The following is a 240,106-nucleotide window of genomic DNA, read 5'->3' on the forward strand; positions in this document are numbered from 1 at the left end:
ATGCCTGTGGCCATCACTACATCTTCTGGCAGCAAATTCCACATTTTAATCACTCTCTGTATAAAAAACTGCTGGGTTGACTGGCATCGAAATCCTCCCATTTTACCTGTTGCCCTAGCTGAGTTATGTGTTTTATTGTGTTTAACAGAAGCCTAAAAGGATGCAGGGGTAAGATGCAGAACAATAACCGGTTTGGATTGCAAACTAGGGTCCATTTCAGCACTGTTTGTGACTTGTGTCTTACGCTCTTCAGACATCCCAGAAACGCTGTTATCCATGCTGGGATTCAAGCACTCAGGTGGGGAGGGGTGGTGAACCAAAAGGGAAATTTGTGCCTCCAAATGCCTAAGTATTAAAATGTGGGATTCTAGGGAAATGCGGAAGTCTTGAAACATACATGACAGCAGGTTGGCAGCCGGATTCTATTGGGAACAGTGTTCCCTCCAAGCTGTGCACTTGACTCCCCTTCATTGACACAGGAAGCCCCGCTCAGCAGCAATCGGTCACTGCCCATTTTAAGATTACAGTCGTTATATTCAGCTCACGATATGAACTGCTCTACTCAGATTGGGGCGGGGGGAGAAGCAATACTGAACGGGAAGTGATGCTGATTTCAGTGGTTTAGGGCTCTCTTGAGATTTATTGTTCTCTAATACTTGGGCTAGAAAGAGAGGAGAATGTTTCTTTCTCTCAGCACCTTTGTCAACCCAAAACCTCACCTCCTCATCATAGACATCAGACTACTCTATATACCAAGGAAGGAAGGAAGGAAGGAAGGAAGGAAGGAAGGAAGGAAGGAAGGAAGGAAGGAAGGAAGGAAGGAAGGAAGGAAGGAAGGAAGGATCCCACTTGGCGAATCTCCTTGGAATCTTTTACTTGCAATCTCCACAAACCAACACTTTTCAACCAGCTTGTACCTATGGGCTTTAAACTAACTTAATTGGTCTGGACCGAACCCTTCTTAGTTGATTACCTCTGACATTGGGGATGCATAAAGCCAACAAACCCTGATCAATGTTCGGCCTTCCTTTCAGCCTTATTCTTCCCTGCCACAAACGCAGACCTCACATCTCATACGGAAACGACATTGTTTAAATCCGTTAATTACAGTCGTTGGATGTAAACTGCTTTGGATTGATCCCTAGCTCGGCCCCGATGCGGAGAAATCACACACACACCCGAGAGAGAGAGAGAGAGAGAGAGAGAGAGAGAGAGAGAGAGAGACTGTAATCCGGAGTCTCAAATGATGATTGCGTGTGGCTAGCAGAAGCGCTCTGTCTTGTCTAGTAGCAAACTGGCTGTTCCCTGTATGAACGAGGAAAGAGAGGAGGCAGAAAAACTGGGCTTTGTGAAATAACTAGAGGAGGCTGCAAACCCTCTCCGGGTGGTCTGCAGAAGACGATGCTCCAGTAGAGCCGGAATGTTGACAGCTGCTTGAATCCCGGAGAAAGCGATGTTAACGGGCTTGGCCAGGAGTTCCAGATCATCCGGCTCCCCAGCATCCCCCCAGCCCCTTTCCTCGAGCACCTTTGCGCTGATACACAAAACACAGACCTGCGGCGGCATAATAGCAACTCCCTACAAACCAGATTCGTCTCCTAGAACTACCGAATATTGCTTGTCTCTAGGCCTTGGACGGATGGGCTGATCAACGCTTCAGTTCTGTATGCCTCTCAATAGGGCATTGCCAAAGGGGAGCGCGAGCTTTCCTGACTCTTGATGATTTTAAGACACTTCGATGCAGACGTGCAGCAAAAATTAAAGTCAGGTCACCCTTCAGATGATCTCAGTGACTCAACTTCCGTCGGATACGTCAACTGAAGTCCACCTGCTTTCTCCTCCGGGACTGGCATTGCAAAGTCACCCATGCCAAGAAGAGTTCTTCTCGCACCCTAATCTCGCTGCTGCCACCAAGGCCACCGCTGCTTCTCTCTCCTGAAACAGGTCCGCCTTGAAGCCATCACCGCCACAAAAAGCTGGTCACCTGACATTCCGGAGACCGTGCGTATCGGGACGACCTTTCAAAGAAACCACGGAACCAGGCCGTCCTGCATGCGCACTCATCACCCCTGTGCCCAGTCCCAGCGAAATTGATAGCGTGTCATAAAAGCAGCGCATTTAAGATCCAAGGGTTATTTTTGTGTTTGCTTTTGTTGCTTGAGGGGGGGACACACACTGTGATGAAAAGTATCACTCACGCACACAAACACTCATCCCGCCCCCGCCCCCTTCCCAAGATTTCAGGAACAAGCAAGCTTAAGGTCAAACCAATTATAGCTGAGAAGCCCAATCCACCGACCGTGTAAATCCATGCATCAGTTTACTCCTATCTTTATCGTCATATTATTTAGCTAAATCTGAGCAGTTTGGTCTGAGACACGTTAATGGAGCGAATTTATGCTGGCGCAATGCAAATCAACAGTACTCTGCCAACCATCCTCAATCCTTTCTGGACCAGGTCCCTTTTCGGAGTTCTTCTCGGGCTCCAGGGCACAATGAACAAGGTTAAAAAAGCCCAAGAAGCTAAAAGTAAACTAACTCGGCTCAACATACCTTGTCTTATACAGACAGAGGAGACAGTTTCCTAGACCATTGTGTCCCTTCAATTTTCCCCCTCGTATGCATTAATTCAAGCACACACAACTGAACGAATTACATGATTTCTTTTTCTTTCCATTGACAATGGTCAAACTTTCTCGCTATTAATGACACCATACATGACAAAAAGGGTATTCCATCAGTTCAGTTACCCTTTTACTCCCTTTCTCACATTTTTTAGTCTGTGTCTCCCTTCAAATGCACCAAGGCACCCAGAGGGCCATGTGGCCCCTGTTGCGAAGGGCTGAGCTAGACCACTCGCGCCTTTCTCTGACAATTAAACGCCCCTCTCTAGAACTGACGTTGCGCTGACCTGGATGGCCCAGGTTAATTCGATCTTGTCAGATCTCTGTAGTTGCCGGCTTTCCAACACAGCGGCTTCATTGGCCTCTGCTAACTGTGGGTTCGAATACTGAGAATTGGATGGGAACGCTACACAGTCCATTGCCCCTAGCCGGGTATAAGGAGGCCCGCAGGAGGGCCCTTCAGAATGGGGGAAAGACACAGCTGAGTTCCTCGTCCCCTAGCGGCAAGGTTAAGGATTGCACCTCACAACAGACAGGCACGCGGGAAGCTGAAGGCAGCATGAAGTAGGTAAAGAACTATAATTTTGGCACCAGAATAGCTGTTTTGGGGGGTTTGTTTTTGTTTTGTTTTTTTGTAGCACGGTTATCTACTACCCAAAGGAGTCTCAAAGTGGCTTAAAAGCCACTTCCTCTCCCCACAAGACACCCTGTGAGTTAGTTGAGACCGAGAGAGCTCTGAGAGAACTGTGATTGGCCCAAGGTCACCCGGCTGGCTTTATGTGGAGAGGAGCGAGGAATCAAACACCATTCTCCCGGTTAGAGGCCGCCGCTCTTCACCGCTACCCCAAGCTGGCTCTCTGAGAGACTTAACCGTGTCTTTCCCCCATTTTGCCTCTTCGTCTTCATTTCCCCACTTCGCCGGTTTCTCTTCAATGGCCACCACGCAGCAGATACGAAACCCCCATGCTATCGTAAGCAGAGTGACACCTTTAGAAATCCGTGGAAGTCAACAGGCTTAGGGGGAGGTCAGTCTGTGCTGGAAACGTCCATTCCTTGCTCAGAAAGAGACGCATGGAAAGGACGCCCTTCTCCTGAACTGACACTCTTGGAGTCCAGAAGCAGGGGCCCCCGTAGCAGGCGTTTGATGGAAAGGGGAACCGAGGAACGAATAAAATGGGCAGGAAGCCCGAGAGAAAGGCATTGATCCTTACTTTTGTGGAGGAGGGGGGTCGATTCGGTGATCCGAATCTCCTAGTCCTTTAAAACCGGGAGAAAGATCCAGTGGGCTCTGTTCATTTCATCCCTCCCGGAATCCCAGAGACTTTTCCCCTGGACTTTCTCGCAATGATAAGAAAAGGTGCGCTTATAAAGCAAACGAGGTGCATAACCTCCGAGCCCCTTGGGGCGAGCGGCCTTAGTGCAATAGAGTCAGACAAGGGATGGGGGAGGTATCCAGAGGGAAAGAGCAGGGCTATCCAGAGGGAAAGAGCTCCCCCGATGGAAAAGGCAGGAGACAATCGAGGCTTCGGGATCACAGAGACAGGATTTCTTTCCCGAAATTCACCTGCTGGGGAGTCCGTCTACAGACTAGATCGGAGAGCGTCACTCTGTTCGGACAGCATTTGTTGACTAAAGCGCCAACATGGTGCTGCAGCTCCCGTTTGCCCAGCTTTGATGCTCGAGATCTCAGCTCTCCCCTCCCTTCCTCCGCAAACGAAGTTACGATTCCGTCGCTTGACTGAGGATTAGGTCTGGCTTCACTCGGCAGTCAGCGCCTTTGGCCCCCACCGGCACCTCTAGGTCGCGCCCCTCACTTGTTTCCAGGACACCCGCAAATCAATTAAGCAGAGCTGGAGCCGAAAGCTTCGTTTCAGCGGGGCTTACTCGAGACTAACGCAGCTAGGTTCAGCCCCTCTAAGCACTTGCGAATGTAAAAGTCGGAAAGGAGAAAATACAACTCTCACTAACGGACTTTCTATTCTAAGCAGATTTATCTCCCGATTAATTTTAAAAAAAGAATTTATTTCCAAGCTTTGCATTTTCCTTCCCTTTGTTTTATTCCAAGGTTCTATGAGCCAGGTGTTGCGATCCATAACAACGACACTAATACCATGGGTTTCTATTAAGCACACTCACCCGCCGCCGCCCCCCCTCCCCCGTGGCCCTTCTAGTTTGCCCGTGAGCTCCACACGAGCCCCATTGGACTGGCTTCCCAGCAAACGCGTTCAAGACTGAGCTGCGGGATATGGGGGGGGGGGAGTGAGGGGGGGGACAACCTTGTCCCTCCGCCGTCGGAAGGCAGCCTGGCAGCGCTTGGGAGGGAAGGGCTCTCGGTGGGCATGGATACTTGATGGCCGGGCTAGGGGGCTCTGGCGGCGTCTCCCCAAGTCGCTGCCTACCTTTCTCGTCGTGGGTTGGCGTCGCCGTCGTCGGGATGTCAAACCACTGCGCCAGAGAGTTGGAGTACCACACGGTCAGCTCCTCCCCCGGCTGCACATCTCGGAGCGTCCGGTAGAAGACCTGGGCGCGGAGAGAGCGAGAGGGAGAGGGACCGTCAGGAGGGGGCCTGGGCGAGCCTGAAGCGCCGAGAGCGGAGGACCCACCGCCCCGGGCGCCAGGGAGACGGGTTCGGGGCTGGGTACCTGTCCGCCCGGTAGGTCTGCCAGAGCCTCCAAGGTCTGTTCTTGCGCGTGCCTGGCCGCCCGGATTAACCCGATCCACTCCCCGGCAGAGCTCCCGGCTTCGTCCAGCAGTTCCCCTCTCACCATCCGTACCTAGAACACAGGACGGCAGCGGCTGTCAGGCTGGCCGCAGAACGCGACAAATCGCCGCTTTGTTTGGCGCCAATAGTCCGGATTAAACGACTGCCCCCCCTTTCATTTCCCCATTAATGAATTGATTATACCTGTCTCATGGAAGACACGGATCATGTCACTCGCTGGTCAAGTGTGAAGGGCTTAGGGTTCTTGTGAGACAGGGGGAGATAAAGGGATCGTGTAGAAGGGGGTTGGCGAGAAGGCTGGTTCTAGAAGGGGTGGATTGAGCAGGCCAAGGAGGAACTCGAATGGACGTGCTTACTTGGAAGTCAGTCTTGCTGAGATCACAGGGCCTTACTTCTAACCGGCACGGGCTCTCTGTTTTGGAACGGACTGGCACCATATCTATAGTTTGCTTTCCAGCCAGCCCCTCCCCCCCCCCCTTTAGTTCATTCGAGGCTCTTCCAAATACGTGGCCTTTGGACCAGGGTTTTCTCCCAGCCTGGTCCTGCTGAGCACTGCTAGATCAGGGCCTTGGGCTTCTCTGGATGGGGAGGGCAGTCGGATCCCAGTCGTCCCCCCCCCCTGCCTAAGCTGAGCGAAATCCCCTCAGGGTCGCTGTTTTCGCTGACACGCGAGGGGTCCCGGGCCTTAACCAAAGGAACGGATCCGGCTTCCTGTCGTGAGCTGTGGCGGGGCTGATTGTCTCCGTGCATTTGGACTCCACGCGCAGCTTTCCTCCGCCCCCCCCCCCCCAGCAAGGGTCCATCGGGGCTGCAGCCTGAGATGCACCGTCCTCTTTTCCAAAGGGCCTCGGAACGCCTGAGCCGCGGCCGCCAGAAACCCCGACCTCAACAGGCGCCTTTGAAGAAAACCAATCCCGACGCCCGTCCGATTAAAACCCGGTCTGTTCTCCGCCGGGATTTCGGGGCTGTTGCTTTAAGCCACTTCCACCATTGTATCCCTTAAATCGAAGATTTCCTATGGGTTGGAAGCCCGCGATCCCTTGCGGGGCAACTGAGGAGAGGCGGGGCCCGGCAAGGAGCCCCAGAGTCCCGCGGAGCTCCTGCGCCTTCGCTCTCCTCCGGGACAAGCTGCTTGGCGCTTCGTCAGGAGCGGCGGCTCCGCGGAAGGCGCAAGGCAAGAGCAGGCGTCCGAACAAAGGCAGCCTAAAGGGAGGCACCGACGGCGCGGCAGATGAGAAATAAATTTGACTGGGCTGGCAGAGCGTTTAGAAACAATTAAAGGGCATTCAGCAGCCGAGCGGAACAGAAGAGGAGCCTCCGGGCTCGGGAGGAAAGGAGGACGCCGCAGCACTCCCGCCTCGAGCCCCGCCTGCGGCTGCTTCTCGGGGGCAGCACGGCGCCTGCCCAAGTGCCCGGCGGAGGAGCACAAGGGTGATGCCAGGCCGCTGGCACCCGCTGAAGAACGCGGGGGGGGGGAGAGAGCAGCCCTCTCTGCGAGCACCAGGGAGACCTGCCTTCCTTCCGGAGAGGGGCTCCTTCCCGGGACACAGTGCCCGGCGGCCCCGTGAATGCGGCGGGACTCTTCCCGGGCTCCCTCGGCTCCTGTCCTGGCTGAGAAGTGCGGCTCCGGGGCCTTGGCGCCCCGCGTTGCCTGGTCCTTGGGCTGCCCGCGCTGAGGCACCTGCCGGGTGGAAGGGGGCTTCCTGCACAAACGGATGCGGGCTGGCCACTGATTCGAGGGCGGTCGCTGCCCCGAAGGTCTCGCGGGCTTCTGGTGCCAGGGCCTAATCCAGCGGCCATGCTGGTTGCCAGTCTCCCGATCAACACTTAAGGGGTGCCGCTTGGAGGAGGGGAGCACAGTTCACTTTCTCTCCCTAGGAACATTTAGGTTCGATGGCCTAAAGGTTTCCCTCCGTCATTCCCCTCCACCGCCACCCCAAAAAAAGGGACTACGAATGCATCTAGAAGAATGCAAAATAGGCCATCAGGATCAGCGACACATCAGGAAGGAAGAGCGCCACAAGAACGAGCAAATCAGACGCAGACTGGATTTCACTCCTTCCTTCCCCGACTGCGTGGCAATTTGGGGGGATATTAGCCCGAGAGGGAGCCCACTTATTGGAAACCCAGACTTCCCGCTCTGATTCCCCCTGCTGGTCGGGAGAACGGGCCAGCGACCGGTGACCCGCCTCCCTTTCCTGTTCCCCTCCTCTTACAGCCCGAAGTCCTGCCAGGCTGTAAGGGAGCCCATCCCCGCAGCCTCTGGTCTCCAGGACGACTTTCTCGCCCATGTAGACACGCTGCGCCGAGGACCAGTGGGGGGAGCAGAGAAGGGCAAGGGCCCGGAGCCCGCCCCCGAGACCCTCTTCCTTCTGCCGTGGGACGACCTCCCTTCCTCCCCCGGCCCAGGTTGCCTCCGAGCTGCGGGAGCGATACCTTTTTCCTGTGTCCCGGCTCCCTGCGATCGGACAGGTACTTGCCCAGTCTGAAGGCGCCGGACACCGGACCCAGGCGCAGGCCAGCCGGGATGGAGCTCTCTGCCGTGACGCCCACGGCCGGCGGCCCGCGGCTGGGCTGCATTGCTGCCCGTGGCGAAAGCCTGGCCGAGGAGGAAGGCAGCCGGCCTCGCCAAGGCGCGGAGTGGCAGAGCGGGAGAGGCGGCGGGGAGGGAGGGCCGAGCCGCACCGGCGCTATCTCCGCCTGCAGAGTGACGCGGCCGGGGGTGCGCGCCGCCTTTTCAATTGCAACACGCGGGCTCTCCCTTGGCACGCTGGTGCTCCGGGGCGCCCGGCTGGGGTGGTGGGAGAGTTTGGCTCTAGGAGCAGCTGCCGAAGCCCATCCGAGAGGGTCACATGGAGCTTTTCCCTAGCCCCCCTCCTCCCCCCGCATAATCAAGGGCTTTTTTGAATGGGGCAGCCAACAATGGCCCAGGCGACCTTCCCATTCCTAAAAATCCAATTTGTCAAGGGCAAAGAAAAGGCCCTGGTGAATCAAAGGTCTGGAGGGACCATTAATCCTCAGCATGGGGGATTGTCCCCGAGACAGTTACGATATTTTAAGTGACAAATCCACTGTATAATTTCTCCATAAATTTTGCTTCCTTCGATTGTTCCTCGACAAACCAGTTTTGGAAAAGAAGGGAGTGTTTTACGTCTACTTGGCTGAACCTTTTGTACGGCAAGAGACTTCAAAGATTTTTAATTCTCTTCTCTTTGGCTCGATTGTAAAGACGATTAAACAAAGAGATTGGGGGGGGGGATGCTTGGAGGACTTGTTAACTTCTATTGATTCCTGGCGTGTGCCATACAGAAATTGGGCAGGTACTTGATGGGAAAACACCAGAAAATACCTACACTTAAAAAAACACTGCCATATTACCAACTCAGTGGGCTGGTTTGAGACCAGAAATCTGTTGAGACCCGCTTTGTTCTTTAGCTTCGACTTTCTTGTTATGGCACAAAACTAGAAGGCCTCACTATACTTTGAAAACCCCAAAGGTCGCACTCGGAAATTGTTTAGTTGCAAAAAAAAAGTGCGGGGGGAGGTAACAGAAGAAGTTACAAGGAAAGATCCAAGACCGGATTCCTTCTCCTTTCAGAAGTTATTATCTATTCTCTTTTCAAGGATGTTATGCCCTGTGAAAGAAAGAAAGAAAGAAAGAAAGAAAGAAAGAAAGAAAGAAAGAAAGAAAGAAAGAAAGAAAGAAAGAAAGAAAGAAAGAAAGAATCATCTTAAAGCAAAGCGTATTTCATGCAAATGCTGCATGTTTAAGATAAATTATGAACAGTCAAACTAAAGATGTGGAAGAGGCTGAATGATGGAGAAATAACGTTGAATATTTTTTGCAGGTTTATTCCCCGGCTGTCCTAAAACATGGCAGAGGCAAAACTGGCCTCGATTCTGAAGGCTTTGATTTGAAAGAAAGGACTCGGGAAAACTCATTCTCAGAACTATATTGCACTGTATGGGGGCTTACTTCCGAGTAGTCACAGTGATTGACGGACTCCAGAAGGTCCAAATGCACTAGGAGCGGGTCCCTGCATTTGGTGTCTGTGTGGGGGGTTGTGTTTTATAGTATAACAACTTGTGAGGCGCAATCTTGTGCTTCGGATTTCAGACGCTGGGCTCTAATCTGCAATGGAAGCTGTCAATTGCAGCGAGGAAAAGACGGAGTGGGTCTTGCTTGTTTTAGCTCTCCTGGCGTCCCGCTGCTCTGAACCAAAGGTGGCCCCGGAGATGTCAAACGGGACCAACCGACATCTAAGCCTGTTCCAGAGGCCCGTCCTCCAAGTGCCAGAGTCTGAGGGTCATTCTCCTCCGGCATCCTCCAGGCTAGTGGCGCTTGCAAGAGGTCACCTGCTCTCGAGGAGACCGAGGGCTCTGTCGCCCAATTCTTCAGTGGTGCTTACTCTCAAGTAGGTGCATCTGAAGACTCTCTCTCCGTGGACAACTTTTGTAGAGCTTCTGTGCTTTCAGAAAGGTGGAGCAGGCGACCTTAGTGAGTCGCCTGTTGGCCTGAGACGCCATACCGCACTCTCCCAGCCCGGACGCTTCCCGACACGGCCTCGGCCGAGTCCTCGCTCAAGACTAGTGGCGAAGCCGGAGCCGTTTCAAACAGATTTCCAAGCTAAACAAGAGGCTTCCGTTTCTTAAGACTAAGCAAATCCGACACAAGGTAGAGGTGGCAGTGAGTTCGGGCGCCTGGGGCGGAAGCTGGATTCCTCAAGAGGTTTTTGGCTCGGCCAGTCCTAAATCCGGTGAATGGCTGGGAATAAGAACGAAGGTGCTGGAGTCATTCCTACGGCAATCCGAAATCCCGATCCAAGCTCCTTTTGCCTGGAAGGAAAGGCGCTTGGCTGCGATGAAACGATCAGACCCAAATAAACTTGTTTGGGAACTTTGCACTCCGAAATACGACGTGCTATCGACCTTACTAAGAGGGCTGTGTGTGTTTGAATCAGCCTGTGGCTTCCGTCTTTAGCGGCTGCTGGGTGGGGCTACTTGGGCTCCGGTTTTTCCCCTTTGGAACCTCCTGACCTTTTTATTGTTACAGTATTTAATATCTTTATAATGCCTTCATTCCTGATTTGCAATATTTTAGGCTGCTTCTTTCCTCCCATCCTTAATGCCAGTTGTTTGGCCTGCTGATTCTATCTCAGCCGTATCTCAGTTAAGGATCTGTTCCATCCCCCTCTCCCATGAAATACGTGTAGGGGGCAGCTTTCCTCTTTCTCTCTAGAAGGACGGCCAGATGCATTCTGAAAGGAGGCTACGTTAGCGAGGGAATTGGTGGGTTTTCTTTTGGAATTCCTCTAGGCCCTGGCCTTTCCTCTCTTTCATCCTACAAAGGAAGACATTTGACTCTTGTTCAGAATGCCAGCGTGTTCGTGAGGCTTGTTCACTCTGACTAGGAAGCATCAGAATGCGTGACTATATTCTTTCCCAGATGGGGGGGGGGGAGTGGCTGTACTAAAAATTGCAACGTTTACATTAGCCCATTTATTGCTTCGGGTACAAAATCCACTACATTATAGTGCCTTGTTCGCCAGACACATGGAGATACAAGTGTATGCCATGAAGAAGCTGCTGGTGAGGGTGAGAGAGAAAGACTGGCCCAAGTTACTCTTCGAATTTCAAAACAAGCAAGGATTTGAACCTGGGTCTCTTGTTCCGAGTCTACCACTCAGACGACTGTATCATGTGCCCGCTCCGTACAGGAATGCAAGATCCCCTGTTGTGTTGCCCTCTAGGGGCACAGGGTTAAAGGTAAAGGTATCCCCTGTGCAAGCACCGAGTCATGTCTGACCCTTGGGGTGACGCCCTCTAGCGTTTTCATGGCAGACTCAATACGGGGTGGTTTGCCAGTGCCTTCCCCAGTCATGACCGTTTACCCCCCAGCAAGCTGGGTACTCATTTTACCGACCTCGGGAGGATGGAAGGCTGAGTCAACCTTGAGCCGGCTGCTGGGATTGAACTCCCAGCCTTATGGGCAAAGCTTTCAGACGGCTGCCTTACCACTCTGCGCCACAAGAGGCTCTTAGGGGCACAGGGTTAGCCCTCGAGAATTAAAGGCTCCCAAAACCAAGTTTGATTCCCGTGGCACCTTTAATCCTTCGTGCACAAGCACACTTCTTCAGATAATAAAACTTGGGGGGAGGGACTTTGTTGGTCTTAAAGGTGCCACTGGACTCGAACTTTGTACTGCTGCTTCAGACCAACATGGCTACCCACCTGAAATTGAAAAGTTTCCAGGTAAGGAATGGTTAATGTTCCGCGTTCCCATGCGGCCGCGCACAAACATACACACCTCGGCTAAATAAGTGATTTCAATAGACCTGATGTATTGATAGGCGTGACAGGGGTTTTCATAAGTGCCAAGAAGAAAGCGCTTGACAACCCGCTGGGAATCCCTGATAACCCGCCTGGATTTGCAAGTGGCAAGTGGTGGACTCCCAAGACTACAGCCTGTGTGTTGTCAAGGGGTCAATTTCAAAGAGTACGTTGACATTCAGAAATGCAAGCGCAGATATAGCCAAGGTCGAACGGGCCACTTGGACTGCTCCGAAATCACAAATCGCTCCTCCTTCCCTTGGATCTACCTGAGGCTGGATAGCTAGCTTCGTTTTCCGGGGCGATGGTTTTGGATTATTCCCTGTAAAAATCTCTCTCTCTCTCTCTCTCTCTCTCTCTCTCTCTCTCTCTCTCTCTCTCTCTCTCTCTCTCCGAATTTGCGGCAGGGCTTTCGAACGACGGTGACCTGCGTCCTGAACGGGCTCAACAAGAAGCAAAGGGCAATAAATCCCCGGCCAGCACAAGTCTGTCTAACCTCTGGCCTGCCTGCCTGCCTGCTTGCGTGGCCGGCGCAAAGGGGTCCGGCTGCGGCACTGGGGGGGGGGGCGGCCGGCCATCTCCTGCTCCAGCCGAAGAGCGTGGGGGGCACGCGAGCCAGGGGCAGGGCGGGCGGCGTGACACCGGACTCCTTCTCGTGCGCTCCCAAGGGCTGCGGAGACGCCGGCGCCCCAGGAGACGCTGTCCTGCCTGGCCCTCCTCGCGGCCTCGAGCCTCTCTCCAAGTCTCGCTTGGAAGAAACCGCCCGCCGGAGGGGGAAGGAGCCACGTTTCTTTGGGTTTTCGGTCTCCCCCCCCCCCAATAAAAAAGGCAGGCTGAAACCGATCTAACGTGCCCACTGGAGCAAGCCACGCCATGAAAGGCCGGGGGTTTATAAAAAAGAAAGAAAAGAAAAGAAGGGGGAGTTTTAAAAAGAAGCCTTGGAAGCAAATGGGATGGAAAATTAAATGAAATTAAATAGCTTGAACGGCTTTATTGTCCCTTATTAAAAGGACACATTAATTACATGCTTCCAGCTTTATTCCGAGACAATGTTGGGGGACTCAAAACGTCCCACTAGTCCCTTTTGAGAGGCTTCGACTGGGTCGCAGGAAAGAGCGCTGAAAGGGGGGGAATCACTTTTGCCCAGCGAGCAAAAGAGCTTTCTCGTGTGTGTGCGTGTGTGTATATTTTACTAGCTAGTTTCTCTCTCTCTCGCTCGCTCTCCCTCTCCCTGGCCGGCGTTGAACTGCCCGCGCCCCCGAGGGAAGGCTTTGGCTGCGGGCTGGCTCTCTTTTGGCTTGAACAGGTTGGCCCGTAATGAGGCATGAATGTTAAGGAACAACAGGCGTCCGCAGAGCCACAGTTGCGCCGAGCAATGTCCCACCAGGGAGCTCCATTCAGCCCCTCGGACGGCTCCGCCACTGAGAAGGTTCAACATTACATTCAAACCAGCATGAATGCCTGTATGCAGGGCCAGCTCCATTATGTGCTTGCCCAGGGTGGGGGAGAAACACAGTGACTGCTTGGACAAAAAAAAAGAAAAAAGAAAAAAAGGAGGCAAAGAAAGAAAGAAAGAAAGAAAGAAAGAAAGAAAGAAAGAAAGAAAGAAAGAAAGAAAGAAAGAAAGAAAGAAAGAAAGAAAGAAAGAAAGAAAGAAAGAAAGAAAGAAAGAAAGAAAGAAAGATGCCGACAGTTCATTCAGGAGCCCGTCTTCTCCCAGTGCAAACTGAGCAGGCCATTTTCTCTTCCACCCCCCAACACGCCTCTCTTTTCGATACCACCAGGGGAGAGGGGTGCCAGAATCAGCCCCCTGAATCTGACCTCCAGTTACAGAAAGCCACGGCCTTCCAGCGCCCACCCTTTCAGAAGCCTCCCCCCCCCCCGCATCCTCCTAAAGGCAGTGGGTTGGTGGACGGGGGTGGGGGGACATCCTTGGTGTAGGAGCAAGGCGAGGCGTGTGGAGATCCAGTTAGCAAGCGATGCCGGAGAGGCGAGCGGCGCTCTCCGAAGCCTTCAGACCAAAGCAGTCCGATCTGACCCCTCCTTGGTCTTCAGCTGAGCGCCTGGACCCACCTCTACCCCCTGCCCGGCGCGCAGCCTGCGATCTCCCACGTGCCCACGCATTGCAAGACCCGCCGCCAGATCTCATTGTGCCAACAAGGCCCCAGCGCCCCGGCGCCTGCAAGGCCAGGAGGCCGCGTGTGCGCGTCTAGGCAGAGCTCCCCGACCCCAGGGGGCGCCCTCAGAGGAAAGGAACCCACACCCAGCACTGCAGCCCAAGGCTCTGCCTGGGAGCAGAGACCATCTCTGGCCAGGTGGCAACGGAGGCAGAAGGCACACTGGCCCTCCAGCGCTTTCAAAATGCACAGTTTAGGTGACGTCTTTCTTTCTTTCTTTCTTTCTTTCTTTCTTTCTTTCTTTCTTTCTTTCTTTCTTTCTTTCTTTCTTTCTTTCTTTCTTTCTTTGTCAGTTTTGTTATAAAGGTCTCCGGCAAGATCTCGAGCTCGAACCCAGGGCCCTCGTATTATTTCTCTAGGTCAGGCGGACATTTGAAACACTCTTGGTGTAGTGGTTAGAAACCGGGATTTCTAATCTGATGAGCTGGGTTTGATTCCTCGCTCCTCTTTCACATGTAGCCAGCTGGGTGACCTTGGGCTCGCCACAGCACTGATAATGCTGTTCTGACCGAGCAGTGATATCAGGGCTCTCTCAGCCTCACCCACCCCACAGGGTGTCTGTTGTGGGGAGAGGAGAGGGAGAGGAATTGTAAGACGCTTTGAGACTCCTTCAGGGAGAGATAAGTGGCATATAAGAACCAAGATTCTTCTCCTCTTGTCCCCCCCCCACACACACACACAGGATTCCAAGAGGTGTTCACAAGCCATAAATGAAAGGTGAGCCCGTTTATCCTTCTGAATGGTCCTGAACTGGCCCTTGGTGGGAGCCGAGTACCAGGCCAGACCCAAGAGCCAGACCTAAGGCCAGGCATCCTTCAGCAGGAAATCTTGCCCCTGGTCTCAGGAACCGGACGCGGCCTAACAACGAGTCAAAGGAAGGCCCTCTGCACATGTTCCGGGGCACTACCTTCTTTGTTTTCTCTCCTGCCCCCTTCGGCCTGGCCGGATGGCTCCTTCTCGGGTCGTGATTTGAAGGGAGGAGCGAAGTGGAAGGCGGCCCGGCTGGTTTGGCTGCTGAGCGAAGCGCGGGCCGCCCCCAACCAGCTGTGCGGGGCAGACGAGATGCGGGTGGGATATTGGAGCAGCTTTTGAATAGTAATTAGGCTTCTATGGGAACCCCGGCAGATGACACGGCCGGGCGCGGCCTCGAAGGCGGCCTTCGGCACCGCAGTGGGAAGCAATGCCCTTCTCCCGCCCGCCCCCCCCCCAAGGGGCGCCAAATGCCTCTTCTCTGCCCCTCCCGCGCCCAGCCCCGCCGGCCTGCCCGGCGAAGGGAAGCGAGCGTCTTGCGGGGCCGCCGCCGCCGCCGCACAATCGGCCGCTTTGAAAGGGAAGGGCCGCCGCGGCCACATCAGGCATTCAAAGGCTGTCGAGAGCGTCGCCTTCCCTTCCCCGCCCTGCCCACGGCTCTGTGCGGGCCCTTTCGGTTGACAGGGTGCAAAGAAAAGTCAGCCGACTCCGGGCTGAATGGCGATGTTTCGGTGTACCTTATAAATTCATACCTTTTCTGCCGCCCTCGCCTTCCGAGGAGCGCCGGCCTCAATTCGATTTTCCTTGCTGCTGGGCACATTTAGCGGCGTCTCTATGGGCGAAGTTCATTTCTAGGCAAATGTATTCAAGAGCCGAGCGGGATGAATGGGACCGGGTGTCAGCCGCCCCTAATTGGGATTAAAGCACTTCGGACCATATGCGGAGAGTGACAGAAATTCTCAGGTCGCTTTGTGTGCAGCCGTCCACCCGCCTGGACACTCCTCCTCGAGAGGAGATTTACAAAGCTGGCCCAGAGAAACAGAGGACATAAAAGAGAGGGACCCTGCCAAAGGAGAAGGTTAATGTCTCTCTCTCCCTCTCTCTCTGGCTGGTTGCTCCCCCCTCCCCTCCCCCCCCTCCCTGGCTGGGGCACTTGCCAGGACAGCAAATGTTCATGGCAGCTCCTGAAACAGGGGGGAGGGGGTGTCCCCCCCACACACACAATTCACTGACCTAATTAGATCCTGATGGGCAAAAGGAAAGTCATCTTAACTCCTGTTCTGAAACAGCCGAGATTATTATTTCTTACATGCCGTCCTATTGCTATTTGCTGCTGTTAATTATGCCAGGCGGTTATATAGCCATGAATGGAAGGGGGAGAGGGAGAAAGACACTTTTTCACCCCTGCCACAGTTTGCCCAACAGAATCGAAGGGCAATTGAGGGGGGAAAGCAACAACTTCCTCCTCCTCCTCCTGTGGAATTCACACCTCCCCAGTCTGCGTGGATGGCCACATTTTAATGGAGGAGGGAGCTAATCTATTATTTATTTTATTTATTTCTTACATTTTTATGCAGCCCTGCCAAACATCGTGGAGGGGGGGTTACATAGATCATCATAGGTATATATCACAATCATAATATTACATAACAATAACAGTTCCAACAGTGGTTCTATGATTAATAGAATTTTGGTGGCTGTGATTAACAATATTTTAACAGGAACTTTAACGGAACCCTTCAGGGAGGTCAGAGCAGTTCAGGTCATGGAGGGGGTGTCTGTGGGGGGGACCATTAGAGTAGGGGTAGTCAACCTGTGGTCCTCCAGATGTCCATGGACTACAATTCCCATGAGGCCCTGCCAGCAAATGCTGGCAGGGGCTCATGGGAATTGTAGTCCATAGACATCTGGAAGACCACAGGTTGACTATCCCTATTAGACTATTAGAGAATTGTTAAGTCAGTTGGCCTCAAACAAATGCCTTTTGCAGGCCCTGTGGGAGTTCAGACAGGGCCCTGATCTCTTCAAGGAAGGAGAAGAGAAGAGAAGAGAAGAGAAGAGAAGAGAAGAGAAGAGAAGAGAAGAGAAGAGAAGAGAAGAGAAGAGAAGAGAAGAGAAGAGAAGAGAAGTTGGTTCTTACATGACACTTTTCTCTACCCAAAGGAGTCTCAAAGTGATTTCCCTTTCCTCTCCCAACAATAGACACCCTATGAGGTGGGTGAGGCTGAGAGAGCCCTGATATTACAGTTCTGTCAGAACAGCTTCATCAGTGCTGTAGCGAGCCCAGGGTCACCAAGTTGGCTGCATGTGGGGGAGTGCAGAATCAAACCTGGCTCACCAGATTAGAAGTCCACATTCCTAACCACTACACCAAGCTGGCTCTCTGGGAGCTCATTCTACCAGGTGGGGGCCAGGACAGAGGAGGTTCTGGCCCTTGTTGAGGACCAACGTGCTTTTGGGGGGCCAGGGACCACCAGCCTGGTGGTGGTGGTGGCTCATAGTGTTGTTTTGGGGGTATAGGCAGAGAGATGATCTCTCAGGTATGCTGGGCCCACAGCACATATTGCCGTGAAGGTATGAACCAAAACCTTAAGCCTGATCTGGAATTCAATTGGGAGCTAGCTGAGTTGTTGAAGAATGGGCCGGATGTGGGATCTCCATGGAGTTTTGGTGAGAATCCTGGCCACTGTGTTTTGAACCAGCTGTAGTCTCCGGCTCAAGGATAAGGGTAGGCCTGCATTGACCAAGTTGCATAAGTCCAGTCTAGAGGTGACCGTCGGATGGATCACTGTGGCTAGGTGCTCTGGGGCCAAGTAGGGTGCTAGTAGCTTGGCTTGGCATAGGTGATAGAAGGCCTGCTGTGCTATTCTCATGACCTGTGCTTCCATGGAGAGGGAGACATCAAGAATCACACCCAGATTTCTGGCGGAGTGGGATATAGCTAAATGCACTCCATCCAGTCTGGGTAAGCGTACTTCCTCACCTGGTCCTTTCCTACTCAGCCACAGGACCTTCTTTTTTGAAGGGTTGAGCTTCAGACGACTCTGCTTGAGCTACTTCATCACTGCTTCCAGGTATCTGGCTAAGGATTCCGGTGGTGGGGAGTCAGAGTGGTCATCCATCAGTAGGAACAGCTGGGTGTCATCTGCATATTGGTGGCAACCCAGCCCAAGTCTCGGCACCATCTGATCAGTTTCAAGTCATTTGGGTTAAGCAGAACCTCCCAGTATCTCCAAAGAGCAGGTATGGTATTAGTGGCCTTTTCCCAGATGGGTGGTTTGTAGCTGAATGAGCCTCCAACAGCCAGGAAGCCAGGAGCTGTGACCTTTCTGACCTCTTTGCAGGGTTTCTCGGAAGCCTTTTGCTGGCCCCTGCTGGAAAGAGGATGCCAGATGAGATGGACACCTGTTTGATCCAACTGAATTTTCTTTAATGCTCACTGTGTGTTGTTGGCCATATTGTATGTATTTGCTCACTAGGTAGGAAGTTGTTCTTTTATTGTTTCTCCTAATGGAGAGACTTTTCCCAGCCTAAACTAGGAGCATGATTCTGCCAAAGGAAAGTACTTTTAAGTCCCATTGATTTCAGTAGGCAAAATATCTCCCTCTGGCATCCAGGGATGTGCTGTGACCTGCCATGCCCCTCATTCCTTTTCTTTTCCTTTCTCTCCCCCTCTCCACAGGACAATGTCAAATATGTGATATGTTGAAAAATACAGAAATCAAAATAATTACAGCCATCTTAAAACCAGGGACAATACAGACAAGATCTGGAACACTTTGACTGAACAGGTAAGGGGCAGCACTCGGCAGAACAGGAAATAAAGTACTGAAGTTTAACCATCTGTTTTAATGCAAACTTTCCCAAGCTCCTAAAACTTCGCAGAAACAGAGCAACTGGACTGAAGCTTCTTTAGTGTTAATAATATCTCTGGTATAAAGAGGGCGATGACAGGGCCATGGAAAACAACACAGGGAAATTCTTCAGAAATATTTCATTCCTACTTGCCTTAAGAGAAAAATGTATGTTTATATTACATGGGGGTTCAATCAATGTAATGCTGTCATTTACATTCATTTCAGCATAAAATTAAGTCCTTTTATGTCTGCAAACGTGATGAGATTGTGTCACTTTAATTCAGGTAGTATATTAGTGTTGTAGCACTTTTGAAGTTAAGCTATGATTCTGGACTCCTTCATCCTTCCCAGTCGGATCCAGCAGGTCCTTTTTATATCCATAATAGACCTAGCAGGTGGTAGTGAGTCAAGGGTAAGGAAAACATATTCTGCACATACCCAGAGGCATTCTCATCCTGACCGCTAGAAGCTTAGCAGGGTCAGTACTCAGATGGAAGTTCCCCAAGGAGAGGAAGGCAATGATAAATCAACTCTGTTCCTCACTTGCCTTGAAAGTTGCTTGAAACTTGATGGCACGTGCAGCTCTTTAGGCAAGAACAAAGATAAGGTACCTGCTTGGAGATGGATGCTGCATATTACCTGTGATGAAGTACTGTAATTATTTCGTTTCTTGGCTGTGTGTATATAAGCGAGTACAGCTGGTCTCGACCAGGGCCAGGGCTTTTTTGGCCCTGGCTCCAGCTTGGTGGAATGAGCTGCCAACAGAGATCCAGGCCCTTTTGGAGCTGTCAAAGTACCAAAGGGCCTGCAAAATGACACTCTTCCACCAGTCTCATGGTTGAGGCCAAGGCCAGCACCTGGTGACATCAAAAAATGGGGCACCCTGGCTGACCTTCTCCATTTGAACCCTGGGATTATAATTTTTATTTGGACCTAGTTGAACCCAGTATCATGGGGAGTTTTGTGATGGAGTAGTTTGTCTCTCTTTTTTAGGAATTTGAAATTGTTTTTACATATTTTAGAAAAAATTGCATATAATTTTAATGTTCTTAACCACCCAAGACTATTGTTGGGGAGAGGAGCGCTAAAATCCCATAATGAATAAATGAAATGAAAAAATGAATAAATATTTGCTCTAGCAAGGTGGGGAGGGAAGAATGGATTGCTGGGAGGGAAACCCTGCTAATTTAGGGCTCAGAATCCTATTCTTATGATAGTGGTGCAAGTTTGTGAATGTAACTGTGACCTGGATAGCCCAGGCAAGCCTCATTTTATCAGGTGAGCAGGAATTTTGTTTATTTCCCTGCCAACATGAATTACTTGCATCTGTGTTGTATCCCTTCTTACCTGTTGGTGACCCCTTGGAACTGACCCCATTGGTTCTCCTGCACTGTTGTTTGGGGTCGGGGCAGGGGGCTGTTGGCATGAGGATTGCTTGTGCAGGCTAGCCCTGGGAAGAAGGCCACCTGTTAATGGGATGCTTGTATAGATGGAATGTCAGCAATTCTGTGCATCAGGCAATTGAAACGTTTGTGGTTTCCCCAACAATTAACACCTCTATTCTTGTCCCTGTGGGTGCGACCTGAGATTGGTTTTGTATTTTATTAGCTTGGGGCAGCCTCAGGCAAATTCTAAATGGTGCTCTGACTTCATGCATAGGATGCTGATGAATTTTGCTGTTCCCATTGCCTGGTGCTTCTAATCCCTGCTGAATAATCTAGTTTTTCAAGGGATTTTCCCCATGTCTGGACATAGCTTATTAAATAAAAACACTTTACTGTCACATTCTAGCACTGTTACAATCTCATTCTGGTGTATTTATTTTATTAGGCTCAGTTGTGCCTGCCTGGGGAAAGACGTGTTCTAATTTTCAGTTTTGAAATTAACGTGGCAAAGGATGGAGGGCTGAAACATTCCTGCCTGAGCAAAATGTATATAAATATGCATAGCAATAAATGTACATTACATTTTCAGCACATACTTTAAAAAACCCAAAGACTTGTGAAATGACCCCACAGACTTCTCAGAAACACTAGTCTCCTTCAAGGTAGTTTCTGGCATGATACTTATTAGGATGACAAGAACAGCTCTGGGAGCAAAGCTTTTCTTTTCTTTTCCTTTTTTTTATAATAAATTTTTATTTTCATTTTTCACAAGATAGAAAAATACAAGTACATTAATAAGGCCCATCATATTGCATGAAATAAAAATATAAAGTACAGTAAGCCCTGATTGTGAATACTGATAATTATGCATCTATAATATCACTTACAATATCCCCTCCACACACACATCTTGTAATGTCCCTTTATGGTTTATTTGGAGCCAAGGTTTTCTTGATCCGGTTGTTTGAAATGGCTTCTGTAGCAGAGATAACCTTTGCTGATAACAAGACACTTCTTGTGCACAAGAGCACCGTTTGTGCGCCCTGCGCCGTCCACCTATTGTTGCGGTGGCCTTCCTCATTCATCATGGCCTTTGTCACCCCTGTCACTGGCCACAAAGGTAGTGGGCATTCTTTTGGTTCCAGGCCCAAGGACCTTGCAGTCTCCCCCAAAGGGCTCGCCCCCACGCCTGGAGATTTCATTTTCGACATGCTTGTGGGTGGAAAAGGCTGTCAGAAAAGAGGTCAGAGTTTGGTGGCAGCCAGTTTCCACGGCGTGCCAGCAAATTCTGTGTCAAAACTGCTTTTTCACTGAACTCTGCTTGTCGGAGCACTGGCTCCTGCGCTTTGGGTTTTCTCCCTCTTGGAGAGGGATCTGGTGCAGCTGTGGGTGGGAAGGCAGGAGCTGCATGGTCACTGAACCAGACAGGCTGCCAGAAGGGGCCAGGATGGGGCACACATGTTTCTGGGCCAGAAGCAGACAGACAGAGTCTTGCAATAAAGGCATCTGACAGTGCAGTCCTCAGCAGAGCAACACCCTGAAAAATGCCTTCACTCCAGTGAGCTTAGAAGGGGGCAACTCTGCTTAGGATGACGCTGTGAATTTGGGTGATCATCAAGACTTCAATATCCAAGTTTGCTGCCTGTATCAGGGACTAATTACATACTGTAGTTTTTAAGAACACACCAAGTATTTTCTTTCAACCCAAGCCATGTTTTAAATGCTAGATTCAGATGGCAGAAAACACATGCAGCCTTGCTTGTCCAAGTGCCACTGCTCCTTTGACACCCAGGGTGAAGCTGGATTTGTTGTCCAGAGAGGGATGAATCCCTCCTCTGAGGCCAGAGCCACAGCAAATCTCTTCCATTCTTCCCAACTCCCCTCTTCTCTTAGAGCTTGTTTCGAAATCTCCAGTACACCCTACCGCCTCCCCACCCCACCCACACCTGTTGTGCCATTTCCTATGGACTTCCACACTCTGTTGCCCTATAGTTTATCTGAAGAAGTTGGTCTAATTGCCCTCGTGGTGACTCGGATGAGACGATCTGGCAAGTCCTCTTTGACTTTCCTTTCCATGCTTCAGACTCTCCCTTTGTCATCTTTTCCCATAGGCTTGTCCTGTAATTCACTTCTAATGAACCTCACCCAGCCCTCCTCAATAGCAGCTGACATTGTATGAAGGCAGTTATAAGGAGAGGGCTTTCCAAAGAGTTTGCCCAGATGGAGGATTGAAAGGACTCTGCCAGTTGAGGAAATTATGCCTGTCATAACCGTCCTGACCTGGGCAGCCTGATCCTGGCAGCTCTCAGAAGCTAAGCAGGGCCTAACCCTGGCTGGTATTTAGATGGGAGACCTCCAGGGGTTTGGATGGAGTCCCTCAAGGAACATTAGGGGTCATCAAGCAGCCAATAGCAAGTAATCTCCCATGGACCCTTGTCTGGCTGCCAGACAATCCTCAGATCTCCTGTTCTGACCAAGCCGTAATATCAGAGCTGGTTATCTCTCAGCCTCGCCTCCCTTACAGGGGGTCTCTTGCGGGGAGAAGAACGGGAAGGTGATTGTTGTGACAAAGTGAAGCTGTGTGTTTCCGCCTTCTCGTACATGCAGCAGAATGAAGCAATGGAATCCTGAGACATCAATAAAACTAGACTTCTAGAAGGTGCAGTCAGATTAGCTGGTAGGCTTTGGTGAAAGAACTGAGTTCAAATCCCAACACAGTTGTGAAGATTTCTGATCTATCTTGCTCCCTCCCACTTTGCTGAACAAGTGGAATAGTCTCTTGACATCCTGGGGACAAAGTGAGACAGAGGTGCAATAAATACTTGGTTGCAAATGTGTATATTTTGGAATAATCCATCCAAACCAAGCCTTTTAGACTGGCCCATCAGGCAGAAAGTAAAGTGTTTCCTCTTTAGGACCAAGTGTGGAAAAAGGTTAGCAAAGTCAGGGTGTGATCAGTGGCACAGGTGACTTATGGCAGCCCCACAGGATTTCCAAGGTAAGAGGCATTCAGAAGTGGATTGCCATTGCCTGCCCTGCATTACAGCCCCAGAAGGGAGGTCTCCCATCCAAGTACAATCCAGGGCCATCCCTGCGTAGCTTCCCAGATCTGACCAGCTGGGATATCCAGATCAGGGTGCTTCAGTTATTCTTCCTAAGTCACTATGGTAGAAATGATTTGGCTCAGATACATGATGTATATCTTCTAAGAAAAGTTTACTATAAAATTAAGTAGAAATGGTTATATGGAAGGAAAATAACAACATCCTCTCTTGGCTTCTTCTTCACAGACTGAGAGAAAGAACAAAGGGATGGGAAGTTTCTCCTAAAACCCCACCTCTTATCCATCTGCAGAATAACATGTCCCAATCTCCAAAATATCAATTTGCCAAAACAATCTTAGGCTTTCTTCATTCAAAATAAGACTTCCCATCCCTGGTGGGAAACATCTATGGGATACCTAATTGGCCCTATGCTAATTAACTAGCAAAGCTTACAGAAGACATCAACTTAACTTTTTCATGATGGAAGAGAAGTCACAAAATCCAACAAAACTGGATCTTGGGCACACTTTCTAGGGAGTAGCTGCCCAGTGAACTTCAAGGAGAAGTAGTCAAGCCTGGTGCACGAACTGACCCAAGTCTGGACAGGGCCTCTGACCGAGATCTCTTGAAGCACCACTGTTGGGCTCCTCTCTGACTCTTGCCCTCTTTGCTCGCCCTCCTGACACCTGAAATGCAGGCCCTGGCTTGACCTTGGTTTCCAGGGAAAGGGGTGGAAGGGCTGGTCTCCCCATCCTCCATGAATCCACCTGGGATTTCACCAGGAAGCTTGGGATGGGCAGGGAAGAGGAGGCCAGGGCCTCTCTGCAGCCAAAGAAGAGGAGAAAGCACCACTGGGCAAGCCTGATCCCATCAGATCCCAGATCCTGGCTAGTTTTTGGATGGGAGACCTCCTAGGGTTTGGATGGAGTTCCTCCAAGGAACACTAGGGGTCAGCATGACTCCAAGACAGTCAAAGGCAAACCAGTCCAAACCTCCCTGGCCTGGCTGCCCGGCAGCCCTCCTGTCTACACATCCTCTCAGATCAAGCTCTTGCTGGCTGCTTAGCCTCTAAAGCAGAGTTTCTGAACCTTTTTACCATTGAGGGCCCCCTGAAACATTCTTCAAGCTTTGAATGTAGACGGCAGGGACCGAATCGACCTGGGATTAGAATAAAAGTTTTGTGTAGATTCAGCCCAGGATTTTGTGATGATCCTGGAAGGGTTTTCTGAATGGGTGGGAGTTAATAATTTTTAATCTATTATTTAAATTTGTTAATATGATTGTATATGGCCATGTAAAAAAACCTTCACTGCCTAATGATGCTGCTGGACAATGTGGGAAGGGGAAGGACACCGGGTGAGTCTGTACACAGCTATGCTTTCCAACCATATTCTGCACCATTTTGCCATTTCTCAGGTTTCTGGAAGCCTGAAGAATGTTGAGAAAGTTAAGAAAGGCTGGCTTATGTGATTGCTTCTGTGTGAAGTGACCACATCTGGTAACCTCAGAATCTCTCAGATTTGGAGTTCAGTGAACTCTGCTTTCCTCTCTTTTGGGTCTAGCCTTCAGGTGAGGTGCACCAACCTGGAAGAAGTGCCTGGATCAAAGACCCACTGAGAACAACTTGAAACCTCCTGGAGTTCTGTGGTGGAGAAAGGCCAATGTAGAAGTAACACAGCTCAACCAAAACCAAAGACATGTGTTAGGGGAAAACTTTCGGATTGCAGCCCATAGTTCAACTGGAAGGGACTTGTTTCAGACAAGATGCCAAGCGGGGAGCATAGCTCAGTGGGGTGACTTGTGAGGTAAAACAGAGGCCAGGGCCTGCAAATTAGAAAGTCAGATTGGCTTGTATCCATTGTGCATTCATTCATTCATTCATTCATTCATTCATTCATTCATTCATTCATTCAACTAATATACCACCCTCCCCGGAAGCTCAGAGCGGTTTGCATAAAATGTATAACCAATGTATAAACAATATATGAAACAATCCATAACATATAAATAACTGTAACATTGTACAATGATACTAATAACTGATAATGGTAACAGGGGAAACAGTGCACACAATGCAAAGAGTGCAATAGTGCAAACAAGTCCAGAGCACACTGATGGAGTTCTGGGAGGGAGGGGGGAGCAGGGCCCCTTCAGATGTTGGTTACGCCTGGTCTCAACCAAATGCCTGGCAGAAGAGCTCATTTTTGCCGGCTCTGCAGAACTGTTTGAGGGGCCTAGGCAGGGAGGCGGTCGGCTACACTGGGCCCTGACCTTATGGCCTTGAGGGTAATCACCAGAACTTTAGCCTGATCCGGAATTCAATCTTTGTCAAGGGCACCTCTGCAGCACACACACCCCTTTCTGATTCCCGGCCCTTCCTTTCTCTCCGATGGAGTGTCCCAGGCAGAAACTTCCCGGGTGTCCTCCGGGCTTCTGTCTTCACCAGCCCGTGCTGGGGAAAGGCAAGACGGCAGGTCCTTTCGAGGGGAACCGAAGCGCCCTGGGTGGGCAGGGGACGCGCAGAGAAGGAGCTGCCTGGCGCGCTGGAAGCAGAGCCGGAGGGGACCCGGAGGGAGGCCCGGCTCAGGCCCGAAAGAGGCACCTGCCTGGACGCACCCGGAAAGCCGGAGGCGCGGCGTCTTGGCCGGAATGCACAGCCAGAAAGACGCGGGGCGGCCCTCGCAAAGGAATGGCCGGCGCACTTTCGCTCGCTCTGGCCCGCCTCAGCCCCCCCCTCCACCCCCAGCATCTCTGGAGATCATTGTGGGCGATGTCTGTCCTCGAGGCAGCAGGCCTCCTTCCCTTCTCCTCCCCTGTCCCTCGGCGCCCCATTGCGCCGTGACGCAGCCGCCCCATGCCCCCCATGCTGCATAGGCTTTGGTGGACTGAAGGAGGCTTCAACAGCATCTTCTACGCGTGTTCTCGCCCAGGAAAACCCCACTTAGATGCTGATCCAGACGGGCAAATACTGCGTGCCTCCTAATGCCATTACTCCTTCGTCGGCGCCCCGAAGTCGCATCCGGAGAAATGCCTTCGCCCTGGTATCCAAGCTCGCAAGCTTCAGTCCGCTTCTCCGCGACGTCGGGTCTCTGCTTCTTCCCATCGATGAAGCCGTCGTGAGGTCTGGCGCACAGAACGCCTTCATGGCAAATCGCGGACGGATGGCCGGCGGAGCACTGCCCTGTCATGGGGAATGGGCCCGCGATCCTAAAGGCACGCGGAGAGACTTGCTTCCATCGCTAACAGCAGAGTCCCACCGCCCTAAGGCAATGAGTGGCACTCTAGGTAAGGTCGCACTGTGATAGAGATAGATAGATAGATAGATAGATAGATAGATAGATAGATAGATAGATAGATAGATAGATAGATAGATAGATAGATAGATAGATAGATAGATAGATAGATAGATAGATAGATAGATAGATAGATAGATAGATAGATAGATAGATAGATAGATAGATAGATAGATAGATAGATATGAATCTCGCCCGCTCGGAAGGCCGCGTGCCTCTGACTGCAGCCTGGGAGCCACGTTTACTCGGAGATGGATTTGGATTCGAGACCCAGTTCTGACGCGTGGTGCCCTTGGGAGCTTGGGCCGCCTCGCAGAGTCTTTTGGCGTAGCTTGCACCAGTGCAGGAAGCGCAGCATCTCTGCCCAAAGCTTGGCCTGCCCCTCCACTGACTTCCGGGAATCCACCGGCTTCCTTTAGCACTCAAACGCCTCGGTTCGTGCGGGTAGGCATGCCTTTATTTCAATGCCTGATCCATCACCTTGCTCAGGGACCGAGGTTGGGGTGGCTGATTGAAAGAAGAATTTTTATACCCCGCTTTTCAGTACCCCTAAGGAGTCTCAAAGCGGCTTACAATCACCTTCCCTTCCTCTCCCCACAACAGACACCCTATGAGGCGGACAGAGACAGCTCTTTTAGAACCACTCTAACAGGACTGTGACTAGGTCACCCAGCTGGCTGCATGTGGAGGAGTGGAGACTCAAACCCGGCTCACCAAATTAGAAGCCGCTCATCCTAACTAGGACACCAAACTGGCTCCGTGCTAGTGCCTATGTTAAAGGCACCAGACAAGAAAACCTGGAAAGGTTTGTTTAAAATTTGGTTTGAAATATGAAGACTTGTGGGAAATGAGCAGTTAAAGCTTTGCAAATGTTTGGGACTTACTTCCAAGAAATCGTTTTTGGGGGAGGGGGTCTGTTCCTAAAACATTTGACATCATCCCTCCAGAGCTGAACACTTCTCAACTGGATTTCAAACGCTTGAGGCTCCTTCTCTCTCACAGTGGATTCCTAAGAAAATGGCACCCTTCTAAATCCATTCTCTTCAACAGATTGAGGCGGCTATAACGCTGCATAGCGGAAAGTGTTTCGTTTTGATGTCCTGGAGTCCCGCATTTACAATCCCCGCTGCGCGTGTGTGTGTTGGGTGCCGAATCAGTGGCAAGCACGTTCCATTGTATTCACCGTCCAGTAGGGCTGGGTCATCTTCCTTTACAGTAATCTGCTTCCGCCCGGCAATCCTCAATCGGACTCCTTAGAGGCGTAAAAAGCCCTTTCGAATCCGAAGCAGGACGCTTCGCTAAGAAGGTCTGTCTGGAGACTCCAACCAAGAGCCTTTAAAAAGGCAGCCCTTGGCTGACCAAGGTGCTGCCGGCCAAAGGGCAAGATGAAGGGATGGAGGCAACAAAAGTCCCCATCGGCTCGACGGGGAGCGAGCCCACCTCTCCCAGCACTATTGAAGTCAAAGGGCTCAGAAGGTGCAAGGACGGCGGTGTGGACCCCCCGGCCATTCAAAGCGACGGGGGCTTTAGTGCCTCTAAGGCCTGGCGCGGACGTTGCAGGCGAGCCGGAGCTCATCTACGGCGGCCCTGGCCAGTACTTGTGTGGGGACCCTCCAAGGAAACGGCAGGCGGCGGCAAAGCGCCTCTGAAGGTCTCTGGCTTTGGAAACCCGCCGGGGCGCTAGAAGTAGCCGTACTCGAGGGCCCTTGCCGCCCCGAGCCCATGCACTTCTGAGAAGGGCTTGTTCGTGCTTGGGTGAGGACGAAGGATGGCAGCCGGATCAGCCAAAGCCGTGGGTAGGGAAACCTTCGGCTTCTCCGGTTCTGATCGGTCCCTCTGCGCCTGAGGATCGAGCCTCTTAAGGACACATCCTTCCTTCTGGATCCCCAGAGGAGCCTCTTCAGCTTCTCCGGGTTTTACCCTCTCCAGGTCGGAACCCGCGGTGGGGTCATCAGTCATTAAAGACCAGCTAGTAGTTACCCGCACAGAATCCTGGGAAATGTGGTTCAGCGGAAGACGGAGACTTCTCCTTTGCCTTGGTCCTTCTCACCCTCCTCTCCAAGCCCTATATATATTAAACTGTTAAACCTTAATCAGGTGATATGACCTTATATGGTCATGTTGACTTCCCCCTTTCCAAAACGGCTAATGATGGGCCTGGGAGGCGTTGGGAAGGGGACGGGCCCGGGTGGACATGTACACAGCTAGGTTTCCCAAACCATGGTCTGCAGGATCCACCACTTCCGGAGGTTCTCAAAGCCTGGAGAATGTTTCAGGGAGTTCTCAATGGTCAAAAAGTTGAGAAAAGTTGTCCCAGTCTGAGAAAAGGAACTCTCTGTTCTGTCTCTGAACAGCTTTGAACAGCTCTGAAAAAGAGTGCATGTCTAGGGAAGCTTGTGCCCAGATTTAAACTTGGTTGGTCTACTGGAGTCATATAGGAGCTTGCCATGCGCCCCATCCTGAGATGCACCCCATCAAGGTAAGGCTGCCAAGAATTGAGTCCAATCCAAAGGAAGGGAGAAGGATTAGTTGGGAGAGTCTTGGAATGCAGTCTTGGCATTTGCTGGTGAGAATAAGGACCAGGCCCACTCCAGAGTAAATAGGCTGTGAGTCAGCCCGGTCATGGAGTCTGCTGGGCAACCTTGGATTAGTCACGTTGTTGTTAAGAACCGTTGTTATATTACACTGTTTGATACAAGATTTACTGTATAAGTTTTATAGTGAAGGTTCATTGTTCTGTACTGCATATTATATAATGTAATATATAATGTAAATGCCCTGGCCGGAAAGGAAGGGTGGTATATCAATTAAATAAATTAAATAGTTATCCAAGAGTTCACTCAGCTCCACCTGCCTCACAGGGTGTCTGTTGTAGGGAGCAGAAGGGTGTTTGTAAACCGTTTTGAGATGCCATCGGATTCTGAAAAGCAGGGTATAAAAAGTCCCCACTCTTCTCCTTATTTTAACAAAGATCCCCATTAGATCGACAAGACTCCAGTGCTTCTCTGCCAGCATCGGACTGGTCAGGTTTCAAAACTGAAATCTGAATAGGGGGGCGCCTTGCTGGGGAATTAGGGACTCACTCATAAGGAGCCCAAGAATCCAATTTTCCTTCTCTCTCTCTCTCTCTCTGTGCTGTTTTCGTTCAGGTTCTCTACTGGTTTGACACACGGGGTCAGGAACAGCCATTCTCCCAATCCACCTCCCGCCTCTCCCCGCCCGCAAAATATAGCCTAAAAGGCCACCATTACTGGAAACATCTCCGCCGTCTGTCACATTCCTTAACTGAGTGAAATCAGAACAAAGGGCTCCAGGAGAAGTGACAGGGCCGAAGCTGGAAGGGCTTTTCAGATCCACTTACACGTCTTCTCTGCCGACCCGGATCTGCTCCTTGAAAGGTCTCACGTTGGCCGCCTGTTGGGCGGGGGGGGGGGGGAGGGAGCCTGGTGAAAACCAGGGGACTTGGGAGCTGCACGTCAGTTTCCCGGGGACGGGATTCAGTGGGAGATCTGCAAACACTGATTTTCATTGCCACATCTACAAGGGAGGGGTATATAAGACGAGGGGGGAATGTGCCTATGTCTAAGCAGAACGCAATGAAATGAGCTCGACTAAAACCATCTAGGGGCGTAGAGCAAAATCACCCCAAGCACGGGGGGATTTCCAAAGACGGGGGGGGGGGCGTAATGGACGCATCCCTGCGCCGAAAGAGTCGTGGGGGCTTAATTCGACTTTCTCTCCCCCCCCCTCGCGGCCCTTCCTTCTGCGTGCATTTCCAGCCGGTCAGCTCAATCAAACTTGGGGGACGACCCAGCCGCATCCGCCAGTGGTGTTTGCGCCGCGCCGCAGGTGTCCTCCCCGGCCTCCGCCTTTGGCTGGCGGCTCCGGCCTTCTGAGGCCGTCCGGCTCACGTTCCCGCGGCCGCCGGGGAGGCTGCGGACAAGCGTCTCTGTGTGCGCTTTCCAGGGATGGGCTGGTGAGGCTGCTCGGCATGCTTGTCACGAGCCACGCTCCCCGCCGGAGCGGCCCGATGGGACAGCGCCTCTCGCCCGGGAGGGGCCGCCGGCTCATTTCACCTGCAGCTCCGCGGCGGCCCTGCCTCCCTCGCCTGTCGGCCCGTCCCTCCGAGCAGCCGCCGGAGCTCCTGGGCTGGCGCCGGAGAGAGACAGCCGCGCCGGGCAGCCCCGGCCTCTGGTTTGCTTTCAAGGGCGAGCGCCTTCCCCGCTTGGGACAGCCAGGCACGCACGCGCCGGCCGAGCCTGCCTCTCCAGCGCCCCGCCGCCAGGGACGCCCTCAAGCCTCGCCCCCGGGCGAGCCCCTTCCCGGCTGGAAGGCTGCTGGGGCCACTCCGGGAACTACAGGGGTGGGGCCGCCCGGCCTTGGCCAGAGCCCGCGGAGCCGACTGTCCCGGGGCTTCTGCTTGCCCGGCACAAGCTCGCTAGTCTGGAGTCCCCCGAACAGCCCACATGGCCCACCCCGCCTTTAGCGGCAGGAGCAACAGTGACTCTCTCTCTCTCTCTCTCCCGCCCCCGCCCCCGCCCCCGCCCCCGCCCCCGCCCCCGCCCCCACCCCCACCAACCCCCGCGCCGCCGTCTGGGCACTTCTCCGTCAGGGACAGAAAGCCTGCGCGCCAGCAGCCCGATCGCGTTTATGTCAGGCCGCCGCGCCGCAGAAAGACATGCCACTTACTGCTGAGTAAACCTGCTCCGGGCCCGACTGTCTGCCGCTGGACGGCCGCCTCCCTTCCACTCGGCTGCTGTTACTTCTGGGAGAGGGAGGAGGAAAATCTCCACGGCTGACATGTGCCTCGCAGGCTCACCTTGGCGTCTGGCACCGTTCCTTCCAGGGCCCAGATGGGTGCGGAGGAGGCGGAAGGGTCTGTTTGAAAAAAATGTCAAACCCCCCCCCCCCTTCTTCAGCTAGGTAATTGGGCTAGGAACTGCCGGGTCCTTTCAGGATGCCGAGGGGTCTGGGGGGGGGGGGAGTCTCATGTGCTCTCTCCTGTTGAAGGGAGTGCCTCTTCAATCAAATAACAGCTTTTCCGATGGCTCCAAAGGGGCAGCATTTACACACAAATGTGAACAAAGCCATGTGGCCAATGGAAGAGTAAAAGGTTAAAGAATCCTGCACTCAGAATGCCCTGGCCTAGCCAGATCTCCTTAGATCTATGAAGCTAAGCAGGGTCAGCTTTGGTCAGTATTGGGAAGGGAGATTTTGGAGGAGAAAACCTCTAAATGTCTCTACCCTTGAAAGCCCCATGGGGGTCAGGTCACAGTAAGTCAGCTGTGACTTGACAGTAAAGAAAGAAAGAAAATTAACAAGGGGTGGAAAGGTCCTCAGGCCCACTCCCCCAAATTCCTGAGAAAGATTCAACCTTCTCCTGAAGAGGTTCTCTCAAAGGCAAGGCCCACTGGGTTTACTGCCACACCTGTGTGCAAGGGACTGCAGCCTTCAGCCAAGAATAAATTTGTGTATCTTGCAAAGATTCAACCACAGTTAAGGAAAGGTCTTTTGGGGGGGAGCACCAGGATACCAGTTCTTTGGGGAGGATGGACAATAACACATCAACAAAACAACAACAATCCCTTTGATTTCTACTGATGGCACCCCCCTGAATATCTGGGGATGGCTCAGGCACACAGTATCCTTATGTTTTGCAGCTGCAGCCAGGTTATCTCTGCAGAGCCAAGAGAATCCACCTCAAAGACTCTGGAGAGCTGCCTGTGGCATGAAAGGCCAGGTCATTTCTTGTGGAGGCCAACTGGACAGTCAAAGAAAGGAGCACACGGTGTTGCACTCTGGCCGGCTGCTACCCTTTTGCAAAAAAGGGTAGCAGCACTCACATGGCAGCCAGATACCAGACTGGAGGTAAGCGATGAGGCCAGGGGTGTCCCAACAAAGCAAACAAGTCTAAGAGTGCCATCCCATCCCCAGAAGGAAACCCCACTGAATAGATCAGGGTGAGGCTGCACTGTTAGAGACTTTCTTCCAGGACTTTCTTCCAGAAAAGCGTTCTTAAGGTGGCACACTGCAAGAGTGTAATCTCTTGAAGAGTTATTCCAGTCTAAGACTGGGTGATTTTCCGTGAGATTAGATGCTAAACAAGTCTAGTTTACTGGCAAGTTTAAGATTTAATTCTGTCCCTGAAACAAACCATAGCTTTCCTAAACCATAAGGTGCTTGGCTGCTGACAAAGTAGGGCTACCCAATATCTTTGTCTACTGCAGACAGCTTCAGTGATAGGGAAAGTTTGCATTGCAAATGCTGCCTTAGTCAGTCCTTCTGAGCCTGCCAAAGTGATTACTGTCTGTTCTGACAGGCTGCAGCTCTCCTGAGTCTCATGCAGAGAATCACCCTTTAGCTTGGAGACATCCAGGATTGAACTTTGGACCTTTTGGAAGTAATGCAGGTGCTTTGCCTGGACACCGGCAGCCTTCCTCACAGAAGAAAATGTTTGTGGTTGGTATAATAGTCATTTGGCTGGACCACTTTTGCAGAGACAGACAAGCCATATGATCACTAATGAGCATAAATTGGCAACCATCTGGGTTTTCATAAATGCTGACATCTCTGGTCTTGGATTTCCAGATGTAAACATGCTCTTCAAACTGGAGTTCAGTTCTTGTATACAGTGGAAGGCACTGGCTGTATTCTGCCTTTGCTGAGTCCAATCAGTGAATTCTATGGAATGTATGTAGAATTCTACAGAATTCTGTGGAATCTCCTTCATTTGTTTTTGCAGATATAATTTAAGTAAAACAATGTGAAGGTGGGAAGCTGTGTTGGTTTACAGTAGAATAGCAAGGTTCAAGTCCAGGAGCACCATACAGACCAACAAAATCCCCAAGATATAAGCTTTTGAGAGCCCAAGCTGTTTACTTGTTCTTGTATCCAACAAAGGAGTGTTGACTCTTAAAGTTTTATACTTTGAACATACTGAACAAAAGCCCATTGGAATCTGTAACCCTGGCAAGTGCCCCCATATAGGAGGAAGTATTCTAGAGTCACTTCCATATGCCTGGCACATATCAGGCACTGTGCAGGCTGGCACACACAGAAAGGAGGTCAGGCTGGACTCCATTTTCTCTGCTAGAACAAGATGGAGAAAAATCCCTTCTGCATTTCCTCAAGACCAGTCTAACAGACTTAAGCCTAAATGGGCAGTTATGGACCAGTGCTCTTTCTTCCCAGCCAAACGATCAGGTTGTCTCTAGAGAAAGCCTGAACTATTTATATACTCATGTCGAGTTTTTCACCACTCCTTTTCACATTGAAAAAGCCCTCCTCACCTTATACACGGGTATATAGGGTAATTGAAATTCGCTGGCTGTGGAATGCAGCTAGCCAGTTGTTGCATTTCCTTTTGCAAATGTGTGTGCAAGCTGAGCTTCTTGCTCTGGCAGCTTGTAGGACATCAACAGTCTGACTGAGGGACTCTAATCTTTTTTTTCCTTTTCTTCTTCTCTTCCTAATAACTTCTTCCAAACTATTATTTTGGTTTCTGTGGATAGGGCGGGTTTTGGGGTTGCCTTGGAATTTACTGTTTATTTCTCCTAGTGTTTCTTCTTTTATCTGAGGGGCAACATTGTTAGCCTTTTCTTCTTGGGGTTGTGTTTCTTTTAAAAGTTTATTTTTACAGTTCTTTCAGTGGTCAGTTTTACAGTTCTTTATATCAGTGTTTTGTTCTGGGGGGGCACTGTAGTTGTAGTTAGAGTTGTCCATTCTCCCAGTTTAGTAGCTGTTGTAGTAGGTTGCCAACTTCAGGTACTGTTGATCTGCTTTGATTTGCTGGCCTGAGTGCACTGCTTGGTTCTCCTGCCAGAACTGTTCTCAGAGAGCAGTTCTGTCAGAGCTCTTTCAGGGTATCTGGCATCAAGAGAGGAAGGGAAGGTAATTGTAAGCCATTCTGAGACTCCTTTGGTTAGTAAAAAGCAGGGTACAAAAACCAGCAGCTATTCATCCTCTTGACTTTTCTATATTTGTTGGGGGGGGGGGAGGCTGGATGTTCTTGTTTCTCTTGCACTTACATAACTAGTTTACTGTTTTTCTTTGAAATAAATATTCAAAAACAATTAACCTACTGATGCCTCAATTAATGTAAATTTACCAGTAGCTGCTGCATTTCCTACCCTCGGCTTATATGCGAGTCAATAAGTTTGCCCTGATTTTGTAGTCAAATTAGGTGTCTCGGCTTATGTGCGGGTCAGCTTATACGTGAGTATATATGGTAAATCTTATGTCAATCTCAAGTGAAGCCTCCTGCCATACCCTTGTACCAATGTCCCTTACTATTCTTCCCTATCTCTATATCCACCGATCAATGTGAGCCATTATGTCCAGTCCAGGTGAAAGCTTGACTGTATCCTCACCTGGAGTTTAGACAATCACCAATCCCATCAGCATGGCTCATCAAGGACATTATTTTTATAATCTCTGACCATGAATCATACCCTACGCCTGCAGCTCAGTGACTTCAGTTCAAACTCACCTGTTAGCTACTCATAATATCAGAGACCAATAATTAATCACGTATCTCCTACTGGGCAGTAACTGGGGCTGGCCTGGGAATTTCAAATTCTATATCAAGCCTTGCATACCCACAAAGTGTGTGTGTGTTGTGTTGATCCCTCCACACCCAGCATCCTTTCTACCCCTGATGTCATCAATCCTGTGTCTTTGCTTGGACTCAAGACAGCTGCAGCATGTCTCTTAACCTTTCCCCCTGTCGAACTTAGGGTGTATGTTTTGCTTGTGTGTTTTGAAAGTACCGCAATATTTTCCCCAAATAAATCCTTTTGATCATAAGCTTGTATTCTTCATTTAAGAAGGGTTTCTTCCAGGGAATGGAGACTGTAAAAATTGGTAGAAAAGATCCTGCGTTACCCAGCCTCTTGCTAGATTCATCATTTCCTACAATTCCCTTTGAGGGATCTTGTTTGGATAACACACCTTTAAGACCAACATAGTGTCATTCAAGGTGTGAGCTTTCATGGGCATGTATACTTCCTCAGATTTATTCTTTGGTGGAGGATTTGACCTGTTTGCCTCCACCAAAGAATAAATGGACACAAGTGTGACATCAAAAATCACAGGACTGAGAAACATGTAGGGGAACACTTCAACCTTCCAGGGCATTGAATGAGGGACCTCAAAGTAGCCGTTTTATTGCAAAGGAACCTGTAAGAACAGATTGGAAAGGGAGACTGCAGAGATGCAAATTATTACAACACAAAAAAAAAATGGAACCCCCAAGATTCAACAGGGATATTAGTTTATCTCACTACATATGCTAACCTCATTTAACTCTTATATTTATATTCCTTACAATCCCCTCTTCATTTCATTTGGGACAATGGGATTGTAATGTGCGGTATGTCTGTAACGTAATTTAGAATCTAAACCTCTGTTTTTTTGGACAGGAGAACAAACACAGCAGGGCTTCTCAGTTGTGGGGATGCTTCCATGCTTGGGTGAAGACAGATGGAACTAGCAACAAGTCTCTTTTAATTACTTCTTTCCACAAGTGGGAAAGCATCTGCCATTAATCACTAACCTTAACATCTTTATAACCCCTATGTTTTTTGTGAATGACAACTGAACCCAAATGATAATTTTGTTATTCTAGCATAATTTTGTTATTCTTTGTTATTCTAGCAAAGAACTATCCGATCTTCATCATCATGCTGTATATTTGTTGTGACTAATTTACTAATTTACTCTCTCTTTATATCTGTATTCCATTTGTATACTGCCACTCCCAACACAGCTGGCTCGTAGCACTTTGCACTCGATAAAACATAACATAATACATCCAAAAATATCATAACATCACACTAATAATCCCAAAACCACAAAATTAAAAAAAAACAAGAGAAAAGTGATGGCAGTAAAACATATAGCTCTTCCCCATATGATTTGTTCCATTTTCTGAGGAAGTGTGCATGCACATGGAAGCTCATACCTTAATTGTAATGATTTTTTTTATTTTCATAAAGATAGAAATATAGGATGCAACACGAGTTATTGATACAAAAAGCAGTAAATAAAATATAATCATCATTTGAAAATATACGACCCCACATTGTCTCCCCAGTGATATAAACTTTTGCCCAAAACTCTAAGAGCCATGAGTCTAAGAGCCATCCACATTTCCACTACATTAAAATAGAAAAAAAGGCCTGTTTAGATATACAAAAGAAAAGTTATTATTAATCAACTTACTTGAGAGATCGTAGACCTCACGTTAACTGCTTGATACAATCTAAGAGCTATCCTGGCAGATATTTCTAGGTTTAAGTTAGATGCTTAACATTAAACATTTCTTATAGAACAGTATGAGTTTTGGCCCTGTATCAATACCCTGATGAAGGGAGAGGAAAGTAGGGCTTTGCCTTAAAGATGTACAAAGAAAAAAAATTACAAAAGGATTTCATAATTTCTCCTTATCCTTAATACAGATACATCTACAAACCATTTATACTTGACCCATTCTAAGAGCCATCCTGACAGGTATAAGTTGAGAGCTTTGCATTTTCTACAGATCAATATGAGCTTTGGCCCTATAACAATACACCAATAAAAAAAATAAGGGGGGAAAGCCCCATTTTATATTTCCAACACTAACGATTATATTACCTATATGCCTACTAAGGAAAAGAAACAAGAGAGAAAAAAGGCACTGCTTCCCCTTTTTCATAAAAATAGCAATGTAGGATACAGTATATGTTGTTAATACAGAGAATAATAAGATTTCCAGGTTTAGATTAAATGCTTAACATTAAACATAGAACAATATAAGCTTTCAGTCTTCTATAGCTTCTCCTTCTCCTTAATTCTTATACATCTACAAAACAATTTATACTTGACCCATTCTAAGAGCCATCCTGACAGGTATATTTTCAGATTTAAGTTGAAAGCTTAACATTAAACATTTTCTACAGGTCAGTGTAGGCTTTGGTCCTAGAACAATACACTAATAGAAGAAAGAAAAAATAAGGGGGGAGAACCCCATTTTATATTTCCAACACTAATGATTATATTACCTATATGCCTACAAAGGAAAAGAAACAAGAAACAAGAGAGAAAGAGACACTGCTTCCCCTTTTTCATAAAAATAGAAATATAAAGGTAAAGGTAAAGGTATCCCCTGTGCAAGCACCGAGTCATGTCTGACCCTTGGGGTGACGCCCTCTAGCGTTTTCATGGCAGACTCAATACGGGGTGGTTTGCCAGTGCCTTCCCCAGTCATGACCGTTTACCCCCCAGCAAGCTGGGTACTCATTTTACCGACCTCGGAAGGATGGAAGGCTGAGTCAACCTTGAGCCGGCTGCTGGGATTGAACTCCCAGCCTTATGGGCAAAGCTTTCAGACGGCTGCCTTACCACTCTGCGCCACAAGAGGCTCATCAAAAAATGTTAAAAAATGTTAACATCATTAATGTTAAAAATAGAAATATAGAATACAGTATAACATTAAACATACAACAATATGAGCTTTCGGTCTTCTTAAGGGGGTCTCATCTCGAGGCTTGCTACATCTTGTCGTTCCCGTAGACTTATATTCTGTCCCATTGGCCTTTGGCGTAGAAAGTGCAGTTGTACTCTTTCCCGCAGAATATGCATCGATAAATCTTGAGGCCGTTGCACCTCCTGGACTCCAGTATCAATACAATTTCCCCCCCAAAGAGCTCCTTTAAATCGGTTACTTTCACTGCAGATCCATATTTCTTTTGATTGATTTTTGTACACTGTTGCTTTGAGATGGCTGTATGTCTTTTTAAAAAGGGTGTCCTTATCTGGGCTGCAGAACTCCGGCATCCCATTTTCCGTCTCCAGAATTTCAGATTTCTCTTCTACTGTTGGTTTTCCACCTTGTTTAAAGCTGTCATCAGCCACTGTTATTGATCCATCATTCCTGTTAAAGACTTCTTCCTTGGCATCTTGGATCTCCTTGAAGATATGAATTTCAGATTTCTCTTCTGCTGTTGGTTTTCCACCTTGTTTAGAGCTGTCATCAGCCACTGTTATTGATCCATCATTCCTGTTAAAGACTTCTTCCTTGGCATCTTGGATCTCCTTGAAGATATGAATTTCAGATTTCTCTTCTGCTGTTGGTTTTCCACCTTGTTTAGAGCTGTCATCAGCCACTGTTATTGATCCATCATTCCTGTTAAAGACTTCTTCCTTGGCATCTTGGATCTCCTTGAAGATATGAATTTCAGATTTCTCTTCTGCTGTTGGTTTTCCACCTTGTTTAAAGCTGTCATCAGCCACTGTTATTGATCCATCATTCCTATTGGAGATTTCTTCCTTGCCATCTTGGATCTCCTTGGAGATATTTTTGACCAATCCATCTATAAATACTTTGTAATCTTGGGTTTGTATCTCTATTAGATGAGCCAATCTTTTTAACATAGACATGTTTTGACTTTTAAAAAAACCCGGCCGCAAACAATTTTACAAGTGGCCAGTAGAGGTCCTCTGTTTTATCCTCTGGCATGTGACGTATTGAAGTCAGTTAAGGCAGGTATTCTCGTGCTGGCACAGAGTTCTCGTGAGATCTTCCCATTCACAGATCTTATCTCTTATTTCCGAAAACCAAAACAATTACAATAAGAGCTTTTGCCAATTAATTCGAGTTGATTTGAATCCTTCTTCTGCTTAGTTAGGAGAATTAGCCTGCCTCATAACGAGGTGGCTTCGGGCAGAGCAGAGTAAGAGGAGGGGGGAAACAAAGGGCTTTGATGCAGGAAGAGAGACGGAGAAAAAAAAACCGAGAGATACTTGCAGTAAATGATGTTTTGGAACTCAGCCGATGTCCTCCCCTCAGTTCAAAACGTTCATTTGTGGTAAATCATCGTGTAGGGTTGAAGCAGATACTTTAAGATTAAAGAAAGAAAAGAAAGTCCGAGATAGAAAATGGCAGTCGTCCTCTGGACCTGGAACGCTGACAGCCTATAATCCAGGGAGACGGCCCCAAGAACTTCCTGGGTAGAAAGGTGAGGTGGGGTTTGCGTACCCCTCCTCTTTTCTGCCAATTGCTTGCGCAATTGACCCCTGTCAGGCTTCAGAGATAGCAGAGCAGATGCCCTGCCACCCTCTCAGGACGACATCTTTAGCCACACCCCCCTGGAAGCTCATACCTTGAATAAAACTTTATTGGTCTTAAAGATCCCTTTGGAGTCACATTTTGTTCTGCTACTTCAGACTAACATGGCTTCCCACCTAAATCTATCTCCCTGAAAATCTTGTCTGACTTTAAGGTGCTCCTGCACTCAAATCTTCCCATTTTAAATAAATCTACCTCCAAATAAACACGACCAGGATTCTACTGTCAGTGCTCTAAATTACTGCAAAATTACTGCAGAATTATAACCAATGTAACCTCAGTGGCTTCCCAGTTGTGGATGGAAGAGCCATCAAGTCACAGCTAGGTTTTCAAAGAAGTGTTCAGAGGTGGTTTCTCTCTGCCTCATGATGCTGGACTTCCTTGGTGGTCTCTCATCCAAATATTAACCAGAGTTGACCCTGCTTATTTTCCAAGATTCCAGATGAGGAAAACAGCAAGAAGCTACAAGAACCATTTGTGGACCATCTCCTCAGAAAGAGTTGTTCCTTCTGATCTTTAGCCTATTCAAGCATGCCCTCTCTGTTTATGTTGGGTAGAAGGAGACTGTGTTGATGCAGGTGCCATCTAAGTTCCAGAGGGCTTGTAAGACGGTGCTCTTCCACCAGGCATTTGGTTGAGGCCAGAGATTACCATCATCACCCAATGTGGCCCCTAGCCACACATCCCGTTAGCCTCCATTCTGTGGCTGGCCAGTAATCGGACACTTTAATGGCCAGATTCCTAGGGGCGCTGGAGTTAGGGTGTGTTGGTTATAATGTATTTAAAATTTTAATGCTGTATGGGTTTTTATTTGCTGATGCAAGCCACCCAGAAACCAGGCAGATAGGGATGGCATTTAAACAAACAAACTAACTAACCTGTCCACTTGGAACTCTAAAATGAATTCACTGCCAGAACCAGTCCCTTTGTCTTTTCTCCAGAAATAATAGTGTGTGTGTGGGTATCAACCTTGCAAACACAGCTATGACATACTATTTTCCTATCACCCCGTAAATAATACCCACTATGCTATCTATGGCATCCATGACAAAAAATAATAGTTTGGCCCTGAGTTTAGAAATTAACACTTGTGGCACTCTCTTAAAACTTCACATCTGCTTGTCCCTTTAAGAGTAAGGAAAATTTAAGTTAGCACTGTATGTTTATTTTAGAAGAAAGTGAAATAAACTGTCCCAGGATAGGACTGATTCAAATGGTTAGTTATAAAGAGGAGTGAAGAAGAGAGTAAACAATAAAGGATATTGTGACAAAAAGGAGAGGGGCCTGTCCATATATTTACAGACAGATGGAGATGGAATGTTAATCGTCCCAACACATGTGTGCACACACACAAACATAAAAGACAACATAGAACAGACACACATATAGTACATATAGTGCATATGCACACTTCCTGAGGTATAAGTGATGTTTTTATCCCCCAGTACAATGCATGAGTTTGAAAGTTGGACAACAAAGAAAACTGACAGAAAGAAAGTTGATTTCTTTGAAATATGGCCTTGAAGGAGTTTTATAGATACAAAAGTGGGATCTAGATCAAATCAAGCCTGAACTCTCCCTGGAAGTTAAAATGATTAAACTGAGGCTATCATATTTTGATCACATTGTGAAAAGACAGAAGTTACTGGAAAAGACAATAATGCTAGGAAAAATTGAAGACAGCAGAAAAAGAAGATCCAACATGAGATGGATTGACTCAATTAGGAAAGCCACGTCCCTCAATTTGCAAGCCCTGAGCAAGGCTGTTAATGACAGAACATTTTGGAGGTCATTAATTCATAGGACCACCAGCCCTGGGTAATAACCATTAAGCAAAATAAATATGTGCTTAGGGCATCAAGGGAAAAAAGATACCTTGACAATGAACTAATTTCCCCAGTCATCATTCTATTATGGCTATTAGTAAGAAATGATAGGTAGTGGAGCCACTAGCTATGGGACGGGAGGCAGCAGAGATAACTATGTAACAAGACACTGATTTCTTGTCTCTGCTAAAAATAGGAGTTTTGTTATGCCCAATTAGTTTTGTGAACTTTGCAATTTTAAAATAGGAGAAAACTTTTGAAAAGTATGAATACAGTTATGCAGGCAACAGTAAGCATTATTTTGCATCTTTTGATCCAGGCATATAGAAATGTTACACAACTTCATTAGAAAGCATGATAGCCCTCTTTAAGTATTTGAAAGGTTGTCACTTGGAGGAGGGCAGGATGCTGTTTCTGTTGGCTGCAGAGGAGAGGACACGCAGTAATGGGTTTAAACTGCAAGTACAACGATATAGGCTAGATATCAGGAAAAAAAATTCACAGTCAGAGTAGTTCAGCAGTGGAATAGGCTGCCTAAGAAGGTGGTGAGCTCCCCCTCACTGGCAGTCTTCAAGCAAAGGTTGGATGCTTTAGGATGCTTAGGGCTAATCCAGCGTTGAGCAGGGGGTTGGACTAGATGGCCTGTATGGCCACTTCCAACTCTATGATTTTATGATAAAGCGTTGGAACAAAAAATTTTTTGGTTTTGTACAAATAATATTTCTTCATTCGGAATTTAAAACAAATATTGTCCTCCAACATCAATTTCTGTAGATGGAGGAGTTTCAAACTTGAAAAGTATGCTGCTCTTGAGATCACCAAATTTCAGTGGAGATCATAGCAGATCCTGTTTGCCTTATAATCTTTGGGAGGGTGATGAAAAATAGTTTTTTTGTATTGCAATTTCCCCTTATATTAAAAATGAATTTTTAAAGTGTTGAGAAGTTGCATTTTTCTGTCACCCTAGTTATAATTTGCTTATATTGCTTACTGGTATTCCATTTTATTTTTAAAGGTTTATATTTAATATAGTTGTGGAGTTTGGACTGGAAAAAATCTGAATTTTTAACCTTTTATTTCACCTTTGGTACTGTTTTAATGTCAGGGAAGCAAAGGCTGAGGGGCTTGCTTAGGGCACCAGTTAGTCTTCATTTGGCCCTGAGGGTCACCACAAGTCTGAAGTGACTTGATGGTTGTAATTTCTCATGCTAAGATTCCAAACAGACTTCCTGGGGAAAAGCCCCAGACTTGGGGGAGCATTCTAGTTAGATCAGGATTCCTCCCATAATGGGAGGAAATCCGAACTCCAATGGCTACACTTCCTATGCTAAAACAAGATTACAGGCCTACATTGAATCGAAGGCATATCTCTTGAGGGAAATATCCCAATTTTCAGGAATTTCTTTTAATGGAACTGGGGATGGGGGGCATTTGTTCCTCTTCAAAATAGCTGGAACACCCGAAGAGAGTTCTTAGGGCATTCTCTTGGAAACTGACGGAGTGATCTTAAAGCCCTGTTTTATTAACTGGGGCTTACTCCCAGGAAAGTGGTCTTAGAATTGCAGCATAATGGACTTCAGTTTGACTATTGCAGCATGCTTTCGAGAGCCTGAGAAACGCGGAGCATTTCGGATACGCTTCTCAACCGCAAAGGCACCTTGACTCCCAGGCTGTCGATCGGGACCATACGGGCGCCTTGGTTCATCGGTGCAAAGCAAAATTCCCTTCTTCCCAGATCAGAGGAAGCGACACAGTCCTCAATGGAGACAGAATCAGCTGCCGCGAGAATCTGGGCGCCACCCTAAATGCCCAGGCTCGCTTGCGTGGCCCATTTCAGGTCCGCCGCCCCGAATTAAAAGGGACCGTCCTTCCTCGTGCTTGCGGAGCCGCCTCTCCGGCCGCTGCCCATTTAATCGTGGCCCCCACGACAGGCCCCTGCAGAGCGCCCCGCTCCGTGCCTCTTAGCCCCGCCCGGGTTAGCGAGTCTCTGCGATCGAAGCCGCCGGGTGACCGAGTCGGTCCTCCTACCCGCCTGATTTCCCCAGCAATCGCTACGTATTTGCCGGGGCTAGTAGCGCGCAGCCGGCAGGGTGGAGTTTGGCTGAGCATCTCTATTGTCAGCGCGCTGTGCTTGGCCCCTCCTGCCCCTCCTCCCCCTCCCTCTGTGGGCGTGGCCATTTCCCCGCACGCTGTAGGGCCGCCCGGCTCTTCCCAAGACTGATGGAGGGCGAGGGAACCCATGGGGCCCTCTGCTTTTAGGGGGAACGCGTCCAGGATTGGGAGGCGTGGCTTCCCATGTAACTCTTGCCCACAGGGTTACATTTCTTAGCCAGTGGAGAGTCAAAGGTAGGGCTGGAGATCTGTTGGAATTACAGCAGACATCCATTTCCTTAAGAAAAAAATGGTTGCTTCGAAAGGTGGACTCTGTCATTACAGTCCACTGGGGTCCTCCTGTCCCCCAAACCTGCATTCTCAAGATCCACCCACGAATCTCCAGTCATTTTCCAACCTGTATTTGGCAGCTCTAGTAGAGACCGAGTTGCCAAAGAGGGAGAAAAGAGATGCAAAAGCTGCCACCTTATATATTGCACAAAAAGGCTGATTGAATGTCAGAGCAGTGTAAGGAAATCAAACCTAAACATCCTCACAGTGCACAGAATTGTAACTTGCAAGCTATGCAGCCCATGTCCCATGGCAGTCTCTTGGATGTTGGGGATAAATGGGAACTTGAACCCTTGCATGCAGACCCATTTGTTAAGGCAATGATATAAGAAATTTCTCTAAAATATTACAGGGGTTATATTTTAATTGTCATAGAACTTGTGTTTCAAGCACCGCTTATGGGCCATAACGAATCCAGGAGATGTCACTGCGTGACCCACTTAACCCCAGCCAAGATCCATTGTGTCCCATGTAACTGTAAAGTCTCCCTGCCAAAGGGACTCTCAGCCTTTCCATTTGTAAACAAATGGCTGTTAAAAGAACCCAAATAGTCTCCCATGTTTCCCCCCAAAAGGAAATGTAGCCTCAAACATTACTATTTGAGGAAGAAGCAATTCAGTGATGCAAACAAAACAGACATGTCACTAGTATAAGTGCAATACAGACCATTAGCTTTGTACTTTGTGCCAATAAAGTTGACACAAATGCGTGTGGCTTCAGAAAGGTAGCCATGTTGGTCTTCACGGGAACATCGGGATTCGAATCCAGTAGCACCTTAGACACCAACAAGGTGTCACGGTATAAGCTTTCAAGAATTAACATTATCTGAAGGATGTACAGGTATCCAATGAAGGGAGCGCTGGTTCTTGAAAGCTTATACCCCATCCTCAGCCTCTAAGGTGCTCCTGGATTCATATCTAGCTGTGTAGAGACATTAATGTGAATGTCTGGAAAGACAATGTATACTTTATGTATACTGGAAGAATGTACATTCAAACTATTACTAATCAAGAAAATGAATCAAACATAATTCATTCTTCACTGTTATCGCTATATCTCATTCCCATGTGACTAGTGAAGTCCAAGTAACAGGACCATGCACAAAAAGGAAACCTGGTACATGTTACAATGTGACTCCTCATTAGCCTTCAGATTGGGACATCTTTCCCAAGGAATTCCTGCATTGTGCGCATGAAGTCTTGTAAGACTTCAGGAATCATATTGGGTTGCCTTAGCAATCTGGCCAGATGAAACCTGGCCTCTGGATTGTGTTGTAGGAGTACAGTGACCTTGGTCAAGAATCAGGCATCAGTTTATATTCCTGATGGTTAGCTGAAGGCATTGCATTTTTCATGCATGTTGAGTGGCACAATGGGAACAACAAATATTGATATCATGTGGGTTGCTATTGAACATTTTGAAAAATCATCTTGCAAAATTCAGTTGCCATTCTGAGCTACTGTAGGAACTTTTTAGATCACACCAGAAGAGGACAAGAACAGAACCCAAGAGCCAAGAAGAAACAGTTTCTTATCTGTAAGAGGGATCAGTTGCCAACCAGTAGAGTTATATACATATTACCCCCCATCTTCACCCAAACAGGTTACTCTATGTTTCCCAAGTGCCATTACCAATCATATTGCTGGCTTGGGGAGAGATTTGATTCTTCCTGTGCAGCAGTGGCTTCTGTTTGTTTGCTATTCTGACTCTGGGATATTTTGCTTGCAAATATTGGTATATAGACATATAGAGATTGGGCATATCTGCATGGCTATGTTTATTTTATAGCAGTTTTTTTGGCATAGCTTCCCTCAAACATTCTTGGATGCTAATTTGAAAGAGAAATTCTAGCCTCTCTCACTCAGGTACAGGAAATGACTATTAAGCCATTTTCTGTTGGTAGTGTATGTCCACAGGGAGAGAGAGAAAAAAGGAAAGTTGGAATATCTGCATAAAATCAGTTTTGTCCTATGATATACAGATGTATCTTTTACCTTGCAGTAGTTTAGCACTATGTGAGTTCCATTGTACTGTTAAGTCTTCTTGGACATGACCTTTCTCCTGTGCAAGTCTTTCCCTGAACCTTTATTGTACCTTCAAAGTCTGACCAACCCACCTACAAGATAGCATTTGAGCAACAGTTTCTTAAATGCTAATAATGCCAATGCGGTGTAATTGTGAGATTTACAGAACAATCCTAAGGAGAGTCACACCCTTCCAAGTTCATTAAACCTGCAGCTTAGGAAGTTAGATTCGGTGGCATTACATCAAAGAATCATACAGCAGGAATGGACCATACAGGACATCTAGTCCATTCCCCTGCTCAGTCAGGATCAGCGTAAAGCATCCTTGATAAATATCTGTCCAGCCATTGTTTGAATACTATCAGAGAGGAGAAGCTTACCACCTCTTTAGGCAGCAGATTCCACTGCTGAACTACTCTTGACTGTGAATCCCCCCCAGCTGGTATCGTTCTACACATCCCTGCTGAGCCCCTTCCCAAAATTTTGCAAGTGCCTTCCCCAAATTTTCAGGTATTTCCTAACCTGAATTTGGCATCTCTAATTAGGGAATATGTAGGGTTAAACCTCATTCAATTGTGAAGTTCACTGGGTGACCGGGGATAGTCACTCTCTCTCAACTTCGTCTGATCTATTTTGAAGATAAAATAAAGGCAGAGAGAATCACATATGTTTTCTTGAGCTCTGAGGAAGATAAGAATGTGATACATAGATTTAGATGGTATGCCATTCACATGCAGTAAGAAATAAAGGCAGAAAAACTTAAATCTGCCTCTAAGACAGTCTTAGCACCAGTGCAAGCAATGTCATTAAAAACAGTAGATCACAGACAAGGGATAAACATGCAGCTGCAAAAGAATTTTAAAACCAGAATAGTACCCAGATATTTATTTTTGTTTATTTATTTTTTTCTCAGTTTTATATGCTGCCTTTCCCCAAGGGTTCAGCATGGCTTACCATATATATCATACAATAAAACAAAAGTTAAAAAATTTAAACATCAACAATAGATTTACATTAAAACCGAAGAACTCACTACCTTCTCTTTGGTAGGAAGGGGAAGGTAAAGTGCTGCGATGTTAGTAGCTGACTGACATATTGATGGTTATCATGTAGGTAGGGAGGCCAGCTTATTGGTGGCATTTTGTAGGCTTCAGCCATAGGCCTGGTGGAACAGCTCTGTCCTGCAGGCCCTGTGGAATTGTTTTAGGGCCTGCAAGGCCCTGATCTCACTTGGAAGAACATTCTAGCAGGCTAACGCCAAGGCTGAAGAAGCCCCCTGGTTCTGGTTGTGAGGCTACCTTGACTTGTCTGTGGCGGGGATCTTGAGGAGATTTTGTGCACTCGATGGTAAATTCTCTGGGGGTGTAAGGGAGATGGCAGTTCTGCAGGTACATCTCTTACCTGTAAAAATCAGAACCTTGAACCTAATTTGGTCTTCAGCCTGTAGCCAGTACAGCTGGGAAAGCACTGCTTGAATATGCTCTCTCCACCTTATCTCAAGCAACATTCATGTGGAACCTTTGCACAGAAGCATTTGAAAGCATCACAGCAGCATTAATTGTAATTTCATTGTGCTACAAACTTTCATAGGCACCATTTTCCTCAGTGAAATGCAAGAGCAATGAAGGCTCTGCCCTGGCTATTGTATTTCACACTTTGCCAGTATATTTTATTTTTATAAAATATTTATACCTTGCCTTTCCATATACAGATCTGTGAGAAGGTTTATAATACAATATGGGAACTGCAGTGCTGGGAAAAAGAGATATAGCTGCCACCCAGAAGTGCATCCATGAGGGAACACATTGGGCTGTGTGTAACAATAAATGACAAAGGAAAGCACAGTGCTTGAAAAACTATAATTGCTTTTGCAGGCAGCCTTTTATAATCGAGGCCGCTCAGTGCAGGGGCTGGCGATAAGCAGGGAGCAGGTGGTTTGCCCTTTTCATATCCACAGGCGGAACTCGGTTGCCTGGGAACTGATTTGCGAGGCAGCTGAGAGCAGCCGGCAGGCTGAGGAGGCACACGCGCGACCGGGGCGCAGGTTGCTGCCTCTGTGAGTGTTGCCGCTTTTGCAGACTCCTTCCTGCTTGGCAAGCGGCTCCTTGTCCCGGGGAGAGACGAAGAAGAGACTGCTGCGCTGGGGACTGGGGTTGCCACGGTCCGCCTGAGCAAGCGGAAAGGAGGAAGAGCTTCCCCGACTCTTCTACATGGCCGGGAATTTCTGGCAGAGCTCGCACTAGTGAGTGGTTTCCCGGCCGGCCCTTTCGCCCGGTTCTGGGTCCCGCGGAGGATGGGAAGAGGAGGCTGTGTGGCTGCATCGGGGCGGTTTGTTCTGCGTAGCGAGCGTGGATCCAGGTGTTCTGTAGAGCGAGGAGTTGGAGCGTGGATGCACTGGCTGTGTTTGAAATGCGAGGCTTTCACAGTACGACCGGAGTAGCTCTTCAAATGCATGATGTTTATTTTGAGCTCCACAGAAAGGGGAAGGCTACCCGTTTCTAATTTCAGCAAACATAACTAGACTCTTGTGTGTGGAAGATATACTGTGTTCTTCAGACGGAAGAGTATTATGCTTATTGGTTTTAAAGATCTATGGAACAACTACATATTCAACCACTGTACTAATGGTCTGACTGGTTAATTACCCTGTCTCAGTAGTGGCCAACCAGATGCTCTCGTGAGGCCTGCAAGTGTGTGTTTAGAGGATTATTAGCTGTGAACATGGAGATTCCATTGAATTAGTAATAGCTCTTGGTGAAACTATTCTCCATGAATGTCTAGTTCCCTTCTAAAATTAGGTCAATTAGGACTATTGCTGTGTTCTGTGGCTGTGTGTTCCACATGTTCAGATGATAACTGCCTATAGTTAAATTCATGCTGTTTGAGTCATAAATATAATTATACATACCCAATGCTGAGATTTCTGTGTTAGGAAACAAATGTTTAGAATGGGCAGTACTCAGTAACTACATCCAGCATTAGAAACCATGATGCTATATTGATAAAACAAAATTTGTGTTTGTGCAGGTAGAAATGACTTGCTTATTTCTTGTCTCAGAGTATCTGGGATAGTTCTGTCATTTTGACCTAGGATGTATAATGGAAGTTGAAAGGATGTTGGTCCTTTTAGCATCCTGTTATATATGATGTATTTAAATAGTATATATATCTTTTAAAGCTGCTTTTCTCTCTCTGTCTTCCCCCTCCCCCCGGTAGCTTACAATGGATTTTGGATAAACAAGATCTGTTGAAGGAGCGCCAGAAGGATTTAAAATTTTTGGCAGAAGAAGAATATTGGAAACTTCAGATATTTTTTACAAATGGTAAAATAGTTTACATTTTAACTTGCCTTTCTGATTTAAAATGTTATATAAGTTTGTGCTAATTTCTTAAATAACATATAAATATTAGGCGCTTAATGGAATAAGCCATTGCAATATTGGAACTCTTGAACATAAGCTTCCCTGAAGTCTTAACATTCCCTTTCAATATCGTATAATAACTGATCATCTTTAGGTGATCAGATTTTGCAAAATGCTGGTATTTGTAATATAAGCAAGAGAATTGAAATAGAAGCAAAAGCTGAGAATTCTGATTACTTTCCCAAAAGCATTGAAAAACTACTCTTTTGTTTGTGCTTAAGAGTGGTTGCAGATTTACACAAAACCCTGAAACAAATCTCTTAGGATTATGGCATCCCAAACAATGGTTTAAAAGTTAAAATCCACAACACTGCCATCAAAGCCCCAGCCTCAGAACTTGTTAGAAGGAAACGCCCTCTAGGACATCAGAATATCCCAACAAAAAGAAGTAGCAACAGAAGAGGAAGAATAATACTTGCAACGTAGAAACAGAATCAAAAACAGACCGTACAAACAGCCAGTCACATCAGAAAGTTTTTAAGGTAGGATACTAATCACAATGCAAGATAAACATGTAAATAATTCCTAGACAAGCCACTATTCTATTTCACCATCTATAATATGGAAATAATAGCTCCAATTGACTTAAAGTATCAAAAAAATGCTAGAAATGAAACTATCTGAACAAAATGTGATATCTAATAGCACTCATTATATTAACCATGCATTATGTGCTATATAAAATGTGTGATATTGAATTTGGAACAATTTGGAACAATTATTCTTTGGGATGTTCAGTGGTGTCTTAACATCACTTCTCTAGAGAAAACAAATTAGATGGTTTAATAAAATAACATGAGTCTTACATAATCATGTCTGTATAAGAGAGCTACAGTAACCTCTGAACCTCTCAAATCTGGGTTGCAGTAAGTCTATCTTATCTTTTCTGAAAATGTTAGGTAAGAATTTTAGAAATTGTACTTAGTTTTCAAATGTAGGTTAAATTGGAGAAGATATCGTTTGTGTGTTTATTATTTATAATATTTACATTTTCTAGTGCTTTCTGTATAACTGTCAATCTTGTTTATTTTATCTGTTCAATGATAACTAGGGTAATTTTAATTAGAAAAAATTAACTAGGATACAAGGTTTCCATCAAGATATGAACTCAACCTCTGATTTTTCTTCAGTCAGAAGATTGGTACCTATAGAGAATAATCATTGAAGAGACTGACCATTCTTTACACAGTCTTGTGTTTTAGTGACTCATGCGTTGTTTTTTAAAATGTCAAAGAGACTTTTGATTTCCATGTGCCTGTTCAATGTAATTCCCCCATCATAATTAATAGGAAACACCAGAATACATGAGATTATTTAAAAAGTACACACATCATGCCAACTACTGATTTTATTGAATTTTACTTTTGTTATTTTCATATTTTTGCTCTTTGGGTTTTTTCCCCCTTCTCTCCTGCTTTATAAGCTGATAGATTTAATATTGTGATTTATTTCGGTTGTGAAAGTGGACACAGCCAGAGACATGAATTCAGACCTGCTAAAATGGCAGGCCTAAATCAAATAGCAAAAGGAAACTGGAAGAAGATAGGTCAGCAGAGTCATTTAATTTCTATGAGTTACAGTGTGACAACAGAGGGCAGCATGAGTAAGATGCTCTGTCTTTAGGGCATTCTGTTTGGAGACCAAATTCCACACTCTTGGAAGAAACAGTAGGCAGCAAACCTCAAGACTGGACTTCTGTAACTTGCTCTACACTGGCCTACCCTTGTCCTTGACCCAGAAACTCCAGCTGATACAAAATGCAGCTGCTAGGATCCTCACTGGTTCATGTTGGAGGTCCCACATCCAGTCTATGCAGAGGCAGCTGCACTGGTTGCCAGTTATGGCCCAGATCAAGTTCAAGGTTCTGGTTTTGACCTTTAAGGCCATCCGCAGCTTGGGCCCTGTCTATTTGAGAGACTGTTTGTCTGCTTATGCTCCCCCCTGCAGGGTTCTTCGCTCTGCAGGCACTAATCTGTTGGTGGTTCTTGGCCCCAGAGAGATATGCCTGGCCTCCATCTGGGCCAGGGCCTTTTTGGCCTGGCCCTGACTTGGTGGAATGAGTGCTCAGGAAAGCTGAAGGCCCTGACAGAGCTGTCCACAGGGCAAGTTCCACAGGGCCTGTAAAACAGAGCTCTTCTGCCAGGTCTTCAGTTGAGGCTGAGTTTTTTAAAAATCAGTAGCGCCCCCCCCCCCCAGGCTATACTATACCAATAGGTGAGCACCCTTGTGGATGACTTTGCGGTGGTAGGAGGGCTTTAGCCATCTTGATATCTGTGATATTGTGATATTTTACATTAGTTTAATGAATGGGGTTTATACTGCTATATTGCGATTCGCCTTGAGTCCCAGTAGGAAGGTGGTCTATAAATTAAATAATAATTATTATCATATGATTTAGATCTTATGCTTCTCTCATATACCATCTGTGGGAGGATATACTAAGGAAGAATAGAGATCCATGGATATTTTGACTACTAACAAAAATACATGGAAAAGTATTCATGTAAAGTTAACCTTAGCATGTAAAAATGGATAGACCTATGTGTGCCATGGCTCTCACGACACAGTCCAAAGGAGAGTTACATATTCTAAGTCCATTAAAGTCAGTGGGCTCAGAAGGGTGTAACTCTGCTTAGGATTGCCCTGTTAGGCTGTGTGGTAGGTTTGAGTTAAGACAAGGGGTTGGATCCAACTACTGGTTCTCTGGTGAAAAAGAGAGGAGGGAATTGCCTTTGATTACCAAAAAGACTACGCCTGGGGATCATGGGGCCATCATGAGCCACGTGGAATGGGACTGTAATTAGAGGGGCTGAGCAAAGACTGGTCTGGCTCCAACCCAAGATCTGCATGGTGGCAGGGGGTTAGGGGATGTTTTGGCTCTCAGTTTACACTTTTAGCAATTAGACTACTTCCACAGCTCTTTGTGAAATTTCGATAGGATGGAGAGTTGGTGTTTTTGAATACAAACTGCTAGTGCTCAGTAAAAGCATTTGTATTGCTGCAAATCAACATGCTCTTTTACTTTGAATATATTCTTTTGCATTGACTCTCTGAATGTATTTAGGCATGGTCTATTTGCTTTATCGCCTATTACAGTATAGCCTCAGGTTGATTGCAATTGTAAGAATTGTTCCTTTAGCCATTTATCTTGTGTGCAGATTCCTTGTGTGGCTGCCAGCCATTTTAAAAAATCTGTGCATGGATGCATAAAGTAAAATGGCATAACTTGCAGCTCTGTTTGGAAATGGCAGGGTAGTGACATAGCACTGCCATATTCAAATTAAGAATGGATGAGGGAATTCAGGAAAAATACCAAGTGTTCACCTTATGTTTCCTTCTGTACTTCCACCTCTGCTCGGTATCCCAGACGGATGCTTCTGACATGCTTGGCACTTCTCCTTTGCCTGGAAGGCCAAACAAGAGCTACCTGCACAGCTGACACCAGGGCTGTTTCTTGGCCAACTGGCAGGCAAGGCTAGTGATGAAGCAGCTGACTACTTTTTCTGGTCTCTCTCGCCCTGCTCCCTTTCCCTAGACTAAATATGTCGTTCTTCAAACACCTGCTGCCTCTGCCAAATCCAGTGACCATGTTGACACTGGCTGTGGAATTTACTGATAATATCCATTTTATCATGCATTTTAACATTGAAGAGTATGAAATTGGGCTATTCAGATTTTATTTAGTTAAAAGTCTTTTGAGCTTGCTGTAGTTACTCTGGAGTAGTGCCATTACAGTTACTGAGACTTCTCTAGGGTGAATCAAATTTTCCATAGTTTATGCATAAAGCCAAAGGTTTTCCATTTTCTTTTTGCTTTTGAGAGATTGCCCACATATCTACCAGATGCAGAAATAAACTAAATAATAAACACTAATAATAAACACATATGTACCAGAAATCAGCTAAATAATAAACTCTACTAATACTAATGAAGCCAAAAAGGATGTGATGTAGATTGCTGATATCTTGCCGTCGGGTTAAAATGTAGTGGTGTCTGACCAAAAGGAAGTATGGATGTTGCAGAGGATGAAAGAAGGCTAGATTATTATGGAGTGGAGTGCTACATCTTCTACATATCCTTTGGTTTACGCTGTTGTTGCCAAGCTATATTTAGGGAGCAATCCTAATTGGGTTTGTTCACCAGTGAGTCTCATATTTCACAGGATTTATTCTCTGAAAAGAGTTCTTTGGATTGCAACCTTAGTATGACTGCTGTTCCTTGAGGTCCAAATCTGTAGTTCACTATGCTTAAATTCTGGTTTGATTTCCCAAACCTGGGAAATGAGCCGTGTAGCTGTTAGCACATACAAACTATAGTGTGTTGTTGTTTTAAAGAAATTATATTACTAGTGGGGCTGCCAAAGATGCCTAGGCCATGGTCTACAAGGTTGTTATTACTTTGCTAGATTCTGTTTAGTGAACCTTTTTTTTGGGGGGGGGGGCAAAGCCAGCACAGTACTTCTGATAATCTTCAACACTTCCAGCACTGTATTCAGTTTTAAAATTTTGTTTCTTTCTTTTTGGTCTATAAGTTATCCAGGCCTTAGGTGAACATCTGAAACTAAGACAACAGGTTATTGCCACAGCCACTGTCTACTTCAAGAGGTTCTATGCCAGGTAAGGCAATGTGCCAAGCCAGTAGGATGTTTGCTAAGTTGGTAAATCCACAACCATGTTGTCCTTCTTGCTAGAGTACAAGTCTCTCAGGTTCATGACTGTAAATTTGCTGGAAAAGCATATAGTGCTTTTAATGTGTAACTCTTTCTACTGGGTAACATTTAAATATTGTAACTTTTCAGATACTCCCTTAAAAGCATAGATCCAGTATTGATGGCTCCTACATGTGTGTTTTTGGCATCCAAAGTAGAGGTAAGTGCTATGAAGCCCATTATTATGATGGAAATAAACTGTAACAAATGGGTCCTGTGGGGAGCTTTTCTTGGGTAGGCAGGTGGGTGCTGCTGCCTTTTTCTTTTCAATGCTGCCCTGGATTGCCCGCTTTTTCTCTTTGTCAGGGACTTGTACAGCAAGTGGGGAAGGAAGAAGGGCTGCTACCTTTTCCTCCTGACTGCTTATTTTATCTCCTGTGTGGGGCAGGCACTGGAAAAATAAAGGAAAAAAATAGGAGGCTTTGGTTTCTGTCCCTGGTAGAGCTGACAACTGTAGATGGATGCTGAAAACCCCTCCTCTGCTCCCTTGTCCAGTCACTTCTGTGCTTTCTGCCAGTTTTTATGCTGCCTGGTAGTAGCAACATTGGCAGGCACATCCTCCCTCCCTCCCTCCCTCCTTCCCTCCCTCTGTAGCACCCCAAGATCTGGTTCCTGTATGTGCAACTGCAGAGAGTGCTTCTCTCTGGATTGGGAGTTTTTGCAAACCACCTTTGCACATGGCCCATTTTGTGGATTTCTTTATCTGCATTCTAGGACCGTGTTCAGGATTAGTTGTATGAGGACCTTAAAGAGAAATCATTTTGCTTTGGGGAAGGTTTTCTTCTGAAAAAAGAAGACACCCCTAAAATGGCGATTAGTTGTTCTTTCTTTATCATTGGGTTGGCCAAACGTCTACTTTCTCTTAGTCCCAACTGTTGGAATTTAGCAGTGGGCAGTTACACCCCTCTACCAAAGGTAAACTTCCCCCAGCCTTTACAAGAACAGTCATTCTGCTGGCATAAAAGTGTGTTGATGCCCTCTGTCCCATGAGCAAACAATTTCCAATTCAGGTTGCTTGGTTTGCCTTTAGTGACAGCAATCTGCCATCAGAATGGCCTTTCTCTAATAGTATTGCAAGTGACAAGGATTCTGCTGGAAGGAAAGAAAAAATAGAAATCTTGCCTGAGGAGAAAACTATTGTTGCAGTGTGTTGGCAACTCCAGGTTGGCAAAGGACTGGGGAAGATCCTGTTTATACCACTCATCTCAGGCCAGAATGGAGTTGAATATGGGTTGACTTGGTTTTTCCCATGGTATTAGCAGCTCAGCATGGAAAGAGGGCCCTCTGGCCCACATTTCTTTCAGGAGACCTTTACCTATCTTCACTGACTGTCACTATTTGTGGCAGTAGTGCAGCATGCCTACCTGTGTGACTTCTGTTTCTTCCTCCAGGAATTTGGTGTGGTCTCAAATACAAGGTTGATATCTGCTGCTACTTCTGTATGTAAGTGTAAATTCTGTATGCCATTTCTTAGCTAGAGTGATTTGTTCCTTTCATAGGGAGCTGTCATCAGAAAATGCTTGTTAGCAATGCTATTATTGTCAGCTTATGGAAGACAAGGATTCTTGATATATATTTCTCCAGTGAAGTCAGTTTCCAATCCTGGAAGAGATGGAAATGAATGTATTCTTAACTAGCTTCAAAGCCCGTTCCTAAGAACGGGCCTTGAAAGCCCCCCCCCCCCCCCGGCTCCTGGCCAGGCAGTTTAAGGTGGCTTTGGGCTGCAGCTCGCAGCCAGATCAAGTGCGGCGGGTGGAGGCTGGGCAGCTCATTAGCAGGGCTGGGACAGAGCTCCTTAGCAGGCAGTCAGCAGGCTGGGAGACTCTCATCAGCAGGCCCAACCTAGCAGGCCAAGAGGCCTTCGTTAGGAGGCCCTCCACCACAATCCTTTGCCCAGGACTTCTCCCCTTAGCTGCTGCTGGCTCCAGGCACTGAAGTGTCTGAGAGCAAAGAGGCTAGAGTCCAGGGTTGGAGGGTGGGAGCTGCAGGGGCAGGGCCAATCAGGGCAAAGCTGGCTGCAGTCTGATTGGCCCTATTCCAACTTGGACAGCCGAACACATCCCACCCCCTAGGCTGTTTCATAAATATATAGCGGAACAACAATGGATAAGGATAGGGTCTTTTTCATAAATAGTTATTTGTATACATAATGTGAAATTAATCTCTATAAGGCTGATTAATTTTTCCATGGTAGTAGATACTTTAGAGATTTAATTTATAAACTCAGTAAAGGAGAAGAAGAATGGTCTTTTTTGTTCAGGTACATTTAGTAATATTCAGTTTATTCAGTAATGCTTTCTGTGTGCTTATTACAGTTAGATTTTGTAGTCTAAAAATAATGTGCTGAAAAAGGTGGCTTTTTCTTGTACTTTTAAATGTAAAACACTACTGTCAGTATCTGGTCCAGAAGTAGATAGAAATTAGTGTGTACATTTGCCCGTGAAAGTTCCCCCCCATAGGTAAATATGGTTCCAGTCCCCCAGTGCTTAGGTAGGCTCTTGTCTGTAGGGTTTTGTGTGCAGATAGAAATATACATGTTGGTTTTGTTTTATCATTTATTTTAAATCTTTTCATTTGTCTTCACTGCAGTGAAAACTAGGTTTTCGTATGCCTTTCCAAAGGAATTTCCTTATAGGATGAATCATGTAAGTTTGCTGTATGGAAACAAACCTTCTCAACTGTATAGACAGGCTGTTCATAGCAATATGGCGTATCTTAACATAGCTGCTCATAACTAGTAAATTGGCACTGCCATCTCAAATCTGTTTTTGGAAGAAAGCTCTACTTTTAAAAATGGAACATGATTCCTACAAAGTGGAATTTAAATATGTGTGCAAGTTAATTGGAGTCAAAGGGCTTAAGTGTAACTCTGGTTAGGACTGAACTGAAAGAAATGTAAATATGTGAACTACAGAGAGATTTAAAATAATCTCTAGTGAAACACTAGATTCATATCTTTCTGCAGCATTGGAAGCCTTGGGACCAACAAGGGGAATGAATTCAAGCCTGTGTAGGGTAGAACAAAACTTTTAAATTAAGTACTAAAATTTATTAAAATTAAAAACTCAAGGCTTATCTCATAGCTTTAACCAAATCAGTGCATACATATGCATATCAATGCCTCCAGTGACCAGACATGTTTTGGCATTACCGCCTTCATCAATGGTCAGGCATGAAATAGAAACAGCATACATAAAATACAAGAATTACAAAGATGATTATATACAGAGTTGGCGCCTATACATAAAATGGTATCATATACTCTCGACATGAACCCTAGTCAACTTTGTGGACCAGAAGGCCAGATAAAACAAATTGAGTCCTCTAATGCAGTGGCCCCCAATCCCTGGTCCGGAGACTGGTACTGGTCCATGGATCAGTTGGTACCGGGCCGCAGCTCCTCCTCGTCCTCCTCCCCAGCTGCTGCCTCAGGGGCTACCCTGCCATTGGCTGACCTTTGGTGCTCTCCAGCAGCCGCCATGGCTGGGGCTCTCCCTCGGCGTGGCACTGTGCAGCTGCTGCTGGCAGTGCCCCCCAGTGGGCAGCGGGAAGTCAGGGGCGCTGACAGAAAAGCAAGTGGAGCAGGGGCTCAGGCAGCGGCAGCGACGTCCCTCAACAAAAGACTACCTCCCACTCGGGCCTCAGTAAAATTGTCTAACATTGATCGGTCCCCAGTGATAAAAAGGTTGGGGACCACTGCTCTAATTTTTCAAAAAGCAGGCCCTGGTCAAGGTAAGCACCTCAGTGTCCAGTAAGTGTCATGTAGGAGCCAGCCTTCATCTGCTGCAGCATACTTTGAATGAAGGTTGCCTCCTGATCTTGTTTTAATCTTGAAGGTACAGGGATGTTAAGCAACCCTAGTGGGAAGTGGTCTTCTGAATTTCAGTGGAACTTGCATTCAGGTGAATGTGCTCGGGACATGGATGTTCCACCTCTTCCAGGTGATATTAATGTGATTGATCTCATTGCTCTCTATTTTCTTGCAGATACTAGAATGTGAATTCTATCTTTTAGAATTAATGGTAAGTTCACTTATTGCCATATTGTTTTGATTTCATGTAGCAAAAAATGTTGCTTGCTGCATGTACAGAATGGGATATGGTGAACATGCAAAGCATATTTGAAGTCTCATCATTATTCCTTCTTGTTCTGTATTGTCTGTTCTGATTGTTACTCGAATTGCTGGAGAATTATTAATTCAGAAGGGGAATTGGCTTGCCAGAAGAGGAGCAACCAGGGTCTTTTCACTGTTTGTATATGGAAGATGGGAATTCCTTAGACAGCTTGAATTCTCTGAGTTGATATTTTATTAAATAACAAATGCACACGTACAATACAACACAGATACTTCTAAAAGGGAAATGCTAGCAAGTGGGGGAAGGAAAGAAAATTATACTGCACCTGATCCTGAAGCGAAGATGGTTTCCAGGTGAGCAAAGAAGAAGGGAGACTCAGATGACCAGCAGTTGATCTCAAAGCAATGTGTTGGGTGTGTTGAGAGCATAGCATGCTTTGGAGATGCGTGTTGGGATGGATAAAGGGTTTGAAAATCCTGGGTCACCCACAGGTCAACCCACTTGGAGATAAGGTATGATGTTAGTGACCAATGACTGGTCTCTGATATTATGAGTACCTGATAGGTGAGTTTGACTTAAGAGGTTACTGTGTTGGGGGCTCAGTGTGTCTCATGATCAGGGAGTATACCAACAATGCCCTTGATGAGCCCTGCTGGTGGGATTAATGTTCTAAACTCCAGGTGGGGATACAGTCAGGCTCTCACCTGGGCTGGGCATAATGGCTCACATTAATTGGTGGATATGGAGATAGGGAAGAACAATAAGGGACATTGGTACAAAGGTGTGGCAGGAGGTTTCACCTGAGATAGACATCAGAAGATTTAATTAGTTCAGGCTTCTCTAAAGACAATATGATGGTTTGGCTGGGAGGAGCACTGATCCTATTGTGCTTCCCATAATTGCCCATGCAGAAGGGAATTTTCCCCATCTTGTTCTAGCAGACAGAATGGAGTCCAGCCTGACCTTCTTGACCAAGAGATGTATCCAAAGGCTTTCCATATCGAGTATCTGTCAGTCTGGTCTCTGTGTGTGCCAGCCTGCACAGTGCCCAATAATATGCCAGGCATATGGAGGTGACTTCTTGAAGACAGCCTCCTTTATGGGGCACTTGCCAGGGTAACATGAGTAGCAGTGGTGCTGTGTAGACTCCAATGAATAAAGTTTTTTTAGCACCTGCTTCCTGAGATCATTTAATTGGCAGTGCCAGGGATAGAGCGTGAGTCCTTCTGCATATACTTATCTATGGTCAACGTTATTTTGGTATTTCATTCTCTCCCTCCTCCTGTCTCCGTACTTATCTCTGGAGTATTTCCTGGCACCAGGAGCAATCTATGGGAGAAATACTGTGGGAAATTTTGCACATCAGTAGAAAATAGTGTTATACCCGCAGAATGGCAAAGTGTGAAATGATATCGCGCCTCTAAGGCCCTCCTCATCTTTTTGCTGTCTTGCCTTTGTCTGCCGTCTTTTCGCATGACTCACCCTCCTCATCTGCTGCTGGAAAAGGCGGAAGAGAACTATGTACCTTATATGTGTTGCACTTTGGCCTGTCAATCAATTCAGGCAACCAATCTCTTTCCTCTATATTTTGACACAGTTTAAAGGTCCCACAATGCCCGCTAATTTTTTTTTAATCCATACTTATCTGTTGCGATGCCTATGCATGGAATCATAGGTACATAGTGCTTTTTGAACACCACCACTTATGGGATCATGAGTCCTTTGATAAATTGATATCGTTCCTGATTTGGGGGGAAGAAAACTTTCAAGAGGCATGCTTTGTGTCACAACACTGAATAAAATATTCCTTTATTTCTGATATTGCCTACAAGCGTGTCCGCCTATTCGTTGCTTCAGGCACGTCGCCATTTTTAAAAAGAAAAGAAATTTCCATTCCCAGGAACAATGGAGAGGGAGGCGGGACTATGCAGATGACTGTAACACGTTTGAGCCTCCATACTTTCCTTCTGCTGATTTCCTGCTGGTTGTCCACCAGTGAATCACGCTTTATGCAATTCCCGAAGAAGCACTTTAGAATAGAGAATGTAGAGAGTAGTCAGCTGGCCAGACACTGGATGTGGGCAACGTCATATGGAGGGGCTGGAATATTCAGCTTCCATTCAGTGGGCATGATGCTATTGCGGAAAAGCCACGAATCGCACACAGCACAAGTCTTTGTATTGCCTGTTGTCAACAATTTCCATAAAAACCTTTAAAGCAAATGTGAATGTCATAGAATGGAACTGTAACTACACAAGTGAATTACTTTCCAAGATTCTAAGAATAGCCTCAGAACTGCTGCTGCTTATGCATATGAAACCTACACATGTAAACTGATTCTCCAATGAATCTCACAGGAATTCATTATGAAGAAGCACAAGCCTCTTATGAAAAAAATGGCTAATAAATTTATACATAAGTAGCTTTACTGACAAAAAAGTGCTAAAGGTATGACAGAGACCATACTCTAAAATGTGATGTCACTTGTGGTAGGAGACAGAGAATTGTATAGCCCACAACAAGAGCTATCTGAGATGCACTATCATGGTGGTCTTCATATGGCAGAGGCTGTAAGCCTGCGGTCTCCAGCCTTTATGAACCTGTGGGCACTTCTGAAATTCTGATACAGGGCAGTGGGCACAACCACGAAATGGCTACTATGGGAGGTGGGTCTGCTACAAAATGTCTGCCGTAGAGCCAGAAAAATACACACAGAAGTCCAAGTACAGGGTAAAAATACAGTGAGAAAGAGGAGTGAGATCGTAAAACCAACACTATGGTGGCAGCTGCTGAGAAAACAAAGTTATTTTAATCTGTACAACCAATCAGATTTCTAGCGGCCAGTCTGAAGCCCAGTTGAGCAAAAGCTCCACCTGGTCTTATCCGTTTTCTAAAAACACTTTGCAGGCATAGAAAAGTGTTGACTGGTGCCATAGTGCCCACAATTACCATGTTGGGGACCCATACTGCGTGCGGTGGAGGATATAAATTAATCCAAACTCAAGCAGCTTCTCAAGGCTGATGTTCCAAAGGCTCATACCCTTTGGAAATCATGCGAATGCTGACAAGGCATTAATGATGCTATATTTTCTAAGCAGTATTCTGTGCATGATGTTTGAGAAGACTCATGCCAGCATGGCTTGCAACACATACTGTGCTGTGTGACCCTGTTCCAAACTCATCGACAAGGCCTTTCCTATGATCCCTCCTGGAATGATCTCATAACTTCCTGTCAAGAAGGGGATAGCAAACTTATTTGGATTTCCAACCAGTCTCAGTTATTTTGCCAAGCTTCTTGTGCATGGTGGTGTTTAACAACAGACTGTTCTCTGGCAGTGTTTATTCCCAGAGAGGAATGAAATGGTTGTAGGCGAATAAGGCTTCTGCATGTTGCAGATGTGTCTCTTTGTCTCTGGAGTGAGAGGGAGAGAGCTGACAGATTGCCAGTCAGTCTATGGCTTCTAGGGAGAACGCTGTTGTCTTTTTGCCAGAATAAAGGTGCTGATGTTTTTTAAGAGATATGAAAAGGAAGGAAAGAGCCTCTAACCAATTTGAAGTTTAAACGTTTCAGATGCACATCAATTACAGCAAGCTTTGTGTTCTAATCTTTCTAGGACTGCTGTTTGATAGTGTATCACCCCTACCGACCTCTACTCCAGTATGTGCAGGATATGGGCCAAGAAGACATGCTGCTTCCCCTTGCCTGGTAACAAAGAGAACATTAAAGAGTGCTTCATTTGAATAAGATTAGAAGATGTAAAAGAAAAAGTTGAGCTGGATGCTAGGCTATTTTTTGCAGACAAAACTACAGTAAAGCTTCCCCCAATTTGCCCAAGCAGCATAAGTCAGTCTAAAGACTTTCATTTGAGATTTGTACTTTTTGGGAAATGCATGAACCTTAAAGTTGTTCCTTTCTGTAAAATAGCATTGGTCTTCTCTCTTCTCCATAGCCAAGTTTAAGTGTGTAGTCTGACCCCTTTCCTTTTTCTTTCTGCACGGCAGATGCTTGTGAAACACTTCTGAATGCAATCCTCTTATTTTACAAGACCTTGTGGCATTCCAAATGGACAGCTGTTGATGTTATCCAGAAGTCAAAGTCCCCTCTTCTCAGAAATGCCACACTTACACATCCATTATCCTATTACTCTCTGATGTGGAGTCACGGATGACAGCATGCTGATTTGTTGCTTTTGTTTGTGCAGGAGGATAGTGAATGACACGTATAGAACTGATCTTTGTCTGCTGTACCCTCCTTTCATGATAGCTCTAGGTACGTAACACATTCAGGTGCTTGTTGTTCTTTGAATGGAACAGTTTGATGTGGAGTTCAATCAGTGACCATCTTGTAGAAATTCTGATCTTACTATATCTGCCTTGATCATTTCATTCTCAGTTTGAAACCTATATGCATTTCATAGTGCAGACATACAATTAAAACCCCCTCAATATATCTATATCTTTTTAAAGTGTTGACAGATTGACAGCATGTAGATTGGTTTAGTGGCAAAATCCAGCTCTGAAGAGGGAGACAGCAGTACAGAGAGCATGTTCTGCAAATGTCCTTTGTCACCTCGCATTTTGTGAATGTTACACAATGTATAATCTATGTCTGTTTATTTTGCAGCTTGTCTACATGTGGCTTGTGTTGTTCAACAGAAGGATGCTAGACAGTGGTTTGCTGAACTCTCTGTTGATATGGAGAAGGTAGCTTAAATTTGATTTGCTATGTTGGCTAGAGTTCTATAAAACTGCTGGAAATTTGTAGGCTAACCACCATCCACAAACAGAATGGTATTATAGAGGGTGGAACAACTGACAAGCTGTTTTAGTGAGCTGGTATATGTTGGTGAGCATGTGAAGCAAGAAGCCCATATAAAACACTCTAGTTAGAATGTTGAAAGAGTTACATGTTTTTGTGAACCTTGGGAAATATCCAGCTTTTTGGGGGGACAAATATATGGGATTACTGCCTCATCTGAACCTAGTCATTTCTGTGTATGCACAGATGTCATAATGCCCCCTTCCTCCAAATGGATGAGGAACCTGAGCAGATTTTGTTTGCTCCATCTGAGTGTTCTTTGAGACACATAATGGGAGAGGCAGTCCTGTAGATATGACAGTTTTATGCTGCTTAGGGCTTTGAATTTCAAAACCAAAACCTTGAACCTGATCCTGTCTTCAATCTGGAGCCAGTGTAGTTGGGATAATACAGGTTGAATATGTGCTCTCCATTGGGTCCCAGTATGGACCTGTGCTGCTGCATTCTGGACAAGTTGAAATTTCCAGATCAACTTCAAGGGCAACCCTGCATGAGAGTGAGTTATAGTAGTCCAACCTGGAGGTTTCTGTTACATGGGACATAGTGGCGAAATTGAACACTGACAGGTAAGGTGCTAATTCTCGTCCCTGGTGTAAATGGTATTGGTGACCTGGGCCTCCATAGATAAAGAGCCATCCAGGATCACCCCCAGACTTCTGTCACAGAAGCAGTTAATTGGACCCCATCAAGGGCTGAGAGTTGACTGTCTCACCTGGGACATTTTGACCCAGTCAGAGGACTTCTGCCTTTAGCTGGATTTAGCTGTCACCTGGGCCTCTGGTGGCAGTTTGACTGTGCCTTTGGTAGAGGCATGGATGCTGCCTTTGCCCCCTCCAGTGGCACGGCTTCCGCTTCAGCTCCCTTTGGTAGCATGGCCTCGGCCTCCTCTGCTGGCCACCTCCCTGCTTCTTCTGGTGCAATCCCTGGGGCGGGACTGCGTATGTCATGTCCATACCCATTTCTGTCCTAGGGGGCACGCCAGAAGATGTGCTCCACATCAAAAACTGCTTGATTAAGTAAGAAACATTTTAGGTAGAGAGATTAAATGCAGTTCTCTTTTCTCCCTCCAAAACAGCCAGTTGGTAGGATCAGAGTTTTTTTTTTTTTTTTAAGGGGTTGAGTATGCACTGAACAGAGCTGGCAAATCACAAAAAAACATTCCCCCTGCAGTCAGGAATACATACATGGAAGCCCATTTTTGCATGTGTTTGATCAGTAGTTATATTGTAATACTTATAGAGGCCTAGGTTTTTTTGATCATCTTTCTAGTGGAGAAGACCATATGCTGTCTTTTCTCTTACCAGGTCCTTGGGTGACATTTCAAGATCACAGTTTGTGCATTGCATTAATTCTGAATAAAACACCCAGATAAAAAAACCTCCGGTGCCTAAAAATCTGAAAAGGTGGTTTAGTATAGGTTCAAGTTTGTTATTAAAAGAGCAAAATTGTGCCACAGGAGACAGTTTAAGTATAAGCTCATTGTATATAGAATATCCACATGTCAATTCAATCTTTATGAAGCATAGGGCTATTGAGGATGCAGGAAGAAGCATGCATATACACTTGAGTGCCATATATATGTTTTTGTTTAGATTTTAGAAATAATCAGAGTTATCTTGAAGCTGTATGAACAGTGGAAAAACTTTGATGAAAGGAAAGAAATGGCTACTATTCTAAGTAAGATGCCTAAACCAAAACCACCTCCAAACAGGTAGGTGTCCTGTCTCTACTTTCTCATATATGCTGGTGGCACATGGCAGTGTGGTGTACATATGTTTACCTGTGAGGGGTGGATTGCTGTAGGCAATTGACCTAGAGGACTTTTGGTCCTTCATTTTATTTTTATACAGCCCTCCCAAAGGCTCAGGGTGGTGTACAGCATTAACAAAAATTTCTAACCACTCTAATTACAAATTTTGCATGTCCTGGTTGTGTGGGTTAAATTTTACCTTGAAATTGTTCTTTTTGTGCATGTGCCCTTCAATTACAGTTACAGGAACAAATTAATGTGCAAGTATTACAAAAAAGGACAGGCAATAACCTCAATAATACGCTTGATGCTTTGTTTAAATACTGAGATGCTTTGAAGAAAAATAGGATAAATAAATTTATAGATACACACAAGTTTTATTATTTAGTTAGTTAGTTATCGTATTTACATACCGCCCTCCACAAGAAATAATACCGGTAGCTCCATTGTAGTAATAACAAGGTGATAACAACACCATTAACATAATAGCAACAATAACATTAAAGAACTAGAAATAAAGCCCGCTGTGAAGGGAAATACAGCGGGCGCTAGTGCGTGGGGAGGAAGAATGTCGCGAAGGAAGGTAGAAGAGGGGAGGAGGAGTGGGAGGGAGAAAGGAGGGGAAGAGGATTTTGCAGGGATGGATAGAAGGGAGAAGAACAGGAAGGGATCAAGGAATTAAGAGAGGAAGTAAGTGAGAGGGAGAGACAGAGAGAGAAGAAGGAGATGGAGAAAGGGAGGAAGGAAAGAAGAAAGGAAGGGAAGAAGGGAAGTAGATAGAATGGGATGGGAGAGGGGTATATGTGAAGGGACGGGTTGGCAGGGGGGAAGTGGGAGGGAGATGGCAGTGTGTGTGTGTGTGTGCGCACGCGTTTGTGTGGGTAAAAGGTGTGTGTATGTGCGTGCGTGGGTCGGGAAGGGAGGGTTAAGGGAGAGGTGAGGTGGATTGGACAGGGGGAAGAGCAGTGTGTGTGTGTGTGTTGGGTGGACTTCTGCCAGGCCCAGGGGAATCTGGGGCCCGGCAGAAGCCTAAGAAGTTTGGTGGCTTGTTCTGGGGCCAGGTGCATCCTCGCGGCCGCGAGGAAGTGCCTGGGCCCGGCAGAAGCCGGAAAACGGCGGTGGTGGGCGGGCGAGGCTTCTGCTGGGCCCAGGCGCTCCTTCGCGGCAGCAAGGGAGTGGCTGGGCCCGGCAGAAGCCTCGTGAGGAAGAGTCCCGGAGCAGGAAAGGAGCAGGGACACCGCATCTTCGACGCGGTGTCCCTGCTCCTTTCCCTAGTGGGAGGAGGGCGGCTGGAGGACTCACCGGGCAGGTAGCGTCTCACCGGGCAGGTAGCGCTTTGCGCGGCTCCCCATTGGCCACTTGGCCTTGGATGGACACTCGGGGGGCCCAATCAGAAGCTGCTTTGCGGCTCCTGATTGGGTCCCCCGGGTTTTTATCCCGGACAGGGCCCGCCCTAACTCCTCCCCACTTTTCCTTACTCTTTTATTCCTCCCGCTCCTTTGGAGCGGGGGGGGGGGGGTTTAAAGATAGTGTAAGAGGAATTTGTTTAGATTGTATATATTTTATTTCATTTTACATTGTCTCTTGATAACGCGGGATGTAATGGTTAAGAGCGGTAGCTTCTAATCTGGTGAACCAGGTTTGATTCCCCAGTTCCAGCCAGCTGGGTGATGTTGGGCTCACCACAGCACTAATAAAGCTGTTCTGACTAGACAGTAATATCTCTCAGCCTCACCTACCTCACAGGGTGTCTGTTGTGGGGAGAGGAAGGGAAGGCGATTGTAAGCCGCTTTGAGACTCCTTCAGGCAGTGAAAAGCAGTGTATACAAACCAATTCTTCTATGTTTCCTCTTGGTAACAGCACAGCTTACCGTTTGGGCTCTTATCTGGCTTATGTACAAATTAATTTGCAGGCAATAATTCTTCTCTGTGCAAAAAGAACAAATAACAATTTGGTAAAAGGTAAAGATAACCCCTGTGCAAGCACCGAGTCATGTCTGACCCATGGGGTGACGCCCTCTAGCGTTTTCATGGCAGACTCAATACGGGGTGGTTTGCCAGTGCCTTTCCCAGTCATTACCGTTTACCCCCCAGCAAGCTGGGTACTCATTTTACCGACCTCGGAAGGATGGAAGGCTGAGTCAAACTGAGCCGGCTGCTGGGATCGAACTCCCAACCTCATGGGCAAAGTTTTCAGACGGCTGCCTTACCACTCTGCACCACAAGAGGCTCAACAATTTGGTAGAAGCACAGTAATAAAAACAATGAGGGCTTGCATTTCCTTTTAATTGTGATTTTTAAGCATCTTTCAGAATTTGAAGGATTACCTCTTGATTTTCAGTTTGAAATTATTAATCTGAATCCCTTGCCCAATCTGTATATCACTTGTGCAGGGATTCACTTTAAGTGAATGTGCTCATAGTGAGTTTAAATTGGAAACTGCAAGATGATAGCTTTGGGGCCACAGCAATTTCTGTGATCCTGCAGGAGGCTGAAAATTGCATTTTCCAGGTTTCTTCAGCAAAAGATTAATTACGTAACTATTCCATTTAGAGATGGTTTTATGATCTATACGCCTAGAACTCCAATTCTTACTTTGAGAGCTGACGCCGCAGCATGCCTTGAGACAACATGATCATGTTAACTCTTAAAGTTCCACAAGCCACTTCCTGGTCATTGCCTAGATGGGAGGTGGCTCTAGGAGCTTTGTGTGTCTCAGCGTTCCAAATGAAGAAAGGCTTTTCAAGTAAAATAAGTTGACTCATGTGTGGTTCTCTGCTTTACTCCAAACAGTGAAGGAGACCAAGGTCCAAATGGAAGTCAGAATTCTAGCTACAGCCAGTCTTAAGACATTCTGAAGACATTCACTGTGGACCACTTTGGATTGAGACACATTGGGATCTTTTCCTGTGTGGAAGACATGGACAGAAGGTTTTAATAGTGTGTTTTCATAAAGAACTTGATGAATGTTTCTGTCAGACATATTGAAAATATTTCCTTAGACAAACACCCATTTGAATTATGACAAACACAAAATTCTCAGTCTCCAAACAACTCAAAAGCTTTGGAAAAAGCTAGAAAAATAACATTATTCACTTTAGAATGGACAGAGTTCAGTACTTGCTCTATGGGAATAAATGGTGGAAAAATTTGGAAAATATGTGAATGAGAAGCTAGGCAAGTGTAACTGTGTTTACTGCCTGCCTTAAAGCTACTCTAAGCACAGAATGTGGCCTGAATGCTGTATGTGAAATCTTAATTTAATAGGTATAGAAATGTCAGTGGATATTGTACCAGAGGGACAATGCAATTGTTTTGTAAGGAGATGGCACCCACTAATATCTCCTTTCAGTAAATGCCTGGGGAAAGACCTTGTTAAAGTCTAAGAAAGGTATCATACATTCCTCTTTTGAATTTCAAGAAGGTGCTCTTACCCAGTACCTGTAGCTTTTGTTAGTGGAACTTGAAGTCCAGTGCAATATGTATAACATAAACTGTGGCTGGGGTAGGGAAGAACATTTCATCCTTTTTCTAATGCTTAAGTCCTTGGACAAACTAAGTCAGATCTTAGAAACCAATCAAGTTATTCAAGAAGACTCAAACCCTGGGATCTTCCTGGTGGCTGTCCAATATGGTAGAAGTTAGCCTGCTTTCACTGTTACTCTGATGTGTAACAGAGGCTAGATGTCAGCGAGTGGTCATATGAGACTCTAGATCTAGCTCCAGAATGCAAGATTTATTTTAAAAAACTTCAAGAAGAACCCAACCAGATAGGATCATTGGATTGTTTCTTTTTAAGCAGAGGACCATATCCTGTGATCCTTACTCAGGCAAGCATCCCACTGAAAACAGGACTTGGTCTAAAGCCCTTGAATGTGGTCCAAAACAATATCAAATAAAAATATTACTAAATTTGTCCAGGTTTGTTTTTCTACACAGAGGGTAATGGTAATATGGTATACTGGAATGAAAACAAAGGAAAGTAGGTTTGAAAAACATGGTGCTCGTTCAAAAACTTGATTTAAAGGGCAGTACTGTCTGCCTCTACTTGACCTGTCATTCAATTAAGTGTAACCAAAGTGTTTTTGTATGCAAATGCTTGGACTCTTTGCACTTAACTGTTGAAGTTATTTTTATAAAGTGTGTTTGGATACTGACTATTACAATCCACTTCTGCAAGAAGTGATGTGTTCTGGCTTTTTTCATAATTCTATTCTGTTGATTCCTATGATCTTATTCCACACCCTTGCTGACATAATTAGTTGGAAGACATCTTATCCTTCCAGTATATGAAATTACTTTTGTTCCCTTGAGGGTTAAACTTTATTTGTAATATGAACTAGCTGGGTAGGAATAAAAATAAATGCAAACTGACAATATTGTCTATTTTATTTATTGCATGATTTAAAACTAAATCATTCATTGCAAAAATAACAAATGTCACATTGGGTAAATAAAAATGAGAGTTCTTATACACTAAAATAATAGGTCTTTATTTAGAAATGGCTTTATTGTGAGATTTTTATACCATGCCCTCGTGAATGGTCTCCTTGGGGTGGTACACAACAATTCATAAATATTTTCAGTAATCAGAACATTAAACAATAAAACAATTAAAACATTACAAAAGAATGATTAAAATTGTAGTTACTGTCTAAAATCACTGGCCTCGATGGGGGAAGAAGAGGGGAAGGGGAGGGAGGTCTGGGTAGATGTTCAGTGAGCTTTTCCACTGGTCTCAACCATATGTTGTGTGGGACAGCTCCGTCTTGTAGTCCCTGTGGAACTCATTCTGAGAGGGTCCTGATCTTTCCTAGGAGCTCGTTCCATCAAGCTGGAGTCATTGCCAAAAGTTGAAGCCAGGCGGACTTCATTGGGGCCCAGTCTGCATATGGCCTAGATCAGTTACATTAATCAAATCTGGAGGTGACTGTTGAATGGATCACTGTGGCTGGGTGCTCTGGGGCCAGGTAGGGTGCTAGTAGTTTAGCTTGGCAAAGATGGAGGAATGCAAGCTGTGTTACTCAAGACATCACAGTTAAGGGTAGTACATAAATTGAATAAAATATATTATGCCCAGGTTTCTGGCCATCTGCACAATTGATAACTCCATCCAGCCTGGTCTGGCCCTTTCCTGGTCTGGCCCTTTCCTACCCAGCCACAGGACTTCCGTCTTTGAAAGATTCAGCTTCAAGTGGCTTGCGCTGAGCCATTCTGCCACTGCATCCAAACACTCCACTAGGAAGCTTGGACGGGCATCTGGTTGGTCATCAGGAGACAGAGCTGAGTGTCATCAGTATACTGATGCCACCCAAGCATAAATCTCTGGATCAGCTGGGTGAGAAGATGCATGAATGTTAGATAAAGTGGGGGAGAGGATCATACCTTGCACACCTCTACATTGGGGTTGGCAGTGGTGCAACTGATTCTTCCTGGTGGAGATCTTTTGCCTTTGGCCATGGAGAAAGGAGGTTAGCCACTGGAGGGCCTTCCCCCGTGCCCCCATGTTGATGAGGTGGTGAGAGAGAAGCTTGTGGTCTACAATCAGGACAACCAGTGCCATCTCCATTCTGTGGCCAGGGGAGAAGCCAGATTGGAACGGGTCTAGGACCAATTGCATCTATGATTGAAGTATGATTCAAAGTGGACAGTATGTGTGGCTGCCCTGTGTAGATTTATTTATTTATTTATTTGATTTCTATATCGCCCTTCCGTATGGCTCAGGGCAGTTTACATACAACATGGGGGATACATGGAACATGTAAGTTGGATCCAGAAAACCATCAATGGAAAACACTGGCAGTTGCAGGTCTTCACAAATTATCCTGTTGTCATCATCCCCTTCCTATCTCTGTCCAGCAGCCATTTCTAACTTCATTCCTGGAATCAAGAGAGCAGGAGGTTGCAGTAGGGAGAAGAAAACATCCTGCTTCCTTCAACCCGTGACAGAAGAGGAAGCCGTTTCACCCACCCCCAGCAGTCCACGCAGAGTGTCCAAGAACTCTTAATGGCTGCTGGAGGAAGGAGAAAAGCAGGAAAGATCTACAATCCTTGTTTTGGAATGTGATCAAGATGGAATACCTATTGTCTGTTTGAGCAAGTTGAAATTCTACATGACATTAAACAGTAGGCTGCCACTCAACAAAAAATAATGAAACTCCAGTTACTTTTGTCAATTTAGCCATCTTTACAAGTTACATTGAATACACATACAATCTTTATACAGTGTACACTTGATCTTTGTGTTAGTTATTGTTATGTTACTGTCAACAAACATACAGTGGAATGTGTAATACAAACCCTATATTTACTTTTTAAAAACTTCATTTGTATTCTGCCTTTCTCACCCATGGAGACCAGAAGTGGTTTACCATCTCTTCCATTTAATCTGCACATGACCCTGTGAGGTATGGTGTATTAAGAGTTTGTGACTCGCCTATGGTCATCCAGTCTGCTTCCTCTTGGTACTGTTCCCCAGGTTCATTTGTAAAGGGAACAAATTGGCTCTTTCTTGCATGTCACATGTTTATTAAATTATTGGGGGAAATTATTGGGGAAATGAGTTAAACCTGTAGGCAATAATATCCTCTTATCAACCAAGATAACCAAGTTTTTTAGATGATTTAATTGTATTTCAAATAAAAGTTAGCAATGTATAAATTAGTAATAACGTCAATTCATAAGGTCAGTAGGTTTACTTAATGATCCATCTGTTATAATTGAGGTCAGGACCTCTCAGAGGTCAAGAGAGGCCAAGGTCACTTCCATTTTTTAGGCTTCTGCTATATTAAAAATGCTGCCAATGGAAGGAGAATATTAATGCAAACTGCACACATGGACCATTTATGCACTGGGAACTTCACTGCCCCAGCTCCCATGCAGGAGCACATATCGGGGGTAGATGAGGTGCACCAGGCCAAATGCTCCCCCGTGTGGGTGCAGAAAGAGGTGGGGCAACTTGCCACAACTAAACCTCCAGCATGCAGCCTGGTATTAAACCTCCAGTGCGTAAATGGTCATGGTGAGGCCTAGTAATGGGACACAAATTTAAAATTGTTTTATGTACATTGTCTTCTTTCAGTCTTGTCAGTATCTCTACAACTGTATGTATAACCTCATTAGCAGATAATGTCAAAAGTCTGAAATCCTCAGTAAATGTGAGGTGTTTAATGAAATTCAAATTGCTGACTTTCTTTGAAGAAAATTTTATTAACATTGGAAGTTGGACTGCATATGAAACCAATATTCTGCTAGGTAGAACAAATATGAATCTGTAGTTTTGTAAAGATTAGTTTGTATAAGCCTTAGCTTGTACTAGTAGTTTTCCAGGTTGCTGAACAGTTGTTTATTCTAGAAGTCATGTTTTCCCTGAAGACTCATGCTCTGCCCATTCTTCAAAGCCACCAATAAAGTGCTGAACTCTGAAAGCACACAAATTAAGTTCTGACGGTTGCTGAACTTTAGTTCATTCACAAATTCAGAAAATGGACTACCCCAAGGCTGAATAAAAATGTGGGGTGCTAATGTCACTACAGATGCCAGTTTTCTGCCCCTAAGATTTCTCCTCCGTTCTAATTAAGCTGATTACAAAGTGCATTGTACCTTTGCATCCTGCATCACTTCTTTGCACCACCCCTCCCAAATCTAGCTGTTCTACTGCAGACAAAATGGCTCCCATCTAAAGCTGAAATAGCACAATTTTCAAAGTACAGATCACAAACAGAATTACAATTATTGTAACTGGTTGTGCCAATATATTGCTCTTGTAGTATGATGCCTGCTCTGAAATTACTACATCTGAAAAGGGCATAATGTAAGTTTCTTTAATTTATTTTTAAATAACATCTGTCTTCTTTTGATACAGGAATAGGCAATGGCTTAGATCCTTTGCCTGTGGAGGACAGGGTGGTTCTGCCTCTTTCTCTCTCCAGCCCCCTAATTTACGACTCCCATTGTTCCTGCAGGTCCTCTGATATACAGGAACACAACTTCAGGGGCAGCAATCAGAAAAGGGGTGTGTGTGGACAAGCTGCCTTCCTATGGTAGCTGCTTCCTATTCTGTGCTGCTTGGAATCCGAGCCTGACATCCTGGATAACTATGAACTTCCTATGTGGCTCTGGCCATGTCCTTCAGATTAATTTAAACCACCAGTGTGATCTCTAGATATAGGTGTGCCAAGCTTAGGTCTTCAAACAGTGATAAGTTATTTCAGAAACACAGAGAACAAAGCTGTTGATAATCACACTTTTAGAAGAGAAACATCAATGTAAATACCAACTGTTTTCACAATTTCCATATCTGCTTCAAATCTACCTTAAAATAGTCTGCTGAAACCATTCCTTTCACCAAGACCATTAAGCTTGGCTGGGTCTAGATGTGCTGGGTACATTGCTTACCTGCCAAAACCTAAGGACTTTGCAGCAGTTACAGCTTGCTTGCTTCTCACTCCTGCCATACAGAAAAAAACTAAGTGGTCTGATTTAGAGGGCATATCTTCATTGTACATCTTTTTAAAATGCTCCGGGTTCATCTGTAGGGCTTCTACAACCTTGCCCACTGAAAGAACAATTGATTCAACCTGTTATTGTTCATTTTAAGACAAAGACATTGCATAAGAGGAGAATCATCTCAGTATTTATAATACTTTTTCTATAATTTTTTTCTTGTAATATTTAATGTAGCAACTATTGTAGAAGAAAAGACACATGGCAATACAAGTACAGACAATATTGGCTAATGTTGAACATTTCCAGTACAATAATACTTGTACAATAATAAACAAGTACAATCTTGTTTCATTCATTTAGCTAGCCTTGCGTTCCCCTCATTCTGGAACAACAAATGTTACCTTACATGGAATGTTGATAGACCCCGGGATTTTCCCATGTTCTCCAATTTCCCATTTCTCTCTCACATCAATGAGCTGAATAGCCTTGGATTCCAGTAAGCCTTTTAGTTCTCCATATGACACATGGTGGTTCTCAGCAGAGGAAAAGTGGCAAACAATTATGCTTTCACTTTGTACATCTGTAATATATATGAACAAGAAGTATTTGTAGGTTAGTGCAGGGGTCCCCAACCCCCGGTCTGGCCCGGTACCGGGCCGCAAAGGCCATCATACCAGGCCACCAGCGGCTGCGCCTGCCTCCCCCGCTGCAGCGAGAGGGGGGAAAGAGGCCGGCGCACCAGCTACGCAAACACGCATGCGCGGCAACTCTGCATGTGTGTGTTAGCGCCACCTGGTGGCCAAAACGCGCATGCGCCGCAATTGGGCATGCACCTTTATGAGCAACTGCAGCAGCCGGGCCGCTGGCTCTCCCCCACCCCCGGAGGTGGTGCCCGACCAGAAGAAGGTTGGGGACCGCTAGGTTAGTGTTTCTTGTAGCACATGCTAGATATAGGAATTAGTGTGGTGGAGTGATTAGAATGCCATACCAGCACCAGGGGAACATGTGTTCAAAAGCCTGTGAAGCACACTTTGGCTAGTCATTTTCTTTCTCAGCTTTACCTACCTCATAGGATTAGTGCGAGAATACAATGGGGGGGGGGCATATTCAGTTTGGGATATTGGTTAAGAGCGGATGCTTCTAATCTGATGAGCCAGATTTTATTCTCTGTTCCGCCACATGAAGCCAGTTGGGTGACCTTGGACTAGTCACAGCCCTGACAGAGCTGATCTCACAGAGTAGTCTTGTCAGAGCTCTCTCAGCTCCATTTACCTCACAGGGTGTCTGTTGTGGGAAGTGGAAAGGAAGGTGATTGTAAGCCACCTTGAGGATCCTTTTGGTAGTGAAAAGCAGGGGTGTAAAAAACAATTCTCTTCTTTTATCCCTCCCCCAAACTCTTGAAGTGTTGGCATTGACAAAAACATATACAAAATGACTGCGCTTATCTTTAACCGCTCCTGCGGAGCGGATTAAATAAAGCCCTAAGGGCTATTGGGGAGGAGTTAGGGCGGGCTCTGTCCGTGATAAAAATTTGCTGGGGTGAATCTGATTCGCCCCTACGAGTGCGAATCTAGGGCCAAGCAGCCCATGGGGAGGCGTGTCATGGGCTGCTTGGCCCAGCCTCGCTCGCCAGGGGACTCCTTCCCATTGCCCTCGGGAAAGGAGCAGGGACGCCGCGTCAAAGACGTGGCATCCCTGCTCCTTTCCCGCCAACCCCCAACACCTCGCTACTACCTTACTAACCCCCCTCCATCCCCAGGCTCCTTCCCAGCCCGCGTCGCCTGCCCAGGACGCAAACACCCCCCCGGCACTCAGCCGCCGCCCGCTAACACCCCCACCCTCCTCAGACCCCTTTCCGCCCCGCCGCCGCTTCCCGAAACACGGACACACACTCAAACACACACTCCACCACCCACCCGCCACCAGCTAACCCCCCCACCCTCCCCAGACCCCTTTCCAACCCGCCTCCGCTTCCCGCAACACCGACAAACACTCAAACACACAGTCCACTACCCACCCGCCGTCCGCTAACTCCCCCACCCTCCACACAACCCTACATGACCCGCCCCGACAACCACCCGCCGCCTCTGCCCCAGCCCCCGTCCCTGCACTTCCCAACCACAGCCCAACTCACACTTCCCGCGGCCGATCCCTGCTCCCCGCCACCGCACTGACCTTCCGCCGGTCCTCCTGCTCCCTGCCCCTCTCTTCCCTTCTGCCTCCCGCCACCGCCGCCAGCCAGCATGCCCTGTGCGCCAGCTGGCAATCTCGGAACACTGAACCAGGCATGCGCCAAATCACGCGCATGCCTGGTTGCTCATGTCGACGCCCCGACACGGCTCCGGTTCCCCCCCCTACAGCGCGCATGCCCCGGACTATCGAGCATGTGTGCTTCCTGTCGCCTGCACCGCCACCCATGCCAAGCTGCGCTGCCACCCCTTCCAAGCCGTGCCTTCCTCCAGCCGCTGCAAGTATGGTAGGAGGACCGCGCCTTATGCCCGCACTCTGCCCATTTTTACAAATGGGCTTTTTTACTAGTATGCTTTATAATTCACCACTTTTCTGAACAGAAATTAAATTCACATGAGAGAGTCACAGTCTGAGTTTCTGCTGAGACTCAAGAAATGCTTATCAGTACAGTTGACAACAACACAGAACAAGAACACTTTCCCATTTGCTTCATGCATTCTGAGTTGCAATTCTTATAGATAGCCATTGTATTCAGAGCAAGTTATATGACTAACACAAATGTATCTAATCAAAGAACAAAGAATCATCATTCTAACATTGTGTTTCATGCTAAATGAACTGATTGCAAGTAAACAAATAAGAGGTATTTAAATAATTTTTATAATAAAAGCAACACCCTCCAGCATCATCTTTACACCCTCAATGCACTCCCACTCTAGCGCAAGAACTGGGCATGACATGACCAGGGAATCCTGATTGGGAGACTATGGGGGCTGAACTGAAGGTTACCATGGAATTGATCATGTGATTGCATTGAAATCAGAAGTATAAATGCTTTGTTATAGAGAGCCAGCATGCTCTCTGCCTTTTGGATTACTGCATTCCCACTGTCATGATGGTCAGTTCATAGTCTGAGGAAGAGTGCTTGCACTCAAAAGTTCATCCCTTGAATAAATCTTTGTTGGTCTTAAAGGTGCCACTGGACTCTGATTTTATTTTGCTATGCTTTTCCTGCAGGGAGCCTATTTATTCCTGCAAGCACCTTATCAATAAAAATATCTTTTGGATTCTTACCCAAGGTGTTTTCTTTAATTAGAGTGTTGGGGATACCAATTTATCAAACCTGTTTAACTAAAACTTCAGTCAGCAGCTTGAAGAGGAATAAAGGATGATACAAAAAAAATCTAATGTATCCCAGGACTTCTCTTTAGGTTGATAGGCTATATATAATCAATTGTTTAGAGTGAAATTAGATGCCTGGCAGTGGCTCTTCAGGGTAAGATGACCAGATTTTCCCAATTTGGAGGGACATCTGGGGGTACCTGGCAAATTGTACTTATGTTGAAATTAATATATATATATGTATAAATACTATTTTTGGTTTCTATGCATTCTATGAAACTTTTTGTTGTTCCATATAGACCAAATTCGTAATCAAGAGCCCCCCCCCCCCCCCGGTCAATGATGTCCCACTTTACCAATGTTAAAATCTGGTCACCTTACTTCAGGGTCTAAGACACAGATCTTTCACAGATCTTTCTCCCATTCCTTTTACCTAGCAATCCTAGGAATTGAATCTGGGATCTTGCACAAGCAAAGCACATGCTCTGCCACTCATTCATGGTCTCTCTCCAAACCAACAAAAGTCCAACAGCACCTTTAAGACCAACAAAGATTTATTCAAGAGATGAGTTAAGGGATGAATCATGAGTGGGCAGATATATAGAAAATTGTACTCATGATTCTTGTTCCATTTTCCTGAGGGAGTGTGCCTGCACACGAAAGCTCACGCCTTGAATAAATCCTTGCTGCTCTTAAAGGTGCTATTGGACTCAATTTGTGTTGTGCTACTTCAGGCCAATACGGCTACCCACTTGAATCTCTCTCTCTCTCTTTCCAAACCAGTACCTCATAAATCCGGCCTTGGTCTGGAGATTAGCAGGTACAATAGAGAGAGGGGCCGTGGGCCGATGACAGACTGTCTCCTTCCATGCTGAAGGTCCCAGGTTCAGTCCTAAACATCTCGGATCACAGCCGCCGGAGCCCCAGGTTAGCTGCCCCCAGTCAGGTTAGACACCGCTACTCTCGACGGGCCGATGACTCCATCTAAGGCGGCCCCAGCGCGCTGACTTTTCCATTCCCCGCCGTACTTACAGCGCGACTCGCAAAGAAGCTTCTTGCAGGTCGGGGCTCGCCGCCGTAAAAGGCCTCGGCTGCGGTTGCCCCGGCAAGCCAACCAATGGACCATCCCGACAGTCCCTGCGGCCCGCGCGGTCATCAAAGGGAGCGCTGCTACTTGGCTCAGCAGTCGACGGGGACGCCACATCTTCCCTACCTAGCAGCAGGCATCGCGTCTCCCTCCGCAGCTCAGCCTGCTGGGCTTCCCAGCCTATAGTAGTCTTGGGTAGTGCCTGTCTCTTTGGCGTGTCTGCTAAGAAAATTGCCCCATCAGCGCCACACAACCATGACCGAGGGTGTCTCAGTGTATTCAGAAGGCGCACTATATTGCAATAAAAGTAGTAGGTGAGAGTTGAATAGCAATTCGGGCAGCCGCAGAAGCCATCAACTACAACAGTTATATAGCTTCAGAGTATTTTTTTTTTACCGTTTCCCAACCTTTTAAAGAACTTATCTGGTCCTACATTTAGCAAAACAGGAACCTGCCTTTTATATCAACAGTTGATCATCATCTGGGCATGGAACTGGAGTCATTGTGGGTGGGCAGGTAGCTGTACATTTCCTGCATTCTGGAGGGGATTGGACTAGACCATGGAAGTCCCTTCCAACTCTATGATTCTATGAATGGGTTTACCCAATAGGAAATAATGTGTTAGGCTTGTATGGATGAATCTTTGGCAGTTATACAAGAATAAGTGGGGCAATTCCCACCATTTCCTCTTTCCTTTCCCAGGGAGCCCCTATAGTGTCTCCCCTTTTCCTACTTTCTTCTCTCTATTCCACCAACCAGTCATCCTAACTCTATCTGCCACATCTTTGGCTTTCCATTTATCACCCCCACACCTTCCAACAGACAGAAAAACTCTGCCTGAGTTGCTCACAAGAACTTATGTGGGGTACCTTACTTTTCTCTTTATCCCACTTCCCACACTATTTCCTCTTTCACTCCACTGGCAACACGAATAGCCTCTTCTCTCTCCCTGCTTCCTTTTCTCCTTCCTATCCACCAACCAGCCTACATTTTTATTTTATTTTTATTTGCCCCCCAATCTTTGGTTCATATATATAAATGTGTGTGTGTGTGTGTGATTTTATTTTCATTTATAGTGGAAGAAGAGCCCCTCACAAGCGAGCGAGCGAGAACTACACCAGTTAGTTACTTGGAATCTAGGAGTTGTACTAACATAGAACAATACCTGCTGGAGATCTGTAACTTCAGCACACCATGATTGTACCCCTAGGATGTTATATGACATTTTGTGGACATTAGAAAGGTCATTATAGGTCCAGGGGAGGTTCATTCATATAAGTTGTGATAAATTCTTACCTGGAAAAGGATGTTTGATGAATACATTATTCCAGTGCAAATGGAAGCCGGTAGGTATGAGGCTGGGATGGCCAGTCTTCGACAAGGAGTCTCATTGCCTGTCTAGCCTCTGTAGCATCCCAAAAGCTGATGATACACTGGCTCCTAGTTCCCTCATGTCTACGCTATTATTGTGCAATACCAAATCAGTGAAGCACAAAATTGCACACCTCTATGCCATGTTGTGGGAAGCAGAAACATGGGTAGAAGAAAATAGTGTTATGTGTCTGCCCCAACTACCTTTGTATGGTTATGTGGTCTTCCACCAACCCTGCACAACTGGCCAGGGAGGAGGCATGGCTATTATCCCTCTTGAGTACTTTGCCTTCTGCAAATCCCCAATGCAAACTATTACTGGCATTACAAAGATTGAGTCCAATAGCACCTATAAGACCTATAAGAGTTAAGTGTTATAGTAACTTGCATTTCTGCAACCACACTTTCTAGTCTGTTCTTGAAGTTCCTTTGCAATAAAACCACTACCTTGAGGTCCCTTATTGGGACAGCTACCTTGAGGTCCTGGAAGGCTGAAGTGTTCCCCTACAGTTTTTCAGTCCTGTGATTTTTTATGTCATTAATTCTTTGGTGGTTTGACCTGTTTGCCCTATGTAGAGACCAGAGGGGCATTATTAGCATTTGATGGCATATGCAATGTTAGAAGATGAGCATGTGAATAAGCCTTTGATAATGTAGGAGGTGATGTTGTTAGTTCTGTGATTGTGTTATTGGAGTCTATGTGGCAGCTAAGTTGCCATCTGGGTTTGTTGCAAGTTCTGGTAGCAGTGTCCATGTTGCATTGTTGTGGGTGAGGAGGTGTTTGAGACTGGGGAGTCATCTGTGCAGAAGAAAACGTATGCCCCCAATACTTGGGAAAGAGAACTGTCATAGAGGTTGTAAGTCACTGATGATGCACTGAGCTGTTTGGAGTTGAGAGCTATATGTAACTACTAGTGGTGGCTTGTTATTTTCTTTTTTGGGCCTGTCTTCCAACGGGTTTTCTCTTGGTAAACTTCTGGTTTAGTTAATCTGTTTCCGGACCTCATTGGGTGGGTACTTTAGTTCCAATAAGGTTTGTTGTAGATCCTTCAGGAGAGAATCTCTGTCTGTGGGACTGGAGGAGACGTGGTTGTAATGTAAAGCCAGGTTGTATATAATGGATTGTTTGGTATGTTTAGGATGCTAGCTAGAGGCATAAAGGTATGTTTGTTGGTCAGTAGGTTTTCAGTATAAGGTGGTTTCTAGGCATCCATTGTTTATTTTTACAGAAGTGTTCAGAAAATGTATTTCTTACATAGATTGGTTCATTGCCAGGTTGATGGTGAAAGTTATAGTATGTCTGGTGGAAAGTATCTGGGGCTTCTTTACTATATGTCCAGACAATAAAAATGTTATCAATGAATCGCAGGTATGAGAGAGGTATGAGCAGGTGGGTGTTTGGGAAGTGTGGCCCCAAGTCTGTTATGAAGATGTTGGCATATTGAGGGGCCATGTGGGATGCCCATGATCTGAAGGAACAAGTTGTCACTAAATCTGAAGTGGTTATGGGTGAGAACAAAATGGCACAGTTTGGTAGCTGAATCAGCTGTGGTGTTGTTAGAAATTGTATTCCTAATGGCTTGTAATCCATGTGTGGATTGTTGGTATACAGGGATTCCGCATCCATGGTGGCTAAAATAGTATTCTCTGGAAGGTTGTTCAAAGATTGTATTTTCCTCAGAAAGTCTGTGGTGTCGTGAACATAACTAGGAACATTAATGGCATAGGGTGTTAGAACAGAATCCATATAGCCAGATACCCCATGGTGATAGTGTTTATGCCTGAAACAATGGGGCGCCCTGGGTTGTCAGGTTTGTGGATTTGAGGCAGAAGATAAAAGGTACCTGGTTGAGTTTCCTTTGGTGTGTCTGAAAGGATTTCTTCTTGAATGTGTGCGGGTAATTCCTTGATAATTTTGTATAGTTCTTTTTTTATTCCTGTGTGGGGTCTGAGTCCATTTGTCTGAAAAGGTGGTATTTGAGAGTTGTCTTTGAGCCTCCTGGATGTAGTCTGGTCTATTCATGAGGACAACAGCTCCTCCTTTGCCTGCTTCTTTAATTATTACATCTGGATTGTTCCTAAGGTTGTGTATGGTCTTCTGCTGTGTGTTATGTTGTTTGTTGATTTGGTTTGAACCCTGCGGTGGAAGCATTCTATGTAGAGGTCCAGCGTGGCATTGTGACCATCCCTCCAATCCACTGAAGAACAGGATGCTAACCACCACATATCAACAAAACAACACTACAAGAAAAGAGACTCTACATTGACCCCCTCCCCTCTGCTGGATGGTTTACCACAAAACAGATAAAACAACATGACTATAACATCTCTAAAGCAACAGCACATCAGAAGCTATTAATACCCAGGGATTATGCTGTTCAAAGGACTTTGTGTCTGAAGGGATCATGCTGTTCAAAGGCCTTTGTGTCCAAAAGAGCATTTCAGCAGGTTTCTCTTGCCATGATAGTGGCTCAAGCAATGAGAAAAGCTGGACCTGCCAAAATCCCCCATTAAACCCACAGACCCCTCCCCTCATGCATCAAGTCACACAATCACACAGAGGACACTTTTATATTTTTACTAATTCCAGAAAGCTATATTGCCACATTAAGAAGAGGAATGCATTTCTTCTACAATTTTAACATAGTGTTCTATCAATCACATGAGTTTGTGTGTCAATCCGATATTTTTGGGGAATACTAGAAACTGAGAATTATAACCTCTTCTGGTGTTCCTAGGAAATAGCTTAATTGTTTCCATATTTAAATCTTCCCCTTCTTCATTTTATAAAAAAGTTCAAAGATTACTGGTTTTGGTTTTTTTTAACAGATTGATACAAACAAGAGTAAGATGCTATATTTACCCTTTGGCTAGCCCAGGGAGCAAAGATCACTGCTATACTTGGACTCCCACATGGCAAGTCTTGTGCTACCAGCTGAAACTACAGACTGGTGACTCAGCCAGTAGCATTATGACAAAATATCTTATACAGAAATGTTTCAAATCACATTAATATAAAACCCTCACAGTTGAGTCTTTTTCATTTGTACAATCATGATTACCAGCAGGCTTTCTACCTAGTACTTCCAACTGGTCATTTTCCAGAGTTTCTTCCTATATATATAATAATGTGTGCTAGTTTAAATAGACATGCTTCCTAATATTGTGAAAGCCCTTTAGCAGCCAGCCTAGTGGCATATGGTGGCTTTGCTTTTCCACATGCAAGAGCTATCACTGGTACAAACCAGTCATGTCATATGATAGCTAGCTGCAGTATGGCACTTCATAAACTGTTATCTGAGCTCTAGCTGAAGAAACAGAAGGTAAAATATGTAAAGGTCAAAGCAAACTGAATCTCTAGAATAGTCCCCAGGATGGGTAATGGAATAGTAGTGCAACACTGAACTACATGTTTTGGAATTACAGTCTTTAGCTGTGACCTGAACTCAGCTCCAGCATAAATTAGGTTAATTTGCTTCCAGTAGCACAGGCTGCTGTAAACTGATGTTACTAGACCACAACAGCACATATTTCTCAGATAATTGCCCTGATCCATCCAGGCCAGTTCTTACATGCACAAGAAATACTGTGTGCACATGGAGATTCCATGTATGCACAATCTCCCTATTCATTTTAGTGAAGAGAGGCATTCTTTGCATCAGAGCAGAAAAAGAAATCTGGAGCAGAGACAATCTGGAGAACTACTGTGCTGCTTCCATCTCTTTATTTACTACAGTTTTAAGGGGCATTTTGAAGCAGGCTTTTTCTGAGGCTTGAATAAAAATTAGGAAAGAAAAGTGTGATAAATTTAAGTTGGCACAGAAATTAGTTCACTAGTTGCTGGCCGACAGCCTTTCCATATGGTCTCCAAAAAGACAGTTTCAAAATGGCCCTGTGATTATAGCATAATGAAAACTAAAAAAAAAATCCCCTTAGACAGTGAAGTCACTGGACAGAATCACACTCTTATAAGTTTGTGATAAATTGGTGGAATGCTAAGAAAATGAATGTTAGTACACCTTTTCTGGGTGCAGATCTATGGGCTTCTCATTACCTCTGGCATGGTAAGCCCGTCTTTGGGGTTTCCTGATCAAATGCACCCAAAAGAAAACTATTTTCTATGCATGTGAAATAAGCATGTGGAGGGAAGGCTGGACTATCAACTAGCTAAAAAATAAACTGCCTAACATCATTTTTATTACTTTACAAAATTTATACCCTGCCTTTCTGCCAACATATATTACATGCATTTTAGCTGATTGATTCACTAATTACATATGCATATTAGAAAATAGTTCCATAGGGTTTTTTTTTTAAGGAGATTTACGTTTGTGCCACTACAGGTATTATTTTGGGAAAGGCATTCCACTCTTCATCAAACAGGAGGGAATGTCTTTTCTAAGATGGCAAATGGATGTGAAATTTTATAATATAAGCATTTATGTAGGACTCTCAACCATTTGGAACTCCTCACATGTATTACTGGTTGTATAAATTCAATAACCTTGTAAAGTTAGTGTTCCCATATTTCAGTGCATGCTGAAAGTGGCCTTACCGGGAGCCACCTAGTACATCTGAGCAGCTCTAGTCGCCACCGGCTTGTCGCCATACCTCCGATGCTGATAAACACTACATTAGCCGAGCGCGCAAGAGGGGGGGGGGCGGAAGAAACACTGCAAGGGAGACATTTTCCGCGCGGATGCTGGATTCTGGCCTGCAAATGGGGAGGGCACGTCCATTTTGGGTTTCCAGGACGACCTCTCACGCGACCCCTGCCCCTGTTTGCCCGAGAGCCGCAATGGGGCTCCCTCTGCAGCCGCGGCTGCGGCTGGTGTTTACACGGAAGCTGCCGCTCACCCTCCCGCCCCACTCTCGGTCTCCAAACAGGGGGCGGGACGGGACAGCCCAGGCCGGTGACGGGATCGGCCTTAGTTGGACTTCGGTTTCCTTCGCCGCTTCCCGCTGCTCCTGCAGTGTCTTCCGCTATCGGTTCAGCGTCTGCGGGCGAAGCACCAGCCCCACGCGGTGAGTCAGGAGGCAGCAAGCAAGCAAGCAAGCAAGGGCCGGCGGGTGGGGGGGGGGGGCGCTTGCTTCGTCTGCACGCACGGCTCCAGCTCCAGTTTTAGTGGCGGTGGCTCTTGGGGACGGCGGGACCTTTCGGGCCGCGTTTCTGCGGTCCTTGTGGAGTCGGCTCAGCAGCCATTTTGGCCTGCAGAGGGCACCGCTCCCTAGGCACTCCGGACTGTCGTTTAGGCCCTGGCGCAGAGGCCTGGAGTCTGATTGAACCACCCTCGGTGCGGCCTTCGGGTAGCACGGCCTCGGCGGCAGCTGGTGAAAGACGGATGTGGGATGTGATTCCTCCTTATGGGACTCTGCTTGGCCTACGGATGGGTAGGGTGGAGCTGGCAGGGAAGGTTCAGGACTATGAACTGGAAAGTCTTCATTCTCGGAAAGATCTGACGTGTGCCTTTTCTCTTGAGGGCAAATCTGTCTTGGTTGAGTTGGCTTAGTTAGGCTCTCTGGCAAGTATGCATGGTCTTTAAAGAAAGGCTGAATGAACAACGTGGCACTTAATCCCAAATAAACCTGGGTGCTAGTTGTACAAAGTAGCTCTGGGTCGCTGGATATATAAAAAGAACAACTCTGATATACACCAATAGAACAGGAGTCTGGTGGCATCTTAAAAAGTAATAACGTTTACAAGTAAAAAACCTTCAAGGACTTGTAAAAAGCATTTTTTTTCTGTGTCCCACTATTTTTTCCCTTCCATAAACACCCCCATAGTGTCACCTCATAAACTACTTCTCACTTTCCAACCTACCCTACCTTATTTTATTTGCTGCCCCCTGCCTGTCTTTAAGTTTTTCCTTCTTCACTCATGACAACTTCTCCCTAGATAAGTATGCATGGTTCCAGTTGCTGGGCTGGGCATTTGTGTGGTGTGTCCATTAGGCTCAGTCGCATAGTCGAAAACCTGCCAAGATTTACTTTCCCTTATATCCCATTCTTCACACCTGTTTCCTCCTGGCACTGATCTGTATGTCCCACTGAGCTATAGCATTTATTTCATTTACACCCCACCTTTGTCACACTGGGGACCCAAAGGAGTTTATATGGTTCTAATCTCCATTTTATCCTCATAACAGGTAGGCTAGATTGAAAGTGTGTAATTAGCCCAGAGTCACACAGTAAGCACTACAGAGAATGGGGATTTGAACCTGGGTTTCCCAGATCCTAATCTGAAACTCTAACATTATTAGACAGCACTGGCTTTTGTGGGAAAGCTACTGTTAAAATGTAATAAGTATTTGGACCTGGGTGAATTATGTAAGTCTCATAATATGAAGTTACCTGGTGGTTGCTGCCAGCCCTGCCCCAGTGTGTCCTACGTCAAAAATCCCAAACAGCCCTGGAAAGGGCCCTGCCCTCTCCTGCTTTTTCACTGACAGAAACCAAGGCTTGACAGATGGCAGTACTGTTGTGCTTGTCTAGCAATGGCCACTGAGTGCATTTCATAGAATCATAGAATAATAGAGTTGGAAGGGACCTCATCTAGTCCAACCCCTTGCACTATGCAGGATACTCACAACCTTATCGCTCATCCACTGTAATCTGCCACCCCCTTGAACCTTCACCGAATCAGCCTCTCTGTCAGATGGCTATCCAGCATCTGTTCAGAAATTTCCAAAGATGGAGAACCCACTGCCTCCTGAGGAAGCCACTGAGAAACCGCTCTGCCAGGAACTTTTTCCAGATGTTTAGATGGAATTTCTATTTAATTAATTTCATCTCATTGGTTCTGGTCCGTCCCTCCGGGGCAAGAGAGAACAACTCTGTTTCTTAAATCTACAGGCACTGCTCATATCATATGTCTTTGAGTCTTTGTAACCTCCCACTGTATTTAAACAAACAAACAAACAGATTTCAGGTTTTTCTGTAAACCTGGGACTTTTCTCAGGTTTGTAGAAAGAAATGATTTGTATATTCATGATTCTAGCCTACAGATTTAAGTATCTACAAATGGTGCCATGTTGAGAATTAGGTAGAATCAGAGAGTTGGAAGGGACCTCCAGGGTCCAGAAGTCCAACACCCTGCACAATGCCGGAACTCACACATACCTGCTCACCCATGGTGACCACAATTTTATACCTAATTAATTCAGTTCCTCCATTTGCAAGTATATTGATATTGTTTTTTTCTTTCAACTATTGGAGTTCATTGATTTCAAATTATGAAAGTCAATCTTTGAATGTGTAATTTACTTTGTTTTATATCCCTGAACAATTTCTTGCCCTAGCTGTTCTTCATTGGGTTTAGTTCAAAAGCATCTTTAGCCAAAACAGAATAGGAAGCATCATCATAAGTATTTTGGCTTTGCCATTTGCATATTTACTAAGAAAGTAAGTTCCTCTGAGTTTTTTGGGATTACACTTGATGTAGTGGTTTGGAGTGCGGATTTGTAATCTAGCGATCTGGGCTTGATTCACTAATTAAATATGCATATTAGAAAATAGTTCCATAGGGGTTTTTTGAGGGGATGTACGTTTGTGCCACTACAGGAGTTTGGCAAGGCTGTATACTGCCTATTTAACTTGTATGTGGAGCACATCATGAGAAAGGTGGGGTTAGATGAGTCACAAATTGGAATCAAGATTGCAGGGAGAAATATCAACAACCTTAGATATTTATTTTATTTTATTTATTTATTCATATTTTTATACTGCCCTCCCCGAAGGCTCAGAGCGGTTTACATATAACTGAAACTATACATGAAACCATACATATAATAACATTCATATTATTAATTGATAAACCGAGTGACAGTATAACATAACAGTGTATCATAACATAAACAGTCATAATTCGAACAGGAACAGGAGTCTTGGTGGGTTTCTGGGGAGAGGGGAGGAGCAGGGGCCCTGCAGATGTTGGTTGGTTGGCCTGGCCTCAGCCAAATGCCTGGTGGAAGAGCTCCCTTTTGCAGACCCTGCAGAACTGTTTTAGTCCCGTCAGGGCCCTGATCTCATCTGGGAGCTCATTCCACCAGGTGGGGGCCAGGACAGAGAATGCTCTGGCCCTGGTCGAGGCCAGACGAACTTCTTTTGGACCAGGGACCAGTAGCCAGTTGGTGGCAGCGGAGCGTAAAGCTCTTTGGGGGGCATAGGCAAGGAGGCGGTCCCTCAGGTACACTGGGCCCTGACCACGTATCGCCTATGCAGATGATACCACTCTAATGGAGAAAGCGAAGAGGAACTAAAGAGCCTCTTGATGCGGGTGAAGGAGGAGAGTGCAAAAGTTGGCTTGAAACTCAACATCAAGAAAACAAAGATCATGGTATCTGGCCCTCTCAATTCCTCGCAAATAGATGGGGAAGAAGTAGAGGTAGTGACAGATTTTATTTTCCTGGGCTCCAAGATCACTGCAGATGGGGACTGCAGCAAAGAATTTAAAAGACGCTTGCTCCTGGGGAGGAAAGCTATGACAAATCTAGATAGCATCCTAAAAAGCAGAGACATCACCCTGCCTACAAAAGTGCGTTTAGTCAAGGCTGGGGTCTTCCCAGTTGCAATGTATGGCTGTGAAAGTTGGACCATAAGGAAGGCCGAGTGTCAAAGAATTGAGGCTTTTGAACTCTGGAGCTGAAGAAGACTCTTGCGAGTCCCTTACTTTGTTTATTCCATTGTCAATCCTGTTGAATTCAGATCGCTTTGAACTCGGGTCTTCCTCTCCCCCCCCCTCCCCATTGAAACAGGAAAGTCTTCTGCACGTGGTTAGGGAGGCTCAGAAGACGGGGGGGGGGGAGGGGGAGGCAAATGGAGATTCTTTCTTTGTTTTCTTGAAGGGGGGAGAGGATCCAAGAAGTCAGAGGAGGGAGGAAAAAATCCTTTCTTTTCTTGAAGGTGGAGGGGGGGACAAAGAAGGCACACAAAAAATCCAAGCCCGACAGAAGTTGAGAGAAATTAGGGGTTTCTCCTTTAAGGCTTCTCCTTGTCACATGACCACCTGTAGCCAATCACGGGTCCTCTACCACGGAGGAGAGCCCAGATTCAAAACAATGTGATTTTCTGAAATAAAGGTAGGGTCACTCCGGATCAATCCTCCTTGGTGCAGAGGGAAAATTAAAATTGCCAAAAATCCAAACAGAAATCGCATTCTGTGTAGAGGACAGGGACTGAATCGATCTGGGGGTGGAATAAAAGCTCTGTGCAGTTTACACCCTGGTTACCATTTGGGTGGGAGACCACCAAGGAAGTTCAGGCTTGCTACATGGAGGCAGGCAATGGCAAACCACCTCCAAACACTTCTTGCCTTGAAGATCCTACAGAGTAACCATGCTGCAACTTGATGGCTAAAAAGGAGGTTACATAAACAGTAGTTAATGGATGGTGGAGTGTTACATTTTTGTAAATATTTGGTAGTTGTCATTCCAAAAGTCTAAGTACAGATTAGCATTTTTGACTTGATTTTTTTTTACTTCTTTTGTTTTTAGCTAATTTGAGAATACATAAGTTGCCTTAGTAGTTTAGATCAAGGTACATATTGACCAATAGTGTGTTTCCAGCAGTGGCTAACCAGGTACATACTTACAAGCAGGGCATGAAAGTGAGATATCCTTCACAATGTTTGGTATTTATAATTATAATTATTGCTATTCTGCCTACGAACTATTTAATTGAACTAAATATTTGAACTTTTTGTCTAGATTTTCAGAATATGTTTATTTTTTATTTTATATGTTGTTTGTATATGTTTAACTGAATAGTTAATTTGCCTGCTATGATATTTTAGTTAATTCTGTACAAAGTAACAAGCAGACATATGAAAATGAGAACACTGGTTTCTGTGATTTAGCAGCTGCTGTAATTTATTCCTTCCTGAAAGCTCTTTCTAGCTTCAGAATGGAGGCAGCATTGTAGCTCATGAGTATATAAATCTCATTGTCTGTTGACTTGAGAAGATGTTCTATAATATACGTGACTAGTAAATATTTTGTCAGATTTCTTCAGGAAATACTGGGAACTGGTATTCCACAGCCTCTTGAGGTTTTGCTGGTAGTGTCCAGAGTAGAGCAACTTGTTCTTGGTTTGGGATTGACATGTGTCATGAAGAACGATCTGGGACATAGCCAAGAAGAGAAAAGAGATGATATTGCACTCTCAGCAGTTAGTCACTGGATTTCTGGGAAACCGTGCTAATCATTTAGTCAGCCTGACATCTTGCTTTCCTGTCAACTGCTGCATATTTCCCCTTAGGCTTTACCAGAGCAATATATTGTCTCTATAGACTCTTTGGCTGTCTAAACTGGTTCATAAAAGTGCAACCAACTAACAAGGTCTGCTGGTGTGTTTTATTTTTTTGTCTTTTCAACGTAACTTTTGATTACTGAATGTTTGGGGGATGAAACTGAACACTGGCAAAGAATGTAAATGACATTAGCACATAAAAGGGGCTGCAGATAAATTCCTACCTACAGCACCATGATTACACTTCCTCAAATAGACGATTTATGCATTGGGAACTTAACTGCCCCAGCTACTGTGCAGGAGCACAAATTGGGGGTGGATCAAGCACACCGGGCCAAGTGCTCCCCCGTGTGGGTGCAGGAAGAGGTGGGGCAACCTGCCACAACTAAACCTCCAGCCTGCAGCCCGGCATGAAACCTCCAGTGCATAAACGGTTATAATGAGCTTGCCACTGAACCATATTTAACATATCATGTCAGAACTGCCAAAAGAGGATTGAGTTTTGAAATGAAGCGTAGAATAAAGTTCCGGACTCTATCCAGGTCTCCCGCCACAAAATTTGACATCAAGCAAGTGCCAACTTTAAGGGGTGTGCTTGTGGTTTTTCATGTTGCTTCAGCTTACCTTTGTTTGCACTGATGTTCTGGAAATCAGAATTCATTCTTGTTTTTGGTATAATAATTAATTTGAGAAAGTATGCTATAGCTTCTGTTGTTGAAGTATACTATAGCTTCTTTCTGTGGGCAAACATCTCATGATGTAGAAACAATGTCTGTTGTAAGTATGTCTGTTGTAAGTAGCAACTGAAATTGAATTGATCAGTGTGTGCCTTGTCTGTTAGTGTGAGCAGTATAATATGGGAACACGTGTGACATTGTCTACTTCCTTCTGTGAACTGGGAAATCATGAGATGTTTTCTAGTCCAGTGGTCCCCAACCCCCGGTCCGGAGACCGGGGCCGGTCCGTGGATCAGTCAGTACCGGGCCGCCGCTCCTCGTCATCCTCCTCATTGGCTGCTGCCTCGGGGGCTGTCCTGCCACTCTGCCACTGGCTCACCTTTGGTGTTCTCCAGCAGCTGCCATGGTTGGGGCTCCCCCTCAGTGTGGCACTGCGCAGCTGCTGCTGGCAGCACCCCCCAGCGGGTGGTGGGAAGTCAGGGCCGCGGGCAGGAAAGCAAGTGGAGCAGGGGCTCAGGTGGTGGCAGCGATGTCCCTCGGCAAAAAGACAACCCCCCCCCCCCGGGCCTCAGTAAAATTGTCGCGTTGACCGGTCCCCGGTGATAAAAAGGTTGGGGACCACTGTTCTAGTCCATGGAGGTAAATTTGCATGGCTGAGCTGTTTTATACTTCTTATATATTATGTGAGTATGCTGCTTAACATGAATAGTGTTTGTGTACTTGTTTGCCTGATGTCTTCTCTAAGCTCACTCATTCTGCCTTCATTTTTTTTAAACTGACATACAGGCAGCTGTCTGTATTCAGTGAACTACAGATGAGGAAGTCCTTCCCTCCTTCCAACAATAGTTGGATTTATTAAAGTAAAACAATGACTCACGTTTACAAATGAGCCTCCTCCAATTTGAGAGTAAATTTAAAGCTTCTGAATTCTTAGGAACTTTTTGTATATCTATTGTAACAAAATGAGTAAACGGAGAAACAGAGTTATTGTGATCCATAAGGAAGTGATCTCCATTGCTAGGATCCCTAATTTGGGATGCAATCTGAACTGAATGTGGGTATTTTGCATAAGATTCTTCTTGCTTGAGCTGATCTTGGATTGATGTTGAGGTCTCATAGACTTATGAATTTGGCTCCATGAGAGCATTTCCATTTATGGAGGATTTCTGCCTGCAGATTGTGACTTAATTTCCTGCTTCCTCTTGTAACATCTCAAAATCCAACCTTCTTTCCAGCCAGGTATTAAGGCAGTTTGCTTTAGTTGCTTTAGTCAAGTTGATAACATTTGTTGGGAAAGATATGGGAGGGATGTGATCCCATACATTCTTCTGCAGCTTTCAGCAGCTGTAAATACTGTTACCCATGGTATCCTTCTAGACCAGGGGTTGTCAACCTGTGGTCCTTCAGATGTCCATGGACTACAATTCCCAGGAGCCCCTGCAAGTGTTTGCTGGCAGCAGCTCATGGGAATTGTAGTCCATGGTAATCTGGAGACCACAGGTTGACTACCCCTGTTCTAGACCATATGGTGAGAGAAACTGAGTTTCAGTAGTCTAATGCCTGCCATTTTTAGGAGGTTCAGAAAAGTAGTGCTAGGAGGCTATTTGCCCTATGTGAATCACCTGTGGGTTTGACTTATCCGGTACTTCATCTCTAACGGAAACAGGTGGGGTTTTTGGAGTTAACTACCATTGATAGATCACTGGGGGATAATGCCAATGAGAAAGAGCAAATGTTCATAGCACTACCTTCTACAAGCTCCCAGTAAGATTTCATGTGAAGTTCCAAACAAGAGTTGGACACATCTGATATAGAATAGAGTGCTTATGACATTTTTGAGAGTTTCAAATGACAGATTTCAACATAGGAAGCGTGGCGGCCACTACCAGTCTGTAGTTCTGGTTCATTTACTGCTGCAGGAGGTATTAAGTGGCTGTATGCTTGAAAGGCTCTCAGAACTGTCCTTGCACTTAAACATCTGATGTACTGATTGATGGCTTTGTCTAGATGCTAGTCTTGACGATGACTATGGTCTTGCCCTTAATTGGGTGACACGATCACATTCTGGACTCCCCAAATGCCACAGGTAGCTATAAAACATATCTGAATGCAACTCATTCGAAATTATAAGAAACTAGTAAAAAAGCCCATTGTATTAAGAAGACAATGGGCGCTAGCAGGCGGGGACCAGAGCGAGGGGCAGGCGAGGGACAGAGCGAGGGACAGGCTACCTGAAAGAGGAGGCGGGCGTCAGCTCCTTGGCGTCTCGTGTTTTTTTGCCGGGAAGTCCCAGGCGTGGTGCGCTGGGCTGCGGCGGGTCCTCTGTGTTTTTTTGTCCTTCTGCGGCTTTCCCGGCGGCTCCATTGTGTTCTGGGGCCATGAGGGCAGGGAGCCCCCAGCTGTGCGCGGCTGCCGGGGCTCCCAGGGTGGCGGCTTGAAGCGGCGAGAGGCTGCTCCTGGGGTTTTTTAGTTCTTCTGCGGCTTCTCGGCGGCGCGGTGGCTCCCTCGGCGGAGGCTCCTTCGGCTGGTGGCCTGACATCAGGCCGCCGGGCAGGGAGCCCCCGGCAGCCGCGCTCCGCGCGACTGCCGGGGGCTCCCCCAGGCGGCGGCCTGACACGGCGAGAGGCGCAAAGCACCTCTCGCCGTGTCAGGCCGCTGGGCAGGGAGCCCCCGGCAGCCGCACTCCGCAGTTCCTGGGGCTGGGAATCGCTTTGCGCCTGCCGATTGGTCCCTCCGATTGTCTGTCATGAGGAAGGGTCCAATCTGGACCCTTCCTCATCCCGGACTCATCCCGCCCCAGAACCCCTTACTGTTTTATTTAGTCCGTGGCGCCCGCGGCGCCACGGGCGGTTTACAGATAATATACAAAAGTGTGAGTGTGTGCTAGGGGGTGCTTTTTGTTTCAGTCTGATATAATAAAATGCGTTGAGTACTTCTGATAACATGCTGAAGGTTCTGAAACCTTCTATTGGTGGAACACCCCCCCCCCCCGGCCAATTGCTGCTCTTGCTCAGGATTCGGCACTCCCCCTCCCCCTGTTCCTTCAGGCTTGCTGTGAAGGATGCCTCTAACAGCCCCTGAGTTATGGAGGGACACTTTTCTGAGAGCAACACAAGGGAGTCTGCGGGCATATATACGTCCCTTTTGAGGTGGGAAAGCTTTTCCCTTCTGGCTAACTGTTGGCTGACAGGGAGACCACGGAAAAGCCCTTCTCACTTAAAATACTGATGTGGCCTGTTCCATCTGTACAGCTACCCTGTGTAGTAGGCCTCAAGTGTGTCATTTCTATAACAACCTGCATGGGAGCCTTAAGTGTTTCTTTTGCACAACAACCCTGTCTACCCTCCAAAGCATCTGTTTCTGCCTAGGGAGCTGATTGCTATACTATGGAGATGAGCTGTAATTCCAGGAGCTCTCCAGGCTCCACCTGTAGGTTGCGTACCCCTGGGTTGGAAATATTCCTGGAGGTTTGGATGAGGGCCTTAAATGGTATAATGACTCAGAGTCCATTTTCCAAACTAGCCATTTTTGCCTGCAGAGCTGGTCATTATAGTCTAGACATGTGTAGCAATAGTAGAGATGATAGTAGAGGCGGGCTGAGGTTGGGGTGGAGTGGTGCAGGTGTATCCTGCCTGGGCTCTGGGTTCTGGCCAGCTCTTACCAACAACTGTTTGTATTTTGGGGCACAGACAGGCAGACCAGCATAGGTCTTGCAAGTCTGGAAAGTGCAGGAAGATCTAAATACGGAATATTTAGAGCCTGTAACTGTTAATGGTAAACAAGTAAATATCTAGAGAGAGACAAGAACTGACTTTGCTCAAGCTTGGCCTGGTAAATAAAAATCAGTATTTGCCAAGAAGGTCCAACGAAATCTAAGGCCTAAGTGGCCCAGAATTTCAAGTGGAGTTCGCTTTACAGGAAACTAGACAGTGAGACTTTGGGGGGAACTAAGTGGTCCACTTTTATTAGGCAACAAATTGGCCTTGCAGACAACAAAAGATACTGCAGTTGGCAGCAGCAGGCCTCAGGCTTCTCAAGGGCAGACATCACCAGCTAAGTAACAGACTGTTAGCCAAGGGGTGTCTGTGGCCACGAAAATTCCTTTTAAAGGTGTGCATGTGAGGGGGAAGAGCTTTCAGTTCAGCCTAACTGCCTGGAGATGAACTGTACTTTCAGGAGATCCTCAGATCTCATCTGGAGGCTGGCATCCCTAAACCTCAGTGGTACAATGCTACAGAGATACCCCACCAAAGCAGCTATTTTTGAATGGGGAGCTGATCTTTATAATCTGGAGATGAGTAGTAATTCCAGGAGATGTTTCGGCCCCATCTGGAGGTTGGCTGTCCCTCATCTGGAAATAGTCCTCGAGGTTTGGCAGTGGGGCCTCAAAAGTGTATAATGCCTCTGTACCCACCTAACCAGCCATATAGCACGTCCTGGCCTATTTCAGGTCATTAAAATGTTGCAGAGAGGAGGTAAGGTTGCCAGATTGGTGTAGGTTCATGTTCTGGAATTCCACATTTCCAAGGTATACATGAGCCTGACTTGGGTCAGGACTGCTGTCCACAGAGAGAGCTTCTCTTAGGGTTGCCAGCTTCCAAGTGAGGCACTAAACCCACACCAAACCATGAGGTAGCACCTGTTGCATTACAGCATGCAACAGGCTTTACTGCTAGTTAATGAAAAATACCAACTGGTTAGTTGTAAGGGATTTTGGTGTGTTTCAGATGTTTAATTGAAGCAATACTGTAGTGGCAAAAATCATGTTAAAAATATGTCTTCATTTAATAGGACCTCTTTTCCTATTAGTTGTGTGATGACTCACTCATGTTTCATCATGAGACAGCTGTCTGGCTTAAAGAGGTTTAAAAGAACTAGGGATAATGCCTACTGTCACTTACTTGAGTTGGGGATTGGGCTGTTAGGTTATCTGCGTTACTATGATGTATAGTGTATATGTTTCTATTTTTTCTTTCTTTCACAGTAGTAACAGATGCGGGTGAAAGATCCATCAAGAGCTATAACTGAAAAAACCAAGAGAAACAAAAAATCAAACCAGCTTCAGGATGAAGACTCTTCAGATGACATTGCAGGAAAAGGTAATTGAAATGATGTTGCAGGTTCTGACATCTGGTCAGAGACAATTGACAACTGTCTGGGTAGGCTGTGTGTATATGTGTGTGAAGAACAGGAGATGTAGAGGCATCCCCATGCTCCAAGGAGGATTTTTTGTATGCTATGAGTGATGCATATTAATGTAGATTGCAAAAAGTTGGATTATGTTTGGGGTTTTTTGTATATACCCAGGTAGAGAGACAGTGATTTCAGGTACTTTTTCTGCCAGTAACACATATCTGGGGTTGAAGTGAATTCGGTTTTCAACAAGTTAAGGAAAATAGTGTCCACATGGTTCTAAATAGCTAATAAAACAAATACCAGTGGGAGGTTCCAGTTTAATTGGAAAATGTAACAGCAGAGATTAGTCAGTTTATGGCCTCATAAATTATGAAGCCATTTTGTCCTGAAGAATTCTCGTTTTGAGAAGTAGATCTGCATTCCATTACTGGTACAGCTTGAGACAAGCAACAACAGTGCTTAAAGAATGCGTGGTAGGGAGAAAGGGTGACAAAGGTTTTGAGACAGTGGCTCAGTATCTTCTGCAAAGAGAGTTAACAGCGTTTGTCACATGGCTGTGGCTACTTTTATTAATGATGCTCTGTGGAGGGAGGGGTTAACCGGTCTTGGAAGACTTCTAGAATCTTTGAATGACATTTAGTGATCATGTGGATTTAGCAAAATAACAATATTAAAATGTTTAAGTATTTTGTTCCTTTTTATTTCTTATTTTGTAGGGTTGGCATGCCAGCATGTAAGCCAAGCTGTAGATGTACATTATGTGAAGAAAGTGGTAGCTCAAAATATCTGGTCAGTATGTTCAGAGTGCCTAAAGGAAAGGAAAATATGTGATGGTGAGCCAATAATGCCTACGGACTTATGGCTGTGTCTCAAATGTGGAGCTCAGGTAAATACAGTATATGAGTTGGCAGATCAAAGATCATATTTGACGTATGGTTGCATACAACATCTCATCTACTTTACTGGAGCTCCAGAATGCCACCCGCAGGAGTCAAATAAGTGCTAAGGAATGCATTCTTTTGTGGGATGTGTATCATTTCCGGGAAGAGTGGGAATAGATTTGTAGGTAGTAACCTGGGGAACAATACAATGCTAAATAGTTCTGGGAAGTCCCTTGGAATGAATTGCCTGGTCAGTGAAAATCAAGTAGGGCTGTGGCCTGTCATATGGCTTGTCCATTTAGAGAGGGCAATGCTGATTCATGGAGTGGCCAAAAAAGCACTATTGTATGTTTGTAGGGTGGTAGGTCCTGACATTTGTATGATGATATGTTACAAACATTGCTTGTTAAAGTTATTTTTTCTTCTTGAAGCACTCTTTTGTTTAACAAAATTGATTTTGCAGTTTTGGAATAAAAGGATGTTCATGATGTTGCTGAAAGGTAGCTTTGATAGTATGATTTTTTTAATTAATTAACTTTAGGGCTGCAGTCAAAACTCAGAAGTTCAGCATTCTCTAAAACATTTCCAGACTTCACGGGCAGAGCCTCACTGCATTGTAATCAACATCAGCACATGGATTGTATGGTAAGATTATTTATTTACCTATCATATGGCACATGTAGTATAACCAGGAGATCCGAGGATTGTCTGGCAGTCAGGCAAGGGACCTTTGGAGGTAGTTTGCAATTTCATGCCTCCACATCATGACATCTAATGTTCCCTGGAGGAACTCCATCCAAACCTTTGGATATCTCCCATCCAAATACTAGTCAGGGTCGGTTATGTTTAGCTTCTGAGATCTGATGGGATTGGGCTTGCCTGGGCTATACAGATCAAGGGTATACGTCAGGATTATTTGTGTGTGTTGAGGGAGAGTTGCATTGCATGTCTATCTCGTAGTATCTGTGTACATGTAGTATCTGTAAATACTAATACCCACTAGGGTTGTGCGTGGCGGAATCTGAATTGGCTATTCCATGTACTCAGCGCCATGCAGCAGGGGGGGGGGAGGTGCGGGCACACGCAGGCATGGAGCTCCTGGAATGGCCAATTAGGATGCCGCTGTGTACAACCCTAGCCACTGCTCTCCTGGTGGGTAGGAGGCAAAGCACAGAAGGGTGGCCACTGTGGAGGGTACTTGGACAGCCTTCCCCACTTTCCCTAGGTGGCTAGGAGGCTGGTAAGAGTGGTGCAGGTAGTGCAGAGCATGATCAGAAGGCCTTCTCTGGCCTCCCAGCAGGCAGGAGAACAAGGAGCAGGGTAGAGCTGCAGGGGAGTGGGGTATGCTTGGATGGCTGTACAAGCCCCCCCACTTCCTGCTGGCTCTTCCTCCTCATGGCAAGTGCCAGAAAGTGGCACCGAGGAGGATGGGGGTGGGGAAGAGCGTCTGATTGGCCTTCAGTGGGGGATATTGGGAGCATGTCCTCCTATGAGGGCCAATCAGAGGTCTATCATGTCAAAAGCACCTGACACATTTTATGTGGTATGATAATTTTTACTTTGTATATTACATGTGATATATATTATATATGGAATCATAGAGTTTTATGGGACCATACAGGCCCTCTGCTCAATGCAGGATCAGCTTACAGCATCCATTATAAATATTTGTCCAGCTGCTCCTTGAAGACTGCCAGTGAGGGGAAGCTCACCACCTCTTTCAACAGCCTATTTCACTGCTGAACTTCCTTTTCTTGTGCCTTGTCTGAGTTACACCAGCATGATACAATAGTGCAGCTGATTTATGGTGACCTCATAGTTTTTTCAAGGCAAGAGATGAACAGAGGTGATTGGCATTGCCTGGCTCTGTATAGCAACCCTGGACTTATTGGACTCCCATCAAAGAACTGATCCTGCTTATTTTCTGAGATCTGACAAGATTAGGCTGGCCTGGACCACCAGGATACTTTTGTAATTTAAAGAAAGGGCAATTAAAAAGAAAATTTAAGTTGGATAAAGAAGATTTTTTACAGCATAAATAAATCCAATAGTACTGGAATGAATGACTTTGCTTCCTTAACATAATGCATCTTGGGATCAAACAAAACTTCTAGCTTCAGCCCTCTTGTTAGGACTCTGGGATCTAACTCCACCTCTGCTGTATTCCCTAATGGCTGGTATCTGTGCGGAACAAAGCCAGTTTTATGATACTGCTTGGGCCGGAAGTGGGGAAGAACACTGCCCTTTGTTTCCCCAGACCCTTGCCTGGCATCTCATGACCATGAATGATCCAAAAAAGCAATTTGTTGCTTTTTTATATAGTGTTCATATCTAATAGTGTTCATATAGTTTTCATATCTAATAGTTCATATCTAATATAACATATATAGTGTTATAGTGTTCACATCCAATAGAAAGGGGAGGTGGAGCTTTCCAGATGTAGATCACAGTTCAGCCACAGAGGTTCATGTCCTTTCTTATACTAATGCACTCCCTCAGCCATTCCATGTGATTTGAGATACTTATTGATAAGCAGACAACTGATTAAAAATATGCTAACACCTTGCTTTAAAGCCAAAATTCCATCAGCATAAGCGTAGTAGTTTTAAAGGAAGTTTAAAGTAGATAGGGAAAGCAAAATAAATACTGAAGAATTTATTTTACTATTTTTATGGTTGTAAAGTGTTTTATATAAAGACAATACTTTTGTGTGTTCTTCATAGAGGCAAATTCTCAGTGCTTTGGACAGTAGATAGAATCATTAGATTTTATTCTGCGTCTTGAGCTTACAGTATTTAAATTTATATTTAAGGTGCTATGAATGTAATGAAGAGCTGTCAACACACTGCAACAAGAAGGCTTTGGCGCAAATAGTTGACTTCCTCCAAAAGCATGTTACCAGAAATGAAAAAAGTAAGATATTACTCACATGCACACGCACACACACGATGTTGAATATGGTAGGTACTCCACTGAGTGGACCAGGTAAATTTGCGATTTAGCAGTTGTACTTCTATCCCTTCATAATCCTAGAGCTTGCTTACAGGTAGGTTTTCCTGATACATAATTGAAATTGTAATTTAAGTCTTTCTTTTAAATGGTGTGTCCTCCAAAAAAAATTGCTTTCCAATAAAATTCTTATATAGTATATAAATTGCTTGGTTAAATAAAAAAAAGGCTATAAGGCTATGATAACGTCCCTATCTGGAAAACATATGATGTAAGCTTCCCCTAGATCTAATGCAGGTGGTAATCCTTGGGAGCTGTGCTGTGATGTTGCTGTTAGTGTCTGCCTTCTGGGCACAAAGAAATTAGAGACTAAGATGAATTCGTCAGGAGGAAAAAATATTTTCTTCCTGGATTTTTTTTTTAAGATAATGGCATGGAGAACAGCAATTGCTTTTCCCCAGTAAAATAGTCCATGAAGTACAAGGGCTTGTTACAGTTTCTCAACCTGATTACCTGTTAGAAAAACTGAGTATATTGTAAGACATATGCAAATCTATAAACCCTAAGAAATAATATCAGTTTTATTTATTTTGTACTGGCCTTCATTGCAGGCTGGGGGAGGGGGTGAGGGAGGAGTCTGCTGATTGGCTATGATTGCTTGGAGATTTAAGATTCTGAATAGCATTTATCAATTTCATATTTTAATTACATAAGTGTTATATATGTCAATTAGTTTACTATATTACATATTTCTAAAACATTCCAAATCTTGAAAAAACAGTTCAGTTTTTTATAACTATATCCCATCAGTGGTTGTGGCTGCAAGAGATTAAATAAGTTACCTTGCAACATGATCAGTTGTCATTAACCTTGTTGTACAATAGATTTAGAATAGATTAAAGTATTTCATACAACACACAGTTTGTGATTGTGAGATGTGATGATAGGCACTAATATAGATGGCTATATAGAAGAATTATATAGATTTTGTTTTACAGACATATTATACTTTACATCAGGGGTAGTCAAACTGCGGCCCTCCAGATGTCCATGGACTACAATTCCCAGGAGCCCCCTGCCAGCATTCGCTCCTGGGAATTGTAGTCCATGGACATCTGGAGGGCCGCAGTTTGACTACCCCTGCTTTACATGTTATTCAGTCATCTCGGTCCCCGCCATTAGCTTACACTAAAAGGAACATGGAAGCCTCGGCAATGTTGTTAAGGGATTACGCTACCACAAAATGATCATTAAGTCCTGCAAAATTTTAGTCAGCATTCTTCAAAAAATTATCATATATGCCTTTGTAATCAAATATCACTTTTATGATATCTAAGATGATATCTATGATATTTAAATCCCCCAGTGCAGAAACATATCTTCTGTCTCTGTCATTTTACAGTCCCCTGTATTTCCTTGTGAGGTAGATTTAGGCTCATTCTGCACACATTGGTTAATGCACTTTCAGTGCACTTCAGAAGAGGTTTTCCTGTATTGCATAGGTAAATCCAGCTGCAAAAACACAGTAAAAGGGCATTGTCCAACATGTGCGGAATGGGTAGTGAGAGAATGACTAGCCCAAGGTCACCTAACAAGCTCCCATGTTACTGTGAGAATGTGAAACTGGGTCTCCCACATCTTAATCTGACACTCTAACCCCTATAACATCAAATGGGCCTCCCCCATACACACCCATGGAGAATGTCCTCTGACAGCTGTACTGGAAAATCGTTGGTGCAGAGATGTTGAGATCTTAAAATTTCTGGTTTTGTATTGTTTTAAGGTTTTTCCTCAGAATAGTTAAAAAATATCCTCTGTCTGTTCATGTCTTAAGTCTATGAATTTAAGTATACACAGATGGGGCCATGTTGAGAATTAAATATTAAATATATTGGTATAAAGTATGAAAGATGAACAGAATAATCATACTTAGAATCATAGAATCATAGAATCATAGAATCATAGAATCATAGAATCATAGAATCATAGAATCATAGAATCATAGAGCTGGAAGGGGCCATACAGGCCATCTAGTCCAACCCCCTGCTCAACGCAGGATTAGCCCTAAGCATCCTAAAGCATCCAAGAAAAGTGTGTATCCAACCTTTGCTTGAAGACTTCCAGTGAGGGGGAGCTCACCACCTCCTTAGGCAGCCTATTCCACTGCTGAACTACTCTGACTGTGAAAAACTTTTTCCTGATATCTAGCCTATATCGTTGTACTTGAAGTTTAAACCCATTACTGCGTGTCCTCTCCTCTGCAGCCAGCAGAAACAGCATCCTGCCCTCCTCCAAGTGACAACCTTTCAAATACTTAAAGAGGGCTATCATGTCCCCTCTCAACCTCCTTTTCTCCAGGCTGAACATTCCCAAGTCCCTCAACCTATCTTCATAGGGCTTGGTCCCTTGGCCCCAGATCATCTTCGTCGCTCTCCTCTGTACCCTTTAAATTTAATCTACGTCCTTCTTGAAGTGAGGCCTCCAGAACTGCACACAGTACTCCAGGTGTGGTCTGACCAGTGCCGTATACAATGGGACTATGACATCTTGTGATTTTGATGTGATGCCTCTGTTGATACAGCCCAAAATGGCATTTGCCTTTTTTACCGCTGCATCACACTGCCTGCTCATGTTTAGTTTACAATCCACAAGTACCCCAAGGTCTCGTCCACACACAGTGCTACCTAGAAGCGTATCCCCCATCCAGTAGGCATGCTTTTCATTTTTCTGACCCAGATGCAGAACTTTACACTTATCTTTATTAAATTGCATCTTGTTCTCATTTGCCCATTTTTCCATTGTGTTCAGATCTCGTTGAACTCTGTCTCTATCTTCCGGAGTATTTGCCAGTCCTCCCAATTTGGTGTCATCTGCAAACTTGATGAGTAGTCCCTCCACCCCCTCATCTAGATCATTAATAAATATGTTAAAAAGTACCGGGCCGAGCACCGAGCCCTGAGGTACCCCGCTACTCACCTCTCTCCAGTCTGATGAAACACCATTGACAACAACTCTTTGAGTGCGGTTCTCTAACCAATTCCCTATCCACCTAACTATCTGAAAATCCAGATTGCAGTCCTTCAACTTATCCATCAGAACATCATGGGGAACCTTGTCAAAAGCTTTACTAAAATCCAAGTAAATGACATCAACCGAATTTCCCCGATCCAGCAAACCTGTTACTTGGTCAAAAAAGGAAACTAGGTTGGTCTGGCAGGACCTGTTGGAGACAAATCCATGCTGACTTCCTTGGATCACCAAATTGTCCTCCAGATGTTTGCAGATCGCTCCCTTTAATATCTGCTCCATTATCTTCCCCACAACAGAGGTCAGACTCACTGGTCTGTAGTTTCCTGGGTCATCCTTCCTCCCTTTTTTGAAGATCGGAATAACGTTTGCTCTTTTCCAGTCCTCCGGGACATCTCCAGTCCTTAAAGAGGTTCCGAAGATGATGGACAAGGGCTGTGCAAGTTCTCTGGAAAGTTCTTTGAGTACTCTCGGGTGCATTTCATCTGGACCAGGGGATTTGAACTCATCCAGTGCAGCTAAATGCCTCTCGACAACCTCTCTATCCATGTTAACCTGCCACCCAGACACTATCCTTTGGCTACAGCCATCTCTAGATGTGCCTAAACACTTTGACCTGTGGGAAAAAACTGATGTAAAATAGGCACTAAGCCTTTCTGCTTTCTCTGCATCTTTCGTTAGAGTTTGTCCATCTGCACCCAACAGTGGGCCTATTGCCTCCTTGACTTTACGTTTGCTCCTCACATAACGGAAAAATCTTTTCTTGTTACAATGGGCTTCCCTGGCCAATCTTAGCTCACTCTCAGCTTTGGCCTTTCTGATGATTGATCTACAGTGCCTAGTAACCTGTAGGTACTCTTCTTTAGAGCTCTGTCCTTCCCTCCATTTCCTGAACATTTTCCTTTTCTTTCTTAGTTCCTCTTGAAGTTCTCTGTTCATCCAAATAGGCTTCTTAGAGCTCCTGCAGTGTTTTCGTATTTCTGGAATAGTCATTGATTGAGCATGCAATAGCTCTTGTTTGAGTAGCGCCCACCCTTCACATGCTCCCTTCCCTTCCAGCATTCTCGTCCATGGTATGACACTCATCATGTCTCTGAGTTTATTAAAGTTTGCCCTACGAAAATCCAACATCCGCGTCTGGCTACAAGCTTCCTTGGCTCCCCATCTCAAAAGGAATTCTATGAGGACATGGTCACTTCCCCCTAGGGTCCCCACCTCCTTCACCTCATCCACCAACTCTTGCCTGTTGGTCGGTATTAAGTCCAGTATGGCTGAACCTCTTGTGGGTTCATCTACCATTTGATAAATGAAATTGTCAGCCAGGCAGGTCAGAAACTTGCATGACTGAGGACGCTTCGCAGAGTTAGTTTCCCAGCACACATCTGGGAAATTGAAGTCACCCATGATGACAAGGTCCTGCCGTTTGGATATTTTCTCAAGCTGCTCACAAAGTGCAGCATCCACATCCTCTCGTTGGTCAGGCGGTCGGTAGCAGACACCAACCACCACACTGTTTGTTTTCCCCTCACTTATTTTCACCCAGATGCTTTCCACTGCAGATATGCTCTCCTTCCCTAGAATTTCCTGACAGGTAAGCCCTTTCCTCACATACAGTGCCACTCCTCCACCTCTTCGATCTATTCTGTTTTTTCTGAACAGTTCTGAACAGTACTTAAACCATTCTGTATTACATAAGCACTTATATTACCATTACCATTACCATTATATTATATTACCATTACCATTACATAAACATATTTTGTAAAAACAATAAGAAAAACTGAACTAAACAAGTAAACAACAGCTGACTGAATAATCGGATTATGTTTTTTTGTAGGAAATTTATAATATATATAATATTATACATTTATTTTAACATGTAGAATCATTAGAGAACATCATAAAAAGATTTTCCACATGCATGTGTGTAGTTCATTAAGTATATCATATATATATATATATATATATATTATAAAAGATATACAGCTAATGTATAATTTTCTTGTGTTAAGACAGGAGGAAGTAAAAGGATATATTTAAAGAGATGGAAAGGGTAGACAAATTCTGAGAAGCACAGACCTTCTTGGAAGCTTTTGTTAGTTGGTGGAGATTGTGTAGTATGTTTTCATATTGGGTGTTTAGGTCTTACGCTTCTTAGTTATAATAGGATTTTTTTTGTTGCTGCTGCTGCTGTAAGCCTTCTTGTAGTCCCAGATTTTACTCTGTGAGCTGTGAGCTGATTCTACAATTAGGATCTAACTAGAAACTTATTTAAACATTTTCTTTGGGCATTGCATGTTGGTAGCCCACATGTTTGGGCCTGTTTCATGTATCGTTGACTAGTTTTAATGTAAACCGCCCTGAGCCTTCGGGGAGGGCGGTATATAAATCTAAATAAATAAAATAAATAAAATAAATGAACAGGTCGGTATTATATTAATGCTGCAGGCATAATCGCAGGTACACACTGTGGCCACATTTACTGTTTTGGGAAATGTATATGCCGCCTCTTCAGAGACTGGCTTCAGGCAGATCACAAAGTTTAATACAATAAAATTACGAACAGCAAAATCATTATTAAAATTTATAAAAACCAGCATAAACACATCACAAAACATTTAGCAGAACAGAATAGTGTTCTTAAAACAGTTCTCAGGCTAGAATTAAATTGTAAAATAATTACAAAAATCCCCTTAATTAAAAGCATAGATTAAAAGGCATGTTTGGGCCTGGCACCAGCGTTTGGACCAATTGAGGTTTTCAATCAGTTTTCAACTGATGTAGAACATATTATGAAGAAGAAGAAGAGTTGGTTCTTATATGCCGCTTTTCCCTACCCGAAGGAGACTCAAAGCGGCTTACAGTCGCCTTCCCATTCCACATATTATAAAAAGCTAACCTGGATTTATTTATCTAGTTAAAAAAAAAACCCTTAGATTCTGCCTTGCTCCATAAAGTCAAGGCAGTTAACAAAACAAAAAACCTTTAGTTTGGAAAAGAGCTAAAACCAATTTACCTGCAATCAAATGTCTAACACAACAGTTTCTGATGTGATCAGAGTATATGTCTGTGACCAGATCACACTTTTCAAGGAACCACTGTAATTGGTGTACTAGCTAAACCAGACAAAATGTGCTAGGTGTTATTGAGGAGCCCTTACTCTTTCAACTGTAGCCTAGGATCCAGCAGTGCCCACAGGCTATGTGCCTTTTCCTTCAGGGAGAGTGTAACACTCTACCTCAGCTAGGTGATTTTTGAGTCCTCAAGCCGCTTTGTTATTGATCAATACCAGCTCAGTCTTATATGAACTGAGTTTGTTTTATTGGCCTTCATTCATCCCATTAGCTTATCTAGTCTAGGAATTCATAATCTGAGGAAGAGCGCATGCACTCGAAAGCTCACACCTTGAATAAATCTTGGTTGGTCTTAAAGATGCCACAGGATTCTGATTTGGTTTCATATACACTATTGAGGAATACAACTTGGTGTCATCCACATATTTTTGGCATTGCCATAGCTCTAGATAATCTCTCCCAGGTATTTGATATAGGTTTTAAAGAAAATAGAATCCTATGGGACCCTATAGCGTAAATAGTTGATGACAAAGCTGCCAAGCGATTAAGCTTAATTTGAAATTGTTATCATGATCATTTGTAAACTATTAGATTTTGACACATAAAATAATAAAATAATTTTTCAAAAGCGGCTAAGAGATCCAGCAGAATCAGGATGTTCCCGTTTTCTTTCTGAACAGACAGGACACCCAAGGCTCTTTCTTTTCCATACGCAGGACTAAACCCAGATTGAAATGGGTTTTCAGTCCATCTCTTCCAAACTACCTGGAGTTGTGTTGTTGCTGCCTGCTCAACCACCTTACTCAAGAACTGAATGTTGGCCACTAGGTTGTAGCAATTTAGGTCATGGGGTTTTGGGTCACCTTCTTCAGAAAGTCTTATGGCTGTGTCTTTCAAAGTGGTCCTCCCACAGAGAGAGGTTTGTTCATCTCCCAGACCTGCTTGACTAACCCAGCCTGATTTGATACTGTCAGCCAGGAAGTGTAAGGTGGAGCCTAAATCACCTGTACAGCTAGGAGCAGAATAGATACCACTAGCATTTTAAGATTGAACCAAACAGCCTGTGGCATTGAAGCTGCAGTGGATGTAAGGGCTTGTATGAGCAAAATGCATTGCAGAGGAATCACCCTAAGCATCTCAGGTGGCTGGGACAAGAGCCCTTTTAAGCAAGTTCAGTCAGTCATCTTGACCTCAAATGCAAAGCATTAACGGTAATGACTGGAAGGGCACCACTGTGATACCACATAGTTAGCAGTGTAGTGCAATTATATAGAGGCTATTGAACAATAACTTTACTCCCTCTGTTAGGAAGAAACACTTGGATGGATTGGCTTGTTATGTAATTGGAGAAATCCTTAATTTTAGTGTATTAATTAAAAATAGTATGTAGAGATGTGAATATATAAAAAGTCCATGTAGACAACAGATACATTTGGGCCTATTCACTTGCAGTGGTCCCAACCTTTTTATTACCGGGGACCAGTCAACGCTTGACAATTTTACTGAGGCCCGGGGGGGGGGGACCACTACCCTAACGCTCTCTGACTCTGGTCGCTATGGTAACGTTTAAATATCCCTTCAGAATAAGATACAGATATGCCACAAAAACGAATATAAAGAACATTTTATTTTCATTAAAATTTTAACGACAAATTAATGGGAGCCTTGAGCTTGTTTCTCTGCAATGAGACAGTCCCATCTGGGAGTGATGGGAGACAATGACATCCGAAGTGTGTTGCTTATGTCCAGTGTACTCCATTGTTTTGTTTTGGTTGCTGTCACTGCTTCACACAGATAGGATGTTCGCGGCAGAGTGGCAGGGTAGCCCCCAAGGCAGCAGATGGGAGGAGGACAAGGAGGAGCCGTGGGCTGGTACTGACTGATCCACGGACTGGTCCCGGTCTCCGGACCAAGGGTTGGGGACTGCTGCCTTAGAGGTCTACTTCCTAGTGAATAGGTAAATATTGTTTCTGTTGAAGAGAAAACTTTATAGCAAAGTTATAGGCATTCAATTTGACAAACTAGTTAGTTCAGTTTTCATTTTGGAGATCAGCTGAACATGTCTGATCCTTTATTGACTTGAAAATAAATCTTACTGGATTCAATGGGACAGACTCCCAAAGTAGTGATGCATAGGATTGCGGTTTTAATTATTTGCCCTCTTAGTTAGGGATCAGAAAGTAATAAGTGGCAATAAACACTTCGTTAATTTTCAAATCTCTTGATGACTACTAAACTAGTGTGACATTCAGATGTTTCATTATGGCTTCCTGCGTTTTATAATCACATAAGCATTCAAGTCTAGTAACAAAGCTATTCTGTTCATTGTTTTTTGTTGGCTTTGTTGTCTTTGTTTTTTTCCCCCTGGATGATTCACATTTGAGATTCAGTAAACAGAACCTTGCTACTTGTGTGAAGCTGTCATTTAACCATGAAATGAAATGCTTTTATTGAGTTTGCCCTGCAGATATGGTCCGCTGTGGCAGTGCTGTCCATATTTGGTGGCTGTGCAAGGAGAGCCAGGTGGTGCTGCAAAGCATAGCACAGTGAAGCGTGGACAGATCTAGGTTTGACATTTGTCATCCTTCACTGCTGAAGGGGAGAGAAAAATCTGCTTTTCCATATGCTACTGCTCTAATTTTTGCCTGCAGTTTTGTCCAGATGGCCTTGTGAGCATTGTTTACTTTAAGATGTTGTCCCAGATGTTGTTGAATGCCGATGGATAAATGCAGCAACTGCTGTAGACCAATATGTAAATTAAGTACACCGTTTTGGCTTTAAAAAAATGTAACCAATATGTTCTATTTACATGTCATATATATATATATATATATATGTGTGTGTGTGTGTGTGTGTGTGTGTGTATTTTTTTCCCTTGGGGGGGGATTACGCCCTACTATAATATATTTTTCAAGTGTGATAAACTGGATAGATGAAGGACTTGGACCAGCAGGACCTGAATTCAAATCTCTACTCATCTATGCAACTCATTGGGTGACCTTAGGTCAGTCACCAAAACCTAACTTTATTTCAAGGTGACATTATAATGAATATAAAATAAAGGGATAGCCCATATTATCTGATCTTATACAGGCGGCATAAAATAGTGATTTAGGTTCCAAAATCTCTTTGGTCATTGCTGGCTTAATACTGTAGGTAGCCTATAAGTCTTGTGCATTAGAGATACTGGAGATTTGTAAGCTGGAAATGATGTCAGTAAGGAGGAATTTTATAGGTGCCCTATGTGGAAATTGCATGTGTCAGATAGGTGGAGTTAATTTGTTACTTTCCAAGTTCTGTTCTGACGGAAATAAATTTAATGTGCATTCCAGCAAGAGAGTGCTACTATTATGTTCTTTTGGTTAACTTCAAAGACTCTATTTATGAATCCCATTGAAAGATTTAGAAGTATTAGAATGGCATATGTAATGAATTGCTGTAGCATTATTTTGTCAAATGTAAATCTAACTACCTAAAATACTATAACAATAGGGCTTTGTTTACAGCAGTAATACATTCTATCATCTTCATGTCTGTGACCACACTTTTGTGTATGTTAAAGCTTAATGAAGTTTTTTTTTTTTAAGTATTAGAAGTTAGGATTCACTGGTGCTTGACAGACTTCATTGCTAGGGAGGCTTTGTGTGTTGGCATCCTTTTTACACAGATTAATTTTGATTAGGAAAAGTACACATTGATAAAAACCTTGTGTTGCATTTCATAAATGTAATAGTTACAGATGTATTTGTTATGTATTGGGATTTTAATGGCTTATGTATACAGATATTAAGAAAGTACTTCAATATGAAAAAGGGGGGAAGGAGATGTGCATTAAATCTTGAATTTCCTGGCATGTTATTTTTTGATTTCACTGGCCACGTGTTAGTGGATTTGAGACTGTTCTTTGTGAACAGTATAGTTACGAATCTGAATGAGGAGGCTTTATGAGTATGAAAAACAGAATTGCAAATCTAGGCAAATTTCAAAATTGAGCCTAGTCTGGGAGGCAGGAAATTATTTAAACAATTTGATATCAGCTCTAACAGGTACTTTTAAATGTTTCTTTTATTTTAGAATTGAAGTAGTCTTCTCCTTTCCTCCACAGTCTCGGAGGCAAAAGGAATCTGGGACTAATGTACAGAGAAATCTTTTGGTTTCAGCATTCTATTAATGTAAATAGGTCTGTTTAGTTATTTCTCAGGAACACTTAATGAGTCTTTGGTATGTAATTCATTAGGACAAATACATGAGTTCATATGTCAAAATGTAGATTGCAGCACTCCAGCTCTTGGCATCCATTAAGTCCATAACTTGTTCACATTGACATGCATTGTTAATCAATACTTGAAATGCTCTAGATGTCAGTAATGTTCATATTTAGTGCAGCTGTTACAACAATATGAAAGTTGCTAGTAGAAATCTAGGCTAAATAATGCGTCTCAAGTCTTTTCGTTACCTCTAGGCTACAAGTTAATGGCTGTCTAACTTCACTGCCCCATTTCTCTTTAAGCACTAAGTCAAATAGGAAACTGCAAGGACACTGTACTGGTAGCATATTATGCTACCATTTTTGAAATATATATATGGATTTCTAAGGTTTAAAACAATCTTCTATGCATCTGGCTCTAGATTAACCAGATTTCTGCCTAACTGCAAAATGAGCAGGGTAGGTAAGGTAGGCAAAGGTATAATAAAAGAAAATGTGGTTTCCATCTAGCTCCTGAGCATGTGCTAGACTAATTTGAATTTTTGCTTGAGTGGAGGATGGAAGACTGTAAATCTTATAATTACTACCAGTGGGATATTTTCATTATAAATCTGCCTTTCTAGAAGTTTCAGATACAGTCTTTTTTATTTACAAGTTTTATGAAAGTGGTGTTCAGGCCATGTAACTTGTTGAATCCCATGTGTAAAGTGCTGTTAAGTCACACCCAATTTATGACAACCTCCATAGGGTTTTCAAGGCAAGAGACATTCAGAGGTGGTTAGCCATTGCCTGCCACTGCATAGCAACCCTAGACTTTCTTGGTGGATTCCCGTCCAAATACTAAGTAGGGCTGACCTTGCTTAGGTTTTAAGATCTGACAAGATGAGACTAGCCTGGTCTATCCGGGTCAAGGTGCCGAGCCCCTTAATTTGAATAAGAGTTGGTAATGAGACATAGGGTTCTTGTGACAAAGGGGAAAAAATAAGCTCAGAATTCTCTAAATTCTCTAAACTTTTGATTTCTACATAAGAGAGAACATATACACCAAAGGTCCTGAATGTAGTGGCTGTCAGCACCATTCCTGATGCCCATCAAGTATTTTGAGAAATTGAGTGGGCCTAAGTGGGGGTTTTGATTGGCCTGTGCATGTTTTTAAAAATATGGCTTTACTAGCGAACTAAAGCAACTGTCACCACAGCAAAAGGATCTTTACTGCATGACAGAAGGTACTCTGCAGCAGAGGTTTTATGGTTGCTTTATGGTTTTATTACAGCCTGAGGCTGTAATTTTGTGGCTGTGCCCACCATGCTTTGTCAGAATTTTAAAGGTGTCTGCGAGCTCAATAAAAGGATGGAAACCCCTCATATACACTGAGGTCATTATTGATTTTATTTATGCTATATATATAGGATACTTTTCTCACTGGGGCTCAAGGTGGATTAACACAGAGTGAGTTAATAAAATCAACAAGTTGAGATATAGGATTTGGGTTGTAGAACCAACCAGAAGTCTTAAGAACAGAACTGAAGTGAAGCATGAATGTTAACATGATACATACAAATGCTGAATTACACAATAGGATCTAGCTTGGTGTAGTTGTTAGAAGTGGTGACTTTTTATCTAGCGAGCCGGGTTTGATTCCCTGCTTCTCCTCCACATGCAGCCAGCTGGGTGACCTTGGGCTTTCCGCAGCACTGATAAACCTGTTCTGACCGAGCAGTAATATTAGGGTTCTCTCAACCTCCTGCCTCACAGGGTGTCTGTTGTGGGGAGAGGAAAGGGAAGGTGACTATAAGCTGCTTTGAGACTCCTGGTAGAGAAAAGAAATTTATAAAAAACAACTCTTCTTCATCTAACCCAGTGGTCCCCAACCCCTGGTACAGAGACTGGTACCGGTCTGTAGATCATTCGGTACCAGGCTGCGGCTCCTCCTCGTCCTCCTCCCTGGCTGCTGCCTTAGGGGCTGGCCTGCCACTCTGCCACCGGCTCACCTTTGGTGCTCTCCAGCGGCCGCCATAGCTGGGGCTCCCCCTCGGCATGGCACTGCACAGCTGCTCCTGGCAGTGCCCCCCCAGCGGGCGGTGGGCAGTCAGGGGCGCTAGCGGGAAAGCAAGTGGAGCAGGGGCTCAGGCGGCAGCGACATCCCTCGGCAAAAGACTACCCCCCCCACAGGCCTCAATAAAATTGTCAAGTATTGACTGGTTCCCAGTGATAAAAAGGTTGGGGACCACTGATATAACCCACAGCAAACTATTACCAAAAGTACAGACCACTGTCCCTAATAATTTATCCAAGTAACTGTGAAATCTTTTGTACAATACTACCATATTGCCTGTTTTGAAACACCCTTTCCTCTGTTTTAATTTTTGATGCATTTGCACTGCATTGAATTCTGGATGCAGACCCCAAATTTGGACTAGAGAGACCTGAGTTCAAACATTATTTGGCCATAAAGCTCATTGAGCATCCATAATCCAGTCACCCTCTGTCCAACCTAACTAAATAAGGGTTCTGAAGGAAAAGCTGTAATGGAGAACAATGCATACTATACAATTGATTGTAATATATGTTCTGCCTGACAGTGGTTCTCTAGGATTTTGGATACATTATCATCTACTGTTCCATATTTCTTAAAAATTTGAGAAGGTGGCAATTGAACTTGGAACCATTATCATAAGAGTGGCAGACTCTAATCTGGGGAGCCAAGTTTGATTCTCCAGTCCTCCATAGGAAGCCTGCTGGGTGACCTGGGGGGAAATCAGGTGACTGTAACAAGGAGATGCGGGGAAGGCAGTTATAAGCTGAAACTTCTTAGGGTAAAGAAAACCATGGTATAAAAGCCAAGTCTTCTTCATCTGCATGTAAAGCCATGACATCATTCAAAAATGTGATGGGGAAATGGTCACAAATATCTTACGAACTCATTGTCATTTCAAATTGTGTTTTGTCATGTAGTGTATGTAATTTCACTGCTCTGCCTTTTAACCAGACTCATAAGCATCAACCTTTTAGCCACACTTTATAGAGCTAATAGGCATATATATGTGTGTTATTACAGGTTCATCATCAAAAATCATGCGGTTAAATGAAGAGAACAATGACACAAGTGATATCTTAAAGGGAGGAAGCCTCAGTTCCTGTTGGGCATCAATTCCAGTTAAAGGAATTAATAACTTAGGAAACACGTGCTTCTTTAATGCTGTTATACAGGTAAGTCTTTAAAATGTGGGTCTCTGCTCCCAAGTATAGCTGTCTACAAATAAAGCTCAAGTGGCTTCACTCACTTAGCAGGGCTCTGTTTTTCCTTTGTTCTTCTGACTGATCCTGAGCTTTTTAACTTATAATGTATACACATTTTCATATATCATTTAGAGCAGGGGTCATCAACCCCCAGTCCGCAGCCCGGTGCTGGGCCGCAAAGGCCACGGTACCAGGCTGCCAGCAGCCGTGCCTACCTCCCCCCGCCCGCAGCGAGAAGGAAGGGAAGAGGCAGGCGCAGCCGCCGGCACGCCGGTGACACAAACACGCACGCGCAGTTGCCACGTATGTGCGTTAGCGCCACCTGGTGGCAAAACCGCGTATGCGCGGAAACTGCGCATGTGCATTTTCGCAGCACCCGGGCCGTCGGCTCTCTCCTCACCCCGGAGGCGGTCCCTGACCTGAGAAAGGTTGGGGACCGCTAATTTAGAGTATATCAGAGATCTTTCTTGCTTTCCAGATTAAGGCATTTTATGAGTTAACGCTATATGTTCTTCAAGGACACAAGACCAAAACTTGGAGCTTCCTGTCTCCTGAGTGGGAGTCAATGATTGGTTTAGTTCATTTTCTGCCTTACCGGAGCTGCAAGAGTTATAAAGATTCTAGCCTCATAGCAGACTTCATTAAAAGTCACATTATTCCAAATTTTAACTAAGAAATGCCTGTGTCTTGATAATATACCATGCAATTAACATATAACAGTGGTCCGCAACCTTTATTAGGCTGCAGACTGGTGTGTGTGGGGTGATCTGGCTGCCGTGCATGCGCATGGATGGCACTTTCGCGCATGCGTGGCGGGTCCGTGCACGCGTGTCTGCGCCATGTGCGGTTGCAAACACGCATGTGTGGACCTGCCACGCAGGTGTGAAAGTGCAGCGCATGCGCGTTTGCGGCCGTGCATGGCGCAAGCGTGCATGCACGTTTGCGCTGACGGCCCCGCTTCCCGCTCCCCCCCTCCCGCAAAAAAGCTTCCCGGTCCGCAAGCTTGCGGCCAGGGAAGTTTCTTACTGCGGTGGGGGGGGGCGGGGAGAGGGAGCCGCAGCCCGGTGGTTGGGGACCACCAACCTATAAATACTAGGAGTAATGTTTTCCATTGAGACAGGTAGCTGTGTTAGTCTGTCTGTAGCAGTAGAAAAGTAAAGTCCAATGGCACCTAAAAGACTAACAAGATTTGTGGCAGGATTTGAGCTTTCATAAATCACTGCTCTCTTCTTCAGAGACAGTTAGAATGTGAGTCCATCTGTCCTAGATATTGGAATGTAGAGTGATTTCAGATGCTGAATACCAATAGCAGATGAATGACAACAACAGACCTGATTGGATTAGGTGTGATATACAGAGGGGGAGTAGGTGTGGAGGAACCAGCATATTTAACCGCTCCTGCGGAGCGGATTAATTAAAGCCCTAAGGGCTATCGGGGAGGAGTTAGGACGGGCTTTGTCCGTGATAAAACCTCGAAGGGGTGAATCAAGAGCCCCCAGCAGCTTCCCGCCAAGCTCGCAGGGAGGACGCACTCGCCCTATGCCCCTTTTTACGCCCATTTTCATAATTTTTTTCCTAGTTGGTAATAAGACAGGAAACCTAGATGCAAATGGATGATTATCTTGAGTTTCTTTATCAGTTGCAATTCAGCAGTCTCTTTTTCCAATATCTCTTTAAAATTGCTTTGTAAAAAAATTGCTTTTGGAGCAAAGGAATTTCAAAGGTAGATTAAGAAGGACTGCAGCTGTTAATGGACCTTATCCACATGGACTTGATTGACACCTAGGTTTCCTGTCTCATTACCAATGCTGATTTCTCCACGCCTAATTCAGACATGCCTGCTATTGTCAGCATCTGAAATCATTCCACTTTTCAATATATAGGACAGAAACTCCCATTCCGGCTGTATCTGAATAGTGACTCACAAAAGCACATACACTGCCATAAATGTTGTTAGTCTTAGTTGCTATTGGACTTGCTCTTTTCCACTAAATGCTTTTGTAGGCATATGCAAATGCATTGCTCAGTTGCAGGTCCTTCTTTTATTCATGCCTACTTTATGCTAAAAAATAAAACTCTCTCTTTCATTCCCCGAATACAGGTTTCATACAAATAATTCTGTGAGCACAGAGTAATTTTATCATTTAAAAAATGTTCATGGTTCTTTAAGAACTAAAAGTAATTTCAGAAGCACTCGGTAATGTGGCATGGACAACTGCATTGAATGAATAATTTAAAAGTTTTACTTGGACATGTTCAACCTTATTAACTTGCTAGGAGGAGCATTCTATATTTTAACCATGGCTTCACTTCCTAATGACAATTATGCTTTCTAAAATACATATTCCCTTTCAGTAAGAGTTCATTATTATGTACATTTAGTTGATAAATATAAATTTAATTTTTCCTGTTTTCTCTAGAACTTGGCACAGACACACATGTTAAATGAACTAATGTGTGAAATAAAGGAAAAGGGGACAAAGTTGAAAATAGGTCAAAATCCAGTGTCCCAACTGGTAAGCATTTAGTGAAACTTGCAACCTGGGCTGAATCTGCACAGAGCTTTTATTCCACTCCCAGGTCGATTCTGTCCCTGCCATTTTGATTTGGGGCGATTTAATTTTTTTTTAATTTAAATTTTAAATCATGCAACAAGCATGATTGATCTGGAGTGACCCTGCCTTTCCTCCACAATATCCTGGAATGGATGTAACCCTCGATACTTGAAAAATTGGCATGCGTAAAGGTGCAGTGCTCTGCTTTTCCTGAACTAACTTGCTGCTTCAAGCCTCCAAAGCTGCAGAAAAGCCCTGATTGGCCATGGTGTCAGTTCAAAGGCTTCCTCGTTCCCAGGTTGCAAGGCTTCCCTTAAAGGGGAAGCCCTAACTTCTGTCAGCAGAGGCTCCAGAAGCCCTAATTTGTCTTGGCAGAGATTTATTGGATTTATTCCCCCTCCTCTGCTGTCTCCAATCCTCTCCCCCCTCTTCAAGAAAAGAAAAAGGCTCCTGCTGTGCTTGGGCCCCCCCTCCCCTTCTGAGCTTCCCTAATCACGTGCAGAACACTTTTCTGTTTCAATGGGGGGGGAGGGTTGAGGAAGACCTGAGTTCAAATCAATCTGAATTCAGCAGGATCGACAATGGAATAAACAAAGTTAAGTGCAGAATCAGCCCTTGTTGAAATAGTCAAGGATATCTTATTTGAGAAAATTATTTCCTACATACGGCAAACAATCATAATGCATATATTTTTTAAAATGTACTGCAGTTAATACACCTAATTTTGTATGTGTACAAAAGTCAAATGGTCATACAATTGCTTTTTTAATGCTGAATTAAAATAGAAATCTGATCTGAATCCTGTTCTGGAAAAGAAATTAACATTTTTTTCTCTCATTTCCAGTTTCAGTACACAAAGGTACTTGGTTTGTATTTGTTCTGTCTATACATCAAACCATATTTTGGTCGTCTTGGTCCTGTTAAATCACCAAATATCAGTCAAATATTAGCAGTCTTCTGTTCTGTTTGAGTGCAGAATATCTAGGTGATCTTTCTCCCCTTTGCGAATACGTTAAAAAGCCCTGAATTGTTTGCATGATGTTTGTTTGTTTTGTTGTTTAAGAAACTGCATCAACTGTTTGAATTGTAAATTAAAAATGTATTTTGATCTGAAATGTATTTTGATCCCATAGGATCCTTTAGTAGTCAGTCTCTCAAGTCCTGGATCACTGACTTCAGCGATGTTCCTGTTCCTTCACAGCATGAAAGAAGCTGGAAGGGGGCCCCTTTCTCCTAAAGTTCTTTTCAGCCAGCTCTGTCAAAAGTAAGAGTAACTTTGTCAGTAACAGGCTTCCCAAGTATTGTGCCTTAAACATGAAATAGTGCATGTAATTCCCAGCTCTTGATGGGATCCATTTAGCACCTTCAGCTACTGTCAAAAGTCTAGGTGTGATTGTGGAAGCCTCATCTGTGGAAGCCCAGGTCACATATATCACTCACTGGGCATTCTCCCATCTGTGCTAGGTATGTCACCTTGTACCCTACCTGTTGACATCCAATGTAGCTGTTGTGATCCATGCAACGATCACTCAGACTAGTCTTCTGTAACATGCTCTGCATAGGGCTGGCCTTGAAGGTGCTTTGGAATCTCCAACTGGCCAAGAATGCAACAGCTCGGGTTCTTCCTTCCTCATAGAAAACACATATTACACCTGTGCCCTCCCAGTCGCAGTGGCTCCATATTGGAGACCAAATCGGGTTCAAAGATTTTGACTAATGTTGAGGCCAGGAAATAACATCTTGGGATACTGGCCTCTGTGCCTGAAAACCTATCCATAGACAAAATACCCTTCCAAGCTCTGCTCAACCCCTCAGAGTGTAATGAAAGCAGGAGGCAGTTTTTATACATAAAATATTTTCTTGTTAATAACTGTTTTTAACTTTGTTGTTAACTGAGCTAAACAGGAGGTGGCAGTATACAAATGAAATGTTATTATTTATTTATTTATTTATTTATTTATTTATTTAACTTAAATAACATAACATAAAACTTTCCTAAGAAGTATTCTGTGGCTCAGTTGGAAAGCATTGTTTAAAAGGAAATGCAAGAATTAATCATTTTGATTTTGAGGATTTCCCCCTCTTTAATAGTTATGAGGGGCGGGGGAAGAAATTAATGATTCTTTCCATAGCAACTGTTTAGCGTCTGGTACTAATTCATCCACTGTTAATTTTGTTAGTGTTGCAGCTGTCAGACGTTTTGCTAAGACAGATTGTATGCATAGCTACAGGGCCCTTCTGTTTGTTTTCCACTATTCTGAATATTAGGGATGTGGACTTCTAACTTATCTAGAGACTTTATAGCTCATGCAACATTTATGTACCAAGAGGTCATAAATAATTCCTCTGTTATGGCTCAGTTATTTTATCAGTGGAAGAAATTGTGAAACCAGGTATTATGGCAGTAGTCATTGAATAGATTTTCAGATAATTAGGAAAGTGGAGGTTCTCTTCTGTTTCACATGACCACAAGCATGCTGTTGTTTATTCTTGTTCTCTAATATTGCTGGGGGATTGAGTCAATAATATCTTGGTAGTTGGTGATCTTTCTTTGAATTTTGATCATAGAAAAGGATTGACTTCTAAAGAAGAGAGTAAGCAATTAATGTGGGCAAGAAAAGAGAAACTTGTCTGATCTTCCTAATGGAAAATCCATTGGGACATATTTGATGCAAATATTCATCTGGATAAATATTTAGTATCAAAGAACTACAAGCATCTGTGGTTTGAGTGATTGTTTTCTTTGATCTTAATATAAAATAGTAGGAATTAATATTCCTGCTGGGATTTTTTTTGTTCTCACAATTATAGGACATTCTACAAATCTACAGCTACTTAATTTTCCAAGTGTTAATATTTGGGAGGGGAAGAACTGTAACATTTTCTGAATAAAGTATTTTAATAAGACTACAAAGGAATTAAACATTGTTTCATACTATAAGTAGATGTTACTTATTGCTGTTATACTTGAGATAACATTCTTTTTTTCCCTTTAGTTTTTTGGGATTGGATAACAAACTGTGCACTTCAGTTGCCTGTATGGTATCCAGTTCGGAAATGAATTTCCAACATACTTCTAGTTTATATGACAATAGAAAATAATTGATGATTGTTTAGTTTAATGTACTGAGACGTATTTGTGATCTAATTTTTTTTTAATCACACATTATTCAGTGACTTAAGAGTCAAATTCTGGTGGAAATGCTTGCATGGAGACAGTCTCAGGTTCAATCTCTTCCATTAAAGAACCTTGGGTAGTTGGACTGGGGTGATCCTTCCTGGAAATGCCAGAGAGCTGTTGCTGGTCTGAGTAGACAATACTGGTGTGAGTGACTATATAAGGCAGCATGTGATTATCTCCATCATTTACAATACAGGCAGATGTTTGATCAGCCTTTTACATGAAAAAAATTCCCCTCCACAAAAATTGTTGAAAAGCCCATGGGCAAGAAGAGAAGGTTTATTCTTGGAGTCCAATTTCTCTCCAGCAGGATACTAAACCTCTGGAACATTGCATTAGTCACATCTCACTTTAATATCTTATAGAAACTAAATGAACTTTGGATAATTCAAACATCTTATTTATATAAATTTACATTTTAATTAGAAATAAGTGCAAGGTGTATAGGTACTGCAATTGTATGGAGTGCAGTGTGCACTGTGGTTTCAAACAGTGGCTGTTTCCACATCTGTATTCCACCTTATTCCAATTTTATCTTTCCTCCAGATGGATCAAGGCAGCATACAGTGTGTTTGGAATTGCCATCACTTTCCTACATGGTTTTACAAAGAATCCAGATATTGTAACTGCCAAACTGAGGCAATCAAGTGCATTTTGTCTCTCTGTCTTTCTCAGACCTGACTTGTAGTGATTTATTTTTGGATTTGAATGTAATCTCTGCTTGCCTCTCCAGTGTGGACTGGCAAACCACTATTTATGCACCTGGAAAAAGGTGTGGTGTTGTGCTGGTGACTTACTGCTTTCAGTTACTTTGTGTGCAACAATATTACAGCAAAATAAAGAACAAATTATAGGATTGCAAAGAGGAAAGAAGACTGAATAAGGGTGAAAGATTGTTTGCAGTACTGCAGAGTGCCAGGAGGAAGATAGTTTAGTTCAACTTACTCTTTAGAAAACTGTATGGGGTTGAAAAATTTTGGGATTTTAATGGATACTGCAGTATAAGTGCAGTTATAATTCCCATTTAAGATGACTACAGAAGATCAATCCCTTAGCAGTATAAAGGTGATATTGTGTCAAAGCTATGTTCCAGATAATGCTGGAGTCTTTAGAAATTATTCAGAGGAAAGTTTGATAGTAGCAATCAGACTGCTACAACTTCCAGGTGGCACATGCTCTATTGCTGCAGGATAGTGGTTAGCTGTAACAGACACCAGTTTCTTATCTGAATCAAGTGTTTGAACTTAGTATTCACATTAGAACATGCCCTGACTCCTAATTACCTACTTGACAGGCCAATAGACATTTTTCAGATTTGGGGGGGCTCAAATGCAAGGTTTAGTTTCGGTCATGTGGGCAGATCATGGTCCACTTCATGGCTGTGTTCACAGTTTCAGTTTATTGCAGGAAGAGACCATTAAATATCAGATATCAAATACAGACAAAACTATCAAAGATCCATCTAAAAAGTTTAAAATCACACAAAATAATATAAAATTAAAGCATTAAACATCCTAATACGCCCCAACCACTGTTGCCGTCATTTATCTTGTTTTGGGCTCCACACAAATAAGCATAACATTTGGCCATGACTTGAGCAATACAGATTTCCATAATTTAGTAGTTTGTCTAAACAAATTATTATTATTATTATTATTATTATTATTATTATTATTATTATTATTATTATTATTATTAAATTTATATCCTGCCTCCTCCCGGAGGCAGAAAATCTTTTCTGAGCAGCCATAGAGTTTATCCAGTAGTAGGGGCCCTTAAATCTTTATAGTGGGGACAGCCAAGGAGAACATTCTTTCCCATTGTTCGAGGGCATAGTCTTTCTATGTAAGTCATGGCTGTGCATTTCTGGACCAAAACCAAGATTTATCCAGCATAAATTTTAATGAATGGCATAATCTGCTAAGGGTTTATTATGCAGGAGGACTTTTATTTAATCTAGTCAGGAATATTTTAGTTTATGAATCTTAGGAACATGCTTAATGTTTTGGGCTGTTTTAGTTTGGTATGATAGGCAATGAGAAGATGGTATTTTCTTTTCACTCTAAAAGGTGTCTTTGTTAAACTACCATGTAACATTTTCTTCAGAGTCTCTAAAGCCACAGTGTTGTTTTGGCAGTATGCCAGTTTATCAGTTTCAGAACACTTGATTAAAGAATGTTTAATTGATTAATCATTTAACGAGACTTGAGACTATACATGAAAGATCAATTAAACATTATTTTTATACTTAGTTTTACTAGTATTTGGTGTTCTGCAAAGCATAAAAGATGTTTCTGAATCATGGTGGGATTAATCACTGTTTATACAACAAAAACAAGCCAAGGTTATTAAAATCAATGAAGTTTGAATTAAGAAAACTTGCCCAATGTTTACTTATTTAAACTGTAAAATTTTCCACCAAGATAAGCATTAAGAGAAAAAACTTGAATAGGTTTGACATAGCTGTCACAGTTGTCCTTCACTACTTATGGCCATTAACAGGAGTTCAACCTGTTCTGTCATTTATACTGCTGACACTGTACAACAGGTTGTAGCGCATTGGCACTGGCTTCCATATGTCAGCACATCTGTGAGCGGTCAGTTCAACCAACCATCTTAGAGTCTTTCACTTTCGCCATGGATCTTGCTTGAAGCATATTTTCAAGGATACAAGAATGCACATCTTTTAGTTGTCAAATCTGAGCATATCAGTGTGGATTAGTGCTTCCGTCTTCCCTAGCTTTCTCTCTCTCACCCATGCCAGCGGTTTTGTTTGTAAAACTATGTACGGATTTTCCCCTTCCCTAATAGTTTTTCAGATTGCATTGGAAGTTTATAAATTATCTTTAGTTTTTATGTTAACAAACATTATTAGGGTGTATTGTTCATAGGGCCTTAGCTGACTATTTAAGCATTACATTGATTATTGATCTTTTTATATAGCATCTTTTGAAACAGGCTTTCTTTTGCCACTGTACATTTTCAAATGGTAAGTAATGTTTAATTGTATTTCTCCAGCAAGTAGCAGTTGTATTCCTATTATAAGGCAGGCCGTGAGAATATTTAGGCAAATAGTAATGAAGGAGTAGGGGCCAGCAATACTTGTGTGGAGTATTTTATTGGTAGATAGCCAGTTCAATTTACTGAATTACCCCCGCCTCCCTCTGACCTGCAGTGGCTTCCCCAACTGCTCTCCTGACCGAAGTGGTGGGGTAGTGGCAGCTCCTCTCTTGTCTAGATCATGTGGTAGAGATGGCTCCTCCTCCCCTGCCAACCTGTCTTCGGATGGAAGGGTCTTATGGTTATCCTCCTGTCTGCCTCCAGTGTCGCTGCCTCACCAACTGGGGGGAAGCAGTGGTGTTATCCAAAATGCTTAATTTGTGGAGGAAATTAGCTTACTGAGAGGAGGGGTTAACAGATCTTTTACTGTGTGTAGACAGGAGTTCACTTTCTTTAGAAATGCCTTAACATGAACAAAGTTTTTTTTTTTAATGATGCTTTTCTCTACCAGGAGTCTCAAAGTGGCTTCCTTTTCCTCTCCCCACAACAGACACCCTGTTAGGCGGGTGAGGCTGAGAGTGCCCAAATAGTAATGCTCGGTCAGAACAGCTCTTTCAGTGCTGTGATGAGCCCAAGGTCACTCTGTTGGCTGCATGTGCGGGAGGGAGGAATCAAACCTGGCTTGCCTGATTAGAAGCCGCCGCTCTTAACTACTACACCAAGCTGGCTCTGATTTGTTATCCTCCTGTCTGCCTCCAGTGTCGCTGCCTCACCAACTGGGGGGAAGCAGTGGTGTTATCCAAAATGCTTAATTTGTGGAGGAAATTAGCTTACTGAGAGGAGAGGTTAACAGATCTTTTACTGTGTGTAGGCAGGAGTCCACTTTCTTTAGAAATGCCTTAACATGAACAGACGAAGGGTTTTTTATGATGCTGGACTGGTACTGGATAAAAGAAAGCTTGGTTAGTTTTGGGGGAGGCTGTTCCTTTTCTATGGACATTCTAATGGTGTGGCTGGAAGAGCCAATGATCCTCATTTTTGGTCCTCATAACTGCACATTTAGCTTAAGTCTGTTGAAATATGAATGGGGGGGGGAGGGATCTAGTGATCTCAGGCCCGATGGAGTTCCAGCCTGATTTCCTCGTCCGAGAGATGATTCCAAGGACTTTCCATATTAAGCAATTGCCAGTCTCATCCCAGCGTGTACCATATTGCACAGTGCCAAATATGTGCTAGGTAAGCGGAGGTGCATCCTGGAAGCCTACCTTCTATCATGGGGGCCTTTGCCAGGGTCACAATGGCTACAACTTCTTTTTGGTCATGGGAGGGAGTGTGGGGGGGGGCAGTGGGTGTTTTTAGGCTGGTTGGTCTCAAGCAAATGCCTGGTGAAGGAATTCCCTTTTGCAGACCCTTAGAAATTGTGAGAGTTCAGACAGGGCCCTGATCTCTTCAGGGAGTTCATTCCACCAGGTGGGGGCCAGGACAGAGAAGGCTCTGTCCCTTGTTGTGGTCCGACGCGCTTCTCTGGGTCCAGCGATCTGCAGCCAGTTGGAGGTGGCAGAGTGTAAGGCTCTTTTTTTGGGGGGGGGTTGTATAGGCAGGAAAGAGGTCAGATACACTGGGCTCAGACAACGTATGGTCCTAAAAATGATTTCCAAAACCATTAGGTTAATCCAGAATTCAACTGGGAGCCAGCTGAGTTGTTGGATTATAGCCTGGATGTGGAATCTCCATGGTATATTAGTGAGAATCCTGACCATGGCGATCTACGCCAGCTGGATCAAGGATAAGGGTAGGCCTGCATAGAGTGAGTTACAGAAGTCCATTCTAGAGGTGATCATTGCATAGATTACTGTGGCTAGGTGTTCCAGGGTCAAGTAGGGTGCTAGTAGTTTGGCTTGGTGGAGGTGGTGAAATGCCAGCTGTGCTACCATTGTGACCTTTGGACCTTCTGTGTCCAAAGTTGGAGGAAGGTCATGGCGGAGAGTCAAAATTTGGTCTGCAAAGTGACTGGCAAATGGCTCACAGCTCATGTCCAATTGGCTATTTTGCCACTCTTCATTGAGGGCGGTAAGGGATTGGACTGTCCTGAATAATTGTTCTGGGCATAAGTGTGCACACGTGATACTGGTCAAGTAAAAGTTGCATTTCGCTGACTTCACTGCCCACTCATAGGCTCTTAGCTTCATTCTATAAGATGCTTTCAGTTCTTCCTCACCAGTCTTCCTCCAAACTCGCTCTAGTCATCTCAGTTCCCATTTCTTCCTGCAGAGCTCCTTGGTATACCAGGGGGCCTGCTTGAGATGGGGGTGGAGAGGACATCTGGGAGCTATCTCATCAATGGCAGTCAGCATTCTGACATGCCAGTCATTGACCAAGGTATCTTGAGATGCATTAGGAGCATGGTACACCAGCCAGATGGTCACATTCTCGGTTGTGCTCCGCCTGAGGCTAACACATTCAATTCCTAGGATTGTCGGTGCAGGGAGAGCCCTGAAGAAGATGTTATCATGTATCAAGATTGCCACTCCCCCTTCCCGCCCCACAGTCTGCAACTGATGGCAGGGGCCAGCTCTTTAAGGGTGACTGTTTTGCCAACCCTGGACCAAGTTTCTGTCATGCATGCCAGGTCTACCACCTGCTCTGCGAAATACGCTTGTAGAATGGAGGCTTTGTTGTTGATCGACCTGGCGTTGCACAGCATCAGTGTTGGAGGTGGGTTGTTCACCTTTGCCTCCACCGTAGTTGCCCAAGAGATGGGGTAGTGATTAGAAAGTTATATTTTCCCTCTTACATTCAATATTTTCTGTACATATGAATGCCATTAGTCTTGACTGAAAAGGCCTTGTCTGGGCAAATGACAAATGCAATAACTGAAAGTAGGACAAGTTTCTGACATACGTTGAAAACTCCTCTGTTGTGCTGACTGGTCAGAACATCCTTAGGCTACACGTGAAAAGTGGACTCCTTCTAATTTTCTCAAAGGATGGAACTGAGGAATGCAGGAAATAGTCCTAGTGTGTAGGTTTTATTAACTTTTTCCCTAAGCTCTGTTCTGTCAATTATACTTTGTTCTGAATACTAAACAGGGTTGACAACAGTTGTGCCTGTGCCCCACTCCTCTTCTCAGGGTGGAGAAGTTATGGCTTTGACATTTGCTGGTATTTACAAGCAACTTTCATTTTCAGCTTCAAATACAGTAGTAATAGCCCAGATTTTAAAGGCAGGTTATAAAAACATGTCATATTTCCAGCTGTAAGATAGTGTCTGCTTTGAAAGTGGTAAAACTGAAAATAAGCCTCTATACATTATGTTGAAGATTTTAAACTTTAAATCAGTGTTTAGAATGTTTTTGACACAGACCTGAAACTTTGCTTTTAGGTTCTTCTTTAAATATACATATGTGCATTTTTTTCACTGCGTAGCTAGCATACAGTTTTAGGCCTGAAGGATAACTTGTAAATTAATGACTTTATGTCCAAAACAAATCCTGAGAATAAATGGAATGGAGTTTGCAACAATTATTATAAAGGATGCTCAGGCATCATTCCTTTAGAGCAGTGGTCCTCAACCTTTTTATCACCGGGGACCGGTCAACGCCTGACAATTTTACTGAGGCCCGGGGGAGGGGGGTAGCCTTTGTTGAGGGACATCACCACCTGAGCCCCTGCTCCACTTGCTTTCCCACCAGTGCCCCTGACTTCCCACCACCTGCTGGGAGGCGCTACCAGCGCAATGACACGCCGAGGGGGAGCCCCAGCCATGGTGGCCACTGGAGTGCAGCAAAGGTGAGCTGGCGGCAAAGTGGCAGGGCAGCCCCCGAGGCAGGAGCCGGGGAGGACGAGAAGGAGCTGCGGTCCGGTACCGACAGGTCCACGGTCCGGGACCGGTCCCCGGACCAGGGGTTGGGGAACACTGCTTTAGAGAATGCAGATCAGAAATTTTATCGAAGTAATGTGTTGGCCTATGTAATATCATCGGTATAAAATGGCTGTACCCTACAGCAGAGGTAGTCAGCCTGTGGTCCTCCTTTGCTGGCAGGGGCTCCTGGGAATTGTAGTCCATGAACATCTGGAGGACCACAGGTTGACTACCACTGCCCTACAGCATCTGAATTAAGTCTGGAATTCAGTTATATTTGCTTTCCTCATTTTGTGGCAAAACTGTAAAATTTTACCTTATTTCTTAAAGTCAACTTAGGCAGAATAGAAATGAAATGTATGCTTATATAGGTTAGATTTCTGTGGAATATGCCAGTGTACTTAATATTTGTTTAATCCGATTTAGATTTAGCAGATTATTTTTAATTAAAAGTTTTAACATTGACTGCTTATTTGCTGGGAAATACAGGATTTCACTTAGAACCCAAAACGAAACAGAAACCTCAACGTCTTCCTTAGAGATTGAGGATTGTTCCCTGCAGAGGTTGAATGTTGCAATCAGTTACCAAGCACTGCTGTGATTTAGCAATTAATGCATTGTTTTAGAGGTTTAAAGAGAGTTTAATCTTTATGTGGCAGTTTAATGTCATTCACCAGTGGGTTGTACAAGTATACAGATATTTGTATCTGTATCAGCCACTTTTGGCCTAAAAGTAACAAAGAGAACATTTGGAGTCAATCTTTACTTTTCATGTGTAGCTGGCTATTTGCATTTTTGACATACAAGAACTTGTTGGGAACATCTTATTCCCCTTTCCCTAGTTTCCGTTTTTCCTTCCCTGAAAGCTCCTGTAGCTTCTCCTCTTTTCCTGCCTCCTCTTCAGACAACTTACTTTATCTATGCCTCCATCTTCAATTTTCCTTCCTTCCCGATGCTGGGACTTCATAGTGTCAGTCATCAGGGAAGCCGAGTTGCACAAGAGACAACATGCAAGAACTTGTGGGAGGAGACCACATTTCCCCTGTATCACCTTCCCCTCAGTGTTTCCTCTTTCCCTCCTCCTGGCAATACTTGCAGGAATCCTAGCCTCACTGTGGCTCCCAGATTTTGTGCCCATCCTGGCTCTGTAGGCTACTAATTGCAACTCTCAGGTTTACTCCTGGCCTTCTAGACTGGGCCTGGCTCAGCTCTCTGGCTCCACCACCATTGCCACACATGGGCTTGCTGCAGCTTCTGGCCTCTGGGCCTGGTGTGGCTTCTTGCTTCCTCACACTGTTGCTATGGCTTGGCCCAGCACAGCTTCTGGCCTCTGCTGAGGGACCTGGCCTGACTCAATGGCTCATGTACCATCAGTACCCTGGCACTGCTGCAGGTCCTGGCCACTGCTGCATGGCATGGAGAGGCTACAATTCCCCACACTGTTGCTACTGCTGTTCCCAGCTTCTGACAGTAGCAGAGGAGGTAGGTATCTGCACATGTGCAGGAAATGCTTGTCTTTTGAGAATGTGTCCTGGGGCCTGTATTGTTCAACATATTTATAAATCATTTGGATGAGGGATTAGAGGGGGTACTTAATAAATTTGCAGACGATGCTAAACTGGGAGGGGTAGCAAACGCAACAGGAGACAGAATCAAAATACAGGATGATCTTGATAGGCTCGAGAAATGGGCTAAACTGAATAAAATGAAGTTCAATACAGACAAATGTAAATTTCTGCATTTAGGTAGGAAAAACCAAATGCACCAATATATGATGGGGGAGACTTGCCTTGGCAGTGGTATGTGTGAAAAGGATCTAGGAGTCTTAGTAGATCACACATTGAACATGAGTCAGCAGTGTGACTCGGTGGCTAAAAAGGCAAATAGGATTTTGGGCTGTATCAAACGGAGTATCGTGTCCAGATCATAGGAGGTGATGGTACCGCTTTAATCGGCTCTGGTTCGGCCTCTCCTGATGTACTGTGTTCAGTTTTGGGCACCACAGTTGATGTAGACAAACTGGAGTGTGTCCAGAGGAAGGCTACAAAGACGGTGAGGGGTTTGGAGAGCAAGGTGTATGAAGAAAGGTTGGGGGAGCTTGGTCTGTTTAGCCTAGAGAAGAGATGACTGAGAGGAGACCTGATAACCATCTTCAGGTATTTAAAAGGCTGTCATATAGAGGATGGAGCAGAGTTATTTTCTCTTGCCCCAGAGGGACAGACCAGAACTAATGGGATGAAATTAATTCAAAAGAAATTCAGTCTAAACTTCAGGAAGAAGTTCCTGACAGTTAGAGCAGTTTCTCAGTGGAACAGGCTTCCTCAGGAGGTGGTGGGTTCTCCATCTTTGGAAATTTTTAAACATAGGCTAGATAGCCATCAGATGGAGAGGCTGATTCTGTGAAGGCTTAAGGGGGTGGCAGGTTACAGTGGATGAGCAATTGGGATGTGAGTGTCCTGCATAGTGCAGGGGGTTGGACTCGATGACCCATGAGGTCCCTTCCAACTCTATTATTCTATGATTCAAGCTCCTGACGGGCTGCTGTACGTAATCCCAGAGGGCATTCAGTTTGGTGGACTGCAAATGATACTTGTCTGTGTTCAACAAGTGAACGCAAGCTAGCAGTAGGCTATACAAGCAGACTGAAAGGGGAGAGATCATTTTTCAACAGTCAGACAGACAATTATACCAGAGGCTGATTCTGTGAAGGTTCAAGGGGGAGGCAGGTTATGGTAGATAAGAAATTGGGTGGTGAGTGTCCTGCATAGTGCTGGGGGTTGGATTGGATGACGCAGGAAGTCTATGGTTCCAACTCTATGGTTCTATGAAACTCCCCATATGTGTTTTTTAAAATGTCTTCACATTTTCCTGCAACCTGCGGCATTCTCCAAGTTTGCAGAAGTATCAGTTTTCTGTCTTTTATGTCCCATGCAGATTTACGTATCCTCAGATGATGGGGTATAAGATTATTTATTTATTGCATTAATATCAGGTAGTGCCCATAATTTGAGAAACTTTATTAATATCACTGGTATCACAGTGTTGTACATAATACTCTTCAGCGTTTAGCCTAGAACTTACTATAGTAGACATGTCTGAAAGAGAAAGCGAGAGGGGGGAAAGAGTATGTGGATAAGGCAAACTTTTTAGAATACAGGATGCATTGTACAGGTGGTAGTCTTGCATATAGCACAGAGATGTAATCTAATCCAGTGGTCCCCAACCTGCGGGCTGCGGCCCGGCGCCAGGCCGCAAAGGCCATGGCACCGGGCCGCGGCTCCCTCTCTCCGCCCCCCCCCGCAGTAAAAAACTTCCCAGGCCGCAAGCTTGCGGCCCGGGAAGCTTCTTACTGCGGGAGGGCGGGGAGAGGGAATCAGGGCGTGGGTGCGGTCCCCGCGGGCGCAGCCCGATGCCCTGCCGGTCCCCAGCCTAATAAAGGTTGGGGACCACTGATCTAATCTATTATTTTTTAATCTTGGAGCATATGAAAAAGAAGTGGACTGCGCAAGCCCCACACCCTCTTGTTCCGAGAGCTCAAAAAGGCCCCACATCCATTCCAGTTCTCCACCTGACTCCTCTACTCATGGGGGTGTGCCGACTTCTCTCTGGGAAGTAACTGCTGGCAGCAACAAATCTGAAAGTGTGTCTCCTGCTAGATGGATTTGTACCTCTACAAATGCCTCTCTGCATGGCTGTTGAAAGGCTTTGCCTAGTTGCTGCATCTTCCACTTCAACATGCTAGCTAGTATGTGCGTTGACTTACTGCATTTTTGCACTTTGGAGCTATTTGTTTATAGGTTGATGAGGCATACCTGTGGTTCAGATTTTATAAACCATTTTGAAATGTCTGTTTATCCTTGAATAGAGTCAATGTCATTTGTGTTTGTGAGGTATATTTTCTTAATCTATTGGTTCTCCTTAAAAGAAAGAGGACAGTTAGTATGTTGGAGGCAGATTCCAAGTTTAAACTGGATAAAAACATCTTCCCCTTAAACCACTTTCCATTAGATTTCAGTGAAGAGTGGAGATAGGAATGCTTGACTAAGCACTCCTATCTTACCTCACTCCTCACACCCAACACATCAGGAAAAATCTCCCTTTTGCTGCCCAGTTCCGACTGACAGAAGAAGCATGCTTTAACAGCCACTGTATGGGCACTTCTACTGCCATCTGTGCTCTGCACTAGCCACCTGCCCTGGATGTTAGAAAACAACATGAGCTTGCTTTTCTACTTTTTCTGCTTTACTTGGCAAAGGCACTAGAATTAGTTGCCCTCAGTTTTGTGGCCTCTCATTCTTCAATACAGGAAGCTCGGGTAACTAGCATTAGCACAGGGCTTTTAAACCCAGAATCCATAGTCTTGGTAGGCTGTTCCTCTGGAGTCCCAGAGTATCAGTATTACTCCTCAACATCCTGTCATGGTAGAAGAGGAAAAGCAGCCTTTACTAATCATAGATAACCCAGGGGCTCTCCTTACCCTTCCATTCTTAGGGTCAGTAGGAAATACTGCTCCCTTTCCACTAGTTTCCAAGTATAGCATTCCTTTCCTGTGATGTCAAGTGGAACTTACTAGATGTCACTAGACTAGAAAATTGGGCAGAAGTCCACACAGGCCACATTCACATACGGAAACAGGTACAGAAAGCATAGCAAGTCCCATTATTACAGCTGCTTCTGCATTCACCACCTGTGCTGAGCAGATATGTCTACAACAGTATCTTATCAGATCAACCAGGAGAGAGAGGGATCCCAAACCCTGGAAGTGATCTTATAAACAGATGAAACTATGCTTTTATGGGATGAGGCAAATCCACAAAACCTCTGGAATCCTGGTTAGTATTTATTTTTCAATTCATGTTGCCCTTTCCCAAGAATTAAATCAGAGATTGGCTCATTGGATCCCTCTTTGTCTTGCGCTCCCAGGGATGCTTCCTGCATTCTGAAACAACCCAGGTTCTATCCTCTGTGAATTCAAGGGAGGATAAGGCTAGAGCAGAATGCAGATGAGAGGCCTCCTGGGTAACTATGTATGCCACGTCAGGCTCCATGACGGAAGAAACATGGAAATGTTTTCTTTCCTAATTAAAGTATTCTAGTGTTTGCTTTGTGATGATGGCCAGACAGTGGAACTTTTATAGGCAGTGAGATTAGCCTGTCATCATGATGAGAGGGGTGGGGGAAAGAAGGATGTACATTTGAGGAGCCCTGTGGTCTACACTGATTTTGTGTGAGAAGAGGGGATGCACTGTTTCCATGAAGCTTCAATTAGAATCACAGGTCTCTCGCTACACTGTTGGTCACAAGTGCATTGCTCCACTTTTTTGGACACGGGAGAATAGTAATCAGACCCTTGTATGGGAGAAAGTACACTAGTGCTCAAAGACACCATTGTGATGGAGCTTAAACTTGCTTCCTATCCCTGGACCCCCTCTCTCTTCTGGGTGATCTGAGGATTGCATTTTAACATTTCTCAGATTGCAACCTTTTGAGAACTAAGCCAGCCTTATCGGTGCTGATGCACTCTTACACTTGCATATCTTTATTTCATGATGTGGTTTTTCTTTTTGCCTACGTTTGATGGAAACTATTAGCTATTGCATACAGTAGTATTTTGATGATTGATCAATAGATAAGATGTCTGTTCTTCCAGGGACTTACCCTATTTCTTTTCTAATACTGTAGGGCACCTCGATTTAAAGGATTTCAACAACAGGACAGCCAAGAAGTTCTTCATTATTTGCTGGATGCAATGAGAATAGAGGAAACAAAGGTGAGGCATTTGCATACTAGTTATGTGTTGCTTGAACAGTCTAGTAGAATTAATTTTGGGGTCTCCAATAGGCTTCTTTAGAAGTAGACACAACCTGTTTCAAGGCTGGGACAATTACCCATACCCTCAGGAATGCATTAACCACCTCTTGTACCCACTCAGCCAGGCCCACCTCCCAGCAATTTCCCCCCCTGCCATCACCACCATGGAGTATGCTTTAAAATGAGTATTCACTTGTGTCTTGCCAGGTCAAAGTGGCAAATGGTTCTTTTATTAAGATTTGAAAGCAATAAGCACACTGGTGTAGAGGTAGATGAGTTGGGGTTTTATTTAGTATAATTAGCAGGCAATTGCAACACAAATTTTCACCGTTTCATCAATCAGCATCAAATCCAATCCCACCCTTTCATACTCACCTAATAAGCAGTTTCTAATTTTCTAATCAGCCACTGGGAGCCTGGGCAGCAGCAGAAATTGTGACCCCTGGCCAGGGATGTATAGCATCTGGGCCCGACCTATACAGAGCTCCCAGTGTTCGACTAACAACTAGTTTTCAAACTACAACTAAAAACCCCAAACAGGCGGGGGGGGGTCTCTTACTTCCCAATACGTCATATTAGGAGTATTTTTCATAAGGAAAACAGAGGCCCATTATGTCTCCCAATTATAACACTCCACCTGTTGTTAACAAGCTGAGATCATGTGAATCTTCACCCAGCTTCCTGTGTCCAAGTTCAAAAGGTTGAGATAAGCATGTTTACATATGAGCAATACTCGCAACTTACAGCTGCGTTTCAGCAAGAAAATTAAAAGCAAGGCCTGCTTCTAGACCAGGGGTAGTCAAACTGCGGCCCTCCAGATGTCCATGGACTACAATTTCCATTAGCCCCTGCCAGCAAATGCTGGCAGGGGCTCATGGGAATTGTAGTCCACGGACATCTGGAGGGCCGCAGTTTGACTACCCCTGGTCTAGACCCATACAAAATGGAAGGAACAAAGCTATGTGATGTGAGAAAGGACAAAGGCCTGTCACTAACTCCTCGTAACAATATCTTCCGTGTGATTTTCCCATACAACTTGTATCCTATTGTACTCATCTGACGTCTTCTATGCTGTCATTCTGTCTTTTTATCACTTGTATCCTCTCAGTAAACTAAGGGACTGTTTGGGCTCTAACACTTGAGAGAGGGCCCCTGGGAACAATTGTATCAAAGGCCTGGGTCATTTTCTAATTCTAAATTTCAACTGGGGAGTTAACAAGAACACAAACCATACTGAGGAAAATTCCCTAGAGCCATCAAAAAGTCATCTGGATCCACTTGGTTTAGGAGGTGGATCATTTTAATCCCTAATTCCTGTGGTTATCCCCGTACATCTAAATCTGAGCAAATGGTGATCTGTCAATGACAAAGGAAATGTGATCAACTCCTTCACTTTCACATAGCATTCATTCCCTTTAGAACAAGAATAATAATATTTTTTTTCAAAACAAATAAAAATAAAATAATTAAAAAGGGAAGAAATTCCCCCAAATGTTGCCTGCAGTTGTGCTTGTGGGGAAGCAGATGTGAGTGTGCAACAGGCAGCCAAACAAGATTCTCCTCCCTGTTACTGTTCCTGAGGAGAGGAGCCTGAGCTGTCTTAACTTCATCAGCTAGGCCCACAGAAGCAGCAGATTTTAGGGTGAAGGGCAGGCAGAGTAGTGGAGATGGGTGGGTGGAAGAGCAGGGATGGGTGCAAACTGGGAAAATCCAGTTTGGAATATGTCCCCAACCCAGTTGCTCTGCTGAACCAAATTAGTTTGAGAATAGGGGGCACCCCTCTCTCCAGGGTTGTAGAGGCTCCCCCTCACACACATGCACTGTTGTCTCGTATCTTTACGCCAGAGTTTCTGGGTGGGTTTCATTTTCTGGATCTTTCTGAGCCATGCTCAAAAGCTTAGGGATTGCTTTGGAGATCACATGCATGCTGAACATTGCCTCCTGAGCCTTGATCCAGCCAGAATTCTACACGGGTTTTGACTCATCATATGGTTTGCACCCATTGCTATGAGAGAGTGAATAAATAGTACAGCAGCAGAGCTCTGCTGCCACTGCGATCTGGCTCCTTCATTTGAATTTTGTAAGTTCCCATTTGTTCTATCTATGTTGTTGTTGTTAGGTGTGATGTCGTGTCCGACCCATCGCAACCCCATGGACAATGATCCTCCAGGCCTTCCTGTCCTCTACCATTCCCCGGTGTCCATTTAAGTTTGCACCTACTGCTTCAGTGACACCATCCAGCCATCTCATTCGCTGTCATCCCCTTCTTCTTTTCCCTCAATCGCTTCCAGCATTAGGCTCTTCTCCAAGGAGTCCTACCTTCTCATGAGGTGGCCAAAGTATTTGAGTTTCATCTTCAGGATCTGGCCTTCTAAGGAGCACTCAGGGCTGATCTCCTCTAGGACTGATCGGTTTGTTCGCCTTGCAGTCTAAGGGACTCGCAAGAGTCTTCTCCAGCACCAGAGTTCAAAAGCCTCAATTCTTTGGTGCTCGGCTTTCCTTATGGTCCAGCTTTCACAGCCATACATTGCAACTGGGAAGACCATACCCTTGACTAGACGCACTTTTGTTAGTTCTTTTAAGGGAATGATGGCTGTTGTGTTTTCCATTATACTGTCACAGGTTTGGCTTTAAAGTCAACTCAGAAGATCCAGCTGGTACAGAACATTATAGCTCAGTTACTATCAGGAGCTTGGTGGAGCATGCATATCACACCCATTCCTAAAAGAAGAAGAGTTGGTTCTTATATGCCACTTTTCTCTACCCAAAGGAGTCTCAAAGTGGCTTACAGTTGCCTTCCCTTTCCTCTCCCCACAACAGACACCCTGTGAGGTGGGTGAGACTGAGAGAGCCCTGACATCACTGCTCGGTCAGAACAGCTTTATCAGTGCTGTGGCGAGCCCAAGGTCACCCAGGTGGCTGCATGTGGGGGAGTGCAGAATTGAACCCGGTTTGCCAGATTAGAAATCCGCACTCCTAACTACTACACCAAACTGGCTCTCACAGGATATCTGTTGTGGGGAGAGGAACGCGAATGTAAGCCTCCTTGAGACTCCTTCGGGTTGAGAAAAGTGGCATATAAGAACAACTCTTCTTCTTCTTCTTCTATGCTTCACCAGCACAGCTTCACCCATCTGAGCAAAGCCTTCTTAAAATTTCACCCTATAAATGGGTAAGATTGGCAGCTCCCTGTATACATGAATTCTCGGTTGTAGCTTCCACCTTGTGCATTGGCTTGCCTGAGCAGGTTAGGAGTCCTTGTGCACTTCACAAAATGTACAAAACAGAAATGCTCATGAGGATTATTTTTACAAAGGGATTAGAATTATAGGATAATGGATTCAGAAAGCTCTTCATAAAGGAATGGAATGGTTGTCTAACCTAATGCTTTTTAATGTATGTATTATTGTGCCTCTAACACGTTGTCTTCTGTGTCTCTAATCCACTCTCTACATTCCTTCCACTGTATCATACTTTTAGCAGATTTGCTTGCCTTGCAGTGTTGTTTATTGGCTGTTTTATACCGCTTGCATTTAAAAAAATATTTTGTAATCTGTCTTGAGTCTTCGTGAGAAAGGCAGATATAAATAAAGTAACTTTCATTAAAATTTATATTGGAGAGAATTTAAGTCACAAAAATGATTTAATAAGGAAATATTTAATAAGAAAATTAAAAAAATGTTTCATAAGAAAACTATATAATATTTGTTTTATAAGAAAATTAATGTATTTAATTTATTCATTCAATTTATATACTGCCCCTCACAAATTAATACATGGAGTTACCCCCTTAGTTGAAAGTTCCTTTTAATATTTGTTACTTCATCTGAAGTCAATAATTCTGTGTTCTACCCTTAATAAAATGGTGAAGGAGAACCTAAATTGAGTGGTCTTTTCCCCACTCCCCTTCTCTGGTCTCATTTCCATTTGTGGAGAAACAGAGGTTGATGCCACCCTTGACTGTGATTAAGTCCAAGCTTTATCATAATGGTAATGGTTTTGCCATAATTACTGTGATTTTATCACCTCAGGCTTCACAGCAAGCAACATTACTAGTAAAAGCTGTTGGGTTCCCCCTCCCATTTGTCTCTCTTTTCGGGTCTGTAAACGGTATGACAAACAAAGTGTGTCAGATCTGTGGATCTGGTCAATCTTGTGAGCATTAACAGTTGTGCTGGTCCGAAACAAACGGGAGCTACATTGTCTGTCATGGGAACACCACAGCTGTTAATCGTGCTATTGTTAAGAGTGTCACTACCATGTGGGTTTTTTTAATTGGAGGAAGCCTACAGCAATGTGTCTGCCACCAGAATCCTTTAAAATGATTAGAGGCCTTTGCATTTTCAAGCTACTTTTAAATATGTTTGCTGTGAGTGTAGGTAACAGTAGCTTTGCAAAGTTTGAAAGTGGTCACTTTTTCAAATCTTTGTTGGTCTTAAAGGTGCTACTGGACTCTGATTTTCTAGCTATAGTAAGCTTTTTTGTTTAACGATATAAATAACCCCCCATCCTATGATAATCTGTTTGATCCCTTTGGGTATTTTAAAATATAAATAATAAATAAAACAACAATAATAAAAAAATTAAAGCTCTTTCGAAAGCCAAAGAGGGTATAGTGCGGCATAATTTCAAAATTTTCATTCTGTGAAGAGTGTTCTAACTTGCCTTAGTTGTTGTTTAAGCTGATTGTCCACTTCTAATTTGGGAATGGAGTTGTTTTAATGCATGTTGCATTTTATACCTGCATTATTCTAAATCATCTTAATGTATGTGTGAACCTTTTAAAATAGAAATGGTTGCTACAACAGTCAAAGCTGCAGTGTTACTCCCTTGTAACATTGTGTGCTGGAGATGCTTCACACCAGGGCTTGAAGTATTTGAACCCTGCTGCTAATTGATTAATGTCTATGGCATTGTTAGCCGCACCCAAACCCTTCAAAGACCATGTCTTTCTTTGACCTATATAAATGGTTCAGTGCACTAATCCCAACAAAAAGGGAGTCCGTTTATGGCCTTAAACCCATTTATGGTATCCAACTTGCTCAGAGATCAATTGATTACTCCTCTTACTCCATTGCTGGATTTAAGGTGAATAAAGAGGGGCTTTAGGCACTGGGAGTTAATTTTCTTGCCAGGTCACGTACTTGTGAAGTAGAGACCATTAGTCTCTTGGCACATGGGTTGTTATTGCTTTGTTAATATTTCAAAATAAAACTATAAGGTATTTCCATGTTTTGGTCATAGGAGCAGAGCCTAAATGTTATAAATATGAGTGCATGTTCCTTGTGGCCCTGACAGATTTTGTTAGGAGATGTGAGAACTAACTTCATCAAGATCTGTGCCATGGAATTTCATTGTGTATACACTATTTTCATAACAAAGTCACGTAGTAACACATTGCAGTTTTGTACTGATAGTACTGATAAATCTGGTATGCATGAGCTTTGCTGTCACTTTTTTAGATGCTACTTTGGCATTTTAACAGAGGTGCTTAGATGTTTAGTTATGGAAAATAGTGTTATATGATAAATTATGTCAAAGCACTAAAACCTTAATTATGTTACCAACAACTGTCAACTTCCTTCACACAGTTTATATTCTTATTTTTAAAAGCTTGCCACTCAGACCAGCCAAAAACAGGACAGGTGGTAGTGGTAGTACTTACTAGAACTTTAAAATGAAAATGGTAATGTGCAGTGTAAGGACACTTGTGTTCTCTTTCATAAATCAGTTCTTGGGCTTTGTAAGTAAAATGGCCACTGCGGTCTATGCAGAGTTACTCCAGTCTAAGCCAATGGAGAGTCCACTGGGTTGCAGCGGTCAGAGTGACAGTCTAAATCTGGGAGACTCCTGTTCAAATCTCTACAGTCCCATGCAAGCTTACTGAGTGACTTGGGCCAGATACTCACCCTTTGCATAACCTACTTTCCAGACTTTTTGTGAAAATAAAATGGAATAGGGGAGATTTTTGTAAACCACTACGTGGCCATCATTGCATAAAGTAGGGTATAAATGACATAAAATAATGGGCTTTAGACTGGAGTAACGGCCTAGGATTGCACTATTTGTCACACACCTCTTCTTTCAAAAAGTTTTTTTGCTTTCTGACATGAATGCGCTTGCACTCGAAAGCTCACGCCTTGATTAAATCTTTGCTGGTCTTAAAGGTGCTACTGGACTCTGATTTTATTGTTTTTCCTTCTATCATCTTTTCTTACTTTTTTCTTTCCCCTGCCATTACTAACAGCTTTCATGTTATACTTCCTCTATCCAAGATCTTTCTTTCCATGTTAAGCATTGATTTAGGAAAGATGGAATGAAATGCATCAGAATATACATAGTACAGCATAGTTTGTCAACAATGATGGTGACAAGGAGAGCTGCCTAAGGCTTCTGCAGCCTTGCTACCACCTCTTTAGCTGCCAATCTCTACACCTTTTTATTTCTGCTGGGGAATATTTGCCAGGTGGGGTAGTAAGCCATGCATGCTGCATAGGTCTTCCTGAATTGGGAAGCCCCACTGTTCTTGCGGCAGTAAGGAACATTATCTGATCTTACTGCTGCGGGTTGGAATGGCTGACTCTTACCCCTCATCTTGCATCATGCAGTCATGATGGCTCAATTCCTTTGCAGGGATAGGGAAAAATGTTCCGAGATGGCATTATAAGCCTAATAATACTAGTTTTTAGAATTTTTTTCCAGCTGTGGACATAACACACTAGCCCTTCATAACTCTGTATGGAAGTCCAGTGATGTTCTGTCTGCACTGCAGACTGGGGGATGAAGCTGAGAGAGTAACTTTGCTTAGTATCTAGTAAAACCATGGTTGAGATGAGTTGAGGATTTCCATATCACACTCTATACTAGATCAGCCCTTTATATTTCTGTGTCTTATGACAGAAGTCCCATCACAGAAATACCTAGAAGTTTCCATTAATCTGGTCATAAGCAGTGTTCTTAAAATCTGTGTAGCATTTCAGGATTTCTCATATTTTAAGGAAGAGGGAGGTCATCATTCTACAACTGTTTAATACAGTAACTAGTGTTTTTTTCAAATAGTGACCTTTTTGAAAGTGGAAGGAGCAATCTGTTAATAAAGGTTAATGTTAATAATTAAAGATCATACAGCATCATAAATTTGTAGTTGGTAGCAGCATTTGAATGAGATTATCTCCTTGTTACAGCTGCAACTGCATTTTTAAAGACACTTGTAACTATGGGTACTTCATCCAGTAAAATACTTGCTAAATATTTGTTACAGCGCATACAAACTGCAATTTTAAAAGCATTCAATAATCCAACTACTAAAACTGCAGATGAGGAGACAAAAAGAAAAGTCAAAGGTATGTTGTTCTTCAGTGAAGCTTCCACAATTATTTGGGTTTAATAAGATTTGAATTTGTGTTTGCATATGAATTGCCATTATGAAATGTGTGTTTATAGATTTTTAATTTCTTTGAATACAGTTGAATTATAAAGGGCTTGGAATACTTTCTGGCTTGAGCCTATTTTCTAGTGCCATCTAGTGCACATGCAAAATACTCCACTGACGTGATTTTTTTAAACATGTAATAAAATCTAGATCAGCTGGGGTTTTGGTTGTGTTGTCATGTTGTCATACTGATTTTCAAAATATACATTCACTTGGGGTGTGTATTCGGCTAATCCAAACTGAAACTAGAAAAAAATACCCAATTGGTATTTTTGGGGTATATTTGGGGGTTTTCAGGACTGCTGGATAGCCGTTAAATTCACTTAAAAAGCTCTTGGTTCTTTTAAATGCCTTTGGAGTGAAGTCACAGCTTTGAGAAGGCATTTAAAGAGACTGCCATGGCTTCCAGAAGGCATTTGCATTTTAAAGGGACTGCATTCTCCCTCTCCAGTGGAAACAGTGGAGGATAGGGACACCTTGGGGCACATAATATTGGACCCCCTAGTCCAATCTATTTCAAACTTGTGCTGCAAATTTGGTACCTCTACCTCAAAAATTTTTTTTTAAAAAGTAACCCTCAGAGCCCCAGATACCCCTCCATAGATTCTCCTTTATAGTCTTTGGAGATTATTGACTAAAATGGTTCCCATAGGCTATACTGGGACTGAAATATTTACAGAATGTAAATACCACACTGGTATTGGGATTCAGCAATATAAGGAAATAGCGATATTTTCCAGGTTCAATGTACTTGAACCTAAAAATGCCCCTTTTTTCCAGACCCCTAATTGTCACCCATATTTTGCCCACTCAGAAGTTAGTAAAGTGCAATCAGTGGCCTTTCTAGTTTGTAACAGAAGTAAGTGAAGTCTGGAAATATTCTACGTTTTATAATATTTGGGTGGTCCTCAGGTGTTTATTTGCCAAAGTGTCATTGTACCAACTGCTCTCTAATTGCACTGAAGATAATGTTCAGGTGCATCAGTGCAGCTAAGTGGCCTCTGTATATGTCTTGAGGTTGGGGAAAAAATGCTAATGGAATGGTGTTGAAATATGCGGCAGAAGGAGGATTGAACAAAGAACTGGGTGTCGTATCCTGTGACTACCTCTGAAGATGAGAAAATAAAAGAATTTTGCCTTTGTTTTGCTCCAGCTGAGATGGAGAGGGGTTGGGGGAGAGGAATGGAAATGACATGGAGTTAAACTATTGCTGCAGTCTGTAGTTATTCTCCTTCCTCCATTTTCGCAAGCCCTTATGGTTATTTGAAGATTTCAGAAGGTTTTTTCCCCCAGAAATCTTCAGTCATGCTTTCAAGATGTGATATTAAAACACATTACTTGAAATTAAATCACATTACTTGAAATAAATTTAGGAAAACCCAGTTGCCTTCACAACCTTCTGTGTGAAAATATACTAATATGTGAGCTGAAGTATCCCATTTTAAAATCTATGAATCACTGTTCTGCCTGAAGTCGAACAGTAGCTTAATAACCTTGAAATCAGCCATTTGTCTTTGATGGTTTATTCCAGATTACCAATTAAAGTCAATGGATTGAATTCAATAATAACGCTTCAGAGGCAATACAGCAGTTCCCTTGGTGGAGGAAGAGAGCATAATTTTTGCTTGGGGTCCCCCCATGTTTATTTTGCTGCAAGCACTGTTGATTCTAAGAGTCCCTTGACCTTCGAGATCAGAATAGGTCACAGCATGGGGTAGTGGGATGGGGTGGAGATCATGCCCTGCCAGCTTGACTCTACTGGTGGTTCCTTAGATCAGCTCTTGGAGATATATATACTATACTCCAGAGTTATTCTTGCTTGGTGTAATCTCCCTTTAAATTCTGTACAAAATAAATTGGGTCATGTTGCAATGCTGCTGATGCTGTTTGTAGCACAGTAATATGTGTACTGCATAGGGATGAATTTATAAATATATTTATATCATGCATTTTAAGGCTTTTATTTGAAAGAAGATATATCTTTATCTGTCTACTGGATACAGAAAGCTAATCATGAATGACTCACATTATCAATCGCTGATGAATGCAAACTATACTTTCATTACAGAAAGGCATTTTTGTAGCTACCACCATTTGCCTACAATGTATGAAACGTTTTCAGAAGAAATCCTAGAATGAATTGTATTGTTTTAGAATGGATTTTGTATGTTCACATTTAAAAAAAGGTAATGTTTTTTCAGCATATGGAAGAGAGGGTGTGAAGATGAACTTCATAGATAGGATCTTTGTTGGTGAATTGACTAGCACTATCATGTGTGAGGAATGTGAAAATGTAGGTATTCTGAAATTAAGTTTGCTATGGAAACAGTCACTTAATGATTTGAACATACTGTGTTTTGAGATAAATCTGTATTGTCTGTCTCATTCGTGGTTCTCACATATCTGAAAATAAGTTGTTTTTAAGTTCTTACTGCATTCTTAAATTTTGCTTCCACACAGTGACCAATGTAAAAATAACCACCTCGGTCCCCTACTAGTTCCTCTAGTTAAGAGTAGACCAAAGAACTGAATACTGTTCAAACTTAACTCATAATTTTCCTAAAGTGTTAGTACAGTACACCCATATATTTGCTCTTGGCTGTCACTGTGCTCTTCTTCATTGCTTGAAGAAAAATTAACTGACCTCTGCTGCTGTAACTAGTATATTGTAACAGAAAAACGAGAGAACCTGTCCCAGGCTATCAAAATCAGTTAACAAGATATTTGTACAATCTCTATTTTAATGATAAATGAAACAACCAGAATGGACTCTAGATTTTGTTCCGTTTTCAATGTAGACCTTTCATCAGTGGTTGTTTCCAACTCAAAGTTGTAATCAAAATTCTGTGCATATAATACTGGCCTTCAGCTCGCAGAAGAGCCTTTTTCAGATACCAATGTATTGTTAACTGATTTTGATAGCCTGGGACAGGTTCTCTCATTTATCTGTTAAGATATTCATTCAGAACCACCAGTTTTTTCGTGTTGTAGTTGCATTGTAACTAGTATATGGAACAACAAAGGGGGACAACTGTTGAAAACTTTTTGAGGACATATTGGTTACTTGCCTCTAAACTCTTACTGGAGCCATAGGCCATCAGGTGAACTGCAGTTGTGCAGAGGTGTGCAGGGCACGGCAGTCCTCGGGGGAGGGGTACATACCTGTTAAGCCATATCCCAGAAACTGAAAGGATAAATGGTAACCATTTGTACAGTGGCTTCTTGATTCTCCCAGCCAACAGACTGTCACTTGTTTTATATATTGGCTATGTGGCCTACGCCCAGAGTAAACATGTAAATGCTATTCAGAATAGGTTGATGGTTGTATATGCAGCAGCAATTTGCTATCAGTTCAGAACTTTGCCTTTCAAACCAGTCTGTCATTTATATCCCTCTCCCTGCTGGGATATTCTTACACCATTCTTATGTGGGTGTATATTTTGCAAAGAATAGTGTTAGAATTACTTCTGAATCAACATTCCAGCTTGCCACATGGTATGCTTGGATGTTTACTTGTGAGTAGATGCACTGGCATGGGAAAGGTACTAGCTTGCCACATGGAATGAAAGACTGGAGACTTTCCCAGCCAGCATATCTGCTCCAGAGGAAGTGGGCAATGTTCCTTGCAATGCCTGTCACCTGGAATTAATTCCTCTTTTAAGTAAAGACTCGGTTTCTCTTCTAATACCTAGTTAGAAAACTGCACTTTTAGCCCCCCAAATGTATCCAGGGTATGTTTGGGTGGGGGTGGGACCAGTGTAGACACTACTTAAAGAGTATGGTGTGCATTTAGTGTTACATCAATAAAATGTGAAGAACATGTCATTGAGCCAGCAGCATTGCAGACGGGTAGACCCATGCATATGGCTAGGATGGGAGTGCCAGAACGATTAGCAATCTATGTTCTGTATCATCATTGTGGTCTTGCCCTTGCAGTCCTGTCCATGCTGGTGTCAGGAATTTGTTAGCTTCAGACCTGGTAAACAAGTTTCCAGCTCAGATTTCTATTCCAATATTGGCAGGGACTTGCTACTGGCAACCAGTGCCGAAAATTGCAAAATTTGGCTTGTATTTGGCCCTAGTCTACTGAAGCAAGGATGGAATCCTGCTAGTAAACTCTACAGTTACATGGCTGTAGTTGCACTTTTGATCCTCCTCCCCTTAGTATCTGGAAGTATTTTAGAAGAAACAAGATCCATTTACTGTTTGTGTGTGTGTTTAAGTTAAAAACATTGCCTTTTCCATATAACAAGCAAATACCTGTAGCTTGAAATGTTGTACTAGTGAGAGCCAAATGTATATGGGCAGGTTAATGTACAAAACAGCAATATTCTAAATGTAACTCCATGTTTTAATTTTAATCCCATAATTTTAATTCCATGTTTTGATTTTAATTGGTTAAAATATACTCCTAATGAAATTAAGTGCCTGCCAATTTATTATGCTGGTTAGGCAATATCTTCTGACTTTCGATGTACTTATTTAGATATTTCTTCTTGTCTCCTTCATGGAGGATCTTACAATACTGTTCTCCCCTCTTCCATTTTTCCCCTCACAGCAATAATCCTGTGATGGTAGGTTTGGCTGAGAGTATGCGATTATCCCAAGGTCACCCAGCAAGTTTCCATGGCAGAGTATGGATTTGGATCTGGGACTTTCAGATTCTAGTCTGATACTCTTAACCCCTACAACACGTTTGTTTTTAATTTAAAATGAAATAGCAGTTTCTCAAAGAAGTTGTTAAATTGTTCTTTGTGGCAAACATTAACTTTATTTAAATTAATTTGATACTATAAATAACTTGAAATATATCAAGCATAAGAGTTGCTTATATACTTGTGTTCTTTTTTCTGTTTAAGATTTCCACAGTGAAGGAACCTTTTATTGATCTTTCACTCCCTATAAGAGAAGAGAGGGTAAGAAGTCATTTACTTCTGCTTATATTGCATGCTGTTGTGTTTGAGGACATTTTCCTTCTTAGCAGACTGGTGGTTGAGGTAATCAGCTGTAATATTGCTAGTCAGTTTCTACTTTCTACAACTCTACATATAGTAGATAGTTTCACTAGTACTTGCAAGTTGCTGTGATGATCTGCATCGTCTAAGAGGTATACAGTCTTGAGTGCTGGATGATGTATGATGCATGTATACACTTTAGTGCAGAGATTCCCAACCAGAGGCCCAAGGACCCCTGGGGGTCTGCAGGAGTTCTGAAGGGAGGGGGTGCAGGAGTTCGGAAGTGGCATGGAATGGGAGGGTGGGGGTCTGGACTCTTCTCAGCTCTTCTTCTTTCCAGCTTAATATGAGGCAGAGCCACCATAGTAGAAATAAAGGTGGGGGGGAGGTAGCAAAAGGAGGGCTACGGTTGCAGTAAGTGATGTCACTTCCAGGGTGTGGCAGGGGGGCATGGCCAGCTGACATCACTTCTGGGGCTCCTTGAAGTCTGAAAAATTATTTCAGCGGCTCCTCCACAGTCAAAAGATTGAAAAAGGTCGCTTTAGCGTATGGTTGACCTTATTGAACTGGCTGGTTTACAAACAAAGCATCAATCTTTGTATAGAAACATAGATTTCCATGTGCAAATTGCAGGTGTGGCATCTTGCCACAAATTCATCTTGCATGATATGCATGATAAATGGCCATGACCAAATCCCCCTTTACCTTCCCCAGTATCTCATATTGGCATATATGATAGGACTTATAATAGGACCAGGGGCACTGCTTCCAAGAAGAAATGTAATGTGAATAATAAAAGCCAAAGCCTGCCATCCTAGTGTTGCTGTTAGGCAGACTTATATATAGGGCTGGTAGCTGCATTTGGAGGATAGTGCACATGTGTGCCCTTTGAGGTCATTGTGTTTTAAATGCAAGCACTAGTAACTTGTGCCACTGCATGCAATTCCACTCCTCATATGATCATGAAAAGAGGATTGTTTTGTAGGAGAAATTTTGCAGCCATGATGCATGCACATTAGTCCCCTTTTAGGCTGCCTAATAGACTTGATAGGCAAAGGAAGGCTCTTTGTTGAGATACTTTGCCTTTTTTCTGGAAAGGCCTGATTTCCCTTTGGAAAGGTATCTAAAGATTGAATGAAGTGCTAGAATCCTTTATTTATAATTTGATTTCTAGACCGCTGCTCCCAGTGAACTGGCTTGCGGCAATTAACAGTATACATATAAAACATCACACATAAAATCTTACAATAAAATCCCCAAATCTTACCCCAATAAAATAAACATAACATTAGAATACAAGAAGACACAATAAAACTAGATGGCGGTACAACTGAAAGATCTTCCCAGCCTCCAATACAGGCGATTCAGTGAGCTGGAGTGGCTAGGGGTATGGAACACAGCAGGGTAGTTCTGTAGGTCTAATACCCAAGAACCTGGGGGAGGGAGGAGTCTGAAATTCCTGGTGCTCATTGCGTCCAGCCTCAACCAAATGCCTGGTGGAAGAGCTCTATATTGCAGGCCCTGTGGAACCTCGAGAGCTCTGACATGGCCCGCAGCTCTTCAGGGAGCTGTTATGGCGTGATAATGTTTGTATGTTGTGCCCTGAATAACTGCCTTTTATTTTTCAGATTTCAAAACATGTTTCATTTGGAAGGACAAGTAAATGTAAACATGTACAGGAAGCAGATGTTGATCAGTACAGCTGTTGTACTAGTGCTACTATGAATAATCAACAATTAAAACAGCCTAGGAAATATACAATAACAAGAGACAAGGTATGAATAGGGGCACAGCTAACAGTCTCTTAATATACTCTTAAAACAAACTCATTGTTCTTTTGGGGAGTCTGGACTGGTTAGAAGACTTGTTCTGGAGACTTGCTGTGTTAATGGGGAAAATATATGAAGATACAGTTTTTACAGAGATTATATTTTCTTGATGATAAATTCCAAGGTTTTAAAAATAGTTGACACTGTAGGGAAAGGGTAAATTCATCTGATGGATTTAAAAACTATACTGTTTTTTTTTTAAGAACATTTTTTTATTATTACGCTTCTTTTCCTCTGCCCTCCTTCTCCTGTTCCTTTCCTGTTCAAGTTTGCTTCTGGCTGCAATTGCAGGCAGTGCAGAGCCAGCCAAGAGAGCAGACAAGTCAGCATTAGTGCCATTTGGTGGATCAGTTGGCAGGGTGTGCTACAGGAGAAGTACAGCCAACACTGTCTCCCTGGAGATTTGGAACACGGCTTCCAAGATGTGCTCAGCCTGCAGTGGCCCAAGGGCTTGAGAACCATAGTTCAGACTCTTAACATGGTTCTTCCTGATGGTGGCACAGCATGCTGTAGATAAGGCCAGGCTAACAGCACATGGGATGCTGCTCTTCTTGTACTATACATTATGTTATCTTCAAACATTTATATAATCACTAAGAAAACTGAATACGTTAAGCTTTCTTGAAACATTTCAAGTCATAACCTATATCCTTTAGCATCTAACAGATGAAAGAATGTCTAAATAGCACACGTACTGCCTCTGGGGTAGTCTGGAAGCATTTATTTTTTTTCTTTTTTGAAAAATAAATCGTTTTAACTTCAAAAAGACTGCTGCTTGCCATCTAGAAAGCACATTTGGATGGTATCAATAGTTAGCTTCCATTGGAGTATAATTCCTCCCCCTTTACCACTGTTCTGTTTCTCTCCCTTTCCCCTCCCCATTGCTTCCTTTAATGTGATCTTTATGCCTGTTTTTATATTGGATCATCTTTGCCCCAAATCATCTATTTGGTATATACGACTATGACTTCATGCCGGTCTGTAGATGTCTAGTTGTTTTAAAAATGCATTCCAGAAAGACTGAAGTATACCTGCAGAAAGTTTGGAATGGCAGTTTCCTGTTCTGCAAGATGTACTGTAGTGACTAAGGTTGTTAGGTAGATATCGGAAGAGCAAATGGTAGGATGCCTTGTTTGCAAGTCCTCATCACATTTCAGCATTTGTGAGGAAAAACCTGGATTGGAAGTAGGAGCAAGATATCCAAGCCGTACCTAATGGCCGTAGAAGAATAGATGTGCTGTCCCACTTTATTCGAAAAGTGCATATGAGAGCTCTTAGATTTGGTCTTGACAAATTTGTTTGGCTGTAGAGCAGACCAGAAACTTAGGAACCAAGTTCATTTTTCAACTTTCACGGATCATTACTAATTATCGCTACTACAAAATCTAATCTTGATCTGTTTTCACAATGTTTCATAATTTTATTAATGCTATGACCAGAGCATTATATAAAGAGACCTAAGGCTAATCCTGGTTGGCATCATCACAACAAAAAGCTAACCTTTAGTCCAAACATAAAACACCTGTTTTTGAAGAAGTATAGAAATGTGTTTAAAAAAAAGGAAGGAAGGGAAGGGAAGGGAAGGGAAGGGAAGGGAAGGGAAGGGAAGGGAAGGGAAGGAACCTCAACCATGTAGCATCCATCCAGGGGCCAACAATAATAAATATGCTCAATGGGTTTACTTTGAGAGACTCAGACTGATTCTGTAGTTATGATTTGTCATCTTTCCCCCCAATATATCGGATTCTCAATGTAGACTTTGAATGTGCAACTGGCATTCTGCATATGTGGTTTCTTTACAGTACTAATCAGAACTGAATTTGCATCATGTGTTTCACATTTTCTTCAGAAGAGTGGGCAGTCCTGTCTTCTGTCACACACTCTCTCTCTTTTTAAAAGTTTGCACATGTGCAATAAGGCACTTATGAATTAACGCACTTGTCAGAAATCCTCTTGCACGTTTTGGATGCAGGTTCAGATTTCCCAGAGCCGACAAATCACATACCGCAAGGTAAATGGACTCCTCCTGCATCTGTATAGCTTCCCGCCAGCACTGAATTCCTTTTTCAAAGCATTTGTCAATTGTTATTTCTTGAACTGGTTTTCAGGTGCCAGTGCAGAACCTAAACATGTGTTTCACTAAGTTTTCATCTACAAACATCCTCCCACTCTGCCCAGTAATAGCAATTAAAAAAAAAAAAAGGAGCAGCCACAAAGCTAGCAATTAGTACAAACCTACAATTTCCCCCCAATCTGGTAGTCTTTCTCTGCTGGCCATGTCACCTATAATTTTCAGAGTTGATCGGTATGTTTCTTGTCTACTGATAGAGGCCAGATTTGGCTTCACTGCTGGCTGCACAAGTCTCTCATTAACACCACTACCGAGAGTCATGACCACAAAAAAAGGGGCTATTTCTTGAATGCCTCACTCTGGCATATATTCACTCTTGGACTGGGGGCCATTTTGTCATTGAGGCAGAAATCTCTTCAGGGGAAAGGGACACAGAAGAAATAGGACTGAGGAGGAACAGGAGTGAGATGTTTGTTGTTTTGTGCACTGTTAAGATACGTTGTTTCATGTTACACAGTCTCTTTTTCTACCACTCTTGTGATAGCATATTTTCAGAAGCCCTGCTTTTCTAGTTAATTTTTTTGAATTTGTTTGCACTCCAGAAGGTGCATTCCAATTTCCACACTAAAGGCTTTGCGCTGGGCTGCAGGCTGGAGTTTGAGGCAGGTTGCCCCACCGCTTCCTGCTTCTCATCCACCCTAGATTTGTGATCCCGCATGGGAGCTGGCCATCAAAGTTCCCTGTGCGGAAATGGTCTAGGAGAGCTGCATTGGCATTTTTCATGACTGCAGAATTAGCCTCGATTTCCATCACTAAGTATCCAAGGTATACAGAGGCTGTTCCTTGTGTTGGGCACTAGAGACAAATTAGCAATCCTCGGAGTGTCTCATCTGCATAGTTTACCAGCAACATCTCTTACTGAATTGACAGAAGTGACGTCTTTCTTTGTTCTGAGGATCTAAAGAATGATTATTGTTGGTGATTTTAACATAGTGCTGAGACTGCCTTTTTGGGTCAAACTCAGTACTTCCGGGCTGCCACAACCATGGGTCTGTCTCAAATTCTAATTCACCCAACGCATAAAAATGGACTTGCACTGAACCTTCTTTCTGTATCAAATGATCTGACTATGGGGTCGGAGGTTCATGGTCAGCCATGGTCAAGTTTGCTGCCTCACTGCAAGGGAAGTGCACTGATTTGGATGGTCTGCCCTCAGAGATTTATGGATCCTGTTGGTTTCCTGGTAGCTCTGGGAGATTTTGAGAGCCTCCCTGCTGACTCTGTGGAGGCTCTTGTGGCTGCGTATAACGATGGGCTGACTGGATCATAAATCGAGTTGTTCCTTGGTGTCCTTTTCCATGCTCTGTGATGCCTCCAGCTCCTTATTCCCCAGGGAATAGACTGGAAGATGACCAGAGCAATGTTGGCAGGAGACTCCGGATTAATCAAGATGCAGCACACCATTTGACAGCCACTATTGCAACAGCAGAATCTTGCCCAGCTTAGCTGTTTAAAGTGTCCCATGACTTGATAAACACTGTCCAACCCTGCTGGCGATGAAAACCTGGCCTCTGATGTTTTTACAAGATTGTTTGCTGGCAAAATCTCACACATCTGTTACTTAAAGCCAATTGAGTGCAGATTCAGTACATGAGGTAACAGAAATGCCTGCTTGTCCTTTTCTTGTGGATGGCTTCAGAGTGATCCTGACTACGAATGCTGATAGGGTCCATGGGAGATTGAAGGCCACCAGTTGAGCTCTGGATCCATTACATGCCCATCCTGGCTTTTAAGGGAAAGGTATTGGAGCCATCAGTGTGCATAGAGCCCCATGTGCATCAGCCCTGTGATAAATGCTGTTGTCAGTACTCAAAGTCTGGGGATTACACTCTATATGCTCTTCAATCTCTATGCTCATCACTAAATTCTCTTTCATCATGACTCCCATGCATGTCAGCTAGGACCCAAATGTGGTACAAACGCAATCTCCTGCCCTACTGAGACTGTAATTTCTGAGAACTTGATTTGAAAGAATATGCTAAAAACTTTCTCTTTGACAATCATGCTTCTGATTTTTTTAAGTCTATTTTTTATTATTCAGGAATGACACTTGTATCTTAAATGAAACATACTAGCAGGGGGTAGAAGGTAGAAGATTTTAGTAGGGGCACATTACAAAAGTCAGTCTATTAAATAATGTGTATTTCCTCTAACTATAATTGTATTTGTAGCAGTGACTATATCTGTACACTTAGCAGTGACTACTTCAAAAGATGTTTCTTTTTCTTCTTTTAATACCACTTTGGGATCTTCACTGTGGCAACTGACAGAACCAAGTAAACCATGAAAGAAGTCTTGCCAAGAAATCCTCCTCTGGAGAAGAAGAAACTTGCCCTTTTATTATGCATGACAATCCTAGAAGCACTCAGGCTGAAGCAGGCTCTAGTGTTCCCGGTTCAGGGGACAGCAGTATAGTGATGGAGTGTACCACAAATGAAAGCCAGACCGAAGGCAGTGAAAAAGAAGCCAGCCCTTCTGAAAGTAGTGTTGATGCAGACAGTGAGGCTTCTGAAAGCGAAAGTGCTCCTAAGCAAATGGCTTCCCCCAGAGCTTCTGGCACTAGTGGGCAGAAGCACTTGGCTGCAAGCATTAAACAGCAGCCCAACAAGTCATCTGATAACAGCAGAGAAGCACTTACAAGTTCCTTGTCAAAATTGAGCCTCGGCAATGCTGTAAACGAGGGCGACGGTCTGCTCAACAGAGATCAGCTCTCAAGTCGGTCAAACAACTTAGCCTTTTCAGCAGAGGTTTCTTCCTCAGTGCAAAGCCCTCAAAATGCTTTCCAGACCCTTTCTCAGAGTTATGTAACAAGCTCTAAAGAATGCTCAGTTCAGTCATGCCTCTACCAGTTTACATGTGTGGAACTCTTGATGGGAAACAACAAGCTGTTGTGTGAAAACTGTACAGAACAGAGACAGAAACATCATAAAAAGCCCAATTCCACAGGTAATGTGTTGGTGATTGAATATTGCTTGTTTGATTTAGAACGGAGTGGTTCTCAACCATTCAAGGATGCTTTGGATTTCTTTTTTAAAAAGCAGTCCTTTGTCACTCATGGCAAATTGTTCTTGAAGTCAAGTGGGGTTTCACAATTCCCTTGGGATGTCTGAATTCTTCTGAAGGCCAAAAGAGGTTCTTTTGCTCTGGAATCCATATAACTAGTGATGTCTGAAAATCTGTGATTCTACCACCAATGACTGATAATGACATAACTTGGTATCTACGAAACTGAACTATTGACCACTTTTCAAGGGCCCTGCCAATGCCTCTGCCTTGCTACCTAATGTTTCCCCTCACTATGATTTTTCCATATTTCTGAATCTCCTCAGCCTATAATATATCTTATGCAGTAAATACTTTCCAAATAATGCAAGACCAGTTCTTTAAAACAAATTGAGCTGTATGACATAATAGAAAGCTTATAAATGAATGGAACACATGCAGATTCCCCGTTACATGATTCAGTCTGTTTGAATTGTTCTGTTTTACTCTCTCCAGAGAAGAAAGTGGAAGGTGTGTACACAAATGCTCGGAAGCAGCTGCTGATTTCTTCAGTTCCTGCTGTTCTTGTTCTCCACCTTAAAAGATTCCACCAGGTGAATTTTTTCAAACAGTGCTGATAAGAAAAACGATGTTCCAGTTGTTTTTGTAAAATTAAATTTTTCTTATAAAAGTTGTCATTCAGGGATGGGGCTGCTGAGGAAAAGGGATTATAACATGATTGCAGTCTCTCAGAACTTGCCTATTTAACATGACATCATGTAACTAAATAGGTTTGGGTGTGTGACATTTGTGAGGATGAGTGAATCCCTCCCATTGCACATATTATACTCTAAATGGTGGAAGAGAACATGTAATGTTAGCATGGATATACTGTAGATCGTTCTAAAAAAACATATAAAAAACTAAAGTAGGAAAAGTATTCAGGTTACTTAATGTGCTTTGAGAGTATGCTTTGATGCCATTTAATTAATTATTTATACTATTTGTCTTGTCTTTCCCTTAGTGGCAAATATGCTGGTAACATTAAATATGACATTTTCAAAAAGTTAACTTGTAAAAATTATAGCTTTACTAGAACCTACCCATAAATTGACGTTCAGCAAAACAATACAATCATCAGAAAGGGCTTGCAGATAAAACTGCTTTTACAGGCAGTAGATTATGCATAAAACCTCCACCTGAGACCCTGAAGAGCTGCTGCCAATCTGAGTTTTCATATATATAACAAAATATAAAACCTGATTTTCTTATGTATAAGGAGCAGCACGCATCTGTTTTAGAATTCATCATTAATGTGAACCCTTTTTGATGGTGGATGTTTAAGCAATAATTGAAGCATTTATCCAGTTAATTCTCCCCTCCATTTATTATAAAGTTGACCCATCAATTTTTATTATAAAGTTGACCCATTTATTATAAAGTTGACCCAATGATAGTTCAAAAGATAATCCATGGGGTGCAGCTTTTCTCATTGCCGTGCAGCCATTCCCCTCCTTCCTGCATAGCTGAATCCATCAGTGCTATTTCTGATAAGTATGTGAACTGTAATGACTGCACACTTCTTTTGGCTGTTACCTGAGAAAACCTTAGATTTTTGTGTAAAACATGTAGCATACTTACATAGAAACCTTAATCTCTTTATTACCTTTTTAAGGCTGGTGTCAGTCTACGCAAAGTTAACCGGCACGTGGATTTCCCGCTAGTGCTGGACTTGGCACCATTTTCTTCTGCTTCCTGCAAGGTACATATATTGTAACACAGCTTCAGTTATGTTCTGCTTTTGCTGTCAATCCCACTCTGTGAACAAGTGGTGCCAGTGATGGCATGATCCTGCTTTTTCTCAGTTATAGATTCCACTTTCTGGAATGGCGTTCCTGAAAAACTTATATCGTGCCTCTCTCCCCAGTGGGGAACCCAGAACAGCTTACATTCTTCTCCTCTCCTCCATTTTATACTCACAACAACCCCATGAGGCTGGTTAGGCTGAGAGAACATGACTGGCCCCAGGTTACCCAGCAAGCTTCTGTGGCAAAGTGGAGACTCAGATGTGACTCTTCCAGATCCTAGTCCAGCACTCTGACCACTACATCATACTGGCTCTCAAAATGTGTGGAATGTTGAAGCCTCTTTCAGCTTCCGTGGTTTTCTTTCCACAAGACTGAACTTTTAGGAGGGCTTACAGTGTTACCTTTTAAATTTGTTACTCTGTTGGGGTAAGAATACTGAACAAAGAATTGATGATTTAAAGACAACCAATATATCATTCACTTAATAACTATCACGGTCTTTAAGTGTAGTTCAGTGTTCCCACCAAAAACCTTTTTTTTTGCTTTGCTTCATAGCAAGTTTCAGCATCATGCATACTGTGCCAAACCATGAAAATTCTATTGCTTTTGTAATAGTAGAATATCTATTCTACAAATCCATATCCGTGGGGAGAGATCTGATTTCATTTTCTAACAATCAGATTGAATCTACTTGGTAAAGAGCTTTACAAATCACCATTTTTAATGTGAATTTCTCTATAGAACTCACTGTGAAAAAACTATGTTTATTTCTCCATTCTCTTTCTTTGACTTCCTAATAAGAATGTGACAGATGGTGGGAAAGTTCTCTATGCTCTTTATGGAATAGTGGAGCATAGTGGTTCCATGCGAGGTGGTCACTATGCAGCATATGTGAAAGTAAGGTCTCGATCCAGAAAGATTTTTGACCACATCTCCAGCAATAAAAATATTCCAGGTATGTACCAAAGCAAATGTCTATATTACTAGGTAAAACCTGGCTGCATTACTAAGCACCTTTACTGTTGCAGCCTGTTTGCATTCAATGAATGCAATTTACTTTTACTGTGTTTCTAGTAATTCAGTAAACGCTTGAGTATGGATGTATTTGGGGTTTTGTGTTTTCAGTATCCTAAAGCACCTTTTCCCAGAGGCTTAAAGTATTTTTTTCCCTCCCATTCTCAATAATTTCCCATGTTTTTCAAGCTATAGTCACAAGTGCTAAAAATATGCTGCTTTCACAGCAAAACTATGTTTTATGCATGGCACATGGGAGTTTTGTGCATACTTTCATGGACCACCATCTTCTTTGCACACCTGGAAAAACTATCAGAGAGGTTTCATGAGGGCTTTTAAAACAAACAAACAAACATACATACCACTAATAATTGCTATTTTGTTAATGCATAATGTTTAAAATCATCTGTTGTCATAATGTACAAGCTCTGAATCCCCATCTTTAATTTTTTAAGGGAATTAGTAGATTATAGCAATAGATTGTTAGAATATCATTGCATAGTTGTGAAATACCAATTACTGGGGTTTTGTTAAAGTGCTCTAGCAATATGGTGTGGAAAATGGCAGTTGTGAGGAAGTGATAATAGGAGAATGCTATCCATGTGGGCAGGCCATTCAGAAGTGCATCCCTTCCTCACTAGACAATTGACTAACATTAACTAATAATCTGTGGATTCAGCCCTTGTTCTATATAAGCATGAAGGTTCCAGCTCGTACACAAGCAGAGATGCCGTGATGTCATGAGCATCTCCTAGTGACATCTTAGAGAGCCCAGGAACTCGGTTGTAGACTTAACTCAGCCCCATAATATTTTTCATTCCCTCTTGATGGCTGCTAGCCTTTATGCTTGGAGCATGAAATGGGATAGTCAAACATGATGATTAAATTTTGCCAAACAACTTTCTGCTTTTTGCCAAACTCTGCTGCACATTAGTTTGCACATACGCAGTTTGGAAATCAGTGCTATAGGCAGTTTTCTTGATTTTTGTAATGGCACGCTAAGACAGTTTTTAAACCAGTGGTAAATTCTCTATCAGAGTGGAGCCAAGAAAAAAAACTGAACTTAAATTCATTATAGTTTATAGCTTTTTCCTTGTAAGTATTGTATTCTCTTCTATTGTTTGATTGGAATTAATTAGTAACATTCTTGTCTGTTTTACATTGCAGGTTTAAAGGAGTCTGTTGGAGCATCTGTCGGGCAGTGGGTATATGTCAGTGATACCCATGTACAAGTGGTCCCAGAATCAAGAGTATTGCATTCACAAGCTTATTTGCTGTTCTATGAAAAAATATTGTAGTTGTATTCAGCAGTGAAAATGTAACTGTTATTTAGGCTTACTTTAAATACAGCAACAGGTGACAGCAGATGTAAATGTTGTGCATTTACTCTCCTTCTCTTGTATAAAATGTATCACAATATGAAAACACCTGTTTTCAGGCCCGTGATGCACATGCAAGGCTCATATTGTTATCTGGCAGTTGACCCTTGTGCCCATTGTTTGTTGCATCTAATGCTGCTCTATGAGGACTTGGACCTGTAGAGGGACTTTCAGAGAATGTGTGGGACTGCTGCCAGAAGGGGAAAATTGAAAAGTCCCTGTATGCAAGGAAAAGCATAGTCAGGGTTCTCTAGAGCCATGCCTACATGGTAAAATTCTAAAATTCTTTTGAAATTATGCACTCTGAAAAAGAATAGTACAATTTCGGTATATGTTGATAATCAGCGGTCCCAACCTTTTTCCGGTTGAGGACCGCCTCCGGGGGTGGGGGAGAGCCGACGGCCCAGGCGCAGTTGCCGTGCATGCGCGTTTGCGCCAACAGGGGGCAAACGCGCATGCACGGAGTTGCCGAGGATGCGTGTTTGCGCCAGCAGGGGGCACAAATGCTTCTTGCTGCGGGGGGGGGGGGGAGAGGCAGGTGCGGCCGCCAGCGATCCGGTACTGAGGCCTTTGCGGCCCGGTAACGGGCCGTGGACCAGGGGTTGACGGCCCCTGATGATAACAATCCAAATCAATTAAAAAGCATTAGTTACAGAAATGATCCCCAAAAGACTGGCTTTTCCTTGCTGCAGAATACTGCTTTGAACAGAGTTCAAACAGAGTTAGCTCATGAACAGAGTTATGTTGCAGGTTTGGCACTTGAGTTTTATGGGGTGTTAAGGCTGCAGTCTTTTATGGTATTCCCACTTGAATCCATTTTTAAAATCATGTTACACAATCCTTTCAAGACTGCAGGTGCGACTTTGCAAGCTGGAACATATCACTCCATCAAAAGTTTTCTGAATATGGAAACCTTGGAACATCAGAAAGAAAGCCAGAAGAGAACCTTCTCCCCTGATGTGTTAGCTGTCCATATGCAAGGAATGTTTTGACACTGGGGAACTGCATGTTTGAATGCTTCCCTACCTACAACCTGAAGCAATGATCTTGGGCAGACTGTACTTCATAATTACCTCAGACGTTAACATAGACAGCAAATAAACTCATACGTCCTGATTCTGTGCACAGTAGTCTCTGTCATTTATTAAATAGATTGGCAAGGGTGCTAGAAAATAAATAGGTGACCTCAAATCTTTTTTCTAAGTATTTTTTTGTGTTAAAAAAAGTTGTGCAAGGGAGTTACAATCAGTTGTTTGGACCCAGTGGACTGTGTCTGTGGACAGAAGGATTTCTGCCAGCATAGTGCAACTTTTTACTCTTCCCTGTTTTCCCTGAAGCCCAATCTGCCCTCTCAAATACTTTTCCTCTTCCAGAAACTGCATTTCAGAAGCATTTTGCACTGTGGGCAGTGGGGAGAGGCAAGGAAAATGCACTCTCCAGACATAAATCCTTCCATTGTGGAACCCCTATATTGGATCCAAGCCACTGCCTCTTGCAGAGATTCAGTTCTGTTACTTTACTTTCTGGAGAACAGAGGACTGGCTTCTTAGGATTTCACTGGATTTTTTTGCTTTTTGTGGGGGGGAAATCGCCTGTATCACATGATAAGCTGTTGTTAAAACTTGAGGAAGTTTCTAAGAAAACTTCTGCATGTTGTAAAGGTGGGGGATTGGAGATCAACTCTTACATGTAGTTTGAGGGTCTTTTTGTATTGTGGTCATTACAAAGGCGTGGAAAAGTAAATTTTTATGAAATCATGGAATTCTCTGATTTTTTTCTGTATCACTTAAATAGAATAAGGTGTGTTCAATAAGGTGTGTTCCATGTGCATATGGTAACCAGGGTAGAATCTGAATACAATCCAATAGAAAGCTTGTGAAAGAGAGTAGTCATTCTCTGTACATCAAGTTCCATAGATATAAATGAGAAATGTGCAAGATCAGCTATGGTATTAGGACTTCATTTCTGTGGGGTTAATTTCAGTAGGAGAGACTGTTGTTGGATTGTGTATGCTGCTTGAAATGCTGTAAGATTATTATGCTGTAATATGAGCCCAGAAGAAACATCAAACCATTGTGACTTAGAATAATCCTTTGATTTTCTTATTTGAATAATTTTTTATTTGAATAATTTTCTTATTCTACTGAAATGAGTGATTTAAAATTAAGACTAATTTAAATCAAAGCTATGACCTGTTTCTCATCAATCGAAGAGGCTTGTTTGCTTGGTAGAAACAAATTCCCATGCTTCTTTGCTTGTTAAACATATATATGAGAAAGTAATAAGTTCTGGAAAAATAAAGGAGTCTTGTGGCAACTCAAAGACTAATAAAATTTTATTGTGGCTTAAATTTTTAACAACTACAGGGCTACTTCAGGTGCAGTGAGTTGTGTATTCCAGTTTGGGAGGGTGAGTCACTTAGATCCTCCCCTTATACCAGTAGTGGTAGCTGATACATAAAGGGAGTTACATACAGCTTTATGGTCTACTGAAATTACCATAGAAGTTCACTAGTACAAGGAGATCATTGTGCATGCATTCATCAGAGAACAGATGTAGCTGTAGACTGGGTAATTCTAAGAGATTATTTGTAAAATGGTAAAGGCAGAGTTCTCACAGGCACCCCAAAATAACAATCACACAGTTCGATAATACATACCCACCCAGCCATAGTTATACTCTAATCACCGAAGTTGAACTCGTCGATTTTAACGTAAGACTCAGGAGCATGTACATAATTCTCATACGGATAATTTTAAATGTGGATTTACAGTGGATTTTAAATGTGTTTAATTAATGTTGCTAAAGTCAAAGAGGCTTCATCTATCAAAATTTTGCTTTTTCCTGCAGTAGGAAATCTCATGTTCTTTATTCTTATCTCCTTTGCCATTTCCTTGTATTAACCTACGTTCTCAGCTTAAAATAAAATGGACCCAGCAAAAGTATTCTTAAAATATTTTCAAGAGACATACAAGAGTCCTGAAACACCTTAAACAGTCAGGTGGGCAGCAGAACGGTTTGAGACCAGTGGTACCTTTAAGTTCAATAAAATTTTATTTAAAGTATAACCGTTCATGTGCATCGGAAGAAGTGTGCTTACATACAAAAGCTTATGCTTTGAATAAAATTGTGTTGGTCTTAAAGGTGCCACTGGGCTCAAACCTTAAATAGTAAAAGAGTTATTATATCATAAGCTTCTGTGGTCAAGGGCCTGAGTCATCATATGCATGAAGTGGAACCCTTGGTTGGGGAGGCCAATGAAAATCTATGCTAGACTGCCTTTGCCACAACAAACTGACACAGCTACCAACTTTACTGTCAGGAGATTCCGAATCAAAGAGGCTCCTGATATCAGACGTTTCTCTTTGATATACCCACACAAGTCAGTATGATTAACCATTCCATTTTTATGGCTGTAAAGCACTTGATCTTTAAATAGATACTTGCATTGTCAGTTGAGTAACAGGAGCACTCCACCTAGTGGTTTGATTTGAGAACTACAAACCTTAAAAACTCAGGGCAGACTTTCTCAACCAGGGTTTGTGAAACCCTGGGGTTTCTTGGCTGCCCTGGAAGGTTTTCCTGAATGGGCGGGAGTTAATTTATATATATTTATATAAATGTTGTAAAATGTTTATTGGGTGATATGACCAAATATGGTCATGTTGATTTGCACACACCCCCTCCCAAAATGGCTGATGATGGGCCTGGGGGTGGGTGGGAAGGGGAGCTGCCCCAAGTGGGCATGTATACAGCTATACTTCCCAACCACATTCTGCACGATTGTGCCACTGAAGTTTCAAGGGTTTCTCAACAGACAAAAAGTTGAGAAAGGCTGAGTTAGGGTGAGGCTACAACATGCCTGGAACAGCACTTCCCAAAGTAAGATGGTAGCAGCTATGGCTAAGTATACATAGGATACTCCCCCCGACATATCTATATTTGAATGTCTGCCTTATGCAAAATTACATTATAGTGTAATATACCTTTACATGTAATTAAAAATGTATAGTTTTCAATAGGAAATGTATGTAATAGAATGGAGAAGAAGCCAAATTATATTCCATTACGGATTCAAATAAAATCATATTTTTATTTTCAAAAAGTATTAGTGCATATGTTTAGGAAAGTGTATCTCTTTACTTTTATTTTAAGGGGCATCAAAGTGAAATTGAAAATCGGTATTATGCAATGGTTTTGGGGTCCAGCGCCTGTTGTCAGTTTTCCAGAATTTTACCTGAAATATGTGGTACATTTACCAAGCTGCACAATATTTTTAAAAAATCTATTGAGACTTTTGAACTGTCGCATGTTAAATCTGCATCATTTATAGATCGCCTTTCTCACTTGGACTGAAGCTGTATTACACAGTGAGTCAATACAATCAGCAGAGTGGGGTATTCAATAAACAATATAATAGGATTAGGGTTATAGATCCAACCAGAAATCTAAAAAAAGATTTGAAGCAAAGCATAAACCTTATAATTACCCAATGATACAAAAATCACATAGGATCCTAATTTCAGTGAGCTAAACACAATATGTTAAATGATACAAACATTGCATTGTAGGATCCTAGTTTCAGTAAGCTAAGCATAGTAGCACAGACCACAGTCCTCAGGAACCTATCTAAGTAACTTTGTGAAGCATCAGTACAGGGCATCCCTACTGTCTGTGTAGAAAAGCTCTCGAATATTTCAGTTTTGTATAGTTTACGCGTGGTGGAGTTAGGTGGACTGTGCTGAAATGGCTAGTCTTCCTCCAGAACCAGACACAGAGGGTTACAGTGGGGGAGGAGCTGTCTAACTCCTTGGTGCTCCCATGTGGGAGCAATAGTTTCCCCTACACTTTTTAACATCTATATGCACCCTCTAGCCTTTGGGCTAGGACATCACCAATATGCGGATGACACCCAGCTCTACCTCCTGATGGACGGCAGGCCGGACTCTCTCCCGGATACATTTGTCAGTTGTTTAGAAGCAATGGCTGGGTGGTTCAGGCAGAGTTGTCTGAAACTCAACCCTCCAAGACGGAAGTCCTGTGGCAGGATCAGGCAGCGTGCCTCCCATGCCTGGACGGGGTGCAACTAACACCTATGCCGGTCACCGGGGGTAATCTTAAATACCTCCCTTTCCATGGAGGCTCAGATCATGAGAGTAGTCCAAATGGCGTTTTTCCACCTGCGCCAAGTATGGCTACTAGTGCCCTACCTGTCCTCAGAACATTTGGCCACAGTGATCCATGCAACGGTCCTTTCCAGATTAAACTTCTGTAACTCACTCTACATAGGCCTAGTCTTTGTCCCGAAAACTGGAACTAGTACAAAATGCGGCTGCAAGGGTCCTCACAGTTTGCTTCCAGATCAACTTCAAGGTTAGGTTCTGACCTTTAAGGCTATACATGGCCTGAGTCCCACCTGAGGGACAGCAATAGAACATTTAGGACAATTAAAATGGCCATGCACTGGTTTCTGTATAAGTTGATTTTTAATGTCAGTTGTGTCCATTTATTCTTCCAGAGGGACTGACCCCTTTGTCCACTATCCATTTATTCTAGAAGGACTGAACCCTTTGTCCACTGTCAAAAGCTGAATGGCCTTTTGATGAATGATGGTATATATTACAGTGACAAGCAACCAAAAAAGCCCCAAACCTATTAGCATGTGTTATTAGAACCTGCAATCAAATTGCTTGAGTGTTTACAAAGACAATATTAGCATTTAGGAGTAGTGTGGAGTTTTGCTCCTATATTGTTTTTGTGTGGCAGTAATGGTTGTGCACATCAGTGGGCAATCCCATAACAGTGGTCCGTAACCGTTTTTACTCAATGAAGGGCCCCACAAGAGGGATTTTTTGGAATATGTTTTGTTAGGCCGTAAGATGCCACTAAACTCCTGTTTAATTTTTTTTTTTTGCGTGAGTCTTGAATAACTCCGTGAACCCTGGATTCCCGTTAAGCACATCTGGCTACAATCCAAGGTGCGCTTTCTGAGGCAGAGCACTATTAAGCTCAGTGGAACCGACTTCATGCTCCATACCTTGCCGGACACCGCATTCACAGCGGCCTCTCAAACCGACATTATTCCACTCCAGCGGACTTCCCTGACGGCCACAGCATCCCAACCACCTTTTTCACCAGGATCCAGCTCCTCACTCGCACCGCAACGGCGCATGCTCTCTAGAGGAAACCCTTCCTAGAAATGGCACCATAATGGACAGTTAACGGGAGCCCAAACCAAAGATGGCGCTACTGACCAACGGACACTGAAGTTTACAGGCATTTAAGCAAAGAGCAGGAAGGGCGTCATCGCCCTTTCTAAAAACGGCACCGCAGCAAAACCTGAGCGCCCAAATCAAAGATGGCGCTACGGACCATCGGGCACCGAAGGCTGCCTAAGGGTTTCGGGACAGGCGAGCAGGCATCTTAATGACTAACGTTGAGCATATATGTCACTCGACCTGCAGCCTTTAGCTCTGTGCTCAGTCCCCAAACGGCCGACAAATCTCAGCGCAGTCTGCCATTACCAAAAATGGCCGCAGGGGCCGGCTAGGGGAGGCTCCGCTCCGCCTCCTCCAGAGCGAGTGACGCATTTTGCTGTTCCGGGTGAACGCCAGCAGGCGCCATTTTGTCTCGTCCGCGGAAAGCCAAGTGGGGGGAGACGGAGGCAGCCCTACAGCGGGAAGGGCCGCCGATCGGAGGGCAGGAGTGGGCGGGGGTGAGTAGCGGCGGTCCAGAAGCAGCGGCGCTGGCCTCGATCCCCGCCGCCGGAGGCCTCAGAGGCTGCGCCGTCTCTTGGGCGCCCGGAACGCACCGCAGCGCGAGAGCGGGGGGAGGGGCCGCCGTGTTTCCGGGCGCAGCGCGGGGGGGGGCCCTCTCCCTCCCCCTCCCCCCTTGAGGGCTTAGCAAGGGCCGCCCGGTCGCCGTGTGGATCTGAGAGGCGGCGAAAGCCCCCTTTTCCCGCTAGAGCCCCGACCCGGTTTTGCGCATGCGCCGCTGCTCGTTTAGGGTACCGGAGGAGCAGGTTGAAATGGGGCCCGTTATGGTCTCCTGCTGCGCATGCGCCCAGGTCGGGGTGGCCTAGCTGGTCTGTCGGGCGGGGCGGAGACATCCGGGGGCGGCCTGCCTGGAGCACCCCGGGGGCCGGGAAAATGCGGAGCTGCGCCTCTGAGGGAAAGTTCAGAGCGTGTCCCCTTAGTCCTCCTCGGGCCTGCCCTCTCCCCGCCCTCTGTATGTGGGGGTGAGGCTGACTTCCCTTCGCCGGTTGCTATGAGGAGGCCATGGAGACCATCCCTGTGCAACATTTTGGCGTTGGAAAGCGCTGTGCTTCTGTTAGTAGTTGCAGAATTCCCCGATTTCGTTCCAAAACCCTTGTTGTCAGTATAGTTTACATAAACTGGTTTACAATCTTGTTCAGTGACTTAACTTCGAACTGGTTCCATCTGACTCTATTAGGAAGCATGTACAGGAATGTGACCGCAATCTAGGAGAAGTAGTGAGATCTTCGTTTGTATGTGATGGTTGGTACTCGGTCTTTTAGTGTCACTAGCCTGCTTTTAAAATTATGCAATATCAGGACAACTAACAGGGATACATTTGAGGTTGGGATGGGCGATTGTCCTTTCTGTAATGATCTTTTCCTAAACTGGTGCAGCTTTAATGGCCCAGACTGGCCTCATTAAGCTGGTGCAGACATACCCAGACTGTCGCATTGATTGAATTTTGCCTGGCAACGATTAGCCATCAGTTATTTCTTGTTTTTAAAATAAAATTGATTTATGCCTCACCTTTCTCTCCAGTGCAGAGCTTATGTCATTATTCTTTTCTTCATTTTATCCTCATAACAACCCTGTAAGATAGGATGTGAGTGTATGGCCCAAGGCTACCCAGCAAGCTTCCATGGCAAAGTGGGGACTTGAACTTGGGTCTTCCAGAAACTAGTCTGACCCTTGTAACACTCTGGGCTAGAGAAATATGATGTGTTTGTTGCTTTTGATACTGCATTTTAATTTTACCGATCACACCTGTGCCTCACTCTATTTCAAAGCATTTTAAGGCACCGTAACTATTAAGTTCCTTGAAAGTTCCTGCCTTAGTTTCATAATTTTTTACAGCAGATGTTTAACAGTTTTGCTTTTTAAGACAGCCATTGGTGTTCCATAGTTATGGTGATGTTGCTTGTAGCTTGGGTGTCTGAACTATATCTTTGTGCTTAAAGAGTTCTTGGGCAATCAGCATTCCATGTATTATATCAGACCCACATCATCCTGTTGATAGCAAGCGTGTAGTAGAATTTTTGAAACTTTAGGTGAGTGTTCCGACATTAAAAAAAAGATTACAAACTGGAGCTTAAATGCTTGCACTTTTATTTCATGTATGATTCTCTTTAGCTGTTATGAAAGGCAGTCCTGTGCTGGAGAGTGCATTCCTTAAGCACTGGGGGCTCCTAAAAAATAAAATTAATCTTGCGCAAGCAGAAGTGCCTAGCACCAAAGGAAGTGTCCTCGCAGCAGCGAGTAGGCTCCACAATGCGGAACTAATGTGGAACTAATGTATAGAATCTCAGTCTAAATTTGATGGAATGGATGCATATTCCCTGTTACGGAGAAATGCAGGAATTATTTTAGTTAAAAAAAACTTTTAAAGCAATTGAAATAGTGGATGAAATGGATGAAATAGATATTTTAGGTTATGAACTTCTTGGAGCAGGTACCTTTTCCTCTCCTTTCGCCTTTTTGCTTGTGAAACTCTTTAAAGATACGCACATTGATGTTACAGTGTAAATAATTATTTTCCTAACAACAACAACAACAACAATAATAGTTGGTTCTTATATCTGCTTTTTTCTGCCAGAAGGAATCTCAAAGCGGCTTACAATCGCCTTTCCTTTCCTCTCCTCACAACAGACACCCTGTGAGGTGGGTGAGGCTGAGAAAGCCCTGACATCACTGCTCGGTCAGAACAGCTTTATCAGTGCTGTAGCGAGCCCAGGGTCACCAAGTTGGCTGCATGTGGAGGAGGAGCAGAGAATCAAACCCAGATTGCCAGTTTAGAAGTCTGCGCTCCTAACCATTACACCAAGCTCGCTCTAATAAACAGTGTCTGAAACTGTGCATCTTTACACTAAGTTCAATTCCTCAGGGTTTTTTTTTGGGGGGGGGGGTTGTGCATGTTTGAGACAAAGCTTGAATTGCCAGTTAAGATTTTTTTTCCTCACCATGAATTCTTCATGCCGAGCATTCTGTGAACTACATGACAGCTGTATTATCTGTCCAATCAATTTTTCAGGATGTCCTGAAGCCTTGAAAAATATTCCTATTGTAGTATTGTTTAAAAAGCAATCCAGACATATTAATGCCAGCTATTATCTATATTCTTTCTTTGCTTTCAATTTGTATGGCACCCTTCCCCAAGGGATCAGAATAGAAAGCAACAATTTTAGAAAACAGAAAATCCAATTAATGTTTAGAAACTAAAATTACCTCACATTTGTTTGTACTGTTCTTGACATCCAAAATGAAACAAGAATGTTTTGTGGTGTGTCTGAAATGTATTAAGGCTGAGGCTTTGACATCTAACACACTTGTCACCACATCTAACACATTTGTGCCTAGTTCTGCTCCATACAGGCAACTGAAACATGGAATGGAAAATTTTAGTTATATTAGATTTTTTTACCCACTGCTCCCAGCAAACTGGCTTGCAGCAGGCTACAAAATCTAAAACTCGACAATAAAATAAAAATGACCCCCCATACTAAACCCCATTCTTCCTACAATGACAGCACTACCCCCCACCCCCCATCTGTTCCAAATCTCCACCCCATCCAGTGCCTCAGGCTGTTAAGATGTAATAGGTTAAATGCCTGATGTCCCAGCCAGTCTGAGGCAGGGCCCCTGATCTTAACTGTCACCCAGCCTCAACCAAATGCCTGGTAGAAGAGCTCTGTCTTGCGGACCCTGTGGAACCGTGCAATCTCCGTCAGGGCCTTTAGCTCTTCCAGGAGCTCATTCTACCAAGTTGGGGCCAGGACTGAAAAGGCCCTGGCCCTGGTCAAGGCCAGGCACACTTCTCTTGGGCTGGGGACCACTAGCAGATTCATACTCGCTAAGTGCAAGGCCCTGTGGTGGGCATAGGGCAATAGGCAGTCCTTCAGCTATGTTGGGCCTAGACTGTGGATGGCCTTAAAGGTTAATACCAAAACTGTGAACTTGATCTGGGCCACAACTAGCAGCCAATGCAGCCAGCTCATCACTGGCTGGATATGGGCCCTCCAAAGTGTTTCCATGAGGACCTTAGCAGCTGCATTCTGCACCAGCTGCAATTTCCAGGTCAAGGACAGCCCAATTAGATCCCCACATGCATGGTCCTTCTGCATGTCAAAGGTGTTTTTTGTGCGTGAAAATGTTAATTTCCTTTGGTATCTCTGTTATTTACAGTGTTTTGCATAGAATTGGAAAGAAGTTGCCTTTTGTGATTTGTTAGCTTCTCCGTGAGAGGGTTTTATTCATTTTTGAAGCTTTATTTGAAATTTACTTTTGCTTCTCATTTTGAATTAAAGCTTTTCATGTTGCACCGCACGCTGATATTACAGTAGTAGAATTGTCACCTCAGATTGACAAAGTTCTGTCAAAGTATCTGTTGGGTACTTTTGACTATATCCAGGGATGTGCAAAAGGTGCCCTGAAACAGATGTATTTTTAGTATACTAGATTTAAAGCCCATTTTAATTGAAAATAAAATGGGCGCTAGATGCCATACGACCTGGGCCCGACTCCCAAAGGCTTCTGCGTAGGCCTGGACTGGGTCCGTGGGGCCGCAGAAGCCTTAATCGTCCTCCCCCCAGCGGCTGACAGAAGGCTGAAGCGGGGCCAGGGCTGGATTGGGGGGAAGCGGCCTACCTGTCTCCAGCGGTGTTGGGTCCTCATGGGCTGGGAGCTGCGGGGACGCTGGTTGCGGGCAGGCCTGAGGCGGCCAGCCACATGGCGCGTCATGGGAGTGGCGGCCAAGGCGGCGGGCCCCGGCGGCGATGGTGAGGAGAAGGCGGCGGGCCCCGACAGCGAGGGTGAGTTAGCGGCAGCCTTCTCCCGGCCACAGGAGTGGCCTCGCCGCTCTAGCAGTTGGGAGAAGGCAGAGTTGGGCGGGTGTGCGGGTGGAAAGGAGCAGGGCCGCCGCGTCTTTGACGCAGCGGCCCTGCCCCTTTCCCTGCATCAAGGCGGAGGCAATGGCGGCCAAGGAGGCAATGGGGAGGCGCGCGTTAAAATAATTTTTTTGCAAATACATGTTTATCTGCTTTGGTGATTTTGTGTGTGTTCTGTTATTTGCAGAGAGTCATTGTTGAGTGCATAATAGCTATGGTCCAACGCAAAACTGAGTAGGCCATTGACATTGTATATTTCCAGGGTAGAAAAGAGGCATGATGGTAAAGCTGTGAATTGAATTCTTACTGGCATGTTGGTGTTTCTGAACTCTACATGAAAAGGGGGGGGGGGAACCAGAAGCACTATTTAAAAAAAAACTTTTGGAGTAGCTAATTATTTTTAATTCCAATGAAACCCTTGCTTTGCCTCTTAAGGAACTAAATATCAGCTGTGTGCAGTTGAATGACATAGAGCTCTACTCAGCTGTAAAATGTTATTTTTGATCAAATATAGATTATATATAAAGAACTAAAGATGTGGGATCAAGGTGGGCAACCTTGGCAACAGTGGCCTTTGAACCAGCAACAGTGGATGCAGTCATTTCAGCACCAGCAAGATCCAAGTAAGTAAATAGCTATAAGAATGCTTTTGACAGGGAAATTTGCACAGTGATCTGAATTATATGCACTGGATGAGGATTCAGTCATGAGCTATGAGAAGGCTGTGTGCCATGGATTAAAAAAGAATAGTGAAAAATCTGACAAATGTACTTCTTAGTTTTTCACTTTCTTTTTTTAATCAACAGGCAGGTTGGAAATATGATAATTATATCATTATTTAAAATGTTCCAGAGAAATTATACTTTTGCTACAGTGTATATTCAGGTGGCCAATAAAAAAAGAAAATATAAAAAAGGCCAAGGACCTTCTCTAAAGCAAGGAGTAAATGCTTGTATATCACAAATAATTTCTGATGGCAGAAGGATTTCCATCATAGAACATGACATATGCACTTCTCTTGGGCTGCATCCCAAAATACCTTCTGAAGTGCTCCACCACAGCGTTTCAAGGAGTAATTTTGGCTATAACAGGTGGATAGGTGAGAAAATCATGTTGCACTGACAGAAATATTTACATCAACGTCCTGTGGGATTCAACTGCCTGTTGAAATAATAAATAAAAATATATCTGTATTTTGGTGTACCTACATTGAACACCTGAGGAAGAGAAAGGGTTTGCATTGTGAACTAGCAAGTAGGAATGGCAAGGAGGGTTCCATCTTGCCCAAACATCCATTTGCCCTTGGAAAGAAAGTCTTCCAAGTCAAGCATCTTGGCGGTATCAAGTATATATAAATTTAGCAGTGCTTTCCCATGGCATTACTCCTGCATATTCAATAAACCTGCCTAGGTGCACTGGAAGAATATTTCAGTTAGGAAACCTTTGAAGCAACTTGCTGCATGAACAGACGTTATGAGAAAAAATCTAGTGATTCTTGAGGAATGAGTGAACTAGATTAGTGGTCTGTGATGCAATAATTGGAAGGCTAAGCCAAAGAAGGTGCCTTTGTACAGTTCCCTATAATTTATACTCTGCTTTTGCAAACCTTAACATTGTTTGGTTTTATTATTGGTCATGAGAAATTTTACATGAATGTCTTCCTCTGCTAACAACATACAAAAGAGAAGATTAATGGTGGTGAATAGTTGGAAAAACTGTGTGATTGCAGAAAGATACCCTCCTGCTGAAGTGCCTTCTGCTTTTATCCTCAGCCTACAACATTTATATCCTATGTCTGTTTTTTCTTTATGTGCAGCACTTTGAGCACTTCAAGTGCTACACAGAAGTTTATTAATATTAGGGATAGGGATGGGCACGAACTGGCTCAGGAGCCAAAATTCAGCACAAACTTGGTCCACTTCATAGCACCCAAACCAATGTTTGGGGAAAGCAATCTTCCCCCTTTCTCCTGGCCATGGTCTGAACTGGCTGATTCAGGGAAATATCAGCCCTTGAATCGAAACAGAATTTTTAGGTTCGTGCCCACCCCTAATAATATTACCATGAAGTGATAAACTGTAGGGGCATTGCAATAGTCAGTCTTCCATGACCTATTAATTTTGATTCCCTAAGTGTGGGCATTTCTTTTAAAAACAGAGTTTCACTAAAGAGGCAGAGAAAAGGTACAGTGAAAGCTGGGTACATTAAAATCAGTGAGAAGAGTTGCCTTGGATTCTCACGGTGGATTTTGGGGTTATGATCCTTCACAAACAATAATGTTAATTAGTATTTCAGTTCATATATTTTTTAAAAAATTATTTTGTAAGTTGCTCCAGGTAGATTCTTAGAGAGCCTGCATAAAAATGTTTCAAGACATAAATATGGTTGTTCGGTTTAATTTGTTTAATTGTGCTACTCTAATAATTATTAGCGGGATAATATATCTGCAATGGAAATGTGTATGGTTAACAAGTATTGCAGTTTACTTATATGAGAGAAGAAAATAAATAGCTCATGTCCTGGTTAATGTGTTAAAATGAATGGAAGAACAGTTTAAAAAATCATTTTCATTTCTTGCATGTGAATTAGCTACTATTTCTATGGACATAGCAGATGTGTCTTCCTGATTCTGCCATAAAAATTTGTATGCTGAAATATAATTTTAATTCTAGGCCAGATTGACTGGGCTGCCTTAGCTCAAGCATGGATTGCTCAACGAGAAGCATCAGGGCAGCAAAATGTAGTGGAACAGCAAGGAATGATGCCAAATGGCCAGGAGTTGCCTGGAATGGAATCTGGTCCAAACAACCATGGTAATTTCCAAGGAGATCCGAACTTCAACAGAATGTGGCAGCCAGGTGTGTTTTTTTTTAATACTTCAGCTTTTGGAGTTAAACAGTTCCATGCCCATATCTTCCCAATTAGACAAAATCCTTTGAACAGAATTTTGACAAGAAGCGTTCGGTATTTCTCTTTGATTAAGTATGGGCTGGAATCCAAGCACTCTTTGCTCCCTGATTCCTGTGAATCTTTGTGGTGGGAAATAATGCGGAAGATATTGTCATGATGTGTTAGTGACAGGCTTTTATCTTTTCTCACATCATATAGATATATGTTTCCTCCACATCATATAGATATGTTCCCTCCATTTTGCATGAGTCTAGATATAAGCCTTTTAGCTGTCCTGCTCTCTTGCCGAAACACAGCTGTAAGCAGCGAGTATTGCTCATATGTAAACATGCTTATCTAAACCTTTTGAACTTGGACACAGGAAGCTGGATGAAGATTCGCATGAGCTCAGCTTGTTAAAAACAGGTGGTGCGTTATAATTGGGAGACTTCAATAGCCTCTATTTTTATTATGACGTATTGGGTAGTAAGAGGACCCCCCTTTGTTTAGGTTTTTAGCTTGAGCTTAAAAAGTAGCTGTTAGCTGGACACTAGGAGCTCTGTGTAGTTCAGGCCCAGATGCTGCACTTACCTGGCCAGGGGTCGCAATTTCTGCTGCTGACCAGGCTCCCAGTAGCTGATTAGAAATTAGAAACTGCTTAATTAGGTGACTATGAAAGGCTGCGATTTGGTATGATGCTGATTGATGTAACTGTGAAAATCTGTGTTGTAATTGCTTGCTAATTATAATGAATAAATCACGGCTACCTCTACACCTGGGGAGGAAAGCTATGGCAAATCTAGACAGCATCCTAAAAAGCAGAGACATCACCCTGCCAACAAAAGTGCGTTTAGTCAAGGCTATGGTATTCCCAGTTGCAATGTATGGCTGTGAGAGTTGGACCATAAGGAAGGCCGAGTGTCAAAGAATTGAGGCTTTTGAACTCTGGTGCTGGAGAAGACTCTTGCGAGTCCCTTGGACTGCAAGGCGAACAAACTGGTCAGTCCTAGAGGAGATCAGGCCTGACTGCTCTTTAGAAGGCCAGATCCTGAAGATGAAACTCAAATACTTTGGCCACCTCATGAGAAGGAAGGACTCCCTGGAGAAGAGCCTAATGCTGGGAGCGATCGAGGGCAAAAGAAGAAGGGGACGACAGAGAATGAGGTGGCTGGATGGAGTCACTGAAGCAGTAGGTGCAAACTTAAATGGACTCCGGGGAATGGTAGAGGACAGGTAGAGGTCGCGATGGGTCGGACACGACTTCGCACATAACAACAACAACCTCTACACCCCTGTGCTTATTGCTTTCAAATCCTAATAAAAGAACCATTGGCCACTTTGATCCATCAAGACATACCCAGGGATGACTGTTTAGGTCCAAGCCAAATATTGGAATAAGGTCCAAGCCAAATATTGGACCATTGAAATGCTTTTTTGCTTGGAATTTTGTAGCCCTGAGTTTATAGTACTGCATTTGATTGTATTATAATCAGCGGTTGATAAAGGAAGAATTTAGAGTCGTGTGCCTGCAGCTTATGTCACCCACACATGCCAGCAACACTAATGCCAGCCCCAGTGCTCTTTAAGAATCAAATGTGCATGCCACTTAAAGCAGCACAAGTACTTTTTGTTGTTTCCATGTTCATCCTTCATCCTGAAAACAAGCTTATGTTCATCTTAAAACTAATATCAGAATTGCATTGTGGGATTGATTTCAACAACGCAAGCCTGTTGGCACCCTCAACATCTGATGCTTTCTCAGTTAAAATTGAGCCATTTTTCATATTTGTAAACCAGGTTTTCAGATCTCTTTCCTGGGGAGAGGAAGGTTTAATAAGGTGAATATAGGTAAAAAGTGGCTCCATCGCTCAAGTGTTCAGTCTCACACTGAGTGTGTTTTCTTCAACTTCCTTTCTGAGATCTAGTGGTTAATAAAAGCACTGAGGGTTTTTTTTATAGTGGACCATTGATCCTTATCACAGAGTGTAAATTGTTAGCCTGGAAACATTTTGCCTGAAACGTCTTCAGGTTTAACACTCTGTCCCTTGTGTGATGTGCTATCACAATATACGCTCACTGAGAAACTACCCTTGAAGTATGTTTCAGGCTCCCACCTTCTTAAATATGTTATGATAGGACGCAAGTCAGACTGGACAGGGAAAGGATTGAACTGAAGTTCTTCAATAGGCTCTCCCTGAGAGCCTGTTGCCATGACATGCTAATAAGGGAGGGATAGGGTCTTAAAGGACTTACAGCTATACTATAGATAGAAGCACCATTCTTCCCTACCTTAGTTTTGTCGTGTCTCTTTTCCATGTCCATAATGAATAAAACATATAATGCAGTAGAAAAGAGTGAAGGCTCTTCCTGAGTGTTTCAGTCTGTTTAGGTATTATGAGATGATAGTCTATCCTGGAATAGTGCGTTCTGGGATTTATTATATTTCACTTCCGTGTTTGTAAAAGAGACTTGATTTAGGCAGTTTAAAGGAAGAATATGTTAACTTTTAAAATGTTTTATTAACACTGTGTTTGAATCCACAACAGAATGGAGCATGCCCCATCAGCCCCCTCATCCACCTCCAGATCAGCCGTGGATTCCTCCAGCTCCGGGCCCAATGGATATTGTTCCTCCATCTGAAGACAGCAACAGTCAGGACAGTGGGGAGTTTGCCCCTGACAACAGGCATATATTTAACCAGAACAATCACAACTTTGGGGGACCGCCACCTGATAACTTTGCAATGGGGCCAGTGAACCAGTTTGACTATCAGGTGAAACATATTTGTTGCTTAAATGTTGTAAACAGGCAGAGTCCCTTCCGTGGAAGTGTTCCTCTAACGCCGGTTTTCAGCAGAGTCTACAACAAAGTCTGTTGTTTGCTCAGATACAGTTTGACATTCTTCAAAACTCATGCATCATGAGGATGCTTTATAGTGTGATTGTAAGATAAGACTAATCCTTTTATTAAAAATAGCTATTCCAAATGATTACACTTTTGTATAATAATTAAAACAGTCTCCTGGTTTCCAGGGCATTATGCAGCATGATGAGTCTTATGTGCCAGGCGAAAGTATTAAAATCATGAAGACAAAATACTTACATACACAAACCAATGAACTGTGATAAGGAACTACCTATTGAGGAAGATAACTTGGATATCTGTAGATCTTTTCTATCTCCAAATGGTTTGCTTCTGTGAATAAAGAAGACTTTATGCCCACTATTTAACTTTTGGAAACAAGTTATGTACAGTGTGTCTAGAGAAGAATGTCTTACAAAAATCCTGCACCTAGACATACACGCTTGAGTCTTTGTGAAATCAGTAACTGCAGAAATTGTAGTCACCAGTGTGTAACTACAGAGTTGTAGCCAGGAATGCCAGCTCAGCCATTTGTGCTGGACAAGAAGCATCCATGTTTGGAAAAATGTACCCATTTACTTCAGTGGAGGAGACAATACTACTATGCATTTTCCTTTGGGTATGCAGATTGAAAGGACCCGGCAAGGACCCCTTTTCACACAGTTGCTGTGCTTGCCTTTGAGACAGTTTATTCTGTCCATTCATTTCAGGGGTACTTAAATGTGCCTGATTTTTTTTCTGGAATGTCACTTAGAATATTAGTGCTATACAGGTATTAAGTGGTGTTTGTTAGACATGTAAATAGTTCAGGTTTTGCTCTTGGTTAGTGAACAATAAACATCACTGGAGAAGACTGAAGCCTTCATGTGGTTTTCTATGTTTCTTTCCTGTTTTAAATTTTTGATCTCTACAGAGTTAGTAGAACTGTAAGCTAGCTCTTTCTGAGCCTTGTATAACTTAAAATTATAAGTTTAAAAAAGGCTACAAACCTTGTAATTAATAAATTGATCAGGTTAATCTTTATAGCTTGATGGGTATATAGCCATGTATACCTACACATATCTTCCAGATGTCATATGAAATATGAAAAAGTGTGGACCGGCCTCCTCATAAATTTTCCCTAAGATTAGCTCTCTTTATAATTGAACCTACAATGATTTAATAACAATAACTGCTAAACTGATAGTATCCAGTTGAAAATACATGTCATGAATGTGGCTATTCCACACTCCAAGTGGAACTTGGAACTTCCTTAAGTCATTGCTATTTTGGTATGTTGACAGTAATAGGAATTCCTATACATTAGGTTACCAAAATTGATTGAAACAAAATAACTAGATGGTCATTCCTTTCTTTCTTTTGATGTAACTGAAGTTTAGGACAAAAAACAAATGTCTGTTTAATACAATTAGGTAATTAATCAATTAACCAGCATAATCCTTTGAAAATATCAACATAAGGTGATTCTTACCTAGTTCTATCTCAGTAAACAAAATATATTCCTAACACTCTTTCTTAACACTCAGTGCTGGCAATAAGATGAGGTAGTTTTTTTTTGGTCTTCACAGAGGCCATATGCTACATTCAGATTTTAATATAAATTATGTATTCAATATGTATTTGTTTGAAAACCACTTGGTAGTGAAGTTTCAACGTCCTGTACTTGCTGAAGCTTGCCCTCAGCTGTATACCAGAAGAGTGACAATTCATTTATATTATACTTAAAGTATTTGCATATTCTCCTGCCCAGGCAGATTACCATAGTGGAAAAATTAAAATGGTTAAACATGTCTTGATTACTTGAAATGATTAAAAGGGTGGGATGCAAAGAACCATGCTGTTACACCAGTGTGTCAAAGGACAGTTTGGGCTTGTGGTTCTTGAAGGCAAACTCAGTACTGCTTTCTCTCAGAGCAGAACAGGGATCCTTCTGTTCAGAGGGGGAGTACAGAAATCCACTGGACATTCACAAGCCCTTGAATATGCCTGAAGTAGCTCTTGAGTCAAGCTAGGGCTTTCAAATTTTAAAAGCTTGGTTTTTAACTCCACAGTAGAAAATGAAAGCCACTGCATTTATTTATTAGATTAGAAGATTAGATTTCTATGCTGCCCCTTCCGTATAAGAAGGTTTAGGGAGGTTTACAACATAAAAAGAAACAAGCAGTGGATTTTCTCTGTGCTTGGATTTCTGTTCTTTCGACTGCACTTTCTGCGGACAGGCCCACTTGTTAGGGTTAGGGAATGATAGCACTGATTTGAAAGAAAATGAACTTCATTACTCTTTCAGCATGGGGCTTCTTTTGGTCCACCCCAAGGTGGGTTTCATCCACCTTACTGGCAGTCTGGACCCCCAGGGCCTCCAGCACCTCCAGCACCACCTGCACCTCCTCAGAATCGAAGGGAAAGGCCAGCATTCAGAGATCGTCAGCGTTCCCCTATCACATTGCCGGTGAAACAGGAGCCGCCTCAAATTGGTATGTATTCATTATGCACGCTTAATTGCTTGTCCCTGTAACTAGTTCTGGAATAGGAAGGGAAAATATGTCTTGTGTAAAATCCTGGATGTAGCCTGAACTCAAACTGACATTTATGAGTTTTGTGTATGGGGGCATGTGATTTGCGTTAATTTTACATATGATTCCTCTGATCTTCCAGCTTGCCAGTAAGATCTGTGGGCTGCATCCGGCCAACAGTGTGCATCACCAATTATGTGAAAAATTCTGTATCAAAGTTTCAAGGAATTGCTTAACTTTTACACTGCCAGCTGGACATGTGCTGAACATAAAGTTTGTGGGGAAGTGCAAGAGGTGAAAATGGAAGGTTGCTGAACTTGTCCCATTTCTTATGCTCTGCCTCACCACCTGGTCATGGAGACCCATAGGGAAAAATTTCCTGCCCATGTACTTTATATGACTGCAATGACAAACAGCCCCTTTCCCTCATGTTTGCTGCCCCAATATCTCTTGTTGGCTTAACTTCAGTCGTTTTTTTTAAATCCTCTAAAAAGTCAATGTGTGATTATTATAATCTGTGTCTATACTGCTCATAAGCAGATATCTGTTAACCACCTTTCTTTTGTGATGATTAAGATGCTGTTAAACGCCGAACTTTACCTGCTTGGATTCGTGAGGGACTAGAGAAGATGGAACGAGAAAAGCAGAAGAAGTTGGAGAAAGAGAGAATGGAACAACAGCGTTCTCAGCTGTCTAAGAAAGAGAAGAAGGAAAATGTGGAACCAGGAGAAGAGGATGGGCCTCGGTTACCCCAGAAAAGTAAATTTGTAAGCGGAAACCTTTCTTCATAATAGTTAGAATTTTATACTTTAAATCTGTGTGCCAAGTTAATAGATACATATTTACTGAGAAATTAGCTACTGTTGGTAAGCAGTAGTAGTGATGGTAGCAACTAATCATGTCTTTCACAGCTGCTTAGCAGTTCTCTGATTATTGTCATGAAAGGTAACGGATACAAAGGAATTTGAAATTATTAAAACTATGTAGAAATGTGCTGTTTTTTCTATCAGTTTGAATTGCTTGGGTATGAACACCTGAACATATTAGCATCTTGAAAACTTTTAACCCCACTCTTTTTTTGGGGGGGGGGATAGGACAGTGATGATGAAGATGAAGATCTTGATAATGTAGAGGCTACAAGTAGTGGTAAAGTCAGCAGAAGTTCATCTCCAGCTCCACAAGAGGAGCAAAGTGAACCAGAAATGACAGAGGAAGAAAAAGAGTTTCAGATGGTATGGATAAGTTTGGGACAAATTTATTAGCTGTATTTCTATGTAAGATATTTAAAGTTTGCATTCTCCATAAGATGATCTCAAGGCTTAAAAACATAAAGTTCCCCTTTAATTCCAGGACACAAATCAAGTTGTAGCAAAGATTGCTTGGTACATGTTAAGCTGTACAAATGCTTCTGTGACTTGATTCTGCTTGAAGAATTATTAGTAACTCTTAAGGCTAGAAAGGAATTGAAAGCTGTGTGTTCAGCTTGTTGCAGCATTCATTTATAAGTCTTTTGAACTACATGTGCAGCCACAATTTGGCTACATGTCCATCTTGACTTCTTGAGCTTTTTTGCCATTTAGATGCTCAGTTTGGGGGTACAACAGATTACAAGCCTGAAAGATGTGAATAGTAATGCAGCATAGCTCAGGTTAGCAACTATGCCTAACAGTAAGCCATTAATAAGAATACACAAACACACCAGTTCCCTAATGCTATTTGGCATAAAACTGCCTTTACCTTGGCCTCTCAATACCAATAGAAATGTGACAACATGAGTCTCTCTAAAAAAGAATTCTGTTAATTCATTGCTTCTTCTGAGAAGGCTATTTTGCACTAGCCATAATAAACGCCTCAGATAGTGGAAACTCTCTGGCATATTCCCATTGACTTGTTCAGGTTAAAAATGGCAGTCTTTTTAAAGTCCAGCTTGCTTTGATAATTGCCACTTGGTGTTATGTCTATGGAGAGTATATGAGCTTTCATGAAGTAAGTCTAAATGTGATGCTTTGCTCAGAAGTTTAAGAAATGTTATGGGCATTGTGCTTTTTTTTTTAACCTGAAGTATTAAAGGGAACTGTACTCGTTGGGAATTTGAACTGTTTTATATTTAAAATTGTTCAGATGTTGCTGACAAAAATGCTGCTGACAGAAATTCTCCTAGATGTCACAAATGAAGAAATTTATTTTGTGGCTAAAGATGTCCATCGAAAAGCAATAAAAGGTATGCTTATGCTTTCTATTAATTTCATTAGATATCCTTCTTTTTGCATGTCTTACAACATTTTAAATCCATAGTTTCTGTACCTAAAATATATCTAAATGTAAGGGAGAGAATTTGCAAGAACTCAGATTTAATAATCATATACTGTTGTTCTGTGCAGTGTATTGTTCTGTGCAGTGTATTGTGAATTCAGTTATTCCATTTTCTTGATAGAATTCATTTATTTTAAATTAATGTGACATTTTATGTTAAATGGTTTTCTGATAGCATTTTAGTTCCAATATAACACAGCAAAAGGCAAGCTTAAATTAATTTGCTTTCACTGTTAGCCAGCTATTGTATTAACAAGAAAGGTAACTTTATATCATATAGCTGTATGTAATTAATACTTTGATGGGTGCAGATGATATTCTCTGTGAAACATTTATAACTAAAGAACGATTTTTTAAAAAAGCTATCCGCTATTAATTCACAGTTTAATTTTCTAAACATTCAGGGCCAGAAAAATGACTGGGGTTTTCAATGGATGATACGCTTTTAATGTTTTTTCTCTCCTCCACAAAACAGCAATAGTAGTAGATTTAACAATACCATAGACTCTCATGACTATGAAATCGTGGCTATTTGTGTTAACATGTTGTTCCTGTTGTTGATGTGATACAAAGCTCCTGCAAAACAGCTGGCACAGTCCAGTGCATTGGCTTCCCTCACTGGCCTTGGTAAGTATGTTGCTGGTTTTGAGAGGGGCTTAATGGGGAGATAGCTAGCTCTGCCTTGAATTTCTTAATGTGTTTTGAAAAACTAGATTACAATCACTCAAAATGCATTGGGCAGATCCATGAGAATTTCCATGTATCCTAGAGAGGGAAAACACATCTGAAACTTGTGAAATTGTGCAGTAGCATTCTTCCTTCTGTAAGCGTATTGTACGCTGGCCCTCTGAAGTAAACTTCTTTTTAAAACTTTTGCCTGATGAGTTATGTGTTAACTAAAAGATGATGTCGTTTAAGGAATAATTTGTTTTGAATTCAGCTTCGTTACTTTCTGTCAGTCTTCCATTGTATATTGGTATTCTTTTAAACAACAACAACACACACAAAAAATCATACCAGCATTTTGAGTTGTCATACCCAGCACTTAATTCAATAGTGCAGCATGCTGGATGTGAAATTCAGAAATTGGATTTGAAGATGTAATATTTTAAACAGTGTTGTTAACATGTCAGTGTAATGCCAATAGTACAGTTGTTATTTTGTGATACTAAATAAATATTTTGACCACTGGTGATGAGCTCATTTGTGTGAGATTAAATGCATTTTGTAATCAAATATAAAGAGTAAGAGGACTTGGAAAAGAAAGTAAAAATGCTTCTGTTTCAGATGATAAGATTACTTTCTACCAGTCTGTTACTTTTTTCAGATCTGTCTTTTGGGGGAAGAGAAGTCCATTCCTGTTCCATACCTGTACATTTTAGTGTACAGCCTTTTCTGAACAAGAGAAAATTGATTGGCATTTAAACCCTAGATATTGAAGCTGGCTGAAACTTCAGTATATGACTCAGAGAAAGGTCTTAAGCACTACACTCCTGCGAATAGGCTATTGTGGATATTTAGTGAGCATTTGAAATTGCTCCGCAAGGAGCTTTTTTTAAACCTATAGGTGTAGAGAAAAATATGCCATTGTAGCAATTGCTTGATGGAAAACATGCAAGCTATTCTGGAAGATGTAAAACTGAACAGCCATTCAAATGTGTGGGCCTTGAACACTCCAGTCAACCAGCATTGGCACTTCCTCCAGAATAAGTGGCTTCTTCAGTGAAGAAGTGAAAGAAGGGCAATATACTTTCCTCTTTGCCCTGCAGAAGTATTAAGAACCAGAATTAATCTTTCCTCGTGATAGACTAGGCTTTATGCACGCAGGTGGACTGGGTGGTTATGGATCAGGAGACAGTGACGACGAAAGAAGCGACAGAGGCTCTGAGTCATCCGATACTGATGATGAGGAACTGCGACACAGAATCAGGCAAAAACAGGAAGCATTTTGGAGGAAGGAGAGAGAACAGCAACTATTGTTAGAGAAACAGTTAGAAGGTAGGGCAAATGTTTGCTTCAGGTGATGACATACATAGTACTTCTGGTAGAGAAAAAGCAGCATATAAGAACCAACTCTTCTTTTAGTATACTGCCTGCTTTAATAAATGATTTATTTTTAACTAAAAATCTTTGTATACTTGCCTCTACCTCTTATTAAAATAGATCCATATTAATATTATCATGATGTCATGGATGTATACTGAGAAGTAAGCCCAACAGACTTCGAAGTAACTGGTGGGAATATCATAAAAGGATTTAACTTATTATTATACAATTTATGTTATTGGGTTCAGTATGGACTTTTTGGGTCTGTGAAAGCTCTTTACTTAAAATTACTGCTTGTGTTTTTTATTATTTGTATATTTGCAGAAGAAAAACTCCAGAATGAGAAGATGGCAAAAGAGATGAGTGAACTCACCAGTAAAGAGCAAAGCAGCAATTTGCCACCAGAGGATGTGAAGCAAGAGGAGGAGGAGGTGTTCAGTGAAAAGAAAAAATCCCCCAAAGAAACAACACCAGAAGTTGAACCCAAAAAAGAAGTTAAAGAGAGAGAGAGATCAGGAAGGAGTAGGTCCAAAAGCTCAAGCAGTGGTAGCTCAAGCGCCAATAGTAGAAGTAGCAGCAGCAGCAGCAGCAGCACAGCTTCTAGTTCATCCTACAGCAGTAGCTCAGGCAGTAGCCGCAGCTCTTCACATTCTTCCTCCCCCAAAAGAAAAAAGAGACGTAGTCGCAGCAGATCACTTTCACATAAGGTTAGGCGCAGTAGGAGCAGGAGCTATTCACATAGAAACAGGAGGGAGAGGAGCAGGAGTAGGGGCAAGGTAAGAGAAAGGAGAAGATCTAGTAGACATAGGAGTATAGAAAGAGGGGAGAGGAGACGAAATCGCAGTCCTTCTCATGACAGAAACTGGGAGAGGCGTAGAAGCAATAGTCATTCAAGGGATAGACTGACTAGCCATTCCACTCGCAGTGGGAGTAGAGATAGACGTAAAAGTGAGGACCAGAGTAAAAGTGTCAGTGGAAACAGGCACAAACACAGTCATGATATGAAAGTTCAGGAAAGGAAGAAGGAGCGCAGTAGAAGCATAGAAAAAGATAAGAAAAAGAACAGGGAGAGGGAGAGGGACCAGGAGAAACGCAAAGAAAAACAGAGAAAAGAAGAAAAAGACAGTAAAGCCAGCAACCACGATGAGAGGTTAAAGAGGAAAAGAGATAGTGAAAGAACTGTGTCACACAGTGATTCAGTGTGTGCAAAAATTGTAAGGCATGATTCTAGGCAGGAAAGCAAGAGAAGTTCTACCAAAGAGAGCAAAAAGCATTCAGGTTCAGAATCTAGCACAAGAAGTAGTTCAGAGTCACCAGGTAGCATCAAAGAAAAGAAGCCTAAGAAATCGAAGCATAGTCGGTCACGGTCTGTGGAGAAATCTCAAAGGTCTGGTAAGAAGGCAAGCCGCAAACACAAGTCTAAATCACGATCAAGGTAGTATTATTTTAAGTTTCTTATTTGATTTATGTATTTATTTGAATTTCTGTTCATCATCATGCCTGCAGCCTATATATTTTTACAAATTAAGCTAACCCCTTTAAGTTATTTGGGAGGGGGGGCATTTAGGATTGCATTTTTCGTAAAAGAAGAAAAGATAATGATAAATCCTGAAGTGTGTGTAAGTGTGAGTGTAATTTTGATTATAGTTGTTCTGTTTAATTTTCCCCCTTCTCTTTATTTTTCAGATCAATGACTCCTCGTCGTAAGCGCTGAGGAATGATATGGCGCTAGTGATAAATTTTAAAATTCCATGAGTTTTTAAGGGCTTGTCTCATTATAGAGGCACAATTGTGGCTACATAGGTGAAAGCGGAACCTCTTTTTTAAAAACAAAAGATCTGTAAATAGCTGTATTTTTTGGAAATGCTGCTCGAAGTTAAGTACTTGTTAGGATTTCTTTGTACTTCACATTTTTCAAAAACGGTAGTCCTTACTTAGAATATAAAACATGCCATTCTCTTTCAGCAGTAATGTTCTTAATTGCTATTGAATGTATTGTGATGTCAATAAAATTCTTTAGTTCATTTTTGTTTAAATCCTTGCATTTTAATTTATTTTAAATTACGTAATTTTTACAAGGCATTTTTGTTTTGTAAAATTATTTATAGTACATGTGACTTTTAACAGTGTTAAGTTTCAACCTTGGATAAATTAAGGTCAATCCCTGGGTACAGAAATTGTTGAGAATAATTTGTAGGGATTTTTAAAGTCTTGAAACATCATATACTATGTGTGAATAAAATGTGGATAATACTAAATGTAAAGCATACTTGGTCAAGCACAAATAGCAATGAAGTGCACGTAACCAAACATATGTAATGTCAGTTTGTAGCTTTGGAACTCTATTCCTCAATATCTACTTCTGTTTTCAGAAGCGCAGTCTGGAGGATTCATACTGCTAGATAAGGAAGATTTTTTTACTGAGTTCATTTTATTGGTATATATAACTATTGCATTAGATATTAAATTATCTTTGTGGTACACAAATATATTAAACATAACTAGGTCTTCTAATCTTTATTAGAATCAGAATTACATTTTTAAAAGATTTTTCTTGACAACATACTAGGCTGGAGATAGCCTTTTGGCTGATTTTTTTTTTGGCTTTATTTTTAAGTGAGCTCCTGACAATCAGGATACTACAATCTGACCCTTCCAAGTAGATGTGCACATATGTTATGACTTGTGCAAGAGGTTTAGGATGATAATTGAGGTGTTCTGTTGGAAGACTTTTGGGGGTTGGTTATTTAAACAGTGTTTTTACTTAAGCTAAAAGAAATGCTAGCTAAGGCTGTACACTTACTTGAATTACTTGAAACTAAAGCCTTGTGAAGTAATTGGCCTTCCTTCTGAGTAAACCTGCATAGGAATGAGCACAACAAAATTCTGTACCCTAGAATTTGATTCCCCTCCCATGTAAACTACTATTGGATGAAAAAATGAACTCTAAAGAAACAATACACATGTTTTTAGAGAAGTAATGGATCTTAGAAGAATGGCCTCAAAAAGAAGATACCTGGGAATCAGGTGTTAGAGCTTTTTTCACTTGCTTTAAAATTAACTACTGAGGAATACAGCTTTCCATAATCTACTGCATTAATAGAAATCTGGGATTAAAAATGTTTAATAAACAAGATTGTGCATGAAACTTTTTTTATATATATAGTCTACCAGCCAGCTTTGTCACTTCCTGTATCTCTGGACATTGCATTTACTTTCACACAAGTGCACTGGATCTGGATAACAATTGTATGCCAATAAACAGAGCATACTTTTTGATCTTTTAACAATTTATAGATCTTTGAGCTGTAATTAATATATATATGACACACACATAAAAACACTAAGCTTGACATTTTCATATTTTTATTTTGTAAAGCTAGAGCCCCCATTCTCAGTGTTTTTTTTAAAGAAAAGGTATCCGTTTCAAAGCTTCCCACACTTAAATTGTCAATTCTTTATCTTAAATAAACTAAGCTTGCAATTATTTCTTAGTTAATTATATAATAATGATATACTATAAAAGACACAGTCTTCATTTTTTAAAGGAATGTGATCATAAGTTTAAAAGAATGAAGTATGGGAATCTCCATTTTTCTTATATTCAGACTTAAAAGGCTGGGGTGGCATGTTACATTTTCCTTCAGAAACTACTACAAGTTGTGTGTTCGTGTATATGTGTGTGCTGTCATTCCCTACTGAATCATTTCCCTGTCCTTGAAAGATGCCATTGCATAGAGGAAAGAAAAGTCCACAATGTAAATCACTAGGATGACATCCAAGAAGCAAGGCATAGGACTTGAATTGCAGAAATTTGAATCAAAGCTGGGAGTGCTCCCAGATAAATGTGCATAGGGTTGTGGTTTTAGTAAACCATAGCAAAATAAAAGGGACAATCAAGATACAAGGTTGAGATTTTTCTTCATAGTGCAACACGAGAATATTCAGTTTCCCCTTACACTTTCACAGATACCTCACTTATTTGGGTTAAGAAAACCTTTTGATACTTTGAGGAGTTAATATCCAAGCTACTTATGAAACTCAAGAGTGTCAGTGTAGAATTAAAAGGTTTCTTAAGAATCATCAAATCTTGGAAACTAAGCAGTGTTAGATTTGGTATTTGGACAGAAGGCCGTGAAGTTAGTTCAGGGTTGCGATGCAGAGGCAAGCAATAGCAAGCCACCTGAATGTCTCTTGCCTCGAAAGCCATAGGTTGCTATAAAACAGCTGTAACTGGATTAATATACATTAGGGTTGCCAGCTGTGGGTTGGAAAATACATGGAAATATGGGGGGGGGGGGCTTCAATAGGGTATAAAGCCAGTTAGTCCATCTTCCAAATTGCCACTTTCTTCTAAGTGTTACCTGGAATTAGTTGTAATAGCAGATCTCCAACCACCACTAGCAGCCCTACTTAACGTATACACAGGAACAAACATCCTACTCATATGACCTGAAAATAGAGGCCTTTGAAATAAATCATTGCCCATGAAAAGGGTAAAAGTTATTAATGTCGCCATAGATACCTGGTGGTGCACATTAAGAGTATAAATAGGACATGGCTTGGTTTCCAACCAGGTGCTGGGGTGAGGTCGGAAATCAACAAGTATGTGCTTAATGTACAAAGATTAGTTTGAGGATGCCTGGGCCCGCGTTCCTAACACATTACAAAGGAATATATGGAACTGTGCTAAAGGATGGGTATTACAAGTATTTATATGGCTAGCTGCCTTTCTCATTGAGGAGGAGTTCGACATATCTTTAAAATGCCACCAAATAACAAGACACTCCAAGACAAAAAGTTGAAAAGGGCCACAACCAGCTCCGACGTCGGCAGTGAACGCCATTATGTTCAGGGGCGTATTCGCCATAGAAATGGATCGGCATACAGGAGTGCCGTCTGAGAGGAATGGAGGACGCGAGGCAAACCTGCAGCCGGCTCTTCTGCAGCGCTGCCCCCCTTGGCTGGATGAGCGGGCGACGGAGCTCTTAGAGAGACGGACCGGGAGGCTGGCCTCCCCTTGTGACGGCGGTGGGGAAGGAGGAGCCGCGGGTGTCGGGGCCGGGAGTGGGAGGCTTGCACCTTGGAGCGTGAGGAGGAATGGAAAGCTGGGGCCGCGGCTGGCTGAGCAGGGCGAGGCGGCTCCGGGTTCCTTGCCATGAGACGGCGCGAATCCGGCAGGTGTGTCGGCGCGCCTTGAGCCTGCGCGCAGCGCTCGGTGAGTGACTTTTGCGTGGCCAGCCCGGACCGCTGTGGCGCGCGCCTCGGGTGCTGCTTGCCGTCCCTGGGAACTGCATATAGCTCAGCGCTCCCACGCGTGTTGCTGTCCCCTGCCCTTCTGTCGGTCAGGAGGGACCCTTCCCTCGCCTATTCAAAGGAATACTCAGGCAGGAAAGCAAGGGGGCCTTGCGGAAGGTCAGACTGTGGTTGCGGATCAAGTGCCTGCTATGTCGAAGGTCAAGTAAGGTCTGCTCTGTCCTGACGTACATAGTTATACCTGTTGCATTGCTCGCCGGACCCACCGTTTTTGCTGGGGAAGCAAGCTAATGCAGCCGCAAAAAGGTGTTCTAACAACTCAGCCTCGCCCGAAAGATAGCCCCGTACCCTGATAGGTCTGATTTGGCTACCTGGATACACGCCACATTCATACAGAAACTAGGCTACTATAATTGCACTGTGCATTGGTCTCTCCTCAAAATCAATTCAGAAACTCCAGTTGGTGCAGACCACTGCAGCTCAGTTATTATTGGGCAGGACACCTAGCACACATGTGTCTCCCACTCTGCTGGCTGCCCATCAGTTAGGTAAAGGTAAAGGTATCCCCTGTGCAACTACTTGTTGTTTCAGGGCAAACACTGATTGGTAAATTGTTGACATTTTAAATTGGGGAAATCTTAACAAGAAAATATAGTGTAAGATGCATTAAGTAGAAATTAAGAACACATGGTTTAACTTTTTAAAAGAATTATTGAATCAGGCAAGATTATCTCAGAAGCAAGGACCCCTGCTGCCAAATAAGCGATAAAACCACAAATGACAGATGTACTATACTTTTTGTAGATCACACTTATAAGGTAAAGGTAAAGGTATCCCTTGTGCAAGCACTGGGTCATGTCTGACCCGCTAGTGTTTTCATGGCAGACTCAATACGGGGTGGTTTACCATTCCTTTCCCCAGTCATTACCGTTTACCCCCCAGCAAGCTGGGTACTCATTTTACCGACCTCGGAAGGATGGAAGGCTGAGTCAACCTGAGCCAGCTGCTGGGATTGAACTCCCAGCCTCATGGGCAGAGCTTTCAGACTGCATGTCTGCTGCCTTACCACTCTGCGCCACAAGAGGCTCATTGCCCATCAGTTAACAGCATAAAATTAATGATATATTGGCTATCACATACAAAACCCTTTGTGGTCTTGGACCCTCATATCTGTCCTCTCCCCCTATGCTACACCATGACAGATTTGCTCATGTCAGTCAGGACCTTCTGCAGGTCCCAACCTACATATGGGCAAAATTGACAACAGTCTGTCCAAGTGTCTTATATGTTATGGCCCCCACCTTATGGAATGGCCTGCCTGAGGAGGTAAAGAAACTGCAAAACTGAATTATTCAAGAGGGTGTTTCTGTACAGGCACTAGAGTTGCATCACACTAATAATTCACAAAGTTACTTGGATAAATGATTAGGCGCTGTGGGCTTTATATTAATTATTGTAAGTTGGATCTTACAATTATATTTTTGCATAACTTAATGAATTATGTCAATATTTACACTTTGCTTCAGTCCTTTTTTAAAATTTCTGACTGGTCCTAAAACACTAACCCTATTGTATTATTTATTTAATTACCTATCTGTGTAATACGCCTTGAGTCTGAGTGAGAAAGGTGAATTCTAAATGGTGTAAATAAATACATAAATGGCTGGTTGTGTGGATTAAGAAAAAAAAACCCTAAAACAGCATAGCACTCAGAAATATTGGAGGGGGGGACACTAATATTTCTCTCTGTATACCTGCCCACTGCGCTAATTATTGTGATAGGATTAGGACCAAGCTTGTAACACCTGTGCTGTCAAGCACCACAGTAGTTTTGTAATTGTATGTGTAAAGTGAATGGACAGTGTATTTAAAACATTCCAGTGGAGCTTGTATGGGACGATGAGTATGCACTGACAAAGTAATTTTACAAGTATGCAAATAGTGCCATATGGTTACAAATGGGTCTGAATTGGGGTTGGGTATTAAAGACAGGAAGCTGTCATGCCTCTTGAGGGGAAAAGAACACAGCTGAACCTATGGAAGTCCTGCTCCAGCTTCCAGTCACTTTTCAATTGGAGTTTGGCATGTTGGAGGGAAGCACAGCAGGAAAGAGTTCAGATATGCCTCAGGGTAAGTGCAGAGACTCCGGGGAAAGAACAGTGATAACTCCATCTTTGGTAATGAGCAGATCTTGTACCATTTAATCTGACTCTTGGGAAAGAGCAGGCTGGCACAGGTGGAATCCTGAATTTGTGAGAGTATCCAACCTAGTGGCCAGTCAGTAAAAGCCTGTTTGTATCTACAAGTATTCAAGATAATCCAAGACACAATATGAAACCATATAAAGATTAAATTTACATACCTCAGCCAGGTTTCTTTTCTGACTATCTCAGCCTTTCTCAATTTTTTTACCATTGAGAAACCCTTGAAATATTATTCAGGCTTTGAGAAGCCACATAAGTGGCACAATCATGCAGAATATGGTTGGAAGCAGAGCTGTGTACACGCCCAACTTCCCTTTTCCACCCCTCCAGGCTCATCATTGGCTATTTGGGGAGCAGATTGACATGACCATATGTGGCCATAAAGGTAAAGGTAAAGGTATCCCCTGTGCAAGCACCGAGTCATGTCTGACCCTTGGGGTGACGCCCTCCAGCGTTTTAATGGCAGACTCAATACGGGGTGGTTTGCCAGTGCCTTCCCCAGTCATGACCGTTTACCCCCCAGCAAGCTGGGTACTCATTTTACCGACCTCGGAAGGATGGAAGGCTGAGTCGACCTTCAGCCGGCTGCTGGGATTGAACTCCCAGCCTCATGGGCAGAGCTTTCAGACGGCTGCCTTACCACTCTGCGCCACAAGAGGCTCATTATGTGGCCATATCGCCCAATAAATGTTTAACAATTTTTTAAATACCACCAACCAACCTGCAATATTGTTTTTGTTATTTATAAAGAATTCCTTACTCAGTGATCTCCATGTTCTACTTGCTCGCCACAAAGCTTACCTCATGATAGCAAACACTTGCTATCTTAAGACCTGGTAATTCAGGGTAAGGGAAACAGTTTAAAACACATCTGGTTTCCTCCAAAGTGTAGGAGACTGTCCTGTCAGAGTGGGGCAGCCAACGCAAAGTCTAATTGCCCAAATTACAAAAAAATATACAAAACACAATGGAAACAGTTTGGTGTTTGTTGTTGGAGTGTGTTACACTTTTGTGACCATGCAGTAGTGTGAATAGGGTAATGAAGTTGTCGCCTACATAATTGAAGATTGATGTTAACCTATGGCTGATTGAGATGTATAAAGATTCTATAATAGCTTCAGGAATTGTTGATCTGAAAAGCTGGTTGCAAAGCTTATTATTTTAATGCATCTTTCTCTCCATTTAGGTGATCATTGTATTCTGTCTCATCAAATATCTCAAAGAGGCTTGTTTAGGAAATGTAAGATTCCGCTAACATATAGTGTACATACCAGTTTGGCTGAAGCATGGGGCCAAATGTAAGTAATTCTATTACTGGTAACTGAATGATGCTTTTTAATGACAGAAATGTTTAACACAGCTGCCATGTTCTGAGCATTCATTGCTGAAAATCGGTATTCTGATTTCGTTTTGTGTAGATTTCCTAATAAGTAAGAAACATAGTAATGGAATTTTACTTATTTAATTTTATTATGGTATTTTTAGCCTGCCCTTCCCCAAAGGTTCAGGACAGGTTACAGCCAATAAAACACACAGTTTAAAGTTTTACATAATTTAAATATAAAAATCTTAACTTTCAGTTATTTAAAATGCAAATTCCTTAAAAATACAAAATTACTACGATATGAAATTATAAAACTGTTTGCCTCATGTTATGTCCAGAGAAGAAGAGGGGGCGGTGTGTAGAATATCCATCCTCATCCTTGCTAGATTTAGGCAGGGAGCTGAAATTTTGATGTACCCTAGGCCTCAAACACAGGCCTGGTGGAACAACCCTGTCTTGCAAGTCCTTTGGACCAGCTTAAGGACCTACAGGGCTTTGATCTCACCAGGCAGTGTGTTTGACCAGACACGTGTGCGCACACACATGGTATATTCTTCAGATGGATGGCAGGTGGCTTACTGCCACTTGCTAGTCTCATCAGGCAAATGGCAGATGTTGCTGCTCAGATAGGGAAGGTGACCCAATAATTAGTGGTCTAGACACCACTGTCTGCCCTCTGTACCTCTGGTGAGGGGGAGCTTCTCCTTCTACAGGCACAGAGGGTCGAGGGTTGCACCACTACCCTAGAGACTGAACAAGTTGTAGTGGCTGTTGGTATGGGTCCAGTCTATCAGCACCTGATGCCAGATGTAATCTATAATATCATGTAGGATTTTAATAGTGGTGCTTTGAATTGTCTGTGACATAAGCACAGTGCTATGTGCGTGTAACTCTGTTAGTATAGTAGCAGTTGCCCTTTCTTGCTAATATATATTGGCATAGTAAGGCTTGAAAGTAGAATGCAAATTCTTGTCTTAAAAAAATCCATTGATATATTGTGTAAATTAAGTAAAATATAAATACAACCTGGAAATTGTAGATTATATGTTGTATGCATGCATTGGGTATTATGTAACTGATGTGTATAGATAGATCTTCAGTCCAGCCATCCAGATGCATGCTGCAGAAACTTGAGTTGTGTAGTCCATTGACTGTTGTCAACTAATTGGTATTGGATTGCCTATTGATATATGTTGTGGTTAGTCACTGTGGATAATACCCTATAAGAGACTGCTCCATTCCTCTTTCCATTTTGCTTAAAGTGGTTGGTATATCACCTTTTGCAAAAAAAGAACAAAAAAACAGAAGGTTAATTGTGTCTTGTGTGCAGAATTTCTTTTGTCCTGTGTCTTCTGCCAGTCTGGTATATCTGGTGTCTCAAAGTTTCAGTGTTATGTGCTATCTACTGTGTTTAGTGCTATTGACTTTTCTGACCAAATCAATAATATTAGAAATCTGTCATTTCCTCCCTGATAAAAAAAAAGCTCTGACTGCATCAACATTTTTTTCATATATTGATCAGTTAACAAATGATGTCTGGAGCTTGGAGTAAATTAGTCTTGAATGTGACCAAGACTTTGAATTCAGAATATGTTGCATTTAGCTCCCTTACCCAGCATGTCAGTAATGTCAAAGAAACAGTAGGTTTGCTGTTTTTCCTTTTACAGAAAAAGTTCTCTTTATACTTCAAACTCTCATCTAGTTGATTCCCATTGTGCCTCTACTTCCTTTGGTTGTTTAGATCCTTCAGAGGCCAACCATACAGCACTTCTCATACAACAGTGGATCCGAAGGAGATGAAGAAATTCCAGCTCTTGGCAAACAAATGGTGGGATGAGCATGGAGAATATTCAGCCCTCCATTCCATGAATGATATTAGAGTTCCATTTATTCGGTAACATTTTAAAATTTTGTCAATTTTTACATCTTTTTCCAGAAATCTAAAATAGGTAGAAGCAAAAACAAAATGCAAGTAAACATAATTGTGATGTAAGCTTTTATTAGCAAGATTTTACTAGCAACTATTTGAGTTGACCAGTGGAAACCTGTTTTGATCAGTGAGGTGGCAAATTACTTACTGCTTTTTGTGGTTGTATCAGCTCTGGTGCAACAGGGAATGTAAAAAAGGAAACATTAGGATTGTCTTCCTGCCTAACAACAATTAGTCATTAGGTAAGCTCTTGAAATTGGTTGTTTTTCATAAAGAGATGTCAATTTATTGAGTATTTGGTGAGCCAATTAAATGTAATGAAAACTTTTTTTTTGCATTTTGTGTAAGAGATGTTATTCTCAATATAAGAAATGATTATCCTCTGGGAAGCCCTCTGTCTGGAATGAAAATCCTGGATATCGGTTGTGGCGGTGGACTGTTGACTGAGGTAAAAATTACCATTTTGGTGATGAATTCTGTCTCTAATCTTCCTTTGAATGATACCCTGGTGTTAAGAATAGTGTTTACTTCTTCCATGACCTCTCATATCAGTAGTCTTTTATTTGTTGTTTCAAGATTATTGTATTTAATAATCCCAAAAATTACTTTGGAAAGAATGCTTTTGACTATATTTGGGATATTAAACCACTACAACTTAAAATAATTATGCTTGTGTGCAAGAGAGGCTAACATTTGTAAATGAGACATACTTTGTGTGGAAACTCTCCGTTCTACTACTTGTTGTTTCAGGGCAAACACTGATTGGTAAATTGTTGACATTTTAAATTGGGGAAATCTTAACAAGAAAATATAGTGTAAGATGTATTAGGTAGAAATTAAGAACACATGGTTTAACTTAAAAAAAATATTGAATCAGGGAAGATTATCTCAGAAACAAGGACCCCTGCTGCCAAATAAGTGATAAAACCACAAATGACAGATGTACTATACTTTTTGTAGATCACACTTATAAGGTAAAGGTAAAGGTATCCCCTGTGCAAGCACTGAGTCATGTCTGAACCTTGGGGTGACGCCCTCTAGCGTTTTCATGGCAGACTCAATACGGGGTGGTTTGCCAGTGCCTTCCCCAGTCATTACCGTTTATCTCCCAGCAAGCTGGGTAGTCATTTTACCAACCTCGGAAGGATGGAAGGCTGAGTCAACCTTGAGCCGGCTGCTGGGATTGAACTCCCAGCCTCATGGGTAGAGCTTTCAGACTGCATTATAACTAATGTATTAAGCACAAATACAAGCAAGTCTGAAGCAGCAGAACAAATTGAGTCCAGTGGCACCTTTAAGACTAATGAAGTTTTAATGAAGGTATGAGCTTTTGTGTGCACGCACATTTTCTCAGCTTCAGTATGATGGAATGCACACTTCCATCATGTTGTATCTGAGGAATTGTGTGTGCACACGGAAGCTCATACCTTGAATAAAACTTCATTAGTCTTAAAGGTGTCACTGGGCTCAAAATTTGTATTAAGAACAGTATGCTGAATATTGTTTGTGTCTTCCTTGATCAGTCTAAAAGGAAGTTACCCTGTAAAAACTGTGAGATCAGTGGTTGGGGAAAGATACTAAAGTTTATCTTGAGTTGTTTGTTTGCTTCAGCTAAGTTTCTAGTTGGCTGAAGTGAAAATGACTTTCATTCATACACTAAGGAATAACATGTTTGTGTTACAAGCCCCTAGGCAGGTTGGGAGCTTCAGTTACTGGCATTGATCCTTTGGAAGACAACATCAGAACAGCAGAACTGCATAAATCATTTGATCCAGTCCTAGCCAAGAGAATACAGTATAAATCCTGTTCACTAGAAGATCTTGTGGAAGAGACTTCAGAAGCCTTTGACATTATTGTAGCTTCTGAAGTAGTGGAACACGTGGCTAATGTGGAAATGTTTGTCAGGTGCTGCAGTGAAGTGTTAAAAGTAAGTTCCTATGAAAACTGCTTTAAAGCAAAAAATCAAAATCAAATGTACTGGCTTGTTCCATCCACATAGTTCCTCCAACAGAATGATATTTCTGTTTGTGGAAGAAGAGTCTGTGATTCCCTTAAATTCCTTTCTGCCATTGTAGACTTCCAGTTAGCCCATTGCTGTTCCTATATCTGAAGAAAGAAGCAAAAAAAAATCACAGCCTACAAAGTCCAGTGGTACATATATGCCACTAAACCTATGTACACTGTACAATCAAGCTGCTTCTTGAATTGATGTACTGTTTTCTGTTTCATTATTACTGCATACAAAGGGTGAAATGTTGAGTCCTCATCACCTCAAGTTCTAAGTATCCATGTTCATAAAAATTGGGTCCTTCACAACTTGCTGATTGACTGAATGGTTCTTACCATACTAATAAATAAATATGTGCATTGTATAGTTCAGGAAATGTTGGACCAGAAATGGGTAAATGGTAAGATTAGGTTTAGAGTTGGGCATTTGACAATAATTTCTTTTTAAAGTTAATCAATTAACCAGTCAATTACTAGTGAATATTAAAGTAACTGTTGAACTTCATTAGAACAACAAAGTAATGTAATCATCAACAGTTTGATGGTTATACTATTTACAAAAATAAAGTGATTTAACTGTTGTTCCAACAATGAAATCAGTTTCTAAAATAATACAGGAAATGGTAATGATTTCTTATGTTCCTGTTTGGAGATATCGGCAATGGCAGTGGGTGGCAAATCAGTGGCCATAGCTTTCCTGTGATGCTAGGTTTTCCTCTGTGACTGATGCTGCGGGGGGCGGGGGGGGGAGGCCGGGCCAGTGCTCTCATGGCAGTGGGGCTAATCCCCACTTACACAGGATGTCAGCACCGGCCCGGCCCCCTCCCAGCCCTGACATCCGTTAAGAGTATTCAGTGCCCAAGGCAAATAAATGTGGGTGTTTCCACCTTCCCTCTTTTCCTATGGGCATCATTGGCAGTCATGTTGGACCAGGCCCATGTGTTCACGGTGTCTTGGCAGGGATAGAAAATGCCCCATTCTGCTCTGTGGTGCTTTGCGGTGGCGCAGAGCTGAATGGAGTGTTTTTTTAAAAATTCCATGAAGGTGGGATTGCGTTGTGATGCAATCCCACCCTCGTGAAATTAACCCCCATTCTGCAGCAAAGTGAAACGGAACCTTTCCACCCTTGCTGTGTGCATGCACACAGAAATCCGGGGCAGACAGTGTTCAGCGGAGGAAATCTTCTCCTGTTTGTACACAGGAAGCAGCGGTGCATTTCGCCCTGACGCAAGAAACTGGCAGTGGCCTGAGGTGGCCACCACCATGCATAATAGGTTTGAGTGTGGCAAACTGGGGGGGGGGAGGGAGCAGTCCTTGTTCCTGCCCTTTCTTCACAACAAAATAAAAACATAAACTGCCATTCATACAGTGGCATTCTTGGATTGATAAAATATTCAACAATATTTGAGTGGTAAAATATTGGGTGGTGAGTTAACTGGGATATGCTAAATGTTTAATAATACTATAACTTGTAATTTTACTGGTGTACCCTGTTCCGAGATCAATTTTAGTGAGGGGTGTGTTAGAAATCACAGAATAATAAAAAAATATACGATAGAAATAAAGTGTATAAATACAAAAAATAGTTTTGATTTCAAGTGCTGAAGGCAAGAAGCAGTGTATTATCATTAACACTCCCTCCCCCCAGTAATAAAAGTCAAAGTGGAATAAGCTGTTTAGGATTATGATGACCAGTTTGGAAGAATTGTGACAGTTAACTTGAATGCCCAGCATGTTGGCTGAAGCCTTCTTCCTATAATGTTTTTTAAGCTATCCTGTTTTCCACAATGGCACACTTTTGCATAGACCCATGCAAATATATTTTAAAATGCTTTTCCACAAAGGGTACTGCCAGTTTTGTTTTCTGTATAAATGACTTGTTGACAAAATTGTATTTCATTTATTTAGCCGGAAGGTTCTATATTCATAACTACAATCAACAAATCACAGTTGTCATACATTCTGGGCATTGTGATTGCTGAGAAAATATTGGGCATTGTTCCGGCAGGCACCCATGAGTGGGAAAAATTCATAGCTCCTGAAGAGCTGGAGCGGATCCTAGAGTCAAGTAAGTATTAAATACGAAGAGATGCAACACGGCCACAGGTCTCCACCAAGCACAGCTGCCGGTGACCTTGACATAACAGGGATGTGGTCATTATTGACAGTCATCTTGTAAATGTAGAGAGATCTTTAAGGAGCAGAATGGTTTGGACAAGAGCTAATTGGATTGCAGGTTGTTGCTGGAGGTACACACTTAAAGTCCTGTGTTATACAACATATTGCTGAATTTTAACTTTATATGAAATGCAAAGAAATGTGAGCTACAGATGGTCCTTATTTTTTTTCTTTTTAGATTTCACATTTTTTCTGAAAACTTGGTACTATTTTAGGTTTGTAGAAAGATCTGTCTTGCCCAGTCACAACTCCAGTCACCAGATTTAAATGACCAAAGAGTGACCAAAGATTTGGTGAAGTGGTTAGGAGTGCGGAATTCTAATTTGGTGAGCTGGGTTTGATTCTGCTCTCCCCCACATGCAGCCAGCTGGGTGACCTTGGGCTCGCCACAGCACTGATAAAGCTGTTCTGACCGAGCAGTAATATCAGGGCTCTCTCAGCCTCACCTACCTTACAGGGTGTCTGTTGTGGGGAGAGGAAAGGGGAGGCCACTGTAAGCCGCTTTGAGACTCCTTTGGGGGGAGAAAAGTGGCATATAAGAACCAACTCTTCTTCAAAAATTTGGCTGACTTTGCTATTACCATATAATATTTGATAAAAGCATACAAACATAAATACATAACACCTAAAACTATGGAAGGAAGCCAGTAATAGTAACTGGAATGCCAAATAGAATAAAGTTGTTGCCCATGGGTAGAATACAACAATAGAGAGGTAATTCTTGCATTTTGAAGCCTTGATCAAAAAGGCCCTTTCTTGGGTTGTCACTCATCTAACTTCAGATAGCACGAGTCCCTGAAGCAAGGCCTTCAAAAGTGACCAGAGTGCATGGGTAGGTTCATATGAGAGATGGTGGTTCTTAAGATATTCTGGCCCCAAGCTTTATAGGGCTTTAAATGTCAACACCAGTACTTTTAAATTAGGCCTATAAACCAATTAAGAGCCAGCATAGACAGAACAAGACTGTAGTGATGTGTTCCGTTCAGTCCTCACTGGTCCACATACTAGCTACAGCATTCTGTACCATTAAATGTGTGTACAATTTTGAGTGATACACTTTACTCAAGAAGTGTTGTTCATGAATGGTTTGATGGCTTTAAAAGCTGTGACCTGTAGTGCATGCAAGTTACCAGCCAGGGAGGGGCAAACTGCCAATTCTGTCCATTCAAGATTGCAGGGAGTTTCACAAGTGGCTGCTTTTTCCCCTTGCAGATGGTTTTTTAGTCAAGACAGTGAAAGGAATGTTGTACAACCCTCTCCTTGGATCCTGGAGCTGGATTGGAAGTACTAGCATTAACTATGCCCTCCATGCTGTGAAATCCTGTGCACAAGAGCAATCAGGTCCATGTGAACCACCCCTGGAGACAGACAAAGCGCAACTCCAAACCAAAGCTCATATCAGAAGTGGTTGTTGAGGCAGGTGGCAAGTCAGAAATTGGAGGAAGATTTGCATAAAATAGCTGTATTAATAAGCAAATAAATAAATGCCTTGTGTTTACAATGCTGGATGTCAAAATGTGTCTGCCAGCCTGTTCCAGAGCAGTCTGAAGGGAGAAGAATTGTTCTTTCTTTGCTGTAACAAATGAACAAAGCACATTTGGGTTATCTTGAATAAGTCAATTGTGTACCTACTGGTCAGGTATTTGGAGTAGTTACTATAAGAGACTGGCTGTTTGTGGACTGGTTCTTTTTAATAAATATGTGTGCTGCCAGTTTTTTAAAGAATAATCTTTATGTTGTGAAAGAGGTTTTTGGAAGTTCTGGCATAAAATGCAATACTTTGTATCAACATATATTATGTTATCAAAAAATCCAATAGCTTCTCTGTTTTTAAAACTTGGATGGAAAAAACATTATTTCTCATGTGGCATGAATTATATACTTCAGCACTGAATATCATATCATAGACTGTTTAACATGCACATTTTCCTTCCATTGTAATGTAAATAAGTTAGCAGGAATATACTATATTCACAGAAAGGACTATTCCCAATATTTGTTGATACCCCACCCTTCTCAAAAATAATACCAAGTTGGGAACAAACTTTCTGCCAGTTTGGGAGTTGCTCCAACACCTGAGCCCAAGCTGCTAGGGGAGGTAGTAAGCCTACCTACCCACTGGTTCCTAGTCATTTTGTATTGATCGAGGACCATAATAAATGACTGATAGATGGGCTAGTTCCTAGGAACTACTCAATATATAGGCCCTTAGTGACACATAAGGTTGACTATTGAAAAATAGTTGGAAATTGCCTCATTTAATATACTGGTATTTGAACCAGGTGAGGCATAAAGCAAAAACTTGTCCGATGATACAATAACTTGCTTATTTCCCTGCCTTCCCTTTTTGAGACAGATTCTAGGCATCCACCCCTTTACTTTGTTGATACTCTATAGCAGTGGTCCCCAACCTTTTTATTACCGGGGACCACTCAATGCTGGGGATCACTCACTGGGGACCACTCAACTGAGGCCTTTTACTGAGGCCCGGTGGGGGAGGGGGTAGTTTACTCCTCTACTCTCAACCGCTGCCCTAATGCTCTCTGGTCGCTATGGTAATGTTTAAACATCCCTTCAAAATAGGGCCTGGCCTGATGCAGACTCTCCTGGAGTCTCTCCTGGAGGGACCCATGATCTTCCATGCCACGGCCTCAACCAAAGACCTGGTGGAAGAGCTCTGTTTTACAGGCCATGTGGAATGTAGAAAGCTCCCACAGGGCCCTCAGCTCTTCCGGGAGCTCATTCCACCAGGTTGGGGCCAGGGCCAAAAAGGCCCTGGCCCTGGTTGAGACCAGACAGGCTTCCCGGGGACCAGGAATTGTCAACAAGTTAGAACCCACCAAATGTAAAGCCCTGCAGGGGAGATAGGGCGTAAGGTGGTCTCAGATATGTGGGTCCCAGACTGCGAAGGGCCTTAAAGGTAAAAAAACAGAACCTTGACCCTAATCCAGACTACAAGTGGTAACCAATGAAGCTGCCTCAGCACAGGCTGGATATGAGCCCTACAAGATGTTCCTGTGAGGACCCTAGCTGCTGCATTTTGCACTAGCTGCAATTTCGGGGTCAGGAACAAGGGTAGGCCTGCGTAGAGCAAGTTACAGAAGACAGTTCTGGAGGTAACTGTCACATGGATCACTATGGTCAGGTGTTCTGAAGACAGATAGGGTGCTAGTAGCCTCACCCGGCAAAGATGGTAACATGCCTGGTGGGCTACCCTCGTGATCTGCACCTCCATGGATAGTGAGGCATCCAGAATCACCCCCAAATTTCTGGTCAGGGGCATGATGTTCAGTTGCGTCCCAGCCTGAGTGAAAGTTTGGTGTAGTGGTTAGGAGTGCAGACTTCTAATCTGGCATGCCGGGTTCGATTCTGCGCTCCCCCACATGCAACCAGCTGGGTGACCTTGGGCTCGCCACGGCACTGATAAAACTGTTCTGACCGAGCAGTGATATCAGGGCTCTCTCAGCCTCACCCACCCCATAGGGTGTCTGTTGTGGGGAGAGGAAGGTGACTGTAAGCCGCTTTGAGCCTCCTTCGGGTAGGGAAAAGCGGCATATAAGAACCAACTCCTTCTTCTTCTTCTTCCTTCTCAGCCATAGGACCTCTGTCTTGAAGGGCATGGTGTTCAGTTGTGTCCCAGCCAGAGTGTGTAAATGCGCTTCCTACACCAAAAAGAGCCAGTTTGGTGTAGTGGTTAGGAGTGCGGACTTCTAATCTGGCATGCCAGGTTCGATTCGGCGCTCCCCCACATGCAACCAGCTGGGTGACCTTGGGCTCGCCACAGCACTGATAAAACTGTTCTGACCGAGCAGTAATATCAGGGCTCTCTCAGCCTCACCCACCCCACAGGGTGTCTGTTGTGGGGAGAGGAAGGTGACTGTAAGCCGCTTTGAGCCTCCTTCGGGTAGAGAAAAGCGGCATATAAGAACCAACTCTTCTTCTTCTTCTTCTATTCCTGACCTGCCTCTTCCTTCCTAGCCATAGGACCTCGGTCTTGGAGGGGTGAGCTTCAGACAGCTCTGCTCAAGCCACCCAGCTACGGCTTCCAAACATCTGGCGAATGCTTCCCGGGGGGGGGGCAGGTGGCCATCCATGAGGAGATAGAGCTGGGTGTCATCCACATATTGATGACAACCCAGTCAAGTGCTCTGAGCCAGCTGGGCCAAAGGGTGCATAAAGATGTTGAACAAAGTAGGGGAGAGTACCACCCCCTTTGGTACCCCACAAGGAAGTTGAAGAGGGTGCAACAGCTCACCCCCCCCCCCACTGCTACCCTCTGTGTCTGGTTTTGCAGGAGGAGATCAGCCATTGTAAGGCTGTGCCCAGTATCCCTGTCCTGGCAAGGCAGTGGGCCAACTACTCATGGTTAACCACATCAAATGCAGGTGATATCTAATATTACGAGGATGGCCGAATTGCCCTGATCCAGCTGATGTCGAATATCATCTGTTAGGGTGACCAGCACAGTCTCTACCCCATGGCCAGGGTGGAAGCCAGACTGGTATAGGTCAAGTGCTGAAGTTTCTTCCAAGAAAGCCAAGAGCTTGTACATGGCAGCCCTTTCAGCCAGCTTACCCAAAAACGCAAGATGCGAGACTGGGTGGTAGCTTGCCAGGTTCAAGCAATGGTTTCTTTAGAACAGGGCTAACCTCCTTCCTACTTTTATTAATTGATGTCATTTATGCCCCCACCTTCCCCCTCAATAGGATCCTAAAGGGGGTCATTCTTCTCTGTTTATTCTCAAGAGAGCCTTGGGAGATAGATCAGGGTGAAGAAAAGTATTCTATGGTACAAATTGAAACATGGACCTCCCAAATATTCTAAATACTATACCACATTGGTTCTTTATGGAAAATGGTAACATTTTTTCATATATTTTATAGGCAGGTGTAATAGCATCAAAACTGATACCTAATAAACAGGCAAGATTGTCATTTTTAATAGCATTAATTTACTTATCAGTAGGAGCTTTCATTGTAAAGTGTTTGGGTTTTAGAATAGTAAAGGGAATGGGGCAATTCCATGATTGGATAATACAGCTAGCAATTAATACAACATTTAAACATTTCCATTGGCATCCAGGACTGGCAAAGCATATTGAGTCCTTTTATTTAAGGTCTTCTGTGCTAAAAAAGTCAGTCGATTGATTCAGAACTAAGAAAAAGTATATAGTATGGCAAACTTCGGTGTTCTCTGAGTCTACTGGTTAATTTGGGTGCAAGGTTCAACAGAAAATCTACCACAGGAATAGGAGGAGTGAAATTAAAACTACAGTTTCAGGACCACAGCTAAGATATAGGTAACTAGATCATATTCAAGAAAAGGTAGAAAAAAGTGCAATTACTTTGCACAGACCTTGTGGTATACTTACTCATTCTTATGCTATTTCATGCCAGTCCCAGTAAATGTAAGAATCTGCTAATTGGATATCCATTGATTAGTTAATGTTCATTTCTATAATTGCACAACAAAGTTCCCATAAATATGATGCTTTATCCAATTATTTATATCATTAATCCTGTTCTTTTGATATTCTTAAATATACATGAATGGAACCTTTAAAGCTGAAGGCATGGATTTCAATCAGAAAAGTAGATGCAATCTATAAAAGGGCCATTTGTGCGCCAGATTCCCCATAGAAAGAAAAAGGAACAAAGGGTTTGTTTGTTTGGTAAGTATAGGGGTACTGAATTTCAGATTTTGGCAAATCAAGTTGGTATCAGGAAATAAATCAGGCATCCTCAATGGTTGTGGATCTATTTAGCCTCCCTCATAGCCCTGCTGTAAAGATAAACAGGATAATTTTATATATCCTAGTAGAAAGTTGGTAGAGAATGGGATACAATTTTATGTGCATATGCTTCTCCACCATTAACTGTTCAGTACTGAATTACCAATTCTTTATCTGAATCTGTCCCTTTTGCTGCAGGCAAAAGGAAGGGGAAGACATTTTAATCCAAAGAGGTTAGGAACTGGTAGCCTCTGGCCTGTATGATACTGCTTGCATCCCTCTAGTTGTGAGCTCTAGACAGATGTGGATGAGAAACATGTATGTGCCAGTGAGCACAGGATGTGGCCTTATACCAAGTCGTACCACTGCTCTACCAAGGTCAGTAGGGTTTACCAAACCAAGCCTTAGTCCAATGGCACCTTTAAGACCCACAGAGCTTAATTCTAGGCATAGGCTTTTGTGTGCAGGGACACTTCTTCAGATACCCATTGTGCCTCACTCCTGGGTCTCAAATCTTTCCTATCTTCTACCGCCTGATCTTTCTAATCATTTGCATGCCGAGTTGATGCTCCATCCCTGAACCATAGTCCCTCCTCAGGCTTGGCAGCAGGACCCATCTTGGCTGAAGCCTCCCCTAGAAGAGCTGGATGTTCCAGGAAAGGTGTTCCTGACACCCATGCTTCCAAAAGTCCATGATGATTATTTGGGGCCCCCAATGTCAATGTAGTGGGCGTTCCCTGTTCTGTAGCAAAATCTACTTTGTTTTGTTTTGAAGCCTGCGGGTGGACCAGGTAAAAAAAACAATGTTGTTTATTGCAGTCTAGCGCCCGCCCCCCCACAAGCCAGGTCACGTGACGTGGGCCAGGCGAACGCAATTAAAGCTGCAGGGATGCGGCCGAAAAGCAACAACCACTGAGCCAATGGCACGGAGAGCGCCTCGCAAGAAGAGGGCGCTCTTTGGCCCCCCAACCAGTCCTCTGCTGCCCCCGCTCTCGGGCACCCAAGGGCTCTCCGGCTCCAGGGGAAGAGTGTCCTTCGCTCCGGCGAGTGACCTTGTCCCTGCTGTCCGGGGCGCGGCAGAGCGGATGGTCGCGGCGAAGGCTCCCGATCCCTGCGGGATGCATGCGGGCAGCGCAGAGAACGCCGCCTAGATTTGAGGCAGGCGAGACAGCCATGACATCACCCCCCAGCTCCCTCCATGCAAAGGCACAAAGGCGAGAGGCAGCCGCAGGAGAGAAGCGCTGGCGGGGATGATGCTGGTGCAGAGATCGCCAAGGAGACCCGGCACGGCCGCTGCTCTCGTCTGCCTTTCCCGCCGCTAAACTCCTTGACGCCGCCGGCCTCTCCTCCATGCAGACGGCGCCGGCCTCGCTCAGCAACGCCCGCGCCGCGCAGCATGCACTGGGGGGTGGGTTTCGCCTCGTCCAGGTCGTGCGTGGTGGACCTCAGCCGGAACCAAAGCCTGTGGTGCGCGGGGTCCGACGACCACTTGTCCTTTGATGGGGAGATCCTGGCTTTCCCTCTGCAGGATTACGGCGGGATCATGACAGGGCTGGGCTCCGATTCGTGGTGGAAGAAAACCCTCTATTTGACGGGGGGAGCCCTGCTGGCAGCCGCCGCCTATCTGCTCCACGAGCTCCTGGCCATACGGTGAGCGAGCGGGCCTGGGGGGGGGGCGGTGGGGAGGAATGCGGGGCTGAGGGTGGGGTGGCCACCACTCATAGAGGGAATGGCCATAATCCGGCCCCTTCCTTCCTTCGCGTTCCCCATCACAGCTAAGGAGCCCTGGGATCACCCAGGAATGCTGGGACATGTTAAGCCTCTGGTCAAATGCAGAGTGCTTTTGTCTTATCTCCGTGGGTGGCCATAGTGGCAGACAGGAATTGCGGATGAGGGCCTCCAGGTGTGCAAGCCTGCCTTACAGGGCCCCACCGCCTCTTAGGTTATATCCGGAAGTGCTCCATGAGTGAACCAGAGAGTCATGATGCTAACTCTGACCTGTTATTTCATGGCACAACTTTCTCACTGGTACTTGGATCGGTGTTTTAAAAAACAGCCTCTGAAGTGGCCTGCGTTTCAGGATTTGAGTGGTGATGTCTCTCGGATCAAGTGTGAATTTGCTGATGGAAATCATGCTAAAATGCTGGAAGAGAGGCCACTGGGAGGTTCACCAGCGCAAGCTCTGTGGAATGAATGGGAGTTGCCCAACAGCAGTGCCCTGCACTTTGGTGGGGCCTGCATGGGAGGGCTTCCTGGGGAACTGTGCTGCTGAGTTATAAGCCCTTCTGCCCTAAGCACAGAAGCATTTGTGCTGTACAAATGGTCATACATGCCCTTACAATAACAGGAGTGTGCAGTTACATTACTTGGTCGTCAGAATAGAAATATAGTAGGTATAATAATGAAACTGAATAGTCTTCCATTTAGTTTTCATTCATTATATGATTTTTGCCTGAGATATGCCTTTCATTATGGCCTTCAGTTGCACAATATGTAATTACTAATATGTACCAGTGTCCTGATGCTGAGCAAGATCACCCTATCAGAAGCTAAAAAGAAGAGCCATGGCAGCACATCTGGTTCTTTAGATCTTATAGTCCAGTACTGTTCCAGTCATTGTTCACAACTGATAGTGTTTTATAGCCAGGAGTTCCGTTCGTTCGTTCGTTCATTCATTCATTCATATACCACTCTCCCCAAAGGCTCAGGGCAGTTTATATGAAACAAGAAACAATACAGGTAACTGTTGTTCATCACAGGTAACTGTTGTTCATAACTAAGCTATAGCATGCAGTGTCAGGCATAATAATACTATGGAGTCATGATGGGTCGGACACGACTTTGCAATTAGCAACATTACGATTGATCTGTAGGAACCCTTGTAGTGGGAGTGGCGCTTCAAAGGGATGAAAACTCAGAAGGGCAATAAAGCTGAGAAATTGATTCTTATTGTTGTCATTAGATCATATGTGTTTTAATGTATTTATGAATCTAGGGTCTTAATTAAATCTGAAAGTTGTCTGGTTTAGGTACAAGTTGGATTCTCTTGGCTAAATCCACCCACTTTGCTTTTTAAACTGTAAAAAGATGCAGAGATATACTTCTCCAAATCCCTGCTGTGAAATGCAATTCAAATGCCAACTTCTGCAGATAACTGCCATGATACAATAGATGTGCACAGAACAGATAAGAAAGCCCTTTCAGAACACCTAATTGGTTTTTTTTAAGCTGTTAAAACATTTACCATCTGCTTTCTGTCCACCCATGGAGATTCAGAGACTACAAACCAATATGTAAAACTCTATTGTTCAACGGTGGTAGGAAAACAGGGGCAGGAGCGAAAGAATCCAGCACTACTGCCTTTCCTTATTAGTGGAATTATATTAGTTTATTTTTTAAATGCTCCACTGTTAGAATGTGGGAAAGGGAAGAACACATGTGGGATCCATCTGTGAATGTGGTTCTTCCTGGCAAATGTTTCAGCCATTTGGATTCCTGAAGACCCTGACTCAGTGATTCCCCAAGTAGTGTCCAGAGACACTGTGGTGCTTGCAGACAGAGCCATTTCCTAGTTTTGAGAATGCTCAGTGCCATCACTGTCCACTACCTGGACCTCCACTCATACCTCCCTTTCTGCTGCCACCCACAGACCCCACGGCTGCTTGTGCTTCTTTACAACCCCTCATCTGACTCCTCACAACCCCTCCCATCTCCCGAGCTCAAACGTCCCTGCATGCTCTTTCTTCAAAGGCCTTGGGCAGTCTGTGTGGCTTGGGAGCATCACTGCTGAGACAATGAGGACTGCTGTTTGTGCCACCTGTACACTTTCTCTTGGTGAAGCTGAGTAGCCTAGATAGCCAGAAGCACAGAAGGAGGAATACTTGCAGTGGGGTGGGTTAGGGAAGGCACGAAAGGGAGTGCAGGCAGGTGGCGGAAGAGGTATGCAGCAGAGGTCAGTGTTAGTAGGCCAGAGAACAAAGAAGACGACTCATGCTGAGAAAGATACCCCCCACACACACACACACACCTAGTCGGCACCACTTTCAGCATTACTTTAGGTAACTGTGGCTAAGTGCATTAATGTCAATACAAAAACCAGGCATGACTCCAAGATGCAAGTCAAGCCCAGAATATGGTCATAAATGGACAAAGAATTGATATCATTAGGATAGTCTTTGGAAATTGTAACCTTTTTGGGTATAAATTATGGATAAACCACACAGTAGTTCTGAGAATTGGAGGCACAGTTCTGAGTGTTTTAAGATTCTAAACCCTGAAACATCTAAAGCATTGGATAAACAACGGAACCGAGATACGAACAACCAGTCTGGAATAAGACCAAAGAGCTGTCATCCTGCTCACTATTGAATAACTTTGACCAGTTTTCCTTTTCATCACCCCAGCCTTCTTTTGAGAATAGCTTCCTGAACTGGCTCACAGTTACTTCCGCGTCTGAGAGTTCAGCTACCTTCTTGGTTGCCATGGCAATAGCCAGCCAGCAATGGTGGGTGGATTGTTGTGAAGAGAAAGCAAAAAGAATCCTACAGAGTTTGGGAACTCCCATGCCTGGTTTGTCTTTTTGTTTACACATGAGTTCTGAGGAACTGAGGGTCTACAGATACAAAACTTGGATGTGGACAACAGTTGGGCAGTGGTGGGTAGGCAGTTTGTTGGGCACCACGAGGCAGGAGGCTGCAACCCCAAATCTCTGATGCCTCAAGTAACAGGCCTTAGATAGTATCATTATAGATTTAGATTTAGAATATTTATCTGATGCAGTTACAGCTATTTGTTCTTTATGTCTGATTTCCAGTGTATCAAAGAATTTTAATTTTGTCATAAGAATCCATTTTGGGACTTGTAACTATTGTTTCTGTAAGTGATCATCCTTCCTTTCATTTCCACTTTATTTATAGCATGCATGCACTGAAGATGTTAAATAACAGAACAGTGCTAAGCAAAGTTGCACCATTCTAAGCCCACTGATTTCCAAGGAGTGAAAAGAGTGTGACGCTGCTTAGGACTGTGCTGTGAGGCTGCAAACCTACATGTGTTTCCTAGCGAGTAAGTGATCCCGAATGCAGTGGGATTTACTATTGTGTGTGGTGTGTGGATATGAGCAGGATTGGGATGGAATGTGCAAGTTAGTATGCTTTGTGGATCAAAGCATGGGAAGGGGTGCATAAAGAGAGGACAGACTTAGTTCCTGTGCCATATGATTTGCCCATTGTTGCCAAATAAAGGGACTGTGCACAAGAAGAACAGGTGTTTTCTACACAAAAGCCAATATGAATGTATGTCTTTCAGAATGGCACAAATCAATCCATTTGCAAGAAGATCCCTGGTATGTGTTTAAAGACTCTGGACCTTGTGAGCCTTGGAAACAGCTAAATGCATATTTCCACCCCCCCCCCCCAAAAAAAGTGACAAGTAATAGTTATGCTAGTATTGAAATATAAGCTGAAGCAATGTTAGACCTTGAAGTCAAAGGTAAAACTGCCTTTTATGGACAAGAAACAAATTTGAAAAATCATGATATTTGATCTTAATATGTCAATTTTATTTGGATATTAACAGATGTGTGTATTAGATATATACACTATTTTATTATAGGGTTCCCAGGCAGAGTTTGGCTACCAGCAGGAGGGTTGTGTGTGTGTGTGGGGGGGGGGCAGTATGATGTATATACATCATACTGTATGATGTATATATAATCATACCAGTGGGGGAAAAAATCGAATATCAAGAGAGCCAGCATGGTGTACTGGTTAAAGTGTTGGACTAGGATCTGGGATATCCTGGTTTGAATCCCCACTTGTGCCATGGAAGCTTGCTGGGTGACCTTGGGCCAGTCACATTACTCTCAGCCTAGCCCTGAGCCCCAGGAGAGCCTGATCTCATCTGAACTCAGAAGCTAAGCAGGGCTAACGTGGAGGCAGGCCATGGCAAATAACCTTGGGACATCTTTTGCCTTGAAAACCCTGCAAGGTCACCTAAGTCAGTTTTGACTTGGTGACAAAAATTCCCATCACACCACGTGTGCTCTGAGCAGGCACTTGGGAGGGATTCTGTTCTACATCTTGAAACCAAAGAACCAATCATCCCAGACATATTCAAGGCATTCTTGAGAGACAGGAGTACTATTGTACTAGGAGTACTTTGTACTATTTTTACCAACTAATGCTAGCCAAAGCATCACAACATGGTAATCACAATCTTCATCAGACTGGATGTTAACCCCCCCCCCAAGAAGGTACCCCCATCTTCAAGGTACCCCCATCTCCATTGCTTCCAAAGGACTAAGTAAAACCAGATAATCTCTGCAGTAGAAACTGAAGGGGGACGTTTTTGCATACCACCAAAACCAGTGCAATGTAGCAGTACCAGGGCAATCACAGGGTGCCCAAATGAACCCAGTGCCTTTGTGGCAATGCCAACAGAACAGGGCAGATATCAGCCACAGAACCACAGATCAAGTGTGTGTGTGTGTGGGGGGGGGTTTGTAAGCCCAGCAGAACCAGCACAGTGTACAGTGTCCAACAAATCCAGTGCCTTCTGTTCATAATATTAACAAAATGCACGAGAAAAGCGTGGAAAAGAGGGAGAGAAATTAAGAGAGGGAGAGGTTGTTTTATCTTGCTGCAACACCCAAACTACTGCTTTGTAAGATCTGGCTGCGCTGGATGCAAAGAAAGGAAGATATAAAGGTTGGACTATTTGAGAAAATGATCTGCAGGCTGGCAATTACTGTAGTGGCTAACAACATGCTGCCTTGGTAGTACAATTTGTTAAATTGGATGTTGCAGCTTGATCCTAACTTCGTTCTTCAAACTGCGCCTGTGGCAGACTGCACTCCCCACCCCGCCCTTGGTATGTCCCCGTGCCTGTTAGAATCTTAGACGGGTGTATAAGGAGGAAGCTGATCCTCTGTGGGCAACAGGGAGCCCATGAGGAAGAGGCGACAGTGTAACCATTGCACTTCCAACATTTTGCCAGGCATTTTGGACAAGACAGCAAACAAGGGCACAATGTATGAAAGTTATACAAAAGCAGACAACAGGTAACACTATGTGAAGATTATATCATATTCATTAGGAACTTTACTATGAAATATAAGTTTAAACCTACTAGAACAGTAATATGGGTGCTGAAGCACTCCAAATCTTACAAAGAATGATAAAACAAGAAAACAGTCTTAGTTTCTCAGAATTAATTACTCTAATCTCAGTTGTTACAAAATTCCAAATATGAAATGACAAGGTGGGAGTGGGAGGGCTATGGGAGGCAACCATTGACAATGGTGTGATATTGCTTCTCAGAAAACCTGGAAGTGATGTCACTCCTTTCTAGTAATCACTGGAATCATAAAGTTTCCAGCAATTTCTAGAGAGGACTCATATCACTTCCCAGTTTTACCTGTAAGTGATGTCATCCATTGGATGTTGGTCCAATGGCTGTTAAAAATGTCTCTTGCCACTGCTCAGAGCAGCAGTGGGAAATGGAAACCAAGGAGAGCGGGGTATCTGCCTTGTTTTTCATCTGGCAATCCTTGTTTTTCATCTGAAAAGCAGGAAAAGAATCATGGGCTTTTCAGTGTTCTAATCTGACAGAGCCAGATTAGGACATGTCTTAAACTATGTCAAATTTAAGAGGCCCCATAGCATTACTAAAATGTGTATTATTCTAACATTACATTTTAGTCTTGTTTTTATTTAGAGGCTCCTCATAATTCCAGAACCTTACCTGTGGTTTACTTTGTTGTGTGTAAATTCAGGTATGCCTCATACATTCTCATATCTTTTGAAAAGCTACACATTATCGTTTCCTCTTGCACTTACACGCACAGGGTTGCTCTCGGGGAAATGTAACATTCTGATGAGATCTAGAGCCCTGCAGTATAAAGTGTAGTCATGTGACACTGACTGAAAAGGAAGAAAAGTTTTTGTCTTGAGCAGTTTCTGGCCACTGACAATCCTTCAGGTTATGTTGTAGTATAATAATACGTAAAGGAGTTTCTGGCTTCATGTATATCTGTGAATTTAATTGTAGAAGGCTCTTAGGTATTTTTAATATCCCAAATAGCTTGGCTTCCTGTCTGTATTTTGTCCAAAGGGCTTTTAGTGATTTCAGACTTAATGAATAAAAAATGGCAGCCGCCTCTTCAAAAAGATGAATATTCTGCCTCAGCAATTGCATCCTACTCTGTTCCTTTAATATTGATGCTAAATAACATATTTTGTGAAACTCATTTGCTTGTTTATTTATAGGAAAGAACAAGAGGTTGATTCGAAAGATGCTATCATACTGCATCAATTTTCAAGGCCAAACAACGGTATTCCCAGCTTATCTCCTTTCTGTTTGAAAATGGAGACTTATTTAAGGATGGCTGATTTACCTTACCAGGTAAAAAGGTGCATGTTATATTCTGTTGTGCTTTGGCTGCCTAGAGGCATACTGATAGGCTTCCTGTTTAGCTGCTTAGAGGAGGGAACTCCCAGCCATTTTCCTGCCACTAAGGAATTGAGGCACAGTAGGAAGAAAAGCCTCAAAATAGTGATGTTCTAGGCATTTCCCCATGTCTTTATGATAAGGACCATAGAGACTAGGGATATAAGCCTAAAGCATTACCTAGAAGTTACATCTTCCCCAAGCTCTGACATCCCCAGACATGGCCCTCCAGGTCTCCCGGCATTTCCCAACTCAGTGTTGGGAATAGGTTACCACTTACCCAGTAATGGCAAGGGATCTTCAGGTGATGATCCCTGTGACAAGGCTTTTCTATCTATTGAGAGGACTCATGGAGCTTCCTGGGCTTTTGGGGAACCAGGTTTGTTTTAAACTATAAACTTTCTTTTCAGTTACAAGGTGTTTGTAAGTTAGCAAGTATATAGGAATGGGTTCTCTGCTGGAGGTAAGTTTTCATGGTGTACAAGCAGAATATAGAGATTCCTGAGGCAGGATTTTTATGTAAATAACACAGAAGATTTATTTATTTATAGGTTGGTTTCAAATAACAGATCAGCAGCACAGGTCTCCGGGTAGACACAGGAGAGACCTGGCTGAAGCACATAAATTTAAACTACTTATTGCATCAGAGAACAATCTGACCTTTCTTTAATGTTTTGGGGCACAAACAGGCTTTCATTGTCCAGCCACTGGGTTGGGTCCTCTCACTCACAGAGGATTCTAACCACACATGTCTGTAGGTTTCCAAGAGTCAGACTAAAGGACTAAGAGCCAGTTTGGTGTAGTGGTTAGGAGTGCTGACTTCTAATCTGGCGAGCCGGGTTTGAATCTGCACTCCCCCACTACGGCACTGATGAAGCTGTTCTGACCGAGCAGTAATATCAGGGCTCTCTCAGCCTCACCCACCTCACAAGGTGTCTGTTGTGGGGAGAGGAAAGGGAAGGAGATTGTAAGCCACTTTGAAACTCCTTCTGGTAGAGAAAAGTGGCATATAAGAACCAACTCTTCTTCACAAGGTCTGTTATTTGCCAGAGACAGGTCTAATAATCAGGTATTCTAATCTCTCCGAAAAGAAAAGCTAAACCACTCTGCCACACTACCAGGCACAGCTACCCCTCCCACTGTCTGCTGTTTTGCTAAGCTAGACCTGATCTCTCACTGCTCTTGCCATAGGGCAAAATCAAACTAAAATTCTGCTAAATGCATCCCTCCAACATTCCACCCGCCTTCTGAAAAGGGATTGGATGCTGGAGCAGCACTCCCATAGGCTCAGCTGAGTGACTGTTTTCCCCTTCAAGAGCAGGACAGCCTCTAGCCTATCACAGTCCTGTCTCTCACCCTCAGTCAATGGAGCAGCAGTGGGGGAGGGAAGTAGGAAAAGAGCAGATGCAATTCTGTCATGACTCTTTAGGATTTTCAAAAAGTGCTATGCTTTCACCACAGAGATTTTAAAAAATTCTTAGTCTCATGATGCCACTTTCAAGAACACTCCCCCCTCCCCTCCCACACACACCTGGGGCTGACAGCTCTAGGTTGAGACTTTGGGGATGGAGTCAGGATTGGGTGGAATTTGGGGCAGGGAGGGAGTCTACCCTCCAAAGCAACTTTCTCTGGGGGAACCAATCTCTTTAGTCTGGAGATGACCTGTAATTTTGAGGGACCCCCAGGCTCCACCTGGGGCTGACTGGCATTCCTTCCTCTTCCAGTGCTCTTGGAGAGTGTTAGGCCAGGACTGGCTTTCCTAGTTGAGAACCCAACATAATGATGCCATCTACCATACTGGAGCACAGGGTTGCCATGGTTCACTTGTGGTGGGCAACCTCCTCCAGTGTGTTCCATCTCCTGCCCTTGCTCAATGGAGTTTTGGGGAGGGAGTTGGGGGTGGGGGGCTGATGACCCAAAAGTGATGTTGTCATATCGGCCCATTATGCACGGCTGCCGAAATGGCGATTGCGGGTCACATGGAAAATGCGGAGGGGGAAGAAGGCTTTTTCGGTGGCATACACCGAATCTGCAGCCGGTTGCAGCCGGCACCGTGCGTTATCGGTGATTTTAGTCGCCACCATTCCACCCCAAATGTGCGCTGTTCCCCCTGTGCATAATGGGCCATAGTGTGAATCTTCAGGAATTTTCCCAATATTTATAGTCTTTATCATATAGATTGGAGAAATTCTTAGAGCATTGCTTGATGTGGTGATACCACTTCTGGATCTTCACCCAAATGATGTTGCATTGTACAATTCTTCTTTTCCCCATACCCTGTTCCCAAAGGCTCCCATATGTGAGGCCTGCTCCTGGCAAGTCAAGTGGAGCATACACCTCATCTTAAAGTGGATCAGTGTTTTATCTTTTGAGTTGTTTAAAAGTATTTTATCTTTAGGTTATCTAAAATCAATGTTATAATGTGTCCAAACAAGTTACTCACTGGAAATCAGCTTTGAGAAAGGTTATTCATGGGAACTGGTTGTGTTTCCTTTGACCTGTAAGGTTGTATCTGTACACAGGCTTGGTCCCCCACTAGTGGCCAGGTGGACCTCACAGCCCTGGGCTTGGGGCTGTGGCTTTTTAAGCTGTTCCAGCATTTCATCTTCTCCTTTCCATGACTATCCATGTCTGCCACTTCAGATAAGGAAGAATTTGATGAATGGGTCAAGCGAATAACCAAGTACGAGAAACTGTGCCTGCCCTCAGTTTGAGATCTGTGGGTTAATTTGGCCACTCTGTCAGAGGATTCCAGGGAGTGCACCAGCACACGTGTATGTCTTTGTAGTGGGCATGTATAGAAACATTCTTTGTATATTTCATATTAATTACTCATCTGATCTTTGTAGACTGCAAAGTATTTGACAGCTTTTGTGTCTTTCACTCCTATCAATTCTTTCACGTGGGATGTTATATGCTAATGAGATGAGATAAAAATGATCAGACTGAGGGCAAGTTCCAGTCAGTCAACTTATTGCCAAACAGCTATTTGAACACATATTAAGGGTTTGGTTTGTGTGTGATTTCTTTTCTCCTTCCTTCCTGTGTTTTCTTTTTTAGAACTATTTTGATGGAAAACTTTCTCCTCAAGGAAAAATGCCATGGATTGAATACAATCGTAAAAAGGTATCTGGCACAGAGTTTATTATTGATTTTTTGGAAGATAAACTTGGAGTGAATCTAAACAAACACCTTGGCCCACATGAAAGAGCGGTTTCCAGAGCAGTAACAAAGATGGTAGAGGAGCACTTTTACTGGTAAGTTGCCATGGAAGCTGACTGTTCTCTCTTTCTGCAAAATTTTTGTTTCCATATTTTTGTGCAGTACAATTAGAGGATAATACAGTAGCATTATCTTGGTACAAAATGGTGTTAATACAAAATCCAGTTTTGAGTATTATATAGAGTTGATCAGGGACAAAACAGGAGCTCATGGTGAATATACAATAACAGGGCAAAAAGCTCAGGAAGTGGAAAACAATAATAACTAAGGCAAGTTTGAACAAATTTGTCAGTGGTTCTTTAATCCCATAACTTCAACATTCAGAACAATGAATGAACTGACTTCTGGTGAAGCCAGTTATCAGCATAGAATGTTTACGCATCATCAGTACAAGTCCCTCAACTTGTACTGAGAGCCAGTTTGGTACTGATAAAACTGTTCTGACCAAGCAGTGGTATCAGGGCTCTCTCAGCCTCACCCACCCCACAGGGTGTCTGTTGTGGGGAGAGGAAAGGGAAGGCCACTGTAAGCCACTTTGAGCCTCCTTCGGGTAGGGAAAAGCGGCATATAAGAACCAACTCTTCTTCTTCTTCTTCTAAACAAAAGACCATAACATCCAAATACACCCAGTGAAAAAATGAACAATTAAACATCCAGTGGATGTTTTGAATTTGTGATCTTGTATGTATTAACTTCATATAACTTGGTCTGAACGACTGTAATAAAGTTTGAATCTTTGAATCTTGCCAGTCTGGGAGATGGGGAGGGCGGGAACTTACCCAAGTGACTTATCCATAATTTTTGTGGTCTAGAGCCCCTTGCATGCATAAGGTGAAGCTTCAGACTGTATACATACACAGAAAAAGGAGAAAAAAAGTGAAAACTGGATTTAAGGCATGAAAAAGGCATTATCTGTAATATTTTTAGCAAAATTCAAAGATTTTAAACAATGTAGCTGTTCATGACAGATGTAATTGGTTGTAACATGATCTTTCTAGTTATACTGAAGTAGTCTTCACCACCATAGTGGGTAGGGGGAAAGTATAATTTCAGTTTAGATTTTGCTTAATTGTTATTTAAAATATATGCCTGTCTTTTTCCTGAACATCCCAGGTCTCAAGGTGGGTAACAAAACTATGGAAACATATATTAAAGCAACAGATTTAAAACATTAAAATGCCTCCCACATGCAGGATATTCCCCCTATAGCTATTTTTAGCCTTGCTCAATACCCAAGAAGGTAGGAGTCCCTCACAGAGTCATGTGGTGGTCACTGAAAAGACTCAAGCTTGAATTGTTGCCAAAAGTACCTATGCCAAAGGGGGTACTTGCTTGGTGGGGTTGCCAGGTCTCCTGCCATTTGTTGCCATCTCTGCATGCACAGAATTTGAGTCAGTATTCCTTTAATTGAAATCCTATGCCTGTACTCTGCACCATTAAAAAAATTGATTTTCTCTTGGAAATTGAGGAGTATGTGTTCTGCATACCATACGGTTGCAGCACTAAAGTTTTTTTTTTCTTTTTGTGCCATATGATTGGTCTCCCCTTATTGGCCAGTTTCACATTGGGCATCCTTTGTGAAATTTCACGTAGAGATTCTTCAAGCTGCATTTGCCGTCAGGTAGCCATCTTAGTGGAGTGTTTAGTGGTTCTCCCCCCTTCAGTTCTAATGTGGCATTTAAAGTTTTCTCTCCTTTTTTGCAAGTTCAGTTTAAATCTAGTGCTCAGAGTTCCTCATTAATGTTCCTCCCTTAAAATATTGCAGAAGGTTCCAGGGTCATTCTCTTATGTCCCTTGTAAAAAGACTCAAGTAGTATATGATTGCATCTGGAGGAATGATGGAGGGAGGAGAAAGCTGGAGGAAAGAGAGAGTGGGACCAGCTTAGAAACTGAGGGGGAGGAGGAAAAGGCTTCCTCATTTAAAGGGGCTACACCAGGGAGTCAGAGAAAACTGAAATGGCATGGAGATGGCATTCTCTGTGCTGGCCCAGCTGTTTTTGGCTTGCTGGCACAATCCATTTAAAGGGGCTATACCAGGGAGCCAGCAGCTGCCTTCAGCTCCCTGGCATAACCTTTTAAAATGGGCTGTACCAATCAGGAGAAAAGCAGCAGCAGCAGCAGCAGAGTTGGTTCTTATATGCCACTTTTCTCTACCTGAAGGAGTCTCAAAGTGGCTTACAGTTGCCTTCCCTTTCCTCTCCCCACAACAGACACCCTGTGAGGCTGAGAGAGCACTGATATTACTTCTTGGTCAGAACAATTTTATTAGTGTTGTGGCGAGCCCAAAGTCACCCAGCTGGATGCATGTGGGGGAGTGTGGAATCCAGATTAGAAGTCTGCACTCCTAAACACTACACCAAGCTGGCTCTCCAGACGGGAGATGGGATCCTCAGAGAAGAGGCTGCACATGTCGCTCTACCATGATTGCCCAGCTCTTCCCATCAACTTAGTGTTCTTGGACTTGCTCCTGCAGCCCCTTTAAATTGGGCTGCAATAGGAAGCCCACAGCTGGGATGCAGGGAGGGCGGGGAGAGGCTGAGCTGCCTCTGGCTCCCCAAGGAAACTTTTAAACAAGAGATGTTTAAACTTTTAAACAAGAGATGTAAGAGAATGACCCTGGGACCCTCTGCACTGTTTTTGGGGAGGGACATTGACAATTAACTGATTACTTGTAAAAAAAAAAAACCGAAACCCTTGAAATGCCTAATTAGTAATGAAGGGGGGAGAACCACTAAATATTCAGCTGAGATCGCTACCCATCAGTAAATGCAGCTTGAAGAATATCTACTTAAAATTTAAACAAACCACACACTCCCACTGTGAAACTGACCAATAAGGAGAGACCAATCACACTACACAATGTGGGCAGTGGAGGAGTGCCCTCAGTGGATGGAAAAGAAGATGGAGGTGGGAAATCTGAGAGAATCATTATCACTGAATTATCTTCACCTTGGGAATTAAGCAAAGGGAAAAACCACCATAAGACTACTCTCAGAAATTGTGGGCAAATAGTGAACAAAAAGCAAACTGCGCACTGTCGTTAGGAAAATTCATGCAGAATGACAACGAAAGTCTGGTTCATGTTCGCAGTGAAAGTGGGCTGAAATACAGAATGAAGAACAAAACCTGACAAGAATACATGGTGAAAGCAAAAGAAAACACCAGTGCATAAAAGGCTGCTGCTGTTGCCTGCCATTGCTTGAAGTTGTGTGGGGAGAAGTTTTTGTTCTTTAAATATACTGGCCTTTATCTCTTTCCAGATAAACAATAGAGTTTCCTACAATTCCTAGAGCTACCTGTTGGCACTTCTAGGTTGTACCCAGTAATGATGAAGTGACATCAGAGATATTGCTGACATCACATGCTCCCCATGTTCCCACTCACGAACTTTCTGTGGCTTACCGGGCTCAGCTTGGCAATCCTACTTCTTAAGGACAATGAAACTGCCTGAAAGGAACATGAAAGGAAAGGTGGCCTTTCAAGAACATGGGATCCAGGTCATGAACAATGTTAAAGATGAGCCTCAACACTTTTAATTTGATCTGGAAGCTAATTAGCAGCCAGTGTCTAGGCTTGTCATGAGCCCCATCCTGGCCCATCCTCCATGCCCTTCCCTATCTGGCGTGGCCCAGCCTTTGGGCAATGTGGGGAGGCAGGAAGGAGGCAGCCCCCCCCCCCCCCGTGGCTTTCCCCAGCAAGCTTGGGCTTTGAGAGATATGGGGGAAGGGTTTGGAAATAGGCATCCCCTGCAGCCTTTCCTGCCTGTCCCAGACTTTGGGAGATGTGGGGTAGGCGGGAAGGAAGCAGACCATCCCCTATAGTCTTCCCAGTCTTCCCACTGATGCCTTCCTTCCATCCCCCTCTCCTCCCCCCTTCCCCCCTTTTTTCTATTTCTCTCTCTTTCATCCTGTCTTTCTTTCATGTTTCTTAAGATTTCCAGGCCCCCACCTGGAATTTGGCAACCCAGCTGGAGGTGGAGTCAGAATTCAAACTCAGTTCTAGAGATTAGAGTCTGCTACTCTTAACCACTTTACCACACTGGATCACAAGATTGAGTGGGGAGCAGGGGGAGGAGGGCCAGAAACCAGGAAGGTCACAGGGCAGGTGTATGTGCTAGTGCCTGATATATTCCTGGGTGCAAAAGGCTTTGTCCCAAGTAAATAAATAAATAGCAGGGGACAAGCTCAGTCACAAAATGTTCAGGAACTGGAAGGTGGCCTGAGCTCCTGTGTTGGCCATGTTGGGATTCCAAGGCTCCATATGTACGTTGGAGGCAGCACCAGCTTTTTGTAGATGTGGCCCTCAAGCTATGCTCTTGGTTGTCATTTATTCTAAAGTGCATCACTTCCTGAGTGATTTCTGGTACTGCGTGATTTCTGTTTACTGAGTGCTTAAGGGCTACTGAGCACTTGCCTTCAGCCTGTGTCTTAGTTTGGCCCCTCACCAGATCAGCTACTGAAAGTGCATGCAAAAAGGCACTGAACATATTTAGGGAAGGGACAGTCTGTGATTCTTGCTGTCACAGGCCTGGCCCCTTGTCATTGGGGTAACATGAGGTTCTACTTGATTCAAATACTTTCAGGAGGTGTAGAAAGAAAAAAGTGGATGGATAAGCTCTGTGGGATAAATGAACTGATTTGACTTCACTTAGAAAATGTCCTGGGATTATAAATATTTTATTCCCGGCATTGCTGGAAAATTACTGGGTCTTACTTCAAGACAGGAAAGTGTTTGTATCTTGGATTATGATTCATTCTGTTTCCCTGAATAGCTCAGCAAAAAGTTGGGACATGGAAGGAAACCTGTGGGGTTTTTTTTAAAGCATTTTCATGAATATAGTGTATTGACAAGAGTCTTGCTGGTTTCATCCGCACGTAACTCTCTTGGATTATTCATGTATTGCTGTGTCAGGTAACAATTCTACACACTAAGCGTATTAAGGAGGGAGGAATGGACCAACTCCTCATAGGATTGTGCTGTAACAATCCCATTCAACCAAATTTTCACACTCAAGCAATCAGTATTGTATTCCAAACCAGAATTTCTCTAGTCACTATCCTGAAGGTAATGCTCATGATTGTTATTATTGTGATATTATTGACCGCACCCTGCCTGCTAAGCGGGCTCAGGGAGGCTCACAACATTTAAAACAAACATTTGATAAATACAAAGATACAATACAAGTTGAAAAGGATCAAAATGGCATATGTGCCCATGTCCCTGGCTTCCCACAGTCTTGCTTGGCAACCCTTTCACTGCAGCATATATTGATTTATTTACCTGCATGATGATGTCTTTCTCCTCAGTGAGGATCCAAACTGGATGACATCATTCTCTTCTTCCCCCTTTTTATCCTCAGAACAACCCTATGAGGTAGGCTAGGCCAAGACTGGCCCAAAGTCACTTAGAAAGCTTGCATGGTAGAGTGGGGATTTGTACCTGGGACTCCTAACACTCTAGCTGCTCTACCACGTATCCACTCCTGTGAGACAGGACCATACAAGCACCAGTCTTCCTATCACTCTTTCTGAACCCCAGCAAGCATCATCAGAGAGTAGCTGCAAGAGCAGATAGTACCACATTACTCGAGGAACTGAGCAAGTTACATCTGGTGCTATAGACAAAGGCATTTTCTCTCACATACACTCCTTTTGGAGAATCACCAGCTCATTCAGACACCTCAGCTGCTCTAAATGACAGTAAATCATAGCTAAGCTTGAGGAAAAGCATCACTTTTCTAGAGTGATCATATTCAATAGTGTTGTTCCACCGTGTCAGTCCACAGTATAACAGCTACCGATGAAGGGAGTGTTGACTCTCAAAGGCCTATCCTGCAAACATCTGGCTGGTCTCTAAAGTGCTATTGGCCTCAAATCTAGCTGTCCAGACGAGGGGGATTTTAGGTTAAAATGTTATGATCATGTTCTGAAATGCTGGATCAGCCAGTCATGCCGATCCAGGGCATCTCCAAGCCACATGGGAATTTTCAGTCTAAGAGACTGGCTTCAAAGTAGCCGGACCCACAGGTGGCCTAGTCTGAAGAACGATCTGTTGCAGCTGTGCATGCATCCAAGTTAGATGATGCTTCTTTTCTTGAATATTTTTTCCCTTTTGGATTGGCTTGTCATGATAAAATCAGCAGCTGGGCAAGAAGAGGACATCCGTGGCTGAATAGACTGTTGTTTCTGTTTGTGGTGTTTTATGCTTCTTGTTCTGTCCAGCTGTAAGCTGTTTCCCCAACACTTCTAGGACCTTAGCCTATTGCCAATGGGTGGACAATCTCCATGAAACCCAGAAGATGCTGTCTCTTACTGGCCCCTTCAGCGACTTATTGAAGTGGATTCTATGCCATATAACAAAAGGGATCGTGAAGCGGGAAATGTACGGCCATGGGATCGGCCGCTTCTCCGAGGAAGAGATCTACAAGCTGATGGAGAAAGACATGCGCTCCCTAGCAGGTCTCCTGGGTAATGTACAGAGCATTTCATTACCTAATACGTTATGCACAATCACTTTTTGCATGGTTTGGATCGACTGGTAGAATTGTCTGTCCGACTGTTTAAAAATGATCTCTCCCCTTTCAGTCCGCTTGTATAGCCTACTGCTAGCTTGCGTTCACTTGTTGAACACAGACGAGTATCATTTGCAGTTGACCAAACTGAATGCCCTCTGGGGTTACGTATGGCAGCCCGTCAGGAGTTTGAATCATAGAATCATAGAGTTGGAAGGGACCTCATGGGTCATCTAGTCCAACCCCCTGCAATATTCAGGACACTCACAATCCTATCGCTCATCTACTGTCACCAGCCACCCCTTTGCCTTCACAGAATCAGCCTCTCTGTCAGATGGCTATCTAGCCTCTGTTTAAAAATTTCCAAAGATGGAGCACTTACCACCTCCTGAGGAAGCCTGTTCTACTGAGAAACTGCTCTAACTGTCAGGAACATCTTCCGGATGTTGAGACGGAATTTCTTTTGAATTAATTTCATCCCATTGGTTCTGGTCCGTCCCTGCGGGGCAAGAAAGAACAATTCTGCTCCATCCTCTACATGGCAGCCTTTTAAATACTTGAAGATGATTATCAAATCCCCTCTCAATCGTCTCCTCTCCAGGCTAAAAAGATCAAGCTCCTCCAATCTTTCTTCATATGTCTTGGTCTCCAAACCCCTCACCATCTTTGTTGCCCTCTTCTGGACACGCTCCAGTTTTTCTACATCCCTCTTCAACTGGGGTGTTTGCTACCCCTCCCAGTTTAGTACTCTCTGCAAATTTAATAAGTATTCCATCTAAACCCTCATCCAAATCATTTATAAATATGCTGAACAACACGGGCCCCAGGACAGATCCCTGGGGAACTCCACTTTTCACTCTTTTGCCTGATTGGAGGTGGGCAAATGTTGTCCCCATCTTCAAGAAAGGGAAAAAGGAGGATCCGGATAATTATCGACCCGTCAGCTTGACAACTGTAGCTGGCAAATTTTTTGAACAAATAATCAAACACTTGGTCCTTGAGCAGTTAGAACTGAGAGCTGTGATTTCTAAGACTCAGCATGGGTTTCGCAAGAACAAGTCATGTCAGACCAACCTTATCTCTTTTTTCGAGAAAGTGACTACCTTGCTGGATCAGGGGAATGCCATGGACATAGGGGAATGCCATGAAACCCGTGCTGAGTCTTAGAAATCACAGCTCTGTGTTCCAGCTGCTCAAGGACTGACTGTTTGATAATTTGTTCCAAACTTTTGCCAGCTACAGGTGTCAAGCTGACAGGTTGATAGTTACCTGGATCTTCTTTTTTCCCTTTCTTGACAATCCCTTTTTTCTATTTCTTGACGATCCCTGCCCTTGCTATGCCATACAGGGCAGCAAAAACAAGAGGTCTAGTAGGTTTATGTTGCTTGGGCCTGGAGGTGACTCCCAGTGTCCTTGTCATACTAGAGGCTCAGGGTAATGTCATGGTTAGACCGTGAGACTAGGATCTCGGAGAGTTCAGTGCAAGTCCTTACTCAGCCACAACTCTCTCAGCATGCCTCATGGAGAAGAGAATAATATAATCTACTTTGGGTCTCTGTTGGTGAAAAAGGTGGGGTACAAATGGAGTGAGTAAAAATCTTCATTCCTCACCAGTAATGCTTTCTCTTCCTGCCTATGCCCCCAAACTCTGATGGTTTTTTTGGCTTTAGAAAACAATGGGTATATTGCTATAGAACACTTTGAAAAGGCATAAGGCCTGCCAGTTGTGTGTATGGGGTGGGGGGGATAGCAGCTGGGAGATGAGTCCAGTGTATTCGGAATGTGGATGGGGAGATATGGAAATCTGTACCTTCCCTCCCGTATTCCATTCCAAGCCACTTTTGGTACAGTATATCAGAAAAAAACCATACCAAAGCAAATTTGAGAAAACCCGCAGAGCTGGAGAAATCCCAGGAGGCACACAGAAGCATTACAAGCATTACAATGTTATGTGGAAACCAAATAATATTTGCAGTGGCTGGAGATGAGGGTAAGGGAAGGGGAAGGGCAGTGCACGAACTCTGTGTGCAAGCAACGTGAGTGGGCAAAAGATGTCCTCACACCCCCCCCCCATTCTGTGCTTTTGCTTTGTTTCTTTACTGAGCTTTGCTGTAGCATTACAGCAGGGCTGGAACAATGAAAGCAAAGAAAGCCCTTTGAGGGGCAAGGGTGGGTGGGCACTCGGAGTGGGTGGGATGGAAAGTTGGAGTGTGTGTATCCTGTTCCCATTTATCTCTGCACCTCTTGCTGTTGCTGCTGTGACAGAGGTGTGTTTTCCTAAGTCTCTGGGCTGTGTACAGAATTCAGGGAAACATTTTAATTGATGCTGCAATCATTAGCACAGAGGAGAACTTTTTTGTTCAGCTCCATCTTGCAAGTAATTCAGATATCCAAAGATGTATTCTGGTGTTGATTCCCATCTTGTTGTTCAGCTTTAGAAGGATGAAATCCTCATTCGATTTGCAATGCTATCTTGATGATTCTGGACTGATTAGTTTTGCATAATGGCATTTCCTGATCAAGGAAACCTGTAGATCTGGTGTTACTTGAGCACCATGCTGAAAATTCTGGATTCAGACTTTTTTTTTTTAATACATTATGAGTCACTCTTTTTCTCTCTAATAATTAAATGTAATGGTCCACTGGATCACCAAAATCTGCAGCATTTATTTAAACAATACTCACTGACTGGAGACAGAAGCTGGATGTGTGTGTTGATTTACAATGCTCCCCCTCACTGGCAGTCTTCAAGCAAAGGTTGGATGCACACTTTTCTTGGATGCTTTAAGATGTTTTGGGCTGATCCTGCGTTGAGCAGGGGGTTGGACTAGATGGCTTGTATGGCCCCTTCCAACTCTATGATTCTGTGATTCTATGTATTTAGGAAATTATCAGGGAAACAGATACTGTCCCCACTCCACTGGTTCCCTTGAGTCAAGACCTTTGATTTGTTGCACATGTACTTGCCAGCCCCTAAATGCCTGTGTCACCATTTACTTTTTAGGGGACAAAAAGTACATTATGGGACCCAAACTTTCTACCTTGGATGCCACAGTCTTTGGTCATCTAGCACAGGCAATGTGGACGTTACCAGGAACCAGGCCCGAGAGACTCATTAAAGGTAGGAACTCCTTGTTTGCAGCATTCATGAATGGCACTGACAAGAAGAGTTGACAGGTTCTGCTAAGGGCTGCCAGGCTTTCCACTATGGTGGGAGATCTCCTCCTGGCAAATGCTGTTCTCATCACCTCTCTGTGCGGAGGTGGAGGTGTGTGTGTGTGTGTGTGAGAGAGAGAGAGAACAGTGTTGCTGATGTCACCACATCAGGTCTGGGAAAAACCTAGAAGTGACTATGGTCTGGTAATTCTTACCCTGTGCCAGGGTTTTCCTCAGAAGTGATGTTATAGCAACTCCAGCAGTATCACTGATGCCGCTGATGCCCCTTCATTTCCTTGCCTCCAGCCCCCAACCCTCTTCGCTGTTCACTTCTCTTCCTGTTGTGTCCACATCCAGACTGCTCATCCAATTTGCACTGGATCCACAAGGCTCTGCCCAGCAGTCGTCTGAAGTGCAGCTAAGCTACTGCTTTGGGGTGGTGCAGGTAGAACTGAATGGTTGGCCCATCTGTATGTTTTGCCAGATAAAGTTTCATTGTGAACAAGAGTGAAATTGCAGTTGGGTTCTGTGTAATCTTCTAAGGGGTAAATCTGCTAACTTGAAGATATTTCTTCCGTTAGATGGCTTCCCTCAGTGCATTGTCCACTTTAGTAAAAGAGAGTTGGTAGATCCAGTCCATTGACTTGCTTGTTTTATGCTCAGCCAGACCCTGGTTTGAGAAATGGACTTCTTCTATGTTCTGAGGTATTTTTGCTCTGTCTTGCCTAAATGTGAGACTGAAATGAATCCCTCGTCAAAATGTTTTCCTGTACATGTCTTGGAGTGATGAATTTTTAAATAAACAATGCTGCCACCTGGTGGTACATTGAAACACTTTCATTGCATATTGCTGTCATAATTGTGACCAGTGAGATTAGACCTTGATAAAACTGTGACCAGACTTAGTAGCTCAGTACAGAGGATACCCCTGTGTGCTAACTCACCTTGTAGACAAGAGAGCAGGCACTGGCATGCTGGTGCTTCCCCTTTCTTCATCACAGATTGCCTGGCCATCTTCAGACTCCAACTGCAGAGGAAGTGGCTTCATGACCCTCCCCTCCCCATGACCAGCAACACCCTGAAAGCAGCATCACTGGTCACTGGGGGTGGGGTGGAGGCACATGCAACCAAAGAATGCCAATTCTTTTCACTTTAATGTTGGAATGGGCTCAAGAAAGTATTCTTTCTCTCTCAGGGGCAAACAGTTATGTCTCAGCTGACTGTCAAGGCAGTATCTAAACAGGTGCTCCAGGAAAGTTCTCGGGTAGGGCTGGGTGATGATAGGCATCCCGCTCCAGCAACTGGTTGGCAGAAATCTAGGAAGCCCAGAGACTGCATTTGGCCTGTGAAAAGTCTCCATGCTCTTCGTTTCCAGTGGGTGTGGCTGGGCAGGGGTGTAATACCACTTTCTCTTTACATGTTTCACAGGAGAATTGATTAACCTCGCTATGTACTGCGAGAGGATAAGGAGGAAATTCTGGCCAGAGTGGCATCATGACGATGACTACACTCTCTATGAGTCGGAAGAAAGTAGCGAGGCGAGCAAGACTCACCCCTTACAGGACTTCAGTTTTTATTCAAGGACAGAAACATTTGAAGATGAAGGAACCGAAAATAGTTTTTCCCGAACGCCAGACACCGATTACACTGGACATTCCCTCTTTGATTCCGATGTGGAGATGGATGACTGCACAGATCATGAACAATGCAAGTGATGCGTGTAAGAAACACTGTCATGTTTTGTTTTGGGAACCCCACCGCCTCCCGGGAATCATGCCAGGTGCCCTATGTTCCAAGGGGGCCCTTATTCGTTGGGAAGAGACCACTGCGCTCGATGCAGTTTCCATACGTTACCTGGACCCTTTCACCATCATTTCCTTTTGCTGAAGCATTCCGATGGATCCTAGAGAAACAATTATTAATTCTGCTCAGCAAGATGGTGAAAAGTTGACAAGGAAGGTAGTGGGTGGGCGTAGGGATGGGGTTCCTGTCGAGAGAAGACATTACGGAATGACAGGTTCAAGTGGAGCAAGAGGCTGAGGAGGGTTAGCTGGGCTGATGCTTTCTTCTTCCCAGAAACAGACTGAAGGCGATAAAGAAAGGCAGTCGTTAGGGTTTCTGTCTTGTTTATGTATCACACAATTGGCTGAAATGGATCAAGGCAGGGCCAGAACACAGATGATGACATTTCCCCCATGGCTTCCTGCATTTTGGTGTGCTGGCATTTTACATGTGTCCATGTGTGGAGTAGCTTCTGCAAATATTGGCTTCACAAACAGTCAACCAAGAAAAACAAAGACAGAAAGAGGTTTCATTCCAAGTCTAGGAGTGGTCTCTTTCTACATTTATTTGATCATTTTGAATGGCACTGTTTCCAAAAAGAGATGCTATCCAGGTTTCATTTTTAGTCTCTTCTCTCTCTGCGTGAAAGTCTTCTCTAATATTCCATTGCAGTGTGACCAAGAAACAGAACCCAAGATTAGGTTATGCAGATGAAGAGGCAGGGATAGATTCAGACTTGATTTGCTGGGAGTCTGGTTGCCGGGAGACTCAAGTGCACTGAGCAGGATTAGGCCTAAACTACGCAGGACATTTCACACATGATCACCATGGGGACTTGCAGCCATACAGCAGCGACAAATTCCCTAGCTGAAGTCAATTTAGAAACGCCACAGGATCGGGACCGTGGCACAGTGAAAAGAGGGGCTCCTTGGTTCCCCCTCATGCCATTTCCCTGACTTGAAGCAGCCTTGGGGAGCGGGATCATTATTTGCCTGGCAAGAGGCAGTTAGCTTTCTGCTGCAAGTCCGTGTTGGGACCATGTGTGAAATGTAATGTGTCTCGTGACTCTTGTACTCACCCCAGTGGAATGCCATCTTTTGCTTGCTCTCACATAAATGAAGGCTTCCCTTGCTGTCCTCTGGGGGAAATAAAATGCAGCACTGTGAGAGTAGGAGCAAAGGATGCTGTGGTCTGGCCTCCGTTACCAGGGACCCTACAATGATCTCTCGACCCCCAGCCCCTCAATCTGGCATCCTTGCAATATACAAACGGTCCTTTCTCATATACTCTCCCTGTTCCAATGAAGAGCTAGTACAAGAATCAGCGCAAGACAGTTTGGCCAGCTCTTCTGTTTGAGTAGTGCGCTCAAGACGTAGATACAGTCTTGGCATGTTTGTTTCGTTTCCCAGCCCACAACACGGTTGGCTGCTGCAAATGTTTGCGAAATATATTTTTGATGAATTAGCTGTTGGGCTAACGCAGCATTTTATTTGTATTTGTAAGAAAGGAAGGTCCAAGAGATCACACTGACCTGGAGTGAACACTTTCTGCTCTTCTGATGTTTAAATAGAAGGACATTTGGGCCCATTCAGGATTACCTCAGAGATGACAGAAAGTGTGCAGAACATGTGCACAGACACGGTCATATTTATTTCTTCACAGCATACAGAGCTTGCACTCTCATTGTGAAGACAGACTTTGACATTAAGCCCTGTTATAGAGCATATCGGCTGCCACACTGGTTACATGTAGGGTGGCCATTTTACTTGCTTTTTAACCCTTTGTTTTTGTTTGTTTGCTTCCCATCAAGTTTTCCTTGGGCTTGGCATGTATCAAAGTCAGCTGTGGATACAAGAGAACCAATACAATTAGTTTCTTCGCCTCCCCTCCCAAGATGCATCTCTACACAGGCAGAGCTGTGTAGGGATAGTGTTTTGTCTTTTGCGGTTTCATTTGCAAGTGCTTGGGGGCTTGCACTGAACCAGAAACCAAGCTAAACCTTTCCGTTCTAAAGGCATATCCAGATGGTGACTGTCCGTGTTTCTGCTCAGGTGCACAAATGTCCAACGTAGTGCACATGAAGTGTCCTTTTCCCCAGGACATCCATGTGCTGATTACATAACTTGCACCGATCCCTGTCAGACCTTTGCAAGCTGAAGCCCCAAAGGAATGGGATATGTTAACAGAGCATCTGATTTCCTAATGGAATTCATATGAATGTGCCTTTAGTTGAAATAAACTTTTTTTGAATGTCCTAAATGGGAGTCAGGAATTGCTAGCTTCTATCCAGTAGGAATTGTCCTCTCTGACAAGATGCTTTATAATCCCTTTGGACCACCTGGGCCAAGATGAATAAAGAGCTTTTGTCATCTGTTCTGTGAGTGGCTACTGATTGAAACCCTTTGCCCATTTCCTCCATGGGCCTGGATGCTTCCCCCTTAGCCACCACAGGGTGAGGAGCAGTGCTCATCGTTTTCAGAAGGGTGCTGGCCTGTCTACTGCTACATGGCATTTCTCCCTTCATCTCTTTAGTGTTATATCATGAGTGGAAAGGGAGGATTTCTAGGCCTGGGAGACTCAATGTACTCCCCAATGCATTTGCTCTTTTCTGCAGACTTGTAAAGAAGAGTGAGGGTGGGGGTGTGGAGGAGCAGCAAGAGGACAGCAGTGGGGAAACATAGCTGCCATTTCGGCCAGTTCCCATATTGCTTTGTTTTGCTGCCATGGAAATGGGCTGCCACAGTCTGTAACTGACAGGTTTCCAGTAGTCAACTGGAGTGATCCTCTGATCACAATTAAAAAACAACAACAACTTTTGTTTGTAAGTACTATTTCAGTTTTGAGGCACCATATCTAAATATTTCAGAGATGTCTACAGACAGTGTGAAGCTCGAACACATACTACAACTTTTGTGTGAAGAAAAGTGATTTTTTTTAGAACTGTTGTATTATATTAACCTTTCTGATTGCTGGTGGCCTTAGGGACATGATTTTGAAATGGGTTTTTAAGATAGCAATCATGATAATTGTTAGGACTAACACCCTCCCTTTCAGAGATCATGCTGGCAAACTAAGCCCTTAGAAAGCTGAAAACATATTTGGAAATGGCCATAAATGTTCTTTGTCATAGCTAACAGATGTATGTCACCTGTAGTGAATTTGGGACACATTTGACCAAAACTACTAGGGATTGGCACAAACTGGCTCATGAACTGAAGTTTGTCATGAATTTTGGTTGGTTCATAGAGCAATATTCACAGACTGAAAAGCTGCCATGAACTTCCATGAATTTTGATGCAGTTTGTGGTAGTTCATGAAGAGCAGCAAGCAGGATTTTAAATTGCTCTAAACCATTTAAACATCTGCTTTTTGCTCTTCACAAAAAACAGCTGTTTGGTTTAAATGGCTCGGAGCCATCTAAACCACTGCTTTCTGCTCCCCACTAAAAGTGGCGGAGGGTAGAAAATAGGTTTAAATGGCTCACAAACCTGTTTGTTTTGCAAACTGGCATATTGGTTTGTGGTTCAGCCAGGAATCACAAACAGAACGACAAAAATGTGGTTCATACCCATCCATAATAATTACTGTTGCTTAGCAAATATCAAATGCAACTTAAGCTTTTTCATATACTTTGAATGATTTATACAGCATTATGTCTGTGAAGTATCTTACAGTCTCAATATATTGTTCACAATAAGCTGGTGACAACTTACAATTGTTCCCATAGAACAGATGTGGAATTTGGAGGCTAAGTAATAGTGAATAATTCCAAATGGTTATCCAGCTTGTGGCAGAGGTAGGACTTTTGAATTCAGATCTATCGACAGAAGGTGTATTTTAGCCATCTTGGTTCTGTTTGTTTAAACTTCTATGGAAAGATTATTTGGATGTTAGCATTAGCACAGGTTGTTTAAACTCAACCATTCTATCTACAGCCATGAGTTATGCCATATCTAGGATTTCAGATGATCCCTATTTATTTTGATTTAATTGGCTGTCACATAGCACCATGTTCCTATCAGATTTAAAAGGACATCTGTTTGTTTTGGACCTCTATGAGGGGCTGTCTGTGGGATTTTTCACTCCTGGAGTTTATTAGTACCTGTATCACTCATAGCGTCCTTGAAATGTGGCATGAGGAGCTGACCCCTGAGGCCATAAAAATCAAACCACAGAATACATTCTTTCAAGACATAACACTCGGGTGATATTACTCACAAGCAGAAATGAAAAGCACTCTGAAATGTTTGTCAAAGTCCCTGCTTTTGTGTTCCTGGTTTCAAGCAGGACTGAAAAGAAAGTGAGGGTAGCATCAAATCCCAAGATCCTCATAGGTCGTATAGCCCAGCCCTAGGCCATTCTTGATCCATGGCTGTCCCTCCCTCCAGTAATTGGTTCCATTGCTCATCTGCTCGTGTCATGAAGAAGTTTCTCCTGTGATCTGCCATCTTGTAACTTATAAGCCTATTAGATCTAGTCTTGCCCTCTTCTATGTAACAAACCTGCAAGTATTTGAGGAAGTCAGTTATGTCCCCTGCCCCCTGGTCTTGGGTATTCCCTTTCCTCGGCTATAAGTACCCAGTTCCACCTAGTTTTTCTCCCAGGTTACATTTTCCAGACCCCTCGATAGATAATTTTTGTCTCTCCTAAAGTGTGATACCCAGAATGAGACTCAGTGCTCCAGGCAAGGTCTGCCTCACACAAGACAAGAGTGGATCTATGACTTCTCATGACTTGGACAGTATGCTTTCTATGCATCCTAAAATCACCTTAACCTTTTTTTGCAAACACAGCCCATTGTTCAGCTTGAGACCAACTACAATCCCAAGCTCCTGTTTCCACCTGTATTCCTGCCAAGCCAGGCACAATCCATCCCCCTCCCCCTTGTATATGTGCATTTAGTTCTTGTTGCCTAAATGCAGGATTTTGTATTTGTCACAGTTGAATATCGTTTGTTTGTTGCAGTCCCACTTTCCATCTGATCAAGGTCCCTGCGAATTTTATTTCTGTCCGGAGGTGTTTGCTCTCCCTCCCTGTTCTGTGATCTGCTCAAACCTTTGGTGCCTGGGCTGCAGTCCTGCCTGCTGAGGACTGATGCAGATGGAGCCTTACGTATGCCTGGGCCAGGGAGACCCGGCTCCTTTGATCTTCTCAGAGCGGTGAGCTTTCCAAGGGCGAGGGAGCCGGATGAAGACAGAGTGTGTGTGAAGCAGTTCAGGCTGGCCTTGTGCTTTATTTCTGATGGCTCTCAGGAGGGATGGGGTTTTGAAACCTCTTTCGGCAAGTCTCTCAGGATGCTCTATGGGATCACTCCGCTTCAGTAGTAGGACCGGGGTCGATTCACTCAATATATCATCAGGAATGAATGAGTTGCTTTTCTGAGTTAAAACACACTTGAGCCACCTTGGGAGGCAGCTCCCTTCATGGTTCTTTAGATACAGCCCTTTGTTGTTGTTGTTGTTTTTAAAAAATGCCTGCTTGGAAACTTGACTTGAATCTTTGAAGCACAGCTTCTGTTCCTTCTCTCTGTGTGCACAGTAACTTTTGTCAAAGCAGCTGCAAAGATCCAAAGAGGCCGCAAATGCCGCAGCATCATGTCTGTCGCCCACTGTATTTTTGAGCTGCATGGGTTTTTCTGTTTATTTCATAAGAAACACGTGAATGTATTTATTACATACTATGCCTTTCATTGATAAGGAACACTCAGGTTATTTGGGAAGAAGGAGTTCGTTACAGTCTTCTTTTTTCCTGTCAGATCCAGTCAATTGTTTGAGGTTAAGCTGAAGAGAAATTGTGGATTAAGAAAGTTATGCATGTATGGATGCACACCTGGGGACTGTTTACATTTATTTCCAGACTTCGCAGAAATATATTTATTCACTTGTACAAATCAAGTCACTTCTCTCTGACTACTGTAAGTCCTGAAATAAGAGACTCATATCTTATTGCAGCTTCTGGTGAGAACTGATCTGTTGGCTTTTTTAACACCTGTGCTGACAACAGAAAGCAAGCAAGCAAGCAAGCAAGAAATAAATGTGACCAGGATAAAGTACATGGGTAAATGAAGCAAAAACCAACCAACCAACAAATGCAGGGAGCTCTAGTGTCAAACTAGTTCCAGGTTTCCTATGCATCGCAAAAATCCATGGTCTTCCTCTGGGGAAAGTCTTCAGATCTTCTGCAGTTAGCTCCTCATAACAGAGGACAACAATGGTGGTGAATCTGGGGAACCAAACCTGGAGGAGACAAGCTTTTCAAATGACCAACTAAATATAGCTGTGGTACGGTTTCCTTTTGAGGACACGGCTATACAGAATACATCAGAAACGTGGAGGAGCTGTTTGTCAGTCAGTCCTCTTGGGCTTGCTGGCTCCCTCCCCCAATTGTTCTACTTTTTTTTTCAGCCCAGAAGGGGTGTTGAGATGGTCCCCCCTCAGCAAGCTCCTGTTGGAATGAGCATGACTTGTGAGTTACCTGGGCCTTCCCCTTGAGTTGGATCGAAGGAGAGACTCTGGGATGGCTGAGGGTGGTCCATCCATGCTGATACTTTGCCCATGGCCAATACAGGGAGGAACTTTTCCTAGCTGAGGGAAAGGAGGAGAACAGGGACTGCTGGGCTTTGTTATGGGCATCCATCCATTGCTGAATAAGGGGGAAGGCAGCGGCAGCAATCAGTGCTACAAGGGTGTGCAGGTGCTATTCCTGCTCATGCCCACACTGTTGGCAGCAGCTGTTGCCAAGCCAGGGGCAAATATTCATACCCCCGTGCAGAAGCCCCTTGGCTGTGTCATCCCAGGCCACCACAAATGCAGGTTCAGCTTTCTGCCATAAGCACAACATTCAGTCAGAGCCCCTCTCACCATCAGTGTCCCCACAAATGGAAAATAAGCACAAGTGATCATGTATTTTTGGTTCTAAGTAAGGCCAGGTTGTCAGCCTCACTGGAAGCAATGGCACATCTTTCACGCTCAGAGTTGGGAACAAGCTGTCCTGGGCAACATGGAAGGCAATCACGAAGGCCACATAAGACTTACGCAGGCAGCTGCTACGAGGTAGCCTTTGAGGCACGTCTTTGGTCCTGAGGTGATAGCCAGTTTATAAGTTTGCTTGTACTTCCTGTAGGCAGAAGTCAACATGCATCACTGAAGAGTTATTTGGTCATGTCACATGGCTAGTGAACAGCCTTCTGTCTGGTGAATTGCACGGAGTGGTTTCCTGGAGTAGACCAGTCCATGAACAATCTGCCGTAAGAACAGAAGCATTCAGTCCTTGTTTTAAATCTCTGCTTTTTGTTTTGTTTCCTCCTGTCTTCGGAAAGCTGGGTGTTCTCTAATTTTCCCCAGCTAAAAAATTGTGAAAGACAATTTTGCATTAAATCCATAACTGGGGTAGGAAGGGAGCATAAGCAAGATACTGTTGGGGGGGGTATTGGTCTTAATTGGGGATGTATGTGCAGTGCTCTAGTTCAGTGGTCCCCAACCTGCGGGCCGCGGCCCGGCGCCGGGCCGCAAAGGCCATGGCGCTGGGCCGCGGCTCCCTCTCCCCGCCCCCCCCCCGCCCCGCAGTAAAAAACTTCCCAGGCCGCAAGCTTGCGGCCCGGGAAGCTACTTACTGCGGGAGGGCGGGGAGAGGGAATCAGGGCCGTGCCGTGCCCGCGCGGCCCGATCCGCGGGCGCGGCTCGCGGGCGCGGCCCGATCCGGGGGCGTGGCTCGCGGGCGCGGCCCGATCCCCGGGCGCGGCTCGCGGGCGCGGCCTGAAACGTGGGCGTGGCCCGCGCGGGCGCGGTCCCCGCGGGCACGGCCCAGTGCACTGCCGGTCCCCAGCCTAATAAAGGTTGGGGACCACTGCTCTAGTTTACTGTTTGTACTGGAGGTCTTTTTTTTTTTTTGCTCCTTAGGTCTCATTAGTGATACACCTTTCTTCAACTTGGCATCTGGAGGATTAGCAGAATGTGTGTCTGGTAGTGCATAAACTCTCTTATAAGAGAACCAGCATGGTGTAGCGGTTAAGAGTGATGGCCTCTAATCTGGAGAACCAGGTTTGATTCCTCACTCCTCCACAAGCAGCCGGCTGAGTGATCTTGGGCTAGTCACAGTTCTCTCAGAGCTTTCTCAGCCCCATCTACCTCACATGGTGTCTGTTGTGGGGTGAGGAAGGATGGGCAGTTGTAGGCTGCTTTGAAACTCCTTCGGGTAGTAAAAAGTGGGGTACAGAAAGCCCAGCTCTTCTTCTTCAAGAAGGCATCTCCTATGAGATATCCTTACTGCTCAACCGATATAATTCTTACAGTCTATGCAGAAATCCCTTCAAGATCAGAGGGCCAAAGGCAGCAAACCTGCACATGTGGTAGTCATGAAGCAACACTTTCATTGTGCAGCAGTGACGTTTCCTTGACAATCTCATCGCCCCCTCTCTTGCACCATGCAATGGAGTTATACTTGGGTCACACCTACAGAAAGTGATCACAGCATTTCTCAGGCCATGTTATAAAATTCAGCATGCCGTGAATGTGCCATTATGACATTGTGTCCGGACTGAATGACAGAAAAGCATCACCGTGTGGTGTTCTCTGATTTAAAGTCAACTTGAAGCTAATGGCTCCATCCCTACTACCTAATGTAGTACATACATACATACATACATACATACATACATACATACATACATACATACATACATACATACATACATACATACATACATACATACATACATACGGTACTATTCACTGCAGGCAGAAGCTGAGCATTGTAACTAGAAGGGTACAAGTGGGAGCCTGCAAGGGCTTGCAGGAGGCATCTCATTTCCCCCTTGACCATTGTTTCCTTTTCCCTTTTCCTGAAAGCCCTGGAGGAAATAGATGCTTTGGAGGGAGGGGTGTGTGGCTTTTTATCCTCTGAAGTCCATCCCCTCCTCAAACTCCACCCTTTCCAGGCTATAATTTCTAATATTTTCCTAACTTCTTCACTCTTCTTGGCAATATCCTCTAGGCCAGTGGTCCCCAACCCCCGGTCCGGAGACTGGTCTCAGGCCGTAGATCAGTTGGTACCGGGCCACAGCTCCTCCTCGTCCTCCTCCACAGCTGCTGCCTCGGGGGCTGCTCTGCCACTCTACTGCCAGCTCACCTTGGGTGCTCTCCAGCAGCTGCCATGGCTGGGGCTCCCCCTCGGTGTGGCACTGTGCAGCTGCTGCTGGCAGCACCCCTCAGCAGGCAGCAGGACATCGGGGGCACTGGTCGGAAAGCAAGTGGAGCAGGGGTTCAGGCGGCGGCGATGTCCCTCGGCAAAGGACTACCCCCCCCCCCGGACCTCAGTAAAATTGTCAAGCATTGACCAGTACCCGATGATAAAAAGGTTGGGGACCATATCCTCTCCCTGCTTCATTCTCTCCCTCTCAGTTATTCACCAACCAATGTTTATATCTGCCTGCCACCTTCGGCTATATTTATTATTTGTTTAAACCCCATTTCTCTACAATGGGGACCAAAACAACTTACATTATCCTCTCTCCTTCCTTTTTATCCATACAACAACCCTGTGAAGTAGAATAGGCTGAAAGTATGTGACTGGTCCAAAATCACCCAGTGAGCTTTTACTGCCAGATAGTGATTGGAACCTGGGTCTAACAGACCTTACTCTGAAGCTGTAACTGCTGCACCACCAGGGCATTCATAGGGTGGCTGCCCTTGAACAGTAACAAGCGGCCAGGCCTAGTCCAGTCACACAAATCAGGTGGCATCCAGAAACCCAGAGGGTGCTTCCAGGCACAGGGTTGCCAACCTCCAGGCTGGAACTGGAAATCCCCCCAAATTATAACAACCCCAGACATTCCCCCCTGGAGAAAGTGGCTGCTTTGGAGGGTGTACTCTGTGTCATTATACCATGTTAAAGCTTCTCCCCTCCTTAGACCCTGCATTCCTTAGACTTCATGACAACATTTCCAGAAAATCCAAACCCAGAGCAGGCAACACTAGTCAGACTTGGCCCCATTTTGTGCCCCACAATGGCCAAAATGGGATTGGAAAGCCCCCCCCCCCCGTCTTTTACTGTCAGAACCCAACTTGGAATGCTGTGGTCGCCTACCATCAGCCACTGAAGGAATCTGTTCCTTAAAGCTGCAGGTGCTTCTTTTATCATTTCGATTCTTAAAGCTGTGTTGGGATCCCCTCCCCACATTTTTCTGAAATGTAGGGCCCTTTTCAGGTTTGTAGAAAGATCTGTCTTGCCTGTTCACAGCTCCAGTCACCAGATTAAAGTATCCAAAGATATCTGGACTTTGCTATTAGTATATCATTCATTCATTCATTCATTCATTCATTCATTCATTCATTCATTCAATTTGTAGCCTGCCACTCCCACATAGTGGCTCATGGTGGGTAACAGTACAAACAACCCCCCCCCCAATAAAATCCCTTAAAGTCCTTAAAATAAACGAACTAGCCCACCTACAGCGGCAACAGTAACCCTCCCCCTGCTCCACAAGCTTCAGTCCAGTGCCTCTGGTGTGTGCGTGTGGGAATACAGGGTAAGCCTGATGACCTGGCTTCAGGGAGAGGCTCAGATCTAATTGCCCTGGCCTCACCCTAAGAACTGGTGGGAGAGCTCCTTTGTACAGGCCCTGCTGAGTTGGGAAAGATAGTATAGAATGTAGAGGTGCTGTGGACTGGCAGTGCTCAGACGTACTTAGTGCTGTTCTGGTAGTTCCTTGGAGAAGCCCCAGCAGAACACCCTGTGTGAATGTCCACTATCAACTGTGACAATCTGCTAATTTTTGTTTCTATGGAAAAGGGATATTTAGGAGTCTTGTGGCACCTTACAAACCAACCTCATTTTATTCCAGCCTAATCTCCCCTGGAGTAGAGCCCGTCTTCAGATGCGGTGACTAGATCCTCATTACAGTATCATTTTATGGAGTATGAAAGCAAACAAGCAGTAGGACCAAGGGGCCATGAAATGCAGGAAGCAATCTAACCAAGAAAACATCCCTATATGATGCCATAGGGAAGAGCCCCTGTGCAACTGAAGAAGGGAGCTCTTGTCCAGGAAAGGTTATGCCGACGTAAAGTCATACTTTAAAATGGTGCTGCCAGATTTCTGATTGTTTTTGCCCAAATGGACTAACATAGAAGCTTCTTTGGAATCATGGGATAAGAGTTTATTAAAGGGATGCCAAGCGTATCACATCAAATTTACCATGCCAAGCGTATCATATCAAATTTAACTTTTAAAAACAGTTTAGTGGCTTGGAGACCTCCCATACACTCACTGTTGATAACCTGCTCCAGTAGTACAACATGAGGGTTTTACTGTTTTTAAACACTTGGAGTTGCAAAGGGCCCTGTGCTCGGACAATATTAGGGAAATTCAGGGTGTCTAGTTGGTGATGAATGGAGGGCTATTGCCTAACTATTTCCTTTGCAATGTTTAAATGAAACAGCACATTGCTAATGAGGGAATCAATGGTACTCTGTTCGGTTTTGTTTATTTTTCTAATCTATGAGCCTACACGGGACTTCAGTTTCTTTTAGCACTGTTATTATTACTACTAGTTTATAAAGCCATATTAAACCTGTGCACTTGAGTGTGACATACATTTAAATTGTGCACTGTGTTGATCAATGTATATATATATGTGTGTGTGTGCGCGCGTGTGTGTGGAAATTTGTATATTTGGTCTCAATAGTGTACGTAGTTGCTGTGTAAAAGATAATAAATAGGGATCAAATATTTGTGTGTAAATGCTTTTTCTTCAACCACCAACATCTATCGCTCAAAATCCTTTCATGCATCACAATGTAGATAAAAGAAAGATCCTCGGAGGTAATTTGTGTGACTACTTAGATAAAGTGCTTGGTTTAAATGAAAAACTTTGAAGTGTTGGGAAAGAGATTCCAGAACATGATCTGGTTGTCTTAATTTTAATTAGCTTGCCCAAAAGTTATGAAAATGCTATATCCCTACCTGAAGCAAAAGGCAAACTGCCTCTAACTGAAATACTCAACCATCCTCTGCTGCCAAAACTCTGTGTATAGAAAGAGAGAGAGAGAGAGAGAGAGACCTAACCATCTAGCTGTTGTATGCAGCCATTCTTCTGTTCAAATCAGGAAGTTGCCTTCTGTGACACTATCCAGTAGGTAGTTTTGCTGAGTGTTCCGGGAAACTGCCATTTTGTGTTTCTTCTTCTGAATAAAAACTGTTTTATTCTTTAAGCAACCTTGTTCTTTGCTTTCTCTGCATGTTCAAATTCTGCCAACAAAACTGAAGGTACCCATAAACATCCTCTTACAATGCAGTTGCAGTGGCTCTCAAGCAGAAAAGGGCCTTTCCTAGCACATAGGAACCTGATATGCCCAGTGTTATGTATGGTAGGATCCTGCCCTACAGACTGGCTCACTATCTTCCACAACCAGTGGCATTCCTCCATAGTCTAGTCTTGTGCCAAAGCCAGACACTGTTAAAGTCTGCCAAGATCTTGCTGCGCCAGGCTCCATTTTGGCAAACCCCACCTCTCTAGCCTGTCCTTCCCTACAGGTTCAGAAATGACAGATTCAGCTGAGCTCCTCCATTTCTCCATCACCCAATTACATTTCCGATCCAGTGGCTAATAATGTCCGGTTTGCCTAGGGGCTTCTAGGTAACCTACTTTGTCTTACGCCTATAACTACTCTAGGCGAGTCCACCAGGGGAAATAGCTTCTCCCACCTTCATAGACAGACACATTGACATGATGGTTCCTTTTGTATAGAGCCATTAACGCCTGTGTCTGGACCTGACTAAGCCTTTTCCCAACCTCCTGCCCATGGAAAATTCAATTATGTGCCCTCCTTGCCCCCATCACAAGCTGAGCACAACTCCCTTTCCACCAAAACCTATAAAAACTCTGGCTTTGCCAGTGCACTTCTGATTCAGAACCCAATCAGATCACCCTGCACACTGGCCGTGTTGACTCATTCTCTGGCCTCTCTACTCTGCAGGACCAGTAAATATACTGATTGCTATCTCTTTTCCCCTTTATATTCCTATCTGATCAATTGCTAGTTTGCTAAATATATTTTTGCCTATTTCTTTTATTGTTTTCTTTCCAATAAAGATTGTTATTATTTTACTACTAGCAATGAATCCCGCTGCAGCTTTAAATGCAGCAGGTGCTAGCAGGGCTATGGGTGGAGGTGGAGGCAACAGGTGTGTGGAGAAGCAGCTCTGGTCAGGTGTGGAGCACCGCCCCTTCCCTCCCAAGGAGCTGGGGTGAGTGCAAAGTGCCTTTCGGCCCTTCACTCCTTGGTGCAGGTGAGTGCACTCTTGGGCCAGGCTGACTGGCTGCATGGCTCCAGCTCCATCCCCGTCTCCATCTCTAGGGCGAGGCCAGCTGCTAGGGCTAGAGCACGCACCTCCAGCAGCCAGCTGTGCAGCCAGGGATGAAGGGGAGGAGTGGCAGCAGTGGCTCTCCCCGTGCTCCAGGTGCTTCCTCTTTTGGGTGATGTGGGGTGAGCAGCAGCGGCAGCCCTTTTCCCAGTGCCCCGCTAGCCAGTGCGGCAGCCACTCAGAGGGCCTGGGGCCCGGTGGGCTGGTGGTGGAGACACACTGCTGAGGAGTCACCTTGACTGTGGGGCCAGCCCTGACCCCCATGCACCACCAGCCATGCTGCTCCTGTGCTGCCCCACAGCAGCAGCAGCATGAGCGCTAACAGGAGGCCTCATCGTGGTGGTGGTGGTGGTGGTAGAGATTGCTGCCTTCCCTCTTCTCCTGGCTGGGGCACCTGTTGGCGGGTGTGCACAATAGGCGACATGGGCAGCAGCAGCATGGACTTGGCATGTCCAGGCAAGGAGTCCTGTGGACACCTCTGCTCCCACTGCCTCACCCCTGCCCCTCAAGCCAGCCACCATCCCCAAGGAGTCCATGGCCAATGCTGGAAAGCTCGAGGAGTGGGGTGGCCATGTCCATGTCAGAGAGGCATCCTGGGGCAAAGGGGAGTGCTGGTGTGGTGCCGGCCCTCAGCCTCACCCCGGGAAGCCATGGCAATGTGGGGAAAGGCTGTGGCATGCCTTCCTTGACCCAGGTGGGGGTCTGAGAGGACCTCCCCTGTAGCCCAGGAATCTGGCTCCTGCTGAGTCCTAGAAGGCCACGCTGGGCCTTTCCAGGCCCAGCAGGAGCCCTGGGAGGACCTGCTCCTCCCTACCATCCCTAGAAGCCCTGGAGAGGGCTACCTTAGCTCCTGGTGACATACAGGGACAAAATGGAGGCAAGTTGTCACCAGGTTTGTGAGGGACGGGCATGAGAGGGGACCAGAAGCAAAGTCTGGACAGTCCTAGACAGGGTCCGCCCAGGAGGGCTTTTCTGAAATATATATAGGAGCAGAGTATTAAAGATAACTATCTGCCTTGAGTTCTAAAGGGTGCAGTCATCTCGTAAACATTGGCAAATGATCCACTTCACTACATTATCACACCTCTTGAAAGCAATTCCTCACTGCTCAATATACACTTGTCTTGGGACACATGTGTGTGCATTTCTGGTAACACCAGGGATTTCACCTGATAATTCCAAGTGGAGTTGCATAGTTCTCCTGGTGGCTCTCTCTCTCTTTTTTTAATTGTATCTAATTCTAGTCATGTGGGCAAGGGGAGACATGGTGAACAGTGCAAGTCCAAGCAGAATGTCAGGCTTTTCTTTCTTTCTTTCTTTCTTTCTTTCTTTCTTTCTTTCTTTCTTTCTTTCTTTCTTTCTTTCTTTCTTTCTTTCTTTCTTTCTTTCTTTCTTTCTTTCTTTCTTTCTTTCTTTCAGGATTTGCTTAGGATGAAATTGTACTACTGTGTGGCCAAATATAGTATTCTTATTCCGTGCATATTTCAATAAGTATATAGGATTTCCCCCAGAGGCACTGAATTAGCAATTTCTTTGCAGCTCTAGTGAAGGTAAACAGGCTAAGTTAAAGAGGTAAACAAACCACATGAAAAAGAAATATAATAAATACTTTGAGTGAAACAGTTATCTATTAATTTTAACTTGCTCTTCTAGAACAGTTAGGTATCACTGTGAAGTTTAAAGCCATTCTGGGTTTGTTTGTTTGTTTGTTTCCCTAGTATAATGACTTCTAGACTAACGTTTTGTGTGTTGGGATCACAAAACTTGACTGAGAACACTGCAAACCCCCTTCTGGGGATGGTAGGCAGTCTATGAATAGAATGCTAAAGATGTGGGTTGTGCACGAACTCCCAGAAGAGCTATGGGCCCTGTCGGAGCAATCACAGTTCTGCCACAGCTGCAAGATGGAGCTCTTTCACCAGGCGTTTGGTTGAGGCCATGTAAAAGTAGATCTGTGGAGTCCCTCCTCCATCTAGCTTCTATTAGCTTGTAACCATCGAAACACGCACCCTGAGGCTTGGAGATCGGCAGGGGTGAGTGGAGTTGGTTGGGTAGGGTGGGCGGGCTTAACATGAGACAAATTGGGGTTGTATTTTACAATGTTTTATTGTTTTTAACTGTTGTAAACTACTGCAAGTCAGCAGTTCCAAGAGTGGTGGCCAACATATTCAATGAACAAACAAACAAACACCATCACCAGCACCTTGAACCAATATGGAACCAATGCAGCTGAGCAAGCAGTGGTAGACTTTCCATTAAGCGTTATATGTGCTTTCCAGGATTTGTGCAGCCACTTTTCGAACCAGTTGGAGTTTCTGAAGCAATCTCAAGGGCACTCCTGTGTACAGCAAATTGCAGAATTACAGGGAAGACTGTCACATGGATCACTCTGGCTAGGTCTGGCTCTGAGAGAGAAGATGCAAGTTGCCTTGACTGGCATTGATGGAAGAATGCCCAATGCGCTGTCTTCATGATTTGGTCTCCATTTGATAAGGAGAGACCCAAAATCATGCCCAAGAAATTATAGAACTATACAAATGATAAAATCCAAGGCAGAAAAAGTAGGCCATGGGCAAGTTTTGCTAATGGATTCCACTGGCTCTGTGGCATGGTCATCACACCATCTGCAATTATTTTTAAAACCTTGCTACAACAGCACAGGCTTCACCCTTTGGGTACAGGTGAGATACTTTACTGAAATAGTTATAGTATTGATCATCCATCTTTCTTGTTGGTGTTGATATGTCATGACTTGAGGTGGGAAATGGAGGAGGAAGCCAGTTTGAATCCCGAGCTTTCTCATTGGGTAAATATGAATTCCCTTCCACAGGAGGGGGAGAAATTGTGTCTTTCCAGGATACTCAAACCACATGCTTATAGGCAGTCCATTAAGATCTGAACCTTAGTAGCAAGATTTTAATAGGAAAGGTTTGTGATTCTGTGGAACTTTAGGGTGGCCATTGAAATGTTTTTAGCAGCTGCGGCATTTACTTTGAAAAACAAACAAACATTAGGCTGCTTAAAGTAGATGGTTGCCAGAATACTCCAGCTAGAAATAATGCAAGAGAACTCAAGGTCTATTTGGTGGGCTATGGGAACTGGGGTCACTCAGTGTGTGTGTGTGTGTGTGTGTGTGTGTGTGTATGTGTGGAAAACACAAGGCAAATTCCATGACAGAGATCATTTGGAAAAGGACTGAAAATAAACCAGCCAATATTGTAAAGCCCTTGTATAGATCTTTGAGGTGGCCACATTTGAAATACTGTGTATAGTTCTGATTTCTGTACATTAAAAATGATATTGCAAGGGAGGAAAATGTATTGTAGAGGATTAGAGCATTGAAGCATCTACCTTCTGAGGAAGGGCAGAAGAGCCCAGGACTTTTTAGTTCAGAAAAGAGATGACTAAGAGGGAGGATGATGAGTCTCCAGAGAAGTGGCAGGATATAAATCTAAAAATAAATAAATAAATAACATGATACATACAACTATGTGGGGCATGGAGCATCAGGTTAAAATGAACCTTTTCACTCTTTCCTTTAATGGTAATATTCAGGAACATCATGTGAAGTTGATAAAATGAAAGTCTTTAAGGTGCCAGGGGACTTTGCAATAAATTCAAGACTGACAAATGAAGTACTGTTTCACTCAACACATTATGGAACGTATCTCTACAGGCAGAGATGGCTTTAGAAGGAGATTAAGACAGATTCATGGGGATAGGTCCATCAATGAGTACTAGACATGATGACTGAAAAGATTACCATCTTCAGGTGTAACAGACCTCTGAGTTCCCATGCTAGGAGCCCACATCAATGGAAGTCTTGGCCTCTATATCCTGTCTGTTGACCCTCCAGACTGGCCTTTGTATGAAACATGTTCTGAACTAGATGGATGACTGGTCTGATCCATCAGAGTTCCCCTTAAATACTGTCAGGACTTGCTTAAAAGTACCATGTTAGCTTAAGTGTTCATTAGAAGCAGCATCTCTGCTAAGAACAAATATTCATGCATGCTGTGTCTTTGATTTATGTGTGGAACTTTTCCGTGACAAGTGGCTAGCAGGTCCAAATCCTGGGTGGTCCAAGAAGTGATCTCTTCTGCTTGCCGCCTTATCTTCCCTCCCTCCCTCCCCCACCTGCAACCTCTGTGAAGGAGCACATAGCAGTGGTCCACATTGTCTAACCATGTCATCATGCAGTATAAAGCAGTTCACACATTCTTTTTAAAATAATAAGTTACATCGTTTTAAAAGCATGTTTGAAGCTGCTGTGGCACTGGAGCATGGTGCAGAGGAATGGCACTGTCTATGGAAGCCTTTCCCTATATTTAGGTCAACCTTGCCGTGAAGTGTACAGAACCAGGATAAACTACTTTGGCTTAAGAACCGCCTGGTTGACAGTTTATCGCCCTGCTACAGCAGCCCCCCTCATTATCCACTTTTAAGCTCTGCAATGTCAGTAACTAGGGGGCTGTGTTACAGCTATAGATTTGCTCAACTCTGTATGTGATCATGCAATTTAAAGCTTAAAGGAATGGAGAGACCAGGGTGATTGTGCAGCTTCTGAGCTCCTTGAGGACCCTGCTGGACTTCTACCCTCAACAGGAACTGCTTCAAGTTGAGAAAGAGCAGCTGGAAGCCATGCCCTTCCTTCCCTGTGTTGTGGAAATGTCGCTTATAGCCAACAGAGGCCAATTCGCCAACTGCAAATGATGCAGGAGTTGCAGCTTCTGAGGTATTTAAAATGAACAGGAGCTTAAGATTTGCTAGAAATACCTTTCCTTTGTTGTCAGATCATCCCTCTAGAAAACCCAGAATTGATTACCGTCATCACAGATACTCCTTCAATAGCCGCTCAAAAATATCCCGCCTCTTTACATCCATTGTCACTGTTTTTGGGGCCCACAATTTCAGAAATATAAAACTGGGCACACTGTAAAAGATTCAGATGAGAGACTCAAGAATGTCAAAGGCCCTAGGAGAGAAACTGTGAGGAATACTGAGAAACTGGGCATTGATTAGGCTGGAGGAGGACTTGACAGTGAAAGAAAGTGTGCTGATTATTTTAAAAATCTTTGAAATTATTTTGGAAAGGAAGAAGGGGCAATTGTTTTCCAGTGAGCACAATGTTTTAAAAGCAGAAAAATTCAGAAGTAGGACAGCTGGATAAATGGTGGTGTATTGGAATAAGGTACCCGAGAAAGGCTGTGGCAAGTCACATTGTCTGGGACATCTCAAGAAGAAATGGAAGAGGTATTGCTCAGATCAAGATGCTCTAGGGCAGTG

At 43.8% G+C, this 240,106-nt stretch overlaps 8 protein-coding genes and 2 long non-coding RNA genes across 15 annotated transcripts in view; 6 read left to right on the top strand and 4 right to left on the bottom strand.

Annotated features, from left to right (window-relative positions):
• Window positions 1–8,124, bottom strand: part of PRDM13 (PR/SET domain 13) — a 14,759-nt gene extending 6,635 nt beyond the window's left edge. Inside the window, exons 1-3 of the mRNA XM_077303510.1 lie at window positions 7,783–8,124; window positions 5,267–5,398; window positions 5,024–5,144 (exon numbers count right to left, since the gene is read on the bottom strand). Coding sequence (XP_077159625.1) covers window positions 5,024–5,144; window positions 5,267–5,398; window positions 7,783–7,926 — 397 coding nt within the window. The 5' untranslated portion in view covers window positions 7,927–8,124. The remainder of the gene's footprint in view (window positions 1–5,023; window positions 5,145–5,266; window positions 5,399–7,782) is intronic.
• A 28,235-nt stretch (window positions 8,125–36,359) lies between these two features.
• On the top strand, window positions 36,360–37,218 carry LOC143820557 (uncharacterized). Its single transcript, XR_013225404.1, has 2 exons — window positions 36,360–36,691; window positions 37,073–37,218. It is a non-coding gene; the product is annotated as an uncharacterized LOC143820557 (long non-coding RNA).
• A 47-nt stretch (window positions 37,219–37,265) lies between these two features.
• Window positions 37,266–43,153, bottom strand: LOC143820552 (uncharacterized). Its single transcript, XM_077303524.1, has 2 exons — window positions 42,774–43,153; window positions 37,266–39,060 (listed from the first exon to the last, which is right to left on the bottom strand). Exon 2 carries the CDS (start codon window positions 38,600–38,602, stop codon window positions 37,688–37,690), a length of 915 nt encoding a protein of 304 aa, XP_077159639.1. The 5' UTR covers window positions 38,603–39,060; window positions 42,774–43,153; the 3' UTR covers window positions 37,266–37,687.
• Window positions 43,154–47,569: 4,416 nt separating this feature from the next.
• On the top strand, window positions 47,570–68,734 carry CCNC (cyclin C). The gene is made up of 12 exons (XM_077303544.1): window positions 47,570–47,824; window positions 48,799–48,905; window positions 53,536–53,620; window positions 53,803–53,872; window positions 55,104–55,155; window positions 56,302–56,357; window positions 57,699–57,734; window positions 61,403–61,494; window positions 61,991–62,058; window positions 62,413–62,492; window positions 64,200–64,318; window positions 67,151–68,734. Exons 1-12 carry the CDS (start codon window positions 47,793–47,795, stop codon window positions 67,203–67,205), a joined length of 852 nt encoding a protein of 283 aa, XP_077159659.1. The 5' UTR covers window positions 47,570–47,792; the 3' UTR covers window positions 67,206–68,734.
• Window positions 68,735–68,743: 9 nt separating this feature from the next.
• On the bottom strand, window positions 68,744–77,390 carry LOC143820570 (thiosulfate sulfurtransferase/rhodanese-like domain-containing protein 3). 2 transcript variants are annotated; one of them, XM_077303565.1, is made up of 4 exons: window positions 77,150–77,390; window positions 73,212–73,385; window positions 72,755–72,914; window positions 68,744–70,237 (listed from the first exon to the last, which is right to left on the bottom strand). In XM_077303565.1, the coding sequence occupies exons 1-4, from the start codon at window positions 77,319–77,321 to the stop codon at window positions 70,192–70,194; spliced, it is 552 nt and encodes a 183-aa protein (XP_077159680.1). In that variant the 5' UTR covers window positions 77,322–77,390; the 3' UTR covers window positions 68,744–70,191. The 2 variants fall into 2 exon arrangements, with proteins under 2 accessions (XP_077159680.1, XP_077159672.1); XM_077303557.1 differs by lacking the exon at window positions 68,744–70,237 and adding an exon at window positions 70,786–71,778 and having other exon boundaries at window positions 77,150–77,387.
• Window positions 77,391–83,294: 5,904 nt separating this feature from the next.
• On the top strand, window positions 83,295–156,271 carry USP45 (ubiquitin specific peptidase 45). 4 transcript variants are annotated; one of them, XM_077303607.1, is made up of 18 exons: window positions 83,303–83,600; window positions 94,482–94,596; window positions 95,350–95,422; window positions 96,056–96,159; window positions 98,327–98,427; window positions 111,830–111,981; window positions 114,432–114,527; window positions 115,700–115,830; window positions 130,291–130,378; window positions 137,681–137,762; window positions 140,053–140,144; window positions 142,711–142,767; window positions 144,435–144,581; window positions 149,037–149,712; window positions 150,265–150,362; window positions 151,424–151,510; window positions 152,358–152,511; window positions 153,738–156,271. In XM_077303607.1, the coding sequence occupies exons 3-18, from the start codon at window positions 95,357–95,359 to the stop codon at window positions 153,866–153,868; spliced, it is 2,262 nt and encodes a 753-aa protein (XP_077159722.1). In that variant the 5' UTR covers window positions 83,303–83,600; window positions 94,482–94,596; window positions 95,350–95,356; the 3' UTR covers window positions 153,869–156,271. The 4 variants fall into 4 exon arrangements, with proteins under 4 accessions (XP_077159730.1, XP_077159722.1, XP_077159712.1 ...); XM_077303587.1 differs by having other exon boundaries at window positions 83,304–83,600; window positions 95,350–95,519; XM_077303597.1 differs by lacking the exons at window positions 137,681–137,762; window positions 140,053–140,144 and having other exon boundaries at window positions 95,350–95,519.
• LOC143820621 (uncharacterized) lies at window positions 143,942–160,360 on the bottom strand. Its single transcript, XR_013225419.1, has 3 exons — window positions 159,987–160,360; window positions 151,415–151,503; window positions 143,942–150,462 (listed from the first exon to the last, which is right to left on the bottom strand). It is a non-coding gene; the product is annotated as an uncharacterized LOC143820621 (long non-coding RNA).
• Window positions 160,361–160,532: 172 nt separating this feature from the next.
• On the top strand, window positions 160,533–179,745 carry PNISR (PNN interacting serine and arginine rich protein). The gene is made up of 12 exons (XM_077303576.1): window positions 160,533–160,664; window positions 165,601–165,709; window positions 167,759–167,944; window positions 170,522–170,748; window positions 173,125–173,311; window positions 173,927–174,117; window positions 174,445–174,582; window positions 175,472–175,571; window positions 176,237–176,290; window positions 177,491–177,661; window positions 178,034–179,144; window positions 179,396–179,745. Exons 2-12 carry the CDS (start codon window positions 165,622–165,624, stop codon window positions 179,421–179,423), a joined length of 2,481 nt encoding a protein of 826 aa, XP_077159691.1. The 5' UTR covers window positions 160,533–160,664; window positions 165,601–165,621; the 3' UTR covers window positions 179,424–179,745.
• A 2,988-nt stretch (window positions 179,746–182,733) lies between these two features.
• Window positions 182,734–194,320, top strand: COQ3 (coenzyme Q3, methyltransferase). The gene is made up of 7 exons (XM_077303649.1): window positions 182,734–182,927; window positions 186,356–186,467; window positions 188,235–188,387; window positions 188,772–188,871; window positions 190,108–190,350; window positions 192,339–192,498; window positions 193,821–194,320. Exons 1-7 carry the CDS (start codon window positions 182,810–182,812, stop codon window positions 194,021–194,023), a joined length of 1,089 nt encoding a protein of 362 aa, XP_077159764.1. The 5' UTR covers window positions 182,734–182,809; the 3' UTR covers window positions 194,024–194,320.
• Window positions 194,321–198,997: 4,677 nt separating this feature from the next.
• Window positions 198,998–228,541, top strand: FAXC (failed axon connections homolog, metaxin like GST domain containing). 2 transcript variants are annotated; one of them, XM_077303636.1, is made up of 7 exons: window positions 199,826–199,989; window positions 203,256–203,403; window positions 206,607–206,742; window positions 209,848–210,044; window positions 216,259–216,476; window positions 219,525–219,641; window positions 221,105–228,541. In XM_077303636.1, the coding sequence occupies exons 3-7, from the start codon at window positions 206,704–206,706 to the stop codon at window positions 221,389–221,391; spliced, it is 858 nt and encodes a 285-aa protein (XP_077159751.1). In that variant the 5' UTR covers window positions 199,826–199,989; window positions 203,256–203,403; window positions 206,607–206,703; the 3' UTR covers window positions 221,392–228,541. The 2 variants fall into 2 exon arrangements, with proteins under 2 accessions (XP_077159742.1, XP_077159751.1); XM_077303627.1 differs by lacking the exon at window positions 203,256–203,403 and having other exon boundaries at window positions 198,998–199,989.
• Window positions 228,542–240,106: the final 11,565 nt, after the last annotated feature.

Source organism: Paroedura picta, chromosome 1 (genome assembly GCF_049243985.1).
Source record: "Paroedura picta isolate Pp20150507F chromosome 1, Ppicta_v3.0, whole genome shotgun sequence".
NCBI lineage: Eukaryota > Metazoa > Chordata > Lepidosauria > Squamata > Gekkonidae > Paroedura > Paroedura picta.

Coding starts and splice junctions, on each gene's coding strand:
- LOC143820552 (XM_077303524.1), bottom strand. CDS start 38,602: ATGTCTATGTTAAAAAGATTGGCTCATCTAATAGAGATACAAACCCAA.
- CCNC (XM_077303544.1), top strand. CDS start 47,793: ATGGCCGGGAATTTCTGGCAGAGCTCGCACTA. Junction 48,906..53,535: donor TCAGATATTTTTTACAAATG/GTAAAATAGTTT, acceptor TTGGTCTATAAG/TTATCCAGGCCTTAGGTGAA. Junction 64,319..67,150: donor CCAAAACCACCTCCAAACAG/GTAGGTGTCCTG, acceptor TACTCCAAACAG/TGAAGGAGACCAAGGTCCAA.
- LOC143820570 (XM_077303557.1), bottom strand. CDS start 77,321: ATGTGGCGTCCCCGTCGACTGCTGAGCCAAGTAGCAGCGCTCCCTTTG. Junction 73,386..77,149: donor GCTTCTTTGCGAGTCGCGCT/GTAAGTACGGCG, acceptor TATATATTACAG/ATGTACAAAGTGAAAGCATA. Junction 71,779..72,754: donor AAGTCCTTAGGTTTTGGCAG/GTAAGCAATGTA, acceptor GTGTGCTTTCAG/AGTTCAGCACTTTATTGGTG.
- USP45 (XM_077303587.1), top strand. CDS start 94,491: ATGCGGGTGAAAGATCCATCAAGAGCTATAACTGAAAAAACCAAGAGA. Junction 115,831..130,290: donor TTCAGCCAGCTCTGTCAAAA/GTAAGAGTAACT, acceptor CTAATACTGTAG/GGCACCTCGATTTAAAGGAT. Junction 130,379..137,680: donor TGAGAATAGAGGAAACAAAG/GTGAGGCATTTG, acceptor TATTTGTTACAG/CGCATACAAACTGCAATTTT.
- PNISR (XM_077303576.1), top strand. CDS start 165,622: ATGTGGGATCAAGGTGGGCAACCTTGGCAACAGTGGCCTTTGAACCAG. Junction 167,945..170,521: donor CAACAGAATGTGGCAGCCAG/GTGTGTTTTTTT, acceptor AATCCACAACAG/AATGGAGCATGCCCCATCAG. Junction 173,312..173,926: donor ACAGGAGCCGCCTCAAATTG/GTATGTATTCAT, acceptor GTGATGATTAAG/ATGCTGTTAAACGCCGAACT.
- COQ3 (XM_077303649.1), top strand. CDS start 182,810: ATGGAAAGCTGGGGCCGCGGCTGGCTGAGCAGGGCGAGGCGGCTCCGG. Junction 188,388..188,771: donor ATTAGAGTTCCATTTATTCG/GTAACATTTTAA, acceptor ATTTTGTGTAAG/AGATGTTATTCTCAATATAA. Junction 190,351..192,338: donor GCTGCAGTGAAGTGTTAAAA/GTAAGTTCCTAT, acceptor TCATTTATTTAG/CCGGAAGGTTCTATATTCAT.
- FAXC (XM_077303627.1), top strand. CDS start 199,538: ATGCAAAGGCACAAAGGCGAGAGGCAGCCGCAGGAGAGAAGCGCTGGC. Junction 199,990..206,606: donor CACGAGCTCCTGGCCATACG/GTGAGCGAGCGG, acceptor GTTTATTTATAG/GAAAGAACAAGAGGTTGATT. Junction 219,642..221,104: donor GCCCGAGAGACTCATTAAAG/GTAGGAACTCCT, acceptor CATGTTTCACAG/GAGAATTGATTAACCTCGCT.